The 288,358-nt window shown below is 45.5% G+C and overlaps 2 protein-coding genes across 5 annotated transcripts; one reads left to right on the forward strand and one right to left on the reverse strand.

The window, feature by feature from the left end:
• The first annotated feature begins 98,375 nt into the window (after positions 1 to 98,375).
• FLI1 (Fli-1 proto-oncogene, ETS transcription factor) lies at positions 98,376 to 213,567 on the forward strand. Of its 4 annotated transcripts, none has more exons than XM_077839815.1 (10): positions 98,376 to 98,565; positions 100,636 to 100,744; positions 159,459 to 159,670; positions 169,962 to 170,116; positions 173,429 to 173,632; positions 184,076 to 184,144; positions 206,715 to 206,780; positions 208,062 to 208,124; positions 209,765 to 209,812; positions 211,213 to 213,567. In XM_077839815.1, exons 2-10 carry the CDS (start codon positions 100,679 to 100,681, stop codon positions 211,740 to 211,742), a joined length of 1,413 nt encoding a protein of 470 aa, XP_077695941.1. In that variant the 5' UTR covers positions 98,376 to 98,565; positions 100,636 to 100,678; the 3' UTR covers positions 211,743 to 213,567. The 4 variants fall into 4 exon arrangements, with proteins under 4 accessions (XP_077695941.1, XP_077695942.1, XP_077695943.1 ...); XM_077839816.1 differs by having other exon boundaries at positions 100,636 to 100,717; XM_077839817.1 differs by lacking the exon at positions 98,376 to 98,565 and having other exon boundaries at positions 100,627 to 100,717.
• A 14,129-nt stretch (positions 213,568 to 227,696) lies between these two features.
• On the reverse strand, positions 227,697 to 228,815 carry KCNJ1 (potassium inwardly rectifying channel subfamily J member 1). Its single transcript, XM_077839867.1, has one exon. It carries the CDS (start codon positions 228,813 to 228,815, stop codon positions 227,697 to 227,699), a length of 1,119 nt encoding a protein of 372 aa, XP_077695993.1.
• Between the last annotated feature and the right edge of the window lie 59,543 nt (positions 228,816 to 288,358).

Genomic DNA, 288,358 nt, shown 5'->3' on the forward strand with positions numbered 1-288,358 from the left:
TGTAGACATATCCATGGAGGAAGCGCTGATTTGTTCATGACCATTTGCTAACCTCCACATCCCAGAGGGGCGTGCGTGCGCATGGGTGGGTGCACTGCCAGAGGATTAAACCATGAACGCTGGAAATATGGAATTGTCCTTTTAAGAAGTGAAGTGTCTCAGCTGGTCTAAATGACATTGACATTAACGGAGCTGCACCAATTCACACCAGCTGAGAATCTAGCACCATAATTATAACACAGCAGAGAGGGCTTACAAAGCAAGCTCCGCCTGCAAATCCCAAACCTTTCCCACTGCTAATAGGAACCACCCCAGCAAAAACACAACCCATTCTGCTGCTCGCCCCTGGCTAAGAGCAATTGCCACACCGTCTCCTTCAGTTTCTATGCAAACTCTCTGCCCAAACCCCACACACACACCCAATCCCGTTAGTCCCTCCGACTGCTGGAGAGATCCAGTCTGCCTCCCTGCGAAACAGCTGCGAGGAGAGGAGCAGTATTTAATCCATTGTGAAATATTCAACAGTCAACACACTGCAACTTTACAAAGCCTCTTGATACTAAAAACCCACGAGAAAGGGCCCATCCTGTGTGCTGAAAAGCAGCTTTCCCGCAATTAGGCTTGCTATTCAAGAGACCAGAGATTCGGGGCAAACTTCGGCACGTGTTCTGAAGACTGTGCATAGCTTCATGGGGACAGCCTATCAAGGCTTTCTAGTGCCTTGGTATTGCTTAAGACATCTACCGTGCAGAGCGGATTTTCTGCTTCGTGGGAGGAGAGGTTTGTCTGTCCAACATTTTTTGGAAATGGGAGGGAGCAAATGATTGCAATACTCAGCATTTGTACAGCACCTTCCTTCCCAGGGTCTGAAAGCACATTACTAATGTTAATTAATTAGGCCTCCCAACACACTTGCAAGGTATTAATCCCCACACATGCACATCTTCAGTAAGGGCAAAGAGAAGAATCAAATCCAGGTCTCCCAGTCCAGTGTTTTCACCACAGGAGAATCTTTCCTTCTTGACAGGATCATAGAAGCAAGAGACAAAACAGCCATGATGGCAGAGACCTCAACTGAATGTATCTGCCAGCTACTTAGGCCAACAAGGAGCTGCAGAATGTTCTTTCCAATTGAATTATGAGCCCTATTCAAGCAGCAGCGCTGAAGAGGAAGAAGGTTTAGTGAGCCGGCAGAAAGCACAGTAAAAACCCAATATTCCTATCTGGGTTATCTATGGAAGGCAAGAAACCCAATTTGGAGAGCACAAGATCCAGAGATGAGACCAAACTAAAACCACATATAGGAGTTACCCCAAACTTCGGGAAGATCTGGGCAGGGTCCTTTTGCCACCAAAAAAGGAGCCAAAATCCACATCTAAGATATGAAAGTTCAAAGTCATTTGGGTACCTTCATGCCATTATTACTGGCATTCACATACCTCTGCAATGCTGGGATCCAAACAAGGCTAGAAATCAGAAGAACCAGCATGGCAGTGGATAGGACACTACATAAGGAGTCAGGAGACCTGGGTTCTACTTCCACCCCTCCCACTCACCTGCTGTCCAAGTCACTTCTGCTCAGTTTCCCCTCAAACCCTTACAGTGCAAGCTCTTTGGGGCCTGGGACTATCTCTTACTATATGTTTGCACAGTGCCTAGCACAATGAAGGTCCAATCTGGACTGGGATCTCTAGGCACTACAAATAATTATACAAATCCAAAACAGCACAAGAAAGCCTGCTCCCATGACATTTCCAGCCCAGTTTTGCAGACTCAAGGCATTCAAATAGCTCAGATAAGACACAAAGAGGCATCTAAACTCGGGTGCTTATCTGAGCTGGACACCAACTCCAAACCTTTCGAAATCTGCCCAACAGTAGTATCCACATGGAATTTAGTTTGCATTCAAGTCCTCAATCCCCCCTAAGAAGTGGTAACGTACTTATTCAAGGGCATTCTTGAGACAGCAAAGGGGAAGCCTGGTGACTCTGCCGGTCTCCATCACACTGCGCTCTTGGGACGTGCTGCATTATAGTGGTGGCATTGAAAGGGGCTGGATGATGGCTTAGGGGACCATAAGTGGAAACTTTCACCACTGGGTCACTGGTGTAAATCCGGCCGAGATCACTAGTGATCTGGCTGGATAGTCAGACATGATCTCTGATTCTGTTTTAAGTAAAAGAAGGTTGCCCAGGATTATCATTGCAAAGATCGTGTCTCCTAGATTTAAAATAAGGTCTTGGGTTTTGCTCCTGCCCTGATCCTCACAAAATATTAATGATGGGGAAGACAAAGAGTCATGTTGGAAAGCACTGGGCTAAGTCTTAAAAGACCTGTACTCAGTTCCCAACTCTACTGCAGACACCCTGTGCTCTGTGACACATAGGCTGGGGTTTCCAAAGCATAAGAAAAGACATACTGGGTCAGACCAATGCTCCAGTATCCTGTGTTCTGACAGTTGCCAATGCCAGGTCCTTGAGAGGGAATGAACAGAACAGAGCAATTATCAAGTGATCGATCCCCTGTCATCCAGTCCCAGCATCTGGCAGTCAGAGGCTTAGGGACACCCACAGCATGTCAGCATGGGATTGTGCCCCTGACTATCTTGGCTAATAGCCATAGATAGACCTATCCTTCAGGAACTTATCAGTTTCTTTTCTGAACACAGTTATATGTTTGGCCCTCACAAAATCCCCTGGCAATGAGTTCCACAGGCTGACTGTGCATTGTGTGAAGAAATACTTCCTTATGTTTGTTTTAAACCTGTCGCCTATTAATTTAATTGGGTGATCCCGAGCGCTTGTGTTATATGAAGAGGTAAATATTACTTCCTTATGCACCTGCTCCACACCATTCATGATGTTACAGATCTCTATCATGTCCCCCCTCAGTCACCTCTTTTCCAAGGTGAGCTGCCCCAGTCTTTTTAATCTCTCCTCTGTATGGAAGCTGTTCCATTCCCCTAATAATTTTTTGTTGCCCCTCTCTGTACCTCTTCCACTCAGAATATCTTTTTTTGAGATGGGGTGACCAGATCTGCAGGCAGTATTCAAGGTGTGGGCTTACCATGGATTTATATAGTGACATTATGATACTTCTGTCTTATCTATCCCTTTCCTAACAATTTCTAACATTCTGCTAGTTTTTTTGACTGCCACTGCACATTGAGTGGATGTTTTCAGAGAACTATCCATGATGACTCCAAGGTCACTTTCTTGAGTGGCAACAGCTAATTGAGACCCCATCATTTGCTACGTATAATTGGGATGATGTTTTCCAGCATGCATCACTTTGCATTTATCATCCCTGAGTTTCATCTGTCGTTTTGTTGTCCAGCAAGCTAAGGGAGTTAGGTCCCAAACCCTGTGGAGTGGGCTGCCTAACTTTCTAAGAAGCCCAAGAAAATCCCAGCTATAACCTCTCTGACTCAGTTTCCCATCTGTTAAATGAGCCTAATACTTCCCTAGCTCCAGGGATGTAGAGAGGATAAACAGATTATGACAGAGTGCCGCTCAGATCCTAGGGTGATGGGTGCCAGGTGAGTACCTCGCTAGAGTTTGCAGGTAGTATACAATTGCCTAGTATTATTTATTAATTTACAATGATCAACAGCGTTTCAAACTCAAGTTCCTCAGACGTTCTTGTTAAACCCTGGATTTGTGCTGGAAATGGCCCACCTTGATTATCATACACATTGTAAGGAGAGTGATCACTTTAGATAAGCTATTACCAACAGGAGAGTGGAGTGGGGGGAGAGAAAACCTTTTGTAGTGGTAAACACCCATTTTTTCATGGTTTGCGTGTATAAAAACATCTTCTGTATTTTCCACAGTATGCATCCGATGAAGTGAGCTGTAGCTCACAAAAGCTTATGCTCAAATAAATTGGTTAGTCTCTAAGGTGCCACAAGTCCTCCTTTTCTTTTTGCGAATACAGACTAACACGGCTGTTACTCTGAAACGTTTCAAACTCAGTTACTTTTAGAAATTTGTCTGCACCCTCCCTTTTATGCAGAGCACCACTATCATCTGTCCATTGATAGGAGCTAGCTCCAGGACCACAAACTAGACATAGGAAAGGTCCAAGTGCAGACTTAGAGGCAATAGCTCGAGACCTATTGGAAAACTTGGTCCAGAGGGTTAGTGATTCAGTCATACGTACCCTCCTCATTGTTATTAGTATAGCAATAGCACCTAATCATGGCCCAGGTCCCCACTGTGCTAGACGCTGTGCAAACACACAACACACACATGGTCCCCGTCCCAACAAATTTACACTTTAAGTATTCATAATCTAATGACTCTTATGCAAAAGTCTTCCACAATTTAAAACTAAGAGGGTTCTATGGAAATTGAATAGGACCCTGTAATCTTATTGATTCTAATAGAGAATGATCTCCTCTCTATCGGTTTTTGGAACCATTTTATAGAATTCTAAAATAGAGATAAAATTTGCTGTGAAATTCTATAAGGTGGTCCACAAACCTTGTAGAATTTAGTAGGAAATGGATAACTTCTCTGTTGGATTTTTGTAAAAGGCCTGCCATTTCAAGGGTTAATATCAAACGCTGCCTCCTGCCTCCCCCACTGCCCCGCCCCCCCCCTTTGCTGGCTGTATCCCATTCTGGCTGGAAATCGGGGGGTAGGGGGGGATGTTTGAGCAAACTCAGAGTTTTCCCCGGCTCACCATCACTCAGCTGTGGTGGCAGCATGGGGGTTAACCGTGGAGGAGCCCTGTAATGCAATGATTTCTGGTTTATTTCAGCAGGGGAAGTGTGTCCCTGCCTGATTAGGCTGATGGTTTCCTCTTTTCCCATAACCTCCAGACCCCCATGGCCTGAGTGTTTACTTTCTGAAATAAAAAATCTGCTAGTGTTTTTTCTTTTTCAGGGCATGTGTATTTTGGGAGGATTTGGGGGCGGGGGGAAGTTGAATGGGATGGGAGTTTCGCACACACCTCCCCTCTCTCTTCCCCACCCCCAGCTCTTATCCAGCTGCAGACTCTGAGCCGAGACTTCTGGCTTCAATGTAAAAGAGCAAGCAAGAAAAACGTATTAATGAGGGAGTTCTGTCTCCTGCTTCAGCAGCTATAAACACAGTGAACATCTGGAGGGATGGGGGTGGGGGGAGCTCCATTCTGCCAGGAGCTGAAAGAAACAGGCTGTTTTTCCAGGGTTCCAGGCCCACGCTCCCCCCCTCCCCTGCACACACGCACACACTCCTCCTCTGCTCATCATCCAGCCAACCATTTCCATTCAAAGATTAATTAAAGAGGGAGACTTGCTGGAAAGCTCTTGCCGGCCCTGTTCAGATGGCACTATAATGGGACTAGACAGCAGAGTCTACTTCAAGCCCTGTTCGAAGCTGGGCTTAAGGGCAGGCTAGCCCTTGGCCCATCCCCTCCGCCCCCCCACCACCACCACCACTCCTTCACCCTAAGCTCAAAGTGAAGTGCTAAAGTTCAAACATCTTGCCGATAACTCTCTCCTCCCCGTGACCCACCAGGCCCCTGCCTCATTCTGGAGGCCAGAGAGGTGGGAATGGCTCAGATGAGGCCTATCTGAAGTAAATGCAAGCTCTGAACCTTCAGAGACTGACCCATTCCAAGATAGAATGCATCTTCCATGGTGACCCTCCAGAGCTTTGTGGCAGCATCTCCCAGCTTGTTGCTTATCTGACCCAATGAAGATCTTTATTCCTTCTTTCCTACATGACTGTCAGTTCTCTACTCCTTTCCCTGCAGCCTCTTTACAGCAGGCTATTTAAGACAGGCAGCTAGAACTGCTGGTCACCTTTTTGCCAAGGTCTTTGTGCTTCTCTCTGCAAGTCTGCTAGCAGCATTCCAGGGCATCTCTGTTACCGGCTTTTACAGTGCACAACATGCCTCACAGACTGGAAGCTCTGGACCTGGAAAGAGATCCCACTTACCTGTTCCTCTGTGAGGAGCTTCAGGACTCGGCAGATATGGTGGCTCACCTCTTGGTGGCCATCTAGACCAGGACAGGTCTTTTCAATCACTGGTCTAATTCTTGCAGGCATAACCCACTATTCAATGCCCTTCAACGGCTGGGCCACAGAGGATATGAGTCTACTACTGCTACTGCATGGAGGAGTTGCTTCTTCGTCTCTAGTGATAAAGGCTTTAATGCTGGATGTCCCAGGCTCAATCCCTGGTGTTGACCTACTACAAAGGGCTCTTGAATCTCATCAGGCAAGAGGCAGGATTTTCCAGACTCAGACAAGAAACAAATAGAAAATCAAAACCCTGGATTTTTATCATCCCGCTGATTAAATGAAAATAAATCTTCAACATTGGCACCGTCTTATAGAGGGGATACATGGAGCTGGATCCAGCCCCCACTGTCTTGCCTCCAGAGAGATTCAAAAAGTGCTTTCCACATAAACTTGCAAAAATTATAGTCTCAGGGTGCTGAGAGACTCATATAGGGAGTGGAATGCCCTCAACTCCCACTGACACAAATGGCAGTTGGGAGCTTCTCAGCACAGCTCAGAGAGAGCTCACCCCTTGCAGGATCTCGCCCTAAGGAAGGGAGATCAATCACTTCACCCACCTCTGGGGTGGAACGTAACACTGCACAACGGCTCAGCACATGGAGTGGAGCATGATTCCCTGTCCCACTAATGCTGCAGAGGGGATTGAGAGGTGGAGTGCAATTACCCAGCTGGATTTGAGCCACAACACCAGGACTGAGAGCCTGGCCTTTGCTCACAGTGCCATGGGAGATTTAGCAACCACAAATGGTCCATGGTTTTATGATTCAGCTGAAAGGAACAGAGGCGCCCTCTCTCTTTGCTGTTGGGCCAGAATACGCGCCCCTTAATGGAGAGAATTGTGTCTGTTCTCCACTAATTCCAGAGCCTCCATTTGGAGCAGGCAGTGTGATGCAATTAAGTTCCCAGCCAATGAGACATCATGGGGGTGAAGGGGTCCAATGAAACCAACTCCAGTCAGGTTATAAACAGAAGCAGACTCCCAGGCTGTAGCTGTCGTGAGGGGCTACATTGACTCAGGCTGGAGGATGATGAGAGACTGAGGCAGAAAGGGCCCATTCATTCATTCATCCATCCATCCATGCCCGGCTCCCGTTAAGGGCCCTGGGCTGGGCTGCTGCAGACAGGGTGGCAGTGAATAAGGAGGGGTGGGGCGGGGGAGAAAGGAGGCAGGAAAGAAAGAGAGTGAGAGATGGGACAGCTTTGCAGGGAATTTCATGCAAATACACTCCCTTCCTTTGTCTAGAAGTGAACAAATATCCTCAGCTCCCATCTCCCCTGCCCTTAGTCCAACCTGTCTTCCTTGAATGCCCCCTATGTTTTTCTCTGCCCCATTCCACCCCACCCCCTCTGGTGGATGAGCCACGGAAGGGATGGTCCAGGGGAAGCCCTGCCCTTTCCCTGTGAAAAGCAGCCCATTCATCTCTGCAGAGAGCGTGCGGGGGAGGCAGCGGCATTTGGGGGCATGGGGGGCAAGTGTCAGAGGAGGCTGAGAAAGGGAAGGAGGCTGCCGTTAAAAATAGGATAAAAGCACATGGAAAAATGCAGAGCTTTTTTTTTGTTTGTTTTTTTTAAAGCGTCACTTCGAAAACGTGCTGCAGCTGGAGAAACCACTGGGGGCTGAGCCATGCTGGCCTTCACTCCCCTCCTTCCCCGTCCCCCTTCCTCTGAGAGAGGGCCTGGAAAACAGCCCAGAAAATGCACACAAAGAGAGCCTTCCTCGGGGGAGCTCCACTAGAGATCAGATCTGGAGCCACGGAGGCGGGATCTTTGTGGGGGAGCCCTCATAGTCCCCAGTCACCCAGCTGAGAGCAGTCCCAGTGAATTTATTTCTCATTCCTGAGCCACAAGCCGTTCCTCTGCCCGATTCTGAGTGGAGAGCACAGCAAAGCAAAGTGTGTATGGGGGGTGGGGGGAGAAATCGGGGGTTCTTCCTCGGTCCTGGGAGGGACAATACAGGACATTTTGCCAGCCATTAGGACTAGGCCCCCACCTGCATTCAGCACTGAGTTCTACAAGGCAAGAAGAGTCTGAACTTGGGTTACTATCCATCACCTCAGTCCCAGCTCCTTGGATTCTAACAAGTAGATGCCACAGAAGTACCATTGCACTGGCCCGGCTCTGGCCAGAGCTCAGCTGGTGGAGCAGTTTCTATGGGTCTGCCACAGCCAGCTAACTTAGAGCAGCCAGGGACAATTTCACACTCCGGCAGCCCTATAAACAGGGATCGGAAAGGTGGCACAGAGACAGCTTGTTCCACCCTTGCTGCATCAAGCACGAGCTCCATTCTGCGGAGGATTCAGCCCAGGAGCAGCAGTTGGGAATAAGATAGTTTCCGATAACAAAGGCCAGCTTGGTAGCATGCAGTGGTCACACACACCATGTGCGGTCACACACTGCTCTGTTGCAGCCCCCCAAGTCCGATCAGTCAGGAAAGAGGGTTTCTGATTGCCTCAAGGGTTGCACAGGGCAAGACCTGGAACCCCGTGCAACATTCAGGTGGCTAGAGTGGTTAGCAAGATGAGGCCTGGCTCCAGGCCTGGACAAGGGCACCCTTCCGAAGCATCACATCCTCACCCCATCAATTTTGTTGGCTTCCTCTGTACTGATGAAGCAGAACAGCTGAGTGATTTGGGAAGGGCAGGTGGAGGGAGGGGGGGAAATGAAGAGGCTGGTTGGATGAAGCAGCTCAGCCATTAGCACAAGATGAACCTGCACCAAACCGTTGGAGTTCCCATCTGAGCACAAAAGGGCAGATTGACAGACACAGCGGGAATTACGGCAAGTAAGAGCAGGGACAGAGATTTCCAGGCCAGTGGGGCAGGTCCGAGAAACATTCAGGGACTCAGCAGAACATTTCAAGACAACCAGCAGAGCATTCTGAGTAGGTGTGGCAAAATTCAATTTTTGTTGTCCTAATGGCGGCAGGTATCTAAGTTTAAGTATTTTTTTCTATTTTTATCTTTTTAGATTGTGGGGGGAGGGGGAATCAGACAATGGGGGAGTCAAAGTCATTTGAATCTCAATGTCTACAGTCATTAAAGAGTTAAAGCTTTATAACTGTTAAAACACAAAATGGTCAACATCATCTGTCAAAATATACAAAGCAAATATCCTAAAGTCAAACTCTAATTTTCTAAAGCAGCACGTTTCGTACTTAGCCCATCTGTAAATGTTGATTATTTACCATGGACATATTTTTTCATGGGGTGGGTGTCTGTGTGTGTGTGTGTGTGTAATCCTTCAAAGCCTATTTATGAGGCTCATCAAAGCCTTTATCCTGCCTCCCCCCACATTCATGGTGGACAATATCTTTTATGCAAGTATCCTCACTGGAAACAATGGGACCATTTGCATAGTAAGGGGGGCAGAATCAAGCTCTAGGCAGCTATTTCTGTCACCTCCTAGGCTAGCTTTTATTCTCATTTATTGCTGAACAAACAGGGGACCCAGGCCCCATTGTCCTCAGCAATTTAATGAAGTGATGCTAAGGTATGAGCTGCAGGGGGATACACCTCGCTGTTAGGATCTGTTGAATGCAGCACAAAAAGATTCATGAAAATTTCCTCTTCCTGAACTAAAGTCATTTCAGCCATCTCTCCCATTAAGAACAAGATTCTCTTACCTGTGTATAATGGCAGAGACCACTGAAATATCCCTAGCTACAGAAGATGCTGCCAAGAATATTTCATTTCCCAAATCTGAATATTGCCCTCAGATCCTCTCCAATAGTTTTGTGCTAGTCATGGCACCAGGCTGATAACTGGGCAGACTGAAGACATCTTTCATTCCACTGAACAGTATATCCCGGGCAATGGTAGAGCGAGATTCCACCTCAACTTACCCCTCTAGGGGTCACACGCTTCCAAACAATACGTCCATCATCTGTGAAGCTGGATAAAATGCCAGTGGAGCTGGGGGGGGCGGGTGGCAGATTTCTGGGATGTGTGGAGGCTTCTCAGTTCGGCAAGGGTTCGCTGCCATTTCACACAGAACACAGCAGAGGGTTGCTAATGCCTAGCTTCATACCGGTGACCTAGAAAAGTGAAGGGCTCTGTATCCTATTGAGAGTCCCTGGAGCCACATCACAATGATGAACCAGATTAGGACAAAGGCAGAAGCTAGCTTCTTCTGCAGAGAGACAGTTACTTTCCTGGCTGCCTAAATCCTGGACGAGAATTTGACTGATCCAAACCAAAGTCTCAGACAGAAACTGGGCAAGGCCCCCATGCGCTCACAGGGATCCCCAGTCTGCCCTGCCCTTGGTTGGGCTAGTCATACTATGAAGACAGCACTCAGCGGGAGTCAGGTGATCCCTCCACTCCTGCACCTGTTCAGAATGCAAGGGGAGCCAATTCCCAGGGGCCTAATCCTGCCAGGTGCAGAGACCCTCATGCAAAGGCAGAGCACCCTCATCTTCCACCAAGGCAAGAAGGCTCAGGCCCCCGACACTGCAAACATTGACACTGTTAAATCACCTTTCTGATTTTCCATAAAGATTGGGGCCATGATACAAGTAGAGATTTCACTTTTCTGACTCCCACTTGCCCACCTGTAGTGCAAGACCCCAGATTTGGATCCTCCTCCACCACTGCGGGTTTCCGTGCACCAGGGGACAGCTTGCTGGGGCTGTTTCCCTTTTTGTTTGGAAATGTAATGCTTATAGAAGAGAGTTGGAGAGCCTGGGCTAATTACATAATGAGCTGGCAGGTGTCTTGGAGGTATTGACACAGTAAATACACCTCAGTCCTGCAGTACCATTCTATTGCCCCACACCGTCCACCTCCCTCAATGCACCTTACCCCTGACCTGCAGCATCCCCTGATGTTCCAATCCTGTGCCACTCTCTACCCCGAAACACACCCCTCAATCACCCATCCTGATATTCCAGTCTTCAATCCTGAACTACACCCCACCCTGCTACTCCACTCCTAGAGCTCCCATTCAGCTCTGCCAAGGCCCCTCCATGCTGACAAGCCACCCCCTCTATTACATCAGCCCATGTGAATTAACTCATCTTATGGGCCTCACTCCTGACTTGGAGCATGTCCTAAAATTTCAGTCCTAGGCACTCAAAAGCCTGTTACTGCACTTCATTCCTTAGCAACACTTGATTTTCCCCTTGCCTGAGCAGACAGAGCAAGTGGTGCAGTAGGTACATTACACCTGGGAAAGTTCACCATGGATTCAAGATGAACCGTTCACTTTAAGGCTCACAACCAGAGAAGAGCAAACCTTTCCTGACACTCTGCACAAGAACACTCCGCCCAGCTGCAGCAAGCTACGCTCTCGCATCTCTGTGATGCAAAAAGAGCGATCAACATTCCAGTTGCAAATTCTTGCATTTTTTTTTAAAACATAACTCCTCCTTCCACCCACCCCCAATGTTTATGGTCCAGTTAAACTCCAAGTCACGCTTACCCTATTCATATCACTCCATAATCTTATCTGACTTAGAGCACAATGTAAATAAACTCTCTCTAGCATCAAAGGCAAAAATTCTTCTGTTAGTGCAAGCGAGCCTGAAACTTTTAGCAAAGCTGCAGTTTTGTATCACAAAGGGACATTTTTACACTTTGGTTTTCCTTCTGTTTCTTTTATCAACACGAGGACCACCAAAACAAAATAGCCTCCCCTCCACTATCCATAAAGAGATTAGAAGACAGTGTAGGACTTGCATGTGTAACCAAAGTGCAGAGGAGCAGAAATGAAAGTGCGGAGCGATATATACAAATAAGGGTTTCCTCTTAAGTAAAATTAGAAACTCTTCTAGACCATAAAGGCAAGACACCATAAAAGAAAAGAAGCCAAAAGGTAGATAAAATTAAAGTACAGTAGAGAGAATTGAAGAGAAGAATCCCCTACAGATTATCAGAGGTCCTGCCAGGGGAAATCAGATTTCTTTTACAGATACTGCTCCATTAAGGACCTGATCTAAAGCCCATTGAAGCCAATGGGAGTTTTTCCATTGATTTCGAACAGGCTTTGGATCAGGCCTTGAGTCCTGCAGCTATGATATTTCACAGACCCTGTAGGAGGATTGGAGGGCTGAGTCCCAGGTACTCTGCTCCCTGGAGAGTACATTCTCGCAGAGAAGAAGAGAAACACAAAACTTTTCCAGATTACTAGATTTGCCAACGTTCGAGTACATCCCAATGTCGCGAGGACAGATTTTGTCAGTGCAGAGAACCAGCATTGTGGTCAGACAGGTCACCCACAGAGTGGAGCGAATATCCAAATTAAGAAATGAGGAGAATATTCCCTTGCATACAAAAGGGAATTTGAGTCCAACCGCATTCACAGCCTGCCTCCTGCGAACGTACCAAGGCTTGAGCTTCATTGCTACGACTGCTGGTGCATGCGGGCGGGCGCGCGCACACAGAGCAAACATTTTTAGTTGAAATGTTTGAATATTTGCCAAGAATGAATTATGAATGATACACTTGATTGTAAAATTCACCAGCTCTGTTGCATTGTTTTGTTGCATTAATCATGTGGGTTCATTGCTTTTCCCTGAACAGCCAGCCAATTTATGTAGCCAACAGTGGGTGAAAAGGACAGAGGGCCAGCACAGGCCCTATGCAGCACTGAAACCTACACAGCACGTGATAGGCTTACCTGGGGCACAAACGATGCCATAACCTCATACTGGCTTTTTGCCAGGGGTCACTTTTGCCTAGTCTGAATTTTATTTTAAGTGCTTATTTGGCCCTGCAGCACCATCATATGTGATCATCTGCCTGTCTTTAACGTATCTATTCGCATGACCCCCTTGGGAGGCAGGGCAGAGCTATTATCCCCATTTTAAAGATGGGGAAACTGAGGCACAGAGCAGCTAAGTGATTTCCCCTGCTCTGCCACAGACTTTTTGTGTAACCAGGGCTGCCAAGTCCTAGACAAGTGCTCTAACCCACTGGGCAATTCTGCCTCTTTGAAAGTATTCAGGGTGAACATGAACAATCTGAGATTCACATTGTGCCGGTTAGTGACACGAGACGGAACAAACTGCAGACATGACTGTCGTATTCCCTGTCTGAACAACCTACAGAGCAAGAATTAGTCATTGATTAAATTTGTAATGAGTTTCAAATTATGAATAAATTGGAGAATCTCATGCTCTGTTTGAGGATGGGGGAAAAAAAAAAGAAAAGAAAAAAGCTAAAAATGATTACTTGTATTACAGTGTCACACAAAGACCCGCAGTCAGGATCACAGCCCCATGGGGCTAGGTTCTGTACAAACACTTGGTCACTTGTCTGTTTCTAACTTGGGCTCAGCTCCACAAGTAGGTAGGTGCTTCCAAGCCACATACAGAGACCCGGTGGTGGGGAAGACACCCACTGATCACTTAGTGCTTTGACACTTTTACCTGGAAGGGCCACCTGATTTTCAGTGTTATTTCTGTGGAAGTCTGGTCTCTTGAAGTCATGTTCGAGGGAGAGCAATTAGTATGGTATCACCTAAGAACCTCAATCATTGATCAAGGCCCCACTGTTCTAGATGCTGGTCAGACAATAAAAAACAAAGACAATCCCTGCCCCCGAAAGCTCAGAATCATTTTGACAGACAGGACACATGTGGATGAGACAGACAGAAATGAGCAGGGAGGACACAAAGCCAAGCCACAAAGTGAAGAATCTGGTAGTAAAGTTGGAGTCACAGCTCATCACTTAGCCAGACAAGACCAGATTGCGGACAGCAGATGGGCATGATGGTACACGAGAGGGACTACAGCCTTCTTTAGTGGGACTACAGCCTTCCCCTCTGAATTAGTTGCAACACATGGTTCTCAACTATGGGGGAGGAGGAGAAGAAAGACTGTGGTCCTAGCTGGAGAATACTTTCATTCACAAAAAAGGAAACCAAGACTTTTGGCTATGAAGCCATCTTAAGGAAATGCTGCTGAATTTAATAATATTCCCTCACTCTTATGTAAATTTTCATCAGCAGATATCAAAGAATAGGAGGTCAGTATCATTATCCCCATTTTGCAGATGGGGAAACTGAGACATAGGGGAACTCACCCAGCAGCCGAGCCAGGAATAGACACCAGGTCTCCTGAGTCCAAGTCCCATGCTCTATCCACCTGGCAACACTGCCTTCTTATTGCCTCTGCAGTGGCATTCACCAATTATTCCTCACACCATCTTCAAGAGGTCATCCACATTTTACAGATGGGGAAAACTCAGGCACAGCATCATTAACTTGACACTGGGATCAGAACTCAGGAGTCCCAGGGTCCCACTCCTGTGTACAAAAACAATCTGCCAGGAAGTCAGTCCAGGTGGAGGATGGGCCAACTCTGTTAACCAGGCCCAGAATCACAGAGGATGTGACCTGCTGTTCATATTCGGCCTGCTCCTCAGTGCACAATCCTCTTTGCAGTCAGCAAAGACCACATGAGGATCTTGTAGCAGTGAGGCCTGGAATTCCATCCAGCATGGAACAGAAGTATATGTACATACTAGAGCATACCAGGCAGATACACCCCTGCAGTCCCCTCGTAAGAAGAGAGAGCCAGGTTGTCTCCAGCAACTTCACTTCACAGGAGTCCAAATCCTTGCTCTAGCACTCATCTACGTCACAAGAGACAGACTCCACGGTAAGCTACACAGATGGCAAGGGGGAGAATAGAACCCTGTCTCCCCACACACAGGCCTCTACCTCTTGAGCTAGAATCTCTAATTGCTCTAAATAATACTAGGGCTTTTATCTTTGTAGGGCTATCACCACTAGAGGGAGACAGTAACAATGTTCTGTTTGTTTAACGTTCACTCCAGAAGAGCGTAGCAAGACAGACTCACGCTAGACATAGTATTGGTATTACACACGTTTTTTAAGCAGTGTGGCCATGCCTGCCCCTGCCCCCACCTTTTGAGAACCTGAACTCAGCAGGGACACAACAACAGGACAGACAGGGAGTTCAGCCCCCCACCCCTTGGCCCCTGACCAGAGCTGGCTGGCATGACTGAGGGGCTGCTTGCCTCTCCCTTTCCCCCGCCACACACACACACTTTTGCTGTCCTGGAACCCCTGTTAGAGGCTCCATTGGCCCAGGCACTGTACAGTTATTTCAGCAAGAAGAAAGTAAGCCCCTGTACCAAAGAACTTACAATCTTATATCAAGACAAGACCATGGCAGAAGCCAGAGGGAGAGGCGAGTGGGAACGATAACAAGATAACATTAAGATTAAGATTGTCCAGTAAGCAGTAATTTATTGCTCAACCCAGCCTAGCCGGGGTCAGATAACAGGCTTCTATAGGCACCGCCGTAAAAGAGGAAGTTAGTACATTGAGACCAGGAGGTTGCAAAGTTCCCCCAAGAAGCTCTCCTCCCAAAGACCCAGAATGCTGCTCTTTAGATGTAAACCATCTGCCGAATCCTTCAGAGGACACAAATAAAATCCCTCCCATGCTCACAAAGGCACCTTAAACTCATCCCCCACCTTTTAGTAGAAAGTGGGCCTACCTGAGTTGTAGCGTTCTAAGCCAGTGGGCACTTCTTGAATTGCCGACTCATCCCAGACTGGGTAGCAAATCCTTTGCTGGTAGCAGGTGGACTGAAAGCCACAGCTCATCCAAGGATCTTCATAGGGATTGGCAGCACCCTGCCTCAATTACAAGGGAGAGATATCAGCTGATAAGCAGATCTATTCAAAACATAGCACAATCGCGCCTTCCAAAAAGTCTCATGAAAATGTCTTTCAGGAGAAACTTCAAAACAGACATTTTGATCTGGAGTCAAATAAAAAGCTATTTTGTTTGGGGCTGTGGAAACAAAAAGGAAACAAAAACCCAGAGGGATGCAGAATGTTCTGGGACTCTCACTGGAAAGCCCAGAATATTTTCCTTCCCACTTCTGCAGGCCTGAGAGGTTTGGAAAATGCAGCATGCAAAGCTTAAGGTTGACATGAATCCAAACACCAAAACATCTATTGTTCGCCCTTTGCTCATTAGCAGACCACAGCCCAAGACAGGCTCCAATTAGTGGGGATCCATAGCCACCAATGAAAGCAGGCAGCAGAAACCCAATGGACAGCAGCCATGCACCCACCTGCGGCCCTCTCCCAGAAATCTCTCTCCTCAGCACTCTGTTGCCCACAGGTGCAAGCTGCACCCCTCTTCACCCATGGGGGAGAACTGAGCTGATATTTGGGGCCAGAAACTGGCTGATAACATCCCTTTCTATATTCGCCCATGCTTATGGCCTCATTTGCACCACCTCAGTCCAGGAACCAACAGGAAGCTGCTGCCTTTTAACAGCCGTTCTTCCTTCCCTTTTACTAGAGTCAGTTCTTTCCAAAGCGCCTGGCTCTTTTCGATATTTGGGCAGCATATTTTGAACAGCTCGGCATGTTGGGTGATTGGCCTTGACCGAGGGTGCTAAGCCCTTGAAAACCTGGCCCTGACCTCATCTGAAAAGTTGGACCCACCTGAACTAACCCTAAAAATATGAGAATTACTCAGAGAGAGAAACTGTATCATGTAGAATGATTCATCTCAAAAGCACCTCAGCTGGGTATCAAGCTGGGTCATTAGAAGGTCACGAAGGCCTTTTTGCCAAAATCTGGCATGAGACATTGTCAGAAGTTAAGAGATCACAAGTCTCTTGTCTTGAATTTCAGGACACTGAAGATAACGACATTTGGACAAATATCCCTTCCTCATTCCCTTCTCGGGGATGGTCTGTCTGCAGAAGACACATGTTCAGAAGAGATCTTGGGACCCAGCATTTTGCTTTGCTTGGGCATTAACGCTTGGTATTTCTTAGCCTGGTGCATTTCACGACACCACCAATTAGAGCTTTGCTAATGCTGGGGGCCACATTCATTCCTGAAACAGGAGGGCATACAATCTGTGCTCCCTCTGCTCAGAGGTGCAGCTGCACCGGCGAAAATGATACAAGGAGGGAAGCGTAGTTTGACACAAAGGAAGAGCAGCCTTATTTCAGCTGGGGTAAGGCTCAGCCCCCTTCCTCAGGAGAGGCACTCAGTGGTCATACCTCCCAGCTGGTCTTGACCCATTGTCTCCACCCTACACGCTGCTGGGACCACAGAGTATGTCTTCTGGGAGAGGCAGGGTGGTTTTAATTCTATCATGTAACCCATCTCCGAGGAACTAGGGAGCCCCTGGGGATTATAAGCTTATTATAAGGACAATGGTTTGTCCATGCCTCAAAGTGATGGCAGGTTCCAGGGAAGAAGGCATTGGGGGGAGGGACAATCACCCATTGAACTGGTGATGTCAGGGAACGTGGAACCCCCTTCATTCCATGAGGCTGTTTTTAGGAGCAGCACTGAGCCAACCAAGAACACATTTTTCCAGGCTCACCAGCAGTTTTAAGCCACAATTGAAGAATTGCTCAGCCAGCTTCTGGGAAAAGGGCCATCGTGAGCCTGGACAGAGTCAAAAAGAGCAGGTGGGTGGGCTCAGGGCAGTGCAGCAGGGGGGCAGGCTAGACACCGCAATGGTAGGAAGTTGCAGGAAGGAGAAGATAATTTTAGACGTGACATCAGGAACGATTAGTTTGGAAACAATAAGAATAGTTCAGCTGGAGAATGCTGCAGAGGCTCAAAAATAGACTAGATAAAGGGCTCGAGACTAGTCACCGAGACACAATGCCGAAGTCAGCCCTCCATCACTCTTGTGCTTCAGGGCTAGGATGGCTGTTTGCAAAGCTCTTTGAAAGGGTATATGGGCCCGGTCCCAGGTGCTCAGCCCCCTTGCCTCCCAATGACTTCAGTATCAATCAGGATTAGGCATTACAAAGACTTGATGGCTAGGAGGGTCTAGTCCAATCCTCCAACCAGGGATACTGGAGAAGAAGTTTCCAGCTGTGTTATTATATCTGGTTATTTTGCAACGTGACAGAATCCCTGCCTTCGATTTAGTCATTTCAAAGGGGACCCAACATATAATGCAAACCTCGGACTCTGAATGGGAGGTGCTGAGGTCTAGAAGACAGATCTCCTCATCATGACTGTCATTGACCTGCTGTACAACCTCAGACAAGCCATTGCCCCACTCTGTGCCTCAGTTTACCCTATGCACATGAAACCCTCACATGCTATCAGGAAAACTTGCAGTTCCCATACTCCTCCCCCAGTCCCTGCAGTGGTTGCCAGTGGCGGAGCGACTTCTCCTAGCAAAGTGCAATGGTCGCTGGAAGGGGTTTCTGAAGAAGCAGTGAGGTCATAGAATGAGACTGAAATGGGCAAGGGTTGATGGACCTCTAGTTACTCCCACGGGCTCCCACTATAAACATGTGCCCCCACGCGCCTGTCCAAAAGACCACATCTAAGTGGGAGCGAGAGGGTGTGAATAGCAGGAGCAATGGGCACAATGGAGCCTTCCCAGCCCAATACAATTACACTGCCATTATTCAAGATAAGAGAACCAGGCCTGTTTACACAGCTAGATTGTAAAGCGGGTGGGCTAACATGCACCATATTCCCAGAGAACTTTGATCTGCTGTCAGGGAGATTCTTGCTGGTGAGGAGGAGGAAGGTTAAGAGATCAGGGTCTCTCCAGCAAAGACCCACCTACCACTAGCTCTGCACACTCTGGGACCACAGGAGGATGTCTGAGCTGACAGTCAGTAGGAGATCTTAGCCCTGAGCTGTCGGGAACTCAATGAGCCGGAGACAAAGAGTAAAGGAGGAGGACAAGGAGGCCAGAGGCAATAAGAGAAAAGAAATATGGTGCTAAATTCCACGAGCAGCTACCAAAAATAGAGAAGAGATGTTTGACGGTAGGAACATCTTGTGGTTAAGACACTGGGCTGGGACTCGGAAACCTATGGCAGAGGATGGAAACAAACCTGGATCACCCAAGTCACTTTCCCCCTATGAGACTTCACTCCCAAACTGCAGAACAGGGATAATATTACCCTCTCCTGTAGCACTGGGGTCTGATCCTGTTACGCAGGCCATTGGGCCAGTTTTAAACCAGGTAGTCCTGTTTTTCTAAGGTTTGTCCTCCATCCGGTCCTTAGACAAACCCAGACAATGTGGACACACCAGCAGGGGCGGGATGGAGGACTCTTCGAAATGGCATTCCACCATATGTGTGAGGCCACACCAGCGAAGTTGTGGTCACAGAGATGGGGTCGCAACATTCTCAGAAGTACGGGAATGCCCAGTATTCTGGGAAGGCATGAGTGGCCACCCTAAATCTTGGAGCTGCTCCGCGCATAGGACTGCCATCTGCCCCAGTGAGGGTATTGAGTGGCTGCAGATTCTCCTCAGAAGGGCCGAGTCCAACAAACGCTCTCTGGCACAGTGCTTACTACCATGAGTAGCGTGGTCCCGCAGAAGCCATGCCAGGTGGTAAGACTTAACAGGACTGGGCCCTTGGAATGCAGCTCTGCAGGGCACCTTAGTGCTCCAAAGATGCACAATAGATATGAACCCAAGGAATAGGGGATGTAGTCGGCTAGCAACAGCTATATGTGGCCTGGAGCCCAGCTCTTTCTCCAACAAAAGGAGCACAAGAAGGACCGAGTTTTAGACCCATGGCACATGCCCAGATACAGGAGTGTGGGCGATGAATAAACTCCAGGAGTCAGTTCTTAATAGTAAGTAAATCTAAGATGCAAAATCAGAGTAAACAAGCGTTTGACCCCAATCGATCAAACGCTTCCCCCCACTGAAATTCACAGCAACAAGTTCTTTGGTGCCAATGGCAGCAGGATCAGGTTCTGGGTTAACGCCTGGCCACAGCGTTACTCCATTCAAATAAGGCATATTTAGGGCACAGGAGGAGGAGGCAGGATGAGCCAGGTAACCTCCAGCACAGCGTGAAAGATCGATGTCGTCACTTGCGATAACAGGAAAGAGAGTTTCCTTCCCTGCCTTCAGCCATCCCTAGGGCTGCCAGCACGCAGGCATCTGCAGAGCACCTGTCTCTTCCATCCACACCCTGTCCCAGCCCCTGCCAAGCCATGTTCTCTCCATCACTGGCTAAACGTTAACCATTTCCTTCCCACTCTGCTCCTCCTAAAACCGGGCGGAGATCAGTGGAGCTCTGAGGTATCTGATCCCTGGAGCGGATTGAAATTTTTCCAAAAAGAAAAATGTTCCCTCAATCAGAAAAAATAAAATAAAATGTAGTTTTGTTGGCGATGGGGGAGGAGGCGGAGTGGAGGGATGAAAGATTTTCTGTGGGGAAACATGTCAATTTCAGTTACATTTTTCAATTTTCCATCAAGGAAACAACTCCCCTCCCCCACCCAACCCGGGTTCAAATCCATAGTTTGAAACTGAAATGTATATATTTTTAAAAAAATGTCATTCTGAAGTGATCAAATAGTTTCATTTTTACATTTCCTGAACAGAGATTTTTCCGGAACTTTTTGTTGTGTGAAGATTTTCACTATTCCAACTTTGTCCCATTTGGGGATCAAAAAAATAAAATAAAATCAAAATACTGAACTTTTCTGCAAGATGGAAATTCCACTTTCCAACCAGCTCTGCTTAGCACCTAATATCCCCATCCCAAATCTATAGCTTTCATGTTCCCTATCTAGGTTCTTATACTCTGCTGGGCACTGTGATGGATGAGTGCCTACTGATGTAACTTTAAGGTATATATCTATGCCTATGTGGTAGAAATATTAGAGACACTGAGGTAAAGGGTTAGATTCTGGCCTCTGCAGCAGCCTCTTTACCCCACTCCATCGGCACAAAGGAAACAGAATATCCCAGCTCAGGAACAGTTTGCAACTCTATATGATCCCCCTATGCCACTGTCATTACTATGTGCCAGCCATTGCCGTGTGCAAGCGGCTGACTGGCAAGTGTCTGCTGTGCTTTGTGCTCTGGTTGTTCTGGACTGTGGAGCCATTCATAGTCAGCCATGCCAGGGTGTTCTATGTTGCATATAAGGTCCCCTCGGCCTGTTCCAATAAACCTAAAACCACCTTTCCCCACCTCCTCTCAAGAAGAAGAAGAGAATCTGGCCTAGAACCTTCACCCAAACTCAAATCAAACTTTGTCGGATATTTGAAAAAGCTGGGCTGCTTTTAGCCCTGTCCCAGTCCATGTGCATTCGTCCATGGAGGCCACAAGACTCTGGGTTAGGGCCAGCTTTGGAAGAGGAGGCACAGTTACATCACAGGTCATTTTCTTAATGTTTCTGCTCTGACTCGTGTAAGAATTTGTGCTCCTATGTCCAGCTCAGGTTTGCAAGGCCAAGAGGTTCAGATAAGGTCAGGATAAGAATGGAACATGGAATGGCGTCTCTGAATTAAACAGTAGCTCTCAACTATTTAGCATTAGCCTGTCCATGCTGCCAAGCAGAGTTTCTCCAGAGTCCTGCAATGCTGAGCCAAACTCCTATGGGATAAAAGAAAAATAACCCAACATCCTTCCTTACCGTTACTCCTGGACGGGCCAGAGGATAAGGGGTTGGGCTTCCAATGGTTGTGTCCATGTAGTAACTCATCATCCCAGAGACACCTACAGAAACAGAAGTGAATCATTAGATGCACTGCTGAGGAAGCCTTGTCTTACAGAGGAGATAGGGTTGCAGGATTAGGTCCTTAGTCATAAGAAGGCTCCTTATTCACACAAGTAAGTCCTATTGACCTCAATGCAAGGAAGGGTGGCAGAACTGGGGTTCAGAGGTGGAAGAGATCTATTAGGTCAGTTAGTTTATCCCTGCCATGCACCCATGACCAACACAGGAGCGTTCCCTACAGTATATTTTCAAGGGTCTTACCTAGTCCAGTTTTGATTGGCGCTACGCCTGTGAAGAAATAGCCTCACACAGAGAGCCCAATCCAACACACACTATCCACAGTGATCTCCAATGAAAATGGAGATCAGTCAGCAGAGATATTATGCTGACAGGCTCCTTTTCTACCCTCCAGGTGGGGATGACCTGCTTCCATGTAGGAGAGAAAGAGGGAAAGGCCCAGTGTCCTCCTCCCAACACACACACAAGTTCATAGCATGGGCCATTCAGACTGTGATCTGCAGTGCACCAAGGTGAAATGGCAAGTGACTCCCTTGCCTTCCCCATCGAGGAAAGTGAGCTGATTTCACTGTGGCACAGTCAGGTATCATCTAGAACACAAGGCAAACCCAGCCCCTGTGAAAAGGCACCAGACTGACTGACAGCCTAGGCCCACAGACAACAACAGTGAAAGCTTCCCCTCGCCCTGCCATGCAACCACAGGCTTCAGCCATCTTCCTGAGGGACCAGCTCCAGAGGGCAGACAGCAGCTTGCTCATTCTCCAGGGCCCCTTCTCCCTAAGGCTTTTGCTGAGGAAGCCAGTTGTAGCCCAATTCAACACCCCTCAAAGTCAAAGGGAGTATTTCCACTGAAGTCAATGGGTCAGAGCCTTAGGTCCAGTTGTGGTGTTGTTTTTATGACGTTGACACCCATCCAGTAGAGGACTGGACTGAAACCTTCAGCTCAGCCACTGCACGGTCCAACTCCTTAGCACCACCCTAACAGCCAACCTAATGATCTGATATTTATATATTAGCAGTACACACAAATCTCAGGTGATATCACAACAGTCAGAGCTACTCTGGATATTACACTGCTTCACAGTAGCAGAGATCAGAGTCTGGCCCATGTATCAAATGCACTTCGTTCTTTGAGCCATTGATATTATATTTAATGTACATGTATATGTATCCTATTCTTTACGGAGCACATTCATCTGGGGCTGCAATAGTGAAGCCAGTTTAGCCCCTAGCAAAGGTCAGACTCTCCCTGAGGGCTGCTCTAAGTTACACCCTCTGACGCATGGTTATAGCCCTTGTGGGAAAATCTCCAAGGTACAAAGTCTGCTCCAGTTCCTCCATCTCCCCTGAGAGCTCTGTCAGGATAGTGCAGAACCACTGCTGTGCCTGGTATATACTAGCCCCTTGCACCAGTGCTGTTCACTGTGAAGACTTTTTACCTGCCCTATGGCCCTTTTGCAGAGCTGGGGTGAAGGAGCTGAAACCTGGCTCTATGTAGGTGCAAATAAAGCAGGAAATATCTGCCTCCCCTGCAATGATTAAACTAATAGGAGAAAATGTAGGGCCAGCTTGCTTTCCATGCCATGTGAAGCATGAGATATGTGTGTACTCAGTGTCACTTCCCCCACGTACAGAGCCTTTTGCCTGGAAGGAAACTGTAAAGAGGGAGTGGTCAGAGATTCGCAGGGCTCTTTTGCAGGAAATAAGGCAGGGCCAGACTGCATTATTATTTTTATAAATTTATTTATTTAAAACAAACCCATTCAGCCACTACAGGCTGAACAGCGGTCACTGGTATAACAGCCTCCACCCTGAGAAGGCAGCGACTCCATCAGCCTCTGGAGAATGTGTCATTCTATTTCTTTGAACCCCCAGCGCTACTGTCTAGCTAGATAACTGTAACTAGAAACACTGAACCCTATTCTCCCTTGACTTCAGATTTACTCCTGATTTGCACTTTATGTTCTCTGTCTTGCTCACAGCTGTGCCTAATCTGCACTATCCCTAAAAGGCGCTGTGACTCAAGACACAATTCTTCCCTGCTTGTCCCTTGCTTTTGAGGGGTAGATAGTAATCTATTGTCGGCTAACAGCAGCAGCAAATGGTAATCTGCTCTGTACTGTCTGACCAGCGGTGAGATAGAGGAGTCAAAGTTCTGGCCTTTCCCCATTCCACCCCATTCATCTGCCTACACTTTTCAACTCAGCCTCAAACCTGCTAGTATTTGACTTCCAGCAACCAAAACATGCAGGAAATGACCAAAACATGAAACACCTGTATTTTGTTGTACCACCCCATAATTTATAGATAATGGATTTTTAGGATAGCTTTCCTTATAAGTTTTTTTCCCCTTCACACTGTGAATTAAAAAATTTAACAGAAAACTGGAAAAACAAATTTTGTTACATGCAACAATAAAGTTCCTTCCACTCCCCCTCATGTGTCATAAGTGAATTTTGAACTAGAGTTGGTCAAAATATGCCAATTTTATTCTGATGAAAAACCAAATCCCCCAAATTTGTTTTTAATAAGGATTTTTACATAAAAAGTCAGTTTCTATCCCTCGTGGCTATGGGAAAAGCTTCAAAATGTGACCCCAGTGCACCCGAGAGGCTCCAAAAGCTGAAGGCAAATAAAAATCTATTATTTTAAAGCCAATATGTCATGATATTTTGGTGAGCCTGATTCATGATTTTTGAACATTTGGGGTTGGCAATACTGACATCATGACATGACTCCATACTTGTAAAACTAAAAGGGCTTTTTATTAACAGAACCATTTACAGAAATGTTGCAACTAATATTCTAGCCATGTGCACATAGACTGACTTCCAAGAGGGGTGCATCCTCCCAACTCTTCCTTCCAGCAAACTGTGTTCCTCCCTCTAAGTTCCACACAGATTGCTACAGTGAGATTTTTTTTGTGCTGTGAACACCACTGAAATCAAAACTGTTGGAAAGGGTCAGTTTTGATGAATTTCTCTTTTTGAAAATTTTTGGAAAAAGAGGTTCAAAAGTGTCAATACATCCTATTTCAGTGTTTTCTAAATGAAAAGTTCTGATTTTGGTTGAAAATGACTTTCAAAAAGTAAGTTAATTAATAATTAAAAAAATGTACAAAGAGAAATGGTCACAATGGAAAGGAACATTTTGATTGACCTAATCCAATTTCTTTTTCTTTCAGGTGTTTGTGAAAAGTTTTGAGATTTTGATTTCTCAATCACAATTCAGGACACAAAGTTTTTTTGAAATCCTGAAAATTCTTGTAAGATGGGAAAAATCATTTCCTGAACAGCTCTATAAAATACTTCGTATCTAGTTATCAGTCCAACCCCTCACTTGGATTACTCCAATGACTTTGTATCTCAGAGATTTATACACCATTTTTCCAGTCCGGGACTGCCTCACAGCTAAGCACTCTGGAGCTCATTGCTGAACACTGTTATAAGTGATCAGCCATGGTGTCTCACCAGTCATCATGGTCATAAATTAAGGCACTTTAGGTTCTTCATCAACATGAGCAAGGTAACAATAAACAGGGATCAGGAGACCAGGGCACTGTCCCTGAAAAATTCCACTGTGAGAAGATCAGAAAGTGGTTTGCTCACACATCCTGAGGATTTGATCGAAATAACACTTTGGCCTTTCCTACATGAGGAAGTTGCAGTGGTTTAACTAACGGGGTGAATTTAAATAGGTTTAGCTAAACGGATGCAAATCCCAGTTTGAACCATTGTGCCCACCCAGATCCCCTCTTCCAGAGCGGTTGTGATTTGGCTTAGACAGATTCCTAACCTTAAACTGGTACAACTCTCTTATGTTGGCAGGGTCTCTGTCTCTCCTGCTGTAAGGTAAAAATGACATTGCCAAACAGGTCACTTCCCAAAATAGAGTAGACTTTGCAAAACAAAGGCATAAAGAAATAGGAGATCAGTGGGCTCAAGCTGTCTCTACAGAGACCCTTTAAGTAATGCGCGTGTGTCCTGGAGCAGAGACGCACTTGATGAAAAACAGTAGTACTCACTAGAAGTTGCCTTTCCTTGCTCTGCAGCTAGCAAAACAGGAAAATGTTTCCTGAACAACCTCTCAACCACACAGACGCTCAAGAACTGATTTCATTGCTCACTGAATATCATTTGCATTTTTCTCTAGTTACCTTTGCCGTTTGAGCCTTCCAGGAATGTGCTACACTCTGAGTGTTGCCAGCTACAGCCAGGAGTGGCCAGTCCTGGGGTTATGAATTTGCAAGCACTCCAATAGTACTGAACCAACACAGACACCCAAGACAAGGTTGCATGTGATGTTCTTTATTGTGACTTCGCATTACAAGCTCCAAACATCCAAAAATCATGAGTTGGGCTCCAAAAATAAAAAATCCTGAGAATTTTAAGCCACGTACATATGGGGTTCTTTCTCCCTGCCTTCTGGTTTTTGAGCCTTTGGTATACATTTGGGTCATATTTTCAAGCTTTCCTCTGTGGCCAGGAGGAACAGCAACTTTCAGCTTTCATTTAACAAAATCAAAAAAGTAAGCGGAGTTCTCATGACTCTAGAATCCAGGGCTTTAAGAAAAACACCAATTATCTCAAGACTTGTGACAAAGTCACCAGGGTTGGCAAAACTGCATTTCACTCAGATCATCCCATAGCACTAATTAAATGCTCCTAGCCACCATGGGCCACAATATGGGCCTCAGTAGTTTTACAATAAGGATGGTGTTTGTTTTTTTTTTATTTGAGAGTCTATTCAGGACTTATACTGCGCCCCTCACCATAGTATCAGAGCTTGAAGAGTGCTGCTATATGTTTTTCTTCTGCCAAAAAAGATTTCAGTTCCCCAATTAGGGATCAGACATACCGTGTGACTTAGGTCACCAATCACATACCCCAAGTTTGACTTCCTTTCCCTAACCTATCCAGATCCATGATCTATGAGCAGGCTCAAAAAATATATGCCACCCTCTGAGCGAACTCCTGACCCAACTGAAGTCTATAGAAGTTTTGACATTTACTCCCAAGATTTCACCCAATATTTTTAGCCATCTGCATCTACACTGAAGGAGATAATTGAGCACTGAAATTTGAACTATACCAAAGGATCTGTATGTTGCTGAGCTGGTTAAAAGGGGGGAAGGGGAATCAATATTTTGAAGCTGTACCATTTTGAACCTTATGAAACAGGAACCATGTTTTGGTTACTTTGCAAAAAAAAATGAAGTTTCTAAAATGTTTATTCGCTCCCCCTTTTCTCCATTTTGCAAGTGGGAGCAATAAAATAAGTGTCCAAGTTTGTTCCCCCCCCCCACAACCACCCTCTTTCGCAGTTGCATTTTTCCCTTTTGCCAGTCTGTAACTTTTCCAAAGTTGAGGATGTTTTGGAAAATGGCAGAGTAGCAAAAAGAAATTTTGAATGGGGGGGGGATTCCCCTTCTCATCTGGAAATGAGGTATGACAAGTACTTTTATACCAGTGTAACTGTACCCACAAAAGGGGGTGGGTTGGTCTACTTAGCACTGCTGCATAGTTAAAGGGTACAACTTTTGTGCTTAGATGAGGCTTCAGAGTTGATGTTCTTACACGAGGTGAATGAATGTTGTGAGTGACACAGTTACCTTAGCAAGCTAAGCTTACTGATCCTTCTGCTGTGCACGATAGGAAGCAGACATTAAGGAGCATGTGGTGATTTGGGGGAGATTTCACCTGGACCAGGGAAGATCTTTTAGAGGAAGGCAGGTGAGCAGGTTCTGTATCTTCATAGGGACCTACCAAAACTATGCCCAGAGAGAGCAGCAGGAGGCAGGAGTATTTGTATGGCTGCAGAAAGGAAGATCCTGAGTGCTTTGCCCAAGTTAATTTTTAAGGACTCAGCTGATACAGCTTCCACCTCTTCCCTTAGGAATTTTTTCCACAGCCTAATACATCTCACTGTCAACAGGTATCTCTGAAATTCAGGCTATATTTCCCCCCACCCCCTTTGGTTTCCTGTCATACGGCCCTAAATAATTCTTCGTGTTCCTGGGAGTTTACTTCCTGTAGATACAATTAGATGGGTTTTTTTGGCCACTCAGGCAACTTTTAGCTGAACTAAATTTTACCCTCAATTACACTGGTGTAACTGCAGAGTAACTTCGCTGATAGCAATGGAATTACACCACAGTAACCGAGAACCAAAGCTGGGGGAATACTATTCCAAAAAAAGAACAGGAGGACTTGTGGCACATTAGAGACTAACAAATTTATTTGGGCAATAAGCTTTCGTGGGCTAAAACCCACTTCATCGGATGCATGGAGTGAAAAATAAAGAAAGCAGTATTTCACTCCATGCATCTGATGAAGTGGGTTTCAGTCCACGAAAGCTTATGCTCAAATAAATTTGTTAGTCTCTGAGGTGCCACAAGTCCTCCTTTTCTTTTTGCGGATCCAGACTAACATGGCTGCTACTCTGAAACCTATTTCAAAAAAAAGAAGTGTTCACAAACATTTGGTTGAATTGCCTAGTAGAATACCTTTGCTATTATTTGAACAGACATACACTCTATTTTTATTCTCCTGTTTCTGTTTCTTGATTGGAGGAAGGAAGCTTGTTAAATGTCATTATTCGACCAATCACATACACAAATAATGATTAACAAAGTCAACCTGCAAACTTCCCATAGAAGTTGAACGAGTTATTCAAGAAATACCAAATCCTGGAGCTGGTTGAAAATTTTCAACTTGCAAACAAAAACCAAACAAACAAACCCCAAAATTAATTTAAAAAAACCAAAACACAAACACAAAAATACACACAAAAACTTTTCCACCAATAGAAGGGAACAGTACACAAATTCCCAAAGGGAAAAATCTCATTTTCAACTATATTTTTAGATGGGAAATTTATAAACTAATGAAAATTTTGGTTTCATTTAGACTTGCATTTTTCCTTCAGTTTCAGTTTTCAAAAAAATTGAATCAAAATTAAAAATGGTCAAATTAAAATAATTTCATTGCAAAGTTTCCTGTGACAAAGCTTGCTATCAAAAAATGATTTGTCCCAAATTTCTTAGGGTTAAAAAAACCATACCAAAACAAGTTTTGACCAGCTCTAACACACATCTTTGCAGAAAGACAGTCATAAAAATATAAATATATATATATAATGGTCTAAATTAATTTATTTTTCAAATAACAATTTGTGTGTGTTCTTAGAAATTACTATACCCATTTTAAAGATGTAGAAACTGAGGCACAAAGAAATTAAGTGACTTGCCCAAGGTCACCTAGCAGGTCAGTGATAGAGCCAGGGGTAGAAGCGAAGTATTCTGAGCTCCAGTATAATGTCCTCTCCATGAAGCACATTGCTTTTCAATCCAGTTTGTGTGACTCAGCCCATGTCTAGTTCTGGGTGACAGTGCTATGCTCAGACCATGCCTCTCCCATAGGTTCAATACCCTGCAGCATAGGGCTGGTGGGCCATTTATGGTGCCCACAGAGCATGGCAATGGGCACAGCAGCAGAATAGAACTGGTGGGCTTCTGTCTTTCCCTTTCTGTAAATTGAAAGGATTCCCATCCAGGCCTTTGCCTCAGAAGCGCTGATAGATGGGAATGGGATAGGACGGGGGCAGGGGAATTTAGCAGCCACAACCAATCATTTTTAATCTTGAGTCCAACCATCATTAAAGGCAAGAGGAACTCAAACGAAGTAAGTGGGCTCAGCGGACTGGCTGACCCAAGGGTCCTTAGTTATTGCCACTGGATTTTTGTAGTAAGCAATAATTTATCGTCGTTGGGGAAAGATAGCCTGTGGAAGTGACATTCTTCGGCAATACTTTTAACCCTCAAAATGCTGGCACTTTCCAGGCTGCCTGCCAATTTAAAGCATAGGGCAAAGCGTGTCTATGGATCCAATAATACATCATATATTTGTTCGGCTCATCAATCTTGGGCACTGATTTAAAAAATAAGATCTTCCCAATGAAGGGCTCAAATGGGCTAAGGACAACAGGAGGGAGAGTTCTTGTTTGCTGCAGAAAAAACAATTTATAAGACATGTCTTTAATATCCTCCTTCCTCAGTTATTCTTTGATATCATTGTAGTTTCTCTCATTAATGTTTAGTACTTTTCATCGGAGAACCTCAAAGCTCACATATTTTTATAAAAATATCTCATCTAGAACATGTTATATACAATTTACTGGGGGGAAACTGAGGCACAGAATATTCTAGCACAAACTCTTCAAGACAGGTGTTTTACAGCACATATATACTGTCCTATCACACTGCTGACTAAGAAGGATTAAATGACTTGACCAAGGACAGCAACTCAGTGAAAGAACCCAGGTATCTTGACTCCCATGCTCCTGCCCTAACCACGACAATATGAAATGATTATGTCAGTTGGTTGATCATTCCTTTAACAGTTTTTTCCACCACAGAGAGGTTCCTGAAGGGAGGGTTTGTACGACAGTCTCTGCTCTAATGCAGAGTAAGGTCGTTTTTGTAGCAGTGGGCTAGAACTTAAGCAGAGTTTGTGGCATAACACCATAACACCCTGCACCCCTTACAGAACAAACTGTAGCCTTAGCCTAAGCCAAGATAAACAAATCCTGGCACACATCTCTCCCCTCCCCCTTTGGGAAAAGTGCCCTCTGGTTAAAAATTCTCATATTCTATACCCAGCTCATTAGCCTTTGACAAAATTACTAGTCTGCAGCTAATTCCATAATTTGATTTGAATAGTAGCCCCATTAACAGGACTGCAAGCCAGTTGGTAAGCTGACAGCTGGAGGTCATTTCAAGGGCACCTAAGGCTAGCCAAACAGTTTGCTGATTAGGGCAAGCACCTAACCCAAAGAGGTTGCTGCTGTTTCATCTCTCGCAGCTGCTATATATGAAATTACAGGAAGATGTGAAGGGGGGGGGAAGGGAGCGGAGCAGTGAGGTCACTTGTTATTCCACTTACAGTGTTTCCAGCAATGAAACAGTTGATTGAAAAGAAAACATCATGGGTCATATCCTCAGCTGGGGTAAATTGACATAGTTCCTTTGTGGGGCTATAGTGGTTTTCAACAGCCAAGGATCTGGCTGGATGAACAAGATGCAGTTGCTAAATGCAGAGGAAGGATGACCCAGTGGATAAGTGGGCTATCCTAGGATTTGCAGGACCCACGTTCGGTTTCCACAGATTGGAGCAAGTCACTTGAGTCAGATTGTTAGAAGTATTTAAGTGCCTTGAGGTATCTAAGGGGCTTTTGAAAGGTGCCTAACTCATGAGAGGTTTCAGAGTAGTAGCCGCGTTAGTCTGTATTCGCAAAAAGAAAAGGATGCATCCGATGAAGTGAGCTGTAGCTCACGCAAGCTTATGCTCAAATAAATTTGTTAGTCTCTAAGGTGCCACAAGTCCTCCTTTTCTTTTAACTCATGAGAGCGAGTGGGATTTTCGAGAGCAACTGACTCCCGTGAGTTAGGCACTTTTGACAATTCCTCTCTGCATCTCTAGGCACTTAAATACGTTTAACAACCTGGCCCTCAGTCTTTCTGTGCCTCGGTTTCCCATTTACACACTGGGGATAATAGCACTTCCCGACCTCACAGGGATGAAAAGAGACTTGGGGGTGAGGGTAGAAAATATGCTGAACACAAGCTCCCAGTGTGACACTGTGGACAGAAGATTTAATGAGATCCCAGGATGCATAAACAGGAATCTTACGTAGGAATAGAGAGGTTATTTTACCTCTTTATTTGCACTGGTGCAACTGCAATACTGTATCTAGGTCTGATGCCCACAATTCAAGAAGGAGGCTGATAAATTGCGGAGGGCTCAGAGAAGAACCACCAGAATGATTAAAGGATTGGGAAGCAAGCCTTATAGTGACAGACTCAAGGTTCTCCATCTATTTAGCTTAACAAAGAGAAGGTTAAGGGCTAACTTGGTTACAGTCTATAAGTCCCTATGTGGGAAACATATTTAATAATGGGCTCTTCAGTCTAGCAGAGAAAGGTGCAATGTGATCCAACAGCTGGAAGTTGAAGCTAGACAAATTCAGACTGAAATAAGGAGTAAATTTTTTAAGGGGGGGTAAATTGTTCCATTTGTTAATTACTAAGGGTCATACTGGATTCTCCATCACTGACCATTTTTAAATCAAGATTGGATGATTTTTTTAAAAGCTCTGCTCTAGGGATTATTTGGGGGCAGTTCTCTGGCCTGTGTTATATAGGAGGTCAGACTAGATTATCACAATGGCCCTTCTGGCCTTGGAATCTATGAATCTAGCTATATTGTGAGGATCAATATATCAAAGGTTGCAAGATGCCCAGATAAGTACCAAAGATAGATACATATATCTAGAAGCAACCTGACCAGGATGAAAGTGAGAGCTCTGAGCCATAACTGGTTAAACTGTTCAAGCACCAAGACTTTCATAATAAAAATCAAAGCCACTGAGCAAGCCATGCTCTGGCCAGCATTTCCTGTTGTTTAAAGCGAACGTTCCCATGTAACACCAAATTTGCTTTGGCAGAAAGTTTTTTTTAAAATGACAGGAAAAAAAAAGATCAAGAACATAATGAAGTCAGCACTGAATAAATACTCACCAGTAAACCCCCTCTGGATCCAACCCCCTCTCCCTGAAGGTATCAGATGGCAGAGTGAGAGCCAATGGGACATTAATAGCAAATTAGTGGCCACATGCAAAGCATCAAATTAAAGACTAATGGAAACATGGAAGGCCTGACTCTGCACTTCTTGGGGGCTCAAAGCTCCCGGTGACTTCCAGAGAGCCAGCAGGAGTGCTGGTCATGCAAAGGATGCAGGCTTACGTCCTTAATGATGAGGAATTGCAATCCTGCACCTCAAAGCCGGACAGCCTTTCCTGCCACTCACTGTTCCCAACTTCAGTCACTTTCGGAAGCAGAGAACCAAAGCTGGCACACATCTGCATGACACTGGCTGTTTTCCAGCCCATCTTCAGTCTTGAGGATATTTTAAGGCACACTACTATTGTGATTTGTAACATGATGGGGGAAAGGGTTTGGAAGCAATGTTTCCTGCAAAGATATAAATGGCCAAATTATTCACTGGTGGAAATCAGCTTCTCCACAAAAGTCAGTGGAGTTACACTGATTTACACCAGATGAAAGTTTGGCACTAAACATTTTGCTGTCCCCCTTTCCCCCCCTTTCCTTTGGAACAAAACTCTTTACCCTACTGAACAAAAAAGCAAACATACATACGATTAATGAAAATAAAATTGAACTCAACTATCTGTCTTTAAGTGCAACTTTGCTCCAATACAGTGTCATCAGTAACACCAAGAAGCAACTTTCCACCCCAGACAAGTAAACAGTAATATTATCTTAAACTCCTTTAATACAAAAAGTATTTTTAAAGGACCCTAAAAACACCCAGATTGAATCATAAATATTTGCTGATTACATCAACTGGGTTAAACTGCTAATGAAAAGAGAAGGAGTAAATGTCCTGGCATGTCACCAGGAAAGTAGATAGCCTGAAAATTAGCATAGGTAAATAACAATCCAAATAGAGTTTAGCATAGAATCCCGAGCTTTACTTACTACTTGTCTGAAAGATCAGAGAAAAGAGTTGTGTTCTCCAGAGCTTCCCACACTTGTCTAAGGTCTCTTGCCAACTACCTGGTGAAATCCTCTGCACCAGTGCTAAAGAGGATGGAAATACCATAATGTTTCTAGCAGGGCCGCCTATCAAATAGAAAGGGGGTGTGGTCAGGACAGCCAGCCAGGGGCTGCTGGAAAAGGCCAGCTCTGAACTAGGCTCTGACACAGCACCAGCAGCAGGGAAGGGAAGCTGCCAGATGTGATTACCCACAATGTGAACTCGTTAAAATCCAACTTCTTGTTCGTTATAATCAGAGAAAGCCTCTGTCCGAATCAGTTGCCATTGTCCCAGGGTGGGGGAACTGTGATATTTGCCTTTGGTGATTTGGATCCTTGGAAATCCTTCACATAATTTAATAAAACAAATTAGCTGAAGATCTCCAAGCACTTTACAAGTATTAGTCACTTAAGCTTCCCAGCATCTCTGTAAGGTATTAGTGCACGCATGAGGCAGAGGGACTAACTGAGTGTACACAGCAAAACATTTCTACATTTGAATTCTTAAGTGAATTTGCTTCAAATGTGTTCCAATAGCATGATGAAGGGCATTAATATAAGGAGCTGAAAGTAGACTGAATAGACTTTTACTACAGACAATTCTTTCCTATGTGTCTGGCTGGCAGGTCTTGCCCCCATGCTCAGGGTCTAACTGATTGCCATATTTGGGGTTGGGAAGGAATTTTCCCCCTGGTCAGATTGCAGAGACCCCGGGGGGTGGAATTGCCTTCCTCTGCAGCATGGAGCACAGGTCACTTGCTGATATGAACTAGAGTAAATGGTGGATTCTCTTTAACTTGAAGTCTTTACATCAAGATTTGAGGATATCACTAACACAGCCAGAGGTTATGGGCCTATTTCAGGAGTAGGGGGGTGAGGTTCTATGGCCTGTGATATGCAGGAGGACTAGGTGATCATGATGGTCCCTTAATCAGCCTTTTGTTAGTTTCCTCTGAATATTCTTAGGCAAGTTTACTTGCTGGAACATTTGCAGAAGTGGCCAGTTTTAAACCAAGATTGCAGAATACTCATGGGAAATGAATTTTGAATGTACAGTTAATTATTGACATTGGAAACCCAAACTTAACAGTTATCCTTATCCAATCAGGAAACAGAAATATGCTATGTGACTCAAGTGTCCAGTCAAAGCAGCCTGGATATTGCATGCTCACAACAAATTGCATAAGAGCAGGCTGCAGACCAAGCATTCTTTGCAGAAATTATTCAGGGAAAAAATTCTGTCTATAGGTGGGTTTTATTGCATCCATCACCATAGCATCTAATTGCTTTCCAGGGAATTAAATACGCAAAGTGAAGCCCCTGGCGGACTTTATGGCGTCTCTTGCTCTTCCTGCCTCCCTGAGAAGAGCCTGCCTTCTCGGAGGCGCTGCTTACTCAACTACATACAGGGGCTGATTTACAGAGTTATTTAGGTATCTACAGGTGCAGATAGGTACCTAGTGGGGTTTTCAATCTGCATCTTTAGTCATCTAAATACCTTTGTAAATCGGGCCACGGTAATCTTTTTGATTTTTTTTAAAGTTATGGGTGAAGTTTCTGTGAATAATGAATACATTCTAGAAATCTGCTGATCTCAAAAGATTTCCACCATCATGAGGATGATTATAACCATGAGATTTCAGGGACACCAATCAGGATCAGCAGATCGGCTCCTTTGGGGTTCTGATCCAACTGGGAATCAAAACCAGAGGCGCAGATTCAGAAATTCAAACCTAACACCTCCCCTAGCCCCCCAAATTCTAATGGACTCCATTTCAAGGTTCCATTTTAGCCCCTGCCTACATTACTGAGAAATATATGACAATAGGTGGCATGACTATACATTACCTGTTGAACTCACAGTCATAAGTCATGTGACATTACTGTAGCTATTTTAGTCCAGAAAATTATTTACAGGGTTCCATATTCTAAGGAAGGAATCCAGCCTGCTGGACTTCAATAAAAAGGCTCTTTCAAATCTGAGCCAATAAGAATGGAATGTATCCAACAATCAATGTGTAATCTGGACAACTCTTCCTGAGGCTGGAGCATGATGGCAGCTGCGAACAAGATGTCTTTGAGATGTGCGGTAATATGAGTTTATTTAACTATCGCAATAGATTATTTATATTATCAGTAGCACCTATTGGCCTCAACTGAGATCAGGGTCCCATTGTGCCAGGCATTGTACATACAACTAGGCAGACACAGTTCCTGCCCCAAAAAGCTTGCAATCTAAATAGACAAAGGGAATATTCTTAACTCCATTTTGCAGATAGGTTAATGTTAAACCCAAGATCATACAGAGAAGTGAGTGAATACAGTATTGAACCCAGTTCTACTGAGTTACAGCCCATTGTTTTAACCACAAGTCCACTTTTCCAAGCTAGAAAAAGGAAGTACGTATAACCATCTACCACTGAAGGACCTCAGGGACCCATATATTCTGTACCCTGCACAGAGCCATTTGCTGTGTCAGCATTTAATGAGCAGCAATCAATTATCAAGATACATGACAGTGTCTCAAAAATAAATATCAACATTAAACACTCTGCAGAGATGTTTTGTTTTTTGTTAAGGGTTCTTGGGTATTGGGTGCAGAAAAAGTCCTATTTATTATTGGTTTTAATTATGCATGTGGTTTATTTTAGCTAATACCCACTCCGGAGGCTTTAAGTGTGTAGGGCCTGATCCCAAGAGCTGCTGGATGGCTGCGATTCCAAAGGAAAGCAGTAAAACTGGGAGTGCTCAGCACCTCACAGGATCCGAATGACCCTTCTCCCATTGGAAGCCCATTGACTCTAGAGGGGAGCCAGAAGAGACCCTCAGGGCCTGATCCTGGAAGGTGCTGAGTGCTAGCAAAACTCCCCTTGAGTGCACTGGCAGCAGGGATGAGTCATACCTCGACGATGGCAAAATCCTTCAGTCATGACTCATGCTAAATTCAGAGTGGGAGTTTTGCCTGAGTAATTACCCAGTATGGTGTGAAAGGGACGGTTCTTTGTATGTGTGTATTCTTCATGGTGATATAGGAAGTCAGGTGCTTTTTCTGCACCACCATCACCTGCGACGCTCTTTACATTGTCAGTACGTGCAGGGCGCAGGCCAGCCGGGCACCATGCATCTCGTGGGAACAGCTGGGCTTTTCTTTGATCATCACCTTCCCAAAGAGATGGCGCTTGGGAGGAGTTAAGCATTCCCCAGGGGAGAATGGGCCAGATCCTCAGCTGGCATGTCCGCCAAGAGAGACATGGCTTTGCTGTACTAGTCACCAGCGACCCACACTAGAACAAAACAATGAGAGAAGGGGGGGGGGGCAGGCCCTTTGGTGGAGCAGAAGCTGTGCATCATTCTGGCACTCCCCCTGCAGGGACCTGAACGTGTTCCCATGACAAATCTGAAAAGCCGATTGGGCTGGTTTCCTTCCAGCTGAGGATCTAGGGGCACGAAGAATCCACCCCCTGCTCCACCCCACTCTGGCTTGGTGGGGAGGTCACCTCATCCCCCTTTAATAGATGAAAATGTTGGGGAGATAAAGAGCAGTGAAGTCCCAGCAGATGCCTGACTGGCCGCTGCTTTGCCACTTGGTGTCATCATTCACACCCCACAGAGGCCATGCAAGCCAGGCTCCCCGAGTACCAGTTGGAGCCAGGTTTTGCAGCCAGGAGGGTCGTTGGTGGTGCTACCTTCAGTTATGCTGCTGCCTACTCCTACTGCTTGCCCTGCCAAGGGGGCACTGATGACTTACACCAGCACGTCAACCCTCATCCCAGCCTGGTACGGAGGGGAGACCTTGGCGGGAGGTTGGGGAGAGACCCCACCTCACTCTCACCGGGCAGTGGTGGCTCCTGTGGGCTCGACTTCCTGCTCCGGGCATTGCACAGGGCCACAGCGCCATTCACATTTGGGTCGGCTGCCCTTCCGTCATGATGGAGGGGCCGCCGGGCCAAATCTGAGTAAGTAGCCTCACGACATGGTGCATGCTCGCAGTGCTCTGTGAACCACATCACAGTGCCCGGAGCAGGGAGCTGGGCCCAGGAGCTGCTGCCGTGGAATTTCTGCAAGTGAAACCGTGCCCGTGAACCTCCCCACTAAGGATGCTCCTGGTGGTCCTTTTCCCTTGATCCAAGGCCAAACTAAGAACAGCAGGTGCCACGTAGTATGATTTTAGTTTAGCCATGGATAGTTGGCGCTTATTTCCCTTTGCTCATCAAACAGAAAAAACCATTTGACAAAGGAGGTGCACGACCAAATTGACACTTGTAGAACATACTTGAAAAGACACCACATACACCCAAAAGGTGCCAAGGGGAGCAGTTGCCACCCACCTGCCTCCCTGTTAACGCCGCCACTGCCTGAGGAGAGAACTGTCGTCTGGTGGCATTTTACAAGCTACCGTGCACAGGTGTGGGTGACTAGACCAGGTGCAGGGCAGCAGCGAGCCTATGGTAAAGCCACGGGAAGGACTAGCTGGCCTAGTTCGTAGCTTAAGGCTCCAACCATAATACCATTTTCCCTCCTTACTGCTGAGCAGTGATTGGACAGTGGCTGCATATCCAGGGCTTGAGCCACCACTCCATTGCCCTGCTTTACCCCGTCACGTTGCCAGGAGTGGTGTGACAGCATGAACGCAGAGTAATGGAGCACCTGGTCTCTGGAGGCACACCTCCCCCATCTCCCTCTCCACCCTGAGAGGAAGTGAAACAGCCCAAGCTGGTTATCTCTACAAAATGCAAAAGGACGGTTCGCCACCTGAATGAATTGCATAAAACCAGTTGCCTGGAGCGGCACCAAATGTTGTCCCCTGGCTGGTCAGAATCAGTGCGACAGCCACTGGGGAAAGACAATGGAACCAGGTGGAAAGGGAGAGAGACCAGAGAGAAAACAAAGGTCTCCGTGCTGCTTGTAAATTGCATTGTGGATTTACCCAGGCTGGAATAGCGCCCCCTCCTTGACCCATTCTCTACCACACAAACTGGTGTGTGCTACAGATGGCTCAGTGATGGCCCACGTACAGCTGTGCACATCTGGCCCACAGGTGTTTAGGCTTCCATTTGCCAGCTACCCCTCGAGAGCAGCCAGCGCTTTTGGCAGAGTCAGCCCACTCCCACATAATTGCTGGAGACAAGGAGAGAGATTAGTTCACTCACTGTCCTAATGGCCTCCCTGTTTGGGGCCCTCAGATATGAGTAACTCCCATCCCAGTCAACAGGGGTCATTCATGTCCTACAGTAGGAAATTGGGGTCTTTGCATTTCAGGGGTAAGGATTAAGTAGGAGCAGGGAGGCACTGAGATATTACAAAGCTGTTCAGATGCTATGGTGATGGGCACAGGATAAAAACTAGACTGATGTGTTCATGTTCAATTTAGTTCATGTGGCCCTCATTAAGGAGTTAATGTGCACTAAGGGCTGGTCTCAACCCCAGTTTTGTACCACTATATTGATTTAGAAACTGATATACAGCACATTTATACTGAACCTGAAGGTGTCACTTCTCATCAATCTAGGATGCTACCAGTAGAAGTGTAGCTGTGGCAACGCAAGCAGCAGGAAGGGCTAGCAGCCCTGAGTACAGTCCTGTCTAAAACCCTAGACACGTACTCGGAGTGGCTAGCACGCTCGCTCAGTCAGACCTAGTGCAGGTATGTCTCCTCAAAGTGGGAATTGCACCGTTAGCTCCAGTGTGGACGTACCCATAGTGAAACCAGTGCAACGCCCTAGAGCAGGCACAATTATGCAGCTATAGCGGTGCTGTGACAGGGACCGCCTCCTTGGTGCTGCCTTGTGGCCCATCAGGGCAGCACTCACTCTAGTACAGGTCTCCGATGGTTGATTGCCACCCCTCACGGGGCCCCAGGCAGTGATGTTTAGCTCTCCAACTACAGCACGTTTGAGTCCCACCTCCCCTTCCAGGGCACTGAAGTCCAAAAAGAAAAGAATGCTAAGAACTCCAAACAGGGTCACCCTTCCACACAGGGCTTGTCTTCATGAAGCCCGTCCATTGGTTGGTCTCCTTGGGCCTGTATTTCCCATCCACCCAGATGGCTCATCCAAGCATCAAGCTCTCCACACCTGATATCTGCTGCAGGTGTGTGTAGCCGCGGGGAGCCAGCTGGGTCCACAGGCCCTCACTAACCCTCTCCTTACCAACATGGGCCCCATATGCTCCATCACAGTTTCTCACACTCGTGTATTTTACTCCTGTAAGTGGTACAAAGGCTGTGTGGAGACCAATCCCATGTAATATTGGTCAGTGTCTGCAAATGTAAAGCTTTTTATAAGTGCAAAATATTATTAGCAGAGCTGGTTAAGAATTTTCCATTGAAATTTCAGCTGTGCGAATAATGAATTTTTCAGGTTGATGGCAATTCCAGACAATTGGGAAGACATTCAGTTGGGGCCAGACATGAAATTTATCAAAATTTTCAGGGACTCAAAAAGTCAAGTGTTTCATTTTGACTTTGACCATTTTAGGCTTTTTAGTTTTTTGGGTTTTTTTTTAATAAAATCAAAGGACATTTCAAAAAGAGAAGTCGTTTTGAATCAAAACATCTTGTTTCAAAAATGTCAGGACAAAATGTTTCAGTTGTTTTCATATTTTTGTATATATTCATATATTTCCAGGTTTTGTTTTGTTTTTTGACTGACGCAATAAAAAATCTACACACATTGGTGAAATATTTCAGTTGACCCAAATCTGCATTTTTTTTTACCCAAAAAACAAACAACAACAAAAAGAATAGTTTAGAAAACTTTCGCCAAGCTCCAGTTGAAATGCGATTGTTGTTGTTTTGGTTTTTTTCTTTCCTAGATAAAAACAGCATTTCATCAAAATGGAAAGTTGAGTCAAAAAAAAATTATTTTGGTTAACAATTTGTCTTCAGCATTGTTGATTGTTTGTTTTCTTGCTTGCTTATTTTGGGGCTTTGGGAGTGGATTTGGTGTGTGGTTTTTTTGGTTTTGTTTTTTTTACAAATTTTGAGAAAACCAAAAAGTACTCATTTTTGTGAAGATTTTGTACAGGGATGAAAACCTTTCCCAATCAGCTCTAATTATTAGATTAATGAAAGCCAATACCTCTGAGAAACTGCTAATAATAATGTGAACATTAAGGCTTAGCACACAGAACGCATTGCTTGTTCAAATTCGTGTACAAACATGAATGCTTTTCATCTAGGAATATGTGAGGAGATTTTCAAAGTGCTCAGCAGCTGACAGCTCCCATTGTGACACTTTTGGTGAGCTTTTCAAACGAACTTAGCAGCCAGTAGTTAGTTTAATGTATTCATTGTTGGTTAATTTGTTAGTTAATTGTGGTTACAGCTGGTAGAAAAACAAGAAGGATTTTTGTCAAAAAAAACCAACCTCCCCCCACTTTGTTTTGGTGAAATTTAAAATTTTGATAAATATGTTGACATTTGACCCCTCCCCCCCCCCCAAAAAAAAAACCCACCTATCTCTATTGAAGCCAGAATTGAAATGAAAAATTTGTCATCCAGAAAAGGAGATTTGGAAAATGTGCCTCTGAGGCATGGACCAAGCAATATTGGCAGGGCTTATTCTCTTTGAAACCACCCCTTGATTAGGAATGTAAAGGAAGCTTAGAAGCTAAGGAATTATCACAGGGTGACTCTGGCCTTTTAAAAGAGACGAGGCCAGTGCACCTCTGACTGGTCAGTTGACCCTTTCCCCCCCACCCCAGTTAGACTTCAGAAAGGGAACCGGGACCCTAGAGGGACGAGACTAGGTGAGTCAGACACCTGAAAAGTCAGGAAGAAGCGGCAGAGAGTTGCCTGGAGTTGCTTGGATGCAAGTTGTTGAGAACTGTCCAGAGCTGGGGGCCTCCAAGGAGCGGAAGGCTCAGGCAGTGGCCCCTAGGAAAAGGGGAAGGTCCAGCTTGGTGAGGAGAAGCTTACCTGGAAGCAAGAGGGTGGACTCTGAAGGAACATGCCCCAAGCAAGGGTAAGACTCAGAAGCAGGGAGTCCTGGGGAGTAGAATGCTGTGGGGAGCTCTCTTGTGGGACACCTGAGGTAGTGGGCAGGTAAGAGTCAGGAGACTGGTTGCTCACAGCTGGACAGCCTGGAAAGCGGGGCCCTGGATCAGGGCAGAAGAATTAGGAATACAGTGCAATTCTCTGGGGGAGAGAGGGGAGTATCCTGAAGGTGATGTCCCTAAAGTGGGGAACAGAAAAACTGTAGTATCCTTATATGTGTACTGTGGGATTGTCCAAAACGGTTTTATTGCAAGGATTTTTTTGGGTGGGGGAGAAGGGAATTACTGCACTGGTGTATTGAATAAAATTATGCCCAGAAGAGGGACTTTGCATTGGACACTGAGAGACTGTTCCACCGAAGGGGAAATTAGTTAGGCACACAGGTCATGCCATAGCCTGCTGCTGGAGGGTTTGCCTTGTGAGGGGGACCTACCAGCATGTCTTGCAAAGGACCTTCTGTTGTGAAATTCAATGAGATTGGTATTACAATTTGTCTTAGCGTAGCCCCTCAGAGCCCGAGTCATGAAGCAGGACCCCATTGTGCTAGACACTGTACAAACACAAAACAAAAAGACACTCCCTACCCCACAGAGCTTAGAATCTAAGAATAAGACAAGAGGAAGCAGCTGGACAGAGACGGACTGAGAGGGGAGTGCCCGGAACGCATGAGACAATCCTGGTTAGTGCACACCAGCAGCCCAACTTTGGTCAAGTTGTTTTGTTTTTTGTAGGCACCATGGAAAAGGAGAGGTTTCTGAGCATTTGTTTTCAAGCAACGTGTGCAGACAATAAAAGCATCCCTGTGCTGCAGACAACAGGAAGATGTTACTATATAAACCACACACAAGCTCACAAAGGGAGATGGCGCTAGACCATTAGACCCTCAAGCACAGGTCTCTGGCCCTTAAATGATAGGAGAAACTTACTTACAGCGTAAAGTCTTTTATTCTTTCTGTGAGCATCAGGCACTCACATGCACAAAGCCAGTACAGCGACAGAGCAGTACCACTCTGCCCCGTTACTGTACATCTGACTTTCCCAAGTTTCCATTTCAAACTGGGAGCGGGCAGTAGCTGAAGTGGGTCTGGGATTGAAGTGGATTCACAGAATTGGGGTAGATCCTTAAGGGGTAGGAACGTCTGGCCAGGGACAGAGTGACGCAGCATGTCAGCTGCATTCATAAATCAGCTCCTAGTATCAATGCATTAGTCTAAGCCTGAAGAAATGAGTGGCTTGCTTTCTGTGGCCACAGCTTCATGCAGTGTCTTGGACCAAACATGGCGCTGCCGCTGAAGGTTCTGTGGGTTTTCTTTCTTGGTTCACAACTTCTCAACATCAGGAGTGCTACGAGGAGGAAGGAAACTCAGATGATCTGAGAACTAAGAGATATTCCATTGTGCTTGTTGGTACGTTGGTTTCACGGCTCGCTGGATTTTCCCTTCTCCTGGCTCTTTCCCATCTGGCAGCCCTTGTTGCTGTCCATTGACCGACACACATGTGACCGAATGTAGCAATGGCTCAGCTACTGTTTGTATTACAGTTATACCTGGAGGTACCAACTGAGCCCCTAAGTGCAGCACAAATGTATACGGTAAGAGACTAGGGTTGCCAATTTTGGTTGGACGTATTCCTGGAGATTTCATCACATGACATAATCTTTAATTAAAGATTAATCTCTAATTCCTGGAGACTCCCAGACAATTCTGGATGGTTGGCAACCCTAGAGACAGTCCTAGCCCTGAGAGTTTACAATCTCAATAGACAAAAGAAGCAGGGTTACCCTCTTTTATTCATGAGGAGTTATGGTGCAGAGAGGTGAAGTAACTTGTGCAAGAAGTTGGTAGCACAGCCACGAGCTGAACCTAGATCTTTCAAGGCCCAGTCCAGTGTTTTACCCGCAGGTCCACCCTTCCTCATGAATTTAGCATCCAGATCAGTGTAAAACTATATTCAAAATGCTGTTATTGAAACGTGCCCGAAGAAAGTATCAGAAATGTTGTGTTGTGGTTTTTTTTCCCTGGATTTTGGGAGGATGAAATCAAGTGTCCCTTAGTGCCTTGTTTTTCCATGTGGTTCCACGGGGAACACTTGTTCTGCAAAGCTCAACCTTAGGATAAGATGAGACCAGAGATAAACCTATAATTTCTCATACACAATGTCCCAGGCTCCTTTCCCTGAAGCACTCATATTGTCCCGTCTTTTATCTGTAGTCCAGAGTATGAGATTTAGCTCTCCTTTTTTTCTAGTGCTGCTGCGAGCACCACATGCTACGGTTGCTTGTGCCTTGGCTTCAGTGGGGGCAGCATGGGGGCAGGCATCTGTTGTGTGGAGACTCAGCAAGTAACTTTGCTCCTCTCGGGTGGCAGCAAGGGTCTCATTATAATTTGTACAGCGCCAAGCACAACTGAGTCCCAATCTTGCATTCTATAATAATTATGAGGGTCTGATCTGAAGTCATTGGTAGCCTTCCCATCCACTTCAATGGGCTTTGGATCAGGCCCAGTGGTGAGCAAGAATCCCCCAAGGTTAAGTATCGAGTCCTAGCTCTACCAGGTATATCTGGATTCATTTTATTTTTCCCCTTCTCATTAATGTGAGCACATCATCTGGGAGAACAGGACAACATGACACAGGGGATGGTGCGAGAGAGATGCTGCATTCCACAACCCTAAAAGCTTCAGTGAAAAGTGTTTACGCAGGCAGGCTTAATCTAGTCTGCGACCATTTAATGGTCGGTAATGGAGGGGCTTATTTATTGCATGTGCTGTGGGTCTAGAGAGCTGGTACCCAAATGTGAAGTGAAAGTGCGTGGGAGGGGAAATAGCAGCACGTCTCAGTTATTTACGAACATGCACATCCGTGAGCTGACGAGGATTCCACCCAGACAGAGGCTGCATTAAGGAGGCTGCTGATCATTCTGCATCTCCAGAGGCACTGTCTCTCTGCGGCCACTTAACCTCATCTGTGTGCTGGAACGTCATGCATTATTCAGTGAATGGGCACTCAGGCCTGGGAGCACATGCCCCTGGCCCCTTGGAAACACGGACCTGGGCTAAATATTACACGGCTCTGGACATGCAGGAGGAATACACTGGAAGAGGCACTCATAAAGAACCTCCAATGAAGTGAGCTGTAGCTCACAAAAGCTTATGCTCAAATAAATTGGTTAGTCTCTAAGGTGCCACAAGTCCTCCTGTTCTTTTTTATAAAGAACCTGTAGCTCTTTGTTGTGAGCTCTGTGCCTAATAATAGAAGGCAGTAAAGGGACATTGTAACAACAGACACAATAGTTCCATGAATCATACACTCATGTTGGGATTCAAGTGTAGAACCTGGTCCCTATGCTTTAAACACACATGATGCTGTCACTCAAGCTAAAGGAAATCTCTCAGAGATAGCTGTAGTAGGAGGATCCTTATCTTCTCTGTTGACCAGCCACTACATGATAACAGCTCACACACTTTTTCTGTGTCTCTCTCACACAGAGTACATTGTAACATCCAAACTGAAGTAAGTAATAATAATTGGCAATACCCGGTTCTCAAAGCCCCTTATACTCATGAATGAATTAAGCTTCCTACACCCCTGAATGTCAGTACAGTTACTCGCATTTCAGAGATATGGAAACTGAGTGACAGCAAGTCCATACAAGTCAGCGTATATACCAGAATTAGAACTCAGGACCTCCTGGTGCCTAATCCCATGCTGGATCCACTAGATCACACAGCAAGCAAGCAAAAAAATTAAAACAGTTATCCAAAGCATGGGTGAGCTCTTCAGCTGGTGTAGGTTGGCATGGTAGTGACATATCATTAACTTCCATGGAGCTACACTGATTTATGCTAGTTGAGGATCTACTGCTGTGTGTTTAACCATGGCTTGAGTGTTGAGTGAAGGTTCAAGTGGACTCCAGTTTCATCTGAACCAATTCTCCATGCTGCCCTAGAGGCAAGGTGAAGGGCTACAGACAGGAGTGGGTGGTTCCAACAGAGAGAACCACTTCATTAAAGGTAACCTAGAAGCAACACAGACATCCAGCACTTATGGGTGGAGTGAGACCTACAACGTTAACTTTTTAAGTGATGGTCAATCACCGAGTTTGACAGATGATGGGATTAATACATAATGATGATGCATTCAGCTCAAAGGACATAAAGAAAAACTGTTCTCAGTGCTGAGAGGAGCACAGGTTGGTCTGGATAGGTTTGTACCATGCTCCTTGGGGCCCATCACTCAATGTAGCTGGTTGGCTTTTTTTGTATGAGTTGTCACAAGAGTGATAAAGACAATGAAACCGAAGGGAACTATGTTTCTACAGTGCATTCCTGGCCTGTGGAACTCACTGCCGCAGGATAGCATATCACTGACAGTGAGAGCTTAGGGTTCAAAAAAGGGTAAGATGTTTATATTGATGAGGACTGTCACAGTTACAGTAAAAGGGATTCATTTATTTTAACAAGGGCTGTAAACACTCATGCTTCAGAGCATGAACCAACCGTTAACTTCCTGGGGTTAGGAAGAAACTTATCCTATGGGCAAGTTATTCCCTAACTGTCCACCACACGCTTTCTTGTACATTCCCCTGTTTACCTTGGGTACCTGTATGGCCCATCTAGCGTAGTATCTCACAGCCTGACAATCTTTAATGTACTTAGCCTCACAACACCCCCCAGGGGGTAGAGAAATGCTATTACCCCCTTTTAACAATGGCAAACTGTGATCCAGAGAAACCAATGGGAGTTGGGGGCCTAAATACCTTTGAGGCTCTGGGCCTGAGGTCACACAAGGAATCTGTGTCCTGAGTTCCAGACCCACCTCTGACAAACCTTCCTCTTCTTCCTAAAGGAGCTGGCATTGGCCTCTTCAGAAGATAGCCTACTGGACTTAGCCAGCCCACTGCTCTGCCCTGTTATGGCAGTTGCTATGTTCCCACAAAAGCTATACTGCCCAGTCTGTCCATCCTGTGCACTTACAAGACACTTCTCCCACTGAGACAAAATCCCCATTAAAATCGACAGGAACAGGCCCAGGTCCATTGTTTTTAAGCAGAGCACAGGGACCTGGGGAGAGGAGGGGTCAAGCCCAGGCTAGCTGATAAGCAGCAAACAAGCACAATTTATGCAAAAAAAACAGTCTGGAAAATCGACATTCCTGGTTGTCTGCATATATAATATACAGAAATCCCTAATAAAGGAGCCAAAGATGTGCCTATGAATCAGAGCTTTCTTCTTCAGCCACCCACCACAAAGCACATGAATTTGGGTGCGTTTTCCTTTTTAATTGCTCTGTCTTTTAAGGCAGGCTATTAGAGCTGCCTGACTTAGGAGAACAATCCTTTATTAGAAAACAAACCAGTCATTTGGGCTATGACTTTTATCTGTTTTTCCACCATCTCCAACTTGGCTCTGAGACAACAAACAAGCCATTAATGTCTGGAAAATGGTTTTGATTTAGATTTAGCAGCCATGACACAGATTTCTCCTGGTGGTGCCAAGTGTCATGATTAAGGCCGGACCATCTACCAGTGTGTGTGATTAATTACACCCAGCACTGACACAGTGCCTTCCATGTGCAAAGAGCTTTATGTATATAATCGGCCAGATTCCACTCTCAATGATACGGGAGCAAATCCACAGTCAGCCCGTTGACTCCACTGCCGGTACTTTGGATTTACAGCATTGTAAATCAGAATTTGGCCTTAAAACTTACAGTAGGCCTGTGAAGTAGGTAAATGTTATTATGCTCATTTTACAGATGGGAAAACTGAAGTAGAGAGTGGTCAACGGACATGCAACAGGCCACACAGCAAGAGTGGCAGAGCCAGGAAAATAACCCAGGAATCCTGGCTCCAAGGGTATGTCTAAGCTATGGAGACAAAGTTGGAATAGCTCCGGAGCATAGATGCAGCCGACACTCAGAGAACGGGCTTTTCTGTCATGATGGGAAGATCACCTCCATGAATTATGTTAGCTGTGTTGGCAGAAGCACTCTTCTAGTGACACAGCTCCCCTCTTCTAATCACTATTGTTATATGCTGTTTGTATTATAGTAACACCTTGAGGCCCTGGACAAGATCAGGGCCCCGTTGTGCTGGCTATTGTTCCAACCCATAGAAAAAGAAAACCCTTGACCAGAAGAGCTTACAATTTAAAAAGACAAGAATGATTTTAAAGGCAGGAGGGGAAGCAGAGGCCCAAGGTTAGCAGCCAAGCTAGGCCCAGGCCAGAACCCAGATCTTTCAGCTCCGAGCCCACTGCATTACCTACCACAGTAGCTAGCCTTCCCTTCTAGAAGAAGCTACCTTACTGTTAGTCACAGCTTATATTTACAGGGCCAGGCTCCCTGAGTGGCCATCTTTGCCCTGTCACCCATTGCCACAGATGAAACTGGCAAGTCAGGGTCTGTCAGCCATTCCTAACCTCCTCCACTGAAAGCCCATACCTCTGGAAGGCTCTTCCTTTCCTGGACTGGCATCCAGATGTTTCCATTTTATTTGTGTTGCGGGGGTGGGAATCTCCTGTTCACCGGTCTATTTGGTCATGCTGCTTTCTCTGGAAAAGCATGGTTCCAGTTATCCTTTGTTAAGGTAGCCAGAGGCCTCCAGGCAGGGGTAGCTTGTTAGAGCTAGCAAATTAGTTCCAATTGCATGAGAAGTCTGTGAGGCGAAGGTCTGAATATCTGGCTAGCCACGGTAACAGGTGTACAGAATTATATCCAGGCCTGGAGCCTGAAAATGCCACTCTCCAGCTGGGAGAGGGTAACTTCCCTCGCCCCTCCAGAACCTCAGTGTTATTCAGCAGAATTCACTCTGCAAGACTGGAGACTTTCAGCCTGCAGTATCTGTGTCCGTCTACCTTACTGAGGGATATATCATGTGCCCATCAATAAGCTGGGATCTCAAAGCTCTGTATAAACATTAATGAATTAAACTGCCGCACCTGTCCTGGAAGGTCAGGAAGTGTCATTCTGAAAATGAGCAAAATTGAGGCACAGGGAAGTAAAGAGACTTGTACAGACAATACAAGAAGTCTGTAGAAAAGCCAGGAACAGATCTCCTGACTCCAGCTGTAACTGAGTAATCAAAAAACCATCTTTCCTCCTCCAGGTTCTCCCTGTTTCTCTCCAAATTCAACCATTTGACACCTTTGACACTCGAGACTCCATAGCAATTGGTATTTCCCACCCAGATGCTGCTGCCATCAGGAGTTAGGCACCTAAATACCTTTGAGGATCTAGGCCAAAAAGCCCCCACTCTAAGCCTCATCAGCCAGAACTTGTATCTCCAGCAAGGCTGCCCTAAGAGCTAAGAGTTTGGGCCCCAGTGTTCAAGGTTGGGTGCTTAAAGTTAGGGGGAGATTTTCAAAGACACAAAGAGCAGTTTTATGCTAACCCCCATAGAGAGTTCAGCATCTAAATCCCATTTGTGCCTCTGAAAACTACCCTCCTAACGCCATATCTAGGCCCTTGAATAGAAGTGGCTGTGACAGCAGGAGAAGCAGGTGCTCAGCACTTCTGAAAATCAGGCTCCCGATTCAGATGCCCAACTCCCAATGGCAAACAGCACCTTGGTGGGATTCAAGGCACCCGAGTCTGAATGGTTTGGCTGAAGGGGATAACCATGGCGTTAACGATGGGTAAGTGAGTTGTGGGAGGACCTGCCTCTGCTTCCAAAGGACATAGTGGGCAGTCCCAACAAGAAATGGAGCAGGGTTTGGAGATGCCGTGGGAACTGCAGCTCTAACCAGCTCAGCTTCCAGGAAATTCTAATTTCCAGCCGCCTGGAGCAGCACAACGGGGCTGTCATTTCAGCGTTGGTGTACGATCCTTTTCCCAGACAGGGCACATCTCTCCTTCAGCGGTGAGTTACTGAGGCAGCAGCTGCGGTAATGCTGTGCCAGTCATGCAAAGGGACATTCCCAGTGGCTCGATCCACTGTACAAGATTAGCTTCAACAACAGCTAGCGCACCTTAGCCATGGAGGGCTAGACTGTGCCTTTAACCACAACCTTGAGCAAGGGGTGATGATAAACTGCACCGTGGTGGGAGTAGCCTTGGGGGTTGTGGTGGGGGAGAGGGGAGCTGTGATGCAGAGCTAAAGCCACAAGCCCTAGCTTCCTGGGTCTCACCTAAACCAGCAGCAAATTACCTGAGGAAGCAACGAGTGGGAAAGAAATGCAATCACTGAAATATCTATAGCAAACTTATTGAACGGCCGGTACATATAAGAGAATTAAAAGTGGAAGGCTGACCCTGTGGACAGGAACTCAGAACACCCCTGCTCATTTCCCACCTCTCCCACGCACTTGCTCTGAAACTTTGAACATGTTGTTTCATCTTGCTCATGGGGACTCAGTTACCCATCTGTGCAATGGGGATAATAATCATTCCTTTGTCTCTCTTGTCTAGCTAGATTGTAAGCTCTTTGGGACAGGCACTGTCTCTTACTGTTTGTATGCACAGCACCTAGCACAATGGGGCCTTGAGATCAGTTATGGCTTTTACAGCTTCTATTTTTATGCTAATAATAATGATAAAACTCAGGGTCTCCTTTAGGGTCTCCTTTTAGTTCATGGTGGACAGGTGTTCCCCTAAAAAATACATCATAGAAGGCACTAATTGGTACCCAGCATTAAACAGCACATGCCCTGTTGTCTAGATTGTTAGCAAGACGCATCATCTCATCATACGTTGTAGTTTATATGTGTCTTTAAATGGTGAATAGTTCCATGGTTAAGAGAATTGGGTGTCTTTTTATTTCAACTCAGGACAGGTGTGGCGGTTGGGGTAATATAACCTTATTGCATCTAAATCATATTTTGGATCGTTTCTAAATGATGCTCTCTTTGTTGAGGTATGCATGCATATTAATTATTAATTATTATTATTATTATTACAGATCCTGAGTTTTTACTCGGCTTTTACTCAGGTAAAATTCCTGTTGAAGTCAGCGGGACTTCTGCCTGTGTGAGAACTGCAGGATTTTGGCTGCCATCATTAAAGCCATTTCCAAAAAACAAAAACAATGGCTGCAATTTTCAAAGCGACCCAAGGGATTTAGACGTACAGCTCCCATTCACTTCAATGGAAATTGTGCCTCTCATTTCCCCAAAATGGCTTTACAAATCCCGGCCTCAGGTACAGATGTCGTGGGCACGAACAATGGACTATGGGGTGAACTTTGACCCAGCCCTGCCTATCATGATACAATCGAGAAGAGAATCCTTTCTAGTTATACTCTCCGCGACTGTGAGATGGGAGGGATCCCGCTGGAATGTCCAACAATCTGAGCTTCTTCCCCCTTTGAATGGCCTCATTTGCTTGGGCAGCCAGCAGTTCCACATTGTAATGTATTCAGCAAATGGCAGGGATAAAACAAATACTATAATCAAAGTGTTTAAACCTCTGCCTCATCTATGCCAACACAAACCCTGAATCTGAGGAAGCATTAAGCTAAATATAGATCCACCAGAAAAACCCAAGTGTGTTCCTTTTTTTTTTTTTTTTTTTTTGCGTTTCATACTGTAAAACATCTGCTGAACAGTTTCCTATAACTGTTTTTGGCCCTTAAATCAAAGAAAAGAGAAACAATGTCCCATTTTTGTAGCGAGAGGGGAGAGGGAAATAATAGACCTTCCTCTCAAAGCAGGATGACAATAAGGATGGAAATAGAAAGGGGAATGTGTTGAAACATCTTGAGACCAGACTAGAAGTAGGGGTGGAGGCAGGGCCAGGTATTTCAGCTTCGCCTGGCCATTTCCCATTGTAAGAGAGAATGGCAAGTCCATCAGGAATGGGAGGGAGCAATGCAAAGCACCACGGGAGCTTTTGCCATGCAAATCAGTTTTGAATTCATCTGATTGGGCTGAATGGATTGCTGGTGGGTGGAGGGTAGTGTATGGGTAGGTTTGAAAGTGTTAGATTTTTATCAGTACATGTTGGTAAGTGTTGATTTCACCAGACACACACAAACCTATGAAAAAACTACAGTCGAAATGTACAGCTAGGTAAAGCAAGAAAATACGGCTTGAGAACTTATTAGAATTGGATTTGACTTTGTATATTTTGACATGTGATGTTGACAATTTGTGCGTGAACAGTTATGAACCTTTAATTTCTTCAAAGTCAGCATCTACTGTCATTAAATAATTATTGTCTGACACACACACCCTAATTTCCTGCAACTGCGACAATGTAAATTGATAAAAATCAGAGGAAAATGCTTAAAAAACATTGATATTATCTGTCAAAACGATTACAAAAATAAAAACCAAATTCTTCCAAGCCTCTGTCTGGAGAAGGTGTGTAAGGAGAGGCGGAGCCAGGGGTTTGGGGAAGTGGGGAATGGCAGAGGTAGAAAGCCAATGCTTTGCTTTTTCCCTGAGGGGAAAAGTCAAACTTGTTGCGGTGATTAACAAAATAATAATAATCATAATATGAAGGAAAATAAATGGGGGTGGTGCAAATGTAATGACCTTCTAACATGGATTCCATCCAAGACCTTCACAACCAAAGCACAGACCTCTGCCATTTGTGCTAAAGGAGCAACTCCATTAGGTGGTAGGAGCAGTAGGCTCTTTTCCTGTAGCTGAGGGATCACCGTCACAGAACCTCAAGGTTGGCCCCAGCACATCTGGACTGGTGAATATCTATGCAGTGGCCTGCCACCTATATATGCGAGGCATGCACTGGATGCCCAACCAATTGTATGCTGTCCAACTGGCAGCCCACAGGCCAGATCCAGCCCACGGGATGATTCAGTCTGGCCCCCATGGAGGACGCCATTTTGAAGAACAAACATCTACAAAATGGCATCCTCCACACAGCATAGCCTCGTACACCCTGTACATGCGAGTCCACGTTGCATGGAGCACACCATTTTGGACTGCCTGAGGAAGGCAAGTCAGTGGTTTCATGCCTTAGTAAAACTGTCCCGGCATGCCACTGCATCTGTGAGACCCCAGGGCTGGCCCCAACACACGTGGATTTGCCAGTGTTCCAAGAATGGCCCCAGCACCTCTGGTATTGTCCCTTGACTAATTTAAAGGTACCCACACTCAAGAGCAGCCGCAGTTGTCTGGCTTCAGAGCTTTGGTCATTAGGCTCCTGCTCTCCCCACAGCCGGTGCCGTCACACCTCTTTGGCTTCTTGGCCACAGTGCCTCCCCAAAGTCTTTCCTGCCAAGACACAGGATGCGATGACGGCGTGGCTGGGAAAACTTCAGAACAGCAAAAACAATCAAAGATTGTCTGTGGAGCATGCTCTAAAAATGGCTCTTTGGATTAGCACCAGGTTCATCCCTGGGGCCTTCGTCAGAAGAGCTCAGCTTGGAACGTATGACGGAGAATGATCTAATCTTGCTTCCTATCTGTAACAGGGATTAAATTTTTCCCAACCTTCATGACCTTTCGCAGCCCAGTGGCAGAGTCTCTGCTGTTCAGTGCCAAACCAAGTCCCACGGAGCTGTGGGTCCTAAGGGCCAAGTCCTAAGGAGTCTTAGTCTAAGTGAAAGTCAATGAGACTGCGGCTGCTCAACACCTAATAATGGGATTTTCAAAAGCTCTTAACTCCACAGGAGTAATAAATAATAATAGATGCCCAGGTCCGTAGGTGTTAGGCGCCTAGTAGCTTTTGACATTCCTGCTACAAGTGCCTAATGCCAAGATTTTCTAAGATCTGGGCCTAAGTGACTTTTGAAAATAGAACATAAGCTCCCAAATCCCTTAGGCATTTTTGAAAATGTTTCCCCAGAACAGTAATCCCACCCCTAAATAGTCAACCCAGAAGTGTCATCAAGCTCTTTTTGGCCGAACAAACTCTGGGAGTTTAATGCAGGGTGGAAATGAAAGTGTTGCTAACTTTCAGAATTTCATCGTGATTTGTGATATTTGGTCTTTTTTTTGTAAAGCACCAGCTCCCAGAGTCAGGTGATTATGTGAGACTCTCAGCTTTTATTGTTGTTTTAAGTATGTGTCTAACCATTATGGTTGCAGAGAAAAGCTTGAAAATGTGATGTGAGTGAGCTCTGATGGCTCAGAAACCAGAAGGGAAAAAAGAAGGACCCAACATTTATTCTTCTTTATAAAATCTTATAATGTTTAATCCAGTCTTATTATTTTTGAGGGCCTGACTCATGATTTTTGAACACAGGTGTTGGCAATACTAGAATTGGCAGAGCCAGATCAAGACATACACACTAGGGGCCCATGTCTCGGGCACTAGCTTCTAGAGCCTCATGATGATATCTGAATTGCAGCTTTTATTTATAATAAAAGGAAGCTTCTAGTCCTTGTGGTTATGAACAAAAGCTTGAAAATGTGACCTGACCACAACTGGCATGGTGACATCTGCCTGAGTCTACAGATGCCAGCCATCGGCGCTACTCCATGAATCTCAATGGGGAGTCAACTCCACGATCCACTGGCCCAGCAGAGGACTCTGTGTATAACAGAAGGAGAAAAGTACAGTGGGTCTGGCCAGCCTACCCACCCACACAGGTACATCCCAGTGTAGGGGTAAGTACTGCAGAATCCCACCTACTGTCTCTGCCCCTTTGAGGGGGAGAGGGGCATTTGTTTTCCTCTGGTAGGAAGAAGGGGGCCCTCGATGCTACTGCCCCTACCTCTTTGGGAGGAGTGAGACACCTCTCCCCAATGCTGGCATTCCAAATAGAGGATGAGGCCACAGCACAAAGAGGCTATGGGGATGAGGCCATGGGGTTCCCCATGGCATGGTGTATCTTGGGCCCTGATTTGCCTCATTGGGCTTTTCTCGAGTTCTCATCCCTGTGTGACACAGAGGCACTTCTCCGGCCCCATCAGCAGCAAGGGGATAATGATTGCCTGCTCTCTAGGGGCAGATTGTGAGGCTCACAGAGTTGATCCCAGTCCAGTGCTTTGAGATCCTTGGCTTGAAGCCGCTCTAGAAGGGCGTGGAACCTGGGCTGACATGGTCACTGGGAACCTACGACCCCCACAGCCCCTCCCTGGGGACCGTGCTGCACTCAGCCATGTCGTGCAGCAGAGATTAATCCACTGCCCCTTTGCCCTCTCTGAAAGGGGAAAAATCAACCAGCCCTACCTCCTCAGTGGGAGTTTGACAGGACAAAGAAGAGCAGAACGAAAGCCAGGAGGGCGGAAGTGGCAGGCGTGGGGCTGTATCGAATCAGCCTGATCCGTGGCAAAGAGGCGATAATTAAAACAAGCTTTGAGCACGTGCCAGGGGAAGGGATGAGCCTGGGGAGAGCCAGCTCCCAGCCTCCCCACCCCACTTTGAACAGGAGGGATTAATCAGCTGCCCATCTCCCTTGAGCTTGTGTGTTCAACTGCTGGGTCGGGGGACAGAGAGAGAAGCAGGAGAATCAGAGGGGTGGAGGGGTCTGGAGAGAGAGGAGGTGACATAGGGGTCCCAGGAAGGGGTCAGTGCAGCTTCTACTTATTATTTAGTATTTGTATTGCTGGAGCATCCAGAAGCAGGACCCCACTGTTCTAGGCACCGTACAAACCCAGAACCACAAGACCCAAAGAGCTCACAGTCTAAGTGAGGACCAGATGAGCCTTCACCCGCACAACATAACATCCCACCAGGACCCCCTGGGAGGAAGTGTGCACTGTCCTTTAAAACCAGAAGCTGGAAGCCGGCCAAGACGCACCCGGGGAAGGTTTGAGGTAGAATCTCTCCAGTGAGGCAGAGAAAGATGGGCCCTGGTTCCCTGTTCCCCTGCGGGGCAGAGTGGGTGTAAACCACGACCGTTCTGACTCTCTAGCATCATGTCCCCTCTTTGTGTTTGCTTCGGAAGTGGCCAGAGGTGCAGGGCAGCAGGCCCGCAGAGACACTTACTGGGGGCAGTTCCTGGAGTGGGATGGAACGGGGTTGTGTTGGAAAATGGGGGTTTTGACAACATGAAATTTTTGGGGGGTGCGGGGATTGTCTGCTTTCTTGCAGCTTGAGAGTTTGCATCAAAAAAATAAACCCCAGAAACCAAAGAGTTATGGATTTGGGTTGAAAACCCATGTTTTTAGGCTGAAAACCAATAACTTCTGCCCCTCATCCAAAAAATATCTGATTTTTCAATTAAAAGTTGATTTTTTTCCATGGTGGGGTCGGGGGGGGGAAGGCATTTTCCAACTAGCTCTAGTCAGAACAATGGTCCCTTATTCGAACATAGCCCCTTCTTCGGTGTTAGAAGAAAACAAGGCTCTCTGGAATTCGTCCCCATTGTCACACACAAGAGAAAGAAGGGGTGAGGCAGGGGGAGAAATAGAAGGAGAGAGGGAGATGGAGGAAGGAAAGATAACAAGAGCGAGAGCAAGGTGAGGCAGGAGGAAACAGAGGGGCTGGGATTTGACACAGCTGATTAACGACCCCACGTCTCTCACTCCCAGTCACGACTCTCTTGACGAAACAGAAAGCTTGACTTAAACTAGGTTTGGTTTTGATTCTTCCTTGCAGTGATTTCTCTTCCCCCTGGCCTGCCCTGCTCACCCCATGCCCCCAACCTCGGAGACTTTTATCTCCTCACCCGTCTCCCTCATGGGGTTACAGCGACTTGCGGGAGAATGCACTAGAATCATAGAAGATTAGGGTTGGAAGAGACCTCAGGAGTTCATCTAGTCCAATCCCCTGCTCAAAGCAGGACCAACACCCACTAAATCATCCTAGCCAGGGCTTTGTCAAGCCGGGCCTTAAAAACCTCTGAGGATGGAGATTCCACCACCTCCCTCGGTAACCCATTCCAGTGCTTCACCACCCTCCTAGTGAAATAGTGTTTCCTAATATCCAACCTAGACTTCCCCCACTGCAACTTGAGTCCATTGCTCCTTGTTCTGTCATCTGCCACCACTGAGAACAGCCGAGCTCCATCCTCTTTGGAACCCCTTTCAGGTAGTTGAAGGCTGCTATCAAATCTCCCCTAACTCTTTTCTTCTGCAGACTAAATAACCCCAGTTCCCTCAGCCTCTCCTCATAAGTCTTGTGCCCCAGCCCCCTAATCATTTTCGTTGCCCTCCTCTGAACTCTCTCCAATTTGTCCACATCCCTTCTGTAGTGGGGGGACCAAAACAATACTCCAGGTGTGGCCTCACCAGTGCCGAAACACTTCCCTCAATCTGCTGGCAATGCTCCTACTAATACAGCCCAATATCCCATTGGTCTTCTTCCCAACAAGGGCACACTGTTGACTCATATCCAGCTTCTTGTCCACTGTAATCTCCAAGTCCTTTATTGCAGAACTGCTGCTCAACCAGTCAGTCCTCAGCCTGTAGCGGTGCATGGGATTCTTCCTTCCTAAGGAGGAAGTTACAGCTAGGAGTGAGAACTTTGTCCCCCTCCCCTCCTTCGCTCTTTCTGCTCCTAAGGTCCTGCTCATTCACTCCTGCAAGCACACAGCCGACATGACAACCGTTATGTTCACAGCATCCACCCAGAGAAGTTTGATGAAAACATCCAGACTGTGGCTGGAAGGCTGCAATGTAACACTGCTTATTTTGTAGAATTCAGAACAACAACACATGGAGAGAGACAAAGCAGGCTGCACCCTAAGAGAGGGAGGTACAACTCACCCTACTGTACTCTAATTGGTCTCTTTGCAGATTGACGCTTGAAGTCCCAGATTGCACACTTCCCTACAGAGCCCCCTCACCTGCAAGCAGGGCCAGGACCACCTCCTCGCCTTTTCCCCCCACACATACACTTCTAAAGTTATAGCTTGCAAATCCAGCACAATCCTCAATACACCCTGGGAACCTTCTGGGCCACTGTCCTCCCCAATGGGAGCCAGGAAAGAAATAGCCCCAGAGACACGGCTTTAAGGGCTGCTCTAACCACAGCCCCTGCTTCCTTGTAAGCAGTTTAAGTACTGTGCACCCTTTGGACTGATCCTCTGAGACCAGGGTGGGGGGACAAACTACCTGTCAGCAAATGCCCTGTCTGCACCCACTTCTTAATAAACCAGAGGAGATCCACGGGGTACTGCCTCAGTGCCACATGGAGAGAGAAGGGCAGGTCTCAGAGTCAATGCCCAAGCATTAAGAGTCAATTCCTATACCCCAATTCAGCAACTCACTTCCCCCTTGGGACTGACGAGCCACGAGACATGCTGCAAGGCCCCTCTCTGGCTATGCAGGGAGTGAGTGGGATCCAAAGTGGTCAGCTGAGGGGTCACATAGGTGGTAAGTGCTTTCGGATAGGGACTGTCTTTTTATTCTGTGTTTGTAAAGTCCGTAGCACAACGGGGGCCTGGTCCATAACTTGGACTCCTAGGCTCTACCCAATCAAATAATGAATAATAATTATATGGTGAGTCTTTAAGTGTCCAAGTGTCCTTTAGAGATAGGAACAGGCTATATCGGGAGGCGTCCTAGTGTGGTGAAGTCTTTTGTCTGTCAGGGAATGTATTCTTGTGTGTGTGCGTGTTTGAGATCTGTGCAGGTGCCTGGGGCTTACAGAGGGGAAAGGCAATAACAAACATGTACATTGTTTTTGAGAAGAATGAATAAAGAATGATCGAGGAACAACAATTCCGCTTGGTGTGTTTTCCCAAGGCTGCTCTGCAGGTGTGATGGCTACCGTCTCGGCCAACCGTGGGGATTGAACTAGGACCCTCTAGAACATAAACTTGAATTGCAACAACTTGAGCTAAAAAAACAGCTTCTGTAGGGATGCACTGTAAAAAATTCACATCATTTGTGGCTTGGCCCCAGAAGGGGATGTATAACATATGGCTCAGTGGGTCCAATTGTGCATGAATGTGCGTGTGTGCATGAGCATGTATGCTACCTGTACACAAGTATGCATGCTGGCTTGGTGTGTGTGTGTGGGGGGGGGGGGGATGCACATTTGTAAGCATATACGTGTGTGTTGTCATTTCCCTCCCCTCTGTGGTTCATCATTTACTGCAGACTAGGTGGGGTCAGTGACTCTGCATAGCTCAAAGGGAGCAGATCCTGCCAGACCCACAATTATCCAGGGCCAGATTCTAATATGTACACAACCACAAAAGTGGTTGTGCCTGCACCATGGGTATTTGCACATACACAACAGGGAATCAAATGAACAAGGAAGAATTTATACAGCAGAGTTATCTGCAATGGCAGAGGATGGACTTGACCCACAAGGCCCTTTCTAGTCCTATATGCCTATGATTTGTGCTTGCACAATTATGTATTTGCAAGGGTATCATTTGCAGGCAAAAGTTTAGTGCCTGAAAATTTGAAAAATTATATCCAGGCTCCCTCTCTCATGTTTTCATTCATGCTTCCTCTCTCTTCTCCCTAGTGCATTTCTTGCTCACACACTCATTCATGCTCGCTCTCATTCTCATTTTCCTGGCTGTATTTTTAGCTCCCTTGCTGTTCTGAGGATGTGAACATTATCCCTGAGTCATGACTTTGTGAGGAAACAGGCAGACAGAGCTCTCATTACAACTAGTAAGGGCTCTTATCAGCTGCAAGGCAGGCCTGCTGGTGGGGTGGGGTGGGGGCAGCTTTATCTCCAAGTTCCTCTTCTCTTCCTTTTTCTCCAGCTGCTGTGTCCACAGAACCTTCGCTGGGGCCATCATTTTTCTGCCTTTCCTTGCAGCACCCAATGAGTTATTTTGAAATTGATGGCAGGGGGTAGAAGCCAAGGCCTGGGGCATGGGAAAACCATGCTGAGTAGAACCCCAGTATTGGGGTAATTATTGTGAGTCGCTAGCCTGACAGAGAATAAAAAGGGAATTATGTGGTATTCAACACTGAATTTTACTGAGGTAATTCACAACCCACACCAAGCAAATGTGATGGAATGGGATCTGGGGGCTTAGTCTCGGACCTTGCTCCAGTTTCTGATGGCCCAAAGCCTACAAACATTTGGACTGGGATTTCAGTTCAGCACTATGTCTGCTGGGAGAAAGGGCTTTTCACCACAGTGGATCTGTTCCTACGAATGGACGAACTGGTGCCTCTAAAATAAGAACCATTCCAAACTGGTAGAGCTGATCTGATTTTTTGTTTTTTTAATTTGGGTTAAATTTTGAACTTTTGGGGGAGGAGGGATCAGCAAAATGTCCGCTTTGATGTCAACCAATTATAAAACTGGTCTCATTTTTTTCAAAATTATTATTAATAATGGGAGAAATGCCAAAATTTTTCCCCTTGTTTTTTTCTGACCAGATCTAGCATCAATTCTTGACCTGCTGTCTCCAAATACTTTACAGGATTATATGATCTAGATCTAGTGTTTAAAGCAAAAGGGAGAAAGAAAGGGACCAGCCTGGCCAAGGAGAAAAGATGTTTTAAAAGACTTGGAGAGTTTCAGGGAAGCTATTCCAGGTGTCAGAAGCTGCTGAGGAGAAGGCTCTCTCGTTAGCAGGGTCAGACTGAGGGGAAGGAACAGAAAGTAGCCAGGTGTTAGATGAACAGAGTCAGCACAGAGGAGGGACAAGAGAGGCAAAGTTTGGGAGATTATGTAATGCCAACAGCATGCTAGGTGACAGCGTGAAGAACTGCAAAATGTCTGTGGAAGGATTTAGATTCAATTTTTGACCTGGCTCCTAAAATGAAAGGACAGCCACTGTGATAACTGCCCAACAGATTGCTTTAGGCCCAGGGCTGGATTTCCAGTTAGGCACAGTAGGCATGTGCCTAGGGGCGCCAGCGTTCTGGGCCTGGGCACTAAAAGTTAAAAGTGGGTTAAAAGTTTCATTTTTTATGGAAAGCATGAAGGTCAGCTGTAGGCGAGAAAGGGCGGGGGGGGGGGGGGAGACTGAAGATGCTGTGCCTAAGAGCACGTAAGGTGTAAATCTGGTCCTGTTTGGGGCAAGGGTGTCTATTACAAAATGTTTGTGAGCTACTTCCAGTAGGCTCCTGGTAAGTCTAAATGGCACAAGCAAAAGCCCTGACACTACAGAGGATTTTAAAAAACGGATCCTGAGAAATAAGTTTGAAATCGGCAACAAATGCACGTTTCAAATATGTTTGAATTTGAGGACAAAACCACTCTCTGGATTGGATGGTCAGTCTAACTAGGCACTTTATATGATCCTCATCACCAAGGTACAGTGTGTGAACATCACTTTCTGCCTTCCTAGTTGCTAATGGGTCCCGTATATATTTATTTTGCCCATGTGTCCTGTATTAATCTTGAGGTTCAGATCACAGTAGATTCACCTTTTCATGACTTTCAAGCTGCTTTCGGCTCATTTCCTGAGATTTTCCTCTCTAACCTTTATGTTATCTGTTTAATATTCTTTCCCTTTTCCACCCAACTGCTTATTTTAGCTTCTTCCTGCCTCTTTCATGGCTTCTGTATACGTCTCCCCTTCCCCCACCGCCCCATACTCCATACATCCATCCCCTCTTCTACCCACTAATTACACTCCTCTCTCCTCATCAGTAGGTAATCTTGCAGTCAGCCCTTCAGTGCCCTTTCAGTTCAGATAGCACCTATTCTGCTTAAACCTAAGTATTCTGGCTCCACCACACTTCCTAAAATTCACAGTTTTTGTTTTCTAGCAAGTCCTCTCTTTATTTCCGGCATGGTGGAGATACTGCTGTGCCGTGATTGAAAGACACAAACATTATGCCATCCCAGCATTGAGACAGGGTTATTTATTGTATCCTGCAGAACAAGCAGAAATAGCTGCTCTTACAAACTGCTCTACAAGTCCTGATTTACAACCTGACAGACACACTTTATGCACGTCACTGCAAGCACTAACTTTGTTGGCTTTCATGGGAGGCTAATCTCTCTCCCCCTGGTCCCACTGACCTTGCATTAGAGAGTTGATGTGACTCAAAGGTTCATTTGACAGGCCCTTGGTAACTTCTTCATCTTAATGTGGCATTTTCATTTGTTAACGTGAGTCTCTGCTTGTGTTAGTAGGTTTGGGAGGGTGCAGAACTTGAGAGACACCAGTAACAGTCACTCATCACTGATATGCTGAGAACTGGACAGCTCAGGACATTGGTAACAGGACTCAGGACAGAAACAACATCTGTATGGTGGCACCATTTGAAATGGGTCTGTGGCCATTCTCTTGTGTCCGGCTCATTGTAAACATTATACCCATCGGCACTAATTAGCAAACAGATCCCAGTATGATAGGTACCAGAGATACATAACCAGCCAGCTTATTGGCCATCTCAGCAGAGAGACCAAGGACTGAGTAGCTGATCTAGTGTCTTCCCATGGGGAACATCTCCTTAGCAGGGGACAGTGTATGGGGGAAAACTTGCTCTGCTCCTGGCTGATGTGTGCCTATTACATGGGGCAAGAGAGGCCCCTGGTTCCCAAGGCTGCCACTCCAGCTTCTCTCACCAGCATTAGATTTGCTATCAAATAAAATTAGCCCAGTCCATTTGGGGGGAGAGGGGTGGGGGAAACACAGGCTCCTAATTATTGTGTTTGTCCAAGAAATCAGTCAGTTTACAATTCCAGAGTCAAAATACTCGAGGAGTGGAAGCCAGGGTTTCCTGGGCTGAACCCAGTTGCTAAATAAAAGACAAAGGAAAGAGTAATTAGATGTCATTAATTGTTGTTAAGAGCATTTTTGTTGGCTGCCAATGCTTCTCTCCAGGGGATGCAGCACCGGCATGGCTGCAATAACACTCATGTGTGGATTGTGTTTATTTTAAGCAGAGCCCCCCCTCATTCTCACAGCCCAGCTCCTGCCAACCCTCCGGGCTCCTTTGTCTTCCCTGATTGCCTTAGCTCTCCTATTCATGATGAGGCCACTCAGCACTCTAGTTTGCCCTGGTAGAGCAGGGCCAGCATTTAGGGTGGGTGGGGGATGGAATCTCAGCTCACCCTAACTGGCCTGATACCCAAACCTTGTGAGTTCTGTGGGCACCTCTCAAACATTCACAGCTGAACCTTGTATTGTCACCACATGCCATCGGGGTGCCCACGCCAGCTGGCCCAGAAGAGCCCTGCGGCCATCCCTACAGGGTGGCAACTGTTGCGGCTCTGGCTCTGTGAAACTACAGGCAAGAGCAGACCATAAATCGGAATCCGAATTTCTCCTGCTGCTCCCAGCCTGGATGCAGAGTCTTCACTTTGTAACGCGAGTGAGATCCAGCAGCAGCCTTGAGACATTTCCAAACCAGTGAAACGAGCACAAGAACAACCTGGGGGGACTGGAAGGTGCAGGTGTGCTATGGGTACCCGCATGGCCCCACAATATGCCAACATGTTTATGGCTGACTTGGAACAACGCTTCCTCAGCTCTCGTCCCCTAACGCCCCTACTCTACTTGCGCTATATTGATGACATCTTCATCATCTGGACCCATGGAAAAGAAGCCCTTGAGGAATTCCACCATGATTTCAACAATTTCCATCCCACCATCAACCTCAGCCTGGTCCAGTACACACAAGAGATCCACTTCGTGGACACTACAATGCTAATAAACGATGGTCACATAAATACCACCCTATACTGGAAACCTACTGACCGCTATTCCTACCTGCATGCCTCCAGCTTTCACCCTGACCACACCACACGATCCATCGTCTACAGCCAAGCTCTGCGATACAACCGCATTTGCTCCAACCCCTCAGACAGAGACAAACACCTACAAGATCTCTATCAAGCATTCCTACAACTACAATACCCAGCTGCGGAAGTGAAGAAACAGATTGATAGAGCCAGAAGAGTTCCCAGAAGTCACCTACTACAGGACAGGCCTAACAAAGAAAATAACAGAATGCCACTAGCCGTCACCTTCAGCCCCCAACTAAAACCCCTCCAACGCATTATCAAGGATCTACAACCTATCCTGAAGGATGACCCAACACTCTCACAAATCTTGGGAGACAGGCCAGTCCTTGCCTACAAACAGCCCCCCAACCTGAAGCGAATACTCACCAGCAATCACATACCACACAACAGAACCACTAACCGAGGAACCTATCCTTGCAACAAAGCCCGTTGCCAACTGTGCCCACATATCTATTCAGGGGACACCATCACAGGGCCTAATAACATCAGCCACATGATCAGAGGCTCGTTCACCTGCACATCAACCAGTGTGATAACCCTAACCCTGCCAGTACATTGGTCAAACTGGACAGTCTCTACGTAAAAGAATAAATGGACACAAATCAGATGTCAAGAATTACAACATTCATAAACCAATCAAAGAACACTTCAATTTCTCTGGTCACGCGATTACAGACATGAAAGTTGAGATATTACAACAGAAAAACTTCAAATCCAGACTCCAGCGAGAGACTGCTGCATTGGAATTCATTTGCAAATTGGATACAATTAACTTAGGCTTGAATAGAGACTAGGAGTGGCTAAGTCATTATACAAGGTAACCTATTTCCCCTTGTTTTTTCCTACCCTCCCCCAGAAGTTCTTGTTAAACCCTGGATTTGTGCTGGAAATGGCCCACCTTGATTATCATACACATTGTAAGGAGAGTCATCACTTTAGATAAGCTATTACCAACAGGAGAGTGGGTTTGTGTGTGTGTTTGGGGGGTGGGGGGGGAGGAGAAAACCTGGATTTGTGCTGGAATTGGCCCACCTTGATTATCATACCCATTGTAAGGAGAGTGATCACTTTACATAAGCTATTACCAGCAGGAGAGTGGGGTGGGGGGAGAGAAAACCTTTTGTAGTGATAATCACCCATTTTTTCATGGTTTGTGTGTATAAAAACGTCTTCTGTACTTTCCACAGTATGCATCCGATGAAGTGAGCTGTAGCTCACGAAAGCTTATGCTCAAATAAATTGTTTAGTCTCTAGGGTGCCACAAGTACTCCTTTTCTTTTTGCAAATACAGACTAACACAGCTGTTACTCTGAAACCTGTCAAAGGTTACCATAGTGATTTCAGGGGGGCTGACCAGAGACTCTTTTAAGAGTATGTCTACACTGCAGTGGGGAGCGACCTCCCAGCCTGGGCAGACAGACTCACCCCAGCTGGCCTTGACCGAGCAAGCTGAAAGTAGCTGTGTAGATGTTGCAGCCGTCCCTCAGCTTCAAAGCCCAAGCCCCAGCCCCCGCCGCGAGGTCTACACCTCTAGTTTTTAGTGCTGTATCAGGAGCCCCACCAGCCTGCCAAGCCAGACTCGTGGGCTGACGCTCACTGTGTAGACTCACCTTCTACAGTGTCCCAAATTAGGCACCCAAAAATCACAAGCCACATTTGAAAATTCCAGCCCCCATATTTGCTACTCACCCTTTCCAGCACTCGTAAATTGGGCAAAACTTCCATACCCTCTCCATGCAGGATAGGGCCCCAAATGACTATACACGAGACAATGAGAAATAGATTCTTGAAGGGAAAGAGCAAAGTGTGTAGATGACTGGAAAAATCGGTTCAGACAACAATCAATGGGATGTCTGTGAAACACATGTGGGTTATTTTGTCCTTTAAAATAACTGAAAGATGCTCTAGCTTCTTCACTCACTGTACCGAGGCTCTGAGTTCTTATTTCCCCATTAGAGGTGAATTATTATAGCTATTGTTTTATTGTATGGTAATTAATATAGCACTTTCCACCAACTTTGTAGCACAGTCTAGAAATTATAACCAATTTAATAACCAGGTGCCAAACACTTGAGTCCTTAATTTCATTTTTACTCAGTCTTTGCTGGCTCAAAACTCCATTAGCTTAAATCAAGAGTATCGCCAAGGAAGCAGTGAGTTAAAACAGAGTAAGAGAGCTCAGGATTTATCCCTTATTATTGTGGCTATCAACCAGACGTAAAAATGTTGAACAAGAGAGCTGGGCAACAATTTTCTGCCAAAACTTTGACTTTTTGATTCAAAATTTTCAGTTTTGGTGACCCCAAATGATTTCTTTTTTACTTTTCAACATTGCCAATGAACCAAACAAAAATCCACTGTTCGCCCAGCTCTAACAGTCTTGTGAAGGAAGGAAGTATTATTATACCCATCTTATAGCTGGGGAACGCGGACGCTCAAAGGGAAAGTGACTTGACAAGCTCCCGACAGAGGCTGTATCGGATCCAGATTTAGAACTCAGGAATTCCTAGTTCCCAGTACCTCAGTTCAGTTTACCATGATTCACTCCCTGAAGTGGTCACTGTACCCATTACGGAAATGCAGCCATCTCTGGAGTAGAATGTAGCAGCAGGGTTTAACAATGCCCAGCCCTACAGTTTGCGAGAGAAAATGAGGAAGACTGCTGTGTCCATTGGAAACTGAAGGAGAGATTTATGTAGGTGGTCAGCTCAAACAGCGCAGAGAATGTTCCTCTTTTGCGGTTTGTAATGTCATGAGTTCTGGCAGGTGAAGCAAATTCTAGAGCTTTGGCCTGGACTCTGGAGCACATACCTAATCTGAGGCCTCAACCAAAACCAGACCCCCACTGTGCCGAGCCCTGTACAGACGCCTAGTGAGAGACAGTGTCTGTCCAGAAGAGTTTATAATCTAAATAGACAAAACCAACAAATGCCTGATCTACACTTAAACTCTTTACTGGCATAGCAATGGCAGTTAGGAGTGTAGAGAAAGAGTCACACCCCTAACCAACAATGCTGCGCCAGCAAAAGCCCTAGTGTACACACAGTTAAACTAGCACCAAAAAAAAAAAAAAAAAAAAAGTCCATTTGCTGGCATAGCTTATTGTGTTCAGGGAATTGACGTGTGCTAGACCGACACAAACGCTCTTTTGCTGGCATAAGCTGCGTCTCCGTGAGGAGGGTTTGCCGATATAGCGGTATAGCTACTCTGACAAACCTTTGTGGGGTAGATAATGTGGGAAGTAGGGAGGTGAAATAGAGGCACCCGGAGGGAAACTGGCTTGCCCACGGTCATAGCAAGACACTGGCAGATCCAACAGTAGAATCCAATTCTTCTTGAACGCCCTGTCCATTGGAGCACACTGCCTTTTAGGGTGGAAATTCCCCTACTTAATGTTAAGCGCGTGCTTAAGTACCTTACTGAATCAAGGCCACTGTGCATCAATCCACTTTAGCCTGGCTGCAGATCAGACCTCTGCACTGAGGAAAGAATAGAGCCGTTGGGTAATTCTTTGTTATGTTTAAGTCAACAGCTATAGTCTGCTCCTGACCTGGGAGTCTAGAAGTTGTTTTTGTGTTTTCAAAAATGCCAAACCTTTGTAGTTCACCTTTAAAGCATTTTTTTTTCACAGTTGTGGCAAGCAGCGATTTCCCAGAAAGCTCCATCTCCTGCAGCGAAGCCTCTGTGTTTTCAAGAGACGTTTTGCTACAAACAGGAGGGATTTCTTCTCTAGTTTGAATTTCATTGTTAGAGGCTGGCAATGGTTTCTTTTCACATCTCGTTCCTTCTAGGGACGCTGGCTGCTAATAAAGCTCAACGGTGCCCCCTAAAGGTGGGTTTATGCCACAATGCCCTGTCAGATCAAGTGGCATGGCATGCTGCAGCTGAGGTGAAGGGTTCAATGGCCAGGCTGGGAGCCAGCAGAAGAGGTTTAATCAGCCTGTGCTGTGATAACAAAAACTGCAGCAAGGGCAATGGGCCTTGTCCTCTGTTCACAAGAAGCCCTGGCCATGAATCCAGATCTGGCAGAGAAAAGCTGGCCTGTTTCCCAGATTAGCTTGGGAGGCTTTTCTTTCTGTTACCCCTTTCCAGCGTGGGCTGCTCCAGGAACACTGCAGACCCCGGAGTGTTGGCAATGTGGCTCCAGCTGAGCAATTGCCTATGGACCGGAGCCACATCAGCCAATCGGATCTACTTCCAAGGTGTGTTAAGTGAGGAGCAAGTGGTGACTCAGGGCAGTTGGGGGAATCCCTATTTTCACTGCTGGAAACAAAAAAAATCACAGTGCTACGGATTAGTGGAAAAGGAAACCACTTGAGCCCTTAAGAACGTGACTGGAGGCTCCCACAGATAGGGAAACAGTCACTTAATAATGGGAAAAGAAGGCCCATTTTTCCCTGAAAGTGAAGGGCGGCCATTCTGTAACCCAGCACATTGTTTCATTGGTCAGTGAGTCTATTCTGCAAAGGATCAGATCACTCCTTTCTTGACCCAAACTAGCTCACTCCTCTCCAGCTGTTCAGATAGGCAGGTGCTTGCTGGGAAAGTGCCTCTCAGGACTCTGCCTGTTATTGATGCAAACTGGAATTCTTGTTCTTTATTATTTATAGTGCAGCAGTGCCTAGAAAGCTAGGCCTCACCCTGGCGCAGGTCCTCAAAGGCATTCAGGTGCCCAACGCCCATTGATCCCAATGAGAGTTAGGTGCCTAACTACCTTTGGAGGATCTGCGCGTATACAAACATGTAGTAAATGACAGCCCCTGCTGCAAAGAGCTTAAAATCAAAAAGACCAAGGGTAGAGAGATGTTCTAAAAGGAAAGAGGATTTTTACTTTAGCATTGCTATGGAGGAGGGAGGAAAGCCACCCCCCACCTATCTATTTAAGGTAATGGCACAGCCCCCAATCACCGTGGGATCTAAGCACCTCCCAATGTTAAGGTGTTTATCCTCCCAGCACACTTGTGAGGTAAGGAAGTATTAGGATCCCATTTTTTAAAAAAAAAGATGGGAAACTGTGGCCCAGAGAGAGGCTCAGTAACTTGCCTAGCGTCTGGTGGAGCAAGAATTTGAAGCTAGGTCTCCCAGAACCCAGGCTAACACCCTGGCCACTGACCCATGATATCCCCACTGATATAACAGCTGAACACACCTCCAGTATGTCTACGTTAAACCTCAGCTCACTCCTGAGAGACAAGAAATTAGTATTATCCCTATTGCACAGAGAGATTCAGTGACCTGACAAAGATTGCATGGGACATTCATGACAGAGCTGGGAACTCAACCCTGATCTTCTGTGTTCCAGGGGACAGTGCCCTACCCACAACAGTGATACAGGTTTTCATGGGTTGATCACAAAGCACTTTATAAAGGAGGCAAATTCCATTATTCTCATTTCACAGATGGGGAAACCAAGGTACAGAAAGGTGAAGTGACTTGTCCTAGGTCACCCAGCAGGTTAATGGCAGAACTGAGAACAACACCCAGGTCTCCTGAGTCACAGTCATTATCCACTAGGCCACAAGAGCAAACTTCCTCCTCCAACCAGGTTAATACACTTCTAGCATATTCCAGTCAACCAAGAAATGCACTTTTTCCCCCATGTGGATATTTTTTTATTTACTTTCTTATTTTAACTGAGTTAAAAGTACAATGTCAAATTCAAAGTACTAAATTAAAAATCCTCACCTGTGTTACAAATAATACCTTAGATCAGGGGTGGCCAACCTGAGCCTGAGAAGGAGCCAGAATTTACCAATGTACATTGCCAGAGCCACATTAATAGGTCAGCAGCCCCCCATCAGCTCCCACCCCCTGCTCCCAGCACCTCCCACCCACCAGCAGCACTGCCAGTCAGTGCCTCTCCCTTCCTCCCGATCAGCTGTTTCGTGGCGTGCAGGAGGCTCTGGGGCCGGGGAGGCAGAGGAGCGAGGGCACGGCAGGCTCAGAGGAGGGGGCGGGAAGGGATGGAGTGGGGGCAGGGCTTGTTGCAGAAGCCAGGGGTTGAGCAGTGAGCATCCCCTGGCACATTGGAAAGTTGGCACCTGTAGCTTCAGCCCCAGAGTTGGTGCCTAGACAAGAAGCCGCGTATTAACTTCTGAAGAGCCGCGTGTGGCTCCGGAGCCCCAGGTTGGCCACCCCTGCCTTAGATGATTAGAACTGAAAGAATTCTTAAAAGCTAATTTACTTTGTTTATGTTAGATTTTTTTTTTTTTTTAATTTTCTCTCCGCTTGGTCAATGAAAGAAAATATTCTAATCAGTTTCATTTCCCTTTAGAGTCAGTTTCGAATCCATTTCACTCTCAGGTTCTCATGCATTAGCACAAGGCTGCAGGGTTTGGACTGCAAACATTGTGGGAGAATGTTAGGGGTTTTTGGGGGGGTTTAATATTTCTACTGGAATTAAAAATGAATGCAAATCATAGAAACATGTCTATAGGTGTTAGGTTTCCCAGAAGCTTTTTTTTTTTTTTTAACCATATATATATATATATATATATATATATATATTCACAAAACTGAAATTTTGAGCCAGATTTGACTAACCAGATTCCTTTTAAGAGCATTTCTAAACCCTCAACTGGACCATTCTATTGGAAGATGCAGCTCACTACTGGATAAATGTATAAAGCAATGTCTGAGTGGATTGATAAAAAAAACACAGCATTAGCATTTTGCATTGAAGGGCGAGCAGCTGTCACAGCTGAGCACCTGCATGCATTCAGAGTTACTCCCATTGTGTTTCTGTGTCCGTAGCACGAAGCATATATGCACGAACGCACACGAAATTTTGCTTTTCTATTAACTGATCTGGTTGACTTACGAGTTTCTTCTGCAAGGAGGCGGTTTGCTTCAATTCCCTGTGCGCGGTGCTGCATCATAGGGAGACCCCTGCTGTCCAGACTCTGCAACTGCAACCCCTTGGCTGTGGGGAAAAGAGCTAAATTAGAGCTCAAGAGAGCTCAGCTAAAGTTGAGCGATTCTCAGCGAAGTGTAGTAAAAACATTCCCTCCTCTTCGTTACAGATCACGAGATCTGACAGGTGCAGACAGACTTCTAGCTGAAGAAAGGGTCTCCTATTATCTTCACCCCTTTCTTTTCAGTATCCTCCCCTTGAGTGATTTGACGGTAGCTTCATTTTAAAGACTCAGAGGGGTCGCCGGGTTAGTCTGGATCCGTAAAAGCGGCAAAGAGTCCTGTGGCACCTTACAGACTAACAGGCAGATTGGAGCATGAGCTTTTGTGGGTGAATCCCCACTTCATACAAGGTGCCACTGGACTCTTTGCCTCATTTTAAAGAGGGGCTTTCACATTGGAGCAAGTCATGTACATATATGTATTCACGACAGTGTTTTAGCTACACTGCACTGCCCTGCCCTGCATTTCTTGACATTATTTGATCTAGAAGCCAGACACCTCACTGGCTTTTTTAACAGAGGGTTGACTCGGAGAAGTCTTTTCATTGTGACGTTTTGTCCCCCTGTCTGAGGGACCTGATTTTCTGGCCTGCTTTCTACAGCCGCCTCCCCAGGACAGAAAAGAAGAGCAGGGAATGCAATGTCTCCAATTCACCGACTTTGGCAAGACGGCTCACGGGGCTAGGAAATCGGCACTGTCCTGTCCTGCATCTAGAATGATCTGGGGGCGGGGGAGGGGAGTTAGACTTGAGCCAGTGGACCTTTCTAGCGAGATGACTGCAGACACCTGGGCACCTAAGGCAAGTGGCTTAGAAGGTGAATAACGAGACGTGGCCCTTTTCACCTCTCGGCCGCTGCCTTGAATCTGCCTCCAAGCAAACGACATGACCCTCTGTGGGCCTGGTGAGATGAATGTGGTGAGTTCTCAGTCCATTTCCTAGCAGGCATCTCATGCTGCACCCCCAGGCTGGCCGCCTTAGCAAAGGTCTGACAGGGCCATAGAGACTGAACTCCCCTCTTACCACAGAGATAATCTCTCCAGTTCAGCAGGGCGAGGGAGCATGCACTTCTGCCTCTGCCACTCATCCTTCAAGGGGCCCAGAGAGAGGAATGAGGCAGGAAAAGCAGCTAACAGAGAGACATAGGGATGTGTGAGGCAAACCAGGCCACTCCCTTCCTATAACTTACAGGTGTGAAAGTGACAACAGCTTATGGTCCCTTGCCCACCTGTAGGTGGGCCTGTAGAAGTCTAGCTTACACTAGCTCACTCCTGAACTTCGAACCTGTGTGTCAAGCCTGGCTCTTTGATTGGTGAGGCCTTCGTTTACTATATTCCTATAGTCTCCCATTTCTCCTCAGAGGGAGAAAATAACACCCCAGATTGGGTGGGGGGGGGAGGAGGGAGGTCTCCTTCTCAGCGAGACACAGAGCGCAAGAGAAGTCAAGTCTGACGTGCGTCGGTGCTCATGTCTTAGACACACAAGTCTTTCCTGTCTCCCCCTCCCAAGATTATTTACCTCTGAAGGCAGCAAATCTGAACACTTCTCAAAGGGACAGCTAACCTTAGCTCTCTAGAGCAACTGTGCCCAAGTTACTGACTGCTCCTTATTTGCTCAGTACCAGCACACAGACAAATTCAAGCCAGCCCTGACACTGAAGGGAGTTGCACTTGCTTGTGCCAGGGCTGAACTCAGTTCTTAGCGCTCATGCTAAATATCCTGTACGTAGCACCTTTCCTCCCAATGTATCCCAACGCTCATCACTTTGACAACTGATGCTATATTGGGTATATAGCATAGTCATTTTGTCCGTCACTGAAAGGCAGCCACTTCTGAAATAAACCAGACACCTCGTTCTCCTTTGTCCTTCTGACTCACAGTGCCAGCAATGGTATAAATGTTTGCCCCAGGTGAGCCAGGCCCCAGCTGTTCAATGCTGCAGAGGACTTTACACAACAGCTTAGTGCAGGAGTGAGTATTATTATATCCCTATTTGAAACCACAGGTGGAGTTTAGAGGCAGAATGTACTTACCCGAGTTGGAATTTGGACACAACATGCAATACCTGGCAGGCTTCTGCAGAAAACACCATGGAATCTTCAATGACCACAAAACATCAAGGCCCTGGTTCTCTGTTCATCTAAAAGACAAGCCCTCCAGCAGACCCTAACTCAATAGGTAAGAGCACAACATGCTGGATCACCAGCATTGCTTCCTGCAGTATGCACCAAGTTTCCCCTAGAGACCTCCTGTTGATCCTTTCTTCACGGACCAGTTCTAGCGGAGAATGGGTTCAGCTGGAAATGTCATAGTTCCGGGTACCGAAGAAAACACCCACAAACCAGCATCATTGCAATCTCTCTCGATGCCTGATTCACACCCCAGGGGGACTTTGTTTTAAGATGGGCAAACACAAAATACATGAGATGCATCTCACACGTAGTTCAAACCGAGCTGTGGAACCATTCATAGAAATAAAGATTTTAAGGCCGGAAGGAATGGTTTAGATCATCTAGTCTCGCCTCCTGCACATCACAGATTGTAGCATTTCATCCACTTACTCCTGTATTGAGACCAGCAGCCTGTGTTTTACTAAAGTATGTCTTCCAGAAAGGCCAGACTTTTCTGACTGGATCTGAAGCCATCAAGAGATGGAGAATCCACCACACCCCTGGAAATCTGTTCTAATGGTTAATCACTCTCACTGTTAAAATACTGAGCCCTATTTCTAAAATGGAGGATATTGAGAGCCAGGATTACAGGTCAGGACCATTTCTATGTAAAGAAACACTCAGAGTGTCTCTCCAACTAGAGGAAAAACGAAAAAAAGCTACAGGGAAAGTGTAAACAGCACAACAAGCCAACACATTCCTTATCAACTGGTTGTACTTCCATAAGCAACTCAGGATATTTCACAAGACACTCCCTGTAAGCAGCTTGCCCCAAGATTGTTAGCAGTCACTGGTTGATCCCAACCAGCTCCTTTACCTCTGACTTGCTACCAGAGTCAGTTTACTCATCATGCTGGGGAAGATGAGGGAGAATCAAATCAAAGGCATGTCAGGGAGGTGGGGGAATAACAAACCAATGTATTTTGGGTTCTCACCTCTTGTTTCTATTGGCTCTGGAAAGATGAGAGTCCAAGGCAGGCAGAGGTGGAAAGGACAATGTGAAACTCAAGAAGGGGGATGATCACTTGACAAGAGATAAGAACTTTAGCTTTTGGGACTATGGCTGCACATTGAGCAAACAGAATGTTAGGAACCATTAGGAAAGGGATAAATAATAAGACCAAAAATATCATAATGCCACTACATAAATCCATGCTACTCCCACACCTTGAATACTGCATACAGTTCTGGTCACCCCATCTCAAAAAAGATATTAGAATTGGACGAGGTACAGAAAAGGGCAACAAAAATGACAAGGGGTATGGAACAGCTACCATCTGAGGAGAGATGAAAAAGACTGACTTGTGCAGCTTGGAAAAGAGACAACTAAGGGGGGGAATAGAATAGAGATCCATAAAATCATGAATGGTGTAGAGAAAGTGAATAGGAAACTATTATTGACCCCTTCACATTACACAAGAACCAGGGGGTCACCCAATGAAATTAATAGGCAGCGGGTTTCCTACAACATAAAGATGTACTTGTTCACACAACACACAGTCAATCGTGGAACTCATTGCCAGGGGATGTTAGGAAAGGCCAAAAGTATAACTGGGTTCAAAAAAATAATTAGATAAGTTCATGCAGGATAGGTCCATCAAGGGCTATTGCCAAGATGGTCAGGAACACAACCCCATGCTCTGGGTGTCCCTTAGCCTCTGACTACCAAATGCTGGGACTGGACCAAGGGGACGGATAGCTCAATAACTGCCCTGTTCTGTTCATTCCTCTAAAGTATGTGGCACTAGCCACTGTCAGAAGACAGGGTACTGGGCTAGATGAACCATTGGTTTGCCCCAGTCTGGCTGCTCTTATGTTCTTAAGTCTGAGTCTCTTCTGCTTACTCCAAGGCTCTTTGCTTTCCCAGTGTCTGGCTGAGATAGGGTCCTGGCTGAATGCCAGCTGGCTGACGCTCAACCCAGACAGGACACAGTCAATGTTGGTAGGCAGAAGGAAGCATTTGGAGGAGCTGATGACAAGTCTGACTCCTGCATAGATTGGGGGCATATGCCCACCCATGCCACTAGCCTTGGAGTCGTCCCCGCTCCTGGATTGCCCAGGGACAGCAAAGGCCCAAAGTGCCTTTGATCGCTGACTAGCCTGGAGGCTGTGACCTGGTGGATCTTGCCACATTTTTACTCACCTTGGTCACCTCCAGGTCAGGCCGCCGCAATACTCTCTGACTCTGTTGGAATTTTCCAGATGGCAGGTGGTGGGCATGGAGTTTTTGCAGTTTCCATCTTTTCCCCAGGCCATTGGGCAAATGAGGTCTGAGAGCTCAAGCCATAGGTGCCGACTCCATGGGTGCTCAGCACCCACCAGCCACAGCGGTTCGGGGGTGGGGGGCCGGCACCGATCAGCTGTTTGGAGGCTGGCAGGAGGTGCTTGGGGGAGGGCGGAGAGCAGCAAGCAGGGGGTTTTGGGGGGAGGGGGCGGGATGGGGGACAGGAAGAGGTGGGACGAGGGTGGGGCCTCAGGGCAGGGGCAGGGTGGGGGTGTGGCCTTGGGGCAGAGCAGGGGTGGAGCAGCCATCTGGAAAAATAAAAGGCAGCCCCTGTGGCTCACACCACAGTGGAAAGGCAGGAAGTAATGCCGCCACTTGCAGCAGCCTAGAACCAAACAAACAAGACTCAGGCCAAAAAGCACCTACAAATCCCCGACCGGACACCTTCCCTGTGAGCCTGGAAGCTCTCCGGGGCAGAGAGCCGCAGGTGGTGGGGTGGAGCAGCAGTCCCTGACAGTTGGAGTATAGGGATGTACTTTCAGCTTTCTGACACACCCCCTTTGGGCCACGCTTTCCTCTGAAGATCCCCAGGAGCGAGGAGCTGAGGGTGGAAGAGGAAGCCCTTTTTGGAACCTCAGAGTCCCTTCTCGTCCTACATAGAGATTGGATGTCTTGACAGCATCGTTCTCCTAACACTCCAGCAGCGTGTAGAACTGTGTGAAACCAGATGTCCCTTGTAGCCAACTTTTACTGAGTTATTTATATCCATATAATATTTGACATTTTCTATTAAAGGGCTCCAGGTCCCTGACACATTTTAAAAGGATTCAGATACTACAGGATGGGGTCCATATAAGCACCTGGGTAGAGAGGAAAGTGCCTGTGTTTTATGAGTCAACTTTGCCTCCTGGGAACATGGATCTCAAAGCACCAGAGTAGGGAAGGGAGTCAGTCTGGTAAATGGATGCACTGAGAAGACAATATTTTGCATTTCTATAGCACTCTTCATGCAAGACTGTCAAACTAGTACTGAATACCCAGGGACCCTGGAGAAGGGGTGTGGATTCATCTTTGTGCTTATTTGCACCAACCCTTAACTCTGCACCTTTGGCTTAAGGAACCCAAAGTCCACTAGATCACAATTCACAGTGTTGTGATTGGGTTCAGCAGACTCCATTTTGGGCATTAATAAAATGGATGGAAGTAGGTCTAAGGCAGGCTAGTTCGTGTTAGTATCTGTACTCCCCACGCAGCACTGCTGCCTATTGGAGATGGAACCCCAGCCAAGCCCCGAATCTGAACACTCCCAGACTTCAGGGATCCAAACTTAAATATGCCTCCGAATTTCTGAGTTGCTCCCTGTTTCTGTAAGTGGTTGAACCAAAATCCCAGCTCAGCTACCACAGTGATAGGCTAAGTAGCAAAACTTTAAGGGGCAAAATGTGATGGAGTGGGAGATTGTTCGAAATCCAGAATGGAACTTTGTAACTAGAGATGGCACACATTTCCCAATGGCGTTTGCAGGACAGACATTAAGAGTTAAGACTGACGACACTTATTATTCAGAACATGGTATCCCCTCTAGTTTCCTACAATCTAATGCCCAGAAATCAGAAAATATCCCTGATCGATCTCTGTTTAGCAAAATTTCTTCCACTTTGGAGCATATTGCAAATAATAATTTTAAAAAATAGAAGTTGACTGGAATTGTCCTAAATTAAACAATGTTATGTTTCTGAACTGCCACAAGGTGGAAGTATTTCAGAACATTACTGTTCCACTTAACCAGCAACTGGTAGATCTAAACTTGGGTGGAGGATCTGCAATGTTTGTGAACCCGTCTTTCTTTTTCCCCCATTCCAGTTAGCTCCAGTCCATCCTGAAACCCTGGAGGTGCCACTGAACACCTCCACCTCACTATAGAGTAGTCTTGTTTACGGGTGTAGTGAGGAGGGGAGAAGGAAGTGTAATTGGAGGCTACAGTTTGTTGAGCTAAGAACACGCAGGGACCGATTTGCTTAGGGTCTACATGAGCCACATTGCAGAATTCGGTTAATCGTGAACCCACTTGTGAACCAAACCTCCTAGAGTTAAACAGCAGATTTTTTGACTCCACCTGGAACAGAGAAAGGGATGTGGTTCGGCAAAAAGAGGTGTGGCTAAGGAGCATTGCCAACTTCTACAATTTTATCATGTGTTTCATAGTATCTGAGATTTTTTTGTGTGAAGTTCGAGCAGCTGGAGTCAAGCGATTACAAGAGCATCTCAGTTTTTATTTAAAAATAAAGTAAATTTTTAGCCCTCCCGGTTGCAGAGCAAAGTTTGAAAACATGATCCCTAATGGCTTACCAGAGGGCTATTAATTTATTATATATTTTAATTTATTCACAATTTGCTTAAATCCATGAGGTAATTTAATTCAGCATTCATTGTCTATTTTAAAACCTCATGATATTAAGCTACTCTTGTGGTTTTTGGGGGGCCTGTCTCAAGATTTTTGTTTGGGGTTGGGCATGTGGCTTGGTAAGAGGGGCTAGGAGCTGCTGTTTGTGCATGTTCGAGAAGTGCCTGGCCTGCCTCCACTTCTGGCTGCATCCAGAGGTCTAACACCAGAGACAAAGTTTATACACATTCAAAGCCTGGATCACCTGAAATTGGACCTCTGGACATCAGCGCCACCATGCATTGCAGAGATTGCCCATTGTCTCTGACTGAAGAGGACTGTGGGGGAGGGGGAGGTGCTGGGTTCAATTTCTTATGAGCATCACCTGGCTTAATTGAAATATACCATTTGTAACCGAACCCACTCATCGCAAGGCACCTCCTCATAGCCTGCCATGCATAGCGGCTCCCTCACCGGGCTAGCGCCCCCTGCCACTGACTGCTCTTCCCATGACTCAGCACGGGGCTGGCCTTAGGGAAAATGGCGCCCTGGGCCGCTGCTGCCTTCCCGCACTCCCCGCTTCACCCTCAGGCCCCGCTGCCTCCCTCCCCCCATTTCCTCAAGCTCCCTTCAGCGGCCTCACAGCCCAGGCCCAGCCCACTCCTGGCTTCTTGACCCCGTCACCCACCTGTAAGGACGGCCCTGACTTACCCCTCCAGCCGGGTCACCCTCTTAACTCCACCCCTTCCAGGGTCACAATTATCCAAACTAAAAGTCCCAAAGCCACAAACAAAATCTTTCCTCCTCTGGGGGGCTCCTTCTCAGCCTGTAAACCCCCCTCCTCCCCCAAGGCTTGGTAACCCTTGGTGGGGGGCTTGGGGTCAGTAGGGAAACCCAGTCCCCCCCTATACTCTGGGTTCCGCCCCAGCTAGGTACCTGTGCTACAGTTTTGCCTAGGCCACTTCCTATCCAGCCTCTTAAGCTCTCGTTTGGGTCTCTGTCACACTGCTGCTTAATCGGGGTCTCCCTCCGGCCTCCCTGTCTGAAGAACTGTCCTTACTCTCAGAGCTTTCTGTGTGGCTCTCTCCCTAGCCTTGTCCCCAGCTAGGCTTTATCTTAAGCCTGGCTCTTATTCCCAGTACTGCAGCCTCCTTCTGCTCGTGATGGGGAACGTGCCTGATTCCCCTCAGGTGCGGCTTGTTCTGTTATCAGGGGGCTTAGCCCCAAACTCTCCAACACCCCCACCACCACCACCCTCAGCAAGCCACCCTGTTACATTAACAGATGGCATGGTTGGATGCTCACACATCCCTGGCTCTGCCATGGACCCGCTGTGTGATTGGGTACACCACGTCCCCTCTTTTTACCTCAGTTTCCCCTGTGGGAAATCAGTGACCTACCTCGCAGAATGGTTGTGAGGATTGACTTTGTTCATGTTTATGGATCCTCGACTGCAAGGTGCTATGATAGGGCTTAATTTGAAGGATCAGAGAAGCAGTTCAGATAAAATGAGAACCTACCTGAATCATCTCTGAAATCCCAAATGGAACCAAATGTGCAGTTTTATTGCCGTCCAAAGAAGCTTGGTTAACGTGTGTCTGTGCACCTCTGGATTGGATCAGACCTAGGAATGGAAATACCACAAGAAAGGTGAGTGGTCAAGCATTTGTGACCCAGCTGAAACAAAAAGGGCTAGAGACCTTCTGAAATGGATTCATTCTTCTCATGACCTTTCCAGTGTGGCTCCCAGCTCAGAATGCTTCAGAGAAACCTTCAAAGGGCAGTTGTTGACTTTCTTCCAACTAGTTAATTTTCTTCCTCTCCTGAAGGAAGGTACAAGAGTACAATTACCCTACCAGGCTGATATCCATCTGACCCCCTGCTGGCTCTTTGCCTGCCGCACTTAGGAAGAACAAGCCCTTCATAATTCCTCTAAGTGTTGTTACATCCCTGATCTTCAGATAGGGACTAAAAGAGTCCATCCACTCCACAAGGAGCTGAGTCAGTGGGAGTGCCACCTGGGGTGTAGCAATTTGCAACTGCAGCTTAAACACTTGATCATTCCAGATCTCCCCCTTAACCCTTTAAAGGCTTAGCCACAGTAGCAGGTGAGTTCCAAGGTATCTTGTTAACTGGGTCCCAGCTGGGAGCAAGACAGCTTGTGATCAGTGCAGCATGGCTGTTGTAATGCTACCTTGCATTCAGAAGCTTCTTTCCCTCTGTGGATCTCAACTTGCTTACAGGTTTCAGAGTAACAGCCGTGTTAGTCTGTATTTGCAAAAAGAAAAGGAGTACTTGTGGCACCTTAGAGACTAACCAATTTATTTGAGCATGAGTTTTCGTGAGCTACAGCTCACTTCATCGGATGCATCCGATGAAGTGAGCTGTAGCTCACGAAAGCTCATGCTCAAATAAATTAGTTAGTCGCTAAGGTGCCACAAGTACTCCTTTTCAACTTGCTTACAAACTCTCTATCCCCATTTTATGGATGAGAAAACTGAGGCACAGAGGGGTCAAATGACATTCCTGCCAGTTCTAGAATAAGACCCAGGAGTCATGACTCTCCACCCCTTTCTGTAATCGCTTGACTAGCCTACCTCCCCTGCAGCCATAGAGATGTGATGTTCATCCCATGATGAGTGGACACGCCTGAGTCAAATCTGCAGGGGATTTGTTGAGATAGGTATAGAACCCAAATTTCCCCATTCTCGTATCGGTGCCTGACCCTCCTCTTTTTGTGACTTAGTGCAGATAAATGGTGAATCCTACTGGGTCAGAGTTAGGTGCACCCATACTAAGACTATGGAGATGTAGTATATTATGAAATCCTGTGGATAACTAGCTGAGTGATCTGATTATCTGGAGATGTCTGTTGCAATGGAACTTCAATCCAATGGACCGTTCCATTCTCAGTGCTGGAGGTAGGTTTTCAGCTCAATAACATCATTTCAATAGAATGGCATCTGTTTCCTTCACGGTCCTTCTGGTCTCACCCAAACAGGTTTGATTCACATATGAAGAAAGATACTGTTTGAACCAGATTGATCTTCATGTTCCTGGAAATATTTCTGACCACAGGTAAGATGGAGCCGTTTGCCAGTTTGGACTGACAGAGGTATGGTCCAGTTGCCATTATAGACTGCATTTACTATCATTTACTCTCTTATACAGTAAGAGAGTATAATTTATCCTAGGCTCTCGAGCCCTTTGCAAATATTGAGCCAGATGCTGAGCTCGTGTATATTGGCACACCAGCTGAGGATCAAGTCAATTATTTCCATATTTCTGAATATTATTTTCTACATCACACAGTTTTTCAGTTAGTCTGCTTTTGCACAATGCCCCAGTAAGGTAGGGGATATATTATTCCCACTTGACAAGTGGGGGAAACTGAGGCACAGACTCGCCCGTGGTCACACAGTGAGTCAGCAGCGGGCCTGGGAATAAAACTTTGTTGCCCTGTCTCCTAGCCCCTGGTCTAGGCAACATTGCTTCCTCACTAAAAGAAGAGTTGTGAAGATTGTCCTGGGGAGTCTTTCCACTCCTGGCTCACCACCGGCCTTGCAGCTCAGTACAATGTCTGGGGATCTGACAAAGTGCTGAAGGTTTCTTTTCAAGCAGATTGGTGATGCTCACATATACAGCTTGGGAATAATGGAGTATTTTCCACTGATAATTTAGACTTTTTTCATGGGGGGGGAAAAAACTTGAACATTTTTGGCTAAAATCCAAAACTTTTTGGTCAAAAACTGCCAACAATTGGAAGGAAAAAAAATGTTGACGAAAAGCTCCCAAACCCTCAACATATTGGGATTTGGGGACTCTGGGTTTCTGGTGCAATACTGAAAGGTTTTGAGGAAAGCAGACACTTTGTGTGAAGTTGTCCATTTAGTCAAAACCCCAGTTTTCCATCAAAACTCTTTTTCAGCAGAAAATTTTCAACCAGCGTTACTCCCATCTGTACCTTGCACTAAGATGGAGCAGCACTTTCCATCCGAGGATCTCAAAGTGCTTTGTAATGACAGGCAGGTATTTAACAGAGAGAGAAACTGACTCGCCCAGGGTTGCAAATGAGAGTAGGGTCAAAGCCAAACCTGTGCCACAATCTACTGTCCTATGTATTGGACCAAACTGCCGTACTTTGGGGGTTGCCTAGGTTTACCAACATGGGAAGAAAGCCAGTGGGTTTGTACTCTGCTGTTAGCTGCCAACAAGCTGCAGGGTGGCACTCGGCACTAGCTGACTAACAGAAAAGACCCTGGAACATATGGATACTGTGGTAAAAGATGCGACACCACTGCCATGCTGCTAACACAACACAGCAGAGCTTAAAAAACAAACATGCCGTCACCAGATGTTTATAACATCTGGTGAGACCAGTAAAACAAAAACAACCAAAAAAAAAAAAAACCTGTTTAAAAAAAAGAAAAGAGAGCCTCCAGGTTAAATCTTTTAGCTGAGATGGAACGTTCCACCAAAGCACGACAACATCTGCATTACCAGTGTGCAACCAACATACCTGCTCCCAGAGACAAGTTACCTTTAACTTACTAATATACCAGGCTCATGAATTTCAATGGACACCTGATGTCCTTAAGTCTGTAGTGTTATTGTTGCATGGGTATCTACCTAAGGTACTTATATGCGCCCCTATCCACACACACCTCACAACCTTTAACATATTCACCCCTGCGAGGTAGGGAAATACTGTCATCATCGTTGTACAGCATGGACTTGAGAGAATAAGTGAGTAGCATAAGGTCATACAGCAAGTCTGTGGTGGAGCAGGGAATTAAACCCACATCGCCAGCTAGCACTCTAACCACTGGACCATCCTGCCTCCAGCCATCATTGCTATGTGAACTAAATGTAAGCCAATGCAGTGATGTCTCCTTGAGTCGGCAGACCGCCTGAAACCAAAGCTGAGCGAGAGAGAACAACGCTCCACTTCAGTGAACTCAGGAGTGTGCTCAGTGAAATGGCAGCATAGGGAACTACAGTGAGGCTGCTCAAAGCGTGCAAGGAAGAAGAGGGACCGTCAGTATTGCCATCCTTAAGAGATCAGAAACTATGAATCAGACCCCCAAAACCATGAGATGGGACCCAAAAACCATGACGTTCTTTTTAAAATAATAATAATGATATTGTAGTTTTGGTGTGTCACTTGATTGTTGACTCCCCCAGCCCATCCCCAGTGCGTGGGTGATGGGCAGGGTTGTCCACTCTCCCAAATGTATTGGGTAAGAGGATTTTTGGCTCCAGCTGCAGGAGCTTGTCTCACCCCCACCTCTGCCTGTCCCCAGCCCAGCAATATTAATACTGCCCCCACCCCAACCTCCAAATCAATCCTGTCCCTGCATCAGTTCTTCCAATCCCACCTGTGCATCTGCCCAGCCCTCACCCTCCCATCATTACAGCCCCTTCCCCCAGTCTCTCCTCTGCTCCTTCTGGGGTTCTGCACACCCCTCTCAGACTTGAGGGGCTCACCTCTGCTCTTTCAAGGGATCCTCCCACCCTACTTCCCATTCCAGGTGCTGCTGGGAGAGAGGAGAAGGAGGAAGGATCTGTCTGGACCCCTTGTTCATGGGAAGGGATGGGGAGTAGAGCTGCCCTGAGGCTCTGCGTCCTTTAGTTTCTTCTTCCCACATCCCCTCTTGCCAGCATGGCTTAGGGTTGCTGAGAGAGAGAGCACATGCTCTCCTGCAGCAGCTTTGAGCAGCTGCTCAACCCCAGGAGATGGGCTGGTGGGGCAGACAGTCCATCAGAAGGGGACTTCCGCCTGGCAGGGCTCCAACTCGCAACAGGGCTGAGACAGGCTCCAGCTGTGGCTGAAAGTCTGCCCCTGCAAGAACACTGTGAGCGTTAGCAACTCCAGGCCATGGGCTTGTGAATGAAATCTCATTCTGTAGTGGGTGGAGTTCGGATTGCGGATGGAGCTTGGCAGAGAACCCCAGGATGACCTCTTCTCCTGTAAATGGGTGGCCTGGGCCCAGCTAGTCCTAGTTACTAAGCAGCCACAGCTGAGCGGGGATCAGCCGATTCCCATATAAAGGGCAGCAGGAAGGTGCAGAGATGGAGTCCCCAGGCAGGCCAGCAAGGGGATGGAGAGAGATGGCACAAGCTGCAGGCAGTGAGTAGGCTCCAGCACAGGAACCTGGGACTTGGGGAGTGAGATGACAGGCAGGAAAGGCCTGGCAGCGACCTGATAGGAGGTGCAAATGGATGGATTTGAGAACTTCATCTTGAATATTCGTTAGTGTACTAAATCAAACCCCAAGAAGGGATCTGAATGGGCATAAGGATTTGTCAGTTCCTGAAGAAGTCCCTTGCAGGGGGAAACTGAGGCAGGGGGGGTGCACGGGAGGCAGCCACCCAATGACATATACACACAAACTTTCACAGGGTTAGTTAAACCAACTTTGTTAAAATGTCCTTCCCCCCCAGCCAGTAGACATTCCGATTTCACTTGAAGAGCAGCTTCTTTCGGGTTACCTTAAATCTGTTTTGATCGAGGTAAGCTAAAATAAACAAGCCTGGTTTAAAATGAAATACAGGGGTCCACCCTGCACCAATTTAACCACTTTGGGGTAAAATCACACCTTCAGGTAAATAGGCATAACTCCGAGTGTAGACAACCCTTACTTTTTTTCCCAGCCTGCATCAAGCTGACCCCACAAATCACTGACTGGCCAAATGGAAACAAGAGTCCCACGCTTTGCAATGCTCAGGGCTGCACCGGTAACTTGCTGGGAATGTGCCGCTCTGCTTTTCACGTACGTTTGCATAATTGCTTTAAAAAGTCCAATGCTCCCTTATTTCCTTGTGCTTGGATCACTCTGGGTGGATGAGTGCCAGTTGTTCAAATCGGCTCATCCTTGTGCTCATGGTGCTGTTACGGGAGAGGGCAGCTACTGCTGGATGTTGTGATTTGGAAGGCTATGTTTGGCCCTGCTGATGAGCACAGGACAGTGCTGTGAGAGTTTCTGTGTCAGCGTGGCTGTAATAATACCTGGCACTTGAATTCTGCTGAGCAGCTCAAAGAATTTTAGAAAGCTGAGCAAAATTGTATGGAAGGGCAATCTAAGGCAGAGGGAGGTTTCGGGCCTAAGTATCTGTAGTTCAAGAGGAGGTGCCAGAGCTCTGGTCCTCTGAAAAATCAGGTCCTTACTGACCTGTCCAACCCTTGCTTCAAAATAACAACAGAAGTGGGACTAAAACCCAGGTCTCCTGACGCCTGTGCCCCCGCTCAAACCACCAGACCATGCTACCTCCCACCAAGCACATGCTCCCTGCCAGTTTCTCCTGGCCAGAGTGGGAGGCTTGATTGGGAGCCCGGCCAGGGAACATTTTGCCACAAGAGGGCACTTTTGCCTCCCAGACGCCGCTGCGGTAGGTTATTTTTAATTGAAAGGCTGAGGCCAGGATGAATCAATCATCTGGGCAGAGCCGGGGCTCTCGTCTGGTGACATGCGCTGGCTTGTGAGCAGGTCTCCCGGTGAGACTGGGAACGGACGGCCCAAATAAAAGCAACCGTTAACGGGGGTGTATGGAGAGGATCAAATATGAGGCGGCTCAGGTGGTGCATTCCAGCAGCCGGGGAGCCAAGAGTATGACGGCCCTTCGGCAGGCCTGCAGGAATGACCTCAGTCGGCAACAGAAAGGCTTTACAAGTGCTGCTTTCCAAGTTAAATAAAGACAGATATTCCACTTGATGCTTTCCACCGCCTCTTCTCGCGCCTGTATAAACTCATTCCTCTTCAGCCATTTAAAGAGGAAGCAGAGCAGAAATGCGAGAGTTTTCTCCCTGCCAGCCAACCTAGCTCACCAGCTCTACCAATCACAACCCAACATGTCATTTAATACCCCAGGAGCATGGGGGGAAGGTGTGTATAGATAGATATGGAAAAGAAAAGCTGTGAATCCCAGGGAGTGGAAACTGGCAGCATCTTGACTGGTTTCTTCCTATAAAAATGATTTTTGTCTCCTGGTTTCTCTGGGCAGTGCTGTTCTCTTTCCAGCCAGCAGGGACTGCTCTGGCATGACAAATTTGTCTCTCTCAGCCCCCGGGTGGTCAAGCCATGTGTGCATCGGACCTGGCACATCCTGCGGAGCCATGTCGCCACTGGGTCAAATGGAAAAACATGATTCACATCTTTCCTTGGCAATTTTGAGACACATCTGCCAGAGAGTAGCCTGCGGCCTAGGATGCTGGGACAAGCAGGAATCTGACTGCATGCAGCGAAAAGAGGAGAAAGGCTAAAAAGAGGATTCTTCATAAAAATTAATTAATATCAGGATTTGTTTTTTTAATGAAGACACTTGCCCAGATTTGGATCCCATCCATGTGCTATTGAGTTCATGGACTTGCCTGGCTGTCTGTGGGTGTGGAGGAAAATGTGAGTAATGTTAAAGTATGACTAACTGATTGTATTTCCAATGGTTGGGCTGAAGACCTTCCAAGAGTTGACAGTATCATCAGGACCAATTCCCAAGACTTTGGGGATGATAGCTGATTGCAAAGAAGAGGGAGGGGGAATTTGCAAAGGCTTTTGTGAAATGTTTTGACCCCAATTATATTTGGAAATTCAAAACAATTCAAGTGATTATAGAATTGGTCAAAAACAGGGAGAGGTTGGGGTGGTTTTTTTTTTTCAAATTTTTAAATGGAGAACATTTCAGCCATCTCTATTGGACCTCAGTGGGAACCATTTGTATTCTGAAGAGGGAGTTCAAGGCACCAAGAAGGAAGATGAGTTGCTATAGGGCTGTGTAATAATAGCCCAGTTGATGCTGTGTGAATCAGCCAATAATGGTACATTTGGGCTAAAATTCGCTCTCTCATTTAATAAGTACTTTTACAACACCCAGCACAACTGGTTGAGTCCTCTAGGTGCTACTTAACATAAATATTGTTAATAATAACTATAATAATATAACAATAATTAATAAATTCACTCGGGGTGGGGGACAAATCTTATGCATCGTTTAAGTGGTGCATTGGCTTTCTGCTGACACTCTGACAAGGACAAGTCTCACCCTCGATGAGCAGATGTTTTAGACCTGGTGCTCTACAGAGCAGGATCCATCTTTCCCCAGTGTTTGGAAAACTCCCAGCACAAAGCAGGCACTGTTAGTTAAGAAATAGATAAATCATCATCTTTGATTCCATTCAGGCAACACTGTATCATTTTCACCTGGAGGCATGGCTTCTGAGGGAGAATAAACCCAGGTCCACCCATTAGAGGCAAAGTCGTCACTGCATCACTCCCTTTTTTGAGGTTAATCAGCAGTTTTCCATTGGCAAAAATGGTTCAAAATAAGAGTCAAGAAGTTAATTCCCCTCCAGCCCCACCAACCCACATAAAAACAGGGTAGGGGGGAGGAAGGTTGCATTGTTTTAAAATCTGATGGTATGAACTTCATGCTGATGAATGGAATACTTCATCCCAAGTGACATCATGGTCCTTTCTTTAATTATGGATCAGATATAGCATGGCCAACAACAGTATAAAGTGACTCACATTATTCTAACAGTCTCATGTTAACAGCCAGCCTCACAATAGCTCAATCTCCAGGTGGAGTCAGTCTTTGGCCTGTGACTGCCAGCAAGGGCAACCATTATGCCAAATGGAATGGTATGTTTGGTGATACCTCCACTAGGAACAGGACTATCACGGGTAGCATGGGTGACTGGTCCAAGGTGCTCAAATGGATGAAGGCTCCAGTCCCTCAAGATCTGCTCTACTTCAAACAGGAATTAATTCTGGGAAGTCTTATGGCTTGTGTTATGCAGGAGGTTGGACTAGATAACCGCACTGGTCCCTTCTGGCCTTTATATCTATAAATCTGTGACTAAAACCTGCAAAACCACATCATTTATGGCACCGAAGAGCCATCAACAGCTTCCAGTCCCTGCAGGATGAAAGGATTCATATTGCCAAATCCCTGAAATATCTAGTCCTTGGGCCAAATCCTTGTCCCACTGAAGCCAATAGCAACACTCCTGCTTTCAGTAGGACAGGGAATTGATCCAGTAACAGCCAGAGGTAAGGGAGAAATTTCTCCCATGGACCTAATTCTCCATGATAGAGTTTCTTGAACCTTCCTCTGAATTATGAGTGCTGGCCGTGGTCACAGACAGGATACTGGTCTGGGTGGGGCATTGATGTGAGCAGGTCTGGTAGTTCTCCTGTTCCACCCTTGGTGCTCTTTGTTCCTCTCACACGGCGGGGTACTCCTCTCTCTGCCCTGTGCTGGCTTACTAGCCTTCTGCTTCTGTTTATTTGTCTTCTGTTGCGCCTTTTCCTTAAGCAGAGACATGAAAAGCAAGCCCTCTTGTGTTGCTTCACCATCTGGCAGATGGCTAATTATTACAGTAGCAAACAAAACCCAAACATTGAAAATAGCGCCAATGAAGTTCCTTTTTATGAAAAGGCTTGGGGGGAATGGGGGTGGAAAAACATGCCCAAATCCCCTTTTTCTCTCTAGCTGCTGAAGAACTTTAGTCACCTGATGCCTTTCAGCTGAGGATCTCAAAGGGCTTTGCAAACAGTGAGGCATCATCAACGTGCTTTGCAGGTGGGGAAACTGAGGCATGAGGACACATGGCAAGTTAGTGGCAGAGCCAGGAATAGCCCCCAGGTCTCCTGATTCCAAGTTCCTTTGCTCTAACCGCTAGATGCCACCACCAGGTAGTCATATGAAGACTGAAGTTCCTCCAGCTGCTGAGCTTATTTCCTTTTTGGTGACCGAAGAAGGATTTTTCTCCTTTTGTTTTCTTCATGGAAAATCTCATTCTGTGTAGATGAAGCTTGAATAGATGGTTGGAAGAGATACGCCTTTCCAGTGCTGGGAGAAATGTTCTGGTATCTTGAGATTGTCATAATAAAGGCAACTCCAGGAAAAGTAGGTCACTGGAAACAAGAGATTACTGTTTTCCCTCTAATATTTAATTGTACTTAATTGAGTGTATTACAATAATACCCAGAGGGCCCACTCAAGATCAGGACCCACATTGTGCCAGGCACTGTATGGCCACATAGTAAGGAACAGTCCCTGTCCAAAAGTTCTTACAATCCCAATAGAGAAGGCAGACAAAAGAAGGATTAACATCCCCACTCCAAAGAGGGGGCACTCAGGGACAGAAAATTTAAGTAACTTGCACAGGGTCATATGGGAAGCTCTCAGCAGAGCTAACAACTGACCCTACCTTTTCTGCGTTCTAAGCTAGTCCCTTTGCCATAAGACTGGCTTTTCTCACTTGTGCCTGGTCTCAGCCCCATGGCCCGTGTTTGCTTGTCAGCCGGAGCTACATGCATTAAAATGATCCGTGACTCTTTCTGTTCTGTTTTTGCTGGGAGTTGGATACAAGGCAGATACAGAAACAGCCAGTAAAGGCCACAATGTAATTTAAGTAATTTCCAGGACTATGATCATTACAAGAAGAACCAATAAAGAGGATAATCAGAGGTAAACTCAACAGTCCATAGGAAATCTATTTGCTACAGTGAATATTACACCAGCTGGTTTCGCTGTTTGTGTTCAGCCTTTTTAAAATTAGGCAGCCAAATAGCAACATGTAATCTTATTCCTACATGCAATGTCTTGGATTTCTTGGTGGTGGGGAAATATGTGGCACTTGCTTGCCTGCAGTTTATCACCCTGTTTCTCTCTGGTGCACAGACCCTCCATATCTCATCTTGCATCTACAAAAAGGGATGAATAATTGATTTCTTTGGATCAAGGGCTGAACCCAAAAAGCCAAAAAAAAAAAGTATTTCTTTTCAAACGGAAACAGATATTTTTGTTTTTTTCACACTGAAATGAAAAACTGGGGGAAAACGGTTCAGGCGGAAGAACACCTGAAATTAAGAAAACAAAACAAACTAATTTTTATTTTCAGTTTTTCCTTCCTAAAATGAAAACTGGGCAAAATTAGTTTTGAATAGAAAAAACACCTGCAACAAAACAAAACAAAATGAAATGTAACTAATTGTTTCAGTTTTTTGGTTTGTGTTCAGTTTGATTCTGGGTGTTTCTCACCTTTTGGGTTTTTTTTTTTTTAATAAATATAGCTACATTTCAAAACCAAATGGCTTTTCAAAATAAAAAGCCAAATTCTTCTCTTTTGGAATGGTCAAAAACAGTTTCAACTTTTCCAGGGGGAAAAAATCCATTCTCCCCCCCCCACCCCAGCTGAAATGATTTGCTGAATTCAACCCAAATTCACAAATAGTTTTGGTGTCCCCCCAAAATGCATTTTTCTGCAAATTTATTATTCACTGGAAACCTGTTGCCAGCACTAATCAAAAGCCAGATTTCAGTGGGCATGCAATGCAGCTCCCTTGCACTTATGCTGCAGACAATACAAATGTAAAGCAGAGGGAATCAAAATCATTGCATATCACTTATTGAGCAAATCCCCCCTCCCTGCACCAACAAGGGGAGGAGAGGGAATTTGCACTGGCAGTCAGTATTTCAACTCCCTCAGGGGTTCATCTGTGGGGTTGGGGGCAGCTTTCCTTTCCACTTGATGATCAGTAGGTGAATTTTATGGAAATACACTGGATTAGATCCACTACAGTCTCTTCACCCTCTGTATGAACGGAGGGTGAATTTAACCCATTGTGTCACAAAGCTCTGCCTTCTGGCAAAGCCACACGGACTCCTGTTGATAGCCTACATCTTCTTAAAAGGTAATCATATTTTCCTCTTGGGCCAGAGCAGTCCCAAAATTAAGTTAAATCAGACAGCGATGAGTGACTAGCCAAAGCTTCTGCAAACCCACATACCATAGGTTAACTAGTAGTCTCTGGAGTGAGAAAGAGGAGGCCATGGTGATGATGAGGAAGCTTGATCCTTAATCCTGCACTGATTTTTGCACTAAGATTGGGATCCTGGCCCCCCTCAAAGTCAATGGCCATTTTGCCCTTTACTCCAATGGGCTCAGCGGAGTGAGAGTTGATCAGAAAGGACTGCAGTGAAAAATGGACCTTGGCTTAAATGAAGTGATCTTATCTTTGGTCCTCTTTCCTCCCCCTGAGGGGAGAGTGAATGAGTGTGGGTGCTTGGTTGGCCTCAATTTCCCTGGGTGGTCACGGGTGGCTGGGTCCTTCAAATCAAAGTGGGGTGGCAAGAGGCAGGAAATGGGGCTGGGGGGGGGCTGAAATCACTCCACCATGGGGGCTGCAGAATAGGGGGCTTTCCAGAGCCTCACCTGGGCAGCTGGATGTGATGCTCCGGCAACTGAACCCTTCCATTTACTGCTCATTTCTCCAAGACAAAGCTTCCAGAATGAGAAAACAAGGGCCTACAGTTTCCCAAGTGACTAGTGATTTTAGGTGCCTCCATTTTTGGAACTCTAACTAGAGACACCTTAAAGGGGCCTGATTGTTGGCGGGAGGGCGGGGGGGGGGCGTTGCTCAGCACGTTCAGAACATCACCAATTGCTCTTGACATCATAAGGACTCTTGGGGATTTTGCCTAAAGAGTCACCAGCTCCGATTCTCTGCTGCCTTGTCCTTACGTCACCTTTCTGAATCTGTGGCATTGTACAGATGTAAATGATGACAGAAAGGGGGAGAACTAGGCTCTAAGTCTTTATTTGGACTCCAGCTGAGGGAAGCCCTGTGGTATTTGTGTTTGGTCCTTAAAGGGGTACAATATTCTTTGTGTATATTCCCCTATTTTATAATAAAGCCCCTTCCACAAAGGGACAGATTTATAAAGTTAGTGAAGCGCCTAAAGAAGGGGAATTGAACCTAGCTCTGGGGAGTGCTTGGTTAGCAGCCCAACCATAAGTCCATCCTTCCTCTAACTTGTCGGCTAGAACCAGAGGTTTTTTTGATGTTGATGTATGAGGCAACACCTCCCAGAACAAGGCACTGCTTGTACATTATGATAAGAGAGGTGTTCCCCATTTTCAAGCTCCTCATTCCCACATATATGCATGCTGTTTCTCTTCCCATAGCTCCCCACCCCAATGACTCTTCTCTTCCTGGCTTCTGCCTCTAAGTTTCTCCCCATCTGTTATTTTTGATTGATTCACTCTCTAAAAGCACTGCTTGCAGCTTGCATGAAAGATGCTATACAAAATACGGACAATTCTGTACATTCCCATTAAAGCCAGTTGGAGTTTTGAAGGTATATGGAAAGAAGGATTTGACCCTAAAGTTTGACCATGTTACGTGGTTCCAACCTCCACCAAGGGACATGCTCCAGACATTGCATTTCTGTAATATCAACTTGATTGCACAAACTGGGAACTAGCTCTTTTTCACAAGGGGGTCAATAGCAAAAGTTCTGTTGACTTCAATAGCATCAGGAGGTTAATTGATAAAAATTCACAGTACTTTTCATCCACAGATCTCCAATTGCTTTAGACCACAGTTGCCTCAGGCCCTGGGTTGTTATCAGATCCATGGTAGTCTGTATATCTCCAAAATATCTTGGTTCATTAAAGATCAAAGGAAATTTGCAAGGTCCAGAGAGAAGCATTCTGGGGGTTGTTCTTGTATGTCTTTGCTTTGGGTGTGATCCTGCCCCTGTGGAAATCAATGGGAACTTTGCCATTGACTTCAGTGGGAGCAGAATTGTGGCCTTAGAGTTAGGCTTTGTCTACATTAAAAAGTTTTGCTGCTTTACATGTACCAGTATAGTTAAAGTGGCAACAACCTCCCACCACCTCCTATCCCTAGTGTGGACACAATTATACTGGTATAAAAGGTGTAGATACTCAAATGCATTTAGGTGCCTAACTCCCAGATCCACCAGGGTAGCTTATTCTTGTTCAGGAAGTGAAATCAGCTTTATACTGGTATAACTGCCTCCACTCTAAGGCTTATGCCAGTATAACTATATCAGTAAAAAAAATCACACTCACTGACTGGCATAGCATACTAGTAAAACTTTTCTAGTGTACATCAGGCCTGAGATCCTGCCTTGACTTACACCTCCTTGACTTCAGTGGGGTGCTATGGACTGTAATTCAGGGCAGAATTTGTCTCCTAATTTCTTAGAAAGATGTTCACACTGGGGTTCAGCTATGAAAAGGCCACCTCCTCTTTGAAACTGATCAACCGTGTAGGGACCTAACAGGATAACAGAAGCACATAGTTTACAAGGGCTTATTGCAGCGGGACCTTCATCAAACTTCCTCCATCAATCTCCATTAATTCTTTTTTTCATATATCCCAGTTTGGTCTCTGAAACAACCTTCTTCCTCTTTTCTCCTCCCCTCTCCAGATCCCCCCAACACACGTTTCCTTTTCCTTGAGCAAACAATTTCAGCTTGAAAAGTGAATTCTCAGGACAGGCTGAAAAAAGACAATGTGCCTCCTACTCCTTATCTCCTGCTATATGCTGCAGCCTGCATTCACAGCAAGCTGCCAGCCTAGATTGGGCTTACAGGAGATTTCAAGTGTTTATGGGTTGCAGGAGAGAGAGAGGATGGGAAATCTGCTAAGCAAGATAAGTCCAGGAAATAGAGCTAGCGACTGGAGCAGAGTCAACAAGTTGAGTTAGCAACCGGACCCCCCCTTGATACCCAAGGATGTGTGACTCAGTGTCACGACTTCAGTTCCCACAACACACAGGAGCACTTAATGGGGATTAACTTGTAATTCTGCAACAAGGTTTTGTGCATGTGGCGGGGAAGGGAGCTTGTCAGTTTACGTATTTCTATCTGTACAATTTAGGGCCAAGATTTTCAAAATTAGGAGCCCTGACTTAGTTGCCTAAATCCATATTTAGGCTCTTAAATGAGCAGCCTGATTTTCAAAAAGTGCTGAGCACTCACTGACTTCAGCGCAGGCTGCCGGGTCTGTCTACCGTCTGCGCTAGCATGTTATATTGTGTTGATTGAGATTGTAAGCACGTTTGGGCTGGGGCAGTCTTCTACTCTCTCTTTGTGCAGCCCCAGGCCTGGTTAGGCCATCTAGGTGGTCCCAGGATGAGGATAAAAAAATATGTTTACTAACACACTAAAAAGCCCACCTTTTATTCTGGTCTAAAGAAAGCCCCTCATTCTAACTAGTAAGACCAGTACAACCCCGAGGGTGGGTGCAGTTATAACAGTATAAAGATTTATACTAATATAGCTTTTTCTCCTTCTCATGTGGGAATAGCTATCCCAGCATAAATCACCTTTATACTGATGTAACTGCAGCCACATTAGAGGGATTTGTACCAGTTAAAGCCATTCAGCATTTGTGCATAGAGAAGGCCTGGGTTATAATAACTCTTATAGGAAAAGCCCTACATCGGACTCTTTTACAATATTGCTCTGAATTTCCTTTTATTTCATGGCTCATTTAATTTGAAAAGAAACCTTCTCCATGGAGATGCAGGATGGGAAAGAAACGTCCATGTCAAACATCTTGGAGGCAAAGCAGACTCCTGCCTTCTCCAGGTGTTCGGGTTGTTTGTTGTTGTTTTTTAATTCACCTCATTTCTCATTTTTCATCTATTTATGCTGCTCTTCAGTGGAGCTGGCTTAGTTCTATCCATTTTAGGATTTTATACTGCCACGCATCACTGTAGTACCCTGAGCGCCTGCCATGCAAAATCAATAAAGAAAAAGCAATAGCCAGTGTTCCTAGTGGGCTTCATGGAGTCTCTGGCACTTCTCCCATCTCAGAGTAAAAACTCTGCTTGCAGGAGGGGTTTGATTTTTAGATTTTATTAATTTCCTCTGTCTTCATTGACTGTGGCTGGTTGGTGTTTATTGGGTAGAATGGGTGTCATTCTAATGATAGAAGGGCTTTTTTTTTTTTGAAGGTTTTGCAGCATTTCCTGAAGATGCTCAGACTCTAGTTTCACCTTATGACTTCTAGAGGTTTGTTCCCCTGGACCGAGGATGCTTTACCCCAGCTCTAACACCCTTTGTCCTGGGCTTAGTGATCTGCCTTGTCCCAGAGGAGGACAGCTGTGATGGGGGTTCATAGATCCAAACTAGATCATCCAAGGAGCTGGGGCTCAAACCATGAATTGCTTTGAAAATTAAGACGCAAGCCTTAAACTGGCATTGGAAGCTGACCTAGAGCCAGTGAAGGGATTTGAACACAAACATGATGTGCTCACGGAGGCCCAAACCATAGAGAAGGTGGTTCACTGCATTCTATGTGAGCTGGAACCTGTGCATCAGCTTCACATTGAACTTCAGACACCAGGAATTACAATAATCTAGCCTGGAGGTGACAAATGCATGGATCACATCCTCGTCCGAAAAGAAGGGATAAGCAAGCTGGAAGTGAAAGAAGGTATTTTTGGATAGTGCTGCTACCTGGGCATCCAATAGAAATATTTATGTGTGTATTGATCTGTAATAAGTAGTAATTATGTTGGGCTTGTTTCATTATTCTTGAAGTCCTATTCGGGAGCACCAGGACAACCACTGTGTATTTGTGAAGATGATCATGAATCCCGAAAGTTTCCTAAATTTGTCTGCAAGTGATTATGGATCTGAAAAATAAATACCAGCAACTTTATTATCAGCTGTTTCTTAATTTTTCTACTCTAATTTTAAAAGATTCAGCTGTTCAATTCTTGGGGCTCATCCAAAAATAATTGTAAGTGTCTTAAGTATTAGGAAGCACTTACGGCTGGGGAACTGGGCAGTGAGCCATAAGATTGGGTTTTGCTCCTGCTTTTGCTGCTGACCTAGTGTTTGAGCTTGGTTAAGTCTGAGCAGTGTGACTTAGTTTCCCCATCTACAAATCAGGTGTGTTGACATTAACCTTCCATTGTAAATATTTCAAGGCCCATTGATTAAAATCACTGTAAATTAGCAAGCTCTGAAAATCAGAGGTAGTGTTGCTCAGCAGACCAGGCAATGGACTGGAAGTCAAGTAACGTGGATTCTGTTCCCATCTCTGCCACTGACCTGCTACGTGACCTTGGGGAAAATCACTTGACCTTAATGTGCTTATCTTTTCCTTTCATCCACTTGTCTATTTAGATGATAAACTATTCAGGGCATTTATATGATGCCTAGCCCTCATCTTGACTGCGACCTCTAGGAGGTATTGTTATATACATAATTAATAATAATACAAAAGAACTAAATAGTATTATTTATTATTTATTTCTAAGTGACAAGTCCCACTCCAGGCTTGATGACTGGCCTTCATGAACAGAAAGACAATATTCTATCACCTGCAAATCATTCCCGCAAACTATTCTGCAAATAATGAAGACAAAGGAAGGAAATCAGGATGGTTTTATGAATGATTCATTAATAGATAAAAGAGACACTAGCTGCACAACAAATATTATTAATGAAGAATAATTTGAGAAGCTCTGCTCTTCAGTTAAATACCTTAAACCCAAGAAACAGGCAAGGATTCCTGTTTGCTTCCTTCTGTCCCCTCCCCCCCAACAGATCCATTCTGCATCTGCAGGATGTATGAAATTTCAACTGCATAACTAATTATTTTTTCTTAATAATAATATAAAATAAAAATAATGAATACTGTGAGAGAAATATTTTTTTCAGCCACCTATCTTGGGAGACCAGTTGAAACAAAAAAAAAAAACTGAAATTTTCCACAGAATGGAAATCGTGAGTTTTGACCAGTTCTGCTTCTTGTTACTGTCATTTTATTATTTATTGCAGGTAGCACTTAGGAGCCGTAATTATGGACCAAGACTCCATTGTACTAAGTGCTGTGCAAATCCAGAACAAAAAGACAGTCTTTTCCCCAAAATTTCCCCATTATAGTCTCCAAGAATCTTCCAGAAGTGCACTGAGGAACCAGTCCAACATCTCTTCCCATGAGGTTCATTCTTTCTCCCTTGCTCCCCCTAGGGAAAATTGTGTGAGAATTTTTTTAATATAGCAGTGATAGTTACATTGTGCCCTGCTTCTAGTAGCAAAACAAGGTCGCAGGAGTATACTTTGCAGTGGAAGGTGGGATTGTGCTTCGTTCCTGGAGGAGTTCACTTTAGTCTTGGACTGACCCCCAAGAAAACTCTCTCTCCTGCTCAGACAAACTTTCCTCTTGTTTGGTGGACAATTCTATTTTGCCACAAAGGAGCTGTCAATTACCGTCCTCATTCTGGAGCTTTTGGATGATCTTTTAGGTACCCTGACCCTAGGCTGTTCTTTAAGTGCCTTGAAGATTAGGACTCAGACCTTGAAAATAATGAGAACTGGTTTTCTTCTTAGGTGTAGAAAGGATGATGTCCTGTTAACAGTGACCATGTTTTCCTCTTAGGGAAAAAACCCCGAAGAACTGAAGTGGGAGGGGGTTATTTGGCCAGTACTGGGCTCCTTTTCACTTTCCATATTCCTTTTATTTTTAATTAACATGTTGGGGAATTTTAAAACACAGTAAACGGTGACTTCTAAAATCCAGGACGCAGGGCTTGCTTATTTCAGGTTTGATGTAACCTTTTATAGCACCAGCTCCATCCTTAAACAGTTAATCTTATAGTGACCTATTAAAATAAAATGAATTGTGTTATAATTCATCCTAAAGCAACCCCAGGGTTGGTGTATCAGGTAACTCCTGCCTGTGCAGCCCTCGTGACGTTTTTAATCAAGTTCAGCTGTAATTGCTGGACTATACACATGCCTCTTTTAATACTCTTCCTACGTTTGGGACTAGCGAGTCTGTTTTCTCTTAACGTAGCTAATAAATAGAAAACATGAAAAGAGCCCATTTTGCAGGACTCTGGGCTTTTCCACCGTTCCGTTCGGTCTAGCAATTGTCCAGCAGGCTTATGAGACTCAAGCATTGGTCTGGAGGTGGTTTTTTGTTTTGTGTTTTTTTTTTTAATACAAATTATGTGTGGATTTTTGCTGCTTGTGTTGCTAGTACCTTGTTTAATCCGTTGGACACAGTCAGCAACAAGCTCCACAAAGGCGGTCTGTGTGTGTGATAGAGATGGAGATTTCATAGGCATCTTTAAGGGCTCACTGGCTGTGATGAATGTTGAAATGTTGTTTACGTACAAGTCACCAACAGTTGGCGGGTGAGCACTTGAAATGGCATGCTCGTGTTGAGCTATTTGTGTAAACAAAACTTCTGTAACTTTCTCTGCTTAGGGGTGAGTTTTCTTTTTGTTTCTGAGGAGCGGCCGTGTTAGGCTGTATCCTCAAAAAGAACAGGAGGACTTGTGGCACCTTAGAGACCCACAAATTTGTTCGTCTCCAAGGTGCCACAAGTCCTCCTTTTCTTTTTGTTTCGGAGGCTGCAGCTGTTTCCCATTTCCCAGCAATTTTCATCTGGACTAGTAAAGCTCCCAAGACGACTTCAGCTAGCCACATGGGTATCTGGACTCACTGCGGGGTTTGATTACAAGGACGAAAGAACAACTCTCTGTATTAGGGAATCTCTCCCCAACCAACGCCCCCCCCCCAACCCTTTGCAGCCTGACCCTTTGTTAGCTCTAGCCATTAAAATGATTTCACTGCTCCTTATTGGGTGTATGTTAGACAGGTTCAAGTCTGCATTCGGGTAGGGCTGAGGAGTTGGACACATTTGCTGAAAAGAAAAACATGGGAAAAGAAAATCGAAGCTTCAGCTATATTTAGATAATTTCTTAGCCAAATAATAATAATCATCATCATAGGAAGAGAAATATTAGCCCTTGGGTTTTCTCTTCAGTGTGTGTGTTTTGTGTCAAACGTGTTGAAGACGCAGGAACAACAGTTGTGTAAAAAAAAATGGCTTTGAAATGGGGTCTGAGTTAATCACTGCTTTTCTTGTTTCTGTAATTATTTGTGTGTGAGAGAGAGAGAGAGAAAGAGAGATGTCTGGACACACAATCATCAGGACACTAACATCCTCCCCTTAAATTCTGCTCCTTTGCATGGTTCTATAAATCCGTGTAACATAACTGAAATACCGGTGCCTTTCTTTTTAAACCCGACCGAAAGAGTCGCTTTTCTTCTGAACAGTTTGGGAAGTAGCTTCTGTCACCTCTTTCGTATTCCTCCCAGCACCGTTATCTTTTGAGAGCTTCCTCTTGAAATCCATGGCGTTTACCTTGCATAGGAAACTGGCTCTTAATAACAAATCCAAAGAATTGCTATATTAAAAATTGACTCTTGGTAGGTGCCTTGGTACAAGTCTGGAGGGTTGTTTTCCTTAGGAATTGTCAGGAATGCTAAACGCCTCGTCTGCCAGAGTAAATTGTACTCGGAGGTACGGGCACAGCTCCTTGGGCTGCCCTTTCACCCCGTTCACTTTATATGTTCCTCTTATTAAGGAGAAAAATGTTTCAATATGTTGGAATTTGGGGTAAAGCTGGGAAAGGGAGAAACGGAGCCGAGTGGGGAAGGGGATTTTCCAAATACTTTTGCTAACCCCTAGAAGGGTTACATTAAAATGCGTGTCTGTCTCACTGAACTTCATATGTGTTCCTACCTCAGATCAGAGCAAATGATCTACTGATTTCATACCATTCCACCAGCAGATCCATTTGGCTCTGCAGAGTTCCTAGAAGATATGGTTTCCCTCCTTCTTTTGTTTTTGTTTTGCTGCTTGATAGACTGTTTGCAGTAAATAGCTAAGAAAATCGTGGAGATTTTGATTGGCAAAGAGAATTAAAGTGTTCAAATTCTTGATCCTGTGCGTGGAACAGCTAGTTCAATTCCCCTTTGTGTGTGTGTGTGTGTGTGAATTTGGTTTGTTGTATTTTCAGATCCGTTTCAGTGGGAAATAGGGGACCTGTTTTGCAAGGTAGGCTCGGTTTGTTTATTTATTTATTTTAAACCAAGGCACGATGATTTAAAAACGGAGATTTGAAACTTCCTTGCTTAAAAAGGGGGCTTAAGGTAGTCCTTGAGCTCCACTCAGCGTTCCTTTCTGGCTTGACTCCTCAGCAATATTTTCCTTTTAAACTCGTGGAATTTTTTTTAAAAGTTCCTTAAAGTTGCTGGCAGGACAAGGGAGGGTCTTTTGCGGGGGCTGGCGGGGTGGGGGGGGGCTGTGACAGAGGCGAGGATGTCACATTCGGACGATTAACCAGAGACAGAGGCTGAAATATTGATAAGGGGAAAACGGAAATCAAATTTAAAGTCGCGGCGGGGAGGGGGCTGGGATAGGAGAGAAGAAGAAGAAAAGCTCTGGCTGGAGCTGAGCGCATTACAGAAGCCCCCTGAGGATATGCAGACTGTCTGGATGTACTAGGGAAATTTAACTTCAGTGCTGCTTTGGATCCAGCAGGTTTAATCTCTCTTTTGCCACACTGCTGCAGCAGGGTTACAGTACAGACCTGGTGGGGATTTTATTTTTGGTCTCAACCTGGATCTTTACAAACTGCTCTTCCACTGGTTGAGAGGAAAGGGTATAAAAGGTGAGTCCTTTGGAAACAATTAAACAAGAGCAGTTAACACAAAAGACCCTTTTAGGCTGTGGATGATGCTGGCAGGGCGAAGCTATTGGGAAATAATCCAGAGTTGCCTTTTAAGGTTGAATCTGAATATGCAGATGTGTTTATTGATTTGAAACATGCCTAATTATGCACGGGGAGCAAATGAGGGGGCTGATTCAGAGGGAGGGATAAAACGAGGGAGGGAAATTGAGTATGATGAATCCCTGACTCCAGCAAATTTAATGCCCAAGGAACATTCCCTTGTCCCCTCACCTCATGAGAGACTTGGAGGTTTTTCCCCCCCTCCTTGTTGCAAGTTCAGAAGCAAAAGAAACTGGAGTGTATTAGGGAGGAAGGAGAGACAAATAAATTGTGCTTATCAGAAACACATTGTCGATTCTGTAATCAGTTGCCCTTCTCTGCCAGCTGGCCACGTAACAAATGCTTTAAAAATCAATAAAAAGGGGGTCACGTGCGGATACAGAACAATTTATTTGCCAGAGTGGGATTTTTTTTTTTTTCAATCAACAGATGTTTCCGAGCAGTGCAACCGCGAAGGCTGTGGGGGTTATAGGGGTGTTCTCCCGGCATTGCAAACGCGGACCGGTGAATGAAACGCTGGATGCTGCGTGATTAGCTCATTACCGTGGGGTGCTCACTGTGGGCTGGAGGGGCATGTAGCGGGGCCTTCCTTGGCGGGTAGCATTGCCGCTCCACACAGCGTGGAGCAAAAACCCGGTTACGTGTCAGTCGGGTGGCATCATTTATTGTATGCGTTCTGTGTAAATACAACAGGGATCTACCCATCGCAGCTGGGCGTTCTATCCGCCGTTGTGCGTGTAAACACACCCACAATAAACCCAAGAGTTCTAGCCCGCCAGCCTTTCCTCAGCAGCCCCACCAAGGGATTTACTAGCCATTTGTAGCAAAACGACTCCTGCATACGTTGAATGTTGCCGTGTAACCTTGGTCTTGATGGGTTTTTAATCCGAATTCTGAGCAAAAATCTGCCTCTGATAAATGTTCCCTCAAGAAAACGCGAGCGTCATAATTAGCAACAGTGCGAGTGGGAAGTAAAGGGGGGCTTTTGCTTCTTTTAACGGTGGATTTATTACAGTTTCGTGGACATTTTATAGCACTGCTTGGAGGGAATAAAGAGTTTCCTCTAATCTAGGGAACGGGTGTTATGGATGTGCGGAGAGAGATTTTAATTTGATTGCAAATTTCATTTGATCACTGAAGTTTGTTGTTGTTGTCCTGAATGGAAACTCGACTTTCTCCAGCCATCACATTTCACGATCCTTCCATTGTGAGTCTCTGAATTGTGCAGTCCTGACCTTAGAAAACCTGTTCGTGATGCGATCATTATGTCACAAACCTGAGACTTCAGAGAGAGAGAGACATTTTGCTTTGGTGCAAGCTCTGAAGCTCAGCTACATTTGACAATGTTACAGCATCGTCCCAGATGGGAGAATTGCAACTGACAACCCCGTACAATTTTTGTTGCCAAAATATATTTTATTTTCGTTCTCTATTTTTAAAATTATCATTATTGTTTTGCAATACAACTTCTGGCAAACTATGATTCGTGGGAAAGGTTTCTTTCCATTGGCGCGTTAATGACCCACAGTGGTTCTAATGAGTATAGAAATACAACTGCATTTCATTCATTTAACCAAGAGAAACCCCTAGGTTCAAGTCAATAGGGTTAACTAGTCTCAACATGAAAACATGGATATTTCTGCTAGCTTTTAATTGCTGATTAAGAAATTCACTTAATCAAACGTCAAACTCTCCCTCCCCCCAGTCAAAAATGGAGAGGGTTCTTTTCTGTGAAGCCTGTAGTTAAAAGATAGATATTGAGTCTTGGTTATTAGTTTACACTTCCTTGTTCTGGTAGAAGTTGTCCCATGCCCCTTCTTTTAAAAAAGGAAACATTCAAATGCTTGATCACAACATTTTAAATGTTTATTACGGGTTTTAATTTTCAAAACAAAGGTATTGTTTGTTTGCTGGTCTTCATTTTTACTTTTTTTTTTTTCTTATTTTCAGGTCAATTTTAGGACCTTTTAAAATAGCTATTAAACATATAAGGATGTTTCAGACAGTACCAGACACTTCGTCTTACGTCAAGGTAAGACATGACAGCATCTTTAAACAGGTAATGTCAAAAATTACAATCCTCGAAAATTCAAGATAATTTATATCTGTTTAAGAGCCTGGTCCAGCGCTAATTGAAGTTAATGGAGAAACTACCATTGACTTCAGTGGGAGTTGGTTTACTCCTAAATGATCACACTTACACTTAGATTCATCTTTTGAGCTCTGTATATCTATCAGTGACCAATAGCATATTATGGTGGTCTCTTCTTTTATATTCTAATCAATATTATCCTGAGGTGTCCTGAATTACAGTATAGATGCTAGATGTTAACCAATATGATAGTGATGATGTTCGAGCAATATTTTACCATAATGGTTTCTTATATTGGTTTCCAATTTTCTGCTTTCCTGGCTACTATCTAATCTTGAACCAAAACTAAATTTCATTTCAAAAAATGCCTTTACCTCTCTGCTGTGCAAACAACTGAACTCAATGTATAAAAAATGATTGTCTAGATATGGAAAGTGCTACATTTCATCAAAATGAGTTTAAAGACAAAGCAAAATGGAATTAACTGAATAATAAGCGTCTCTTTCAATTGTTGAGGTAAATAGATTGCTGGATCAGATAGTGGTGTGTAATATTGGAACTTGAGTCACATTGTTCCTGATGGTTTTCCTATACAACCTACCCAGATTATTTAGCGGGTACATAGATTCACCTGGTAACATCAGACAATGGCTAATACCACATATTGCAAATTCTTGCCCTCCAAATATGTGTCTGATTGTTAAACTGGAGAAAGCAAAGTGTGGGTCTTAGCTTGTATTGTGATGGGTTGTTATTGCCTTTTATTTCTTTTTCTACCAATCCCAAAGCAATTTCCAAGGAAAGGGTGGCAGATTCTTGTCCCTTTATAGTGCCATTGAGCGCTATATTATATTTGACATCATATAGGTTTTTTTTTTTCCACAACAGTTCCGAAGAATGTAAATAAACCGAGCCCAGGACATCTGGGTTACACGTTTAAGGCAAACCCTGCATGCCACAGCACTTAAGGAAAATCTAAAACACAAGACTCTTGTCTCCCAGACGCAAGGAATACAAGGTGGTGTTAACTAGAGCTGGGTGAATTGTTTGTAATGAAAAATTTTATTATATTAATTCTGCCTCTTTTTCTCTTTGTTAATGGTCCATGAGCAGGTTTTGATTTTCATGTGCATAAGCCATTATTTTAAACGATTCTCTGAATAATTTCTGCATGTAATCCCTAGCTTGTTGTTTGTTTTGCAAACACTTTGTTGGGAGTATTCAAAATGCTCATTTTGTGATGTGACATGTGGCATTGTTTCTGTTTCCTGGTGGGATGAGTGTAAATCGCAGGGTCAGGTTTTTAAGCAAAAACTTGCACTGGAAATATTCAGAATTCCATGTTCAGTGAATATTCTACAAAGCTCACTTAAAACTCAGTGTTTCCATGAGCACTGCTACCGGTAAATGTTGTTCATTATGTTCAGTGGGGTCTGGACCCTAGAATGCTAGAAACTTAGTTGGAAGTGACCATAAAAGAGATGCAAATACCATCAGAGCAAAAACTCAAATGACTACTCCTGGAAATGTGTGTGCAGTCTATACCCAGCAGTAGAGTCAACTAACTTAATCTTTAGAGTTCCAGTAGGCAGGAAATAATCAGGCACATGTTCTGGTATCAATGAAGAGGTGAACCCACTTTGTTATCCCATAGAAAGGTATCCCAGCAGGTTTGCCTTTCATTGTAAGACGTGATCCTGCTGCCACTGAAATCAGCCTATGGAATAGCTAAAGCCTACTGAATTAGGTTTGAGGCCTAAATTGTTAACATTCATATGGAATGGAATTGGTCAACACAGAACTGCATCAAATTAGCTGTGGTGGTGGGTATGCTTTACTCAGGCAATGCTCCCATTGACCTCAGAGGGTGCTTTTCCTGGGGGAGAGCTTTCCAACCGGGCCTATGTTCCTAGTTTCAATTGAACTGAGATAAATGATTCATAGGATGTTGAATTCACCCCGCAACATTTCATCATCATCTGCCATTTATTTTGGGGCAGGGACCCTGTCTCCTGGTATTTGTCTCCAAAGCATCGTGCGCACTGATGTCATTGGGGAAATAACTTGTTTCCATACTCAAAAAATCAACAGGGTTTTGAGTGATGTCTCTTAAGAGCCTGATCCGAAGTCAGTGGGAAGATTTCTGATTGCTTTGGATCAGGCAATTAGACGTCAACGTTGCAATCACGTAAGCAGATGTTTAATTTTATTCACGAGTAGTTGCACTGAGGTCAGTGGGGCTGTTCACGTGATTAAAGTTAAGAACATGCTTACGTGTTTGCAAGCTCAGGGACTTAATCATTAAATGTAAAACAGAGAGGGTGAAATCCTGGCCCTGCTGAAGTCAATGGCAAAACTCTCATTGACTTCAATGGGGCCAGGATGACACCCATAGAATAGGTGCCTTGTAGAAAACATTCACCTGCAGTGCAGGCAGCATGACCTAGTGGCTAGAGCACTGGCCTGGGCTTTAGGAGACTTGGGCTTTGTTTCTGGCTCACTCACTGATCTCCTGGGTAGGTTTGAGCAAGTCACTTCACCTCTCTTTGCTTTGTTGTTCTTGGCTGTAAAATGGGCATAATGGCATGGGGCACTTTGAGATCTACTGATGAAAAGTGCCATATAAGAGCCAGATATTATTATTATTATTAGATAGTGATCTATTGTGTCCTGCTCCCTCAAACAGCCTTTTGAGGGTTGGTCTGGGGGTATGAGGAGGTTCTGAGTTTTAATTCCTTCTTCTGGGAAGCCGCGGGGCATTTTTTGCCTCTCGTTTCATCTCTCTAGAAAATGGAGATTATATTAATTTGCCTACCTCTCAGAAGAGGTTGGGAGATTTATTTTAAGAAATGGGCCAAACCCCAATTGCCCATTGGTCGCTGGGGCTACTTGTGTGCAGGAGAAAAGCAGGTCTGGATTTTTTATAAAGTTCCTTGACTAACAGTGTCATATCTATAAGCATTATGTCAAGACTTTATCCCTTAACTCATGAAGATAAATGTCCTGACTTTAACTGTCACAGCTGGAGCTCCACTGGTATGAATGAGAAGGGGCTGCTGGCAGGGTATTCTCTGAAAGGGTCCCATGGTGATGGAATTTGCTTTCCCCACCCAAATTAGCCTAAATATGATGAGCTTTCTTTGGGCTACATTGCAAAGCTCATCTTTTCCCTCAAATATTTGAAATGGGGATGGGGGAGTATTGTAAAGGTGGGGAATTGTTGGAGGGGGAAAGGCATCTCAGTTTTTAAATTGCCTGGTTCACTGATGGTGGGTTATATTGAATCATACTGCTGAATTTCGGATATTTCTGTGGTGTATTTTTAAGTTGCACCTAGAGCACATGGATAGGTGCCTTTTTTCTGCATTTGCATAAATCTAGTACATAATTATAACAATTTTAGATAGTTATTTATGACTAACTATTTATATTTGAGCATGTGAACAAATCATCCTGATGAGCCTTTATATGATAAAGTGGTAGGCAAACATAATTATTATAAACTAATTATAGGTCCCTATTGTTGTCTTCAACGTAATTATATGAATGTATATATATCCCTTATGTCATTACTGTACTTGCTGATCTACAAGGGCTGAATAATCTGCAGAGTACATCAGTGTGTGCTAATCTCATCTAAACATAAGTACTTGACTTTAGAGAATGAAACGTGTAACGTAAATTGGAAAATTAAATTTAAAAAGAGAGCACTGGAATGAGAACTGAGACTTAACTGTCTGGGTATGGAAAGTATTAAGGCCATAAGCAAAGCAATATGACATCTGAATACTGATTTTTCCCAGTTCTTACCATTGCACTCTGGCTTCGCTGAATCCTAGTAGCATTTACTCCCCTTCTGCAATGTCTGTGCTCGAGGCAGTGCACGAATGGTTTTTGATTGCCATATTCTGTCGTACCTCTCCTCCTCCCTCTCAATAAGGATCCAAGCCACAATTTCCCCTCTCTCTAAGGCAAGGCCTAAAGTTGGTCAGGCCATGCAGAATCACACAGGTGGCCAACAGACCCTGCAAAATTGGAGATAAGTGAGGTTGGGAGGAACAGTGACAGGGGCCTTGTTGGAAGTTCCCACTCACAGGTGCTGCCTAGATGGGCCTGATGCAGGAATCAGGAGGTGAAGTGCTGTGTTAGGAGGTCAGACCAGATGATCACAATGGTCCCTTCTGGGGACCACTAATGTATAAGGCATTCTGGGGGGGTGGGACGATAGGTACAGTTTTCCCCTTCTCCTCATCCTTCAAATTCTGTTGTTTCAGAATGGCAGAAGAAATGCTGCATCTCCACGCTAGATCTCCTTCCAATATTTTGTAGGGGTTGTGTTCCCACATTTAAATGGTGAGCTCCACATTTTAGCATATTTTCTTGCTCTTTTCAGGACACAGAGGAGAAATCCACATTCCCATGATTAATAAAAATGCCTATTTCACATCTAGCACTTTTCCTCAGTAGATCTCAAAGCACTTCACAATCTTTTAATGTATTTATCCTCACAGTATCCATGGAAGGCAGGAAGCATTGTTATCCCCATTTTACAGATAGGAAACTGAGGCACAGAGAGAATAAGTGACTTGCCCAACGTCACACAGGAAGTCTGTGGCAGAGCAGGGCCTGAACCTAGGTCTCCCACAGCCTAAGTCAGTGCTCTAACCACATGCATTTCAAAGGTGGTTGTAAGCAAAACTCTTTGATCTTCTGATATTTGAACTCCTGGACCTGGTAATACTCTTGTGTTTCAGCTGGGCACAGCAAACTCTGCTCTGTTGCCCACCACTGATAGCACCTGATGCAGTCACATAGCACAGTCAAATTTCAGACCAGTCCACATCTGGCTGCCCAAGAAGTAGCTTCCACAATGTATTTGAAGGCTTTTTGTTACAAAACAATCAAGTTCCATTCTCAAACAATGATAGCTCTGGCGCTTCCTTGGAGAGCACTTTAAACCTTCTCCAGCTTCGGACTGTGCAGCCACACACTGATGAAAGTTGAACAAAGCCACCATGCATATTCCACTGTAGTCATTTGCACACAAAAAGGGTCTCGGATTTTAAGCAAGCCAGAAAAGGGAATTCACTCCAGTTTGAATGAGATGGAGAGGAAAGAACCATAGTTTAAGTGCAGGAGTTTGTGGGTTGTTATTTTTTTTTTTTGAATGATTTTCATACAGCCATAATGTTTGTGGTGTTATACAAAGAAGCATATTCATAGAAGCAAAATAGCCTGGGTGGATGGAAACAATATTTGGTTTGTTCTTGGTTTCACCCTGCCTGGAGGGTTTACAAGAAACCCAAAGAGAGAATTTTTGATGGCCAAAACACTGACATTTTAATTGGAGAGGAAAATATTAAGAGTATTGACAAACACTGACATTGACATGTTATCATTTCCTGCTCCACAGTAGAAGCCAAAGACTATTGCTGGAACAGGCTGCGAGACAAATAATCATTTAAAAACTTTTGCGAAGGGAAACTTTCTGGGGAAATCATGCCAAACTAACCTAGTGAGGGGACATATTGTAGTTAGTGAATTCATTGTTAAAAAAATAGAAAAGAAAAGAAAGGAAAAGAAAAATCTGGGAGGCTTGACTGACAATGGAATGTTTCCTACAGGTGTTCAGTGAGAAGAATGCTGGAACTATAATTGTGTAGAGCAAGGAGAAATTGTAGCATCTTAGGAACTGAGATAGAACCGTAGTGGCAGGGAGAGGGAGAAATGCAAAGACTTTCGGAGACTGAAGTATTTCAATCCATGCAACACTGTTCCCACTCAGTCCACTTTCTAGTCCTGAATCCATTGCTGCAGCGTTGTTGTTTTTTTTAAACTCCTGGTTTCCAACAGAAGTTGTCAATTTCCCCCAACTACACTCAGGAGGACTGAAGCAGGTATCCTCTAGGAAAGCTGGGAATTGCAAAAGATTTGTAGCCATGAATATGTTTGAACTTTGTTTAAAACATTCCAATCGGGTGCATGAACATGGGAGCTGGAAAGGAACTCCTATGTCATCCACATACTTACTATTGATTAATACAAGAGCATACCAAATCTTTCTTTTTTTTTCTTTCTTATGCTCATATCTTGAGCCAGCAACACAGCTAAGTGTTATACTCCAGCGGGGTCTTGATTAATGTGTTATGACAACTTAGTGCTGAAGGATTTAATTCTTGTTTGCACCTTTTATTTTATTTTAGAACATTTCGACTTTAAAAATAATCATTCCCTACCCCAGTCGTGTGAATCTTGACTTGTTCTTCAACCCTATAAAATGCAAACGATGGGTGGAAAAGATTTTACATTGTTTCTTTCGTGCTTTACCTTAAAGGTATCCTTTGAATTTAAACAGGGGAGGGGAGAAACATTGTTTATCCTGGAAGCGTAGCATACTAAGCCCCTTTTTAAAATAAAACAGGCTTTAGGGCACAGGGGACAAGCTTTTATATTCAAAGACTCCTGCTTTTCCAGACACCAGAATCCAAGTAACCAACCCCCCCGCTGTAAGTCACTACCTCTTCTGACCTTCTAAAGACTATATATAAAAAAAAACCCAACCAAAAAATACCCCTTTCTCTTTCTCTGAATATGTATTTGGTATTCTAGCTCCCTCCGCATCCTCCCAACCACTGTGTCCAAAAGAAAAAAAAAGTGGATGCTAAAAGGGGGGAAAATGCTTTAAATCTTTTCTTCAAATCTCCAAATATCTGAAGTTGGAGGAACAAATTCAAAGCAGGCACGGACGCCCGAAGAGAAGTTAGAAATATTCTGTTCCATTCAAGCGCATCAAGGGTCTAGCTGAAGTCTTGTTTGGCTAAGGTCAGACGAGACTGGGTTCTCCAATAAAAATAAATCTCAAATTAATTATGGCCTCAAGCGAGGGGCCAGACTCTTGGAGCTGGTGCGCTGCAGTCTGTGTTTTTGGCCTTCAGTATTTTTGTTCTTTTCGTGCTTAACTTTTCAATAATTGTGAGGTGGTTTGGTTGGCGGGGAGAGGAGGCAGGGAATGGGGACTGGATTATTGGGACATGGATCTCAAATAAAACTATCCAGGACAGTTTAACCCCCTTCCTGCACAATTGTGTGGTGGCTTCAAAGCTACCCTGTAACTTCTCCACACAATTGTCAAGACACTAGATTTTATTTAGAGGTTTATTAGCATCACACACCCTTTTTTTTTTTTTTAGGACTTGGTTTCCAAAAAATTGTTCGTATTCAGCAAGAGCTATGGGTCCTGGGCCCCGATCCTGCACTCCACTGCTCTGTTAAGTGGGTGGAAATCTGAAGGGATTCCAAAGTAGTCAGGTTTTACCCTTGTAGCTGAGAGCAGAATTTGGCCCCTGGGTTCGAATGGGAGTCTTGCCTGGGGATCGGGCCCTAGGCTTGGCTTGCCTTCTTTGCTTTGTAAGAAAGTGGATTTTAAAACCTCTTCGCCTTTTAATTCTGCAGCAAAGTTAGTGCCATATCGCGACCCAACCCTGAAACACCCATTGAAGTCGGTGGGACCTTTTTCTCTAGTTAGGACAAGCCCCACTCCCCCTTCTCCCTCCCGCCCCCTTCTGCTAATGCAGATCTATGACTTATTTTTAAGAGGAACTTTTAACACAATTTGTGGGAAATGGCCACTTTCTAGGTATAGAGTCAAAGAGGGTTGGCTGACCAGTTGCTGACCGATTTCCTTCATTTGCTACAAAATGACAAAGGAGCTCAAAATACTGCATTCCTAACCAGAACACGAGGTGATACTGGCTGATTACGACAGGCAACAAGATAGATTCATGCAAGCTAATGCCCTACACGCTTTTAAACCCGCCGCTCAGGCCCAAATATGCTGCAATCATTACTTCACCTTTGAAGAAAAAGTAGATGTAAAAGAAATATACAAAGTTTGAAGTTTGCGGCCAAAATATTTCTGCGTGAATCAAAGACAAAAACACACGTTTGCGGGTATCTCCCAATGCGAAAGACTGGCATTGGACTACAACTTGCCGTTAGCTCCTTTGATGCTGGATATTTTAGGCTAAATATCATGGGCCAAATTCCAGCCTGGTGTACACCCCATTAATTTCAGTAGGGTTACACCCAGGGTTGAGTATCCATCTTCTATGTGTGTGAGGCCGAACTCTGTCTGATTCAATTAAAGAATAAAGAAAAAAAATGCCAGGAGATTATGAGCAACATTTAGCTCAATATTTTAGACTAGAATTTCGTTTCCTTCGTAAGTGTATTGAGAGAGAGAGAGAGAGTCGTTTAACCTACCTGAATGCAAACATTTGAAATCTGTTAAGGTAAAAGCTATGGTAGGTGCCAAGATCAGATAATTTCCAAGTTGTCAGTAACTTAATTAAATAAATCAGAATTGTTTTCTCTGTATAATTATGCACCAAAAAGTCGATTAAAAGTTACACACATTGACCAGAATTGTATACAAGCATTTCATTTTAAAATAACGTTTGCCTTTTTCTGGGCATTTAAAATATTAAACGTTAAGGATCTCACATCCTGTATTATTATGATTTTACTCATTATTTGGGATCTCTTTCCCCTTGCACCGATTCTATCAAACTGTTAAATCTGAGTCGGTGCACATCCATTGGGATGATCCAGAATTTGACAAACCACATTTATGAATATTCCAGCCTTTTTCAAAAGTTTGAGATAACTTCGGGGGGCTGGGGGTTAGAGAAAGTCAGGAAGCAAAACTTTTGTTGCATTATTATGGGAAAATAATCGTGTGTTCAACTTGTCTTGTTTAATGTTTTACAAGTTCACTTATTTTGTCTCTTGGGACTTTTCACCAAACTTTTTTTTTAAGACCAAACAGAAGGGTAATGGGTGGGGGGGGAGGGAGTGGATGACAAAACACTGTGTATAAATTATAGACCCACTCTATCAGGCAGCCCTAATATGCTTCAATTTGACTCATTTTCTTTAAGTCACTTCTAAGGAAATAGCTGTGATATCATATTTCAGGTTTTTTTTTTTTTGTTTTTTTTTTGCAGTTAAATGCTGAGGTATTGAGAACCAAAAAACATCTCCTAAGTGTGTGTGTGTGTGAGAGAGAGAGAGAGAGAGAGAGAGAGACCGATTACTGTCTATATTCTTACATTTGTGGAGAAATTGGGATCCAAAATGATTTTTAAAGTGTGCGTGCGTTTATTTGCTGCATCTTGGCATCTTGGAGATGGTGCTATGACCAGAAATCGGTATTTGTAAATTTCCGATTGTTTTTAATATATTTTGTACATTTCAGATTATTTTTTCACTGCAGTTCTTCAGAATCATCCTCTCTCTCCATTCTTTAGCCCATCCAAGAGAGGAGTCCATATTTCAGTTTAAAGACCAAAGCGCCCCTTTCTTGGTCTTTGGGTGACATAGGCGCTTTTTATCGCCCTTTAGGGGGCATAAACCCTCTGTATGACCTTACCCCCACCGTTACTGTTCGAAGCTTGGCATTAATGTTGTCCAGAAAGGAAATAATTTGGGCTTTGGGAGGATGCGTTTCATTCTTCTCCTTAACCTCTTGCTTTTCTGAGGCTAGCGGCTCCCATGTGGTGATACTGAAAGGGAAGTGGAGGAAAGAGGTTTTGGTGTTTTATTTGAGGGCCTGTGGGGGGGGGGGAGAGAGAAAAGAATCAAATGGGGGATGAGGGAAGCAAAGGGTTAACAGTGATTTCTTTTAATTGAACTCCAGTTCTTGTGGCCCTAGGCACAGGGGGACCTGACCTCGCTAGCTGTATCCAGATGTGCTGCTCTCAAGGGACACCACTGCAGACCCCTGGATTGTAAAGCAGACAGGAGTGGGGGTAGGAGGGGAGAGGGAAGGCGGTCGGTCGGTCCCCTCTCCAACCTCCCCCCCCCTTTTCCCTCCTGGCTGGAGACGGCCACAGTCGCTAGCAAACAGCAAGCCAAAAAGCTCCAGGTCTGAGCACGTTCAGTCCCCCCTGCCTCTGCACTGAAAATTGTAGCTGAATTGATGAGGCTAATTTCGCGGGGGGTTGGAGGGAGGGGCAAGAGGGATCTGCTGTGCTGCCCGCTTTGCTCTTGGAGAAATAAAGGATCAATAAGGAGCCTGGGCTGCAGCTGACTAGAAACACGAGGGTCATTTTGTTATTTTGGGGGGTGCACATTGATTTGGATAGAGGTGTGACTCCCCCCCCCCCCGGTGGTTGGATTAAAAATCAGGGGGGAAGCAAGACTGGACGCATCGGCACTGGATAAGGTAACCAACTCCATAAAGGGACGATGATGCTGAAAGGACTCACAGAAGTGTCCTATCTTGAAATGGATTTCTCGGCTCCATCTCCCTGGATTACTGTCTGTCTTTTGGCTTCTCCTTGGGCTGCAGCAACTTGCATTGCAGAAGCGGGGAATAAAAAGATGCCCACCATGTTGCATGATGTGCCCTGTTGCTAGATAGTTTTGTTTGAGGGTTTTTTTTTTTTTTTTGGTGGGGAGAGAGGGGAGAAAGGAGCATTTGTCTCTTTTACCTTGATTGTTTTGAGAGCTTTTCAAAAGCTTGTTTTGTTGTGTTGTTGTTTGTCTGGATGGACAATTTAGAAGAGGAAATAAATGGCCTTTTCTTTGGGATCAATGTTCTAGTTGGATGAAATGCTCCCTCTGTTGTCATCTACATTTTAGTCCCAGAAGAAGGACTGAGGAGAGTGTCCCCCCGCCCCCCTTTCTATGAGAGTAACACCAAATTTGCTCCAGCCGGGAGGTAGAGGGGGATTTGGGGTAGCTTGGACTTTTATTTGCTATTATTATTTCTGTCACTTTCCAGTTCGTGAACTAGTGATCCGTGGCTTTTTCGCCGGAGATAGATGGGCAAATTGATTGGGGCCCTGATCCAAAGCCTATAGCAATGAAACGGGCACTCTCCCTTTGACTCCATTAGGCTTTGGACCAGACCCTGAGGTTCAATAAACATTTCAAATGCTAAATACTGATGGGGAAACAATGAAATGGTTTTACATAGAAACATAGTCGAATAATGCAACCCAGCTTGCTGTAATGCACTATTTAAAATCTGTTCCCCCCCCCTCTTTTTTTTTTTTTTAAACACAGTATACTTCGACGTAGTGGAAGCTTTCACAGGGCTTTTTCTTTTAAAGGGGTGAGAAAGCAACGCAAAAAAAAAGTTTTCTAAAAATAATGTTCCTTTCAAAACTTCTGCGAACTTCTAGTTCCCTTGCTTGGAAAGGCATCAAATATGGTATGTGAGTGAAAGAAGGCACTTGACATGCTTGCACTGAATGGGGTTGCCTGCCCTGAATTATACTCCCAGATATTTTCTGGTAATAGCTAGCGACTCATCTAGCCTTCCTCACTCAGGCCAAAGTCACGGGGATCCTTGCCTGAGTAAGGACTGCAGCAGGGGGGCAGGAGCGTGTTCTGAATAGACCATTTAAATCGGTAATCTTTTCCTGTGTGCTCCAGACTTTTGAATTATATTTACGGTTCTCCCCCCCCCCAACCCCCCGCCTTAATTTTGCGTTCGACTGGAAAAAGCATTAATAAAAAAATCTGTGGGAAGAGATGGAAATTCAGACTCAGGCTACTTGGCTTCAGCCAAAAACAAAAAAACAAACAAAAAAAACCACCCCATGTTAAACTAAACTTTATGATGACACGCAGTGCGTGGTAAGGCAGCTTGGGCTGCGAAGCGGAGTGTCACTGGGCTCGCAAACAAGAGCTACCCCCAAAAGACACCGCTATTGTTCTGCCCCGCTCTTATCTGAAGGGAGCAAATATCCTGGATGTAAACTACAGATCTGGTTTAATCGAGAGGGCAGGGACCAGTGGGGAGACAGAATGTTTCCTCCTCAAGTGACTTCACTTCCCAAAATTAGCAGAAAAAAAATTGTCATCCGGTTAACTGTCTCTTTTTCGCTCCGCTGCACCAACCAAAAGTAAAAAAGAGCGAGCGAGCCGAGGAAAGGAAAGTAAAAAATCATTGGAAGGAGGGGGGGGGGAAGAAAAGCCAGCGCGAGAGAAAGGAAGATAAGAACTTCAGGGGGCTTCGGTTCCAGGCTCAACCGGGTCAATGTGTGGAATATTGGTGGGATCGGCTGGAGATTATTCTCGATGGACGGAACTATTAAAGTAAGAGGAATATCTGGGGGTGTGGGGGGGGGATCAGAGGGGGCGGTTGTGGGGAGGAGACAGCCCCCACTCCAGGAGGCTGTGGGGGAGGGCTGCGTTTTGGAGCCGTGCGCGTTTGGGGGGAGGGACGGGGGAGTTGGAGCTTGTTCGAGCATTGATCCCGGGAAGAGTGGCCCGTTTCTCCTCCTTCAGCCAGCCTCCCCCTTTCACGCTTTCCTTGTCTTCCCCTTCCTGGGGCTGCGGGAGGTCGCGGTGGGGAGGGTATTGGCCGGCCAGCGCGCAGCGGGTGTCCCCCGGCCACATTGCGCACGGCTGGGGCGCGGCCCGGAGGCGGCGGGGTGTGTGTACGTGGGTGGGTGGGGGTGCATCTGACACGCGATCCGTCTATTTCGGGGCGTTTGCCCCAGCTGGGGAACGCGGCGGCTCCCCCGGGGAGCGGAGGGGGGTGTCAGATGGCTGCAGGGAACAGCCCACGCACGCAGGAAGGGGCTGGGAGTGCGTGGACCCCGTCTAGCTGGCGATGTGGCTGGGCGCTGCGGAGCCAGCCCCGCGCTGTCGGGAGGAGGTCTCAGTCCCAGCTCGGCCTGCCCGCTAGCTGGTTGGAGAAGCCAGCCGCCCTTGCGCCGCCAGAAGCAACATGACAGTTTCTCCCCGGCTCCGCTTGCGCACCAATTGAGAAGACGCGCCCGGTCTTTGCGCGCGGTTGGATTCAGAAGCTGCTGGGGAGGGGGGGGGCGGGGGCAGAAAAGCGCGTCTTATTTTCAGCGCAAACTAAAAGCGCCGGGGGCTGGCGCAGGGGACCGGCTCCCAGGCTCGCCCCAGATGTTTGCCCGCCCCCCGCCATGGTTAGATCTCAGCAGGCTCCGATTTCCCCACTTTTCGCCCGGTCTGGTTGAAACGCCGCGCCGCGAAGGTGGCCGCCTGTCTATTTCCCCAGCCGGTCTGTGCGAGGCTGGGTGGAACAGAAACTGTTCCCTCTCGGGGCAAAAAAAGCCCACCCCAAAAACCGTCGTGGGCTTTTCTAAGCCATGGCCATTGCGGTCTGCCGTGGAAGGTCCCCGGAGCGGGCCCACACAGAGCAGCTACTCTTGCGAGCAGACTTGCATCCTCTCCCCCTCAGCTCTGCTGCAAAGGGACGTGTGCGCATTTGTGATCCTCTCGCGGAGAGGGTTTTGTTGTTGGGGTTTTTTTAACTTCGCTCCGCGGCGCAGAGGCTGTTGCAGCAGACCCGACTTGAAGCGAGAGACGCTGTGGGTGTGTTTGGGTTGGAGGATTTCGAAAGATGCCTATCGCATGGGTGGGGCGTTGGTCTCTGAGGTCTGAATTTTTTGCTGACCTGGGGGGAAAAGAAGCTGCGAACTGGCAGGAACTGAAACTTCTCCATTAGGGCGCAGATTGGAACAAGTGCAAAGTTTGGAAGAGTCCCCCCTGCAGCCGGGGCTCTCTGTCTTTTTCTTTCTCAGCCCCTCTCTTACCACATGCTATAAAAACTCCACCCCCGGCCTGTGACACAACAACTGTTTTCCTGCATATAGAAGCCAGGGCCGGCGTCGGGGGTAGCAAGCAGGGCAAGTGCCCCGGACCCATGCCATAGGGGGCCCCACAAAGCTAAGTTGCTCAGGCTTCGGCATCAGCCCCTGGGGGCCGGGCTCAGGGCCAGGGCTGATGCCAAAGCCGGAGCAACTAGTCAGTCGCTCTCTCTGGAAGATATATATGTGGTTCCCATCGCCTCACTACCTGAGCATCTCATGGCATCCCTGTGGGGCGGAGAGGGTTATTTTTATTCCAGTTTACTGCTGTGGTAGGACACACACTGGCTTGCTCAAGTCACACTGGGAATCTGCATCAGAACCGGCACTTGGATGTAGGTCTCCTAAGTCCTGGGCTCTGTTCTAACCACTGGACTGGCCTCAGGGCCTTCTGTTATAACCAATGGCCTATTTCCTTCCAATCTGAAACCAGCAATGCCCTGTTTAAAGAAGCCCTATTGTTTGAACAAAGATACCAGGATTCAAGAGTTCTGCCCCCAGTCATTGTCTGGCCTGCCTTCCTGTGCCTCACTTACCCAGTCTGCAAAGTGGGGATAACACTTATCCCCTTCAGTAAAGTGCTGTGAGATTTATGGTTTAAAGTTGCTCCATTAGCACCCTGGGGATACAGGTGAAGGGCAGTGGGAGAGGATGTGGCTTGCTTAGGCTGCTCTAACATATTGTGCCCACAATGTCATGCACAGAGCAACCCCAGGATCAGCTGAGTGCAAGAAGAGCTTTAAATACCACCTACTGCCCTGTCTTGTGTATTATTATCCCAGCATCTGGCCCAATGGCTTTAATAATGTGTGTATGGGGTGGGGGTGGGTCTTTATAAATGTTTGTCTCTTCAGAAACCCAATCCATTATTAGGGGGACAAACCCAAACGTATACCACATTCTCCAGGGAATCATATTAGTGTCTAACTCTGGAAAGGATTTTGGAGAGGCTGGTATGAAAGATGATATCCAGAATAACACTATGTCTTGTACTGAGTGGGCAGTCAAACATGCAAGAGGATGAAGCTGAAGTTGTGTAAATCTTGTATCTTAATTGACTTCAGTTGTGTTCGTGTTCTTTAAATGGCAATGGCAAAAGATGGCTGGGAGAAAATGAATCGGGTGTACTCTCTCCAACTTGTTCCAAATAAGTAAACCAGTTTTAAGGCACACCTTTAGTTGTTTCCACACAAATTTACATGCGCACAGTATTATTTTGGATTAAGAGTGTCCTATTTTGATTTAACTGATGTTGATTTTTTTAATCACCTTACATTAAATGAAAATAGGAACATTTTTCTTCTGAAATGTGTCCCACACAAACTTCCAACGAAATAACTAAAGATGTGAATTAAAACCAAATGAGCTGTTTCACTTCTAGTTAGTGTGCAAACAAGACATGAGTGTGTTCTTCTGTCGTGCACAAGGGTGTACATGCACCTGGCAAAGGCCTGTTGTTACTAAAAAGCACATTTGGGTGATTGTCGCTCCCCTGCTGCAAAAAACTCAGTTTACCACAATGTAGCAGACATAGGAAAGGCTTAGACAGTTTAAAGGGCATACAGTGAAAAGCCCACATCACTCAGATGGGCAACGACAACCATCTGCCTCTTTCTCTCGTGCGTTGGTGCTGCTGCAGCCAAGGGCGTGGTGGGGTTTCTATTGCAATCACTGTTTCTTGCCACTTGTAAACCGGAGGCGTTCATACTCTCTCTGAAACCTGGCCCACAGGGCCTCAGACCAGGAATGTGTTTCTTTTTGAGAAACTTGGTTTAAAAATCTGTCTGGCCATTTTAAAACTCCCTGGCTCTAAGCTTTTCTGGCAAGAAGACTTTTGACTCCAAGTGCAAAAGCGTTAATTTGCAGGTGGAGAAAATAGCTGACCCACACACCCACATTCATCACTCAGGGTGTCTTTCTGCGTGATCATTAAAAAACAGCTTGGACTTCAAACACATGACATTTGCAAGACATATGTTCTTAGACCCCTGATCCTGCAGTCCTTATTCAGGTGAAACATCTGCTTGAACTGCATTGTAGACTTTTAATGGATGATCAAAAAAATCCCTGTTAAAAGTTATTACAGAATATTCTTAGTAGCCCCTTCCTACACAGGGATATTTTAACATTGTGACTTATTTTACTGAGTCATTTTCCCAGAGAGACCTGTACCCAGGTGCATGACTTGATCAATGGGATTTCTGCCTGACTAAGGACTGCAGGATCATGCCTCAAACCGGTGCGCTCTCCACTCCAGGTATTTAAACAAAGGGTTCGATTCTGCTCCCAAGAAAGCCAAAGGAAATTTTTGTCAATGACTTCAGTAGGTTGGGTGCAAGAGCAGATAATCAGCACCTAAAATATTCAGATTAGAAAAGTTGAGCATGTCCATTAATAAACCCTTGGGAGGGATGGTGAAGGCTACTGCAGTAAGGGTGATATTCCCCTTGGCACGCTGGCCACTCTGCACCCCCTGGGCACCAGGGAGGTGGGTCTCCATGATAACCACACTGCTCTGAAAAGGGGGCAGCGAGGAGGCTTGCAGGGGAAGGGTAGAACCAGGGTTGACAGACAGCCGGAGACTCAGGCCCCCTGCACTAGCAACTCTAGGAGTGTGCCCATGGCTGCAGCCTGTAGGCTGGCTTGCCGGGAGTGGGAGGCTGTACTGTGGCACGTTTCCCTTCCTCATTCCCAGCCTTTCACCGGTATGCAACCCAACCGCTTAGGCTTTGGGCCGGCGGGGTTTCACCCTAAGGTGCTGCACTGCTGTGGCGTTCACGCTAAGAGGAAGTGGCCACTTTGCTTGGTAACTGGCACTTTTTGAGGGTTTCATACTTTTATTTATTTATTTAAAATGTTCTGACACGCTTGCTAGGAAGAGGGAAGAGAGAGACAAGGGCTCAGAACCCTCCTGTGCAACATGCACGTTTAAGGAGCAACCCCAGAGGCGAGTCAGCAAATCAGAGTAGAACTGATTCATTATAATGTTAAGAGGACCAAAAGCAAGAAGAGAAGAGCAAGGGGGAAGACTACTTTTCCTGGAGAGATTTGAAATGGCATGGCAAGCTGATGAGATACTGACCCTTGTGGCAATTAGACAGAAGCCATAATTTAATCCATTATCGTCTCCTCTTGCGATCCTTATGCAGGGCCTCCCCTGGATTTGAATTCACGTCTTCTCTGCAGGATCAGGCCCTGAGTGTGTACAATACAACTTTACGTCATGGAGCATCTTGATACAAATCTTCACTTATAATGTTAGTGGGTAAAGTAAAATACTTCTATAGCTCCGCAAGGTTGACTCGCAGTTGTAAAATAAATGTATGTCATTTTGCTCAGGCTTATGTGACCAGTTAAATGAAAGACCCTATGTCCCATCTCATGTGTGCGTGAGCTGGGGAGTTAAAGGACTCACCGGAGACTTATCCTTAGATGTCCAGACATTTGTGGTTTTGTTTGATTCCTAACGTTGCAGTAGCATGGTGCTAGTATTTGTGTGTGTGAGCTTGTGAATGTGAGTCTGTGGCTGCCTCTGTGAGATGGGCCTGATTTATAAATTTAGTTCCACAACCTAGATCTGAACCCAAATGTCCCACAAATGTGGAGGGCTGTTGTGATCCATAATTCTGGCTATACCTTGTGTCTGTGTGTGTATATCCATATATGGTGGGTAAGGATAGGGATATATAACATTGGCATGAACAAAGACCTAATTTTGGGTGTGCATATTGAGTCACGATGTGCGTGCATGGGTGCTGTCTGAGGGAATTGGGTGGCAGGGGTTTCCTAGTGTGCAAATAGTGACTGACCCAAAACTGTGGGTGCAAATGTACAGGCTGTTTTTTGAAAATATGGCTTAGAATAGCAACATGCAAATGAACCATTTCCAGAACCAGCAGAAAGTGACATTAGATTGCGGCCGTGGTTCTCTGCTACCCCGCACCTAGTGTCATTATTGACACCGGTGCAATGGGTGTGCAAAGTCCATGTACATTTTTACCATTCTGATTGAAGAGTGTTTCACGCTCACTCGTGCACTAGTATAACTGACAACACGAGGTAGACGGCAATGCAGAGTCTGGCATGCAATGTTCAAAATATCAGTGCTTTTAAAATGGTGATGCAACGACAGTCTATTTTCTCTCTTCCCCTCTTTACCCGCGGCCACATAATTACTGATGTGCATCTGCCCAGCCAGTAACAGCAGTTGAAAAACCTGCCTTTTGCATGGAAGCAGCAAGGACTTAACCCCAAGAGGATTTTCCTTCAGCTCGGGCACAAGGGCTTAAACAGACAAGATATCCCTGGCGTAGGTTATTGGAGAGCCTTCCTGATTCTCTTCTTGTTCGTTAAGTGGCCACGAGCATTGTAATCAGTGGGGATGTTGATACAGTCATGAGATCAGGCCCATAAAATATCCAGTTAAATGAAACACAGTATTTGAATATACAGAGTTCAACTAGGCCAAAATGTTTAAATGCAAGGGTCTAAAGTTAGGCACCTAAGTGCACTTAAGTAAGCAGCCTGGTTTGCAAAGGTGCTGACTGAATGTCTAAGCTCCCACTGATCTCAGTGAATGCCCAGCTCCCCTGAAAATCAGGACCTTACTTAGGTGCCTGAATATGGTTTTACATGCCTAACTTCAGGCCCCCACATAGGAACAGTTTGGCTGGGATTTGCAAAGCCAGTTAGGAGACTTAGCTGCACAACTCCCAGTGAAATGAATAAGAGTGACATGGCTAAATCCACCTCATCCTCGTTTAAAATCGCAGCCTCGACCTTTCTCTCAGTAATGGTATTGAAAACACTTCAAATCACATGTCACATGGGAAGAGGGAAGGAGTTTTATTTACAGTGCAGTAAGGAAATAGCTTTTTGCCCCCCCATGGATACCAAGTTTTCTGTCCTTTCCTGCTTCATTCTTCCTAAATTTCAGTTCAGTAATCCAGCAGAACACACCGTTCTGTGGAAAACGTAATGCACAACATTAGGCCGACTGATTTACATACCCAGGCCTTGATCATGCACTGAGATCTCCCATGTGGGGAAGGGGGGCAAATTAGAGGGAGCTAAGAGGGAGGGTGTTCTTTGACCTTTGAGCAAGGTTTTCACACTTGCTCAAAGCTCAGTAGGCCATGGAGCCAGGGAGGAAGCGGGGGTATGGCCCAAGCATTTTAAGTAGTAGTCCTGGGCTGCCAGAGCCATGTGGAGTATCACTCTGGCTGTGTGATCACGTTGCCTCTGAAATTTGACTTGGCTGTTCCCCCGTCCAGATGGAGGGGCAGCTGAGCCAAATGCAGTTGTGACATGGCACACGGGAAGTCTGTTCTTGTACAACAGAGCACAGAGGAGTGCATCAAAAACATGACTCTTGAAGGCACCGCTCATGCACTGAGTGGGTAAGAGAGAAGGGAGACCCCTCCTGGCTGAGGGAGACCTGGGGTCCCTGTGGGGGAGGGAGGACACAAGACGAGCAGGGCTGGAACGGGGTCTCTGCCACAGGAGCAGGACTGGAATTAGCCCCCCAAGAAATACCCAACTTGGTGCCAAGGATGTGGAGTCCAACTGACATCATGCTCAGGGCCGTAAAGAAGGGCTAGATCACCGGTCAAATTTGAAGTTGCATCTCCAGGAATCCGATCTAAGTAAAACCTGTCAATCGTGCAGTAAGAATAATGGAACAGGCAGGAGATCCTTTCGTTAGTCATTTGCTGATTTCTCATGCAGCAAAAACTGCCCTTCTTCGCCAACGCTGGTTTTGATTTGCAAAGGGAAGGAGGGAAATTAGCAAAAGTACAGTATTCTAAGCTAACTGATGAGCAAAAATAAGATACCCAAGTGGGGTATGTGGGTCTCAGTGTAAGGCGTGGTGAGAAGTGGAAACTGATTTCATTTGCATTGAAAAGACGATTGATTCTTATTGAAGCCAGTTTCTAGTGGATTTTTTTATATATGTATAAAAAGAAGCAAAGCAAGGGGTTAACAAAAAGCGAAATGGTCAGCTTTTACAGCAAGAAACACAGTTTGGCTCTCTGGTTTCTTCTGAATAGCTCTTCTTGTTGTTCCAAGCTTGATTGACTTATAACTGCATCTGAACCTACTTCACATCAGTTCCTTTTATCAGCCCAAGTGAGACTTCCTGTGCTCCACAGTCTGGTTTCCTGATGTATTTCCTTTTTCCTTCTAACAGAACAAAGGAAACTATAACTCCTCAGCTGCTCCTGTTCCAAATCTCCTCGGGATTTCACATAACGTTAACACTGAACATTCATCTTTCTCTCTGCCTGCACTCTGAGACATCTTGCCCAGTGTGCTAGAGCCCTCTTCATATTTAATAGTGTTTTGCATCACTGACAAGAATCATTTTGCTATTGAAATGCAGCCACCTCTGGAGCGGTGGGCAGCAGCGAGGCAGACAAACCACTATAACATCAGGATGGGATATTTTGGCCAAGGACTCCTTATTTTATCAAATAGAGAGATGGGGTCTGTCCAGGAAAACCAGGCAGGCAATCAGTTGTGAAGGTGTCATAAAGAAACATGCACAAAGTAGAAGAAATGTAATCAGTTTATCAATCTTGGAAGCATGAAGATATCTGTTGGTATTTTAACCTGTAGCTAGATATTTTAGCCAGGGTACCAGTTTCCAGCTGTTGGCAGAAAAGGCCCCTGAATGGCCATACACATGCTATGTAAAGCAGCATTACTGTGTGCACATATTCTGACTGGCAATGCCTCTATTCCTAGCAGGAGTGAGCTGATGTTAAAAAGTACTTTGCAAACTTAGATTTTCTCCCTTGCCTCTTATTTTGCATTCTCCTAACTTGCTGCTATTTAACTCTGTAATAATATTCCAATCCTGCAAAGCACTTAAGGATACAGTGTGTGTGTGACAGGTGCTATGCAAAGGCAAAGACATTTTGTTCTGCATGTGGCCTGCCCCTCTGTCGTCTATGGGTAAGAACTACTTTTCCCAAGATGCTGCAACTCCTTACTGCAATATGTATTGTTCTGCTGAGCTACGCTGGATATTTTGTGTTTGTGAACCTCACAAATGGGCTCTGGCATGCTGGTCCTTATAATAATCCTATCGTTCATGGCGATTTGAGCTGAACATGCCATTATAAAGAGACACAACATGAGGCACTGCTCATCTGCAATTCTCACTGAGGTCAATATGATTTTGTGTATGCTCTGAGTCCAGTTGGATCAGGCCCTTTAGCATTCAGACACTTAGAAGAGACGTGAGAGGAAACCGTGCTGGAATGACAGCTTTCTGTTGCAGTATCAGAAAGCTCTGTGTGTGTAAGAAAGAGAAATAGAAGTAGTCAAGCAGAGACAGGCCTTTTCAAAAGCAAGGATAGTTGTGGTCAGGGCTCCATTTATTCCAACACACTAAAGTTCAGCAGGGCTTTGAAGAAAGGTCCCGCTTTCATCCTATCTCTGTCATAGAGCAAACTAGGGTGGTTTTGCTTTGGGTCTTGCGAAAGCAATCAAGCCTTCAGAAAGGGGTGGTTTAGATCCAGGGGTCATGTTATCCAAACCACCAACATTCAGAGGCCAGGAGAATGTGGAACTGGATAAAAAGGTCCTTGGTCTTGCCTCGTTTGTAATGTGCGGGTTTGTAATGTATGTGGTACATGTTTTTACATAGGAGCAATCGTAAAAATAGACTGAAACAGGAGGGAGTACTCTCACCACACCAGTTAAGGAGGAAGGAGTAGTGAGGGATAGGGTGATCAGACATCCCAATATTAGGGGCTTTGTCTTATATAGGCAACATCCCCCACCCAAAAAAAACAAGTGTCCCGATTTTTCTCACTTGCTACCTGGTGACCCTAGTGAGGGACCATTGCTCCCCCAGTCAGAGAGAGGAGGGGGAGCTGTGCTACTTTACCTGGGGAGGGGTGAATAACATTACCTCCCTTCACCCTGAACCCAGATCAAACCTACTCAGCCCCTGCTCATTGCTAGAACCAAATATGAACCAAACCTGTTGCAGGTTCCAGAGTGTTTGGTTGAGTTTTTCTCCCATTATGTGTTATTTCATAGAAAATTATTGTTTTCTGTCTTTTTTAAAAAAAAATGTGGACCATCCAAGATCATTTCATAAAGGTAGGTTAGCATTTCTATTATATCCAGCATATTTTTAATATAATCTCTGTAGAGCCGTATTTGCTTCTGTGAAACCCTATTGGTTGCGTTGCAGTTTAGCTTCTTGGATCTGCTTAGAACTGAAACCCAAAGTTATTAGTCTTATTAATTATTTGTATGACTATTATCGCCCCTAGAGGCCTCAACCAAGATCAGGGCCCCATTGTGCTACTCATTGTACACACAGCAAAAAAAGTCTTGGAGACTTAACGATTTAAATCGACAAGGAGGAGAAAGGGTGGGAGAAAAAACAGTCAGGAGGCGATTTGTCCCAGGTCACTGTCAAAGCTGGGAATAGAACCCAGGTGTCCTGAAACCCACACCAGTACCCCACTCATTAGAATATCACAGTAAGGTATCATCCTGTAGATTTTGAGCCAATCGTCCATTGTAGGATTAATGGTTGAAGGGCCCATGGGGGCTCCCCCAGTCCTGCAGCACCCCGTAGCACAGTTGTGAAAGGATGGCTTACCACTAGCCCACTGAAAAATCATTCGGTCAGAAATTAGAGTGAAATATGCACAGCACCGGAAAGCACCTTGATTTCTGTCTGTAAATTAGTCCTGAAAGACTGAGACTCCTCGTGAGTAGTAAAACTTTACACAGGTGCATGTGCCTTTGAGGCATGCTAAGAATCTAGCGTGAGCTTTGTGTATTGTTGTGAGTCACGGTGCTACAGATTCAGAGCGCTGCAGTGAGAAGTGCTCAGATAAGTTGGGACGACATTGGGGGCCAGATCTTCTGCTCCCACTGAAGTCACTGTCAAAATTCATGCATGTGACCCTATCCTCACTGGGCTCCCTCAGGCTTAAAGTTAAGCAGGGGTTTAAGTGCTTTGCTGGATCAGGGCCAGAGTGCTCAGCATTTCATAGCAACGTGGCTCAACTACCACGGGGCAGGATCCACGAAGGTGTTAAGGCACCTAAGTCCTGTTTTTAGGAACCACTCTGGGTCACAAAATTCTCGCCGCTGAACCCTGTAGGGGCCTTAGCTCACTTGGCACATAAGTTTTTTCCTCACTGTATGTGCCCGGGTGCCTGTCTCCTATCTGGGCCCATGTACTACTGCCTCATGATCAGCGTCTGGGCGTCTGTCTCCCACCTAAACCCCTGAGCGATTCACAAACAGGGAAAGACAGGTGTCTGGCTGCCTAGGTCGTGTACAGGGGCCCGATCCGGTAGGTGACCTCTGAACACGCTTACTAGATTGGGCCCCTCAGGCGAGTTCACACAAAACAGCCAGGGAGAATTTTCATTATACTATTTAGCCTTGTGGATAGGGTACTCACCCAGCAAGTGGGAGACCCTTCTGGTTTAAGTCTCCCCTCTGCCAGAGAGAGTAAAGGGATTAGAACAGGATCTGCAGCTCTGTGAGTGCTCAAACCACTAGGCTATAAAGCAGTGGTTCTCAAACTATGGGTCAGGACCCCAAAGTGGGTCGCAACCCCATTTTAATGGGGTCACCGGGGCTGGCATTAGACTTGCTCCGGCCCAGGGCTGAAGCCAAAGCCCGAGTCCCACTGCCTAAGACTGAAGCCAAAGCCTGAAGGCTTCAACCCTGGGAGGTGGGACTCAGTCCCCCCGTTTGAGGACAAAGCCCTCAGACTTTAGTTTCAGCCTTCCACCCCTCATCCACCCCTGCTAGGTTGGCAGGACTTGGACTTGGGCTCAAGCTTTGGTCCCCCTTCTTGGGGTGGTGTAGTAATTTTTGTTGTCAGAAGGGGGTCGCGATGCAATGAAGTTTGAGAACCCCTGCTACAGAATTCACATTTAAGTATCCCATTTTTTAACAGCAGAGACTGAGGGAGCCCCAGATTAGAACACCCCATAGCCTAACGGTTTAGCATGCAATGTGGATAGCCCAGCACTCATCTTCCCCTCGTTCATGGATCACTAGCAGTGCTAGGCGCCTCTCTGCAGCCTGGATTTAGGCACCTATTTCAGAGAAAGGGGCAGGGCTTAGCACACCCTTCTCTGGTCAGCATCTCCCATTGGCTATTTTAGGTGGTTCCCTGCCTAACATGCTGGCTTTGTGGATCTCAGCATAAGGTGCATATCTCTCCCCATCCATCATGTCGGGGGCCTTACTCAGGCTTTGTGGATTGAAGTGGTGTTCCTGGGATTTTTCTAGGCACCGTGGGTGCCCAGCATTGCAAGGCCTATGTCCCTTTCTGGATCCCAGCCCATATATCTGAGTGCCGGGCACATGACTGAATTTACCCTCATAACACACCCCTGAGGAGAAGAACCATAATCCCTCTTTTACAGATGGGGAGCTGAGGCACGGAAAAATTAAGTGCCTTGTCAGTATCATACAAGAAATCTGTGTCGGAGCCAGAAATTGAACCCATGTCTCCTGAATCCCAGTATAAATCTCCCCACTGTATTTTCCACTGAATGCATCCGATGAAGTGAGCTGTAGCTCACGAAAGCTTATGCTCAAATAAATTTGTTAGTCTGTAAGGTTCCACAAGTCCTCCTGTTCTTTTAACTACCAGACAATCACGTGTGTGAATTTGTTCCCTATGTTTTAGCTCAGTGATTGTTAAACCCTCACGGTACCAAGATCATAGCTGAACTCTGAGACATCTATTGCAAATTACCTGCTTTGGTATATGGCCCAAGCTTCAGCTCCCAACAGTCTAGCAGGAGATCAAGTCTGTGTGTTTGTTCTGAATTTCTATATTATATACACTATTTCGCCTGTGCCTTTGTGCTTCCCTGATCATTACATAGAGATAAATGAACATAGGGCAATATGGACAGAAATAAACTGGATGTTCTGAAGATCTGACTGATCTAACGGTTGCATCATAATCAAAACATTTTCTGCTGAGTGCAGATTCCTAGAAATGCTACATGGCTAGTTACCCACACTTGTTTTTTTCATTCCTTTGATACTTTTTATTTCTGCTAAACGACATGGTATAATTTAAAAACCAACACTGTAGCACGTTGAAATCACAATGGCTCGTGGCTCGTCTTAAGCATCAAATATGGGATGAATGGAAGTCTTTCGGTTGACTTCAGTTGGCTTTGAAACAGGCCATAAATGTGGCAGTTGGAACTGAGGTCTGCATGCAGTGATGCTGCATGTTAGTTTCACAATAAGAACAGAATACCACGGGCTAATTTTATTAAAAACATGTGGCTACATCACAGGGTTTCCTTCAGAAACAATATAATTTCTAGATCATAAAATGGCCAAAATGAAGATGGCATAATAATGAAAATGAAATATTGAAAATGGATTTTTTTTAAACCAGATTTGTGTGTGTGTGTGTGCCTCTGACCTTCACCTGGTTCTGTTTGTGACTCAAAGTTGTGGTTGTCTAAGGTCTAGTTGGTGTCTGTGTTATGTTTTATTTATTCTGTATTATTAATTATTATTATTATTTGTGATTATTTATTTATATATTACTGGATCAGGGCCTCATTGTGCTAGACACTTAGCAAAGGAGCAATAAAGAATTGGTGATCTTGGTTCCTAGGAGCCAGGTAATCTACCTTATAAACCCACCACCTCAGTTGTTACTAGATGCTGTCTCAGCCAAGGACTGACCATCTGATCTTGCATGACTGAACTCAATGGGAACTTTTCCATTGGGTCCAATGAGCGCAAGGTCTGACTCTGCAAGTGCCATGGGGACTGAACTCTCCTCCCCAGAGATGAACCCCTTAAGACTGTACAGGGTTTCTCTGTTTAGGGTTTCTCTCTCTTGAGATAAAAAACATAACACCAACATAAAAATGGCAGCTCGAGGACTTTACTCCTCTGCTGGGAAGGAGCTAGCGAGTCCTCTGGATTCATTCTCGGGGGACAGGTAGTTTCTCTATGCTGAGCATCAGTATTAAAGAGGACGCTGGTCTCAGCCTGCTTTTTCAGAGCTCTGCAGGACACACTCAGTCCAGCCTAGATGTAATGGGAAATCTGTGTGTACATCCCTAGCATTTGTATAGGAATGGGGCAATATCATTAGTCACTGGGTGGAATTCTACCCTCTTATGGATACAGAGAAAATCCAGTGAAGTCCGTAAGCCTAGACTTGCTCCCACTGAAGCCAATGGAGTTGCTCTGGATTTGTGCCCGGTTATCTGAGAGAAGAATTTACCTCTCTTCAATGAAGTGATGAGAGGTTACAAAACTGCTCTTCCAAGTGCTTGTGTGTGATCTTTACTTCAGGAAGGAGTTCTTGTGGTCATTTATTATTATTGTTCTGTATTATTTGTGTTACTCTGGTATCTTGAGGCCTCAACCTAGACCAGGGCCTGCCTGTGCTAGGCAGTGTACATGCATATAGTAAAAGACAGTCCCTGCCCCAAATTGCTTACAGTCTAAATAGACAAGTTAAGGCACTAGACTGGGACTCAGGAGATCTGGCTGAATTTGTTGCTCTGTCCCATGTGGCAAATCAATTAATCTCTCTGTGCCGCAGTTCCTGTCTGAAAATTAGGATAACACTCCCTTTTCATCTTTTGTCTTGCCTATTGCAATTGGATGTTCAGTGGGGCAGGGACTGTCTCTTGTTATGTGTATATACAGCACCTAGCACAATGGGGCCCTGCTCTCTACAAGCGTAGCTAGATTTTTCAGATTCATTGTCTTCAGCACCTTGTGCTGCCCTGCGCGGCATGAGTCCTGCTGAGTGAGTGTATGTCAGCACCGCTGCTCAACAGATGCATGTGCAGAGTGCACCCACGGCTACAATTTCAGCTAAACCTAAATATCAGATGGGTTATTTTACACATTTTTTATACATGTAGTGGCTGCTGTTAGTTTAAAACAGTCTCTTTTCTTCAGTCAGACCCCTGCACCAATCCTCCTCTCTCTCTCCCACTGATTTCTTTACCTCTCCTCTCTTGCTTAGCTGTGAGTTATAGCTCTGTTCTTTCTTTCTTTCTTTCTTTCTTTCTTTCTTTCTTTCTTTCTTTCTTTCTTTCTTTCTTTCTTTCGTTTGTTTGTTTAATGAGCTGCTCCAGGGCTGGTAGTTTCAGAACTAGCAGCTGCAGACATACAAAAAAAGTAAAATAAACCCAAACCACAGAAACCCTGTCTTGTGCAACACACTTTGCTCCCCAAGCCCTGCTCTGTGCCAGTCTAAGAGTAACGGGCGGGGGAAAGAGGCTGGCTGACATGCCAAGCAAATATGCCCAGAGATTTGCGACTGAGGCTGGCTGTCTATGGTGGCAAAGCATTGTAAGGCGTGTGTCAGAGGGATCACCGCAGCAAGACACAGAGGGAGTGGGAGGAGAGCAGACGGGAAACCCCTCCACCTCCTACAGGGACAGGGTGGGTCCTGTGGGGAGCAGTTCATTGCACCAGCTGAGCTCTCTCCCAGCACCTCACACGCTGTCCAGACCATTCTCTACGAGCTTACTACCATGTGCTCTATCCAGGAACAGGTTAGATTTATCTTCTGCTTTCAAGCTCTGAGGCTAGCCCCCATCCTGCCTGCAACTCTTCCGGCACCTCATTTGCAATTTCACTCTCCCTTCTCCCTCATTTACGCTCTGTCTCAGGGGCTTATATGACTCCCATCCCCACAGCAGCTAAGCACCGCCTAGTCTTTAAAGTATTTGTCCTCACAGCCCCCCTGTGAGGCAGGGCAACGCTATTATCCCCATATTATAGATCGGCAACTGAACAGGGAGGCAAAGTGGCTTACTCAGAGGCACACAAGAAGTCTGCGGCCGAGCAGGAAATTCAGTTTGGGGTTCCCAGGCCCTGTGAGTGCCCTAATCAGGGCTCTTCACTCTAGCTCCCTCCTTCTCTCGTCCATCTTCCCCTTAACACCCTCCTCTATACCGCAGGCCAGAAATTCAGAGGGTGTAAATCAGCACCACTTCATTCAAGGGCCACACCCTCAGCAACACCACTTTACACCAGCCGAGGATCTGGCCCTATCAGCTAATCCAAGAGACACGCACTCTGTAATGAAAGACCCACTCATACTCACACCCTGCTCCCCTTTGCCCCCTGTGGGTCCCCAGAGTACCACAACCCATTCCAATGCACACCTTGCGCCCCCCCATAAACACACACATTCCTACTTCTAAACATGGACATTTCCAAACACTGTACCATCAACATCAAAGCACTACCAGCATAGCCAGCCGCATGCCCTTCTTCGCCTGTCTAAGAGCCAGTGCAGCACAGATGAACCTAGCTGGTTCAAGTACACTCAGGGGACTCAGGTGGGTTATTTCCCCCTCACTGCTTTCGCATGCGGATCATCCCTGAACAGCGGGACGACCCAGCAGGGAGAGACAGCTGATTGGACCTATGATGCCCTTTCTGACAATAGATTACTTGTTTGAGGTGTCCCTCATGGAATGACATTGCTGGGAGGGGATACGCCCTGACTTAGTGAAGCACTTAACCACCTGCTTAAGCCCCATTGATTTATGATGGGATTTACACACATGCATTAACACCTTGCTGAACTGGGATGGACTTAAGCAAGTGGTTACATTTGTGCACCTGCTTAAGTGCTTTTCTGAATCAAGGCCATTCAGAGTACCCAAGGCTGCATGGAGTACTTGAGACAACATACAACATGGGGGTGCAGGGTATATAAAATACCTGAGGATTTATGTTCTAGCATGTGGTTACAGGCAGCATCTGAGTGTTAGGGAGATCTTTGACTGTGTTATATACCCAAGGTAATACTGGACACAATACCTGGGAGTACATACCACACTTATCTATATAAAGATCAATGGATATATAACTTATGAGTGGATACAAAGTGTCTGTGAATGGACAAAGCTACTGGGGATTCCAGGAGCATGGTTCTTCTCTCCTTTATTCCAGTGTAAATCAAGGGTTAAATCAATGGGGCTACACATGAAGGTGGCAGGTAGATCAGTCCCAAGCGGTATTTGTAGGTAAAATGCCTTGTCTGACTTACACTTTTATTATGCCTCCTCTGTCACTCCATTGACTTCATCAGAGTTACTCCTGAGTCACACGTGTGTCAGAGCAGAATCAGCTCATGGCACGTCAGCATAGACTGACGATTGCTGTTGATTTCTATAGTGCCACAGGTGTGGGTAGTAATTCAAAAGCCATTTTAGAAGCTGGGTCTTTCTTCCAAGTCACTTGCGTCCGAGTCCGCCTCCCTTAACAATAGCATTGCTATCCCAATGTGCAATATTCTGTGATTATAGGTAGAGCATGTGGCTATACAGATGATGCGTTTTAGGGTGGTTGCTTGCTGGCCAGCTCACTCCTAGAATAGGGTCACTGTTCCAGAATAGGAATCCTGAGCCAGAGCTGCCATAAAGAAGGTGTCAGGGAGTTAGAGCCAACTGTTGGTTCTACTTTGGAGAAGACAACTGGTCTTGTGGTGAAGGCACTAAACTGGGACTTAGGAGATTCATAGAGTTTAAAGCTAGAAGGGACCATTAGATCATCTAGTCTGACCTCCTGTATAACACAGGCCCTTACATTTCACTCGGTTCCTCCTGTACTGAGCCCTGTAAGTTGTGTTTGACTAAAGTGTGCCAGTTTAGAAGACGATTGAGAGATCTGGCTTCGATTCTTGACTCGCTTCCTGCGTGACCTGGGTCAACACCCTTAATCTCTCTGTATCTCCGTTCCCCATCTGTCAAATAGGGGTAATAATTCTTCTTTTGCCTTGTCTATTTAGATTGTAAGCTCTCTGGGAGTAGGGACTGTCTTTTACAGTGTGTTTTCACAGTGCCTAGCACAAAGGGAACTCTAGGCACCAGTGTAATATGAAAAGTAAAAGTAATAACTTTAGTAATAACAATGGGAGTTTTGCCTTTGACTTCAAGGGGTCCAGGAATTTGGCCCTGAATTCTGATGTCTTGGCTGCTATTTTTGTGATTTGGCCAATTGTTTGGGGCTATCACAAGTAGAGCTGGTGTGTGTGTGTGTGTGTGTGAGAGAGAGAATTTCAGGATTTTAACATGAAACAGGATGAAATGTTCTGCCACATTTTCAGCAGAAAATATTTTTCATGCTTTTGAGCAGCTCAAATCATCAAATGGTATCATATAAATAAAGTTAAGATATAAAAGGGTGGGTAGTTTAGAAGATATTGAACCTGATATTGATACTGAATCAAGCTCACGTGTCCCTGCGTTTTGATTGGTGGAATGCACAGCCACTGACTGTAGATTTGAAGGGAAGGGAAGGGAATGTGGGCTAGTGACCGGAACAGGACCCTGGGAGTAGCATCTACTGGGCTCTATTCCTGGCTCTGTCACTGACTTGCTGTGTGACCTTGGGCAAATCACTTCATCGCTCTGACCTACCTCACAGGGAGTGTTGTGAGAACTGACAAATGTTTGCAAATAGCTTGGATAAATATGCTATCCATGTTTAAAGTGTTAATATAGGAAAATCCCTCTGAATCTAAGATCAAACCAGATGGATGTAAGTGGAGGAGAATGTGGAAGGAAGTGTGAAAAGGAAGGAAATACATTTATTCTAACACCCAAAATTTGCCCGATGCTTTCAAATTACAGAGAACACGTTTCCTGCTGTGAAGAGTACATAATCTAAAATAAATTGTCTTAAGTTAGTGTCATTCTTATTTGTTTAGCACCAACCAATGTGCTCTGTGGCATGTAGCTGGGAACGGTTATGATTTCTGGAGTGCTGCTGGAGGGAAGTTGCCATTGTGTGTTCAGTGCTGTAGCCGTATGTTCTAGAAGAGACACACACTGCATGCTCTCTCATGGAGATTTGACTTTTGTTCTCCTTTCTTTCTTTCTTTCTTTCTTTCTTTCTTTCTTTCTTTCTTTCTTTCTTTCTTTCTTTCCTGTTCTCTTAATGCACCAGTGAGAGGTCATGCCAGCCAAGGGCTGCTGTATGGAAAAGAATAGCACTGTACAATGGTTTGTAAGGCACAACCAAGCCCCTGCTCTGATGATCTCATTGAAAGAACCTGATGTGTTTTCAATGCAGGATATGTGCAGTGCTTTGGTAGAGAGGTACCAAAGGCACATGCACCCATTCTGCCTGACTCTCACTGCTTGCTAACTGACTTGCCCTCTGAACACCATCATTGTATTATCCCAGCCTGCTGAGACAGGTGCAAATCTGCTCCCGGATCACATTTATGTATGTGGCAAGTGAATTTTTATTACAGGCTGGAAAGGCTCTTGTCTCTCAGCCCTCTATAGAACTGGGAGCCTCTTTGGCATGCACCTGACAGGCTCTGTAAGCAGGGGCAGAGAGCCCATTTTGCCAACAACAAGTGGTTTCCGGTGAGGGGGGTTGCATCACCTGTTTGTCTCATTAGACTGTCATTTAGCCACTGCCGTTTGCTGCAAACTCATTGTTAGCGCACATTTTGACTGGGTTTTCTCCCGCTCTTTGTTTTCTGTTTCCTGAGCAACCCTGGGGCCTTGCCCTGATTCACTGAACTCCAAACAGGTCGTGTCACTCACTGAAGCATGGACGCTGGAGGACCTGATCCGGCTAGGAAATGCAGGGCCCTGTCACTAGCACTAATGCTTTGCACTTCTACGGTTCCTTTTGCCCAAAGACGTCAGAGCTTTCCTGATGTTAATTCAGACGCACAGCACCCGTGGGAGCTAGGTGGGATGGGTAAATGGAGGCACTGAGAGGGAAAGGCCTGATCTTCAGACAGGTTGAGTACTCACAGCTCTTAACAAAGTCAATGGGGCACGGGTGCTCAGCACTTCTGTAAAACGGGCCTTTAAGTGACTTGGCCACGGTCACACAGTAAGTTCGTGCTGGAGCTGAGAAATGAACCCAGGAGTCCTGAGTCCCATTTTCCTGCTCTCACCACATGGCAGGAAAGAGAAAGGTTCGAGCAGCGTGGGGGCGATTTGGAATGGGTTTTCAGAAGCGCTAAAAAATCCAAGGATTGCCATAGTGAAAGACTGAAAATAAGAGCTAGAACCTGAGCTGGTGTCATCTAACTTCAGTGCAGCGGGGCCAGTGGACCAACCTGGATTTACCCCAACAAGGGATCTGGCCCAAGCATTCTTCCTTGGGATCTTAGCTGGATAATTCTTTGTGCAGGCTGGCGGAGCAGCTGAGAGCGCTGGCCCAGTGTCAATAAGGAGGTATTGGAGTCAGCGGAAGTGCATAAAAGGCTGGGACTTGAGGAAGACTGAGCAGCAAACTGGATATTTCCAAGGAAGATAGAAGAGGAGGAAGAGGGAAGCTGAAGGCCCAGAAGGGTTATGTGCACCAAGTACAAGCTTGTGTCTTCTCTATAGGAAAAGGCACAATGGACATAAGTGGGGAAAAACCAAGCAGGTGAAATCTGCAAAAAGTGCTGGCACAGTTTTGATCTACGTCTGCATTTATGCTCTGAGGCCAGAGGGCAGGGCTCAGAACAATCCCCCTACGTGGCTCTGATGTGAGGGCACATGGCAGATTGCATTCAGTTCCAGATACCACATGTTCAGAGAAGAGCAGCGAGCAGGACGAGGAGGGTTGGATAAATTGACTTCTGTGGAACGACTGAAAGTGGAAGAAGTGCTGAAGTGTTGCGATATTTGGTGTTTTTCTGAACCCCCTGGATTTAATTCTAACCACTAAAGAGTCTCAGGTTTCATTTTTAAAAAAGGAAGTTTCTAGTCCTCATGCTTGCTGAGGGAAGCTGGAAAACGTGCCCCCTAAAGGCCAAAAAGCCAGAAGTTAAATAAAATGAAATTTTAAATTAAAAGCATGTAAAGTACAAAGACCCCGAGATTATTATTATAAAAATCTCATGATTATTAAACTGTTCTCCTGCCATCTGGGGGTCTGTTTAGTCATCTTTCAATGCTTTAGGCAGTCAGGACTGAATTAGTGACTACGGGGGCATATAAACATAGAAATATAAGGGTATAAACACCAAGGATGGAGAGAAAGTGTTTCCAGTGGTAGAACTAGACCTGAGAGGCTAAAAGGAAATGAAGGGTATCCTGACATTTAGGAAGTGCAATAGTCTCCTAAAGGTAGTGGAGGGTGTCCCATCACTTAAAAACTAAACCTGACAAAGCCCAAGAAAGATTCTTGTAGAGGACAATCCTGCATTGCCTGGGGAGATGCAGTCAAATTGGTCTTTCTTCTATCTCTAAATTTCTATTCTTACTTCCCCCACACAAATGATAATTAGTGGAGGTTGGACTGCTTTATTAATTCATGCTTCAGAATGACAATAGGACACCTGGACTAGCACCTGTCAGAATATGATGCAAATAAGCCCCGCAAATCTAGGCTTGATCAATGCTACCATAATGAAGCCCTAATAGAACTGCGAAGGATTTGAATGGCATTCATACAAATGGGCCATGCTCGGATATTGACTCAATTGCATTAATTAATGCAGCACACACAAAAAAGAAAGAAAGAAAGAAAGAAAGAAACATTGCTCACATTCACAAAGATTTCCTAATGCTTTGTTGTTGCTGTTTTGTTTTTTAAATGGACAAAAAGGGAACTTATTATATTTGCAAACAAAGAAATGATGGGATGCTCTGATTTATAGTTAGAAGGGGAATTCAGGACCATTGTTGGAAGCTTAAGTTACAGCAGGATTTCCTTCTGTGTGTTCAGAGAAAAGGTTAAAATTTGTTAATAACAGTCACAAGCTGTAAGCAGCTCCAGCATCATGTGATTGATTTTCTGATTGCTTTTAAATTAGGTTTACAGAAACTGCATAGCGTACATAATGATATGAACTGTTGAACAGCTTTGTAAAGACAAGGCAGAGAGGACTGAAGATAACATAAACTGGTCTGACAATGAAGTAATATCTGCTTCTTTGCTTCCTGAGTCACAGTTCTTTTTAAAAAATTATTTTATCTTTACTTCTGTATCACTGGCTGAAATTGAACTTGCCTGCGTAGGTGAGGTTTATCTGCCAGCGAGTTGGGGTTTTTATGCTGCCTGGATATTAACTTGTCATATTATCTACTTCATCTCTCCTGTGTTGTTTCTGTAATACTTTTATGCCAAGTTGGGAGATGTGCGTGGATGAGCAAAATTCTATTTCACTTTCCCATTCAGCGTAGGGATGGCAAGGATAAGCCAGCAGTAGGTAGGCAGTTTGTATTAAACACCTCACCTTGTTAACGGATTCTGGTCTTGGTGAGAAAGGGTGTAAGTGTATTCTGCTGACTCACCAAAGCAGCTGATTCATTATCTCACCCAGATATAAGAGAGATGAGAGTGGCTCTGTGAGCAGAGAGGATCCAAGATGTGGGCTGAGCAGTCCAGAGGGAGGAACTCTAGAATTTGCTATACCTAGACAGATGCCTTGAGTTGAGCTTGATTATCTTACTGATTTCTTTGTTGGCAGTGCCAAAATCTAGGAAGTGGGTGAGTTTTTGACTCTGTGCAGTGTGTGGATTTTAGAGCAGGCAGGGAATGACATAGAGACCCATTTGATTTTTTTTTTGAGTGACCATTTGTAACAGATATGGGGTAGACTCTCCTTTCTCACTCAGTTCCACACCCATAAATCTGGTGTTACTTCAGACTTACACTGGTAGGGCTGAAGGAAGAAATGGCTCATCACATCTGTCTTTGGAAATCGTAAGATAAATCCTTCTAAAAGGGGGAGGGGGAAGATGGACAGGAATGTACAAGCCAGCTGGGAGTACCAGGGATAAAACACATGCAAATCTCCAGCTGACACAAGCTATGTCCTCTCCCATGAAAAAGTTCATAATAATCTGTGCAGAACATCACTTCAGGATAAACACAATAATGCTATAAATACTTGTACCCATTTCCTGTTGTTTGTATTGCAGCTTGCGCAGGGCTTTGAGTCTGGATGAGGGTGTGACCGTGAGCCACATAATGATACATATACTAACCATCCACTCTACTCCTCTTGCTATTTGCAGCATGGGCTGGAATAATGGCATTTTTTAAAAAAGTGGATTCTTTGCCATTTGGATTGAGGTTCATTTGAAAAAACAGGAAATAAATCTTTAATGAACGGAGAGGTATTTATTTACTTATTTCCAATGTAACGGGTTTAGGGCAGCAATCCTGCCGGAGCTTACACAGGTAAGTAGTACCATTGACTTCAGTGGGATGACTCATGTGAGTAAAGTCACTCCTCATAAGTTATTTAGCCTCCAAATTTAGTTTTACTTTGGACTCTAATATATAATGAAGATTGAACAAAACTTAATAGTGGGAGGTTGATTAGTTTGTTTGTTCCATTTTTTAAAAATACTGTTCTGGGAGAAAAAAGGGACCCGTTTTCCTGAGCTGTTTGCAACTGAAATTCAATGGCATCGGACATTTTTGTTGAGTGGATTTCCTTCCTTTGAGCCAGAAGTGAAAGTGACCAGAAACAATAGTGATATTGAGCAATCTAGTTTTTATCATCCAAGTTCCAGTGGAATGCAAAGAAAACAGATAACTCTATTGCCAGAATCACAAGATTATTTTAATAATCTCATGATTTTTAACACAGTCAGTTGGGAGTTATGGTTTTTTAAAATTTAGGGTGTACTTAGATCATGTCTTCAAGCTTTTTTTCCACAACCATGAGGTCTGGAAATTTACCTTTATTATTATTTTTAAATGAAATCTACACTCACATTATCACATGATTCCAGGAACTGAGGCTTCATGAGAAACACCAAATACCACAAAATTAATGATAAAATCATGAGAGTTAGCAGCACTCAGGTTAATCTCAAACTCTTTGATGTTAAAGATCTAAGATGTTGTTAGTAACAAAGGTCGCTTTGCAAACATGTAAGATAGCACGGTCACAGTTTGCAATTTAAGACTTGATCCTGCAAGGACTTACATTTTGACTTCAGTGCAGCTACTTGCATGCCTGAAGTTAAACACATGCATTAAGTATCTGCAGGATTGACCAAAAAAAGTATTTTGTGCTAAACATGAGAAAATTTAAGGCTGGATAATGAATATTTGCCTACTTGAAGAAAGGCAGAGATTTGTAGGTCCCAGTTCAGCAAAGCATTGAAGGTTACTTTCAGTTTTAAATGTGGAACCAATCCCGTCTCTATTCAGCAAAACAATTAAGTACATGTTTACATGCTTTGCTGAATCAGGGCCGTGAAAAACAGCTACTTCACTCTATGGGGAAAACTCTTAAATAACAGAACATTGCCAAGATAGCATGAAGCAGCTGTGTTCTGTAATCTAATTCCTATCCTATCAGTAATTATTATTGCTTCCAAATTGTGTGTGAATAGAAACTGTTCCTTCTATGAAATTAACCAACTCCTTTTAGCTGATCCATTCACTGATATAATCTGACTATGCATAACAGGAGTGGGTTTGGTATGTTAGTTTTGTGTGAAACTAACAAGGAGGGAGATGAGATGAGAATAACAGGCACAGACAGAAAAAACCCTGATGGATGAAAAGGAAAAGCTTCAGCTAGGGATCTGTGTTTCTGTTCCTAAGTATTCAATGTTCAATAGCATGCAATATTTATACTAAACAAGTTAATCCAGAGAGGGATTTTCAAAGGCAGTTCAGGCAGGAGTGCCTAATTCCCATTTATGCCTCCTCCAAATGCAATGCATTTGCTACAGTGTGGTCCAGTAGTTAAGACCCTCAATTGGGATTGGAGAGACATGGGCTCTAACCCCTGCCTTGCTGAATGATATTAGGCAAGCCATGAGAATGCTGTGCACTTTACTTTCCTTATCTGTAAAAACTGGGATAATGAGACTGACCTCCTTTGTAAAGGGCTTTGAGAGCTATGAGTAGAGAGCCTTATATAAATGCTAAGTATTAATATATGAAATCAAGGAAGTGAAGATTTTTGACGTACCTAGTCCACAGCAACAGTCACAATTCCTTTAACTGCATCAGAATTGCTTTCTTGGCTATGAATTCTGATGTCCCAGGTAATACATGATGGCAGCTGTGAATGACTCACATGGAATGAGGGGGTGGGTATTGAGAGCAAAGAGTCTGATATCATTAAGATATCATGATATCCAACCATGATGGGAGTGGGTACTGCACAAATGCATAGGGGCTGATCCTGCTTCCATGGAAGCTAATAGGAGATCTGCCCCTTCTGTTGAGAGAGAGAGAGAGATTTAAAGGTTGTTGTCATGTGGCAGAGGAGCAAAGGGCTTAAAGGATATATTTATGGGCTCATTGCATTAGGACTGTGAGAATCCGTGGATCTTGTAGATTCAGATTTGGGCTTATTACTGTTTGTTTGTGTTGCAGCAGCTCCTAAACACTCCGGTCAAGGACTGGGGGCCCCTTGTGTTAGGTGCTGTACAAACACAGCACAAAAAGAGAGCCCCTGCCCCGAAGAGCTTACAGTCTAAGCCCGAGAGTAGAGACAAGAGGTGAATACAACAAATGCATACGAGTGGGGTTGGGCACAAGAAAACAGCGCGATGAGTATCTGAGGAATGCGATGAGCAGTGCACACATATTAAACAGCTCTCGAGTTCTACTCTCTTTATGAGTATTTCATAACATTTATGTAGAGAAAATAACCTAAGGCCCAGCTCATTTGTATAGAGTGTGTTGGGGCAGAGCGGAAGGAGGGAGGGTAAAACAGTAAATAGTGTACAATAACCTGTGACCATCCGATCATGTTACCGCCTTGATTTCAGCTTCAAGGAATGAAAACTTTGCATCTTTACATGAGCAAGAGCCATTGGGCTCTGGGATAATTTTTTATCCTGAATTTTGTATGTTTTGAAAACTCCCAGAGTTATGAGGTATGTAATTTAGCACTTCCTTCCTCCACCCTTTGACTGTCTTGTCTAGGTAGGTTGGGGCAGGGACTGTCTCTTAGGCCATGTCTACACTACAAAATTGTCAACCTAACTTACACCAGCCTACACCCACCACAGTAGTTACGTTGCTGTGCGTGTCTATACCTTCCTTGTGTCGGTAGTGCGTGTCCTCACCAGGAGCACTTGTATTGATTGTACTGTCAGTTTGGGGCATTATGGGATGGCTTCTGAAAGCCAGGAACAGTCAACATAAGCAACACGATGTCTACACTGATACTGCGTCAACCTAACTACATCGACCTTCACTCTACACTGCTCGTGGAGATAGTGTTATTAAGTCGGCAGAGCAGGGCAGGTAGGTCGGTGGGAATGAAATTTAAGTGTAGACACTTCCACAGTTAGGTTGAAGTAAGCTGCCTTGCATCAACCTAACTCTGTAGTGTAGACAGGCCTTCCTATGTGTTTGCACAGGGCCTAACACAATGGGGCCCTGAACTTAGTAGAACCTCTAGGTGCTGCAGTAATATAGAATTAGCCTTCCCTGTCTTCTTGGGTGGATCGACAGTAGAGTTCATTTTCCAGTATCTTCTCTGACTCAGGGCTGTATTCTGGGAACTGCAGCGGCTGCTGCTATAACACCTGCTGTGAGTTCTTTGCGTCCTGTGCTGTCTTGAATAATAATAATCCCTAGCTCTTACCAGCACTTTTCATGCATAGGTCTCAAAGCACTTTACAAAGGAGATCAGTACCATTATCCCCATTTTACAGATGGGGAAACTGAGGCACTGGGCGATGCACATTGAAAAACATAATCCCAACTATACATATAAAATGATGGGGTCTAAATTAGCTGTTACCACTCAAGAAAGTGATCTTGGAGTCTTTGTGGAGAGTTCTCTGACAACAGCCGCTCAGTGTGCAGCGGCAGACAAAAAAGCGAACAGAATGTTGGGAACTATTAGGAAAGGGATAGATAATAAGACGGAAAATATTATAATGCCAATGTATGAATCCATGGTACGCCCACACCTTGAGTAATGCATGGAGTGCTGGTTATCCATCTTAAAAAAGATATATTAGAACTGGAAAAGATACAGAGAAGGGCAACAAAAAATAATTAAGTGTATGGAACAGCTTCCGTATAAGAAGAGATTAAAAAGACAGGGACTTTTCAGCTTGGAAAAGAGATGAGGGGATATAATAGGATCCTCTATAATATAATAGAGGTCTATAAAATTGTGACTGGTGGGGAGAAAGTGAATAAGGATGTATTGTTTATTCTTTCTCATAACACAAAAACTCAGGGTCACCCAATGAAATGAATAAGCAGCAGGCTTAAAACAAACAAAAGGAAGTACTTCTTCACACAGCGCATGGTCAACCTGTGGAACTCCTTGCCAGGGGATGTTGTGAAGGCCAAAACTATGACAGGGTTCAAAAAAGAACTAAATAAGTCCATGGAGGATAGGTCCATCAATGGCTATTAGCCTGGATGGGCAGGGATGCAAAACCATGCTATGGGTGTCCCTAGCCTCTCTTTGCCAGAAGCTGGGAATGGCCGACAGGGGATGGATCCCTTAATAATTGCCCTGTTCTGTTCATTCCCTCTGAAGCACCTGGCACTTGCCACTGTCAGCATACAGGATACTGGGCTAGATGGACCATTGGTGTGACCATTCTTATGTGCTTAGGAAGTGACTGACCCAAGGTCACCCAGCAGCAGACTGGGATTAGAACCCAGATCTCCTGAGTCCCAGCCCAGTGGTCTAGTCAGCCTCGATAGTAACAATAATAATTATTATAATACTCACATTCCTTACTCAGTCTCAGCAGCGTTCTTGATGCCTTGCAAACCCACAATAAACTTTCAGATGCAGACAAAACACTTGAGACACCTGGAGGCTGTTTTGAGCCGGTTCCAAAATACTGTGGGGTTGGCCACGGAAAGGTCCATTTCACGGGGATTTGGAGGACAAGGGTGGAGTGTAGGGGCTGCTGTTATTCAGGTTGGCAGGCAAATTGATGCTAGGCTGTATTGATGGCCAGCTGGCTAGACACTGATCAGCGGAATCATTTTCCTCTAATTCAGGCCAGTCTGTGACTGGTACCCAATGGAGCAGACTGCAGCCAGCTTTCTCCTCCAGGGGGTTCTCTTTGTTCTCTTGTGGGACCTGGGCAAATGCTTTGAGCAGCCCCTGAACTGCTGCTGTGTTTAAGAGCCGGTCTGCTGACTCTTCCCACTAATCAGGCACCCGAGCCGCTCAGGCAGCCTACTACAGACCAGCTGTGCTCGCTAGGTTGCCCAGAGACTGGCTCTGCTGTCGGCCTCGATTCCTGACACTCCGGTCTCTATCTGGGATTATAGCACTCTCCTACTCCCCTGGGGTGTTGAAAGCATAAATCCATTAAAGCTGGTGAGGCACTGCAACGTTAGGCAATGGGGGGCCCTATAAATACATAAAACAGGGAGATTATTACTAAGGAACTAATGCAGAGCACATGGCAGCCAAAAGAAAGCATCCCCTTGACTTTGATGGGCCTGGAATCAGCCTTAATTGCAACTAGTGCAAAACCGCAATTGGCCACCATGATAATGTTCACACACAAAACCAGATATTTTGGCAAAGAATTGGAACATGGGTAAAATGTCACCCTTTCCAGGAGCAACATGCGTAGTTATGCAGTGAAATTCCATCTGGCGGGAGAAAGGGGGGAGGAGTTCAGCCATTTTAAAAAAATGTGTATAATCTGGAAAGGAATCCAAGCATTTTCCCAGAAAAAACACTTCCTGGTGGCACAATTCTAGTTTTCTGATGATGACCAAACTGCCTTTCGTTATGCCCCAAAACTCTTGACAAGATGCTGTTGCTAGTTGCGACCGTGAAAATGGTGACACTGTGTTTCCTAGAGGTGAAAGATGCTCCTAATCTCACTGGCAAGTTAGAGCCCAATACTTGTAGTCCTTGCATGGGTGACGCTCCCACTTTTCTTCAAGGTCCAGCTGAAACAAAAGTTCTGAGCTTAATGCAAAAATTACTGGGTGATGTTCTATGCCGGGGGTCAGACTAGATGATCACAATGGTCCCTTCTGGCCTTGGAATCTACAAATGGGAGTTGGGCAGGCACAAGGAATGCTGGATCAGAGCCATCTTCCTCTCTGGTGGCCCGACCCTGCTACTGTTAAAGTCAATAGGTATTGACTGCTTAGGGAGTGGGATTGAGGCTATTTTCAAAGGTGCCTAAGAGAGTTAGGCACCCATATCAATGGGATTTAGGCACCTGATTCTTTTCTGCTGCTTTAAAATCCCAGTGAAACCAATACACATTTTCTCCAGCCTCATATGTGACTTAATAGTTACTTACAAGGAATTCCCACTTTAGCAGAGTCATGGTGAATATAGCTGCCTCTCTTTAAGGGTGGCTTGGCTCAGTCAGAATTAGGAGGGGGCCTGTTTTATTGGCCGGTAAAGCTGATTGATTTATTAGAGCAGAAATCTCTTGCTAGCTCCCAACACAGGTTATTCTCCAAGTGCAAACTCTATTTCACTGCACACACACACAACACGGCCACAGTGCCCATGTTATGAATAGGCCCCTTTGTTAGCCTGCGAATCGACAAGACAGACTGTTTAGTTCATGTCTGTGCATTAGTGAAGGAGGACGGGGGTCTGCGAGACAGATGTGCCTTTAATTGCATGGAAATATTAGAAGATCGTTAAGCCATTTTTGACAGGTTTCCCTCTTGCTGAGGGAGCAGAGCGCTGTTCCAGAAGAGGTGTGGGGAGCAGTCCTGTCCTGCCTGCCCCGTAAAAAGGACCCCATACTAGACTATCACCCTGCTATGGAATAAAACAAAGGGTTTAGCTAACAGCCTCCCTTTCCTACCAGAGCTGCAGTGCTGATGCTGCATCTGAGAAAGAAACCTCCTCAAATTGCATCTGAGAAAGGGCTTTTCAACACTGCTTGGGGGACTAGCCATGTCACAGATAACATGGAGCATAGCAGCTCTGCTGAGAACATGGAGCTGCACCAACTGGCCTGCTTCTTATTTCTATTAGCATGGTCTGAGTCCATGAACCTCCTCAGCAAATACTTGAGGAGAGGAAAACTGAGCTGCAATCACCCTCAGAAAACTTCACAAGCCATTGCTGTCAGAGACAGCCCTCCTTTCTAGAGGCAGAGCAGACATTGGTCTGAGCAGGATTCTTGGGTTCTATTTTCAGTTTTGCTACAGACCTACTGGGTGACCTTTGGGAAGACACTTTGCCAATGTGCCTCAATCCCTTCCCTCTCCCCCACCCGTGAAATAGGGATAACAATGCTTAGCCACATTTGTAAGGTGCTTTGAGATCCTCAGGTGAAAGACACTGTAAAAGAGCAAAGTACTGCTGACATATTTTCTTTGTTCCTCTGGATCTTAGAGACATCCTCATGAAAACAAGGATCCCGGCTGCTTACACCTTAGCAGTTATCAAGCAACAATTACCGATCCTCACCACATCCCTGGAGTTAAGTACTACACATGGGATCTTCAGCAGCTCTCAGTGTTGGCCACCTGAGTCAACAGGAGCTTTACTACTGACTTCACTGAGAGCAGCTAGGCCAACATTGAGCCCACCATCATCATCCTCATTTCATAGTTTTGTAGAGTTCAAGGGCACAAGGAACCATCTAGTCTGACCTCTATATCACAATCCATTAAACATTACCCAGATACCCCTGTATTGAGCCCAAAGGCTTTAGTTAGACCAAAGCATTTCACTCCTCCTCCTCTTCTTCTCCAGATGCCTATCCTGAGATTTGGAGGTTAAGTGCCTTACTGTAGGTCTTGACTGCAAGATGCAATTGTAGCAAGCTAGCTCTGCTAGCTCACATCTAGCTAGCATGGGTAACGACACCCACAAAGACATTTCATCACATCCTAGCAACCCAAGTATCTACCCAGGATCCCTGGTAGACTTGTCCTCTGGTTGCTTGCCCAAGTACAAGCCTTTACGGCTGGGTTTTCACTACTGTCATTAGCTAGATTCAAGCTAGCACAGGTGTGCCCATCTATCCTACATTCACACCATCGTCTTACAGGCAAGACATACGTTAAAGCCATAAATATGAGTCAGTATCAGCAGGGGGATTTGAGCCCAAATGCTCCTGGCTCCTTGCCCTTGCCTGTGCTCGACTCTCTCATGCTTTGCCCGGAGTGAAAGGTTTGGAAGTGCTCGCCATGAGCTCATGTAAGATCCCTGATACTCAGGCCTGCATCACTGTGGATTGGAGAGCAGGGGCTGGGTTGGAAAAATCTATTGGCTATTGCTTGTGTGGAAAACAAGCCGTGAGAAAGGATTTTTTTTTTTTTTAATTTTTTTGAGAACGCAGCAATGAGATGCCATCTATCTGAGCCTCGAATCGGGGCTTTTCTCTGTACAGGGCCGATAAAGCCAACAGGCTCACACATATCACTGTCAACGGTAGCTGATAAGAGGGTTTTTGCAAGTCCGTTGCCCAGCACTCAACCAGAATCAAGTTTGGTTTTATCAAGCAGCCGTGCTTTGAGGATAACGCTTTGCATTTCTGTGACTGGTTTCTGCCAAGGATCTCAGAGTTCCTCACAATTGTTAAGGATCAGCACACCCTTGGGAGGAGTGCATAGCACGTACAGGGAAACTGACTCATGGAGACATTAAATGACTTGGCTAGGGTGATGCAGTTCAAAATAGAACCCAGGTCTGCTGATTCCCAACCCCCCTGCTCCAACAATTGGACAGTGGGTGATAGTGGATAGCGGGGAAGAAACAGACGTGCTATATCTTGATTTTAGTGAGGCATTTAACAGTCCCACGAAACATTCTCATAGTTAAAGTAGGGAAATGTGGTCTAGATGTAATTACTAGCAGGCGGATGCAAAACTGGTTGAAAGATCATATTCAAACAGTAGTTATCAATGGTTCATTTTCAGACTGGGAGGTGACCCATAGGGGTCAAGCTTTGGTCCAGTGCTATTCAATATTTTCCTTTATGCCTTGGCTAATGGAGTGGAGAGTACACTTAGAAAATTTGCAGATGACGCCAAGCTAGGAGGGGTTACAACCTGTTTGGAGAACAGGATTAGAATTCAAAACTACCTTGACAAATTGGAGAGTTGGTCTGAAATCAAGAAGATGAAATTCAATAAAGACAAGTGCAAAGTACTTCACTTAGGAAGGAAAAATCAAATGCACAGCTACAAAATGGGGAATAACTGGCTAGGTGGTTGTACTGCTGAAAGGACCTGAAGGTTATAGTGGATCACAAACTGAATATGAGTCAACAGTGTGATGCAGCTGAGAAAAATGCTAATATTATTCTGGCGTGTATTAACGGCACTGTGGCATGTAAGACATAACAGGCAATTGTCCTGTTCTACTTGCCCTAGTGAGGCCTCAGCTGGAGTACTGTGTCCAGTTCTGGGTGCCACACTTTAAGGAAGATGTGGACAAATTGGAGAAAGTGCAGAGGAGAGCAAAAAAATGATAAATGGTTTAGCAAATCTGATCTATGAGGAAAGGTTAAAAAACTGGGCAAGTTTAGTCTTGAGAAAATTAGACTGAGGATGGACCTAATAGCAGTCGTTAAATATGTTAAGGGGTGTTAGAAAGAAGATGGTCATCAGTTGTTCTCCATGTCCACTGAAGGTAGGACAAGAAGTAAGGGGCTTAATCTGCAGCGAGGAAGATTTGGGTTAGATATTAGGAAAAACTTTCAAACTAGAAGGGTAGTTAAGCTCTGGAATAGGCTTCCAAGGGAGGTTGTGGAATCCCCATCACTGGAGGTTCTTAAGAACAGTCTGAACAGACTTTTGTCAGGGATGGTCTAGGCTGACTTGATCTTGCCTCAGTGCAGGAGTCTGGACTAGATGACTTCTCATGGTCCCTTCCAGCTCTACATTTCTAGCATATTCTTTAACTGACCTCAGAAGATTTACAGCAGAGGTGGATTTGGCCCTATATTCCCAGCCAGAGAGGTCTTGCCTATATGACGAATGTTTTGCCAGTACACTAGTCTCCACTAGTCTATAGATAGTGCTTATGCCAACAGAAGGAGTTTTTCTGTCATCCCATTAACATCACCTCCCTGCATGACGCTACGGGCCTGTACACACCGGCGCTTACTTCAGTGTAACTTAAGTCATGCCGGGCGATGGAAAAGCCACGCCCTGAGCAACATAAGTTACACTGGCCTAAGCACCAGTGTGGACGGCGCTCTGTCAGTGAGAGATGCTCTCCCGCCAACACAGCTGCTGCTGCCGGGGGAGGAAGGAGAGCTCCCTCTCGTCGGCCTAGAGCATCTGCACTGGTCGTACTACAGCTGACATACCTCTTCTCTAGCACAGAGTGGCCCTCGTTCTGGCAACAGGAGCACTCTTCTGTCAGCATAGCTGCAGCTACACGGGAAGTTTTGACGCACCGCTAGAGTGTGTGTGTGTGTGTGTTTTCTTTTCACGCCGCTGGCTGACATAGCTTCGGAGTGTAAACCCAGCCACAGTTAAGGGCTCTAACAACACTTATGTATTATGTATTATGAGCAGGTGCTCATAGATAGCGCTGGATGTTAGAAGCTGTTTTATTGACACAGTGTTTGTCAGGATATGAGGTTCTGTCCTTCCTGGAGGTGCCATGGGAATCTCTGGGCACTCACTAGGAAGTAAGTTAGTCACTTCTGTCAATCCCCTTTTGTATTGCAGTGTTGGCTTTGGGTCATAGCCCAAGACCTAGGGTGGGATTTGAACCCCTAACCTTCTGTCCTACAGAAACCATGCAGCACACTGAGCCATGCTAGTACCTGCTTGTTACTTGCAGATTAGAACAGTAATGGCTCTTTGTAGAGAAATTAGATCCATCAAAAATCCCTGGGAACGTTCAGTGGTTTAAGCCAGGTTTTCCTGTTCAAATCTCTCAATTGAGATTGACAAAGAAAATATCTTGGTATAATCCTGCCGAGCTGTTTTGCTTGGAATGCCCTGAGCAGGCTAGCTCACAAAATCGCTGCTTTTCCTATAGGCGTATGCAGAGACAAGCTCATCAGTGGAGCCACCGGGGCTGGGGCAGGCGTGCAAGGAAAACACAGATGAATGCCATCCCAGTTGGGCAGCCACTTTCAATTGCACTGCCAAGCTGGGGAGACCAGTTGAGAACTAGACAAGGAGCCAACAGAGGCCGGGCATGCTGCAGAGGGCATCAATGCAAGGCTTTCATAAACTCCCCTGATGGGCAGCGTTGACATCAGCCCTTGCCTTCCCTCCTGGAGGAAGGAACGTCCAGCTTTGGCTGCCACGATCATTGGGTGAGGGCTAGAAAGGGAGAGACTGGTGAAAATGCAGAGGATCCTGAAGTGTGGAAAACAGGCTCATAGGTTTTATTGTTTGCGTCACTGTCGCACCTAGAAAATGTTCAATTATCAACTGCACTGCTGGTGGAAGCGACCATTTTGGATCCTCTGTTGACTTCATGAATGGAGAGCACTGGTTCAAGTCAGAAAGGATCATTTGCCGATTGTTAAAGGCCATTAGAATTAGACACAGCAATGGAACCCTACAGCTGCTGAATAAGAGACAGCCCTGGCGCTGTGGAACTCACAGTCTAAACAGACAAGACCAACAAAGGGTGGAGGGGAGGAAGGAAAGATTGTTATCCCCATTTTACAGATGGGCAAGTGTGTCACAAAGAGATTGAGTAATTCACCCAAGGTCATACAGGAAGTCTTCGGCAGTGCTGGGAAGGGAATACAGAGCCCGGCCCAGTGCCATCAGCACAAGACCATCGTTTCTCTGAGTCTGTTCAGGAAGCCCACATTCACATTTGCAGATGGGCTATAGGGGGTGTGAAAACTAGTAATGGTGCATCTAAGTGCCCATTGGAACATCCAGTTTTAGACATCCACCTATCTATCTGAGATACCTTAGGTACTTACCTGACCTCACCATCGTGGTATCTGAGCACCTCACAGTACTTAACAGATTTATCCACACAACACCCCCGCAAGGCAGGGCCGTGCTATTGTCCCATTTTGCAGACTGGGAACTGAGGCACAGAGAGGCTAAGTGATATGCTCAAGGTCACACAGGACTTCTGTGGAAGAGCAGGGACTTTTGTCAGTTATGGTCCATGTGTAAATATACATAGAGGAGCAAAAACGATAATGAACCAGAGACTACGCATGAAAGAGAAATGAGAGAAAAGAATGAAAGCAAGAATAAGAGCCAAAAAATGAGGGAGAATGAAGAAGAGCAGAGAAAAGGGCAACAAATAAAGAAGGGAGCAAGATCGTAATGAAAGCAGGGAATGCAGAATGATGGAGTGATTGAGGAAGAGCAAGTGAGAGACAGAGAAAGCAGGAGCAAAATGTTACACTATCCAGAAAGCAGAGTTTATCTAGGGGATCAATGTGACAGGCCATGGGGGTCAGGTGATGTTATCTGGGTCATGGATGAGTGAGCTCACCATTCACATGTTAGCATACACATTTGATATGTTGCTTTTGTGAGCCCTTTCCTGGCTGATCCAGTATCTTAGCTCTTTTCTATACACACACTTGCACCTAGTTTAGTTAAACTGGATTAGTTTATCTGGTGCAAACGCCGGTGTGGACATCCCTAAATGGGTTTAGAAATGACTTACAGTGATTTAGCTCAAGTTGGGAGGGAGTTGTCCCACGCACGTTTGTGTGTGGATAAACCCTTGCACAGGGTGCATGTGTGTGCTAACAGATATGGTGGTTGCCGCTCAGCCCTTCCCAGGCACTTCAGTTCGGCACGTCTCCAGCAGGAATAGGAAACTAGGGCTGCCGAAGTCAGCAGATTGTGTTGCTAACTGAGCTCGTTGGCTGGCTGGTCCCTTTTCCAGCCAAGATACTTTGTCAAGGTTAAGGCTGGAACTTCAAAGTGATCCAAGAGAGTGAGGCACCCAATTCCCATCAAACATGAATGGGCACCTAACTCCCTTAAGCTCTGTTGAAAATCCCAGCCTTCGGTGTTTTCTATCCCATTGAGGAAGGGTTCCTGGACTGGTTAGAAGGCAGGTGAGGTCTGGGCAGCAGACATCATTTGAACACACACTTGCATGCATTAAGACTGCATTTCAGCTTACTGCAGCTAATGAATATATCAAGACGGATAATGTGCAGCATGGAACTAGGGGACAGCACATTCCCACAAGCCCTGAACCATCCCCACTTTCTCCTATTTCCATACTTTGCATTGCGTAGCTTGAGAATAAGCACCAGCAACCATTGTGCCAGCTTCTAGTGGTTCCTCCATTGCAGAGTCTAATGCTAACAGCCATTAACGATGGGCAGCTGATCCTTTCTGACTTAAACCACCGCTCTCCATGCGTGGAGTCAACAGATGATCCAAAATGACTGCTGTTACCAGCAATGCAGTAGATAATGGAACACTGGCAGGTGTAGCCTTTGCTGTTTGGTGCCCCTTCACTTCCCATCTCATCCAAAGAGAGACACTGGCTAGGGATGGGTCTGGATTGAAAGGCTGGATCCAAACACATGCTGAACATCACAGGTACTCAAAATCTGAACATTGATCTGCATCCAAATGTCACACATGGGCCATGCCATAACTTTAAAGGCAAAAAGCCCAAACCCTTGGATGTGTGAAATCCCAAACCAGTTCAGGCCTTGGAGCCATCTGTTGAACCTACCTTGATCTGAACAGGTCCTGGGTCTAATAGCTGTCTTCTCTAAGGCACCCTCTGCTTGCCATAAAGGGATAGGACCTGAAAATCTGATTAGTAACCTGTGCTGTATATGGCTGATTGCCATGCCTTTTCTTTCCTTTACATTTCTAAGCACTCCTCACGTAGGTAGAGGTCAGCAGTTCTCAGAGTTGCTGCCACCTGTTTCTGGAGGAGACACACACTGTGCTCTCTCCTGGAGACTTTACTTTGATTCTTTCATGCCGTTGTTTTTCCTTAGTCTGGAATAAGTCATCTGGGGCTGAACGTGCACATTTTGGTTTTTGTGGATGGAAACATAACAGCACCCGGAGAACATTTCCTGATGGGCTTCCTGCAATTGTGATGGGAACGGTGTCAGAGAACAAAACAGGATACAATCACAGTGTTTGTGAATGTAACTGGGACAATGGTATCACAGCGAAATGATGAATGGATGTGATGGGTCAGAGCTTCAGTTTGGAGAAGCCCCCTCATTTTAATGCGTCTCTGAGCTACACAAACTTCTTGGGTCTGAAAATCCCCAAGCTTGAAATCTTCTGAGAACAGATGTATTTGTCAGATCTCTGAAACTTTGGCTCTTAGCAACCAAGGTGAGAGTTGTGATGTTCAGAGCTATCCAATGGCTATGATTTTGGTTTTTAACTATCGTGCCTTTAAACTTCTGCTAAGCTGGTCTGCTACAATCAGGTCTCTCCTGTCCTTTCTGATGCAGCATGTTATAGAGGGGACACACACACACACACACACTGCCACTGTGCTCTCTCACGACAACTTTCCTTTCCCTCTGCTACTGTCTAAAAACACCAATTCAGACTGGAAGTATCACAGAAAACAAAATGAGAGCATGCTAGGGAATATGATAGATCGATCGATAGCCTCAGTTTCTAGTCTGGCTGAAAATATCACCAGAGATGCTTTATACTTCCAGTCCAGATAAAAATGTGGAAGCTGCCACAAAAGAATAAAATGATTAACTTGAAAGTTAACTGAATTTATATGAGCCAAAGTTTCAGTTTGCATTGAGAGGGGTAGTTTGAGGTACTTCTTAGCTTCTCCAGATGAAGTTTTCCTTTCCTAGTCACTGGACAAACAGAAGTCTTAGGACTGGGAATTGATGATTATTCTGTGCTGAACGTTGGTTCATGCTGCAGGCCGCTGATCCAAATTTTGGAATGGAAAGCAAGCTCTGCTTCTAAAGAGGGCATACGGGTAGACAGGGGGTGTTTCAGGACAAAGCAGAGGTCACTTCAAGGTTTGTGTGGAGGAACATCTTACTTCAGGAGAGACCTTTAGGTTTTCTAGGAAACCATCTGGCAATCCTTTAAGAGTCTTCAGCAGGACAGCCCATAAAAATGCTAAAATAATATTTACCAAAGTGTGTGTGCGCATATTCATATCCATGAGCCTCTGTTGACTAATACAGATGCTTAAAGGAAATCATACAATTATTTCACAAGGGTAAGGAAAAAATAACCCAAAAGGAAGGTGAATGTACACCTCTAGGGTAGTGTGTGCGTGAGTTCCCAGGGACAGAGGGCCAATTCAGTGGTGATATAAGTAATGTAAATGAAATGTGTGTGTAGATAGAGTAACTTGCAATAATTTGGCAGCATAGGTGAATCTGTCAGCACATGACAGTTCCATTTGGATTAGCCTTCAAGGGTGAATCCTGGCCCTGTTCCAGTCGATGGCAAAACTACTAATGACTTCAGTGGGGCTAGGGTTTCACCCCAAATATTCAGCATACAGTGTTTATCCCCACAACATTTTGCGGATGAATTTTACGCCGGAGCAACCCTGGATCATGGATTTAAAAGAGCCCAGGAGTATAGTAACAGCACAGACATATGGCTGTCAGTATAGCCCACTAGATGAGGTTTATGTGGGGATAGATGGATTCTATGTAGCAACTGATAAATGGTTATTCAATGGTTAATAGCATATCTCGACAGCTCAGAAGTTTAAGTTCTCTTAGAAGTTAGCACAGCTGTTGCAAAAGAGGCCAGTTTCCAAGTTATCAGTGTGCAGTATGGAGCCCCAATTTGAGAATTCAGGATAGTATTTAAGCATGTGCCTAACTTAAGTCCCCTAAGCATGTGTTTAAATTAAACATGTGCATAAGAGGTATTCTGAACTGGGAGGAGCTAAGTGCATCTATGAGGGTTTGTTTGATTAAGGGCCTTAGTGGATGTGGAGGTATGATGAATCCAGACCTCCCTTCCAATGTGTCTCATCTTCGAGCTGGGGCAGGGTGGGGTGTGAAACGGTGAATTTCAAACATTGCCCGATCTAAAAAAGGAACACTTTTTTTTTTTCCAAAACTGATTGTGAAAAAATGTCCCCATTATCTTACCAGCTCTAGTGTGAGCCCTAATTTCAGGATATTCTTGTTGTTAAGAATCCTCTGGACTTTGTATCAATCTTCTGTCCTCTTTGCTTTTCCTCCTTACACAAGTTACCAGGTTCACTTTTCTTTGAGCTGTAAAGAAATGAGTCTTATTTTGGGATTATCGCAGGGTAAGCACTGTCATTTCAAGAGTACCTCTCATAATGGAAACGAAAACTAAAGGCAGTGTGATCTAGTGGCTTGAGCATGAGCCTGAGTGCTGGGAATTCCTGAGCTGTATTCCTGGCTGTGTCATTGCCTAGCTATGTGACTTTGAGCAAGTCACTGAATCCCCCTGGGCCTGGTTTTCTCCATCTCTATAGTGAATAATAATGGACCTGATCTTCAGAGGGGCTCAACACCTACAAGTCTCACCTACAAGAAATCAGTGGCAGGTGGGAGCTTCAGGTGTCCTGCGCCTTTGAAAGTTGGGCCAAAAAATATTTGCCTACCTCCCGAGCATTTTAAAAATATCTTATATTTTGGATGCCGTTTAATTTAAAATTACGATTGAGCTAATCTAATCTCAGTGGGCCAGGAAATCAGTTACTGCTTATATATTGTATAAGCATCTTAAACAGATCCCTCTACAAAGCCAAAGCAAACGAGCCAAGGGAAATGTCCATAAAAATAGAAACGTTCAGTTGTAGATCCCAAAGTGTTGTACAAAGGGGAGAAAGCATTATTAGCCCCCATGTGTAGATGGAGAAACTGATGCACAGAGCGCCTGAGACACTTGAGCCAGATTGCAAACTCCTCACTCTACCAGTGAGCAGTTCCTCACTGGAGAAGTGCCAGGCTTCATTGTGACTGCTCTAGTGAGTAACTTCTCCCCAGGGCAAGTATGGGGCTCGCAGTCAGGCATTTGGTAAATAGACAGTGGGCAGCAAGTCAATGGTAGAGCCAAGAATAGACCCTGTGTGCCTGATTCTCCATCGCCCTGCACTTTGTGTAGTGTGAGTGTAAAACGGGCCCAGATGGTGGCCTAGATACTATAGGGTAGGGCCTGAGCTCCTGAAGTTATGTAATAATAGCACAATGTCAGCTTTCATTTAAAAACAATGTTCCTAGCTGTCATGCATGCAAAGGAAAACTTGGAAGCATTAACCAAGCTGCCTGAGTCTGCAGAGAGCCTGAAACAATAGCTCCAAGAGGTGTGAACTGCCCCATTTGTCTCGCTTCTGAAACCTGCTGCTGTCCCCAAGGAGGCGTGGGGCCAGACAATGCAGGGACAGAGCTTATGGCATGCGGAGTAGGGGCTCAAATATATCAAAAGATGTTCTTAGGGCTGTGGATTGCCTTAATTCTGCCCTCGTGTAAAGTGCTACCAAGCCAGACTGGCTTCACACCCACTTTACACGCACGGTGCAAAGCAACGGAGAATCAAACCTCCAACAACTCCCAGCTTGGGGCTCTCATTCCTGCGTCACTATGGCTGCTTTCTTCTAACTGCAGTCAAGCAAAGTCTCAGCTAAATAAGCATGCCTTAAAGGGGGCTCTGAAGGCCAAAAGTTAGGACTGTGGTTGTACCAATGAAACACCCATGATTGCCATTTTCCAGGAGGGCTTATGTGGGTTCCCTGCATAGCACACTCAGAGGTGGAGTAGTGTTGAGAAAGCTCAAGAAAGCCCAGTTCCAATAAGCTTCCAGCCCTTCAGTGAATCATCCAAACCTCCTGCTTCTGCCCACCTGGGCAGGAAATACTTTGTAACCTTAGGTTTGGTTTTAAAAATAGGTAAGGAGTTTTGGGGGCAGGGGAGGGGGAGGCTGGTATGATTTTGGACCCCACTAAGGCTCAGGTATTTGGGTTTTGGTTTGGTGCATTATAAAGATTGGGGCATTTGGGATCTGAAACTAAGCTTTGATCTGAGACACTGCCAATGTTCAGAGGTGTCCAGATCCTCGAGATTTGTATTGAAGAGATCCCGTTGTGCTAGGTACATACATACACTGTGAGCGACAGCCTCTGCCCCAAAGATCTCATCATCTGAATAGACCAGACAAACAGTGGGAAGGAAGACAGGGCATGGAGAGGAGGAGTGAGTGGCCAAAGGTCACACAGCAGGTCAATGGCAGAGTTGAGAATAGTATCCAGCTTTCCTGACTCCCAGCTCAGTGTCCTGTCCACTAGACCCCACTTACTCAAGTTTGACTATGGGCTCATCTCTACTGCATTTTAAACTGACCTCGGTCTCCATCCCTCATATGCTATTTCACTTTCACTCGCATAAGTTATTGGCAGCAGAAATGCTGATTCATAGAACTGCAATTCCAGAAACTGTTGTTTATATTTAAGGAATAGATGTTTTTATGTTAATTACAAGTCATGTGCAAGGTCATTTGCTGTGGGCACCTCATTTTTGGCTTCTTTGCATCCCACATTTGGGCCCTGGCAGGTGGAGGGGAATGGATCTGTAATATGCCCTTTGCAAAGAAGTTCAGGAGTGATCCCTAACACTGCAGAGGAAAAGAAAGCAAAACATTTGATTGCAATTTCCCTGCTCTGGAGAGCAAAGAAATCTTTCTGTGCATTGCACGGTGGTTTGTGTTCAGCATTTTTCTCTCTGATGAAGTCAGCCTTTGTGGCAGGAGGATGAACCTTTGATCATTCGCAACGCCTTTTAAATGTGGTTATGGTCAGAAAAGTGACTGTACAGAGCACGGAGTCAATATTCAGTGCAGGTGCATCACTGAGGCCTAGAGAGAGCCCTCATTGTAGACATATACAGGGGGTGAGACCACTGATTACTTTCACATCACAGTCTCTGGTTCTCATGGCAGTTGGAGCTCAGCCAAAGCCAGGAAACCCTGACCATCTTGTGAAATTTCCTTGCCATCGAGCTTTGGGTCACATTGGAAGACAAAGCTTCAGAATTTGGGGGTTTTGTCCAAGCCGAACCTCTTAAGGTTTGAGCTGATTCTGCCAAGAGCCTGTCTCAAGGTGAGCTCTTTCAGTGCAAATGGCTCATTGCGAGCCAAGCACCATCACTGCTTTGGGGGCCTCAAATACAAGGATGTGTAGTTGGATGGGTCGATCTTAGAACTTTCAGATGAGCACCCAGTTGGGGCCTGTCTTCACTAAGAACTTAACTCACATCCTGCTGTTAGCCCCCCTCTTGTCTACACACACACAACTCTCTCTCTGAATCTGGTTTGCTTCAAACCAGGCTAGCTGGCCTGGCTGGGGGCTGACTTCAGGTGTCTCTTTCTGCTTTCACTCAGGCTGGAACCTGGCCACTTTGCAGTGAAGACACAGGCTAAATCATTTGAGTGCTGATAGCCCTCCAATGCCTTCCCCCAGTTCTCCCCATGTACCCCAAAGGACAGACAAGTTCTCCCACAATTCACTGGGAAAGAATAATACTAATTCTCGTAGCACAAAGAACTATGGGTGGTGCCCACCGAACAAAACACATCTCCCTTTCAATGGGAGAAGCTCTCCTTTACTTCTTCTCTTACTTAGTGTCATGGGTGCACAATGTCTGCTGTGGTTCACCCCAGAAGCAGCTGCATTTCATCAGCTGAAGAATGGTTACTATTCACAACAATGCTCTGTATGAATCAGCCACCCAAGACACCAACATACATTTCTTATCAAGGAGAGGTGGGTTGTCAAGGAGAGGTAAATTCAAGGTGGATAATATAGTATGGGTGAATTTGGGGGTATTTGAAAGAGATGGCTTAAAACAGATTGCTGCTCATTGGAGCCATCCTGTTCTCTCTGTAATCTATAAACTAGACATAGGCATGCAGCCAGATTTTCAAAAGTGGCCATTCCAAATTTTGGAAGCCCAACCAGAGACCATTTTCAGAGATGCTGAATACCAGCAGCTCCACGCACTGCAGCTGAAGTTCTGTGTGCGCCACAATTTGTAAAATCAAGCCCAGCGTGTCTCCCACTGTAGACCCCCAAAATGGAAGCACCTATGTTTTTGAAAACCTTGGCCTTCATCCATAATGAACTGTTGGAGCCACAGGATCAAAGTCACAATAGGATCAAATCCTGATATTTTCACTCAGTCTCAAGCAAAATTCTCATATAAAGTCACTAGACGTTTTGTCTGAGAAAGGACTGTGGATTTTGCCTCCTAAGAACACAAGGTAATAATCATCTGACATTTCTGCAACTCCATTCATTCTTCAGGATCCAATGGTGTTTTGCAAACTCCACACAGGACCACTTCAGGAGAAGGAGTAGCAATAGACTTTCCTCTGGGGCAGGCAGCTGTATGGCTCATGGGATGCCTTGAGAAGGCAGGGACTGGTTTTTGCAGGGAACTGAACGTGTCTGTGATGTACTCTGAGCTGCTGTAGACGGAACTGGCCGCATGATGCCGGGAATGTGATTTAAAAACTGGAAAAGCTGAAGCCAGCGTATTCTCAGAGGCACTATAATGTAATGTATATGCCCAAGTAATAAACACAAGACCCCTGTCTCGGACTCAGTCTGGCCAGTCAAGGACAAAGCTCAGGAGGCGGGAGCTTGGGTCAGAACTCTAATCCGCTGTGGCTTGATTAGTTAGGTTGTGTTAGCACCCTTAACACTCCGCAGGGGTTTCCCAATTGCCCAGCTACCCCAGACTCCATGTAACTCTAGATTCCAATAGGATGCAGCATTTACTTGCTGGTGTCCATCTGAGCTGTGGATCTCTTCATTAACCAGAGCTGAAGCCAGACTCTTCTCAATCAGGTTAGGCTCCTAGGAATTGAATGTAGCCACATGTTTATAGCTAGGGAAGTCATTTAGGGACTGATCCAGAGGGAATGAGCTAAGCATCAGCCTTCCTTGACCTTGGACTATAGGCTTAGATCCAGCTGGGCCAGCTGTATTCTTCCAAGGAAGTGGAATTGAGTTCCAGGTATTGGGTCTGTCAGATGAGACTTTTAAAAGATGAGTGACTGTAGTCTGTCCATGGAAGTTAAAGATCCCCTGGCACTGGTCACCCCTCTGTATTTATGCTGAGTCTTAGATGCATGGAGATGCCACAGCAAGGTCTGCGAGGAGGAGGGAGACATGCCTCTTAGCTCTCCTCCTACACATCTAGCCATATTTGTTTGGTGTTTGCATGTGTAACCCAGTAGAAAACTTGTGTTACAAGTCCCCAGCTGTGTCTGAGCTACAGAGGATGGGTTTTACAGCTGCATCAAGGGAGGCTTGCATTAGCAGTTTGTGATTTTTGCTTTGGAGGTCCCTGGTTCAGTGCCCAGTCTGGCAGCCAAAATGGCAGCTGTCACATAAACCTTTGTTCTCCTCTGTGCCTTGCAACTGAGGGGAAAGTAGGGTCCTTAGGCTCCATGCATTTAATCAGTAAAGTGTCTAACATCTGGAGGAAGCTACTGTATGCATGCAAGAACATCGTTATGGATATCTGTGGTAATGAACTCTGGTTCATTACCAGCTCCCTGTACAGGAGAGTCATTTCTTCATTCACAGAATGTGCTGCACTTAGGAAATAAATCTCCCCAGCTGGTATTATCTACGATGGCAGGAAATGTGGACTTGCCCCATTATTTAGTCCTATCCAAACCAACGTATCAGTCCACGCCCGAGCTGAGCTCAGCTGGACCTTTCCTTAGCCTGATGAATAGGCCTGGGCACAAATTTTCCATCAAAATGGTTTTTTCAACAGAAAATTGAGTTTCCGACCAAATGAAAATTTTCATGGGAAGTGTCTGCTTTCCTCGAATTTTCAATTTATTTTTTGCCAGAAAACTGAACCCCTCCTCCCAAACTGAACATTTTGGGGGTTTTGGCCAAAAAAAGAACCAGGTGTTTTGATGAAAAATCAAAATTTTCTTCTGAAAATTGCCAAAAAAAATTTCCCCATTTGTGTCCAAGAGGGGAAAATAATTCATTTTCCAACCAGATCCATTGCCAAGTGTATTTGGTAACAGGGCACAGAATCCCGCCAACCGAGATCCCCTTTGACTTTAGCAGCTCACATTATGGGGCTAAGCAGCTACAACCATCTTTACCCTGGGCCTTGGCACGCACGACTCTTGCCTGCAACTGAGCACTGGGTGTTCTCTTTAAGGTTCACCTCGGCCCTCCTGCTATAAAGGGAAACCCCCAGAGTTTTGTGTTGAGATGCGCCTAGGAGGCCAATGAAGGCTACTTCCTGCCTTTGTCATTTCAGAATCCCTGTCTGACACACCCTGGCTTCAGCAAAGCAGATACTAGACCAGTAACCACATCCTCGCTGCCGATGAAAAGGCCTACTCTTTGCTTTAAGAAAAAGACACTGGCAGTGTCACTGGTTTTATTAAGCCTTTGCAAGGTCTCGAGGGGACGGGAATGGGGATTTCCAGCATACGTAATGGACTAACAACGTCCACAGATGCATCTGCTTGAATCCCTAACACAAACCAGGGTTTGGGGTCGGCCAGGGCTGAATTCCCAAATCTTGCTGGGGAGATTTCTGGCAAAAATCTGACCCGTTCTTGTGAAAGTATTTTGGAGGGGTATCTTCAATCCCCCAAGTGTTCTGAAATTAGTACAATCAATGAGCGAAGGGGCACCGTATGAAGATACAAACCTACCTGGTAAAGGCAGCTAGAAAATTAAGTGTGTATTTAATTTTACACAGATTCCTTTTAATTTCAGCTCAGAGAGAGCTGCCCAGTGATCATAGGTGTTGGTGCTGGGGGTGCTGCAACACCCCCTGGTTTAAAGTGGTTTCCATCATCTATAGGGTTTACAATTTGGTTCAATGACTCTCAGCACCCCCACTATACAAATTGTTCCAGCACCCCTGTCAGCGATGGCTGATCATGCTGGTGGTATTATCTCATTGTTTACTTGCACTCCCCCATTTATATATATAACCCTCTGTTGTCTCTTGTCTTATACTTAGATGGTAAGCCACTTGGGCCAGGGACTGTCTCTTTGTTCTGTGTTTGTACAGTGTCTGGCCTAATGGATTTCTTGCCCAGGCTGGGGCTCTTAGGTGCTACAGAAACACAAATAATAAATAGTAATAATGGCAACAGTAGAAGCCACTTGCAAAACTATTAGGGCAAATACTTCTTGATTTCAAGGGGACTTAAAGCACATGCTTAAAGTAAAGCATGTGCTTAAGGGCCAAAAAGGCTTATCCATCTTTGCTAAGTGCTTTGAGATCTGCAGCTGGAAAAGCATTGGCTTTTAGCTTGTGCTATATAGCAGCTTATGCTTTTAGCTCTGAAGGTCCCCAGTTCAGCTGTCAGCCCAGCAAGCAGCCTTCGCACATGCACGGCTAACTTAGCTACATGAAGAGCATGCAGACTTTGTCAGATGTGCTTTGGGTGAGGCAGGAATTTGCCACAGTCTCTCTTAGCTTGGCAGGCACCATTTATAAGGCATGTAAATGCAAGGAAATTGATGGTCAGAATCTTTTGGTCAAATTTTTGAATTTCAGCAGGGAAAAAAAGGAAAATAATTTCCTGGTTTTCAAGTGGCTCTAGAAGCGAATAGCTAGGTACATCATGAGTCCTATCTCTCCCACATAACAAACACATCATTCTCTTTGAATGTGAACTAACTTATGTTTCATCACACCACAATCACCTCCACTCTGACTCTTAATGAAAGCTACTCCTTCACCAGTGACCTCAAAATAGAAACACTGCACAAAACTTTTTAAAAAGATACATGAAAATTTATACAGACTTTCAAATGACACATTAGAGATGATCTATATTGTAAGTGCTGTTCGGTTATTTCGGGAGTGAGAGCAGTTGGAGGCAGGCAGGCAGATAATTGGGGATCTGATTGAAAATGGGGTGGTAAAAGGTTCTCAAGGACAGTTTGCAGCAAGCAGTGAAGAGAGTACTGTACCCAGCTCCCTAAGTTAACTGTACCCAATTAACCTCAGCTCCTGCCCTGCTCAGACACAGAGTAACCAGAAAAAGAACCCACTGGTTTTGCATAAGGGTTCATGGACCCCAAAGAATTGGATTCAATCTGCGATGCTGGCAGATGTCATTTTCAGGCAAGGCTTGGCAGCTGTGGGGCACTCGCAGCTGCCAGCCAACTCAAAGGGAGAATGTGATCGGAGTTGCTGGTTTAGTCATGACACCGGGCTCTTGTTTCTTCTCTTCAGGAGGCCCTTTCGGTGGTGAGTGACGACCAGTCCCTCTTCGATTCCACGTACGGTGCTGCCGCTCACCTCCCCAAGCCGGACATGACGGCCTCAGGGAACCCCGACTACGGCCAGCCACACAAAATCAACCCTTTACCTCCCCAGCAGGAGTGGATCAATCAGCCGGTCCGGGTCAATGTCAAGCGGGAATATGATCATATGAACGGATCCAGGTAAGGAAAGGCGTGCGTCTGCCCATCTGGTATGTTCCTATATCAGGGAAACCTTGCTCGCAAAAGTGATCTCCTGTACATTACCCATATGCCTGTGTACATACAAACCCATCCCTTCACTTAGGGGCAGATCCGGTTCCCGCTGGAATCAAGGGGAGTTTTGTCATGGCCTTAAATGGGGACAGGATTGGAACCTTGCAGTTTTGCAACTTGCATCTCCATAGCTATTGTTAGGGCTGGGGTTAGAGGCCCCCAAGGACCGACCCGGTGTTGCAGGCACTGATGTAGACGGCACACTCCAGTGCCCTCCCAGTAGGTCAGGACTGAATCCAGCACTGGTAGTGGATGCTGTACTGCCGGAGACAGCGTTGGCAATACAGTAGGAGGCGCTCTCCCCTCCGTCTCCACTCAATGTCTCAAGAGGCCATGCTGCGGCTGGAGGTGCCTCTTTCAGGTAAGATTTAATACTGAGGCTCTGGTCATATGTGACTTTCCCCCAGGTACAGTGATCAAAAGCCGTAATTCCACTGTCTTGCGGAATATCACAACATTTAAGTCCCACCAGTGAAAAAGAGAGAGCCTGGGCAATAGTTGTGCCCCGTGATGATAATGATCAAGAAGTCACAGGAATGAAGTGCTGGCCAGGATGGCTATAGAACTGCATGGGCTAGCAACTCTAGGTGCCCCTCCACCCTGCATACACTCCAGCCAGTCCAGTCAGAGGTGGGCGGGAAGTGGTTGTCCCGTCCCAGGAGAATTTTAAAGATATTCTGAAAAATTTTCCTGTCCCAAATTGGGATAAAACATTGAAATCTCGCAAAATGTTTACAAACTGAAAATCAGGGGGAACAATCAAATTGTGTCAATCAAAATGTTTCCTTTCGCTCATTTCGATTTAAAACCTTGGTTTCTAAGAAGAGCCTTACAATGAACTACATTTGAAACAGGAAGCCCTGCTGCCTACCACTTTTAAATCTCTGGGGACAGGCAACTGTAGAAGATCTGGTACTGCCGTGTATGTGGGGTTTGCCCTGTAAGTGCAGAGTAGAGATATGTTTGCAGTGTTGTTGTAGCCATGTTGGTCTCAGGATATGAGAGAGACAAGGTAGGTGAAATAATACCTTGTATTGGACCAACTTCTGTTGGTGGAAAGGACAAGGTTTCAAGATTCAGAGAGTTTTTCTCCAGACCTGAGGAAGAGCTCTGTGAAGCTCGAAAGCTTGTCCCTTCCTGCCGATGGTGGGGTGGGGTGGGGAGAGGGTCGTCCGACCAGTTTTGCACCAATGTTTATGAATACAGAATGGGAGTCCCAAGTGCAAAGTAAAAATAGAATAGCAGGTGTGTTCTGGGGAATCTCATCCTTCCAGAGGAATGGAAGCAATAGAATGGATCCGGCAAATGCAAGCAGGTTAGCATAATCTTACCACTGTAGCCTAAAATATAATTTATAATATACTGTTCCTCCTTTTGACCCAAGTGACTAGCCAAAAAATTTGAGGTCTAGTAGGTTGTTCCAGTTAGGAGGAGGAATTGGTAGTAGTCAGGTATTTCTTTGATGCAGTTTTGTTTATTTACAAAGAATGTACAAAGTCCTGTTTCTCTGACTGCAGAAGGAATCATATAGCAGGAAAGAGCTTCTTTAACTTACAGCACCGAGAACATTCTTGTCAGCTTGCATACCCAACCCAAAAACCTCTCCTCAGTTTTCTTCCAGGGTCAGAAACCATGCTTTCCGCACTCTTTCAGGCTCTCTCTCTCGCTCAGTCTGTCCCAGGTTTTTGTCTGTTCTGCCTTTCCTTACACATACACCCTTGCCCAAACCAATACTCAGCAAAAGCTCCTGTGTGGGTTCATGTGCTTCTTTTGTCTTAGGTAGGGGTCATCATTACAGTGAATTGAAGCGTGAGTGTACACCCTCGATCTCAATGAGGTTTTATCTCAACCCGAAACAAGGTTCACATAGCCCATAACAAAACAGTGGCAGTATGGAGCATGCAGCTGGCATAAAAACATGTCTTCATGTGGGATGAAGATTTGTGCACTATGCTGGACAGAAGGTTTGACTGTTTTGTCTTATGATTAGTTCACTGATAGGTTCTGAGATGGCTGAGTTGGCTTAGATGGTGACTTGGACTACATGACCCACAGGGGCATAAGGAGGGGTAGGAACCCCTTTATACCTCTCCATGGGGTACCCAAATCTTGGGCAGGGTGTGTTAAGCTGAGAGCTTACAACCACTGAGGAGATTGGAGGCCCAGTCCACTACTAGACAGAAGACCCACCTACTCACGACTGAGAGATTTGCCCTGTCCCCCAGTCTCCATCACAGCTTATTGTCATGGCTTGGGCCATTCCAGTCACCCCGCTGCTCCGCCCATCAGCTGCCTGCCAAAACTGACACACCATCTGAGCAGCGAACGCCAGCCTCAATACAGATGAACTCGAACTGTGGACTGAATAATAAAACCTTCCTCCCACCCCTCTGTCACTGCCTTTTTCTCTCTTGTTTTTCAAGTGCGCCCTCTTACCAGGCTCCAGCTGCCTTGTTAGAGAGAGCAGCCTTTATTCTGCGCTTCACCTGTGCTTGACGCAATAGCATTTGCTGCTTGACGGGAGAATGGCTTGTATTCTCTAGGGAGTTATTAAGCTATATGATTCCTGACAGTGGAGGGAGCTGGATGGGGGTAAGTGACCATGTCCAGCTTTCCCTTTTATTTCTTTTCTTAGCAACTAGAGACAGGCCCGACTGGTGCGGTTTAAGGAGATGAGTTGCAGGTGGGATGGGAGCAGGGGTCTCGGAAGATCAGGGATCTATGGGAAGGATCTCTGCATGTCCATCCTCCCATCAGATAGAATACAACCTCAGTGGTCCTTTTAGCCTGCAAAGACCATTGCAAGATGAACAAGCTTTTCAATGCAAGTCATATCTGCCCAGTTCATTCCGAAACAGGGGCTGGAAATGCTTCCCATACATTTGGCATCTATGTAATCGCATATATTACACTTTCAATCAGTGGCAGCTCAAGACCTATATTCTTGGCGAGACACCGGGCTCAAAATACCACTGCAGGATTTGGGAAATGGATCCTTTGGGAAAGTTTCAAGCTAAATTTTCAAATCTGGGTGCAATTTATGCAGCCACAAAATATGTGCTTGCCGTCACACATAGCTGGCAAGTCTCCGCTGGCATAGTCGTATTCTGCAGTGGTTAATATGTCTGAATGTGGAGCAGTTAAAGGCCAATGTGGAAAATGTAACATTCTTCAGCCTCTTAGACCACCTTACACATCAGGGAGGGAGGATGGACTTGTGGTTAAAGCATTGACTTGTCACTCAAGAAATGGGGGTTCCATCTCTAGTTCTTCCACAGATTTAATGCGTAAATCATTTAATTAGAACTGGTCAAAATTTTTGTAGTGGAACTGAAATGTTTCTCAGGTCCAGGACAGAATCTCGTGGCAGCGGAGAGGAAGACAGAGACCCAACCCCAAATAGTCATTAGCTCAGTGTTTAGGGTACTGGCATGGGAGAGCCATGTTCAAGTGCCTTCTCTGCCTGCTTCAGAGCTTGGATTTCAATGTGGGTCTCCCACATTACATGCAAGTGCCATACCCCTGGCTAGTCTGGAAAAAAATGTCTAAAGGTCTCTGTTTCATTCTGCTGCAGAATGAAAACATGTTTGAAACCTTGATATTATTTTGCAAAACAGAATTATTGTTTTCCAGCCAGCCCTCCATTAAACCACTCTGTGCATTGTTCTAACATGCCTTGTTCTAGCATCAGTTCCCCCCACCTGTAACTAGGGGAAACAATCTTTCTTTTCTCCTCCTCTTTGTCTCTTTGGTCTGTTTTGATTGTAAGCAAGTTGGGAAAGAGGTGATCTCTTCCTATGTATTTGTACAGCACAAAGGACCCCAATTTCAGCTGGGGCCTTTGGGCACTGCCAGAATACAAATACAGTTGGTTAATTTTTTCCAAAATTTGGGTGCTGTTTTTTTTTAACAAAAGTGTTCATTGAAATGTTGAATTTCAATGAACGAAAACCAGGATGAGTGTTTTGCAGAAATTTTGCATGAAACGTGCATCCTGCTTTTCAATCAGCTGCTCCAAATTTCAATGGAAAAGTTTGAAGTTCAGTGAGGGGGAAAAATGGAAGGATTTGGTCACCAAAATTATCACCAAAAAAGCCCAGTTTTTTAAACTAGCTCTAAATACAAATAATAACCCATAACACAAAAATCCCAAACCTCTTGCTGTCTTTAGTGATTTATCATGAATTACATCACTGTAACCGAGAGCAGAGGGTGGCCTTTCCGACATGCGAGTTCTGAATTTCATGACAATAGTATCAATTTAATCACATAAATAAAGTGGGGTAAAATGTCCAAGTGCTTGGTATGTGCATGTGTGTGGAGGAATTTAGCTGTGTAATTCCCACTGATGTTAATGAGTTTTGCTTGGCTAATGATCAAATCAATGCTTTGAAAACATCCCCTGAAATATTAAAATATCATTAAGGTTCAGTCAGCTCATTTTATGGCATAATAAATGTTGCCACAAAATTGTCTCTAAGTAAAACAAAAGGACTCCCTGAACTTATTACACTTTTCCTGTTTTCTCTTCGCTGAAGTGTATATGAATAGCAGTTTCCCTTTAACTAGTATGTGAGCCTTCTAGGGGCGCTCACTGTGTTCTGTTTTAGAAGCCTTGCAGAGCCTTGGGTGTATATGTAACTAGTCCTTAAATGTTGGGTATGGTCAGTAAACACTGTTATCGGGACCCCGCTGTGCCCATGTGGTTTCTTCATACTACTTTGTTGTTGTTGTGTTAAAAAGCAAAAGACTTTTATATACTATTATCAGGTCCCCTTCCTCATCTGCTTGCTAAGTTAAACAATCCCAGTCTTTTCCATCTCTCTTCATATAAGCGCTTTTCCAGGCCCTTGATCATTATTGTCACCCGTTTTTGAACCCCCTTTAGTTCTGCAAATATTGCTTAAGTAGCACACCATAAGGGAACAGACTTAGGTTCTGAGCCCGCACTACTGAAGTCAATGGGTGTTTTGTCATTGACTTTGATGCACCGTTTCTTTTCTATCGCCCATTTTCCATCTATCCTGATGCACCTTTTCCTCTGTCCCTCACACAGTGTAGGCCATTTTCCAAAAGTGAATCTCTTCTTAGGGTGTTTCAGTCCATCATATAAACCAGAGATTGGCCTGAATTCTACCACTAGATCCAAATCACAAGGAACTTTGGATCTGAACTTGATAGGTTTGACCCATCAACCACCTGATCTTGTGATATTGTTGGTATCTGCTCCCGCTTCCCTTCTTCAACTATAGGGAAATTCAAATCTAATTCTAGCTGTAAACTTTAGAGCTCAGACCAGCTCTAGTTCAAATGAGAATTTAAACACACAAGCTGCCTGTTTACATAGTGTGTTTAGGATTCTGGGGCTTTAGAGATTTGGGTTTGGTTCTCACCTGTGCCACAGACTCATTGTGTGACTTTGGCCAAGTCACTTAATCGCGGTGTGACTCAGTTTCTGATCCTAGAATGAGGATAATTCTTCTGTCCTGCACAGGAGTGTTATGAGATCAAATATTCTTGAGGCTCTTGGATTCGGAGATGATATAACGAGATGTGCTCATTTGACTCACTACATTCAGGATTAGTACAATCTAAGTGAGGGACCTGTGTTTGAGAATTGGTTTGTGTTTTTCCTATCATTCTGTTTCTCTGTAAGAATGGGGGGTTTGTCAACATTCATGCACTTGTGTCTAACATCACTCTTCTTTCATCTCTGCACTCTCCCTCTCTCTCTGGTCCCTTCTTGTTCATCCTTTGCCCTTTTTCTATACACCTTCGTATTCTGATTATTTTATTTGCATTATCGCAGTGGCCAGATACACCAATTATGATCCAGGCTCTGCTGTACAAATATAAAGAGGGTATACAAGTCCAAGAGAGAATGAGAAGGGTGCAAGGAGAGTGTAATGTAGTGGGAAGATCCCCTTCAGATTCCAGACAGAACTTTTGAACGCTGGGGAAGAGACCATAATCCCAAACATTTCCTCCAGGAGGGGAAGGAGAAGGAAAGATGAATAACAGGGAGGAGAGGGGAGAAGAGACAAAAGGACATAATGTGGGGAGAGGAATAAAAAAAAAGATGAAAGAAGTAGGAACAGGAGAGAAGGGAGAAGAGTTAAGAGGGGAGAGGAAAAGGAGAGAAAAAAGTGGAAATCTCCTGCTGAGTGAGTTTCTGAAATCACTGGAATCCCTTATGTTGCTCAAGCTCAGGGTGATTCCTAGACAGAGGCCCTGGTACAGTGGTTGCTTTGTTTCCACATATCTGAAGCTCTGGGTGAGGTTGCACAGAGTAGCTCTTTGTCAATGCCAGGGTAGCTGCTTGTCTGCTTTGGCGAGGCCAGCCTAACACTTCCCCAAACACTGAGCTCCCGATGTCCTCTTGGAAGGAGCAGAAATCGAACGTTGCTGTCGGGACAAAGGGTGTTGGGATCCGCACAGCCCCGTGCTCTTTGGGCTCCCTCCTTCCATAGTGAGTGCCCACAAAAGGACTCCTACAAATGGGCCTAGCTCCACTGAACTCAGCAGACTGATGCTGATCTACACCTGCTCAGGGCATAGCCCAGACCGTTCATTCTGGATTGTGTAGCCACTGGAAAGCTTGAAGCCCCAGACTCCTGGTACAACCAAGGAGCAACCCAATGCCTGAAATAGAATCACATAAACAATTCTGAATTACAAACAAATTGATAAAAAATCTAAGTCTGCTCATGGGTAGTTAGTGAACGAAGGATGGGGCTGTGATCAGTGAATAAACTATTAACTGGGAATGGCTCTCCTGCTTCTCTACTGCATTCCTCTTTGTGTAGCTTGCAGCTACACCACCTTCTGCTGGGATCATGTCAAATTCCCTGTCTTAGAAAAGGCCAGGCTGGGACAATACTTGGAGGGAGACCTTCACGGGAAATCCAGGTGTTGCAAATGTGATTTGGTTGGGGAACACTGGGTTGGTCACTGAGCTAATGTCCAGCATGGTGTTCAGGGGTGCTGTGCAGCGAGTGGTGATTAAAGTAAGGTCCTGCCCACTTATAATCATTAATGAATTCATGGCATTTTTCTCAAAAGGTGGGTTGTTTATGTTCTTTTGCCAAATACCAGCTTGGGTAAATGTATAGCTTCTACCAACAATGCCCCCACAGTGCTGGACTTTTGGCTGGGGAAGAGGTCTGTGCTTGCCAGGTGCAAAATCATAATGAAAATGCTTTGGAGCCATCTTACAACATTGTCATCATTATTAATGATACACTGGTATACAGCATCATTGCCATGCATGGCATGTTGCAAAGAGAATAAAGAAACCCTCCCTTCTCTATGGAGCTGATAGCATAAGTAGGAGTGTTGGTTTACTCTATTAAAAAGCACCTGGATGTGTTTATATCTAATGCAGATTAGATTCTAAGAGAGATATTCACAGGCGCAAATCTGGGAGAGAGAGATATGAACACACACACGTATATATTATTGCTCTATTATCTGCAAGAGAAAAGCTCAAGTCAGAGCGCCACTTTGGGGGGAGGGATAGCTCAGTGGTTTGAGCATTGGCCTGCTAAACCCAGGGTTGTGAGTTCAATCCTTGAGGGGGCCATTTAGGGATCTGGGGCAAAAATTGGGGCTTGGTCCTGCTTTGAGCAGGGGGGTGGACTAGATGACCTCTGAGGGCCCTTCCAACCCTGATATTCTATGATTCTATGAGAGGAGTGTTTTCCAAGGGAAATGCAATACAGTACTGTGGGGTTTGGGTCAGTCCATTATATGGATACTGGCCAACCAGACAGCACTGTGACAGAGGCTGTGTAAGAAGTATGGTAGATCCCAGGGGTGAAATCCTGACTCTGCTGAGATCAGTGAGAGCAAGGATTTCACCTGAAATTGAAATTTCCTCAAATCTGGGAGTGTGAGGATCTGGGGGTTTGGATGAGGCCCATCAAATGGGCCATTAAAGTCTGAGCTGAAAGGTCCAGTTGCTGAAAGATGTGGAACCCCCTCAACAACCATTGAAGCCGATGAGAGTGGAGGATGCCAGGCCCTCCTAGAGCCCGTCAGCACTGTACTGGATTGGGTCCTAAAGCTCAAGCCTGGATGCTCCTTTAGTCTCCTTCAAACAGGACCGTTCTTGCTCCCAGTACATGCAACATTTAACACCCGACACCGAGTATTTCTGCAGCGAGTGGGAAGTGCTCAGACTCTCTGAAAAGCCTGACATCCCAGCATTTGCTCAGACCTTGCTCTGGCTGCCATGGGACATTAAACCTTCAGCAGTTTGCCTCTCCGAAGGTGGATTTTGGTTCTCTGCCTGGAAAAACAGTAGGCGAAATAGTAAAACCTTAAACTCAAACATGTGTAAGTTATACATCTTATTTCCATTTTCAAGCCACATTCCCCGAGCAAGACATGAGGAAAAAATTACCATCTGCCTTAGAATCTCTCAGTGGAGTATTTATCTCCCAGTCATGATCACTGAACTTCAGTAATTCCCCCACCCTCCGTTAGATTCAGAAACAAACTCATTTACTGTTCTATATTGGAAAACCCTCCCAACTGGCTCCCAGGACGAGATGAATGCACTGGCATGTTCTTTACCCTGCAGTAAGTAGCTTCCTCCCAAAGCACTTCTTTGCGTGTTTCTTTGCACTATTGGTAAAGAGGAAGGATGGTCATGTGGATAAGTCACTGGACGGGGATCCGGGTTCAACCCTTGCTTCAGCCACACACTTAAGCCCTGATTTCTAAAGGTATTTAAGCATTTTTGTGCTCAGCATTTCAAAGCCTCGCTGATTTAGGAGCCTCTGTCTTATTTTCAATAGTGATTTTGGCACCTCCAACCCTAAAAGTCATTGATTGTTAATGAGATTTTGGCTCCGAAGTGCCTAAATCCTTTTTGAAAATGAGACTTAGGTTCATAAATCAGTTAGGCACTGCAACCCTGAGAACCACAGGGCCTAAATACCTTTAAAAATCTGGGCCTTAATCTCACTGTGCCTCAGTTCCCATCTGTAAACTGATGGCAACTCCCTCTTCTCTATTTACCTCGTGAACTCGTCGGCCAGGGACTGCCTCTGACTGCAGATATGTGGTGGCTGCCATCCCTGACACACCAAGAATTAAACTGGGGAATCTCTACAGCATGAGCTACTGCAGTTCAGGCTTCTTAGCTAGTGGCTGTAATGGACAGATATCCTCTGCAGATCAGCACAGAAGGGGACCTGCAGCACGCATTTGCCAGTGGGTTACATGGACAGCACCTAGCGCGATGAGACCCGAATCTCTAGGCACTGCAATAATATAAATTATCATTAGCACGTTTTTATTACCTTCCTGGAGCATTCTGTAGCTCCGTGTTTCCAGTGTGGACATTCTGTGGCCTTTAATAACAAAATGGGGAGGGAGTGTTGTATTTCTTATTATTTATCACTTACAGGTACTAGTCAAAGATGAAAGCCTTGTGCTAGGTGCTGGAGCGACACACAGTAAAAAAAACAGCCCCCAACCAACCAAACCAACAACAGACAGTTCTTGTCTCCCACGAGCTGACCATCAAGGTTATGACACCGCACAACTGGTGGGTGAGACAAACCAACTGGGGGCTTCTAACACCAAGTTGTATCTGCTTTACTGCAGACATTAACGTGATATCAAGCAATGAAGGACGTTTCCAGTAAGGGTAACTCAATGTGACATTGGCTGGAGCTCACTGCTTCATGTGAAGGGAGGAGGGGAAGACTTTCATAGGGAGGTAGCATAGCCAGTGGCTAGAGGACTTGGAATCTGGGCTATTGGGATCCCAGCTTTGCCACTGACTTACTATACGATCTCAAGCAAGGCACTTGGAGCTTGATTTTTCAGAGGTGCTAAGCACCTGCAGCTGCCATTGATGCCAGCTGGAATTTGGGGTGCTCAGCACACCTGAATACCAGGATGCTACATGCCTGAGTTTATCCTTTGGTTGAATAGATTAATAATTAACACGCTCCTGCTGTGAGGTTTCTGGTGTGTAGATTACCTGGGATTGTCACGTGACAGGTGATACAGAAGTGCAAGGTACCCTCTAGACGCTCCCCCTGTTTCTCACCTACAACTTGCTCCTCCTCCACTGCCATTTCTGTGACACCCCCACACACACCCCCTGTCGTTTTGCTTCAGCAGGGAGGAAGGGTCAGCAACGACAATGTTGACGAGATATCTGCTTCCTTTCCCATTTCAGGGAGTCGCCGGTAGACTGCAGCATTAACAAATGCAGCAAACTGGTGGGCACGGGGACAGAGTCCAACCCGATGAGTTACAGCACCTACATGGATGAAAAGAATGGCCCTCCCCCAAACATGACCACCAATGAGAGGAGAGTCATCGTCCCAGCAGGTACCGTCGGCAACACAATATTCGTGTTCTAATCTCTTTCCGCCACTGTCCATCTTTGATTTAACAGGGAGGGTGGGGGAGAGTTATCGGTTCTCTGCTGAGTTCTCTGTATTAATAACCGTATAAAGCTAAGCAAAAATTGGGCTTTCCATCCTGTGGGGAACTCCAGTATTTTGTTTCAGTGTCTTGAACCAATGTGAATCTCATGATGCACCACGCAGCTTGGTCAGAGGGGAAATTGTGGTGCACCATGGGTGATGTAGTCTGGCCAGGATGCCCAGCTCATAGAATTGAATGGGAACCTGAAACACTGATCTACATCTCCCATGAGGCTCAAACCACCTTAGGCAGATGCACTTTATTGTAGAACTGACTAAAAATGAAATAGTTTGCTTTGATATTTCCAATGAAAAATCAGAAAATTTCAAAATATTTTCTATCAAAAAACAATTCTGTTGGAAAATTCCCAAGCAGCGGTGTGGCCTTATACAATATCTAACTGTACCTATCCAAATGTAACAGGGAATATGAAATCCATTCAGATGATCAGGGGTTTGGGAATCACTGCTGTGGGGAACCTGCAGAATTTATGCTTGGAAGGGGAGGGCATCTTTCCCCTGCATAGCTTGGAAACTCTCTGTGTATAAGCACTTTAGCATAGGAACTTCCCTATGAAGGAAACTGTATTAGTGAAGTTCTCACCCCATTGATGTCACTGGCAAAACTTCCATTGATTTCAGTGGGACCAGGATTCCCCCTGTGTTCTGAAGGATGCAGCTAATGAACTGTTCATAGATTCATAGATTCCAAGGCCAAAAAGGACCATTGTGATCGTCTAGACTGACCTCCTGTGTAACACAGGCCACAGGACTTTTCTGAGTTATTTCCTGTTTGAACCAGAGAAAATCCAATCTTAATTTTAAAATGGCCCATGATGGAGAATCCACCACAATCTTTAGTCAATTGTTCCAAAGGTTAATTGTCCTCAGTGTTAAAAAAATTGCATCTTGTTTCTAATCTGAATGTGTCTCGCTTCTGGATTTGTTAGACCTTTTTCTGCCAGTCTGTTCCCCATGCACGTACTGATAAACTATGATCAAGTCACCCCTTAACCTTCTCTTTGTTAAGCTAAACAGATTGAGCTACTGGAGTCTATCATTGTAAGGCATGTTCCCCAATCCTTTAAGCATTCTCGTGGCTCTTCTCTGAATTCTTTCCAATTTATCGGCAGAAAGAGGTGTATTTGTCAAATTTAGCTCTGGTTTCGGTTCATGAACTGACCATGAACAGATGACAATTCCAGTGCATTTGTTTACCGTTTGGAATAAGGACAAGATGCTTGAACTGAATGCAGTAAAAGAGGGAAAGCCAATAAAAGATTGACCCCTGTGCTCAAGGTCCCATTTAAGCCCAGTTAAGCCTCTGCATGGGGTGAATTTTATCCTCAGAAAGGCAAATGACCTAAGCAGAATGACGGGAAAGGACATGTTTTCAGCATCAACATAGACAAATGACCCAAAGGAACTCTCTAGAATCTTCTCCCGACATTGCTAATGAACGTGCCTGAGATTTAGAAGAATGTTTCCCAAATTCTGTCAGGTCACCCTGGGCCCTAAATGTAGGGATCTTACAAAACTAACTAAATAAACATTCTCCTTCAATATTTACAACCGAAAGGCCAACTTTCTCCAGAACTTGAAAGTGAAATGGCAAGAAAGTGGATGGAAACAGAAGTGCAGCTGATCAGGGTATTTTCATTGCCTAAACTCAGAGGAAATGCAGAAAGTAAATTAACAGTGAAGGATAGTAACTTACGTAGTTAATATTCAGTTTTACAGAGCTCAGGTGCTATTGAGAAGTAGGTAAGTAAATCTCACTATTTATTTTTAGTATTTTCTGGAGTGATTTTCCATTGCCATTTCACTCTGGTACGAAGCAGCCCTGAAACCCAGCAGATGCAGCTGCTAGATGATGCCCTCTGTATAAGGGGATGCTTGGGTGGCATGGGATGCCAGCCAATCCCATCCCCCAAACTGTGCAAAACACCCAGCCATGATTTGTGCCCCACATCTCTGGATATTCTAGGGCTGGAGGGACCAGAAATGGAAGTGGCAGGAAACTGTGATGCTGAATACTTCCAGTCTCATCAAAAGCAGGAATTGCCAGGCGAGGTGTGGTCATGCAATCAAGTTCTAGTCTACAGCCAAACTCCGCCAAAGTTCTTGAGCGTTTGAATAGAGTCCCTCATAGAGAGAGGTGCCAGATGTAAAGGACAGGCCCAGATCCAAAATTCCAGGGTGATAGGACCCAGAGTCTGGGCAAAGACCACTCCCTAAATTCAAGTAATTTTGCAAGAGAACCTAATTCGTGGCTCAAATTTCCAGATGAGGGAACATGAGAAAAATAGCACAGGAAGAATCTGACAGTCTCTGAAAATGATTCTGTATAAACGGTATCAAGGCTTGGCATGTTTAATTCTCTCTGGGACTTTTTGATCCAACCCATCATCTTAAAACTCAAAGGATGATTTCCTTTTGTAACTGCCGGTACAGCAAACTCTCAACATAGTTGCTGACACCTCCAGCTGAATTCCATCCGCCTCTTCCATCTTTGCCACTAATAACAATTCCGCAACTGGACCTTAATTGACAATTGACAACGATGCACGAGACACTATAGAATCCAGCTCACCCTCCAATAGCTATGTTGGTTTTGCAAAGCTAATGGGGTTGAAAACTTGTGTTTGTCAGCTGAGTCAGCAAACGTGACTCAGATACATGGTTAACAGAGCTGTTTAGGCAAGAATTTTTCAGCCTCCCTTTGCTGACCATAATAACCACCCTTCTCAAAGTTTAAAAGGCCATCTATTAGGAATTTGTAATGCACTCAGGACAGGCTGAGTGACTTCCATATCCCTGCTATAGCTGTGCAGCTTAAAAGGACCTGACGGTGTGACGAGTGCATCTCTTCAAAGGGATGAGCTTTTTATTCAAAGAGGTGAGTCATAAATCAGCTACTACAAAGATGGCCCGGGAGATAGTGCATCTGAGTGCAAACCTAGTGAGTTGGATGCTACTCCTGGCTCTGCTATTAATTCATTATCTCACTAGGGATGAGTCCCTTGCTGCTCTGTGCCTCAGTTTCCCCATGTGTAAACTAGAATTAATTATACTTTCCCACCTTTGAGATGTGTAGATGAAATCTGCTCTATTGCTAACATTATTACTGGGCTAACTGACTGATAGCATGACACTCCTATGACAGGCTGTCCCTTTGGGCATGATATTTACCAGCTGTCTCTTCTTCTGCCAGATCCCACCTTGTGGACCCAGGAACACGTGCGCCAGTGGCTGGAGTGGGCTATAAAGGAGTATGGATTAATGGAGATTGACACATCCCTCTTCCAGAACATGGACGGCAAGGAACTGTGCAAAATGAACAAAGAAGGTTTCCTCCGAGCCACCTCCCTTTACAACACAGAAGTTCTGTTGTCTCACCTCAGCTACCTCAGGGAAAGTAAGTGCCCCTCTGATGCTGGTGCAATGTTTTCTTGCGGGGTGGGGGGAGGAGGGAAACAGGCGGTGGTGAGTTTTGAACATCTCACGATGCACTTGGGTGATAAATGGAGGGGAAGAGGAAGAGAGAGGAAAAAGGGAAAGAGTGGAGAAAAGAGAGAGAGAGGAAGAGGAGGAACAAAAGGGAGTGAAAGATAAATCAAAACTAAACTCATGAAATATTGTTTTACACCAACCAAAATTAGCCTGTGGAACCCTCTGCCTCAAGATATCACTTAGGGGAAGAACTTAGCAGCAGTCAACAAAGATCTGCATATTTATATAGATAATAGGAACATCCATGGCTATATGATTAAAAAGACAGACTTTCTTCAGTGACTAAGCCAACTACTAAGTGATGGGGTTATGGGGAGATTATTCCATAATTTTCCATTTTAGAGTACTTGCACCTTCCTCCAAAGAACTGGTGTGCACCATCATCAGAGACAGGATATTGACCTGGCTGTGAGCCAGGCTGGCAAGTCCTGTGTTCTTCTGGATCCGGCTGGGAATTTTGTTGAAGGAGGAGAAAGTACGAAAGAGACATTCACTGACTATGGCTGCTCAAAAGCCGGCATGGTGTGAATAACCCTGTGTTCAAAGGTAGCAGGATTTTGTTAAACCTCTTTGGTCCTGTCCCCTGCAGCACGGCCCTACCCCAGCAGGACCTGGGAGGGCCTGCTCTTCTTTTAATAGCCCATTTTGCTTTAGTAAGGTCCTGCAGTGGGCTACCAAACAGGGATGGGCTACTCTTTTAAAAGAGCTATAGCATTACCCAGAGAGGAAGGGTGATCCAGTGGTTAGCCCAGTAGTCTGGGACTTGGGAGACCTTGGTTCAAGTCCTTCCTCTGCCACAGATTTCCTATAGGACCCTAGGCAAATCCCTTAGCACTCTCTGCTTATAAAACAGGGATAATAACACTTCCGTATGTAAGGCTGATAGACCCCAGTTATTGGCAGGCAGGATCAAACCTGGGACCTCTGAAGCTAAATGCATGAGCTAAAAGCCATGTGGCTGTTAGCTAAGGCTGTACAGCAGACTCATTAATCTCTTTCTAAGTGGCTTTAGGGCCACTTGATGGGACACAGCACCACACCCAGGAGATGTGTGGGTTACACCTACATCCTGGAAGTGTCCTGAGGATAAATACATTATGAGGAGCTCAGATGTGATGATGAGAGGCCTGATAAGTAGATAGATCCTACATGATCCCAGCTCATCAATTTTCTTTTCTATCCACTGCATTTGCATTCCTTTCTTCCTCCCCTGATTTCAACCTTCCAGAGCTCAGAGGGTTATGACTTCGATTGGAACAACTTTCATGGGGATGTAAAAACTGAGAAATGAAAGGTAGAAAACTGATCAGGAACAATGTGCTGCACAGCAAGGTGTGGGAGACCGACAAATGTGTATTTTCTTACAAATTGACGGTGCATAACTCTTATAATCTCCAGAGAGCTGGAGATGTCTCCTGTCTGGCCAGTGCAGCAACACAGTTAGGCAATGCAGTCAGATATTTAGGATGGAATTTTCAAAAGCATTCAGCATTAGTATAACTCTGCTCCCACTGAAAACAATGGGAATTTTACCACTGATGGGAGAGGGAGCACAGTTAGATCAGTGCAAACCCCACCCATATTTTGTAAGATGAGCTAAAATGAGCTGAATGAACTGATGGATTTGAACTCCCCCCACCACCCCCTCCACCACCTCCCCATAGCTGGATGATCACAAAATAATCAGATTTATCCAAAGTCATTTGCAATTTTCTTCAGCAAATGGTTGTTGGTCCACATAACATTCCAAGGGTGAATGTCACAAATGAATATACAAATCACTCTGACACTTACATAAAAAATGTGCACCTATTTAACTAAAGGAAGTGATTTTTCCATATGCTCCCCCATCTGTCTGTATCCATCTGTTGTTTCATGTTTTATACTTAGATTGTAATCCCTGGGGGCAGGGACTGTCTTTTTGTTCTGTGTTTGTACAGCGCCTAGCACAATGGTGTGCTGGTCCATGGTTAGGGCTCCTTGCCACTAGGAAAATAGAAAAATGATTATTTAAAACCGATTTACTGAAATTGGCACCATTTCTGTGTATAGACAAGGTCTGACTCAAGGGAGCAGTGTGAATTTTGCAAGCAGATAAATTATTTTCAATTCTGGTAGGGTGAATATTTGCATGAAACATTCACTTTTCTTGAGCATTGGGAAAGGATGAGCATTCACAGAATGTGACTGTGAAAGAGTCATGGATGCTTCTAAATCACCATTTGTTGCTGAGTTTGAGCAGATAAATAGCAAAATGTATTTCCTTTATTGCCCCAGCTCCAATCAGGAATCTTCTCCCACCTCTATCCATAGGTAAAGAGCACACATAGTAGATGGGCGAATGGAAAGCTGTAGGAATGTTTTCCATGCTCTTTTCCTGTTTATAGGCTATGCTGGGCCAAGTTAAGCCCTGTGTAAATAGGTGCAACTCTCAATTATTTTAGCAGGAGTTGCAGTCTTCTTACACCAAAGCTATATTGTAAAACAATAGTTGTGTGTATAGGGGTGCAGTACCATAAGTGTGTGCATCTAACCGCAATCCAGGTAGACTTTGCTTAGTCTGGGGTTTAAACCCAAAATTTGAGCCAGATTCTAAGAGGTTTCCAAGCTTTCTGAAGAGACTGGCTGAATCAGGGCTTGTGGGTTGAAAGCAGATGTTTCATGACTGCCACCTGCTCTGTGGATAAATAGAAGGTTCCATTCCCCAGAGATAGCAACCTGGCACCTTGCAAGGGCATGAAATTAACTTTATAATAAATATACTTGTCCCATCCTTGGTACATAGCGGGTCTTTGGGTCTAAGAAGATTGCAGGTGATAGATAGAGTAGATTAGATAGAAGGTATGCGTGCCCTATAATATATATATGTATGTATATGCAATCTCCTCAGACCCAAACAGTCACTATGCAGAAAGGATGGGACAGGTATTAGACTGCAGAACAGTGTCTTTGACATTCTGTCAAAGTGTCTTGCTGTCTCATTACAACCCAAAGAGAAAACACTTTTATCAAGAAGAGAAGATGCTTCAATCAGTACTAAGAATGATTTCTTTAATGATTTTGAAAATAAAATAAAAATAATAGGGTATTCTAACTATTCTGTTATGACATGACAGCAGTAGTGATTATAGAACCATAGAATATCAGGGTTGGAAGAGACCTCAGGAGGTATCTAGTCCAACCCCCTGCTCAAAGCAGGACCAATCCCCAATGAAATCATCCCAGCCAGGGCTTTGTCAAGCTGGGACTTAAAAACCTCTAAGGATGGAGATTCCACCACCTCCCTAGGTAACCCATTCCAGGGGTTCACCACCCTCCTAGTGAAATAGTGTTTCCTAATATCCAACCTAGACCTCCCGCACTGCAACTTGAGACCATTGCTCCTTGTTCTGTCATCTGCCACCACTGAGAACAGTCTAGCTCCATCCTCTTTGGAACCCCCCTTCAGGTAGTTGAAGGCTGCTATCAAATCCCCCCTCACTCTTCTCTTCTGTGATATGTATTACAAAACCCCCAGATATCTAACCCCAGATCCGAACACCCCAAACTAGGGAAGAGTTGGATCCATCTCTGAGCTGCCCAATTAGCACCCATTTCTGTAATGGACTGAGCCATGTGATGCCCTCCTATTACAGGCACGCTATGCAAGAGTGTGAAAATAATATAAACGTGAAAAAAAAACCCACATAAACTAAAATTCCAGACAACATTTCAGAATTCTAAACCAAACATTTTCTGAGACTGACATTTTTAGGAAATCCTGCTTCAAAGGCCATTTAAAAAATATTTGTTTTCATTCCAGTTCGGGACAAAATCAAATGTTCAATTCATACCTCAACCACTAAATTTCCCATTTAGCACTGGGCAAATCAATTCATCGCTCTCGGCCTCAGTTTCCCCAACTGTAAAATGAAGATAAGATCTTTCTGCCTCCTTTGGTCTGTCTTGTCTATTTCAGTTGCAGTCACTTTGGGTTGACTGTCTCTCATTAGGTGTTTTTACAATGCCTACCACAATGGGGCTATGACCTCAGCTGCAGCCTTTAAGGTGCTAACATAATACGAATGGATAACAATCATAAAAGATAATGTCCCAGCAGAAGAATAGACTAGATGAGCTCATCCCAATTAAGCCAGTGCAAACCTGAGTGACTCTGTTGGATTCAGAGTAGTCAGTAAGTCCAGATTTACACTGATGTAACTGAGAGCAGACTCTAGCCCCAAGACTCCAGTCCATCTCTGGCTTTTGCACTCATACATTTTACCCAGTTCAGACCCATTGGCTTCTTTAGCCTTAGTTGGGCAGCTCTGCCAAAGCCATGCAAGCATTGACCTTAAAGCAAGCTTCTGTGTGAGCGTAGGTCAGGCAGCCTTCTGAAGAGAATTCCTTTCCATGCAGCTGTTCCCATGTCCGCCTAATGACAGTCTGGTTTCTGGATTGCTGGGTAACTCCCTGGTGGAGTAACGCCTTCGAAGGGAGTTTATTGTTTTTCCAGACTGATTTCCAGCGGATGTTTAGTGCCGAGCCTCTGAGCTCAGTGCCATGGGGAGATGGTCTTTTATTTTCCTTTTGTGGCCTTGTTTGTTTCGGAGACATCCGGTTGCATTACTGCGGGGGAGGGGCGGAGGACACATGGTGGCAACAAAGTACAGAAGGAGTTGGAAGGAGGAGGAGTTGGAAGTCTATAGGCTAAAATATATCCCCCATTTATGGGTGAAGGGGGTTATCTATCTATCACATTTATGTGGCTCCCATCACCATAGTATCTGACCCCTCACAATCTTTACTGTATTTATCCTCAAAACACGCTTGTGAGGCAGAGCAGTTCTATTATCCCCATTTTACAGATAGGACACTGAGGCATAGAGAAACTAAGTGACTTGCCCAAGGTCACACAGGAAGTCTGTGGTGAAGCAGGAAATTGAACCCAGGCCTAGGTTGTGCCCTAACCACTGGACCATCCTGCCTCTCTACAGCATTTCAGATTTTCTCCCCACCCCACAGTGACCCCGGCAGAAACGAGCCACTGCTAAGCCAAGTCCAATGGGCAAGTCCTGTCCAATCTGTCTCATCTATGGTGTCCCTCCTCAGAGGGTCCTGAAGTTGGTTTGTAGTGATGGGGGACCCCAATGTTTAGGACCCCAATGTTCAGAGAGGCAGTCAAAGCTAATCCGAAATCTCTAAACCTCTTTGGCAGAAATGGGCTGAGAGCCCTTTGTCATAAGCTTCCTGGCAAGGTTTCCTTTGGTTCCTGTTACCCTCTGGCTTGATGTGTAATGAGAGCAGCCCATGAAGCGTGGTATGTTGGCACTGCTGCTCCTAGTCCTGGACCGAACCAGAAAGCACCAAGGGGAGCAAAAAATGGAAGGAAAAATCAATTGGTAGCATTCATCAGACTTCAATGAAGGCTCCATTTGGGCCAAGCATGAAGGTTCCAATCAACTCTTAAGACAAGCTGTTCTGAACTAACCCAGATCCCAACACCTGCGAAGTAAGGGAGAGTTTGGATCCTAAAATGGATGGAATCAAACCCTTGGATCTGAACACCCCCAGATCTCTAGGAACTAACAGAGCCAGATCCCAGCTTTGCAGCGTAGGCCCATCTCCAGTTATTATAGTGGAACTGGCTCATCTATCCCTGTTTGTCTGAGACTACCCAAACCTTCACTGCTTTTCCCAGTACATACGCCATTCGTTCCCCCGTAGAAATACTCTTTCCTTAAGCTTGCCTTGCAGCCTTTTGACTGGAAAGATAAAGATTAGGCCAAACCTATCACCATCCCCAACCCTTTTCCACTCCCCATTCTCCCCCCTTCAGTCTCCAGCCTGGACTGACCACTGTGCTGGTATCTTTCTCAAACACAGTCTGCCTGGTGAAGCCTCGGTACTCAGCCAGCCAGCTGTGGGAAGCAAGATTTGGATGTCTTTGTGCTATGTTTGGGATGAACTTCAAATGAACGGTCGCCTCCCATCCTTTCCTTCTGCAGTCACTGGGGGCAGGTTGTGTGGTGTGTGCAAAAGAAAAGAGGCTGGAAAAAACAACAACAATCAGACTGTATTTAGGGGTAGTAGCAGAGGAGAAGTTTGTGGTTTTGACCCCATATTGAAGCCAAACAAAACTCTGGCTCCAAAGACAGTAGAACCTTGATCCTCCCAAGTGATCTGGAGACTCCCAGAACCTTTGTAAAATCAGGGGGTTCCGTCGTTGGGGAAATGGGTACAACCCCTCTTGAATGGAGGGATGCAAAGGCATTTCAGGTTCAATTGTGTTTGAGCCAGGCTCAAGGGATGGATTTGTGGATAAAAATCTCTCTGTGTCACATTCTCTCCATCTCCCCTTATTAAAAGAATACAGCTGTAAACCCACCCCTCCCACACACACCAAATACTATGCAGTTCCTCCTGCATGATGGAGCATTTGAGGACAACCACTGTAATATCCTATGCCTTCATTGGTAAGGCTCTGTCTTGGGGGCAAACCCTGATGTCTTTACACAGTAGCAATTCTGCCCAAACTCCCGTTGACTTGGGTAGGTGTTGACAAGGGCGAAAACGGAGCTCTCGGTCACAGTGTGAGTTTTGCTCCAGGATGAATGAACCCAGGGCTGCGGGGGCTGGCCCTTTCTCTCTCCATCTGCCTCTCTCTGTCCAGATCTCTGTGTCGCTAGCTCTCTCTCTCTTTCTTCCTCCTTTATTTAAACCCCTAATAGGAACCACATTTCCTTTTCTGTGGCGTTCCCACCAGAAACCTCAGACCATTGGGCAAAGGTGAGAACTTTCAGCAATTAAACTGAGGGAGGCTCCTTCCCTTCCAGCAGTTCAGCCTGCATTTTTGAGCATCAAGTAACTGTAGGTTGCTCTTACAAGCTCACTCAGTTCTATTCCCTCCCCGCCCACCTCCTTTGCTCCGCCAGTCTGCTTGACCAGGCATTTGCAGCCTGTTTAGTCATAGGAAGCTGTGTTTCTGAATCAGCCAACACTTCCCTGTCTGGCTGAGGCAAGCTGTGTGGTGCTTTGCAGTCAGGATCCAGTTCAAATAAGCCTGCAAATGAAAGGAGTGGAGATGTCAGGCCAGTCCCTCCTGAGCATTATGAAACAAATACTTGAACCACAAACCCACTCATATGAATATGAACAAAGTGGCCAAAGCAATTGCATGCCTTCGACAGCAGCAAGAGGCCATCGGTCTAATTTCTCTTGGTATATATACTACACCCTTCATTATGGCATCTGGGCACCACATCGGAGGCATCTTGTTCCAAGCTGCTTCCTTCCCCTTTCCCCCACTCGTCCCAACTTGCCAAATTGTCCATCCACCGCTCTTAAAAGTTCCACTGTACTATGCTTCATCCGGCAGCACCAAGCATCAGCTCAGGATGGAGGGGACTACGTTTTACAGCTACCCCAAGGCTGCCTTTCAACACCTCCAAACTGTTTTCAGATGCTGGCTTGCACAAGGCTACAGTTTGGTCTGTGTTTGAGGTGCTGGGAATGCAGTGCTCATCTGGGCCAGCATTACTAGCGCTGCTGATGTTTGGAGCCTACATCCTACCTAGCAGGACGGCAAGACTCACGACAAATGCCAGTGGAGTAACGCTGGCAAGGGTCTGGCCGGTGTGGCTAGGAGGGAGGTAGACGCTGCTTGTGCAGAGCTTAGTATTTAGACCCTGCTCAGTCAGTGCGAGAGAGGTGCACACCAATCCCAGACCCCTGCCAGAGCGTTTGCCACACTCCAGGTACAGTCAAGTTCTAAATACATAGGACCAGGTCTCCAGAGTAAGGGGGTTCAAATCATTCATGAGCAGTGGAGAGCTGGTCCATCCACAGCAGGGCAGGATTGCTCCCTGCACTAGGTCACATCATCAGCCCTCAGTGAGAGAGGTCCCACTCCCATTAAGAATGTCGCCCACACACAGACATGCATACCCTCCTGAGTAGAGGCTCCTTCAGAGAGTTGGATTGAAAAGTGACCCCAGAAGCACATGCAGGGTAAATATAATGAGATGACTGTGAAATGCACATTACACGCCCGCCTTCAAGCACTCCCACTGCGTCCATAGGAGTTCATGGGGGATGGGATCAGTGCTTAATTTGTGCCAGGACTAGCCAGAGCTGAGCCCTGGCACCTTTGGGCTTGACAGTTCACAGCCCTGTCACCTCCGGGCTTGCCACATCACTTATGAAAGTAAAAAAATTCCTTGATCCTCGGCACCTTTATCATTACAAATTAAGTACTGGATGGGAAAGAGGGACATTCCCTCTGGGGATCCCACACATCTACCCAACTTGAAGCATAAATCCTTCCCTCTGTGACTTGTTCTTTACCGTGGTACTTAATGCACTTCTGTCTCAAATACATTTGCTTAGAGAAGGGACTGAGCAAAAGACCTGGGATCTGCACCAAAAACCCAGCCGCCTTAGAACACTGGGACTCAGACCTGATGGTTGTAACTGCCGATCCAAAAACCGGGATGTGAATCCTGGAAACGTTCAGATCCCACCTTCACAGTTCATGCCCATCTCCAATCTCTATGTGTGAAACAGGAAATGTTTCACAGCCAGAGATGGGGACAATCTGGTTTGGATAAAATAAGCAAAAAGAAAAGGAGGACTTGTGGCACCTTAGAGACTAACCAATTTATTTGAGCATGAGCTTTCGTGAGCTACAGCTCACTTCATCGGATGCTTCCACGGTATGCATCCGATGAAGTGAGCTGTAGCTCACGAAAGCTCATGCTCAAATAAATTGGTTAGTCTCTAAGGTGCCACAAGTCCTCCTTTTCTTTTTGCGAATACAGACTAACACGGCTGTTACTCTGAAACCGGATAAAATAAGAGCTCCCTTCTTCTCCTTTATGACTATTCGTGTTACAGTAGCTTCTAGAAGCGCTGTTGGCCTAGGTGCTGTACAACCACATCTATAATAATATCTAACTCTTAGATGGCAGTTTTTAATCGGTGGATGGGGAAACGGAGGCATAGAGCAATGAAGCAAAGTGATTTAGCCAAGCTCATCCTGCATGCCCCTGGCAGAGCTGGGGCTAGAACCCCAGTATTTTGAGTCCCAGTTCAGTGTTCTAGCTACTAAGCAACACCACGTCTCGCACTGTAAGCCAATGTGACATTTGCAGGGGCATCAGTTTCAGGGCTGTGTTTCTCCTGGAAGGAAGTGGGAGTCAAGAGCAGGGCATGGAACAGGCATTCAGGACACCACTTGACACTGACTTGCTTTGTGACCTTGAGCAGATCACTTAGACTCTCCATGCCTTCGTTTTGCCATCCACAGAACGCCTAGAATACCGTTGCCGTGCACAGCAGCACTGAGAGGGTTAACTGACTGATGCATGCAAAATACTTAGCCATCCCAGCACAGCAGGTGCTGTAGGAAGTGCAAAGCAGGGATGGGTGGAACAGTCTGGAGAAAATAAAGAAGTGGCTGAACCCTCAGCTGAGACGGAGGGGACTGAAATCCTGACCCATCAGTGAGGTTACCAAACTGCCCATTCACTTTTCCACCCGTTACTCTTGCCTACCAGCTCCAGCCAGGTCCGGTAACAGCAACACCAGAGAGATGCTGCTACTGAGCCATCCCTAGACACTATCTCTAGTTTACAGAGTGGGGCGACTTACCCCAGGTCACACATTAAGGCCTGGTCTACACTTCAGGTTAGGTTGACATAGCCACATTGGTCAGGACTGTAAAAAAAACCACCTCCAGGAGAGCCAGAGCTACGTGGAGGGAAGAATGCTTCTGTCTGCGTAGCTCCCTTTGCTCGGGGAGGTGGGATTCTTACACCCATGGAACCTACCCCCTCTGTCTACACGAAGGGGTCAGGCCAACAGAACTACAGCAAAGTCCAAGGTGGAGACATACCCTGAGTCCGTAGCACTGGCAGGAAGCCCGGCCTAGCAGCCTACCATTCCACCCACTAGATACAAGTCCCAAACCAGAGCTGATAAGGGACCAGACTGTTCACTGTGGACGGTGATTCAGGCTCTTTCTTAGGAATAGATTTTGTACAAGCATTCAGGGCCAGATTTTCAAGGCTCAGTGCCCGCAGCCCAGGCCAGATTTCCCAGAGAACTCACCTCCCATTGAGACACCTCACTCACGGGTCAGATCCTCAGCCTAGCTCAGCATGCAGCAGCCCTTACTGGGATGTTTATGGCCAGGTGTTCAAGAGAGCTCAGCGCCCCACGTGCAACCAACATACTGAGCTCTTTGAAAATCTGGCCCCTAGTTCCGGGTGATGACATCTTCCCATCCCTCCCACCCCCTGGCTCTCCTCTGCGCTCCCTAAAATACACTGAATTCACATCACTGTAACCCCCTTTATTTGCCTTCCAGGTAGCTCATTGCTGGTCTACAACACTCCAACCCACACAGAACCCTCCTCAAGACTTGCGGCCAAAGAAGGTCAGTCTGCTTTTTTCTCTCCCACCCCCTTTCTTTTCTCTCTCTCCCACACTCTCCCCCTTCCTCTTTCTCCATCTCACCATCTCTTCGCTCCTCTCCCTCTTTTAAATCCAAAAGGGGATTCAGCTCAGAGCAGAGAGAATCTAAACAAACTGGTTGCTTATGTGCATTTTCCTGCATGGGGACTGAGATGCTCCGGGAATTGATTCCCCTAAGAATCCTTCCAGGGCACCGAGGTTTCCCTCCTTGCAGTTAGACAGTTCAGGCTTTCGCCTTCATGACTCACAGATGTCCCAAGATGCACCCTCAGGAGATATATTGCCACACAGTCTCCCACAGTGGCTGCATGTTAACCCTGTATGGAGGCATGCAGCCACCCAGGGGATATTGCTGCTGGTTGAATAACTGTCTAGACCTATGGGAAGCCTGGAGCAGGGGGCAGCTGCGTTTGCAGTTCTGATCCCAGATCCTGTGTTGGGTTCGCTATAGCTGGAGGGGAAACTTACCAGCTGCTTTTCCCACAGCATGGCTTAGTCTGACTTTGCGTTATTCTACTCTCTATACTGCAGTGGTTCAGTGTAAGATTCATATTCTGCTGTAAATCCACTCCAGAGAGGTGTGACACTGTCCCCACAACTCACAATCCCACATACAGGATCCCCCATCCTACATTACGCCATTCTATTTCCCCTAGAAAACACTCAATCTAAATCCCAGCTTCACGCAGCGTTTACAGGCCTAACCTCCTCCACCTACACAAAAACAAGCACAACGTGTTTCAGAACCCTGGAGCATACACCAAGAACGGCGAGTTTGGCTTCAGAAGAATCCCATGGTTTGAGCTAATAAATAATCTGTCTTCCTCTGTTCCTGGAATATTTCTGATTGTGTTAAAAACAGAGTCTACTTTTTTATGCCCCTTGCATGAAAAGATGAGTTTCCATGCACACAGATTACTGGCAACACCTCCATTTGCAGACACACCCATGCTGAAATGCAAACTACCGCTTCGCCAGCCAGCCCCATTGCATAAAACTGTGCGATGTTTATTTTCACGTGTGTTTGTTAGTGAGTCAGTGAACTGATTACATTGTTGCTGTTCTTTACATGAACAGGTTTTAAACCTTGCTTTTTGCACGTTGCAGGCACTAGGTCAGTAGCTCTCACTCTACCCACTGGTGAGCTGAACTCTGGACCCAGTGTGATGCCCAAGGTCCTGTGTTGCAATAAGCCCTAGAACCAGGATCCTAACCACCTATGATCACAGTGTTTTTCACATGAACCCTGATCAAACATCAATTCTGGGGTCATGAAGAAACTTGTTTGCACCTTTCTCTGAAGCAGCCGATCTTGGCTACTAGCAGGATACTGGGCTAGATAGGCCTCGAGTCTGATACATGAATTCCCTGTGCAGTATTTCAGTTACATACTGTAGCTGGGACTTAACCAGCCTAGTTATCACACCCATCCTTTGCCTCAGTTTCTCCTTCTTGGGTTCCCTATTAACTTCACATAGGTTTTCACATGTCAAGTGATGCCTTCTTGGGGCCTGGTTTATTAACCTAAATTTCGATAGAATACACAAAATCTTCCACACAGCCTTTCTAGCTGGCTCACAACCCCAGGTGCCGTGTTCTAAGTCCTGTCCCGGCTCAGGCTTTTGTCCAGCAACCTTGCTCCCCACACAACCTTCCTGACTGCCCATTTGCTCTTCTCTGCCTGAAGCTAAAGAGAATGTCTTACCAACTGATCTCAGACTGCTGTTATATTCCCCTGTCAGCCTGGGTCTCAGTCACATGCTCCCATCATATGACTCCTGGACTCCTTCTCTTCAATGAAGAAACAGGAAAGTTTGAAACCCAACCCTCTTCAGGCTCTCATTTAAATGCCTAAATGGGAGTTGAGCTTTTCTGAAAATCTGGCCCCAACTGTGGGTGCTGAGACCTTCTGAAAATTCAGGTCTGACTGTATATCTTCCATACAAGTGACCAGGTAATAGTTAAATCTTGGTATTTAACCAAAGGATTGGAATCTGCTTATCATTTCTTTCCGTAACAGTCTTATTTCTCTGCATTGTATGTAGGGCCCTCTTTGAAACATGCAAGTAATGTTTGTCCCTTAAAGATTTCGGCCTGTTCTCACACACACAGATGCACAGTTTTCCGCAAAGCCAAAGGAATATTTTGGTTTAACAGTGTTGTACCTCCCATCCTATCAGAAGTCATTTGTATTTGTAGACATGAGCCTGGCATGCAGGTTAGCCAATGAACCGGAAAGGGGTGCTCACAGCATGGGACTCTGTTATTTACAAGCCCTCTTCTGTGGATGCATTGATGCAGAAAAGAAAAAGAGGGGGGAAAAATCCACCTCACTAGTTAGAAACTGGAGAATCCAGGTGATTAGAGTTCGGAGAGGATTTACATTTCAGGCCCGGAAACGTCTACATTGCATATCGAGAAGTAACATTTTCAAAGACTGAAAAATGTTTGCAGTGTGTAAATAGACATGTTTGGATAAAAGAGCATCTGGGGGAGACTGGAGGACTCAGGGTAGTAGCGTTATTAATTATTTGTGCTATGGTAGCTCATAGAGGCCCCAGCCAGGTTTGGGGCCTCGTTGTGCTAGGTGCTGTACAGACATATCGTCCCTGCCTCAAGAAGCTTACGATTAAAATAGACAGGAGAAAGGGGGAAAGTCCAAGCTCACACAGCAGGGACAGGATTAGAATCCAGGGCAACTAAGTGTCCTTCTATGTAAGGTACTTATCTGTCCCCTATTACTGGGGTATACACACACCTCTCTGTCTTCAATGTATTTATAGCCTCATGCTCCTGTGAGCTAGGGCAGGAGGTGAAGCTCAGGCTAATTGATTTGCTCCTGAGCATAGTAGGAGACAGGACCAAGCACAGAACTGAACCAGGGTTTCCTCTCTCCCAATCAAATGGCCTGATTACTGGTCCATCCTACTTCTCTAGCTAGTACCCCTGCTGCGAGACCATGCTGCAGACTATTGTAGTATTGCCAAGCCTAAGCATGCAGAAATCTTGAGATGGGGCTTAAAAACCATGAGAGTTAACAAATAATATATTTGGGGGTCTTTTTATTTGCCATCTGGTTTTTGAGCCTTTAGGATACAACCCAATCATGTTTTCAAGCTGTTCTCTGGAACTCTAAGGGCTAGAAATGTAGATTTTTTTAAAAAATGAAAGCAGAGTCTCATTGTGTCACTTGTGGCACCTTAGAGACTAACCAATTTATTTGAGCATGAGCTTTCTCTGAAACCTGTCATTGTGTCACTTGACTCCAAGAGCTGGGGCTTGAATAAAAATAAACAAATATTGGACAACTCAAAAAAGTTGACAACACTGGTTTTGGCAATCCATGTTTAATGATGTATATTACCCGTATCCACATGGGGGAACTGAGGCACAGAGAGGTCAAGTGACTTTCTCAAGGTCTCACAATGAGCTACTGTCTGAACTGGAAGCAGAACCCAGGAATCCTAGCTCCCTGTCCCATACTTGGTAACCATGTCACACTTCTTCCCAGGGCCCAAAAATAGAACCCAGGAGTCCTGTCTCCTTTCCTCTTACTGTAAGCGCTAGTAAGGGTGTCCTGTCTCCCAGTTCTCTGCCCTGACCACTAGGGATGTGCTGCTACCCTGGCTGCATGGCTATTACAGTTGCATGAACTCGCTGAGAGCTAGCACATGTGTACGCAAGCAGGGGAATCACACCCCTAGCTCGTCAGGCAGACGTAGCCCGAGATCACAAATTTAAAGAGCAGCAGCATGCGATGTCTGGAGATGCTCCATTTGACTAGATACGCTCTCTGAGCCAGCACTTTAGCACAGGCCTCTTTCCATGTGCACCACCATGCTGGTTTAACCTCAAACATCTGCCCTGGTCCCTAGTTTTAGAGAGAGATGGATTAATGTTGCTGATTACAGGTACTGCTTTTGTCCCATATATAGCCATCCACTTGAGCTGCTATTCCCTGGTGCCCCCTCCTCTTTGCTGTCTCTGTATGAGCCAGTCATCAGTTAATAAAACATGGCACATTACAGAGACAAAGCCAACCAGGCCTTTCTCCCACTCTCTTTCTACTCTAAGAGTCATCTATTTAAAAATAATAAAAGCTTGGCTAGGTCCTGTTTGAATAAGAAAACACATAAGCACCTACTTGCCCACTATCCCCCCATAAACACAAACAGACACACACACATCCAGGGTGGTGCTCTTTCTGTCTGAGGCCAGGTGGTGTTGCTAAAAATAAAAGCAAGAGAGCGTGGATTTGGTCATGTTTGTTAAAGGGAGACCCTCCATGCAAAAATCACACTTCTTTCTGACTTCTTTTTTTGCCTACTATCATTGCAAGTCACACTTAAGATCACAGAAAAGGAAGGAGATTAGAGGGGAAAATGAAGTGTGGGGTTTTCCATTTCCTCCCACCCACAATTTGAGTGCATTTGATGGAGCTACTAGTATTGTCAGTTTCACTATAGTCAGTTTCCCCTGTTATTTGTGTGGCTCTTTCAGGGAGTACCAAGGACGATAAAAACATTCTTGTTTAGTAGGAAAACGTGGCAGCAAAGCCATAGATATTAGCAGTGTTAGTACCTGACACTACTTTTATTATTGCATTACAGCTGCACCAAGAGGCCTCAGCTGAGCTTTGGGCCCCATTGCATTGGTGCTGTGCTATCTCATAATATGAAGCAGTCCCAGTCCAAACGGTGCAATCTAAACAGAGAAGTCAAGACTCTGGGAATTATTATATCTGCATTTTACAGATGGGGACCTGAGGCACTGTGAGGTTAAGTAATTGGCCCAAGGTTACACAAGAAATCTGTGGCAGAAATGAGAATTGAACCCAGTTGCCTATGCCTCAGGCTGGTTCTCAAATACGAGACCTTTCTTGCTTCCTTTTAGCTCACTTTTTAAAATATACTAGATTTCAAGTTGACACTTCCTTTGACTAGGAAATGCTCAGGTTAAAAATCATCCATTTTTTTCATGAAAATGTATTTTTCCTTCTCTGTTTAACATCTCAAATGATTAAACATGAAAGGATTTTTTTAAAATCTAATTTATGCTCTACCATTTAAGCCGTTCATTTATTTTCTGTCTTTCTCTTCTCTTTGAAAATGCAACAGACTTAGTCAGTTTCTTCTAGTCACTTTCACTTTGCAGCACAAGGTCACAATGAGTTGGATAGAAACCTTGCAGGGGTTTGATTATTTGGCTTTGTTCCTACTGAATTTAAGTAATAAATAATCATCATCACAGAAGAATTTTGATTGGCCTTAGTTCTTTGTAAAACTTGTTTTTACAAAATCTGAACCGGGGGCCAGTTGTGGGCTTTAATGTTGTTTCTTTGTGATTATTAAATTAAGAATGTATTTATTTGTTCAAAAGCTAGGCTGGAATGATAAATCCTGAAGGCTGCGTTGGTTTTCATTGGGTAACATCCTCATGTTGTCGAATGCGCAATCAGTGGACACATCTGCCTCCACTTTGTCTGTCTGTCCTTACTTCCTTTCTTTCAATCATTATTATAGCTGTTTGTATTCCAGTAGTGCCTAGAGACCCACACCTGCTAGGTGCAGTACAGACACATAATAAGAGACCCCAACAGACAAGACAGACAAAGGGCGGTAGCTAGAAGGGGAAACAGAAGTACAGAGAGAGATGAAGCAACACACACACAACAGGATGGTGCAGAGAACTTGGTACAGAACCAAGATTACCTGTATCCCAGCCCATTACTCGCTTCACTGGACCACACTGCTTTTGTGTCTGTCATAGCATCATAGAAGAGTCAGAGACAGAAAAGACCCTCTTAGCTTCTCGGGTCAACCCTACTGTATTTTCCTTGTGTGCTTTCTAGGAACCCACATGGATAATGCAAAGGATCTATTTATTCAAGGTCAAATGCAACACACATATCTGATGCATATTCTTACACAACATTATACAAAGCATATTCAATTCTTGTATCATGTGTCTGTGACCATTGCCCTGTTGACAGTCTGGGCATCCCTTTTAAGGGCTACCTATGACTAAAGCAACCCCTTTGAAGAAGAGCTTTAGCCATTAACTAGCAAACAAGAATAGTCAGTTTTCCATCAGGCTAAATGGACTGGTTGCAGGTGTCCTCTGCCTTAGATCCCTCTCCTAGAAACCACTAAAGTGTCTGTTTAAGCACAGGCTTAAAGTTAAGCGCCTTTCAGAATCAGAGTTTCACATAGCTCAACTTTATACTGTATTGTACTGTAAACTTGGAAGGCAGGTGCTCATGGCATATTCATTTTCTCCTCTGATTATTTTGGCTGTTTTTGCACGCAGCTGCAGGTAGACAGACACTGCTAGCTCTGCTCAGGCTAGCATGCTAAAAATAACAGTGTGGCCACAGTGGAATGGGCAGCGACCTGGGCTAGCCACCTGGGTACAAACCTGCCTAACCGCCTGGGTACACACTTGTGTGGCTAGCCTGAGCCTCGGCTATTTATAGCTCACTAGCTCAAGCAGAATTAACACGTGTCTGTCTGCCCAGCTGCTGCGTAGACATACCCTTAGGGTCTAAAGGACTCTGAACATTGCGTTTCTTTGCTCCTGAACCTCGTAAACTCTCAAATGTGCAGTATTTAGCATCATCGGTACAAATTGTCTTCAGCTGCCTTTGAGAAAGAAATTGCTTTAATGAGACTCATCAGGCGTTTTTGGCTGCAGAGCAATTTTCTGGTAAAGGAAATGAGGTTACTCTCCTTGCTAAATAGAAAGGTTTGGGCCCACCGAGTGCTTTTCAATGGAGGGAAAGTCTGTTTCTTTTTCCATGACTTGACTGTCTGGAGTGCTGGGTAGGATAGTGTAGATATCTGAGACACAAGAGAAGAATCTGGGAGCACATTAACTGTAAACATCCATGGAGACTCTAAACGACTTGGTAGCTCAGTAACTCACTCCTTACAATACTGTACCATTCAAATAGGGTTCTGCAGGGAAATGCAAAGTTTATGCATATATAAGTATGATTTAATCCCCAAGGGCTCAGCCCTACAAAGTGCCCAGCACTCTGGCCCCAATCCAGCAAAGCACTTTAAATGGGTGCTTAATTTTAAGCATATACATATTCCCCCTGAGACCAACGGGACTGTGCTTAAATATATGTGTGAGCCTAAGAGCTGTGCTGCACTGGGACAGCCCTTTGTTACCACACGTGCAGAAGCACTTTGTGTGGACGTGCGAGATTCCGTGTGTGTGTGCATGAGTAGTGTTGTCTCGTGCGTGCGGGCACACACGTGTGTTAAGGTTTGCTTGTAGGAAGTAGGGTGGGTGTTTGTTGAGTACAGAGGTGATGCATGGGGGGACATGGGGGCATGTGGCCCCCAGATTTCTGCCAGGGTTTATATGTCCTACACTGAACCCCACTGCATATCACCAGAACCTTTAAATTGTGCCCCCTTCTCCATCAACAGTTATGCATTGGTTTGCTTGTAGAGAGCTGTGGATGTGAAGGTTTGGGTGGGAGGGGCCTGTTTGTGTGTTTGCAGGGTGTGGCAGATTGTGAAATGTCTTGTGTGTGTGTTTTAAAAATCTGGAGGTCTTTCCCCTTCTCCGCCACTGTCTGTCCCATGCCAGCTTCATTCTCCCTTCCTTCCACACTTATCCCCAACGTACAGCAAATCTGGGTGCCTAAAGTAAGGCTCCTAAATCCATCCATCCAAGTAACCATGACCCTTCATTTTCTCCGAGCAAAAAGAGCTATTATTTTTTGCACAGTGTGCAATCTTATCATCCAGATGCCACTGGAGAAGGTTAGAGGGAAAGCAGATAAGACATGAACTGAAATTTCAAAGGAGCCCTAAATAGCTTCTAGTTAGGTGCCTGAATATGGATTTAGGAACCGGCACCCAGCCTAGAAAATTAGGGCTGATGTGTCTGCTTGAGTTATGTACATCTTTGTGTTTCTATGCAGAGTAGGATTGTGCATTCGTGTGAGCATGCGTGTGCTTGCACGGCGTGCATGGTTGCATTGATGGAGTTATGAATAGGTGAGGTGGGCATGGCTGCACATGTGCAGCAAAAGGCCATTTCACTCCAACAGGTAAGAGCTAGGGCTGGATGGAAGTCAGGAGACTGAAAATCCCCCAAATGTAGACATTTTGAAAACATCTTCATTTTTCAATTTTCTAAAAGAACTTGATTTCGAAAAATGTAGGGACTTCATTAACTGAGGATGTTTGGTGTCAAATTTTTCAAAATGTCAGGTTTTTTTCAGATTTGCAGCTAGAAAGTGGGGTGGAGCGGAATAAAAGAAAAAAACGGGACACTGGAAAAATAGCTTTTTTATTTTCAGTTTTCATCAAAAATTTTTTAAAAAGAAATTGAAAATTCTCTGCTGAATTTTTGTGTTCATAAACAAAGCCATTTTTGACAAAGAAAAGCTTTTCATGTGAAAAATATTAGCCAGCTCAAGCGACCAGAGGTTCTTTACTTTTTTTATTATTATTTATTTTTTGTATGTTGGTAACACTCCTTCTTTGTGTGGAAGGTTTTTGGACCACTTTGACTTTTATCCATGTCAGAGAATGTGCAGTGGTAGCTCTGTGCCCTTTTAATTGTCTCTGAGTGTGATGATTTTTGTTGATGCTGTTTGTTCTCCTGCTGATGAAATACTCCTACTCCATTTTTAGTTCCATTGCACAGGAAAAGAGCAGGGTTAGTGGTTGGGTTTTGTTTTGGGGTTGTTGTTGTTTGCTTTTGTTGTTGTTAGAGAGAGAGAGAGAGAGAGTGTGTGTATGCACGTGCTTATTATGATGATTCTGTGGCCAAATGGGGATTTAGGATTCCAGGAGAGACGGTAGCTAGCGCTCTTGGTTTCTTTTCTTTTTTAAAAAATTGTTTTCCTTTGAAATTCCAGAGTTAGTGTTTTGTCTCCTTTCTCCCTGACCCTCTTCGGAGGCAGCCGTGTGTTTTTTCACCAAAAATACTTGAAACAAAGAATCGTTGTCTGTAAACCGTAGCAGGCAGGAAACCCAACTCACAGGGGATCGCTCTGAGCCAGCGCTGTCCCAGAGCTAGACTCCAGTTCTCTGAATTCAACCTGACAGCTTGTCTGGAGCACTTTCTAAGTAACCATTATCCTTCCTTTTCTCCCAGCAAAAAGAGCTATTATTATTTTTGCCTTGGGTGCGCTGTGTGCAACGTTATCGCACATATGTGTGCGGGTTACACATTTGCTGGGATGCGGTCACAAAAGTGCTTGGAATCGCTCAGGCTGTTTCCCAAGACAAGAGTAAATTTGTTTCTTGATAATGAGGCGAATGGGCAAATGCTGTAAAAGCAGCAGCAGCGTGTGTGTGTGTGAGTATGTGTGTGTGTGTCTGTCTGTCTGTCTGTCCCCGCCTTCCTTTTCTCTTCCGTGAGTGTCTGTCTGCTTTCTCTGTGGAGGTGTTTGTGCGTGTCTTTGCAGAATACATATTTGTGGGTGTCTCTATTTCTGTGTGTGTTTCTTTGCATTTTTGACTGTGTATGTTTGGGGCAGTGTGTCTGTATCTATGCATACACCTGTACGAGTACGCGCATGTGAGCGCTGGTCCGTGTGTCTGTGGTAGATGTGTGTGTGGGGGTGTGGGGGTGTTTGTGCGCACACACACATCTATACGTCTTGTGCGTACATACAAACTTACAAAGGCAGTTTTTCTTACAAACCTGAGTTTGGGAGAGATTGTGTTGATAGATATTTTTGCTTCCACTCTGCTCTGTGCACTGGGGGTTCTTTGGCTGATGTCCAAGCAACAAGCAAAACATTTCTCTGTGCTTGCTCCTTTTCTTTGTAATGTGTCATCCTATGCTGTGTGTAGGGTGGCAGCAAATCCAGACAGGAATCAAGAAGTTCCACTGCTCTAAGGCTCTGGGATGTTTTTCTAGGCAAGCTCTCACAACGGGGGGCTGTCGCCAATGGCCCCCAAAAAAACCAGAGCAATTCCGATTCCTGCAGGCAGGGCCATTGCTCTGAGGAAGGGAGCGAAACCCAGGCTCTAGGTTTCCTAGCTCAGAGAGGTTTTAGTTACACGTCACCCCCAGTGAAATCAGCTCCTGCAAGGGAAGAGATCAGAGATGAATACAAAGGAGAGACCCACTTCAGAAGAAATCAGAACTGCCCCAAGCATTTGCCCATTGCTAGAACCTAAACAGAACCTTGCTGAAGGTGTTGAACTGTGATTTCATTCCAGGCACCTCCTGCTTCCTGGTTCTGGTTGGTTCCAGAAACTGGAAATGGGCTTCAGCTACAATGTTCGAATCCAGAACTAGATCTGGATTAGGATCCAGACTGTTTTGGTCTGGGTCACCACCGACACAATGCTGGCTCTTACCTACAGATCCATATGTACCTCTCTGCTAGCCTCATCCACTTATAGAATCATAGAAGATTAGAGTTGGAAGAGACCTCAGGAGGTCATCTAGTCCAATCCCCTGCTCAAAGCAGGACCAACCCCAGCTAAATCATCCCAGCCAGGGCTTTGTCAAGCTGGGCCTTAAAAACCTCTAAGGATGGAGATTCCAACACCGCTCTAAGTAACCCATTCTAGTGCTTCACTACCCTCTTGGTGAAATAGTTTTCCCTAATATCTAACCTAGACCTCCCCCCCCTGCAACTTGAGATCATTGCTTCTTGTTCTGTCATCTGCCACCACTGAGAACAGCCAAGCTCTATCCTCTTTGGAACCCCCCTTCAGGTAGTTGAAGGCTGCTATCAAATCCCCCTTCACTCTTCTCTTCTGCAGATTAAATAAGTCCAGTTCCCTCACCCTCTCCTCATAAGTCATATGCCCCAGCCCCCTAATCATTTTCGTTGCCCTTCGCTGGACTCTCTCCAATTTGTCCACATCCCTTCTGTAGTGGGGGGACCAAAACTGGACGCAATACTCCAGGTGTGGCCTCACCAGTGCCAAATAGAGGGAAATAATCACTTCCCTCGACCTGCTGGCGATGCTCCTACTAATGCAGCCCAATATGCCGTTATCCTTCTTGACAACAGCAGCACACCGTTGACTCATATCCAACTTCTCGTCCACTGTAAACCTCAGGTCCTTTTCTGCAGACCTGCTACTTACCCAGTTGGTCCCCAGCCTGTAGCGGTGCATGGGATTCTTCTGTCCTAAGTGCAGGACTCTGCACTTGTCCATGTTGAACCCCCTCAGATTTCTTTTGGCCCAATCCTCCAATTTGTCTAGGTCACTCCAGACCCTATTCCTACTCTCCAGCATATCTACCTCTCCCCTCAGCTTTGTGTCATCTGTGAACTTGCTGAGGGTGCAATGCATCCCATCATCCAGATCATTAATGAAGATGTTGAACAAAACCAGCCCCAGGACCAATCCCTTGAGCACTCCACGTGATACTGGCTGCCAACTAGACATTAAGCCGTTGATCACTACCCATTGAGCCCAATGATCTACACAGCTTTCTATCCACCTTCTAGTCCATTCATCCAATCCATACTTCTTTAACTTGCTGGCAAGAATACTGTGGGAGACCATATCAAACGCTTTGCTAAAGTCAAGGTATATCATGTCCATTGCTTTCCTCGCATCCACAGAGCCAGTTATCTCATCATAGAAGGCAATCAGGTTGATCAGGCATGACTTGCCCTTGATGAATCCATGTTGACTATTCCTGATCAGCTTCCTCTCTTCCAAGTGCTTCAAAATGAATTCCTTGAGGACCTGCTCCATGATTTTTCCATGGACTGAGGGGAGGCTGGCGGGTCTGTAGTTGCCCGGATTTTCCTTCTTCCCTTTTTAAAAGATGGGCACTATATTTGCCTTTTTCCAATCATCTGGGATCTCCCCCGATTGCTATGAGTTTTCAAAGATAATGGCCAATGGCTCTGCAAGCACATCAGCCAACTCTCTCAGCACCCTTGGAGGCATTAGATCCGGACCCAGGGACTTGTGCATGTCCAGCTTTTCTAAATAGTCCTTAACCTGTTCTTTCACCACTGAGGGCTTCTAACCTCCTCCCCATACAGTGCAGTAGTCTGGGATCTGACCTTGTCTGTAAAGACTGAGGCAAAAAAAGCATTGAATACTTCAGCTTTTTCCACATCGTCTGTCACTAGGTTGCCTCCCCCATTCAGTAAGGGTCCCACACTTTCCCTGACCACCTTCTTGTTGCTAACATACCTGTAGAAACCCTTCTTGTTACCTTTCACATCCCTTGCTAGCTGCAACTCCAAATTGTGCTTTGGCCTTGCTGATTACACCTCTGAATGCTTGAGCAATATCTTTATACTCCTCCGTAGTCATGTGTTCAAGTTTCCACTTCTTGTAAGCTTCCTTTTTGTGTTTAAGCTCACTGAAGATTTCTCTGTTAAGCCAAGCTGGTCGCCTTTCATATTTGCTATTCTTTCTGCACATCAGGATGGTTTATTCCTGTGCCCTCAATAAAACTTCTTTAAAATACAGCCAGCTCTCCTGGACTCCTTTCCCCCTCATATTAGCCTTCCAGGGGATCCTGCCCATTAGTTCCCTGAGGGAGCCAAAGTCTGCTTTTCTGAAGTTCAGGGTCAGTATTCTGCTGCTCTCCTTTCTTCCTTTTGTCAGGATCCTGAACTCGACCATCACATGGTCACTGCTGCCCAGGTTGCCACCCACTTCTACTTCCCCTACCAATTCTTCCCTGTTTGTGAGCAGCAGGTCAAGAGGAGCACAGCCCCAAGTTGGTTGTTCCAGCACTTGCACCAAGAAGTTGTCACCAACACTCTCCAAAATCTTCCTGGATTATCTGGGCACTGCTGTATTGCTCTCCCAGCAGATGTCAGGATGTTTGAAGTCCCCCATGAGAACCACAGCCTGTGATCTGGAAACTTCTGTTAGTTGTCTGAAGAAAGCCTCATCCACCGCATCCTCCTGGTCTAGTGGTCTATAGAAAATGTCCACCACAACACCACTCTTGTTGCTCTCACCGCTAAACTTAATCCAAAGACTTTCAACAGGCTTTTCTCCAGTTTCATGCCGGAGCTCTGAGCAATCATACCTCTCTCTTACATACAGTGCAACTCCTCAACCTTTTCTGCCCCGCCTCTCCTTCCTAAACAGTTTATATCCATCCATGACAGTGCTCCAGTCATGTGAGTTACCCCACCAAGTCTCTGTTATTGCAATCACATCATAGTTCCTTGACTGTGTCAGGACTTCCAGTTCTCCCTGCTTGTTTCCCAGGCATCTTCCGTTCGTGTACAGGCACCTAAGATAACTAGCCGACTGTCCTACTTTCTCAGTATGAATCAGGAGGCCCCCCCCGTTACACCCTCCTCCTTGTGTTTCCTCCTGGGATCCCACTTCCCCACTTACCACTGGGCTTAGGTCACCATCCCCCGGCGAACCTAGGTTACCTAGGTTCACTAGGTTAACAAGCCTGCCTGCGAAGATGCTCTTTCCTCTCTTCATTAGGTGCATCCCAGCTCTTCCTAGCAATCCTTCTTCCTGGAACAACATCCCATGGTCGAAGAATCCAAAGCCCTCTCTCCAACCCCACCTGCGCAACCACGCATTTACCTCCACAATTCGATGGTCCCGACCTGGGCCTTTTCCTTCAACAGGGAGGATGGACGAGAACATGACTTGCGCCTCAAACTCCTTTATCCTTCTTCCCAAAGCCACATAGTCTGCAGTGACCCGCTCAAGGTCATTCTTGGCAGTATCATCGGCGCCCATGTGGAGAAGTAGGAAGGAGTAGCAGTCCGAAAGCTTGATCAGTCTCCCCTAGTTGTACTGAGATGCTAAGCAAAGAAGCAGGATGGCCCAGTGGTTAGGGTGGTAGCCTTGGACTCAGTAGATTGGCATCCTGTGTGTTCTTGGGCAATCTGCTCTGTGCCTCAGTTCCTCATCTGTACAATGGGGATACTAGCACTTATGGTGTTCTCTGAGGATAAATATGTTAAAAGGTAGTCAGTGGCTCAGAAACTATTATAACAGGGCCACACAAGTACCTAAAATAGACAGGTTATAGAATTATTTTTAGTGAACTAGCTGCTGCCCCTACTGGATAGAATCAGAATTACTCAACTGTGTGCCTGAGCCCCTATACTGCTCAGTGATTCTCCTTTAGAACAAGTGGTAAGGGGCTGTGCTTTTGAAGCAGGAAGCTCTGCGTTCTGTCCCTGTTGCCACAGTGAAGAGTTCTGTGTGGCCTGGATGGGATAGTGACAGAGGATGTGGGTTGGATACAGCATAAGAGCTAGGTATTTATTATTACTGTTGATGATGATGATGATAATGCCATTATAAGGTGCTGTTAATTTAAATGTAAAGCATGCAGGTGTTTAGGGACAGGCATTACTATAAACAAAATGTTTAACAGAAAGTCATAGTGCAGTGATTAGTTATTGAAAATATAACACCATTAAATAATACATAATAATACAGCTAGAAAATTATAAGGGTTACAGACATTAAGTGCCAGATTTCTAAAGTTTTAGCACCCATGATTGGGACGCCCATGTGGCTCCCATCTAGGCACCTAAATAAAGGCCAGATTTGCAAATGAGTCCACCGGTCAATGTGCGCTCAGCATGCTGAACTCTTTTGAATACAGAGCTCTCTTTAATTCAGCGGCAGAGTAGAAAAGGAGAGAAATAAAGGGGAATAGGTGGGGCCCAACAGCATGTTTTCAGCAGAGATTGCAAATGAGCTGGAGCGACACGAGGAGGGTGTTCAAGGTACTGGGCACTGTGGAGGAGAAGGCTCTTGCACCAGTACTGGGGTGGTAAGGAAGTGAGGAGGCAGAAATGCCTAACTCTCTGCTAAGGGATGGATTGCTCCCAAGTATTAGCAGAGTGGATCAAAGAGAATGTTGGGATTCCATGGGGAGAACCTCACCTGTAGACTAGAAGCTCTCCACGCCCTCCCCTACAAGCATGATCTAAGCATGTGAGTCGAAGGGGAGCTCAGCATGGTGCTACTTTAACCCCTGGAGACGGCAGCATAGGTTTTGTGTGGCATGGGTTGAGAGCCTGTGGCACGCAGCCTTACGGACATGCAGTGCCTGGGCAGAGTCCACAACCAGTTACATTTACTGCCGTCGTTTAACATGGTGCATCTAACATTTCAGGGTGGGGGTTGAGGTGCTTTTGGTTTCCCCTGCCGCTCCAGAAACCTACTGTCTACGATTCCTCATGCAAAAGGGTTGCAAAAATACACACACATGCCCCGGGTGTAAACACCAGGGTATTACATGCCACAGAGTGTCAGGGCTGGGAACTCCAGGGCTTGGCCTGCAGTTCCCTGCAACTCTAGATTTTCCTTGCTCCCATGTGCATCCCCTGCTCCAAGGTACCAGAAACATGCCAGCTCCAGCCGCCCCTCTCTCATTAGGAGGGAAGCAGTGAGGTCTTGTGCTCTCTGCTCTCTCTTTCAGCTTCTTTTCAGTGGTCATTCAGATGAATCACAAGCCTGCATCCTGCAAAGGATGCCTGGCCCAGCTTTTCCATTTAGAGCCAATAATCTAAATTCCAGCTACCCAGCCAGGATCTGTCTTCCTACTGAGGCCAAAGGACCCACTGCAAAAACCAGTGTGTGTTCCACACGAAGAATCCCACAGGCTGTTTCAGGTTCTCAGCCCTCTTCTCCTTCCGTTGATTTGCATCAGAGGGGTTTGTAAGGCTGGATACGGGCCAGGCTTGGGTTCTCCAGGACCCACGTGAAAGTCAGATGTACAAGGTCCACCCCATTGTGGCCTGCTCTGAGGGCAGGTTGGGTGAGAGTGTAGGGGGAATGCTGGATTCCTAGTGCCTTAGATGCCTCAGTTTCCCCATCTGTAAAATGGAGATAATTTCACTGACCTGCTTTCTTAAGCTCCACAGATAAAAAGTTCTGTGTAAGAGTGAGGTGTTGTTATGCTGTAGCTGTATAAATAGGATAGACTAAGCCAAAGGCCACCAATAGACAGGGCTGGTAATGGAGGCAGTGTCATCTAGTGGCTAGCACAATGGGCTAGGACTCAGGAGACATGCGCTCTAGCCCTGGCTCTGACCCTGCCCAAGTGGCTTTACCTCTGTTTCTGCTTCTAGCCTTTGTCTGGCTGGTTTGTTTAAATTGTGAGTTATTTGGGGCTGGGATTGTCTGTTACTGGGTGTTTGTACAGAACCTGGTACATAGGGGCCCTTCAGTGCTACTGTAATTACATGCTGAGCGGGTGTTCCTTGGGAACACACTGAGTGGCAAGGAGCCCTGTCTCAGAAGCTAGCTGCTGCCAGTGATAAATGGGATGTGGTTCTGCTGTTTAACTGGGCTCATGCAAGTGCCATGACTCCAGGGACTCAGCCTGGCGATGCTAACCCACCAAGAAGCAGATTGCAAGGTTGTGCAAAGTGGCTTGAGCCTGCAAGGCGCTGCGTACCTCCTGGGAGGTTCTGAGCACCCTCAACACTCACGGAAAGGCCCACAACTGCAGGATGGTGGGAGACGTTCTGGTGCCTCCTGGGGCTGTTCCTCTAATCTCCTCCAAATGCTCCGTGCACAGCAAGGGAAGGTTAGCAAAAGAGGCATGTTGGGAATGGGATTAGCTGTTTGGACACCGCAGCATTAAACAATACTTTGAAATCCCAGGACCCTGAACCACTTGGGCACCCAGGGCAGAGCCCCACTGACCCGTACATTAATCCAGTCCTGATACTGCCAACTCATTTGGCATCAGAGGGCCATGGTTCAGACCCATTATTTCACAATCAAGGCTTCTTGCCTAGCATCCCCAATCCAGAATGTAAAGCGGTTGGGCTGTGCTTGGCTGGGAGACCTCCGGCCCTGCCGCAGGTGGGGTCATGGACTGGTAGGTGGTGCTCTCCTCTGCTGAGTTAGTACTGCCCCAGAAGACACACAGACAGATATTTTCTGGAGTGTCTTGGCACCTCTCTCCTGTGGATTTCACTGGGAGTTAGGCACCTAGGTGCCCTGTAAACAAAACCCTGGCACCTATCTGCATCTTTAGGCACCTAAATCCCTTTAAAAACCTGACCTCAAGCCCCCTGGGATCCAGCTGGAGGGAAGGTGCCCTAGAAAGATGAGATTGTTATCACAAACCACTGCAAATGTGACCCAGCCAGCGCCGTGTCCAGCGAAATCAAAAGGCCTTGCCGAAAGAGGCCCACTGCCCGTGCTTCCCCCCGAGTGTTTGTGAGGGCGACGCTGACTAACAAGTCTGCTCCCCTGACTCTGGTTTGATGGAGTAAGCTTCTAAGGAGGCAGCGGGATACAGGAGCTGTCAGCACTCACTGAGCAGCTGGGGAAGCCAAGGGACTGTGAGCTCCATTGTTCAGTGGGAACACCGGCCCCCAACGGCACCCTCAGCCTTTCAGATTCGAAAAACATCGTTTTTTCCTTTTTAAAGCTTTCTTTTTTTTTTTCTGGGGGATTTATTATCCAATCTTTAATATCCTGAACAGGGCCTTCCTGATACCACGTTCTCTCAGCTGGCGTGCAGACTTCAGAGGCTGGTGGGAGTACAGGAAGGGATCCCGAGCTGTGCACATTTGATCAGGGATTTTTTTACTCAGGGGAGGGAAAGGAGCATCTGTGAACCCCACCCCTGTGCCAGAAGCCCTGCACAGGATAACTCTGCTGAGCACTAAGGGCATGACCTTGCACCAGTGAAGCCGGTTGGAAGTTTGTTGTTGACTTCGGCGTGTGCAGGATCTGAAGCTCTGAGATCTGGGTGGGGAGAAGGGTCAGAGGAGGTGGGCACAAGGTCCTGCTTCAACTGTGCTCTCATCCTAGAAACCACTACCAGAGCTTACCTCCCTGGCACAGCAGGGCAGTAGACTTAGGGCCTCCTTGACTTCAACGAGAGGATGAGCCAGGCCTTCCCACTGCTTATTGCAAGCCTTAAGGGCTTGATTCGCCACCGCGTTATTTCAGTTTTACATCAGTGTAGCTCCATGGAAATCGCTGGTCTTCAACCTGAAGTAACCCAGCAGGGAATCAGGAATTCCATCAGGGGCCCTATCCTACCAAGTCCTACGTGCTATTGGCTTCCACTACAGTCAGGAGGAGGTCGATGGGGAGGGATTTAGGGTGAAAGGTTGTAGCAGAGGGCTCAGAACCACTTTCAGGATTCTGATTCTACCACTGTGTGACTTTGGGTAAGTCAAGTCACCCCATGCCTCAGTTTACCCCACCCATATAATAGCACCTGGAGAGGTGCATTTATAAATGTGAATAAATAAAATGACACTAATGATTCCTCACCTCCTTCCAAAGCATGTCGCAAGCATGAACGTTTGCAAAGCTGTTAGATCCTCAGTTGAAAGGTACTAGGAAAGTGCAAAGTGTTATTAATATCCCATACCTTGCCTCTAATAGAGTCTGCATTCATTCTGGGGAATTTCTGGATATAAACCAGACAGCTGCAGAATGACATTTCTTGAAAACATCTATGATTTATTTTGTGCTCTTTAATTCCATTTTGTATTGAATACACGTTTGTCACAGGGCCGCTGTTCAAATGGGCCTTTTAAGTCTAAAACAGACCTAGGGCAGGCGTAATTTACTTCAGCTGGCGTAAACTGGCCTTGCTTAGTTGAAGTCAGTTGCTGATTTACACCAGAAGGGGACCTGGCCTCATATTTTTAAATTGAAACTCTGTAACTTGGAGCTTTTGAGTGTGAAAATTGAGCCACTTTACGACAGATAACGACTCTCTGCATAACTAACCGTCTGGCCAGAGTTCTGTAGAATCTCTTTGAGCCACTGGGCGTCAGATCCTGGGAACAATATTGTTTTTGCAGAAACCCGAGTCTCTGGATGGATTCCCTGGCTCTGCCTTTTCCATTTTGTTTTGAACACGTTCAGCTTTAGAGTCTGGGACTAGAAGCTGGCCGGGCTGCTGTGGTTCGTTCACGTTGCACAACTTTTTGTGAAGAAGAAAAAAAAAACAACAAAAAAAAAACGTTGGCAGATTTGATTGTTTTGTTTTTTGAGAGAGGTGGAAACTTGCACTGCTTGAGAGAGAGCACGAGTGAGCTGTTTTCCACAGCAAAACGTGCATGACTGGCTGCTGTTCTTAATCCCTCTCACCCGTTGTGCCACACAATGGAGGAACTATTTATTAACCTTATTCAGCCCCCTTCCCAAAAGTACTGAAGGGGCTTATGAGGTATTAATCCTCACAACCCACCTCAAGAGGTAGAGAAGTATCTTATACCCATCTTGTAGATGGGGAACTGAGACAAAGGGAAACTAAGCAACTTACCCAAAGTCACACAGGAGGAGAGGGGGGGAATTGAACTGGGTTTTCTGACTGCTACTGTAAACATAATACTGCCCGTGCACTCCCAAGTCAGCTGCCTTGAAAGAAGGGTGCAAAGAAACCAGCGCAGGGAGCTTTAAAATGATTAATGACTTTAACGTCATTTTGGGCAGTCTCCACCCAAGAGCAGATCCTCAGCAGGTGTAAATCAGCCGCATTCGGTTGAAGTCAATGCAGCTATGCCGATTTACACCTGCTGAGAATCTGGCCCTCTGTGTCTTGATCCAGTATTTTTGATCACAAGAGTGAGCACTGATTTGCAGTTAAAGCACCGGAATGGCAAGCAGGAGATGTGGGCTACACTCTGGCTCTACATGACCATGGGTAAGTCACATTGCTGCTCCATGCCTCAGTTTCCCCATCTGTAAAATGTGGCTAATTATTCAGACCACCGCTATGGAATGCCTGGGATCTTTAGATGCAAAATGTTCTACTGTTATCTTTTCTTTTTTGTTGTGTTGATTCACTGTGGGTCAGCCAGTCATGTCATGTGCATTGGCAAGGTTCTGCTTTCTGCCCCTAACCCAATCTAGAAATGATGCCATCGCTCATGGGATCTGAAGGTGGCAAGTTGTGAGTTGAATCAGAAAAATTGAAAGAAACTTAAAACTTCTCTGGTCGCATCTCAGAAACAACCTCCTTCCTTCTTTAACCGGAGCTGGGTCCACCCACTGCAGTGCCACTCTGCCGTCTTCCTGTCGCAGTTTTAGTGGGGCTCCCGGGCCTTAGCTTGTTGGCAAATGATTCCAAAAGCTTAGAATTAATATGCAGTTTTATGTACCTGCCAAGGATTATCAAAGGGGAGGAATGAAAGTGACTGGCTGGCTGCCAAGGATGGGGAAGAAAAAGCCATTTGGTTACAAGGGGAATGGGCTACAATTTAAGCCTTGTCTATTGTGCTCTGATTTCAACCACTACCATAGTGACACTGGTGCAAGCCCCAAGTGTAGACAGCACAAGACACAATTTCCACCAATGGTTTCAAGCAGGGGAAAACTCCACTGGTGCATATATAGCAGCCTTGCTTCTTTACACCAACGGCTCTTAGCCGGGCAGAAAGGTTCACTTAGCAAAACGAGTCCCCAGCCCTGCCACTGGACGAGCAAGAAACCCAGACTGGCCTCTGCCATTGAGAGATGTCTTGTCGGATTCTTAATGCACAGTGGGTTGTTTTTAAGTCTGACCTATTTGCAGCAGGGATTGTGGTTTCTATTACAAACAACAGTAAAATAAAAATAAAAACGGACAAGTTAAATGAGCTCCTTTCCCCCCTTTTCTCTCTCTTCCCTTCCTCTCCCACCCCCCCCACGCTCCCTCTTTCTTTTTTTCGTTTCGTGCCAATAACTAATTTAAAAAACTGAAGAGGCTTTTGCAGAGCCAGATGGACTGGGCGAGTGCACATGGATTTTTCCACAAGGAGATTTGCTCTAGTCTCCTTGCTCGTCTCCAGCCCCAAACCATGAGAATGGACAAGGGCATCAGCAGCGCCATCTCCTGGCTCTTATTTTCTCCAGGGGTCATGGAAGGAGTTTGGAGGCAGCAGTTCTTTTGCTGAGGTGCTTTCTGATGAGCGTGGTTGTTATTTTGAATGTTGGGTGTTAGCCTGGTTTTTATGGTTTCTTTGCGATCCACGAGGAGACTTTGGAATCCTTTTTGGTTTAAAGCCCTGGCTTGGTTCATGTTGAATAACCAACTGGCTCATCCCTTCACTACCTCTCAGTCTGGTCCTTGAGTGTTTTTTCTGTCCAGCCTCTCCAGGATGAGAGTGAGAAGACCGGCTGGGGAAAACGTGGATTGTGAACTGTTCAGCAATAAACAATAAAAAAACTAGGGATTTAAAATGCAGGATTCTGATGACACATCTTTGCCCCAAGCCAATCCTCACTCACCATTGTTGCTTGCTGGGAAATCAGAGCCCATTGTTTCCCCCACTTTCTCTAACACAGTGCTTTTCTGCATCCCTCCAGGGCCCCTTCAATGTCCTTGGAAGGTTTCCTGCAGCTTCCAAATCAATCATGGGCCAGCTCCTCACTTGATGTCAATCGGCATGGAGCTTCACTGATTGACACCTGCTGGGGATCTGGACCCATAACTCAGGGCTGCCCATGATCCGCAGAGGTCAGAGACAGAAGAGACTTGCTGTGGTCACCAGTCAGTGTTTAGCAAGGTTCTTTCTTCTAAGTGTGAGGAAATCACTGTGGCATCGCAGATACTCCGTGCAGTAATAAGTGCTGGGAAATGTTGACTCTTTAATGGCAGCGACTCTACCAAGTCATCTAGTACATTTCCCTGCAGAGACCTAGATTTTCCGAAGCTTTACCCAGGCCAGCTGTTAAAGTGCATGGGCTTCCACCCTTCCCCTTAGGAGCCCAGTACATCTCCCCATCAGGATGTTTTTCATGATCTCCATTGTGAACTTTCCTTTCTATCCAGTCTCTCCTAGACCATGAACAGTTCCTCTGTTTCCTGGATATTTACCAGCTCTTAAGGCAGGCTCCTTGGGATCCATACCCCACAATCACAGGGGGGCCAGAAGAAGCAGCGAGGCAGAGAAGCAGGTGGTTGTGCAAGGCACACCTGATTGCTGCCTCGCGATGGGCAAAGGCTCTGAAATGGAAAGAAGGCACAGATATTTGGGAGGGTGGGGGGCAGCTGAGAGGCAGATTTTGACTAGATGGGAACTCAAATTTTGTTGGGTTCAGTTTACATTTAGCCTCAGTCCACCCCATCTATTCCCATGGGACCAGATGGTGCCTGACAGGGTGGAGGGCACTAAGCGTTCTTGTTTTCCTCCCTGCCTTCCATCACCAACTTGTGCCCCACGCAGGAGTCAAGCACAGGCCCAGTCTATGCTACCACCACCTGTGCAGGGAGGAGATGGAGGCCCAAGCCTTAGCCCTGCTCCCACCCTCTGCCAGCCACTCCCTGAACAAAGTCTCCCAAAGCTCCACATGTCCCATTCCATGTCTTATTTTTTAACATTCATATTTTGGCAGTGCCTACAGATCAGACAGGTCAGAGTCCCATTGTGCCAGGCACTGTACAGACAGATCAAAAAATGACAGGCCCTGCCCCAAGGCCCTTGCACTATAATGTACAATACATAACAGATGGCTGAAACGCATATATAACTCAGGGCATGGAAACAAACTATAGCGTGTGTGAAATTTCTTAAGCAATAATCACAACTAGCCACCTCTCTAGCCTTCTTTGGACAGTCTGGACTCACCTCCTCCTTCCCTCTTGTCGTTTGTCATTAGATCCCTCCTACGATGCGGTCAGGAGAGCCGGATGGGGCAATAACATGAACTCCAGCCTCACCAAAAGTAAGTAGCCATGTTGGGGGTGGCAAATTCTGAGGCAGAGGATTGAAACATGATCATGAGTTGGGCTAGGTTTGGTTTGCTTGTTGTACAGGCATCAGAATGACTGAGGATCCAGGCCTTATTAACTTCCAGTCTCTTGTGAGACTTAATCTGAGACCTTATCTTGGGCCAGATTCTGATACCATTAATCACGATGAATAACGCCGTACTCCAATCCCTTACTACTGTTCAAAGGAGAAAGGTGCCACTCAGCATGAGAAAGCGTAGCAGATTCTGGCCCTTAATATTTGTAAAGCACATTGAAGTCATCATATTGAAAATCCTATAGATATGCAAATTATTCTAGTTGTTAATTATTTTCATAATGCAGATAATTTTGCAATACTACGGGGTGGGGCCAGATTTCCTGCTGCCCCCAAATGGTAGGTTTATGCCCTGAAGGAGGAGGATTGCTAGCCCATGGAATTTTTATCTCAGCTAGTATAACTGGCTGTCACTGGGGCATATTCTGTTCTTCTTTCACTGGTGTCACATGTCCTGGGGCCACAAGTTGTCCGTGAGCAAGATACGACTCAGCTGGGGTAAGGCTGGCAGAATTTGGCTCTAAATCAGTACTTTCTGTTTAGGAGCTTTATGGAAAATGCTCAGTCCGAATGGGAAGGCCTCCTTTGGTTTATAGCATTCTCTCTGTTATCAGTGATAATCTGAATGGATGGAGCAGATGCTAGGGCTAAGGTTGAACTGATTTGTAGTGCTGGCCGGGAATTTTTTGACCAAAACCATTTTTTTTAATCAGAAAATGTTGATTTGCCAAAACCAAAATTGTTGATGGGAAAGACTCATCTGGCAAATTTCCTGTTTCAAAAAACATTCCAGAAAAAAGTTGAGAAATTGTTGACATCCTGTTTTGCCCTTTTTGAAACAAAAAATTCCATTTTTCAATTTGAAGCAAATGTTTGTTTCGAAATTTAGGTTAACTGAGAGTAAAAAAGAATTTCAAAAAGTCAAAATGATCAAAATGAAGCATTTCGTTTGACCTGATTCAAAATTCTTTAAATTTTTTCCATTGATGAAAATTGTGATTTTGACTTTTCATCCCTGTTCAGGGTAATAAATATGTAGGAAAACTCAGTAATTCTCATATGACCACAAAACTGTTTCCTGCCCATCTCCACTCGCTTGGCCATGTTAATGTATACATTGCATCCATCTTGTTCCCTAAATTGTTCCCTTTCGTCTGCTTGCAGTACATCTACGATCTCACTTTTCCTGTTATTACAGGTCCCCCGGTTGCAGGGACTCAAACTGTGAATAAGAATACAGAACAGCAACGGCCGCAACCAGGTAAATGTGTCCAGTGTGTGCTCGGCTGCATCCCATAAATAACTTAATTTCCCAACCTGTTATTGTAACGTTTCAGGCTGGGACAGTCTTAGGCTCAAGTTAAGTGGGCTCAAACACTTATAATACTTGGTCAGCTCTGTTCATCCAACAAGGCTTATCCAAAACTACTTTCTTCTGGCTGTTTATGGATCCTCCTACCCCCATTTAAAAGAGATGTCCCTGTATCAGCTTTGTCATGTGCAGGGTCCAAAATCCTTAGTGTCAGCTGCTTTGGTGTCTCCTTTGACATCCCACAGCAGGCACTGTAAAGGATTCTGAAGCAACTAGTCAACGGAGCTGCTTCTGCCAAAATGGTGAAGGGTCTATGGGCTGGATTCTAACCTCCCTTACACCCAGTGGTGAGCTGGAGCCGGTTCGCACTGGTTCGCGCAAACCAGTTGTTAAATTTTGAAGCCAGTTTAGAACTGGTTGTTAAAGGGGTGGGCAAACTGTGGCCCATGGGACTGTCCTTTCCATCCCACCTGAGCTCTGAGCTGGGGAAGCTCCCCTGAGAATTTTTACTCACCCAGCGGTACTCTGGGCCTTCGGCGGCACTTCAGCAGCAGGTCCTTCAGTGCCACCGAAGACCCGGGAGCGACTGAAGGACGTGCTGCCAAAGTGCCGCTGAAGACCCGGAGCGACTGAAGGAACCGGTTCTTCAGCTTCTGGCAGCTCATCACTGCTTACACCAATATAAAATGGGAGCATCTCCAACAAAGTTACAGAGGTACACCACTATCAAAGCACCATAAATAAGAGAATCAAGTCCTGTCAGGCTCCAAGCAGTGATACTTCTTGCTTGGGTTTCCCAATGGGTCGGGTTTCCCAACTAAATGATGCCTTCCCAGTGTTCTGCACAAATGCTTTGTAGCTTTCTTTGTTAAGGTATAAATTCAGCCATGAGCCAACACCAAGATCCAAGGGACAATGAAAGGAAGTAGAGAGATTACAACAGTGGGGCCCCTGGAAAAGGGAGGAGATTCATTCCTAATAAATGCATGATGGAATTTCTAAAAAGCATTCAGCATGAGCCTCATTCTGCTTCCGTTAGCATCAGCAGTGAAACACCCATTGACTTTAGTCAGAGCTGAGTTGGACCAATCTTCCATTGACTTCATTGGGAGCAGGTCTGAGCCAACAGGGAGTGTTTTTGAAAAATCCTACCTGCACACAAGAGGAAATAATCAGCCCGACTAGAAAATGAGGCAGACTTAAGCAAGTGGCCCAATTGCTCACATTAAAGCAAATGTATTTGCTCAGATCCCATCGTGTTGTGCTGGCCTGACGTTATGTTTTCAAGCAGCCAACTGCTGTGGCTGGTGCTGTGGCACATGTCCAGTGGGGATTTTGATCTTAAAAAGTGGGACACTCTATGAAAAGAGTGCAGCAGCCCCTACGTTATTTAATCCTCCCTAAATAATGTACGTCTGTTCATTAAACAACATAAGAGGCCAATGGGACTGATTTGTAGGAGGGGAGTGGCAATGTAAAAAAGGAAGGAAAATGGACATCTGGATCATTCTGGTTAAGAAAAATAGAGAAGCACTTTGTTTCTTTTTGTGCAGTAGAGTAAAAAAAAGATTTCTTGTCTCTTTGTTTAGATCCCTATCAAATTCTGGGACCCACCAGCAGCCGCCTAGCCAACCCAGGTGAGTTCAGTTGGGGACACCAGACCACGATCTTAAAGGCAAATTCCAGCTCCTGTTTAAAGGGCCAACTCTCTCATGAGCCACTGCTCCAGACTGGGCTGGAATCGTAGCTTTTGTCCCTCTGCTGCTTGTGTAGAGTATATGGGCCATTGGACTGAATAGGAGTGGATCCCACATCTGCCCTTACCACTTCCCTCTGTGCTGGTCATGGCAGCTGGTGTGGAGAATTTCTTCATGATCCTCCACATGGCTGTTCTATTGGTAGCTTCCATGTGCAGCCCCCATCATGGGTCTTAAATAGTAAGAAGGCTCTTGAGCTGACTGTCTTCTCCAGGAGTGACGTTTCACTATTATAAAGCAAGGGTGGGCAAATGATATAGTACAAGGACTATGCAAGAGTAAAACTAGGTGGATAGCTCCAAATAGTCTTTGTTTGAATACAAACAATGAAGTCACTTCTTCGGTATTGGTCACCGCATGAAGTTGCTCACCACAAGCATTTTACCCCTCCCCCTCAAAGCAGCTAACCAGATTTGAACCCATAAACTTTACTACTACGCCACAGAGTAGAAGACCTAAATCGCTTAAAGCTCTTAGCTAGCCTCTGGTGACACCCTTTGCAGGCTTGCTATGTTTACACAATGACCCCCTGATCAAGTCATCTACAGACCTCTGGTAATAAGAGCAAGAGCATGAGCATCTCTTGCTTGAGCTAACGGACAAGGTCGATTAGCATCGAGGCTGTTGCAATCTTGTAACCTCTTTACATGGCCCAGCCACAAGAGGGGGACAAAGACCCACCTTGGCATTAATGTGGGTTACATTTGCACAAGCACATGTTCTGTTCGCAGAGGGATAAGGTGTTGAATGCTCATGCAAAAATGGATTCTCATGAGCCTCCTTACAGGAAGTGTTAGTACGGCCATCTTGAAAGAGTCTAGGAGTTCTCCAGTTTGAGAGAAGAAATCATATTGTGATTTAGGTGATCAGCCACAAGGCCGCACACGGCAAATTATGAACTGCAGGTATTTTCAGCAATAGTTATGAAAATAGTTAGTGAGCAAAGCGAGGTTGAAATACGTTTATGTCAGCCATTCAGTGAATAATTCTGAATAATGACCATGTTCATAAAAAGCCCATTTATGAATGCCTTGTAGATTTGTCGATTTTAATGCCAGAGGGGACCACTCTGATCAGCTATTCTGACCTCAAACGGAAGAAGAGGCTGAGTGACTTGCTTTCTGGGAATAGGTGGGCCAGCCCTCCACAAGAGTTTGTAAGGCTTGAAGGAAACTTTCCCATCAAAGATTGAGATAGTCCCTCTGTTTCCTGGCTTTGTCTTTTCATTTAAGCAGGAAATGGAATGTCATTTCCTTTTCTCTTTGGCTCACTTCATGCAGGGAGCGGGCAGATCCAGCTGTGGCAGTTCCTCCTTGAGTTGCTCTCGGACAGTTCCAATGCCAACTGCATCACGTGGGAGGGGACCAATGGGGAGTTCAAGATGACAGACCCCGACGAGGTGGCCAGGCGCTGGGGAGAGCGCAAGAGCAAGCCCAACATGAATTATGACAAGCTGAGCCGAGCCCTCCGATACTACTACGATAAGAACATTATGACCAAAGTGCATGGCAAAAGGTATGCCTACAAATTTGACTTTCATGGCATTGCCCAGGCTCTCCAGCCTCATCCAACTGAGTCTTCAATGTACAAGTATCCATCAGATCTTTCCTATATGCCATCTTACCATGCCCACCAACAGAAGGTGAACTTTGTGCCCCCCCATGCTTCCTCCATGCCTGTCACATCATCCAGTTTCTTCGGAGCAGCAGCATCCTATTGGACCTCCCCTACGGGCAGCATCTACCCAAACCCCAATGTCCCACGTCATCCCAACACTCATGTACCATCGCACTTGGGCAGCTACTACTAGATGTTTTGTACCTTCAGTGGCCTTTATCAATCTGGTTGGATGCTCTCTTTACTTCTGGGATTTTCTGGACCATTTTTGGGTATTTTGTGGCCATTGTTGGGTGGGGGGAATTAAAAACTGGATATTAGTTATTCTTGGATCAAACCTTCTCTTTTTTTTTTTTTTTTGTAATTTTGCCTCTTCTATCTTGAACTCAGAGATGGATACCTCTGCAGGCCAGTACTCTGTGTTTTTATTTTGGTTCTAAGACTTATGTCCTCTGTAGAAATTGTCCGTGAAGATTGCTCACCACAACCTGGAATGATTATCAGCATTTGAATTTTTACAAGACAAGAGAAAAAAATTTTTAGCAGTCCGAAGACTCTTAACAAGACATAGATCCAGCCGTGGGTCTTAGAAGAATGCTATGTTTGTTTAACGGGGACTTAGGATGACATGTGTGTTTTTGGTGGGAGGGTTTCCGGTTTCGGGGAGGGGATGGAAGAGTCAGATATTATGTTGTGAGGACCTGGGGCTGCAGAGGATGGCAACTGGAATTTTAGCTTTAATTAAGGCCAATGAGGTTTTTCACCCAACTGGAAATTTTATATATATAAAGAAGTAAAGGGCATTGAAGGAACCTTTCTAGAGTGTGCAACTTGTGTTGGACTGTATATTAACTCCAGAAACATCTGAGACCAGAACAAAAGAAAGTAACCTAACATCAAGCACAGACATTCCTTGAGAGCAAAGATGAAATAAACGACAGCAGATCCTGGAGAGCTCTACCAAAGCTTTCGGGATCGCTAAGCGCTACCGATTCACGAACGCTGTGCGTTTGTCAGACCGTCATTCTAAGGGTCAGCTAATCAGAAGGCTACTTACTGTATAAGTTATGCAGAGTTATTTTTCCCTATATCTCACAATATTAAAAGAAAGATGAAATAAAACGAGTTGACCTCAGTCACAAATGCAGGTTATTTTTACTATCAGATCAGTTGTTCGTGGGTTTTTATGTTGTTGTTTGTCTTGTATTTTTGTTTGTTTTTTTTTAAATGTAATTTGTACATCTTTTCAATCTGTACATTTGGGCTGTAGCTTTGTACTTTTTGCTAAAAAAATTAAAATGAAAAAAAGATACATGTAACGTATCTGGTGGGAATAGAGCCCTGATCCCACAACTGGATCCAGGCAGATTTCTTTCCTATACTAGTGTGGAACACATCGGAGCTCACTGGGAGTGTCTAAAGCACAGGGTTTGTGCTCCTGTTTTCGCTTGAATTCGTTGATTCCTAATTAACTCAAAGTCAGCCAACATGTTTGTATTCAAGCTAGTTGAAAAAATGCATCAACGTTTTCCAAATTTTTCACAACAATTTTCCATCAAAATGGAGTTTTTCAAACATTTTTATAATTCTATCAAGCTGGATGGAAATCAGCAAACATTCCTCCCCCACACAAAAAAATGTGTGAAAAGCTTTTGCAGAACATTTTCATCACCATTTCAAACATTTCAAAATTTTCATCTACCTCTAATTTGCGAAGCTAGACTTGATGATCCAGGAATGTTCATTTAAGGACAGAAACATGAAGGTCTTGGAACAAATGTTTATAGAGGTCTTAGATTGGTATTTGCAAGCTTATTAGCTAATTTGGAATTAACTGGCAATCATTTAACAGGAGCAAAAATATCTAGTGTAGACATAACCTCTGAATGTCTGTGTCAGTGCAAGGTTTAGTCCACGTGTATTTGCTTGCAGAATTGGGACCTTAAAACAGAACATTATAGTTTGGTCATAACTTTAAACAGAAGCACTGATGCCATTATTTAACAAAAGGGGAAAAAGAGATCAAGCTAACCAGTTTAGGTATTAGTGCTTTTGGAATGTTATAGGTAACATTACTGCAATAATCGCAAAAAAATTAAAAATTATTAAAAAAATTTCCCCATGGAAATGGGCTTTTGCTACTATATATATGCAATGTATTTTGGATATTAAAATATATATAATTTTGCAAGTAATCTTTGTGGGTTTTTTAAAAAATTTGTATTAAATGTTATGCTGACAACTGTTGTATGAGGATTACGATGTAAAAAAATTTGAGAAAATAAATGGGTGTTTTCTTCTCTAAGACATCATATTGTTACACTTTTTTCCCCAAGCTCACAGCAAAACCATAAACTTTCAGTCTAAACTATATTTATTTTCAATTCAGAGAAAGAAACTAAGAGCAAACTAAATAATACTTACACTTTGTATACCACTATTCATCAATAGATTTCAAAGTGCTTGACAAAAGAGGCAAGTATCATTCATTATCACCATCTTACAAATAGGGAGACTGAGGTACAGGGAAGTGCAGTGACTTGCCCAATGTTACCCAGCAGGCCAGCAGAAGAACTCAGGTGTCCTGAGTTCTAGTCCAGTGCTTCCATCACTAGAACACACTTCTCTAATGGCTTCCCTATTGGTTTAGTCTATGCTGGTTCCCTGCGTTACAGTCGTAATTGAGGGTATAGACTTACCTCTGATTATCCAACCTTTGGGGGGTTTTAACAAATTATTAATGGAGAATCCCCCCTCCACACACAACCCGTCGCAAGCAAGTCTCCAGTCCAATAATCTTAACGTGCTTGATTAATGAAGCTTCACTCTGAACAGTGACTCTAAAAATGGCACCTTCTTACCCAACAGATCTGTTCCCTGGGTGTATTCCACTGGACCTGCTGATTTTAGTTACAAACGTAAGTGTTTCCTTGTTTAACTGTTTGTTAAACACAGCTATGGTAGAGCGAGCTATGGTCTATTCTGGCTGTGCCCCACCAATGAATTGCTAAGTTGTTTCCAGAGGCATTCGTGTGCTTTCACAGGTGTCAGTGTTGGCAAAATGTGAAGACCACGAGTTTGCACACATGTAATTTGGGGCAGAATCGCAGAGCAGTAAGGGTATACAGGTGCCACCGAGAGCAAAATTTGCCCTGCAGAATCCTTGGCCAAGATGTTCAAAAGTGAGTCGTGACTTGGGGAACGTCAGTTTTCATCTTAAACCTTCTAAAATGGAGGTGTCTCAAGTTGGCCACTGCAAAATGGAACCACTTCAGATCATTGGTCAGGTTCCAAAATCTTGGAATTGATAACTAGAGGTGCTGTACAAGTCACTAGCGGCTCACCTTGACCCCCAGGCTGAGTTTGCAGGATTGAAGTTCTGAGGGAAACCCATTTTTTTAATGGGTAAACAGAGCACATTTGCACTAGGAGGGATTGAGAGAATATAAACATGGAGTCTAATAGCACTAATTCTACACAGTTGCTTTTCTGAGGAGAAAAGAGCAGATGGGAGCTGAGGTACAACAGGTTTATGTCAGAAAGTTTTATAAAAAGGATGGTTTACAACTCGTGAATGAGAGTTTTTTGTGTGGACAGGGCAGCAGGGAAATGATTTGCTCTGCATTAATGTTCAGAATTCAAAGCTAATTGGTGAAATCCCGTCTACACTGAGGCCCATGGGAGTTTTGCCATTGACTGCAACAGAGCCAAGATTTTTACCCACTGGGTCTATACCAAAAATAGCTAGGCTCAAATAGTGTTAAGAGTCTGACTTCAGTGGACGTATGAAGCCCTGTACCCTGAAGCCACAGGGAAAAAAGTGCTCACTAGTGACACTTGTTGGTGACTACAGAAAAGAGCAGCCCTGAGCTGCTTGAGAATGCCAGAGGGGCAGAGGGTCCCTTGGGGATGGAGCTCTCTGCTGACAGCTGTTGGTGAGCAAGGGATTGAGTGGGCCAGGCCTCATTTGCATTTCAGTTATGTGACAATTTGGGACCTTTTGGCATGTAGAGTTTGGAGTCAATAAAATACTCTTGTCCCAGTTGGGAAATGAAGGAGAAAAGATCTGCACCATATAGGCCGGGGGCGAAGGGTCACCTAGTAATGAGGCACAGTTGGGTAAGGAAGCTTAGGCAGCCCTGGGGAGAGATGGATGACCTTCCAGTTTTTGTGAGGAGTGTATTTCTGCTGGGAAGGACTTTGTCCAGGGTCCCATATCCTGCTGATGACTCATTAAACGGCTGCATTACGACAGTTTCAAGGCAGTGGGCTGATGCCATTTTGTGGCAGGCTGAGGTGGGTGGGGCGGAACTCCCAGAGAGCTCCCTTTACCTCAGGTCTCCGCTGGGGGCCTCCCTACTCGGCAATCAGAGCCCAAATCACTTCAGCTGGGTCAGAAGGCGGAGTCCCTGGAACAGCCCGGAGCACCAAACTGCCAGGGTCCTTGGACCCCAGCAACCCCGGACAGCAGACGGTGAGTGGGGAGGTGGGGCCGAAGGCAGTGGCCGGAGCACGGTAGCCACTCACAATGGCAAGAGGAGGGCTAGGTTGGGATTATCGCCAAGACACCCTAGAGGAGAGGGAGTTTTACCTCATAGAAAGTGTCAACTGATTAATTGCTGGCTTTCCCAAGTGCATTCTGTCATCCCTTCTAATAAGTTCTCTTTGTTGTAAACCCCAGGACTCAGTGCTTACGAGCGGGGAAGTATTGCCTATCAAGGGTGCCCAGGGTGTACACATAGTGACCCAGGTTTCTGGGCCGGGGATCGAGCTGCTATTGTTTACACTTTCCGAAGGAACCCCTTGAAAATTGAACCTGGCCTCTTTTGCTGCTGACAGCCCCTGGCAGAAGGGTTACATACAAGACCTGGAAAGTGACTTTTTACCTCCCCCTTTTTGCCTAGGATTAAGACATGTAAGACAGTGGTTCACAACCAGGGGTACGTTGCAGGGGTCTTCCAGGGCGTACATCAACATTTCTAGATATTTGCCTAGTCTTACAGCAGGCTACATAAAAAGCACTAGTGAAGTCAGTACAAACTAAAATTTCCTACAGACAATGACTTGTTTATATGCTCTATATACTATACCCTGAAATGTAAGTACAATATTTATATTCCAATTGATTTATTTTATAATTATGTGGTAAAAATGAGAAAGGAAGCAATTTGTCAGTAATAGTGTGCTGGGACACTTTTGTATTTTTATGTCTGATTTTGTAAGCAAGTAGATTTTAAGTGAGGTGAAACGTGGGGGTACGCAAGACAAATCAGACTCCTGAAAGGGGTACAGTAGTCTGGAAAGGTTGAAAACCATTGATATAAGAGATGCAGGATCAGCCATTATTACATGGGGCTGGGGTCATTACGAGGGCTGCCTTAATTTTCATTTGAGATGTACCTGAGTATTTTGGAGCCAAATCTTGAGGTGAAAGACACCACATCTCAGGTGTCTAGGTGTACACCTATCTCTGATCCTCAGGCTTCAAAACATAAACAGATTAGCAGATGTGGAAAGGAAGAAACCTGCTTTGGTAGCGTGTTCTCTGTGTAGGTCTGTGAATGGCACACAATCCTCTGGAGTCTACAACATTGACCACCACTGGAGATTGGATGCTAGACCTAGTGTCAAATCTTTATGGGCTTAAGAGATCCATTTCAGCCATGACATTGAATTTTCTGACAGCTGTGACAGACTTTTAATCTTATTTAAATGCAGAGGAATTTTCCTGTCTTAACACCTTTTTGTTTTTACATTAATAAGGACTAGAAGGGAAAGGAAATAATAAATGTCTATCATACTCTTGACTAGCAAAGGGCTCTGAGACTCCTTCAGGCTTGATGCCATCTCAGTGGAACACTAACTACTGGAAATATGCAATTCTGAGTTCCTTTTTTGCAAACTTTTACCCTGAAGCTGGACCATTATCTGATTAAACTTCCCATAAATTTTTATATTCAAGTGGGGCTGTTGCTGTGGCCATATCATGGTTTGCACCAAAACCACGGATGCAGCCTTCTGCTGTTGACCAGAAGAGCAGAGTCGTCAGTCTAGGAAGATCACCTAAAGGAGCTGGGGTATTATTTGTGGCATTATTATCGTAGGGTTGCTTGTGAGCCGTGGGCTGTGCGTGCCGATTTGTTGCAATGAAATAGCATTTTTAATAGTGCTGGTTGGGAATTTTTCAACCAAACATTTTTCTGTTTGAAAATGTTTCGTCGAAGCAGAAACTTTTTGTGAAAACAAATCTGCTTTGAATACACAGGATGCACTTTCCAGTCAAAAGTGGAGTAAGACCTGGCCTAGTGGTTTGGACCATTCATCTGGTAAGTGCCCTGGCCACTGGCCTCTTTCTCTGCTTTTTCACAATTTTTTTGGAAAGGTCTCTGTTTTGAAACCTTGTCATAATTTTTCCCAAAATGGAATTCTGGTTTCTAGCCAGCCCTAATTGTGAATGGCCTACATGGAATGAATTTGGTAGGCCTCAACCCAGTTCCTAGCACAGAGGTGGGCAAACTACAGCCTGTGGGCCACATCCAGCCCGCAGGACCGTCCTGCCTGGCCCCTGAGCTCCCGGCCGGGGACGCTGCCCCCAGCCCCTCCCCTGCTGTCCCCTTCTCCCCTCTCCTCCTCCTCCTGTGGGGCAGGGCGGGCGGCATGGCTGGCTCTGGCATGGTAAGGGGGTGGGGAGTGGAGAGTTCCGAGGGGCAGACGGGGAGAAGGGGGCAGTTGGATGGGGCAGAGGTATGGGGGGGGGCCGTCAGGGGAGGGGGAATGGGGGTGGGGGGTTGGATAGGCGTGGGAGTCCTGGGGGGCCTGTCAGGGATCGGGGTGTGGATAGGGGTCGGGGCAGTCAGGGGACAGGGAGAAGGGGAGGTTGGATGTGGGGGTGGGGTCCTGGGGGGACAGTAAGGGGCAGGAAGTGGGAGGGGTCAGATAGAGGGTGGGGGCCAGGCTGTTTGGGGAGGCACAGTCTTCCCTACCCAGCCCTCCAGACAGTTTTGCAACCCCAATCTGGCCCTTGGGCCAAAAAGTTTGCCCACCCCTGTCCTAGCAGGTGAGCACCTACATCACATGAGGCATTACCGCATTTGACATTAATTGGAACCATAACGGCTGTTCGGATAAATCCAGGGCTGTCAAGCTGGCACCTTTAACTAGCACTAAACCCACTAGAGAAAAATCAAATAGAAATGACCTTCTCTTCACTGATTTCCCCTTGTTACTTCACCTCCCACTCTCTGTTCATGCTGTGCCCTTCCATGCCTTCCTACCCGCTGTTTGTCTCCGCCCCAAGCCTAGTGACCTGGCTGCATTTAAACATCCTTGACAAGGCGCTACATGGCTGGCCTGCAGAACAGTAGATTATAGGTGGTGTTGATGCCGACCAGGTGTGTTTGAGACAGGGCGTCCGCTTGAAAGCAATGTAAATATTTGCCAGCACAAAGGAGGAGCCGAGTCTCTTATTGGATGGGGTTGGTGGGAGTGAAGGGAGGTTTCTAAGTCCTGCTTTATGCCTCTGCACATTATCTGCATGGGAAGAAGACCGGAAGTTAGGAGACAGGCATAACAGAGACCGCTAAGCTGACGGGGAGGCAGAGCACAATGGATGGAGCCCTGTGTTTCTTAAATTAAAATGCAGATGCTGGGAGAGGAGGAACACGCTCAGGCAGTTGAGGTGCAAAGCCATATTGCCCCAGGGGGCTGTGGCTGCTTCCCCAGGAGCTGCTGCAGATTTGTTATTTTCTTTGGCTTTTTCATTAACTTTCTACCCCTACCATTCCCCCCAGAACTGCAGAATCCCGTGCTGGCCCCCCTTTCAGTCTTCCTGCTGCTGCAGAGAACTGCATGCAGGACAGCAGAGCCTCTTCTGCTGCAGTAAGTGTCTAGCCTTTCTGGTTGTGGAGCAAAAATTAGAAAAGGCAAACCCTAAAGGCTCAAACCCCAGCAGGCAAATAGACAGACGCATCCTCTCACCCCTACCCCACACACATTTGTTATTTGATAGAATATCATGATTTTGGAGGGGGCTGAACGTGATGTTTAAATGCTTGAGGTTGGCAATACTAGAGCTGGCTGTGTGCACGGGGCCACATTCTGATCTGAGCAGTGTTGGTGTAAAGCTGGAATAATGCTCTCAAAGCCAGCCGTGCAACACCAGAGGAAATGGCACCGCCTTTGGCCCTAAGAGTCTGCCCTGCATCCACAATGGGTTTACACCTACCTGTCGACTTATTTGGTTCCCATCACTCTGGTATCTAAAGTGGCTACAGCAGAGATCGTCATAACAACCTCTGGTGAGCTTTAAATGTCATATCTAGATTAACCATCCTCTACTGGGGTAGGGCGTCGTACTTCACAGGGCCGGGGGGGTCAGCAGCCTCTCCCCAGCTAGCATGCCAGGTAAATGCAGGACTTAGTTTCCTGGTGCCCTATGTACGAGCCCAGCCATGCTTCCAGTTGCCTGGCACCTCAAGTGGCACGCGTGTGTTCAGTCACTCCCTGGTACCCATGCCCACTTCTCGCCTGGGCTGCGGGGCTGAGCCTGGAGCTGCTCCTCTCTCCTCTCAGCCATGGCGGGATGATGCAAGTACCTTTTGTGCCAGACACCAGGTAGCTTGTCCGCTATGCTGGATCCTGGCTGGGGAAGAGCAGGGGCAGCAGCAGCGCTGGGAACAAAACCGAGAGAGGCCCAATATGAGCCTCACAAGCCCCCCCCCCCACTGGCTGGGCATCCCCACCCACAGAAATACCCCAGCTGGCAGCTCCTGGCCAGACACCCCCAGCTGCTTCCTACCCTCAGCTCCCCCTTACACAGCTCCCCAGTGAGCTACCTCCCAATGAGCATCCTGTAGCACCCACCCACCCCTCATATCCCAGCACCCTCTAGCACCCACCCCAGATATCCCAGCACCCTCCCATCTCCCCTGGATACCCCCGCACCCTCTAGCATCCACCCATCTACCCCAGATATCCCAGATACCCTAGCACTCTCTAGCACTCACTTACTCACTTCTGTGCTGACCATAAGCTGAAGTATATGGTTACATGCAAATTCTCTGCAAACAAGCTCCTTAACTAATGCACATAGCATGTCACACATGGCACTGCACTTCTGGGCAGCTGCAATGCCGAGCAGCGCGGGGTCAGTTTGCGATGCCAGGTTATTTACTATATTCTCTTTCTTCTGTAGAAATGTGGGGAACCTGTGGGCCTGAGTCTGCTCTCACTTGCACTGGTGTAATTCAGGAGTAAACCCAGGTCGGGGGATGAGATTATAATGGGTCATAAATGTTGTGTATTTTTGTGTCAGCTTCCGCAGCTACTCCGCACACCAGATACAGGCTGGACTGTGCATCAAATCCATGCTAGTACTATGGGGGCCTCAATTTGTCTGAAGCGTCTGGGCACTACTGCAATATCAATACATGGCAATAATAACACCTAGCTGTTGTTTGGTCCTTTTCTTCAATCTTTCTCTGAGTGCTTTACAAAGGCAGTCAGTAACAGCTGGGGAAACTGAGGTACCGAGTGGCATATAGTGTTTTTCATCCATAGATATCAATGCTCTTTACAAGGTGAGTAAGCAGCGTTATTGCTCTTCTACAGCTGGGGAAACTGAGGCATGGATGGTATCATCTAGTATCAGCTGGGGAAACTGAGGCACAGGGTTGGGATTTGCCCAGGGCCACAAAACAATTCATCAGAGGAGCTGGGAACAGATCAGAGGCTTCCCCACACCCAGTGCAGTGCTCTAAGCACTAAACTTCCCTGCCAGTTTGAAACTCCCTGAAGGCTGCTTAGAGGCAGTTGCAGATATGTGGTTAGCAGCGCCCCACTTACACGGCACCTCTGCATTCATCTCAATGATTTAAGCCGCAATGCCTCTGTGAAGGAGCGAAATATATCCAGCCTGCCTGGCTTGTGTCAGAAAAGAGTCACTAAATGCATTCAACTTTATGTAATAAAATAAGGAGCAGTCCCAATAAATTCTTGCTTGACGCTTTACGCATTGCTGTGTCCATGCTGCTAGGTTTTTCTGAGTTTAGGGCTACTATCCACTTAGCAACTGGCTTTGTTATGTGGAGGTGACGGGTGCCACCTCCTGGCCGCTGGGAATACAACACAATTGAACAGATCCCTTCATTCCATTAGCATCGCTGTGCGGCCTCACAGGCCCCCTGCCTGTCTCATGCAGTAGGATGTAACAACAGAATAATGCAGTCGATTTGCCTGTGAAATGCAGAGCATGTGTGGGATGCATGGACCCAGAAAAGCAGGAGCTTGAGTGGGCTGTTGAATTTTGTGAGGGGAGGTTTGAGACAGGAAGTCAAAATGTTTCATTTCCAGCCTCTCCTGATTTGCCCTGCTTGGCTCCATTGAAAGGGGAGGGTTCTCTGCTCTCTCCCGTGCTGCAGAGAACTTATTCCAAATGTAAACTTCCCTGGGGAAGATGCCTCCACCTCAGCAGTGATAGCTTGGCCCCTAAGAGTCTTGCTACAACATTCTCACTCTTGGCACAGCATTGTCCAGTGAAATCTCCGCATTGTTAGGAGCAACTCAGTGCCAGCGGCTGTCCTGGCATTGAGGGTCCCTAGAGGGAAGTAGCAGGGGGCATAAAGTGGAGACTTGTCACCTCAGGACTGAGGAGGAACATTTGCAGAGGAGGCGAGGGGTGTATAGAAGAGGGAAACCGTCAGGGCACCTGATCAGAAGTAGCCAGCCAAGGCCTGCTAGTGCGGGGAGGTGGAGGAAGGAGGAGATGGCAAATGGTCAGAGACCATCACAGCCAAACAGTGGAGCTAAAGCTCTGCTAGCAACGGCAAGAAAATGTTGGCAAAGTAGTAAGTCCAATAGCCTCACTGTGCTTCAGTTTTCTCCTCTGTGGAATGGAGATAATGCTTTTTCCCTGTCTCACTGGTGGGGAGAAGGGGTGTTGTGAAGATCCATTTATGTCTGTAAAGGGCTTTAGAGGAGCGTATGGACCACAGCAACAAAAGCACTGACTGAAAAGAGACAGAGCTTTGTTTTCCAGCACTGGGTCAGGGGGCTCCATCTGGCTCTGCGAGATTACATTTATTTTTGTCCTCCAAACTGAACTTTCTTTTAATGGCAATGGAGAGACAGGCCCTGAAATAGATTTCCTATGGACTCCCTCCCAAGTGGCATTGTACCCAGCGTGTCTCCCGATAACCTTTCTTCCCTGCCCTGGGACTTTATCTGCCGCGTGACAAACACCCTCACTGGACAGAAAGAGGAAATTCCACTCATTGTTCTGCCGCTACTGGGGTCTGACTAACACACTCTATCTTCTGCCTGCTGCACCACTGTCAGGCTGGGATTGGCAGGCGTTTCCTGCGGTGACAGTCAGCAGGGGCTTTGTGGGAGGAATATGTTTCATTCCAAGACTCCCAGTTAGGTCCCAGCATGAGCCAACTTAAAGGAACAGGTTTGCCGTTCCATTTTGGCCATGTTGTCATTGACCCAAGGATTATCCCCCTCCGATTCTCTTCTCTGTTGTCCCAGCTCATGGGCTCTAGGGTTCATGTGGTGGGGAGGTATGGTTCAAGAGACCCTTTCCCATGTTGTCAAGTGGGAGAGGAATCCTCACTAGATGAGCAGGGCTTCTGGTGATGGAAAAGGTTGAGAACTATTGTCCTAGCTATTTAATGTATACTAGCATTATTACTTCCCATGGTATAGCAGGGCCATCTTGGAGCCATATAGGTAAGAGCTAATGAGCTAATAAAAATAATCTTATGGACACCCATACCACCCAGATAGTGAGGTGTAGGGAATCAGGCACCAGACTGGCAGTCAGAAAACCTGGGTACTGTTCTTGGCTCTGCCCATGACCCTGGCCAAGTGGCTTTGCCCCAGTTTCCCCATCTGTAAAATGGTGGTTGAGCCTCCTTTCGTGAAGTACTTTGAGATCCGCAGCTGCAAGGTGCTGGGTAGCATTTCTTCCGTCTGAGGCTCTTGAAGCACTCTGCAAATTGGCCAGCCTCATGTGCCGTATGAGTTAGGGCATGTGAGCCCCATTGTTCAGAGGAGAAAAGTGAGGCACAGGAAGGTGAAGTGTCTCGCCCTATGTCAAGGCCAGGAACGAGCCCAGATCTCTTGCCTGCCAATCCAGTGCTCTAACCACTGCAGAAGGCTTCCTCTCATGCATCTCTAAGCAGGTTAAGGATGATTAAGTAGGAAAGTGGTAAAAAGAAAAGGTAAAATGCCTCACAATGGGCTAAATTCTGGTTTATCCTTGGTGAGTGCTCTGGCGGATTGGGAGGGGCAGGGACATGTTCTCACACCCAGCGCATCTGCGCAGAACTTAGGAAGAGCTCCGTGAACCCAAGAGGAGGTGGCTAGTGGGCCTTTAACTTGTCTTCTCTTGTCCACTTCATTCCCTTTTTCTGTCGATTTCTTTTCTCTCTACTCGGTTGGGTTTTTTTTTCAAGCCAACTTTTATTTCCTTCCTTTGGCTGACCAACAACTATAGGGAATCATCAAAACCACGCACAGATAGCTGAAGGGTGCCACGACCAAGGATGGTCCTTTCTCCTGGTACAGAACGGGTCGGGGCCCCACTGGCAGTGCAGGGAGGAAACTAGTAGAAAAGAAAATATAGCCTAAAAACCAAGGGGGAAACCATCCTGACACTGAGATCTGCTCCCGTTTTACAATTACGATGATTCAGAGGAGCCCCAGTCATGGCCAGGACCCCATTGTGCAAGGCGCTGTACAAACACAGAGCAAAAAGACAGCCCCTGCCCCCAAAGAGATTGTGGGATTCCTTGTGCCTTGTGGGATAGACTTCTAAGGGCAGTGAAGGGAGCCCCCTCCCGCTGAGATCTTTCAAAGGGATCTGAAGAACATGCAGTAGGGAGCCAGCCAGCCTTGGTATTGGAGAGGAACTAGATGGAACCTACTGGACTGTTTCCAGTCCTAAGGCCCCAAACCAGCAATGGGATTCTTTCCATTTACTTTATTGGGAGTTGACTCAGGCTCTGGAGTTTCAGTGGCTCTGTCAGCCTTTGTAGAATTCTTCCCTTTGTTCAAGGGGAAACAGAATCTTCTTAGTTTTAATTCTGAAGGCAGCCTGGTGTTTGTTGAGACAGCGTGGTATAGCTCCTCCCTCCGTGGGCCTGGGCTGAATTCCTCTCAGGGGATGCCATGCAAGTGGTAGCAGTATGGGAAGCTTGTAAATGCTAGACTAGGCTACATCTAGGGAAAGGACATGAGTGACAGGATGGCCCTGTGTTTAGGGGTTGAGAGACCTGGGTTCAAGTTCTTGCTCTGCCAAAGATTTCCTGTGTGATCTTGAGCATAGCCTCTCTGGGCCTCAGTTCCTCATGTGTAAAATGGGGATAACAAGGCTTTCCTATCTCCCAGAGGTGTGGAGAGAATGAAAATTGTGAGGTACTCAGATACATGGTGGTGGCTGTCATATAAGTACCTTAGACAGACTGAGGAAGTTTTACCATCACAACACTGACATGAAGCAAGACCATTTTAACAGTGACATTTATGAGGTTGCAAAACTGAACCACCACCAAGGTATCGGGCAATTAGTACCATGCAGGTGCTAAAGGAGGTTCACTCAGGAAGCAGGCTAGATAGAGACCCAGACAGTGGACAAACTCAGCATGCTGTCTTCTATGACATTTATTTTAATAACTTACAGTGTGCTCATCACTGTTGCATCTGGACGCACAACATTAAAACAAACATCTCTTTGTATCCACCTGCACTGAGTAGCAATGCTAACCCTTCTGCCCACAAGAAAAGAATTAGTGGGTGGGTGGGTGGGTGAAGGAGTGGAGACAATATACAATGAAGGGTTGGTCACTCTTCATACTTAGGGCTGACTAATCTTCAAATGCTTTACAGGCATTAACTAATTGTTCCTCACAACACCCCTGGGAGGTAGGTGAGTACTGTCATCCCATATTACAGGTGGAGACCCCAAAGTATGTGTTAAAGTGATTTGCCCAAAGCCAAAGAAGGAGTTGCTCTGAGAAATGAGATTGGGACATGAGAGTTCCTGGCTCCCTGTCCTATGCCCAGATCTCTACACTACGCTCCATCCCACTCATTCTCAAAATAACTCTCAGTATGATTCTTGTAATTTTGCCTGCTTAATTCTCCTTTTCCGTTCAAACTGTTCAGATCTGTTAGCATTTAGAAGGGGATGAAGTAATATCTTTCATTGGACCAACTTCTGTTGGTGAAAGAGACAAGAAGTTGGTACCGTAAAAAATATTAACTCACCCACCTTATCTCTCTAATATCTTGGGACCAATGCGGCTACATCGACACTGCAAACAGCATTTAGCATGTCATTTGCATCACAAGCATGTTCAACATGGACTTGTGTTGATTAAACTGATGGGGAAAAGCCCCAGGATCACCCACACCTCTTTGTTTCATCATTTGGACACTCAACAGTAGAACTCAGTTGAAAAAACAAGGAGGGCATGATGAAAAATTCACAAAATGTTGGCTGAAACTTCTCACTGGTGTTTCAAACTTCACTGAAAAATCAAAATTAGAAAAATGTTGACCAGCTATGCACAATATACTTTGCATACCTGATTGTTAGTGATTGAAAGCTCAGTGTCGCATGCCTGTGAATGTTTTGCTTGAATAAATGGGATGTATGATTTATGGCTTAATCCAAAGCTCATTGAAGTCAATGGGAATCTTTCAGTTGACTTATTTATTTATTAGTCAGTTGGTTTCAGCCTTTAGAAAATTCAATTTTGAGTGTCTCTGCATCCTCATTGCTAGTGTTGTAGGCAAAGACCTATCATGCTTCAGAGAATAATATATTTTATTTTTGTTTTGCATATAAAGTATCTTTTTTCTTAAAAGGATACATCTAAAGCTGATCAAAAAAATGTACAATGGAACAATTTTTCATCAGAAAAAGCAGATTCCAAGGAATCAACACGTTCTCCATGAATATTTCAATTCCATCAAACCATTTTTACTGCCAACCCTGTCTTTCCCCAGCTCCCAGATTGCCTGGACAACTGCCTCATGGGGCCACCTGACCTGCCACGCAGTCAGCTTTCTGGGAAGTCCTATGAGAGTGAGTCAGTCAGCCGGGAGCAAGGCAAACAATTCTGCTTTGGTTCTCCTAAAATGGAATTTTTCAGACTTTTTCCTCCTGCAAAAAAATTTAAATTTTTGACATTTTGTTCTGATTTGGAACAAAAAATATTCTTCCACAAAATCAGAATATTTCATGGGAAGGAAATTCAATTTTCTCGCCAGCTCTAAATACATCATCATGACCCAAACTTTTCCTTTGCTTCTAGCTTTCCAAGAAACTAGAACGTACTAAGGCTTCACTACAATAGATTAAGAAGAGTCAAACAGAGAAAGATAGAAGAGATCCTGGGGTCAAATTTTCTAAGGAACCTATGTCCCATTTTCAAAAGTGACTTAGGCTACTAGGAGAAAATCAGTGGGACATAGGCTCTATGGCCCAGTTCCTCAAAAGTATTTAGGCACCTAACTCTCATTGATTTCAATTATGAAAATGGGGTTTAGGCTCCTATGCCACTTAGGATATGTCTACACAGTAGCTGGGAGGTGTAATTACCAGCTTGGGTAGATGTACATGCATTAGTTCTGCTCAAATAATCCCAACTGCCCTAGTACGTAACTAGGGAGCCACGTAGGATTGTAGATGTACATTTAGGCACTTTTGACGATTTTTTACCTATCTCTTCTTTTCACATTTCATCCCAAGAACCCGCTCCTCTTCAGCACATCTGAAGCCCTCCCTGTGTCTCTTCTTTTAAGGCATGTTGTCAGACTTGCTTATGGCTCAAATGCCTTTGGGAACTTAATTGAGTGAGTTGGACATTCCAATTTAGCAGCTTAAATGAACATCCCGTAGGTATAAAAAATATATATTCTATGAAAATATATTTATATATATATATAATGCAGTTAAATAGCCTCTCGAAGATCACTGGTGTGGTGGTCTGCTTTGATTTAATTCTTTTGAGAAATCAGGAGCTATTTTCATGTCAAAACAGCCCTGTTCATTTTTCTTCTGTGCTACTAGGTTATTGGGCACCTCCGTATTGAGTTTGTGTTACGATGAAAAATGCCCCAGTCCCATGTGCATACAGAGCTACATTTTTGTGTCACTGGTTTCACTGACTTCTGATAGAATGAAGCCAGGGTTGTCGTAACCTCTCTTTGCCTTCGCTTTAGCATCCTTCTCATTGTAGAGGCAAAAGGCACAGTGAGGAGTCTCTACTTCCACGGTCTTGCTGAAGTTGTGGAAGTCTACTCTATACTTCCCTTCCTTGGTCTTGGACACGATGGGAGCAAAACGGTAGCCCCAGAGTACCTCCTCTGGGATATAGGATGTCCTGACCTGACAGGTAGCACTAGTGGCTTCCACTGTACCATCTAAAAATACCACTAGCTCAAAATCCTGCTGGAGGATGGTTTCCACTGACATGTGGAAGAACGGGCTGGTCTTATCAATGATGTGGTAAATAGTCAAGGGGGAGATGAAGAAGAGGTTCTCATTGCCAGCATCCACCACAAAGTCTATGTTGACCTGGTCCAAGATGATAGTCTCTCCTTCTGGAGTGATGGTGGTCTTCAGAAGCTTCCCATAGATGTGGCTCCCAATCAGTAGACTCTTCCTAAGGTTGGCCACCCGGATAAGGAGGCACAGCTTGCCGCCTCGTTTGCTAATGACCGCATTCTTGCTGAAGGTGATGGTCTTGGCCCGTTTCTTGGACCTAGAAATCTTAGCCAAGATAGCGCCACACATGAAAGAGTTGATGATGACCCCAAGGATAGACTGGAAGATCAGCAGGAAAATGGCAGTGGCACACTGCTCTGTGACATACCTGAAGCCATAGCCAATGGTAACCTGGGTTTCCAGGGAGAACAGGAAAGCAGAGGTCAAGCCGTTTATGTTCTCCACACATGGGGTGTGGTTTATGGAAGGACTGAATTCAGGAAGATCTTTATGTATATATGCCACAACGTACCAAAGGAGACCAAATAGGAACCAACTGCCTAAGAATGCTGAGATGAAGATGGTCATCTTGTATCTCCATCTTAGGTCCAGGATGGTGGTCCATATATCAATCAAGAAGACAAACCGTGACTGTTCTTCCACGTTCCCAAACTCTATGTTACACCTTCCATCTTTAGATACCAGCCTTGCTCTTCGGCGACAGCGTTCCGTCAGATGGCTGGCAAAGCGCTTCCGGAAGTATTTGAACATTCCCTCTATCGACAAAGTAGTCTGGACAAAGAACAACATTTTTTAAACATTATGGCAGGTGATAGTTTTATTTACAATTGGAGAGAGAGGAATGAATCCTGTACAAGACTTAAGATGTTGACTTACTTATGAAAAGTTATGACATTAGCACATTGGCCTTTGGCCATTTGGGAAGGATTCCAATTCATATATAAGGAACCAAATGTGTTCTTACCCCAAGGAGCATTCCAGTGAAAAACAATAATAGCAGTTTGCTCAATAAGCTTTGCAAACGTGAATGAATTAAATCTCACAACCCCCTGTGAAGCAGCTAAGTATTGGTATTCCCACTCTCATATGAAAAAACTTGAGGCACAGAAAAGTTAGATGATTTTTCCAAGGTCATACAATGGCCATAATTTTCAAAAGCGACTTGTGAGTTTAGGTGCACAATTCAAGACCCCTTAAAGGGGCCTGGTTTTCAGAAACTGCAAAGTCTGGATATGGGGATTTTCAGTCAGCTGCTGAAAAGATAGAGGGGCCAGACTCAGCAATTTTGTATCTTTATGTATCAGCATTAGAAGAGGAGGGAATGTGAAATGGATAATGAACCTTGGGAGGGTAGGGGGAAAGATGGAGAAGGACCTATACTAGCAATGTGAGATGTGAATGTCCGTATAGTTATTGTTAATATGCCTATTGCTCTACCGGAGTGCAAATCTCAGATCCAGCTTCAGGTTTCAAACTCTCCCACAGTCCAAGATTGGCTGGAATTTGTGTTTTAGTTCAGGTCCATCATTAATAAGAAATGACAAAAATGGAAGGGAAGGGGAGTTTTCTGCCTTCCCAAGAGATACTGCTAAAACTAAAAAGCCAGATTCTGGCCTCCTTCCTCTGTCTCCTTGTTCATTTGGTCCCCTGTGACTGGCAAACACTAATAAGAGGGACACGAAATATGAGAGTCACTGATGGGAAAATAGTAGAGATGGGTTCAAACGGCAAAATTTGGGTCTGGGTTTGGAACCCCTCCAGAACTAGATGTGGAGTTTTGATTCAGCCCATTATAGAGCTAGGGACTAGCTGCAAAATCCAAATGCAGATCTGGGTTCAGATTTTGAATTGCCCCAAAATTCAAGGATGTTCTGATTCACGGGCTTGATTTGGCTTGTTACAAAAAGACTTATTTGATCCAGTAGCCAGTCCTCCTGCAAATGTAAGATATAGTTCCCCAGAGAGAGGACATATTAGACTAACAGGCACACTAACCCATCATAGGAGTGTACAGTATGTACATGTACTCAGCCTTTGTTGGACCACATTCTTCTCACACAGCCAAGTTTCATTTCATTTTCTAATCATATTTCCTGGGGCCAAAGAGTTTCAGCTTAAAAACAACTGAAATAAATTAAAATAAAAAGTGAGGCCCTGTGGGAAATGCTCTCACTGGTGATTCACTGGCTGTTCCGAGCTTAACATTACTGCGTCTTTTGAGGACATTGGGTCCCCAACTGCGCAGAGATGTGTGTATTTCAGAGGGCTGGAGCTTGCATGACTGACCATCTGTTTTAGAGATACCCAGCCCTGGAATAGTAGGAATGGTGCAGATCAGACTCCGGACTGAGGGGCATTTGGCAGATCCCAGGGCTGGAACCTCTGCATGGTGAAGCAAGCCAGGATGGGTGTGCTTAGGTAGAGCTTTGTGTTCCACATTGTTCTAGATCCCTCACCATCACTGGCATCAAATCAGACACCCAACAGAAAATGACATTAAACTTTCCCCCTAAAAAACTACTGGAGTCTGAGATGTTGTGATGGGGGGAGATCCCCACGCTAGCCCTGCAAGAGCCGAATTGAGCCAGGTGGGCCCAATCAGCTAATTAGGCTGCAAATGGGAGCTTTTGTCTGGAGGCAGCTAATTAGAGAACAGGCTCACCTGTGCCTGTAAAGTGGGCTACAGACTAGACTGCTGCTGCTGAGAGAGGGCAGTTCCTTCCTGGGAAGAGGGAGAAGTGTTTGGGGCTGCTAGGGAAGGCAGGAAGAAGTCAGTCCCTGGAAAAAGGGTTCTTGGAGCAGGGACACCCAGAGAGAGAAGGGGAGCCGGGTGTGGTAGGCAGCAGTCCGGGGAAGGAGCAGTGAGGGGCTGGGAGAGGAAAGCCCAGAACTGCTGAGTTGAGTGTCCCTGGACTGGAACCTAGAGCAGAGGGCAGGCCCAGGTTCCCCTACCAGCCACTGAGGGCAGTGAATGGACCCACTGCCTAGAACCGATGATGGACTGAACCCTGGAAAGGGGAATGCTGGAGGGCTGTGTCTCAAAGGAGACACTGAAGGTCCTGGAGTGAGAGTAGCTGCAGACCCGAGTTGGAGTAATGGCGTCCAAATTGCGGACGGGGGCGTTGACCTCAAGAACTAATCCCCAGAGTGACCAGGAGGAGGCACCAGACTGGAGGTGAGTGGATCATTCCGTGACAGATGTCTGCACCTCTGATCTCTGTTGGGGGACAAAACAGCTAAGGTCGTGTTTCAGCTCCTTAGCACTCAGTCTTGTTCTCTCTGAACTCAGAGGGAATTTCATCATTGCCTTCAAGAGGAGCAGGAGCAGCTCTTTAATGAAGGCGGTTGACTGATGGTTAAGGAGGGAGAGGCGCCTCAGGCTACTGTATTAGGTCTTTCACCTCTCGTGTGCTGTGGTTTGGAAAGGAGATGAACTGGGTCTCTTAATGATCCTTAGATATAACATTATTTTAGTGCCTAATCTGTGGCTCTCTTTCCCTGGCCCAAATTCTGGCTGGTGGTACAGAATCCCATCATGACAGGTTTCAGAGTAGCAGCTATGTTAGTCTGTATTCTCAAAAAGAAAAGGAGGACTTGTGGCACCTTAGAGACTAACCAATTTATTTGAGCATAAGCTTTCGTGAGCTACAGCATCCGATGAAGTGAGCTGTGGCTCACGAAAGCTTAATCTCAAATAAATTGGTTAGTCTCTAAGGTGCCACAAGTCCTCCTGTTCTTTTTGAGAATCCCATCAGCAATTCTAGCCTCTTGCCTACTGACATGGCCACCACACAGGCTCTCTGCTGTACGAGCCACGCGGGGATTAGAGAGCATAGCACAGAGGATGGATTGTGGTCTGCAAGTCTGGCTCTGTAACGTCACCTACGTGTACACGCACCTACATGCACGTTATTTATGCTCCTAGTAGGAATAATCAGGGTGGGGTCCCGCAGGCCCACCAACAGGGGAGGCACAGGGGGCAATTGCTCAGGGGCCTGGGCGATTTAAACAGGCCCGGGGCTGCCACCACTGGCAGCGCAGAGGGGCTAAGGCAGGCTTCGTGCCCACTCTTGCTCCACACCACTCCCAGAAGAGGCCAGCCAGTCCCTGTGGACCCTGGGGAGGGGGTTTCCATGCGCTACCCCTGCCCCAAATGCCAACTCCGCAGCTCCTATTGGCTGGGAACTGCGGCCAATGGGAGCTGCAGGGGTGGTGCCCGGGCCTCCCGCTGAGGAGCCACTGCCAGAGGAGTATGCCAGTCACTTTCGAGAGCAGCCCGAGGTAAGTGCCGACCCCCTGACTCCCTCCTGCACCCCTGCCCCAGCCTAGAGCCTGCATCCCGCACCCAAACTCCCTCCCAGAGCCCACACCCCGCACCCAAACTCCCTGACCTCTCGCCTCCTCCCGCACCCCAACCCTCTGCCCCAGCCTAGAGCCCGCACACCCTCCCACACCCGAACTCCCTCCCAGAGCCTGCACCCCCTCCTGCACTCAAACTCACTCCCAGAGCCTGCACCCCGCACTCCCCCCTGCACACCAACCCCTGCTGCAGCCTGGTGAAAGTGAGTGAGGGTGTAGGAGAGCGAGCAATGGAGTGAGCAGGGGGCAGGGCCCCGGAAAGAGGCATGACGGAGGCGTGGTCTCAGGGAAGGAGCAGGGCAAGGGCGGGGCAAGGTTTGCACGAGTAGACAGTTGGCAACCCTACCGGCATGTGGAAGCCCTGGCAATGCCACAAGAGCTCACCCAGCAGCGCAGCCGGCAGCTTGCTGGGCACCAGCCAGCACAGGTGCAGCACTGCCCAAATGTCAGGCAGACTGCGTCCATTCGGGCGTGGCTTGTGCGTGCGTGGGGGCCCATTGCCTGCCCTGCCCTGGGGCCCAGAATTGCTGTGGGGCAGACCTGGGGTCATGGATGCCTTTTCCTGGGTCTTCTGCCAGCTAGAATATGGGTGCACTTAACACTGCTTTGGCAGCATATTTTGGGGGTATTTCCTCCAGGAGCCATAATTTGGCCCTTGTATATATACCTGGGTTTGCAAACTCCCATAGAATGGGCTACATGTTAATACATTGTCTGATGGACACTGCCCCTCCCATTCCACATCATCACTCAACAACCCTGTGACAACTAAAGCAATTGATTCTGTAGGAAAGAAAGTCGTTAATGTATTTTTAGTTTATTTTAATGAGAGCGGGCAGTTGGAAACACCATAAATTATGGCTCTTGGAGGAAATACCCCCCAAATATGCTGCCAAAGCTGATGAATTAGTATTCTGTGACCTATCACTGGCTGCCTCTACCAATGTATAGTGATAAAGAGAGGCTGCAGAAAGAAGAAGGTGGCCCAGTGGTTAGGGAAGTAGCCTGGAACCAAGCAGACCCAGGATCAATTCACTGTTCTGCCATAGACTTCCTATGTGGCCTTAGGCAAGTCACTTAGTGTATGTCTACAGTGCAATCGCAGAGTATGACGAGAGCTAAGGGAGATGTATCCAAACTAGCTTTAATCTAGCTAGCTCAGGAACTGGAGCACTGTGCCCATCAGCATGGGTTAGACAAGCCCACATGGAATCCTGGGTAATTACTCAAATTAAAGCTAATTGGGGCATGTCTACTTGAGATGCAATAACCGGCCCTTCCCACCCCCTGATTGCAAGGTAGGAAAACCCTTAGTCGCTTTGTGCCTCAGTTCCCCATCTGTGAAATTGGTATGCTAGCACTTTCCTACCTCACAGAAGTGTGAGGGAGGTTAAATACATCAGCATGTGAGGTGCTCAGATAATACAGTGAGGAGGGCAATGGAAGTGCCTTAGACTAAACAACAATAAATGGAAAAACACATGAAAGAAAATCAAAGATGAAAGAATACAAATCAATTCCATCTTGCAAAGCTGGCAGCAAAAGGCACCCTCTGCAGCCCTAGTTCATAGCGCCAGCCCCTGATGGGATGAACGTGCCGCTGTGTCTCACATGGCTGCATTCTTACTCTGGATGTCCCCCTATTCCTGTTAAAACAGGAACAGAACTAAAGTAGCTTTTTACTGTTTGAAACTTCTGCTGCTGAATTAATTGGCTAGGGAAGGTACCAAAGCAGGTTAAATTTTAAACAGACTTCAACTGGGGAAGAGGGAACAAGGTCACTTTCCAAGCTCTCCTTCAGTTTTATTTCCCTTGGATGCTTTTAATGCGTTCCTGTTAAAATACAGCTTGGACAAAAAGAAAAGGTTCCCGTGCAACAGACCATTCCTTGTAGTTTCCCAATAAATACGTCTTTTTTCCTGCTCTTCTTCTGCCCAGAAACATGTGCCTTGAAATCTCATTATTATCCCCCATCTCTGGCTCTTGTTTGTGACAACTCTGTGCTGTGGCATTGTGATTGCAGATGTCCACTAGTCAGCACTTACTGGGTTTGCAAAATGGCCTGATATTACTCATTGTTCAAGGTCTGTTTTACACACACCACACTTTATATAGCGGATCCATAGCAGATACCCACCTGCTACCACTCCTAGCTAAAGGATGTAGTCCTTTAACTCGGGTGGTAGAAGTCTGTAATGAAGGTCCTGGTTTGAGATCCTACAGTCAGCCCACACTGCGGGATGTTACATAAATAGCGACCAAAGAACATATAGAGGGCAGGATCCTGCTTCTATTGAAATCAGCGGGAATTTAACGAGCGAACAGGATTGGGCCCTCAATTCAACAGAATAGGCACGTAGGAAGTAATGAGTAACCGCATCAGACTATATTCCATGTTTTAGACTCAAAGCCTGGAAAATAAATCCCAAAATTCCTTTGCCTGATTCTGTGTAAGACTTTAGGACTGTTTTATGAGTCTAGCTCAAGCAATCCCAAGTAGATCAAACCACCTGAAGAATTACACCCTTGTCTAGGAAAGGTGACAAAGGAATTCACCCTTCAACAAACTTTTTCACTCCCACACATCACTTGCGTGCACTGATTTGCTTCAGCAAGAGCTAATGTTCCCTTCTCTATAAGTACACTGCAAGTATACGTCATAGTTCATCTAGAGAAGCTTATGTAAAGCATGTTGTATAATATACAGGGTTCTCAAGGTCCCTTTGGTTTAAATCAGCAAATAGTAACCCAAGTCTGTCTTAGGTAATATTTAGCATGGCATATTTACTGCTTGGGCAGATCATGTGGAAATATTGCTGTCTTTCTATTCATAAAAGTCCTTGTTGCTCTAATCAGTGACGTTTCTGTCTGTTCCCAGAACATAAAATGCCTATAGAAGGTGCACTGCAACACCCGGACTCTTAAACAATGGGGCATTTAAAAAATACAAACCCCATCACCCTAGGTAGACACCCCTGGTAGTTCGCTCCCAAGGAACCAGAAAGCTCCACGGCTGTGCTCCAGTTTCATGTTTCACTTGATCAGTGTAATAAGCAGAAACCTTTATATTTCTATGAATTAAGGTTCCTGATCTCTGGATTAATTGCCGACCTCTCCCCCATCCTCGCTCCCTCCCTCCCTCCATCTAGGATCTCTGACAAATGCCCAGAATGGTATGGCTTTCTTCCAACCCTCTGTTGCTATTACAGATACTTCTCCCACCTCCCTTCTTTTCCCTGAAGTCCTGCCCACTCACAAGCAGGTAACAATAGTCTAATATCTACATACCAGCTGGAGTTCTTCAGTGCACCCAGAAATGTAACTGAATGTTCCTCCCCTTGTTTGTTTGTTTGTTAATTGTTGTTGTTGTTGTTGATTTGGGTGTTTTCTGGGTAAATCCTTTGTACAGCATTGTGTGCAGAGCATGCTAATCCAAGGAAACAGTTTTAATCTGACCCACGTGCAGCAATTTAGCAGAATCATGAGTGAAGACAAGGGAAAAGATTTGGGGGTTGGTAAGTTTGGTTCAGATCTTAGAAGGAAAACATGTAGCCCTTTAAACCCCTTTGGATGGGTCCTACCACCCAATCTTGCATTGCATAGTACCTTACCCCATGGTTTCAACTTCATCCAGAGAAATGTACTATTCCATGTGAGAAAGGGTGGCAAAATCTAGCCACTGTGGGGAGAGATCAACAAAACTCACTGAACCTGAGGTTCTTGGCAAAACACACGGTTGTGAGGGGCTCCAATGAAGTTCTAGGAAGCTTAGGGAGAATAAGGGGAATACAGAGTTAAGGGATTATTCTTTACAGCCTTGGTCTTATCTTTCCAAAAACATTTCTTTTTTTTCCACCCCCTTCTGTCTATTATTTTCCTTTGCTGAACATGCTCTGGAGAAACTATGCCAAATACCCGTGTCCTAATTCCTTCCAAAATCCTTTTTATTAAAAAATGCTCGTGAAATTCAGAAGCAGAGCAGGCTGCGCATTGTCCACCAGTTGCCGTTGCCAGGGAGTAAATGCTAGGCGGCTGTGAGACCCTCGGAAGGTACGGCACGTTTTCTCTTGGCTCGCTGTCCAGGGAAGCCTAGGAATTTGCTTGTTGCAGCAGCTTAACTGTTACATCTTCCCCACTCCACCTGCTGCTTAGATCACAAGTTCTACAAGCATGTCAGGGCTGCCAGAGTGAGGTGGCCCTGTGCTGAAACAAACACAAGTACAGTAAGAATATAAATCATGACTAAAATAGCCTGTTCGGCTACATCCATAGTGGTAACTTCAAACAAAAACCTGCGACCTGGACATGCTACGCCCTCAACCTCAAACTTTGTAGGGGTGTAATACCACCCCAGCTCTGGATATGAATTCTCCAACTGACCCTTAGCTCTGTGCTGGATTTAAATCCCAGATTCAAAGTCCTCTGCTGTACTTTTGGGTGCATCTGAATTTCAGATCAGGATTTGAGTTTTCAGGCTTGGGAACCTAGTTAGCACTAGTGTTGCAGTTTAATCAAGGGTTGAAATTGAGCAGGAAGTGGGGAGATAATAGCTTAAAATACAGTATTATAGAGGGGCTTCTCTTGCTAAATCTTTCCTGTCTGACTTGTGTGCCCCATGGTTGGCTGAGGTTGCACCAATCAGGTCCTGGAGGTCCCATGGATAGCTGATGTCTGACCCCAGGAGGCCTCGAATAGACCTTGGGATGGTTTATGTGTGTGGCCCTGTGGTTGAATGGCACAGGCTGGACTCCAGTGCCGCTGCGGATGGAATAGGGATGCCCTTGGCAGTGTGGGCTGGAAAGTCCTGTGGATGGTATGTGTCTACCCAGAGGCACTTGAGTGACCCTCTGGATGGATGGTGTATGTGCAGAGGTACCCAAGAGGTTCCATGGATGAATGGTCTGGTCTGGAGGACCAGATGGCCTCCAGAAGGATAGTGCATGCCCACAGCTTTGGGGCCCAACAGAGCCTGTGAAAGGAAGCTGAACACTCATGGCAGGGAGCTCATGTGGCACTCAGGAACCGTGGTGTGAGGAGCTCCCTGTCCATATGAGACCCAGTTGAGCCCTACATGGATAGATGGAGCATGTCTTGAAAACTTGCAAATTCTGGAAAAGCTGCTGTCTCCTGTTCTAGCCACGCTCCCTGCCAGGCCCGAGGGACCCAGCAGAAAGCTTGCTGGAGCGCCAGCATCACCATTAAGCATTTGTTCATGACCGTGACTCCCAACATCATTGGTGCAGTGGCATTACCTCCTTAGTGTTGAGAGACATGCGAGTTCTGCCTGGACAATGTGATCCATCAGTTCGGCTCAGCCTGCTAATCCAGGAGTCCTGGCCCAATTCCCCTTTGGGCGATTACATCCTGCCAACCTAAATTCCCCTGTGGTTTCAGATGGACAGAGCAATGCTCTTTATTCCCTGCCTTGCCCTCGCTCTGTCATGTAGTGTTGCCGTGAGCTGCTGAAGAGCTGCTCCTTTCCATTCCGCTGATGCTGCACTTCAGTAGTGGGTGCAGTGATTCCTATACGTAGCTTTTATATTGGTTTGTAAAGCGTCCTCCTGGATGAAACATCCACTAAAAATATAAACCATTATCTTTATAGGAGGCATCTTCCATTTCTAACAGAAACCCATGATCCCATCATCTGTGGGAGCTCAATGGTAAGAACAGAGGACTGGAAGCCAGGACACCTGGTTTCTAGGCTCAGTTCTGCCACTGACTTACTGCATGCCCTGAGGCAAGCCACTTAAACTATCTGTGCCTCAGATTCTTCTTCTGTAAAACAGGGATTAAAATACTTTCACAACACCCCATGTGACGTAGGAGGCTGGACTGACTTATATTTATAAAGTACTTTGAGATCCTGTGATGAAAGTCTATATTAAAGTACAATGTCTTCATCCTCATTCAAGCGGACATTACTGTAAATTCATGCATGTACCTTTTTGTGAAAGTGTTTTTAAAAAGCACAGTTTTTGAGGTTCCAAGGTTTCTTCTTACATTATTTTAATTACTACACTGACACCTAGATGCCTCATGGTACTTGGCCCTGAACATACATCTGATAAGAGACAGTCAGTGCCCCATGGATCTCACAATCTAAATAGGTGAGACAACAGATGGGAGAAATATATTATCTTTATTTTACGGATAGGGAACTGAAGCTCACAGAGGTTAAATGATTTGCCCAAGGTCATACAGGGAGTGTGTGGCAAAGCTTGGAATGCAGGTGTCCTGCGTCCCAGCCTAGTACTTACTAGACCGTCATTCCTTGCTATTTACATACATAATAACTTTAAAAACATCATCCTGGTTTGCTTCCCTGATTTCTCTCCTGCTGAGCAACATGAGGATATGAGCAATGTGAGGTATGAGCTGAACAATATGAGGATTTGCAATTCATAATATGCCCAGTGTGTATTGGTTGAGGAGGCAGGCTTTGGCAGGGGAAATTTGCAGCCTAACTAAAGGAATAATTCATTCACAAGAAAGCTGCCAAATGGATATATGCAAAAAAATGCCATAGTAATGGAGATCCCAGCAAATAATGCTCTCTGAAAGGCTAAGAATGCTTACACAGAGCCTCAGATTAAAATGCATAGATGCAGATGTATGTATAAATGGTCTACAGCAGTAAGACTATTACAGTTACTAGGAATGGATATTCTCACTGTGAATATGGCAACACAAAGGGAATGCAATAACTGCATTCATTAGAAGTGGCAGCTTAATGCCTGGAACCAAATGGACAGAATTTGACACTTCTCATGGCTGCAGACAACTCCCGAGCTGGAGGCAGTTAATAGATGGTGGCATTCCTTTCTCCTCTGCGTCCCACGGGGGGAAGAAAGATCTGTGTGGGCTCCTAGAGATGGCTGATCCTTTATCATCTCCCTATGGCTCTGTCTAGACAGAATCATTTGCTAGTATTCTTCGGTAAGGATGGTGTCATTGCCGATAAAGGGGTTCCATTGTTTGTTATTACTCATGAGACTAAATTAATTCCCTAGCCACACTGGAGTCCATATGAGTTGCTGAGTCCTTTATCAGTTTAGAAGCATAAAGGAACCAGCAAAAGAGGATACACTGAAACAAACGTTCTCAAAGTGTGAGATAAAATGAACAGAGTGCTTCAGTTTAATTAAGTGACTAGATTTTTTTTCCTAGCAGTGCTGAGGTGATCAATTATGCACTCACCTACTGTACTGAAGGGACTGGCTGAAAATTTTCCATCTAAACCTTTTTAACAGAAATTTTTGTAACTGAACACTTTTTTTCACGAAGTGCCTGCTTTCCATGGGAAATTTCAAATCTTTATTAAAAAAACAAATGCCTGAAAACAAAATATTTTAGCCAAAAAAATATTTTGATTCCACTATCCTACCATGACTCCTCCTTGGAGTTGTAGTTTGATTTCTTCATGTCCCCATTCTCCTCTATGATCTGGGCTTACCAGCCAGATTACACCTTCCATGATGCACCTGGCCAGAGACTCCCAGGGTGGGACACTGTGGCGCACCATGTGAGATGTAGTCCCCCAGGGAGCCTGGCTTACTGAGAATGGGAATACGAGGCACCTGAACGACAACTCCCAGGAGGCACCATGGCAGCATTTCCAAATCAAAATATTTCAGTTTTTGATTTTTCGCTGAAAAGTCACTTTTTTTCATGGAAAACATCAATATTTTTTTTTCCTTTTCACAGACCTGTTCTGGGTGGGGGAGCACCTTTTCTAACCATCTCTGGTCTCCTCATCTTCATGTTACCAGGAGAAGGCACCTCAGCCAAGATGCGGAGGTGGGGGAAAGACACTGAAATTGGAGGACTCTCCCTTGTGTGAGTGAGAACAGAAGTCACAAATAACCCAAGAACTCAGTGAGAATTGGGGACAGAGGGGGATGGGCCGGCACAACTCACATAAAATGTTAATGATTCAAGTCAGGAGGGAAATGCACAAAGTGCAGGTCACAGAAGTCTGATGCTTCTCCCTTTTTATTTATTTATTTATTTATTTTTTACTTCTCTGAAGTATTAAGAGTGAATCATTAATCTGAAATTTGGTACTGCAGAACTGACCAAAGTCACGTCTCAGTGTCTGGCTCAGTGCACTGAGGGTATATCCACACAGCAATTAAACACCCTGGCTGGCCCATGTCAGCTGACTTGGGCTGGCGGGACTTGGGCTACAGAGCTGTAAAATTGTAGGGTAGACATTCGAGACCCCACGAGGCAGCAGGCTTCCAGAGCCCAGGCTCCAGCCCAAACTTCTACAGTGCAATTTTACAGCCCCACAGTCTAAGCCCGCCAAGTCTGAGTCAGCTGACGTGGACCAGCCGTGGATGTTTAATTGCTGCGTACACATACCCTGAGAGAGCTTCCTACAGAAACTGTTTCCAACAGAAACAGGGCTGAGAGGCAGTTGGCCTCACATAGCTAGAAGACAGCCACTGCCTGAGGCCATTGCTTCTTTGAGTACAGTGACACGGTTGAGGTTGCTTCAGCATCAAATCTCAAGGAACCCCAATGTTCAGGGCTACCATGCGAGAAGAGCTTAGAGTCGCATAGAACCTCTCATCCCAAAGTGTGTTATGAACCTAAACTGGTACAGTTACTCCATCCAATGCCGAAAAGCACCCAGCTCTGGGGCGGGGGTACAAAGCATTGGTTTAAAAGCTTGGTTCTGTTACCACTACTCGGCAGGGGTGTGCAAGACAGTTCAGGAAGTCCCTAGCATACCATATACTCAAGGCAACCATAACATTGCTCTCTGCACTTCCAGGTTGCAAAGAGGATGGTAGTGGAGAGGCTACTGCTGCCACAGATAGGCAGAATTCTCCAGGAACCACCAGGACCGCTCTTGGAGTAGCCATTTCTACACCCAATCTAGCGGTGTAAGAAGTGTTGCTGCTCAGCACTCGCTTGCTAGTGCCTCATATAAGCACCATGCCTCCCTTCTCACCACTTTGGAACTGCAGGTATCTTCCCCCTCCCTCCCTGGCCACACAGCCATACACTGCATGCTGCAGCACATGATTTGTAAGTCACTGGCCATGACCAAGTCAGAGTAGGTTAAAGCTGGTATCCAAATGAGTGTGAATATCTGAGAATAGAGTTTATGGCCTCTAGTTATTTCTTGCTGTAAGTCTAAAGGTGATGAGGTCAATGGTTCAAGCATCAACTGCTCTTGTAAATAACTGTAACTTAATCCACCTCATTCTTGAAAGGTGGTTATACAAAGACATACAGATGCTCATATATATACACAGGCACACTTTTAATTTGCAGATACTCTAGTTTCTTTCTCTTCTATACAAATTCTTCCTCCTTAGGTCTCACTTTAGCATGTGTCTGGGGCTTGAGAGATTATGTACTATCTCATACCCCCTGTGGAATGTTCCCTGGTTTTGCTAAGGTCCCAAAGACAGTCCCTTTTGGCAAAGGAAGCTCAGGTTGTAACAGTGCAAAGCTTATTTCACCTTTAAATTCAGTAATTTTCCATCCCTCAAACATGCACATTTGTAAGCCCACAATATGCCATGCAAAGCTAAAGCCTGTCAGCTGTCTGTCAACAAATCTCTGTGCTGCTTTCCTCTGCTAAATTGGCCAGCAACCTCGCCTCTACATGACCTGCAGCTTAGGCTTCTATTTGTACAATTCCACCTTGACCACTTAGTCCACTGAGATGCAACAGTAAGAGCATCGTGGGCCAGGAGGTTGGAAGATTTCTTTTCATGCTCCAGCACCCCAACTGCAAGTGTATGTGGGGAGTCTCGGAGCAACCCACTCAACTGCTGGCGTTGCAATCCACAGCAGAGCAGTCTTTAGCCTTCTCCTGCTTCCAGGACCCCTGATTTCTGTCATACTTGGGTATTGCCTGTACTCTCTATACTTGTCTTCCCTTATTCTTTGTCTTCTGAACTCTGTTTCACAACCAGTTGTGGGAATCACTGTTTTTAATCCACATAATGACAAGGAGAATAGTGGCTGGCAGTGCTGTAGTACCTTTCATAAGAGGCAGGTAGCATGGTTAGCAGTCCTTACGAGGACTGCTAAGTCCAGGCCAGGACACGTGGAGACCCTGTGTTGTGACAGTAGAAACTGATTTCCAAAGTGTAGACTTCTGACTTCAACTGGGGTGATAAGTACTTGGCACTTCTGCAAACCCCATCATCCCCTTCTGCAGCCCAAGCTGGTATAGTCAGTCTGTGAGCCAAAGGATCCATCTTATGTCCTGCAGCCTCATTAAAGAATCTCCTTGCTATTTATTACAACCAAATCCTGTTTCTTCTCTACCATAAAGGAGAGGATGGGGCACTAAACTATTAATGAATTAAGCCTCACAATAGACCTGTGTCTGTCTAATCTGTCGTCCTGGCCTTTTATAATTTCATCCTTCCTCCAGGAAGCAAAAGTCTTTATTACAGGAAATCAATATTATTCACTGGAATTCACCCCTCTTGGAATCCAGGGTGTTCATGCTTATGTCTGGTGTTTGTTTGTTTGTTTGTTAAGGGCTTTCAGGTATACCTGCCCAACTCCCTTTGAAGATCAGTGGAGTGCTATGTGCAGATCTAAATGCAGAACTTGTCCCTACTGTTCTTGAAATGTGTGTTAAATTTTCACTGGCAGAGCCACTTCCATTCTAGTCCTTCAGATACCTTTTGTATTCCTAATTATTTATCTAAGTGTAATTGACTTGCAAGACATTCCTGGCTTTCAATTTGCATTGAGTGAATTATTGACCCGTCACCTGGGTCATCGATGTGAAGAGGCGTATGAACAAGCTGAATGCAAAAAAGCTACTTTGCATTCCCCATAGCAGATATAACTATTAATAACGCTGCTGAACAATGCACTAAGTGCCTGCTCAATTTTAATTTAAAAATATATGGCCAAATTCATCCTTGGTGTAACCTTGCTGAAGTCCACAGAGTTTTGCCAGGCATGGATTTGCCCTCGTAGGCTGCTTTAAAATCTCTCCCATGCTAAGACCTGATATGCTCATTTCCAGAATTTTTACAGCTGACTTCTAATCAAACCCATTAGAAAATCAAACCCAAATAACTGGACCTATTTTCAAGGTGAGCAAGCAATATCCAGCTCAGCTTTTTTCTTTGCTATTCCATAACAAACAAACAAACAAACTTACTGAGCATGCTCTGTCTCAACCCATAAACAAAAACAACTTCCTCTAGCAAGAAGGCATCTCCCTGTAGGCCTCGGGAAACAGTCTAACAATAAAGCATTGCCTTGGGAGTCACGTGATCTAAGGTCAATTGCTGGCTCTGCCACAGACTTTGTGTGTGATCTTGAGCAAGTCACTTCTCTTTTCTGTGCCTCAGTCTTCCCATTTGTAATATGTCAATAATTACATTAGGGGAGTTAGGAGGATATGTTCATTACTGCTTATAAAAGGCTCAGAGATCCTCACATGGAAGGTTGCTGTGGAGAGGCAAAATAGTATTTGTCTGGGAACGGCCATAGTTCTACTGGCACTCAGATACTTTGAAAATACCTAGACAGAAAGACCCCTGTCTACTATCTCAAAGCAAACTTGTAAGTCCCCAGAGAGAAGAAAATCTGCTGTGTCCCTAACTAATATCTCAACACCCAGCAAAACAAATACAGAAGAAAATACACAATGGTTTGGGGAAAAGGGGATCGTAGAGCAGCACGAATAGTAAACTGAGTTGTAGATATTTTCACAAATAAAAGCGTTGAGTTAGATTCAGTATGATCACATTATATTTATCATTCATGTTACTGAGATCAGGACCTCATTTTGCTGGGTACTGTACATAGCAAGAGACAGTTCCTGCTAGAAACGCTTACATTCTAAAGAGACAAGACCAACAAGGGTGAGAGAAAGGAAGCACGCTTATGAACATGACTCGGAGGGGGAATTGAGGCATGCTGAAAGGAAAGGGGGTCAGGCACCTTACCTGTACATGTACTCTTGAAAATCCCACCAGGTGCCTAGCTGCATATTTGGGCACCTAAATCCCTTTTAAAAAGTGGTCTGTAGAGATCAAGCACCTAAGTCCCAGTTTCAAATGTAACTTCAGCATTTAAGAGTCTAAATTAGTGGGACTTAGGCATCTAAGTCTCTTACTTGCTTTTGAACATATTACCCTAAAAGACTTGTCCAAGTTCACACACAGTTCAAGTCTGTGGCAGAGCTAGGAAATGAATCCAGATTTTCTGGGTCCCAGTCAAATATCTTATGCACAAGATCCTCCATCTCCCATATTCTTTGCAAGTATTTGAATGACCACCCAATAGCTTTGAAAATGTCCATGAATCTCAAAAGTTGCACAAATGATGATTTGTCCAAAAATTCATATTTATTGTTCTTCTGTTTTGAGGGGGAAGCACCTTTCAGTCATCCGATCAGGGAGCGGAAACAATAGCATGTGAACAATCAGTTGTATAACATGCAAATAGCAAATCCAAGAGCCACTCAGGGTCTGAACATTCGCGGTCCAGATTGTTTGTTCTGAATAACAAATCACTTTTGAAGCCCAGGATGGGCTCATGGGCAGCTTCGCTAACCAGAAAAGGGGCTATATTTTGAAATGAATAATATTTATACTGATGAGCACAGGCTGTTTTGTGGACAGCATGGAGCCACAATACAGAGAGCATTAGGGGCATGCTTGTATCACAGCTTCCCTGCAACAGAGGGGTGGCACACACAGTGCTCTCTCATGGGGGGTTTTGCTTTGTTGTTCCTTTTTCTTGTCACATAAGGAAACCTAAAACTAAGCACCTTCTGCAAGCTGCTGAGCTCCCTCCACTCCTATTGCTGAAGCTGCACACAGCATCCCGTAGGGGGCACTCAACCGCTTGCAGAATCAGGTGCATGGTGCTGTACAGTTAGGGAGTTCTTTCATGACCTCAAAAGGTGATCAGCTTTCAGACAAATCCATAGGCCCCATCATACTTAGTCTTATGGGCTGCCCTGTTGCCCCAGAATATCAGGACTTACCAGCGTATTTGTGGGAGTGACTACCTGGTTCACATAGAGGGCAGCTCCATCAGGCGTCTTGGCTGTCAATAAATATGAACATGAACTCCCAGGGCTATGGTAAGTTGCATCTCGCCCCAAACGGTCAAGGACAAACAACAGATCTGGATGGAGCTGGAAACTGGTAAGTAACTTAATCAGGTGAAATGAAGCATGAGAGCCTCTTTCCTCCCGCCTACCTCATTCTCCCTCCTCAGCGGGGTCCGAAGGCCAGGGATAGTCATCTGGTTAGTCCAGGCAAGTCAAAGCTCACTAAGCACCTTGGAAGTTTCTGAAAACAAGGTTAGCCTGTTGCTGGTAGGAATGTGGGATTTGCACTTAAATACTAGAGACTGGACTAAGTGAACTGATGCCAAGATAAATACTGCTGAGGTGTAAAACACCAGGGAGTGAGGGGGAGGAGGCAGTGGTCCAGATAAATTGTAGTATCTAGGGATGATTTCCATGGTAGTTAGATGATAAGTGCTTTGGGGCAGGGCTGTCTGTAAAGCTCTGTGCACTATCAATAACAATTCTAATGGGGCGGCAGCTGCATCTTTCTGCAAGTGCAGAAGGCCCCATTAGTAGTGTAAGAAGCATGGAAAAGGGCAGGATCTGGGAGCCCATGAACAAGGTCTGCGTCTGTGCAGAGATTTCAGACTCCTTGCATCCCTGCAGCAGCTGCATGTACACCACAATGAGAGGATGCTTTGGGAGGTAGGAGCAGAACACCTGGTCAACCTCCTGCTTGGAGACGCTATCTGAGGAGTCCATCTCTCTCACCATCACAGAGCTCCTCTGCTTCTTGATGAGTTTGTTGGGCATGCTGTGCATGAAGTGGCTGTAGACTTGATCACAATGGTAAAAACTCATGGATATTCACCTGAACTAGAACCCCCGCATCTGAGCCGGCGTGAACATTTGTAAATCAGGTCTTGTCTAGGCTGGAAGACTCTATAGTGAATGAAGAACCAGTGAAATGATAACATTTAAAAAAAAATCCAAGAGAGTGAAAATTTGAGCCATTGAGAAGGGAAGTGATCTTTAGGCACGCACTGGGGCTGATTCACAACTGTTACCCCGATTTTAAACAGTATAACTTTTGAAACCAGCAGAGTGAGCCCTGAATTAAACTGGGATAACGATGCAGTGAACCAGCTCTTTGCTGACACCTCATTAACTTTAATGACTAATTCATATTTTTGGAGAAAGGAAGCCTTTGTTGAACTCAGGCTCCAACCCATTCAATTAAGGTGTGGGAGCTCACAATAAACTTCCCTGATACCCCCAGAAAGTCCTCCAGAGAGACCAATCTTGATGTGCCTGATAATTCTAAGGTACAAACCAACCAGAAAAAAGAAACATTTAGGTAAATAAAAACATCTTTGGCTAGAAAAGGGCACACATTCAAAGTTTAAAAAAATATATATCTTTTTGTAGCTCACCGTACAAGCTGTCATGTAATCAGTCAGACCTGTCCCTGACCCAATACATGTTAGTTACCTTGTCTGTTTCTTTTCTATGGATGTTTACATGCAGGATAACAATATTTGATAAACAGCCAGGTACTACAAGGATATTAATAAATCAAAGCTTGTGGATACTATCACCCACAAAACAGAAAAGCTTTGCTCTTGGGTGCCTATTTTTATTGTTTACATTTCATAAGCACATGGGATGCTTCTGTCAATGAGGAATTCTCCCCTCCCATCTGGACCCCTGCCACTCTTACCTCTATATCAGTGATAGTCTCTAAGGTGCCACGAGTACTCTGTCCTCAGTGGTTCAGGAGCCAAATTAGTGATCAACATTACCCAAAAGAGCCACTGTACTGTGAATTAATTGTTTCATTTACTATTTTATATATATGTATAGCTTTGTTCTTCCCTCTTTAAAGCCAACGTCATTATATAGATCCTGCAGAAGGAAGGCTTCTATCTCATCTGTGTTAGGGGATTCTATAGGAATCATTATCAACGTATTAAAAGAAAGGAGGTAAATTAGAGCTGCACAGAGAGGCCCATCATGGACTTAATCGAGTTTCCAGCCTCCCTGGCTGCAAGAGATTCTTCTCTGAGCTATTTACTATGTTTCATATCTAAGACCCTTCAGCTGCAGTGGAAAATGCTTCATTTTAGGTTCATCTAAATCAGTGGTTCTCAACCTTTTCCATAGTGTGAGCCTCTTTCCCATACCTAGATCCCCTTCCCATCTAGCCAGGATCTAGTTCCTCCCAAAATAAATACAGTCAAAGCAGGGTGGTCATGTTCTTGTTGCCTGTTCATTTTCATGACACCTCTAGAGGTCATGACTCCTAGGCTGAAAGCCCCTGATGTGATCTCCTCAATAGCACATTCAAAACCCCCTTAACTGCGATGCTTTGTCTTCTTCTCCATTCCCTTTTCTTGGGTTCTGTTCACGGCATAGCCTAGGAGGAGAAATGCAGCCATCTTGATGGGTCATAGGTGGAGATGTGGTTGCTGATATAGCTAGGTCCTGACCCCTTGGCGGCTCTGAAGATCAGGATGAAGGCCTTGAATCGGCAAAGGAAGTAGGGTAGAATCCATTAGAGGATGCAAGGCACAGGTACAATAAGCTACAGCAATACAGTCTGGAAGTGGCAAATATATGGTTTGCTGTAGCTAGATCTTTGTCCAGGAGCAAGGGGCAAAAACCTCACAGGCAGCTGCATGCTTTGCTCACTACTGTCACGCCCTGATCATCCAGGGTTAGTTATGGCTCTGGAAGGATCCTGACACTCTACCCTTGTTTGCCTAAAGTCTCGGCTAGTCCTTCAAAGCATTGCCAGAGTGAGGAATCAAACCTAGATCTTCTGCATTTCAATCCAACGCTTCATCACAAGGTTTGACTGCTCCATTTATCTCCTTTGCCCAGCCCCATCTCTGGGAATTCTTTCACATTTCTCCTTATGCTTGGAACAGACACTCATCAAACGTGCTCTGTCTCTTAGGGAAAAATATTCCTGAAGACTTACCTGTTCTCCAAAGAACATGAGCTCCAAAGAGCTGCACTCTGGGGCTGATCCTGTCAGCTGTTCTGTAATAATGTTGTGACAGGTGCAACAAACAAACTTCAGCCATTTAGATTTGCTGGGGACTCAGCTTAGGGTTGTTGCCCTCTGCTGTGGAGGTGGATAATTGATCCAATGGGATATGGAAGGTTCTCGCACAGCCTAGCAGCAAAATTCTTGGCTGTCCAGAGAAGGAAGAGAATCTTGGAAGTAGGCTGGAATCCAACACAAGTAAATCCTTGAAATGGGATTGTTGCCTGCTGGTATCTTACCTCAGTCTACACTAGTGGGGAAATATTTTATACTGTGAAGCTCTCTGTCCAGTACCTGGGACAGAAACTGGAAAAATGGGATCATCCGACCAGCAACAGGACGATGGGTCTTTCTGGAAATTCAGGAGGGATGTTGCAGGGGCCAGATTTTCAGCTGATGTAAATCAGCATAGTTCTAATGTCTACACACACATACACCAGCTGGGCACCTGGATGTAGATCTTTACAAATCACTCAGCCATTCCAAAGCTGTGATCTGTCTGATCTTGCACAAGAGCAGGAAAAACACTTTGTTAAGTACAAGAGAGAGACATGCACGCCCAGTCCAAAGCAAACCCCTTCTGGCAGTTCCGAGCTTCTTATCAGAAATAAAAGACACCCACATGAGCAACGATTATGAAATCCATTCTAAGAGTATCCACTAGCCCCCATCCTCTCCCTTTTCTCATTCAAATTCTGAGCCAGGCTTAGGTTAAAAATGTATATTTGTTTTTACAAGGTAAAGTTCCAGGGACTTTCAAGATTCTTTTAAAGCATTTCAAAACAATATTTTTATCTGGCTACTATTGCTTTCTGGATTCTTTTAATCAAAATTGGTTTTAGATACAATAATATCAGATGCAAAAGTAATAATTGGCTCTTGTACAGAGCATTTCATTCATCTGCCTCAATACAATGTACAAAGCAAAATCAGTGTCATCAGCCCCTTTTTAAAGTTGGGGAAACCAAGGCATGGAGCAGCAAAATGACTTACTCAGAGCCACATAGCAGGTCAGTGTCAGAGAAAGGAATGATATCCCAGTCCAATATTCTGTGAAGGCATCATTCTAATTTAAAACAAGGTTCCTTTGCATCACTCTAGACTAAATATAATTTACCTTCCCATCAAGAACCCCTTTACACTGCAGAGTGGTGTAAAGGGACCTTTGTGGAAATGAGAATCAGGCCCTAAGTGTGTGTTTGTTTTTTTTAAATAATAAACTGAACCTTGTGTCTCTCTCTTTTATGGTTTTGTGATATTTAGGCACAACCAAACACTGTGTGTGATGACCACAAACTATATGTCACTTAAATTTCACAGGTCGTTTTGCATTTGTTCAGGATAGAAATTAAAAAGAAAACAGTTGTGTTCATTAGCCAGTAAGTGCTTTGAGAGAAGGTTTGGTCACTGGGAATAGAAGAGGTGTTATAAGAGAGATGTGGTACAAAGGATAAAGCAACATGGTATTAGCAAACACAAGCTTTCTGAAATGTTTTTCTGTAAGTCTGTATAAAAATACTCTGCAGGATCTTTAACAGGGCTAGAAATTGGTAGCTTGACAATTTGTCTCTTGGGATTCTGGTGATATTGCAAATTAGGAGTCCGGAGTTTCTAAGGACGCCTATTACCTTTGCTGAGAGTTCAAGTTGTCACTTGGTTATTTTCTGATTTAGAACTTTTAATAGAAGGGAAGTTTTATTCTTTCTCTGATGGAATGTCACCATGCAAAGAAAGATTCTTTGGTTTCTTTCCATCTTTAGTAAGAACTCTTTGCCCTTTTGAGTTGCCGTTCATCAAAGGACCTCAAGGAATGTTACAAATATTTCATTAAAGGGTCACCTTAAACTGGAATCTTTAAAAAATTAATAATTTTTTAAAATTACCAGCTTCTGACAAAGCACTCTTCAAACAGAATGTCCTGCTTTCTAAATTCATTTTTTACATGCATACATATTTTTCTGCCTCCCTGCTGATATTTAAAAGGCTCCTTGCAGCTGTGGAAAAGTAACTGACTCTATCCGGGGATCAAAGAAACTGACTATGCACAACAAGGTGCTGTCATAGGCACAAAATGGAACAAGTAGAGAATTAAAGGGTTTTCTGCAATTTCTTTCAGTTTTAGTAATTCATCTATATTACATACCCCATCACTCTAGTATCTGAGCACCTCAGTCTCTAATGTATTTATCCTCACAGCACCCTGTGAGGTAATGCAGTGTTATTATCCCCATTGTACAGATGGAGAACTGAGGCATGGAGAGCCTAAGTGACTTGCCCAAAATCACACTGGAAGTCTGTGGCAGAGCAGGAAATTGAAGCCAGGTCTCCCAAATCTCAGGCTAGTGCCCTGACGAGTTGATCATCCTGTCTCTCTAATCTTAGTAATTCTAGATGTTTACATGTAACTAAAATAGGTGCAAAATGTTTGTGTTGATAGCATCTTGTTAAGCCCTGCAGCACCTCTGTGTTTTATACCTATTTCACAAATGTGTAAACTGAGGCAGAGGGAGCTTTAGTGACTTGCCAAAGTCCCAGAGCAAGTCAATGAGCAAACCAAGACTAGAACCCAGATGTCCTGACTCCAGGTCTCCTGTTTCAATCATTAGGCTGCACTTTGACCCTAAGGAGGTGAGAGGACATAAGGCACAAAGGATGCAGTCCACAAGTTGCACTTAGGGTGCATCTGGATGGTACAGTATGGCTAATTGTACCCATACATGAGCCTAGAAATGGCTGGGCAAGCCCCTCTGGACCTGAGGTGGGTAAAGATTCATCTCCATCAGCTTTCAAGAAGACAACCTAAAATTTCACTCCTTACCTTGTTTGCTAAGCAGTAAGAATGGCCACAGAAGAGAGAAAAGGCTGCCCTGCTTCTTGCACAATGAGCAACTCGCAATATCCCTGGAGCTGTAGGTTTCTTCCGTGCTTTGGTCCTGCATCGGATGGAAGAGAGCTCAAGGTCCCCTTTGGTATTTATGTCACCGTGTTAGCTCAAACTGGTTGACAGCTCATCTATATGCAATGGCACATTAAGGCTGTGCTTTACTTTATAAACTCTGCTAGAAAGGCACAGCAGTGGCGGCTAAATGGTTTAGATATAGCAGAGGTGTCGAGCTGGCAAAGCTAACTAAGGGAACCTGTGCAGAAGGACCTCTGAGGGCCAAACGAAGCTGCAAGCCACCCCCTGCAAGCCTCCCTCCCCTGCACCCTCAGGGTAGTCACAGTGGAAATTGCTCAGCACTTGTTAGAATCAAGTGACCTATGTTACTTATGGGCTCAGCAGGTTAAGGAATAGCCAGGGATCTCCTGAGACCTGCCTCTTTTCTGGGCAGGGCTGCTCACACTCTGCATGGTTCATATAATCTGATCTATGGAGTTATGGGGACATCTCTGCCCTCCCCTCCTGATCCCTGACTAGGACCTGGGGACAAACAAAGGACACGCCATCCCCAGCACATCCTTACATTGAGCCCAGTGCATCCTGGGAGAGGACTCTGGGAGTTTGATTATTACTGGGCGGTTGCTGTCATTGCCATGCGGTGCAGACACAGTCACAGAAGCTCATAGTAATGTACATCTTCAGTGTTTCTCATTGCTTTGGCTTAAGGCGCTCCCAATCCCCTTGGTCCTAACATGGTTTAAAGGAACTGAAACACTCTTGGGGGTTGGCAGCTGACCAAGCCTTGCAGACTCCGTTAGAATTTCTGGTTAGACAGCAATCTGATCTCCAAGAAGAAGCTCCCCATCTGAACACTCAGGTTGCCCATCATTCGTGGGTCAATGGAACTTGGAGCTTCAAGCAAACAGAGACATCGTCAAGCCTTGCCTCCTGCAAGGTCAGGACAGTCATGCTGGAGAAGATCTTTCCCCTCCTGTTATGACTCTTTGATGGAGTGGTGGTGCGGCATCCATGCTTGGTGGCTATTTCCCAACAGCAGATGTACAGCAACATAATGGAACTGCAGATTTAAAGGGCCAGATCCTACTCCTGTTGAAGCCAATGGGAGTTTTGCCACTCGCTTTAGTGAAAGAAGCATCTGCCCCAAACTGTTCTGAAGGGGGGAAAAACACCAGTATAAAGGCTTAACCATTCTTATTGGTCATCCCCTTGTCTTACTGGCTCAGTCATTAATAATCGATCTAATAACACTTTTATGCAGCACTTTTCAACTTCAAAGCATGCCAATCCATTAGCTACTCCTCCCAACACCCCTCTGAGGCAGGTAAATAAATTCTCTGGCAGGGCTCCAAATAGCCCCCATTTCTCTCCTCCCCAGTTTCTTTAAATAGGTGGGTCTCCTTGAGTGCTCGTGCTCCAAAAAGGTGCTCCAGATGCCCTGGAGAGAGGCATCTGCCCTGTGATGACTGAAGGGGATGGATTTCTTGAAGAAAGCCCAGTCTTCCCAATGCAAAAGGAAAGCCAAATACTCTGGGGATATTATTCAGAGTGGTCTTTTCAGCAACCCTATCAACTACCAGCTGTCTCATGGTCCCATCTAGCTCACATGTATTTTCTCATGGGCCCATAAGCTTAATAGCCTAAGTCAATAGCCTGTTCTGTTGTCCCAGTTGTTTCTTCTGCCCCTTTGACTGGCATTCTAGCACCAGCAAGCAAGGTGGTGGAGTCATCTGCAGTTGTCCAGTGCTTTTTCACAGGCTAGACAGTCAATACGAGCACATGATACATTTCAAGCCATGTGCTTTCACTGCTGGGGCCACCTAATTAATTCTTAAAGGAAGGAAATTTCAAGTGAAGTGTAATACCAACAAAAGGTGCTCGATTGGCAGTCCCTGAGACCAGAACCCTCTGTTTCTCCATAGAACAGCATGGAAAGCCTCAGCTCCAGTCTTGCTTCCTTTTAGCAAAGAATCTTAGGACTGACCATGTCTGGCCACTAAACTCTTCTCTCATCCCAAAATGCCTCGGTGCCTGACTCATCCCAATATCACTCTCCAAGTTGGCGGTTGAGGCATATTGGGATAATAGGACAGTGCAGCAGCCGTATCTGGTCAGTCCTTGGCCTCTCTTCAGATGAGGAGCCAATTAAAGCCAGTTATGGTGGTGGTAACTTTTCAGTATGGACCCCTGTCAACTGGGAACTAGATTGAGATCCACCAGCAGATTTCACATGTGCTACCAACTCAACCATAAGTAGCAGAGGCTGGAAGGAGAATTGATAGGGTGTTGGTGGCTCATCAGTGGGGGACAATCCCACGAAGGGGAATTTGGAAGTCCACAAAATGGGACTTCTCTAGTGTCTAGGTGTCTTTAGGATATGCATTTATGCAGTGCTCTGCAAATTCTTCCTGATACCTCTCAGGGCAGATACTTGCAGACAAGAACATTGCTGTGTGGGGAAAGGTTTCCTGTAACCGGATAGCCCAATACTTCCCCCATAGCAAGCCCTCAGGGTAAGACACCTGCAGTGAAAATGCCACATTGAGAAGAAGTTGTCTGTTGTGTGACTTGGACGGCAGGGGAAACAAAGCCAAATTCTCACTGGAAGGAGTAAAGCTCATTACTTTCGTCGAGTTTAGCAGCTTTGGCCAGATCAGTGACCAAGGATTGTTACAAAATGAGAGGGGCAGGGAAGGTGACTGCCAGAGTATTACTTGGTTCACCAGAAAATGTAGGGCACTGATGGTCCGTGCCAAGAGCAGTTCCTCCTTCCACTCACTGTAAGCTGGGTGGATTAATGAATAACACTTGGCTCCAGGTGATCCAGTCCTAACAGGGTGATGGAGCAATAAGTCTGAATCAGAGCAGTGAGCAGCACAGCTGATTGCAACCTGTGGCAGGACCTGGTAGCAGAGGGGATTGGCAAAGAGTCCATGGCAGAACAGGGAAATGAAACCCAGGAGTCCTGAATCCCCTTCCCCTATTCTAATTATCAGACAGTACAGTCTTCATTCTGTGGGCTAAGATAAGCATACAGTAGGAGGCAAGAGGAAGGGGAAAGTACGATGCTTCTTCTGTAGCCTTTCATTGGCAGCGACTGGGATTTCCTTATATTGACAGGTGTGGACACATCAGCCGCACAGCCTTGCTACTTCCCCAGTTCAGTCCTAAGCAAAGCGATACAGACTTACATAGGTTTTGATATGGGTTCATCTCTGGTCAGGGCCGGCTCCGGGCCCCAGCGTTCCAAGCAGGTGCGTGGGGCGCCAGTGAGAAAGGGACGGCAGTTCCTCTGGCCGCGGCAGCAATTCAGCCGCAGCTTCTCCCCTTTGTCGGCCGCAGCAGCAAATCGGTGGCAGCTTCTTCCTTTTGCCGACCGTGGCAGTAGGTTTTTTTCACTGCTTGGGGTGGCAAAAACTGTAGAGCTGGCCCTGCCTCTGGTCAAGTCAGGCTTCTGTGAGAGACACAGGAGTTCACATCCTTCATTTCTTTTTGAAGGGCTTAAAGTCAGCAATGAGTTACAGCCCAGTGACCAGGCATCTTAATTATAATTTGATACAAGTACAAAGCATCTGTTCCTTACAGTACATACCATCCCATAACAAACCTCCTCAGCTGAGACAGATTAAAGTGACACCAAGCCCCAAAGGAAGGGCTTGTTTCATCTCAGACACTGCGTTTTTCTCCCTCCCCTCTCCTCCCCTCCACTGCCTTCTCATCTACCCACACACAGACAAAGAGGAATAGATTTAGATAACTAGCAGAAGTTTAAGTCATAGTAGATGGTATAAGAAGCATCTAATCTAAACTCAGTAGTATTCAGCAGTAAGAGTCAGTAAGTCCTATGGCCTGTGTTTATGCAGGAGGTCAGACCGGATCATCACAATGGTCCCCATCTGGCTTTATAAATCTAAGGATGAATCTATTCCTGGCTGTGTCACTGAGCTTGATCAAGTCACGTTACTGCTCTGTGCCTCAGTTTCCCCATCTGTAAACTTGAGATCATAACCCACTTTTTCAAAGTGCTTGCAGAGGTGGGAATAAAAAGCTCTACCTAAGTTCAGTGCAAAGCATTATTTGTCTCTCTGCAGCCACCTGTCACTTTACAATTCTTTCAAAGCAGCTGACAATAGGCTGGATTGTCATGGTTGCTCATCTGGAAATTCTGAATGGATCAAATTCAGGGTGGCACCTTTTGAATCAGGGGTTCACCTCCCTGCGGATGCCCCCAGGTGTGTCTGTTTTTGTCTTGAAAGCCTCTATTTTCAGCTCAGCCCATTGTTGACCATTTTGACCTTCCTTTTTCACCAGCTCTTACTTTGGGGAGTCATTCCATTCTCTGCCTGTTGTCCTGCTAGCTTTCGTAGAGTGGCTGCATCTTCTGTGCTGTTAGACCCAGAGTTTGGGGAGATGGGGCGTTATTAGCAGTATTATTATTATTTTTACTTTGGACAACATCCCAGTTGCCTAGAAACAGCATTAATAGAACAGAATCCGTCCCCAGGGTGCATTGCTACATTATGCTTCTCACAGGGCCTTTCTTTTGAGGATCTCAAAGCACTTTCTCAGCATTAATAAATGAAACTCCTCCATGCCCCAAGGAGGTGGGGGAATGTCATTATTCTTGTTTTGCAGGGAGCCACAGAAGGCCAAAGAAAGATGAAAGGCTTGGGTTGAAATCCCGGCTCCACGAAGCCAATCCCACCCCTGCTCTCCCATGCAATTTGTGGGGGAGCTGAAAAGCATGTTATTAGTGTCTTGCCCAGTATCACTTGGGACCCTATCCAACTCCCACTGAAGCCAATGGAAAGCTCCCCACCCCTTTGGCTTGTCATGGGCTGGATTGAGCCCACGGTGAGCAGCAGTTGAGCACAGAAGAGAGCAGCAGCCCTCAAGTTGTGCAAAGTGCAATCTAATTATTTCTCGGTGGTGGGAATGTGGTACCAGAGTAGGGTGACCAGGAAGCCAGTGTGAAAAATCAGGACGGGGGTGGGGGATAATAGGCGCCTATATAAGACACCGCTCCCGAATATCAGGACTGTCCCTATAAAATTGGGACATCTGGTCACCCTATACCAGAGGTAGCACGGCCAGCCTACAAATAGGCTAGGAATGGCTACTGCTACTGAATGGCTAGGAATTCCATATCTCCTATTCTGTTACCTTCTCTACCCTGCTCCTCAGCCCGCCTGTGCGTGCCCACCCAGCTCTTCTGCTTTGCCTTTCAGATTGCAAGCTCTCTTGGGAAGCGGCTGTCATTGATTATACATTGGTATAGCACACAGAACCATGAGGCCCGACCTGCTTGTGACATTTAGGCAGTACTTTAATATAAATGTTAAATCATAATAGTACTACTAACGAGTAATTCATGGAATAATAGACTTTAGGTGGTAGCTTTGCCATAAATTCCAAGGGCAGCAGGACTCACTGAAAATTAGTCTTGTTAATTAATAAGTGTAATTAGTTACACTTTAAAAATACATCATATTTTTGTGTGATATTATTCGCATCAAATAAAGCCTTGATTTGAAATATCCCACTATTTTCTGAGCTGAAAGTTGCAGATATTTCTGATACATGCTGCATAGTAACTTGTGTGTTTAACAGAGGGTTCTGCAAAAATCATGGGAAGTGGCCAGTTTGGTATCTTTTGTATCGACCTTATTTCTGAAGGTCACAGACATTAGAAATGACCACTCAAAGAATGATTGTGTTACAGCTGAGTGAGCGTGTGAAAAAGCTCCGGTAGGGAAGGCAGTAAGAACAGGTTGGATGGCAGGTATGATCACATCTGGTAATAAACAATCAGGCAAAGAGAAATACCAGCTGTTCTGCAACAACCTTTCATCAGCACTGGAGAAAAGATGGAAGACTTGATGTGGCTTCATGGACATTAGACTCTGTAAATGTGTTGTAAAAAGAGAGTGGTTAATGAATAGAACTAGCTGGAAAAGGGAAATCCCTTTCGACCAAAACAAATCATGTTTTTGAGGAAAAAAAATGTCTCCCAAAACAGGATGAAAAGTCACAAGTATGAACTTTTAGCAGGAAGGGGTTTCAATGAAAACTCCATCTTGGGAGAACTGAAATGGAATTTTTCAGCTTCCTAGCTGTATGCTGGTAGATGGTGAACTTGACAAGAGCCTTCAAGCCCATTTGCCAGAGAGGCACTCAACCTCCTTGCCTCACCTCCAGCTCCAGAAACCAGAGAGGCAGAGCGGCTCCCTGCCTGGGAGGTGGATAAGCAGAAAGGTTCTCAGCCTCTCTTGCCCCGGAGCTGGGGGAAGGTAGAGAGGCTGGGCACATGGGATCTCTGTCTGTTTGTCACTGGAGCTGTAGGGGAGGCTGAGAGCCAGGGAGGGCAGAGGATCTGGGCACTTAGCCTGGGCAGAGGATCCGGGCACTTAGTCTTGGCAGCCCTCCTGGCAGGTTTTTGTCAATTTCCCTTTCTGCCTGAAGGACAAGTGCTTTCCAGCCAAGTCAGGAAGCCATCATTTCAATTTGCCTGATGGAAAGTCAACATTTTAAAACAAAATTTAAAATTTTCCCACAGCAAATTTTGATTTTTGTGAAAGGGCATTTTCCATTGGAAAATTATTCTGGCAGAAAATTCCTGACCATCTCTATTGTTGGAGTCAGTGTGGCCCAGGAGATAGAGCACCATCCTGGCAGTCAGAAAATCTGAGTCCTTTTACTCACCTGCTGGGTGACCTGGAATAAGTCTATATGCCTCTGTCACCCCTCTCACCCCTTGTCTACTTAGACCGTAATCTTTGGGACAGGAGCTGTCCCTTACTGTCCCTTATGTTTGTGCTGTGCCTAATACAAAGGGGGCCCAACTTCACTGGGACTTCAGCATGCATAAGTACCATGCTGAATTGGGGCCTGAGTGCTGACTGCCATGAGACAGATGGTCATTCTTATCTCTTGTGGCAGGGAGTTCCACAGTCTGCATCAGACTCCTGTGAAAGTTCTGTTTCACACACTCACAGGTGTTTTTCCATGGCGCCTGCGGAATGGAGCTGCCACCATGAGGAAGGAGTGATCATCCTCAAAAAAGAGATTGTCTCTACCTACCTGAGTGCCCATCTTGTGGACAATATATGCCAGAATGTATTTACTTAGTGCAGCAGTCCATGCTGCTGTAGAATGAGTTAAATGCACAGCATCAGATCCTTCATCGGATTTGTTTCTACATACATCCAAAGTCTGCTCCATGCACACAACTATGTAAAATATCCATATGTGGTACATGGGTAAATATCCTTTTTCAATAAGGCTTCTAGCTAGTGCTTCACCCTTTTTTTTAAAGCCCCCCCCCCCTCTACAACACTGGAATAAGATGCGTGTGTTTGTTTTCAGGAGGTGTTCAGGATAGCATGAAATGAGCATGGCACGCAAGCCCCCTCTGCTGGTTAAAGCAGGGACCACTAGAGGTGATTGTTTGCCAGCACTATACGGGTGGGGGGAAGTTCAAAACAAAAAGTTGAAATCCTCAGCCTCAGAGGTTTGCATTTTCGCAAATTGTCCAGTCTGATGACAAAAAACACACCCAAACTTCATGGTTTTGGTTTGAAATTTGGAAGAGTTTCTCAAGTCAAAAATGTGATATTCAAAATTTCCTTTTGTGCCCAAATCCTTTACCCCTGCCAACATGCAGAGTTGGATAGGCTGAGTGCTTTTAATGGGAAAATGACCATTTTGCAAAAATGTTGGGAGAGAGGAAGGGAGGGAAAACATTTTGGGGTCATTAAATGGCCCAAAACAAAGAAATGCCAGAAAAAAAAGTGTCCGTTTTGCAATAGACTTTTGAATTTCATGCATAAGGTGGGAGGTGTTGAGAAGATAGTAAGACATTGCCAAAAGTTGAAGCACACAAAATGAAAGCTTGTGTGACACTCATCATCTTTGGTTGACATGCTGGGGATTGAACCAGGGCTCTCCCCATCTGAAAGTGTAAACTGCAACAGCTTGACCTAAAGAGTCAGTTTCTATAGCTTTGTCAGACTTATTGGCTCTGGTTTGGGATCCATGTGGAACTTCTCCCACACACTTACCAGTGAGTTACATTTGCTTCTTTGGCTCTGATTTAAAGCTTTAAGACTGGGAGGAGGATGCAGTTCAAACACTGATCTCTGTTACGCCAGTGTAAATCGGGGGTAACTCCACTGAGTTCAGGAGAGTAATCCCTGATTGAAAATGGTTTAAATGAGATGGGAATCTGGCCCAAGTATACAAAGGAATTTTCTTGGCACAGATGGGTAAGTCACTGATATATAATCATACACCAATTCATAGCCATTCTGGTAGTACAGTAATTCAGTTTCAATAGCTGTCTTGGCATGACAGGGTATATGAGAGTTGCCAGAGTGAATGCATCAGTTTCCTTTGTGTAGGCCTACATTCATTCTACAAGGTTTCAGTGGTATTTTTAGTGTGGAAAGATCGTACCCTGGGGCAATTTAAGTGCTGAGATGACGACACAGCTCAACAATCCCTCGAGATCTTGTGACATACAGAATCTTGGGGACTAGGGGGGACACATCAGCGAGGCCATGTTGTCTCGGCCAACTTTTTGTCCATTCTGCTTCTGTTAAACTTCCATGTTCAGAACAGGTGAGAGTTATGCTAGCCCCCAAAAGGAGAGAGGTGGGCTAAACCAAGAGCAGAGCAGCCTTGAACTAAGCAAGTGCTGGACAAGCTTCCCCAGTGACTCCTTGCCTACAACACCATGTAGGGGATTTATTGCTCCAAGCTCCGTGCTTCTTTGACGCTGCTGCACATCCAAATAAGTGCTTATTGGCACCATTGCACGGCACATCGCACATGCAAAGCTGGATTTCTGAACATAGCAAGTGCCTGCCCAAATTGTGCAGTGATCACTTAGGTGCTGGCCTATTTAAAAAATGTTCCCCAAAAGCAAATCTTTCTCCTGGCACTTCCCCACAACTGATTCCTCCTCAGCCCTTTTGAAAGCTTCAGGATTCCCTGGGGACGCTTGTACACTACCCAGCTGGTATACTAATAGGATGTCACCATTAAGCATCTTCCAGGTTATTGGCTCCTGGAGACAGTCCCTCCAGCCAGCAGCCCACAATCCAAATGACCTCTGTTCAAACAGTTATGTTACAGGAATTCTCTGGACTGAGTTTCTGAGGCTGCAGAGTTCTCTACTGCACAGGGATGTTATGTAGTTAGATAAATTAAAGATTGTGCAGTGCTCTGATACTACAGTGATGCAGGCTGTTTACAGAGCTGGATGCATTTGTGGAGGCAAATAGAAATTTAGCTGAAAATGTATTTTTGGGAGTTCCAAAACTGTTCATGAATTTGGGTCAAATGTGACAAATAGTTTTAAACAGAAAAACCTGAACAATCAAGACGTCTCAACGTTTCATTTTGGCTTTTCATTTCAAAACAGCATTTTGTTTTCAAATTTGGCCAATTTAAACACACTCATGCCCCCGCAAAAGGGGGTGAAAAACACCTGAAAATTTTTCAAATGAAAATGAAATACTAGGGGGAAAAAAAACCATAATGACTTGACTGAAACATTTTGGTTCACTAGAAACATATAGAAAACCCCCAAAATTTTTGTTTTGAGTTGACCTGAAACATTTCAGTTGATTCAAAGACCTTTTTTTCTTCTTCTTCTTTTTTTTTTTTTTTTTGATTCAATGAAAAATTTAGAAAAAAAATTGTTTGGGTTTGAATCAAAATGGATTTTTTTCCAGATTTTTCGATTCAGCTGCTGAATTCAAAATCAGTTATTCACTCAGCTCTAGCCAGATAAATCACTTAGATACACTGAATGAACTTGAGATCTTTGATCCCAAAGCACAGAACTCTACCATCTGAGCAAAAAGGGTAATCCCCTAAGCAGGCAGTAACAGTAGGAGGCTGTCATCCTATGTGTACCAGTAGAGGCAGATGCAAAGCACGACTTTACAAACATATTACGCAAGCAATACACTATTGGCAGCTCAGCCCCATAGCAAATGCATGACTAATTCCATCCTGTGCAGATAGGCAATGAAAATAAGTGATGGGGAAAGCCCCTTTGCTCTCAGAGTATTGGGAATGTGGAGGAGGTAGAAATGGGAAGGCTGGAACCCACAGGACGTTTTGTCCTTATTGCCTGAGCCAGACAATGACTGTAATTTTACACTTATAAATTCATATTGGGGGATTGCTGGACAGGTCTGTAATTGCCTTCAGGATTACTCTGTATGAGGGATAGGGAGAACATTCCCAGAGTTATTGGATGTCATCTCACTGCAGACTGAACAGAGGGAAAACATTCCAAGCGCAGCTATGACATATCTATGTGTGGGAGGGGAGGCTTTCAAGCTGCAGTCTTCCTCCGCCGAGACTGTTACAAGGTCAGCTGGCGCTGCAGATGCAAATATGCCGAGAACAAGATGTACAGATGTGCTGGGAGGCAGGGACCCAGGCATGCTGGCATCATCAACAGACCTGGATCCTGGCCAAGGTAGATGGCAATGAAGACGCAGCGAAGTTCGTAAAAATGTGCTTTGCTGCACAGATCTATCAGAATTCACCTTCTCACTGCATTGCATCATTTGACATTTTGGAGTCCTGGCTTCAGCAGACTCTCTGAATTTTATTTGGAGGGAGAGAAGACTCTTCTTATTAAAGTGCTACATATTCCCACAGCAGTGATCAGAGGCTATTGTAGGCCTAGCGAATCGACTATTGGCCTATGCATCAGAAAACCTAAATTGTATTCCTGACTTTGCCACTGATCTGCTGTGTGACCTTGGGCAAATCATTTCATGTCTCTGTGCCTGTTTGCCACACACCCCCTTTGTCTGCCTAGAGCAATATGAATATGCTACTATTGATAAATAATACATCTTACAATGCTTATTTCCATCTATATGCCAGCATGAATGGGAGTGTTATATATAGTTAGATTAAGTTTAGAATTGGTTTTACCATTGTGCATTAGAAATACTTCTACAGAATATCATAGTATTTTTCTCCTTTTAATAAAGGCTAAATTCTGTTGGAGACATGAAAAGGCCTAATATTTCATTGCCTCTATTTCCCTCCATCACGCCTACATCAGCCCACTTAGCCTTCCAACAGATGAGTTTTGGATGCAGTTCTTTTCATATAGAAGGTGTCTGTATTAAATTTCTTTAGAATGAAATACCATCTCCAAGGGTTAGATCAAGGTATAGGCACTAGAGACCTGTGATTAGGGGCCCAGCTCTTGGAGTCATGTGATGAAAGCAGGATCTCAGAAGTGAGTTTCACACATGTGGGTGCAAGAAAAAGCTTGAAAGTATAGTCCAAATCTGGGATATTTGCCAGAGTGTGAAGACCGCCTGAAACAGTAGTTCTTAGAGGTGTGCACTACCCCATGCAGCTCAGTGGGGTGTTAACTCCAAGTCTCACTGCTCTTGGGGGCCCTAGCAATCACCATCCTAGCAATGGACTCTGTGGGGCAAGAGAAGAGCATACAAGGCCTGGCCTATGCTTCCAAGCAGATACATTCCAGCTGCTGAGGTTAACCCTGGGATTTTCTATGCTACAACACCTGTCTCTCCAGCAGGGAGAAGAGACCCCTGCAGCTGGTCCTAGGGAGGAAAAAGAGATTCCCACACTTCTGTGGAAGGGGAGTGGGGATCCGTGCCAATCCAGGTGGGGGGACAGGGACACAGCACAGGGGTGGAGTCATGGAGGATCCAAGCTGCGTTGAACCTGGGCTGTCAGATTGCCTTAACCCGAACCGGCTGTCTCCATCTGAGGTCAGAGGCAGAAAGCACAGACACTTCCCCTCCTCAGCCCCTTTAAGCTTATGCAGATCCTAATATCCATCAAAAGAAAACTGAGTTAGCACAGAGAGCTGAATGACCCAGGCCTCAGTGATCAAGCAAAGTCAGATACCTCCTCCACTGAGCTCATCTCCCGCTGGGCTTCTCAGCCTCGAGCAGCTTCTTCCTGGCCAGCATGGCAGGGGCTGTCCTGAGCTTGTGTCAGCTGAACATTTCTGGCCAGGCTAGCTCATCTGAACCCCACTCTAATGTCTCAGGGTGACACAATCAAATGAAACCTCTGCCTAGACTGGACTCAACATGGAGAGCTAGAATATAAAGGAAGTGGCCCCAATTCTGGGTTCCCATCTGTTTACTTGACACTGCAGTGGCTGTAGAAAAGACGGCTTAGCTGCCCACCTGGGAACGTGGCTGCAGCCATATAAAATTCCAGAGCAGCTACACCTGCTTTCTTCAGGGTGACACTGGGTCTGGAACAGGGTGGCTTGCCCCATGGACAGGAAAGCCTAGGTCTAAGCCAACCCTGATTCCAGAATGAGCCCCACCTGAGATGAATCAGGAGATTCCAATATAAAAAGAAAGCGTGCCCCCCGCCCAGGAGATGTGGGGTGGGGTGGGAGAGATACTTCAGTAATGTTGGTAGGTGCTACAGGGAACAAGAAAGTGTTGGAATCAGCTGAAGGAAAGTGCCAGGAAGCAGGAGAGAGTGAGGAATACTCTCCCGGCAGGGAAACCAGGGGAGAGAACCTATCCAAACAGAGAGAGACTGGAAAGACCTGTGAAGAGAACAAATTCTGGTGAAGGAAATGCTAGGAAGGAGAGAGACAGTCCCTCAGGGAGGTGGGGCTGTGCCAAGAAGAAACTGGGTTGACAGCTGTGTGAGTTTGTATTCTATGTTTGAAAGATTTTGTGTTATTTTGGATTACTGGGAGAGAGACTAAACTAGGGTTGGAGTCTGGAGGGCCAGTATGTACCTGAGATGTAAATAAACGGGTCCCCTTGTGGGGCTGGTTTGAGTTACCTTTGAAGTGTGAGCTCTTAAAGGAGCCCTGAAAGGGGGGGAAACGAGGGAGGGTGCTGTAGAGTGACCTCTGGCCATGAGGGGGTGCTCAGGAGCAGGCTGCCAATGGTACAGGGTCCTATGGTCTAGGGTTCAGCTTCTCCGCAGAACACTTTGCTCTTCTGATAGAGATGGGCAGTCTCCCTGGTGTAGCGTGTTCACTGCTGAGCACTCAAGAGGTTGACCTAGGTCTTCACCAGGGATGGGAACACTGATTTCAGGGGTAGAGGAGTAACTCCCTCCAGTTCCTTGAATGCCTGCTTATTTCTGGAGCTGAGCTTTTTCTATGTTTCTATACCGTTTGCTTTCCTTTCATTGTTACTTACACTTTCAGCAGCATCTGCCTCCAGCCAGGACCAGAAATGACTGTGCTGGAAAAGCCTATTCTCAAGTTGTCATAAATATAAAGGGAAGGGTAAACACCTTTAAAATCCTTCCTGGCCAGAGGAAAAACCCTTTTACCTGTTGTCATAAATATAAAGGGAAGGGTAAACCCCTTTGAAATCCCTCCTGGCCAGGGGAAAGCTCCTCTCACCTGTAAAGGGTTAAGAAGCTAAAGGTAACCTCCCTGGCACCTGACCAAAATGACCAATGAGGAGACAAGATACTTTCAAAAGCTGGGAGGAGGGAGAGAAACAAAGGGTCTGTGTCTGTCTGTAATCTTCTTGGCCGGGGATAGACCAGGAATGGAGTCTTAGAACTTTTAGTAAGTAATCTAGCTAGGTATGTGTTAGATTATGATTTCTTTAAATGGCTGAGAAAAGAATTGTGCTGAATAGAATAACTATTTCTGTCTGTGTATCTTTTTTGTAACTTAAGGTTTTGCCTAGAGGGGTTCTCTATGTTTTTGAATCTAATTACCCTGTAAGATATCTACCATCCTGATTTTACAGGGGGGATTTCTTTATTTCTATTTACTTCTATTTTTTATTAAAAGTCTTCTTGTAAAAAACTGAATGCTTTTTCATTGTTCTCAGATCCAAGGGTTTGGGTCTGTGGTCACCTATGCAAATTGGTGAGGCTTTTTATCCAACATTTCCCAGGAAAGGGGGGGTGCAAGTGTTGGGAGGATTGTTCATTGTTCTTAAGATCCAAGGGTCTGGGTCTGTAGTCACCTAGGCAAATTGACAGGTTTCAGAGTAACAGCCGTGTTAGTCTGTATTCGCAAAAAGAAAAGGAGTCCTTGTGGCACCTTAGAGACTAACCAATTTATTTGAGCATGAGCTTTCGTGAGCTACAGCTCACTTCATCAGATGCATACCGTGGAAACTGCAGCAGACTTTATATATACACAGAGAATATGAAACAATACCTCCTCCCACCCCACTGTCCTGCTGGGAAGCTATTACCAGCAGGACAGTGGGGTGGGAGGAGGTATTGTTTCATATTCTCTGTGTATATATAAAGTCTGCTGCAGTTTCCACGGTATGCATCTGATGAAGTGAGCTGTAGCTCACGAAAGCTCATGCTCAAATAAATTGGTTAGTCTCTAAGGTGCCACAAGGACTCCTTTTCTTCTAGGCAAATTGGTGAGGCTTTTTACCAAACCTTGTCCAGGAAGTGGGGTGCAAGGTTTTGGGAAGTATTTTGGAGGGAAAGACGCGTCCAAACAGCTCTTCCCCAGTAACCAGTATTAGTTTGGTGGTGGTAGCGGCCAGTCCAAGGACAACGGGTGGAATATTTTGTACCTTGGGGAAGTTTTGACCTAAGCTGGTAAAGATAAGCTTAGGAGTTTTTTCATACAGGTCCCCACATCTGTACCCTAGAGTTCAGAGTGGGGGAGGAACCTTGACACCTGTAAAGGGTTAAGAAGCTAGGATAACCTCGCTGGCAAAATGACCAATGAGGAGACAAGATACTTTCAAAGCTGGAGGGGGGGAGAAACAGAGGCTCTCTCTGTCTGTGTGATGCTTTTGCAGGAACAGAAAAGGAATGGAGTCTTAGAACTTAGTAAGTAATCTAGTTAGATATGTTTCAGAGTAACAGCCGTGTTAGTCTGTATTCGCAAAAAGAAAAGGAGTACTTGTGGCACCTTAGAGACTAACCAATTTATTTGAGCATAAGCTTTCGTGAGCTACAGCTCACTTTGCTGTAGCTCACGAAAGCTTATGCTCAAATAAATTGGTTAGTCTCTAAGGTGCCACAAGTACTCCTTTTCTAGTTAGATATGCGTTAGATTCTGTGTTGTTTAAATGGCTGATAAAATAAGATGTGCTGAATGGAATGTATATTCCTGTTTTTGTGTCTTTTTGCCTAGAGGGATTCTCTATGTTTTGAATCTGATTATCCTGTAAGGTATTTACCATCCTGATTTTACAGAGGTGATTCTTTTATTTTTTCTTCAATTAAAATTCTTCTTTTAAGAACCTGATTGCTTTTTCATTGTTCTTAAGATCCAAGGGTTTGGGTCTGTGTTCACCTATGCAAATTGAGGATTTTTATCAAGCCTTCCCCAGGAAAGGGGGTCTAGGGTTTGGGAGGATTTTTGGGGGAAAGACGTTTCCAAGCAGGCTCTTTCCCTGTTATATATTTGTTAGACACTTGGTGGTGGCTGCAATAAAGTCCAAGGGCAAAAGGTAAAATAGTTGGTACCTTGGGGAAGTTTTAACCTAAGCTGGTAAAAATAAGCTTAGGGGGTTTTTCATGCAGGTCCCCACATCTGTACCCTAGAGTTCAGAGTGGGGAAAGAACCTTGACATAGATGACAGGAACACGGTCTAAAACAGAGCTTGTAGGTGCAGAGAACAGGACCCTTCAGCTGGGTCCATTCTGGGGGGCAGTGAGCCAGACAACCAGGTCTGCACTTCACTCCACGTCCCCAGCCAGCCTTATGACATAAGTCATTGCTGACCCACCCACAAGCAGTAACATAACCAAAATCTCAGACTAGAATCTGCTAACCTGGGAGGTTTGGAGAGAATAGAGTTGTGCTCCTTTTGAGGATGCTCTGGTACTCGATTATATTGAGGTGAGACTGCCCAGTGATAGGTACCTTTGAAATTCTTCCAGCCATCCTAACCTTTTGGGAACTGAGCAAACCCTAACTCAAACCTCTTGAGGTTCTCGGATCAGTAGTTCCAGCTGCCTGTCCTTTAGAGTCCCATGCTTTCTTCAGTCTACCATCCTGCAGTTAGGACAGTCAGTTCCCAGATCTTTTTGTGGGGTCTGAGAAGGAACCCCAACTCCACAAAGTCTTACCCTTTAGGAGATGGGAGCCCATGTTAGAAATCAGCTAGTGCTTCTAATTTCATAAATGAATGTGCTTAAGGTCCTCCCTAGTCCTCCCCATGCAGCTGATCTGATCTTTCAGATCCTTTGTCACTGTAGGATGTCTGTAGGGATGTGGTGTGGTTTGCGGGGGCGAATCTGAACTACACTGCTGCTGGTTAATAGCAGGAGACTGAACCATGATTGCAAAATGAAACCTGTCTTCTAGCTCTTGACAGCTAGCATTAGGCTGCCCAGTGATGAAGAATCCAAGCTAACATTTGAATGCTCTGCTGTCTTTATCTCCAGGGATGTATTAGGAGATGGATAAGTTCCACTTGCAAGCAATAGTTTCTGTGTCATAGCAGAGGCCATCATGTGCCAAAGGCCAGGCACATGGTAGTATTAATGTCTGTTGCATCTAGTAACCTCCCATCTATAAAGAACTGGCTTCAGGACAAATCTTTTCCTGAGGTGCATCCACAGCTCCTGCCCACTTGGGGATGGGGAGAGAGACAGACACACATGCTAAGGGCAGAAATCATCCTTGACTCTTCAGAAACCTCAAGTGTCCTAGGGGATCACCAGTTCCTATAGTAAAAGCCAGAACTTCACCATGGGAATACATTGCATTTTGTTCCCTGGTAGCATTCCTCTTTTTTCCAGTTGTACTAGTGGCCGTCACTGAGGCAGAATTTGTCCTATACCAGTACAAGGTGTATGCACCACATAAATCCCATGTAAGCCCTAAGAAAAGTGGATTGGTGCATAGGCTTGTGCTTGGGGTGGAAGTCACACAGACTGATTTAGCCCAGACAGTGTTCAAAATGGTGTCCTCTACCTCTTCGACTCACACTCTGTCTCTGGGACTCCAGAGAGCGACACGACATAGCATTCAATACACAGACCTATCAGCCAGCACTTCCAAGTCCCAATCCCAACCCTGCAATGGTCTTTCCTCTTTAGCCCTGGCCACATCACTTAGCCTATCTGACTCTATTTCCCCATCTGCAGAAAGGGAAGGCTAAATGTAGAGCACCTAGCATAAATACTACAGTATTAATCAAAATTGTGTGGGTGTGGATTGTAGTTACACCACTACTCCACAAATGTTGTAAGAATTAATGCTTGTACGCTGGTAAGTATTGCTATTCTTCGAGGGTGAAATTCACGCATGTGCAGAGGACCATCACAAGGTCTATATGCCACTTGAACCCTCCTGTTAGGGAACTGGTGCCTTTCTGGAAAATATGCTTTAGTCAAACATATGTTATAGGGCTATTAGAAATAACTGGATGAAATTCTCTGGCCTGTATTGCACAGAAGGTCACACTAGATGATCTATTGGTGCCTTCTGGCCTTAAAACCAGTGACTTCAGGAGTGCTTAATCTTTGTGCTGGGTGAATTTTACCTCTAATCAACATATATTCAGTTGGCACTACTGCCTCATTGGTGAGGGAAACATGTTCCCTTCCCCCCCACTCTCACCCTCCCCCCCCCCCCCCCCCGGGAATATAATTTCCTTTTGACAGTTATTTATTTGAACTATGTATGAATGAGTTAGCTGGAAACATTCATCAGTCTATGGTAGTTTTGAAATAGTCATGTATTTTTACTGTGTATTTTATGTCCTCTTTAGTCATTTATGTGCTGCTGCTGGGGCAGGGGATTCTTTCGTGCATTTATAAATGTTAGATTTTGCTGCACGGCCTGGAAATAAATTCTTGAAACGGTTCCCTTAAGTCCCAAGTTGCTTGAAGAACTGCTGGGAATGTTCCCAGTGGTTGCTGAGGCTGTGGAAGGCCACAAGCTTGCATGCCACCTGGTGTAATAGGAGTGTTGCTGTTTAATGGAGGTAGACTTTTTAGGAACAGGAATGTGTCAGTTAAACAATTGTCCTGGTTCTTGCAGGCTCCCAGGAACACATTGTGCTGGGACACTCAGCTGAGAAATTGCACTGAAATTCAGCTACATGCAAGAGAAGCTGGAATCTGGCCACAACTGCCCAGCTGAGAATTCTCTGGGCAGAACTAGTTGCTGTCCCAAGATAGCAGAAGGAGAGGAGATAGGGAAGAAGTGCTCTACTGCTGCAATTCACAGCAGGCGTATGGTGCACTGCCCCTAGACTGATCTAACTGATGCTGGGGTGGGAGGACATAACTGGCTCCCTGATGACCCACCCCCGCAAACTTTTCCTATACCAAATGGTGCTGGCACGAGAGACAAACTGGCCTTTCTTAACAAGGAGATGGATGTCTTGGGAAGTGGCAACGGGACATGGAGCCTGCCCTCTCCGACAGATCTCTAGTTCAAATCAAGCCCAGGTTAGCTGTAAGTGACCCTTTCCATCTCTGGTCAATGTCTAATGACCTCAGTACAGATCTCAAAGGGCCAGGCTCCATGTTCCAGAAACCACCACCGCAAACTGGCACTAATAGGCAAGGATTTATTGGTCAGGCACTATAAGCTCATCCACCTACGTATGTACGCCACGCCCACCCCCGTAGTGTCTGGGCTCCTTACCGCTCTCTCCTGGCTCTAGACCTGGTCCTGTCCGGTCTCCTGGATAAGGTTGGGACTTACTGCCAGTGCAGTATGGAGGAAGTTCTGTCTCCACTGGAGCTGTTTTTCTGAGGCCTTCAGCTCCACGGCTGCCAGTCTGGAGCACAGGGCTTACTACGGCACATCTTGAGTCCCCCAGAATTGCTGAAAGTAGATTGCAGACAGCACTGGGGGTGGGGAGGTGGAATTAAATGGACTAGCTATGCCACGTTTAGGTCTGAAAAGCATTGCGTCTAGAGTCTGTCCTCTGGAAATCATCTCTGTGCCAGCTATCAGGGTGCCAGTTAAACAGCTGCTAAATCTGTTGGTCACTTTTGTTTTATTTCCCCCCAAATCTGTGGAGTGCAAGGCTAATGAGCCATTTCATCAGTCATGTAAAATCCAGTTCTGCCTGGGAGCGTGCATTGCTGTCCTTTCCTCTCAATTGGAGGCATGCAGATGCCTGTGATGGGGGTGTACAAATCCCATGATTGTAGCCAAGGGGCTAATGGGAGCCTGAGAGCTCAATTAACCCACTCTGTTACCCCTTGAAGGGTGTTAGACTCAATACCATCTCAGACCCAGTGGGGGAAAAACCTGGGCAGCTACCACTCTGAAGGAAGAGTGGGGTTGAAGTAGAGCTTGGAGGGGCGGGGGCAGAGAGCATAGAACTGATGACTCATATTGCATTGGATGCTACTTGTTTGGGACACTGATACCACTTAAGAGGCAAGGCTGTTTATGACCTGATGGCAGGGCCGAGTCACTAAAAGAACCAGACCCACTGCAGGGTCTGAATTACTATAGAGAGACATCTGAGGGGGAAGGCCCTGCCATGCCATGCCATGCCCAGCCATGGGGTGGTATGCTGACTGGTGAGCCACTCTTCTCCAGTGCCCAAGAGCAGAAATTTGCAAGTCACCAAGCTATGTAAGGCTAAGTCTGCTAGGGTAGAATGTAGAGCTGGAGTCAACTCCATGTCCTGCTGGGTTTAGTGGTAGTAAAGTGAAAGAGCTATTGAACATGAGAACGGCCATACTGGGTCAGACCAAAGGTCCACCTAGCCCAGTATCCTGTCTTCTGACAGTGGCCAATGCCAGGTGCCCGAGAGGGAATGAATAGGTAATCATCAAGTGATCCATCCCATTGTCCATTCCCAGCTTCTGTTAAACAGAAGCTTCATCCCTGCCCATCTTGGCTAGTAGCCATTGATGGACCTATCCTCCATGAACTTATCTAGTTCTTTTTTGAACCCTGTTATAGTCTTGGCCTTCTCAACATCCTCTGGCAAAGAATTCCATAGGTTGACTGTGCGCTGTGTGAAGAAACACTTCCTTTTGTTTGTTTTAAAACTGATGCCTATTAATTTCATTGGGTGACCCCTAGCTCTTGTGTTATGAGAAGGAGTAAATAACACTTCCTTCTTTACTTTCTCCACACGTCATGATTTTATAAAATCTATCATATAGACATATATTGACTCATCCTTCTGTCTGTTATGGGAGAAGGATGTCTGAGAAATGCCAACAGGGAAGAAGCAAGGTCCAGTCCCATCCCACCCCAGCCTTAACGAAACCAAAAATCCTGGATCCAAATATCCCTACACAGCAGGGGTGGCAAATCCAACCACAGCTCCAAGTTTAGTATCTCTCTGATGCACCGGACAGCAACCTCAGAGCCCAAGAACCCTGGGGTGAAAACCCAGCTCCATTGAAATGAATGAGAGCTTTGCCTTTGACTAAGTCACTCATGCCAAGATTGCACCCCTGCATTCTGGGGTGTGCATATTCCCTTATCTGGATCAAGATGTTGTGTCATTTGAGCCTGTTTCTACTGGAAAACAGTGCTGCAGGATAATCCTACTTAGGGAAGGGGTAGGAAGACAATCGTTCTGTGATGAAAATCCTGCTATTCTTGAGAGGATGTAGCAACGGGGGGTGAATAAAATGCAAAAACCAAAGCCTATAGAGGGGCCTCAGTGCTGGAGGACATGCAGCTGCCTCCCACTCCATTTTCCCTTGGTCCTGATTTATGCCTCGAGAGCAGACATTTTCCACCTGCATCTTGTTAGTAGTGGTTTTCTTCCCCAGAGGTGTAGCTGAGCTGATAAACCTTTAACAGTGTAAAACGGGGCTTAAAAATTTAACCAATGTACATTGTATGTCGCACCTGATGGCCTAAGGAAAAGAGGAAGGATGGTCCCATGGCTGGGGCACTAACTGAGCTTTGGGACAGCGGGGTTCAGTTCCCCGCTCTGCTACAAACTCTGTGATCTTGGGTAGGCCCAGATCTTCAAAAGGATTTAGGTGCCCGACTCCCCGTGAAAGCATCTACATTCCTTTGATCCGGGCCTTTGCCCGTCTGTGCCAGAATTTTCCGTCTGTAAAATGGCGGTAATAGTACTGCCTGTCTCATGAGGGCGTTGTGAGGATAACTACATTACAGACTGGGAGGCACTCTCTGCTACAAGAATTAGATCCATATAAATACCTTCATATAGACAAGACACAGAGGTGTGGCCCATCTTATAGCAAGTGGCTAAAGAGCTGGAATTGGTCGGATCCGAGGAGCAGGTCAAGGAGGAGAACCCAGGGTGAGTTGGAAGGTGAAAGTTTATGTAAATAAAGTACCCAGATGAAAGAACCAACAAATTTGCTTTTGTCAGCGATTGCTTTGAATCCTGGCAACCTAGGGAGGAAATTCAATCTATTTTCATAAAATTGTTCACATTATTGCACTACTGCTAATGCGTTTTTGTCTTTGTGCTCATAAACGTTGACAGCTAGACAGCACTGGAGACCGAAGTCATGGCTTATCTGCAGAACGAGTTCTACACGAATAGTGCAAGCTTACACACCCACACAATGTGCTTCAGCCCTGGGCCATAGGGACACTGCTATGGCAGTGACGGGCGCTCACTCTCCAATCGCTTTTAGGCATCTCTGCTGAGTCAGCGAAACCAGGGTCCAATTGGTGTTAAGCATGGGGGGGGTTGAGTTAAGAATTGGACTGAAACTAACACACCCATGAGTGACCAAACCATTAAAAAATATCAAGTAAGTTTAGATCACTGTTGTTTGGCCTGGATTCATACCAGACAACGGTCCCCTATATCTTTAAGAAGACTGTCTATTTCCCGAGGTTAACATTAGGTTCTCATTACCATATCAAAGGCAGCGCAGGCAGACTCCTCCACTTGTTCCTTAGCAGAGGTGGGTGGAACACTGGGAGTTCTGATTCACAGGGATTGCTACAGAAACTTTTTTCTTTTCTTTGTCTGCTCATGTTCCCGCCTTCCAAGTTTCACTTGGAGTTTGAGGATGGAAGGCGTCCCAAAGCACGGAGCAAACTTGAGCCAAAGAAGTTGACTGTCACTTAGTTTTCAGTCACTTAGCTGAGGTTCCTCTGAGCTTCACTTGAAACCTCAGTCTCATTCAAGTGCATTGGGGGAGATGGGAGTTGGAAATGATGATCTAAGAGTCCAGTGCTGATTCTTCTGATTCTCTTTTATTTATTTATTTATTTATTTATTTATTTATTTTTGTTCAATATGATGCCAGGGTAATGGCTGACAAATGGGAAGTGACATGCATAGTTCCTGGAGACCAAATTACATAATAAATTAAAATATCCCCTGAAGGCACCGGTACTCTCCTATCCCTGTGCTAGATGTGAAGCCCCAGACAGGTGCAGCTGACTCGGAGCAAACTATAGATCCTGTCATTGGTGCCCATGAAAGAGACAGATTTGAACAATATCCCTTATGGGTAATAAGAGAGTTTATCCTCATCAAGGGGGATGGCTGGTGTATGTGTGATCGAGCCTTGTGGGAGGGGGTGTATTGCCCGTCTCCATGAAGGCTCATAAAAATGTGACCACACCATTTGAATTCTACAGGAACCAGAATAAACCAAAACTGGGGTTTGTGATTGATTTTTTGAGACTTTTCTTTTTTATTTTTATTTCCACAGAGCCATTTACTTTTACCAAAATGATGCTAAGGCTTGTTCTGTAATACTATTTTCACCTTCCAGCAACTAGAAGTTCCATGACCTCCCACAATTTCAGCCCCATAAATGGCTCCCTGCGGCGTTTATAAAATGAAACACACACATATTGGCATTGGGCTGCTCACCTAATCAGGGCTGCCCAGGGGGGCAAGTGGGGCAATTTTCCCCAGGCCCTGGGCCCCACAGGGGCCCCCACGAGAGTTTTCAGGGGCCCCCATGAGAGTTTTCAGCAGCACTTCAGCAGCGGGTCCTTCAGTGCCGCTGAACACACCCAGAATGAAGGACTCTCCGCAGAAGACCCCAGGCCCCCTGAATCCTCTGGGTGGCCCTGCGCCTAATAAAAATGAGAGATGAGATCGATCCAATATTTGGCACAACCCCATTGCTATCACTTATTTAATAGCATGTAGCCTCAGGCAGCCAAAATACCCAGCGAAAGGGTCAGATTCTGGTCTCTTGCTGGTGTAAATTGGGAGTGACTCCATTGAAATCAGTGGAAACCCTCCCCCACCCCCCCGAGTTTACACCAATGTAAGCGGGTAGAAAATCAAGCCTAAAGAGTCCAAACTTTGTGACTGTGCTCCCACATCCAGTGGTTAAAGTAGAGAAATGGACTCTGAAAGGCCATTAATGTGGATTGAAACAGGACACTTAGCTCTGACTGTACAAGGCAATGGGGTGGGTGGAACTGTGGGGCAATGTGACTTTCCCAAGCCAGGGATAAGAGCCGGAGCTGTGCTAGTCCATGCTCCCATTCATTTTAACTCCTATCTCCCCACCCCCAGCATCACCGTTTGTGGGCAAAGATGAGTTTCAACACCACATAGCACCAGCAGATGGCACTGCCTGTTAATCACTAGAGCTTCAGTCTCTGGATAGGGAAAAGGTGGGAACCTGCTCGAAAGATGGAAGGTTTTTATTTTAACTGTCTGAAAAGCAGTCACATGTCGCTCATGCAAAACAGTGTGAATTAGGCTGGTCGGTCGGAGTCCAGTTGTAGGTGGGAAGGGGCCGACGTCCCAGAAAGAGCTCTATCATTGGTCCGCTTGTCAGCATTTTCCGCAGAGAGCCCGAGGACTGAATGGGCCATACAGCCTGCAGCCCACTCTCACCCTTAAAGGGGGTCCCTTCCATTCAGAGTTGGGTGTGTTGGTGGGGGATGTCATGGAGCAAGCATGTCTTCGTGCTGCACATGCCCTGTTGGCTCTGTGGACATGAAGGACCCGCGCTCCATAGCAGTCAGTCTGACAGCTTTCCCCAGCACAAAAAGTCATTTCACATTTTATTGAAAGGTTTTAGAAAGAAGCAGAGCTGATGCCTGGGTGAAGGTGACACCATCCTCAGTGCTGTGCTGGAAACAGCGTCCGGAACCATGTCCTGGTCCCAAAAGAGACAGAGCCAACAGTCCATCCCCACTAGGAGCTTGCTCTCTGAGAACATAAACAACTGCCACCGAACAAAAGGGGAGGCGCTGCAAAGGTAAGTGATTTTATTTTACATAAATCTCATAGGATTAGGAATGTGAGGTCAGCTGGATACATACATATCCTGTCTGTGAGATTTCTGGTGTGAGATCGTGCTTCATCTGTGTCAAGACTTCAGGAGGCTCCCGCTCCTTTGATATGCTGTCTGTGACATTCCACCTGCCTGCATAGGAGCTGCCTCTTTCTGCAGCATATCTAGCCACGGCGGGCTGGCCTCTATCATCAAAAGTCAAGGATCACACATGCATAATGCAAACTATTCAGTGTTAATACAAGGAATGTACAAAGTCTGTCTTTAATGAGCATTGATCCCTGCATCCTGCATATACAACACTTGCATTCTTACTGGTATGGGGGTGTGGGGGCGGGGGGTGGGGGGGGTTGCTCTACTCAGGGCCTGTTGGTGGGAAAACTCTATCTTCTGCACCCATGGCTTTCTTACTTGCTGCCATGGGGACGGGGGGAGGTGATGATCATGTAGGGCAATGCTCAGGTACTGGAACTTGAACCAGTCTGATGGAGGGATTTTGAAGGTAAAGGTTGATACCCAAACCAAGGTTTGGGGCCTAAATTCAGGTTGAATTCAGCCATGTATTGAATGGTAAGTCAGTGCAGAGAGTGGAGCGCTGGGCGGATGGGCTCTCCATGGCCTATGTTGTTGCGTGGATGGATTACTGCGTTCTGCACTAATTATAATAAAAGTGGGCAGCATCTACAGAGCATTTCGGCTACAAGCCATGGCAATTTGCACACTTGTCACCTCCAGGCAGCAGTCTGAATCAGACAGGAGGGGGCAGTGTCCTCTTGCTAGCTGGAGATGAGAAAAAGACATTTCACAGCTGCAGCACTTTATATATCCAGAAGCTGTGGATCATGTAAAGGAGGCTGATGTTTATACATGTGAATGCCCAAAAGTATCTGCTCCAGCCTAACTCATCCAATTCCCATTTGCTTTAAACCAAAGCCTCTCCTAAACAGAACTGTGTGGTTAGGTCTCCCCAGGAATCATTTTCCAGTTGCTTCTCAAATACCTGGACCTACTTCTTTTTATCCAATTTTTGATGTCCCCCAAACCTGTCAAATTAATAGGGCTGTAGGTATCATTAATCTGCATTTTCTCCAATAGGCTGGTTGACTCTAAATGCGGTAATCAGATAATTTAGGCCCCAAACCAAGGTTTCTGTAACCTACTAACCTAATACTTCATGTATCCCATTTCTGATGGCATCATCAGGAAAGACATGGACCTAGATGGTAAAATGAGGTCTTGATGTGAAGAACATGCCCAGCAGATGTTACATCTCAGAAGGGACAGCCGATCTCTTGTTTTCTAACAGGTGGAAGTTCTAACTTCTAACCTAATAATAACCAGAAGTTTTTCATTAACAGTGCTTTTAAAACCTCTCTGGAAACAGCTTTGCTATTGGTGGTGCATGGATTTAAAGAGTCCTCTGCAGTGTTTGCATCCCAGACAACATAGCGCTGGCCTAGTGCATGAAAACCAAGAGGTGCAACTGACTAGTCTCATTGTCTAAGCTGCCTGAAATGCAAAAAGTAACATTCTTTCATTTTTATTGGTCCTAAAACATTGGTAAGGAGGCTGGTAAGGAAGTGAGTTTAAGTACATGATTTTGAAACCCAAGTGATCCTCTGATCCATGTTTACTGAGCTTTATTTAAAGCTGCAAGTATTTCCTATTAATTAGTGTGGCCAACACTTTTTGAAGTTTAAAAACTGATACTAGTCCAGGCTGTCTGTGGGGTGAATAAGAAGGGGGTTATAGACTGCACACTAGAGCGGGATTTTCCATTTTGCAAGAAATTCCAAAACTTCCCCCCAAAAATGGGTCTGAAACAGATCACAAACGAATACTGAAATTTCCCACAAACTGAAATTCAGGGGCGAGGGGGTGTGTGAAATCATTTTGGATCAATCAAAGTGTTCCATTTTGGTAAAATGTTAAACAATTGAAACAAAAGGTTGTTTCAAAATAGAAAATGGGAACATTCCATTCTGGGTTTTTTTCCTGAATGAAATGTTGTCAAAATCAACACACTACTGAAAAATGTTCTGCTTTCAGTAAATTGGCATTTTCCAAAGGAAAAATGTTTGTTGGAGAATTTCCGACCAGGGCCAAAATCAGGGTTGATTTATAAATAAAGACACCCCCGCTTCCACTGTTTGTTTCTCTTAGACCACTTACCAGCTGCTACCAATGTGTAAGGGAGTTTCAACTGGTATAACTTACATACAAGATATAAGAAGGTGTAAATGACAGTAGGGTGGAGCACCATCTTATGCATTCCCTGGGCCTTTAGCACGTGCCTTATGCCAGCGTAGACTCCTACACAACTCCCTTAGACTCACACCCACTTGCTAATGTGTAGTTTACCAAGTTGTCTGAACTTGGCCTACTGAGGCTGAGTGTCAGGGAAAGTCTATCTATTCCATCCTGAGATCCCTGTAGACTGACTTGTACTCACATGTGAATTTGGCCCTTAGTCCCTGCAGGTCTCACCTGCTAGAAAACAAGAGATCAGGATTTCCTTCCAGAGGTAATATCTCCTGGGCATGTTCTTCACATCAAGACCGTCTAGGTCCACGTCTTTCCTTATGATGCCGTGGAACCTGGGATTAATGCACGTGACATTTACACTTTGGATGAGGGAGAGCTTTTTCCTGGTGCTCGCTGACGTCTGACAGCAACAAAGAGGAGTTAAACAGCACCAGGGAAATGCGTCCACATGGACTGGGAGACTGAGAGCCAGTTGCCCGGCAGCTAAGCTCTGGCAAGCAGAGCAGTAGCACATGCCCACACAAAATTCTCACTGCTGGCAAAACCAACAAACCATGGCCAAAGTTTGGGAGGTTTGCCAACAGAGCAAAATGCTTTTCCATCCTGCCTCAACAATTTTTCAGGGAAAAAATGGGACCCTGGGGGTGGGGCAGAAGTGGGCGGCACAACTTTTATTCGTTGCTACAAACATGGTGACAGGATCTGACTTTCCACTGGAGAAAATTCCTGGTTTTGCTCAGGGGAGTTTGCAAGTTCGGTGTGAAAGCAGCAGGAGGGATGCTGCAGGACATGGCAGAGGTGTGTCTGCAGGGCTATGTGGGGATAGAATGACTGGAATAACAGTGAGTGCAGAAGCTCAGGTGAGACATGCATTGAGACAGAAGCATGTGAGCCCAGACCTAAAAAATGAAGTGGGGCTCTGGGGCCAGGATTGAGGAGCACAATGGGGAAGCTTGTGCTGGCGTGACTTGTTCTGTGGCTACCCTAGCAGTCGGACACCTGCAATTGGCCTGACATTTGCTTGCCAAAAGATAAAATCTCCTATTAAACCTAGTGGGACTGCTCCTGTTATTCTCAAATGAAGGCTATGCAAATCAAAGCCAAGAAAGCGAGCAGGCCAGGGGGAGCATGGGGAATGTGCCTCTTGATCCAGCTGGACCAGAGGGAACCCCCACTGCAGGGCGAGTCCTCGTGCAACAATCTGATAGTTGACATGCAAAAGACAAGCTCCAGAGAAATCACTCTCTCCCTCTGCCTCCTCCCCCTTTCCACTCCTTGATCCATCCCAGAAGAGAAACCCGCTATGCTTTTCACAGCGCTGATGAACACACATGAGTTCTCTGATAGCCGTGCAGGGCTCCAGCTACTGCATTTCCCCTGCCCTTCACTTTTAAGAGCTGCCTTTGTTTGCATGATTTTGAAAAAAATACCAATACAACAGAGGCAGGCACAGGGAGCAGGGAAGCTCAGAACCTTGCAGATGGAGAGGGGTGATGCATATGCATTGGGTTGCAGACACTCACAGAATTAGCAGGGAGAGCAAAGACCACGCAGTTGATAGAGGAGCACAATATCCTTTGCATTTTGCCAAGGAAATGAAGGAGCCTCCTATTTCCCCCAATCCCTCCCCAGACTGGCCTATTCTGTCCAAAGACGAGGCCCAAACCCCTCCCTCCCCCCGGCTGCTTTCACTCTCAACCACCTTTCCCTTTCCTGTTCATTCAGAACAGATGATGCTCCTGATCACATGTGCACAGCTCTTCTCCCTCCTCCCTTTCACGGCCCTTTAAGTAGCTTTATTACGCAGAGAATTCATTTGTACTACACACAGCCAGAGAGAGGGAGCAGGCAAAGGGAGGGAGATTTAACCGGCAAAAGTAGCACCGTGGTGCTGGAGGGCAGGGGGTCTGGGGAACCATGGCATCTCTGTCAGAGCCAGCAAAGGTCTGGGATGGCTAGGGGCAGAGGACGTGTGCACTTAAATCCACAGCACAATATAAATGTTCTGTAATACCAGGCAGGAGGCGGTAGGGAGGGGAGAGCCTGGGATAAGAAGACCCCAATGCTCTGGTGATGGCATGGACCGGAAGCCCTTCCAGCAACTGTTTTTACCTTCCTCCCAGCTCTGTCTCCTCCGGGTCCCCCAAAAACATGAGGGAGCAAGACTGATGCAGAACCATTGTTAGCAAGTAAGTTACCCTATTGTTTGTTTGCTTCCTATCTCTCTCTCTCTCTCTCTTTCTCTCTCTCCTCTGGCTGCTGCCCAGAAGGCAGGAGGACTTCAGTGGACCGGTTCCTAGGGCAGCCAAGCACAAGGATGCACTACCCAGCCACGTGAGGGAAACAATGGGTAAATAGGTGCTGTCTAACTGCCAGGGAACTACTGGAGAAGACAGGAGTCAGATTCTGATTTTGGACATGCCATTGTCAGCTCTGACAAGGGTGTTGTGAGGGTAAATTGTGAGGAACCCCCATACTACAGCAATGGGCATTGTATAAGGACCAGAGAGAGAGGAGCTACCCAGCCCTGGAGCCAATGGAGCGACTCTGGGTTTGCACCTGGGGTTAAAGGTTAAACTGTAAGTTTAGGTCATTTACTGTTTCATTTGGGGTTCAGAGAGCAACTGGAGTTTAGCCTCTTCTTCGTTGTTATTGTTAAAGCAAACCTTTGAAGTGCAAGGGGCTGCTTAGTGCCTGGGGAATCCCAGTTGGTTCTGTGGGCGTATGTGGCCATGCCACATATCAGGGTGGCCCGTTTGTGGGCTGTCTGAGGTGATTGCCCAGGGCACTCTGACCCCCCTGGCTTGGCTGTTTTCCACCATGCTGGACTGACCTAACGCCCTGACTTTCATTTAATCTATTTTTCACTCCTTGGTGAACTGAGTGTCATGAACCGCATGGGAATCACGTCTTAGGGCTAATCATAGGACTGACTGATCAGCATTCGGAGCCAGCTTGATTTGTTAGGGGTTGGCCCTGGGTGGGACGTCAGGGGCCAGGGTCTGAGCTGGCCTTTACTGGATTGGTTAATTAGCATTATTATTCAATATTTGTATTACTAGAGCTCCTAGGGGCCCTGGTCATAAACCAGGACCCCATTGTGCTAGGTGCTGTACATACACAGAACAAAAAGGTGGTCCTTCCCCTAAAGAGCTGACAATCTGGCTTCCCAGCTCTGAAGTCCTGCTAGCAAACAGAGCCTGTGCCCTAGATAAGGAAATAATTTTGTGCTAGGAATGTAGTGGACCAAGCTTGAGGGTGGGGAGAAGTGAAACTGGACCTTCCCAAGAGCTGTCCGCCATGAGTTGGCAAGTCCAGACAGCTAGGGAGGATCTAAGTAAGTTTCGTGTCAGTTAGATAAGCATGTTTAGAAGCAGGCTGTCTAACTTCTGGGGCTCAATTCTCCTCCCCCTTGCCCTGAATTCCACCAGTCATCCCACTCTCAGAAGTCTTCCAGCCCAGTTGCGCAGCCCCAGGAGCTTTGAAGAGTCCAGAGAAGCAGTCAGGATTCTAAGTGCTGATCCAAGCCAAATCTCTGAACATTTTAACATTAGAGACAGCCCCTTCTTGTTGGTCTAAAGAGTCGCCTGGACGTTTGCAGTGAAACCTGGGTTCCAATCTGCACCTTGACACTTAACCAGCTGTGTAACCTTGGGTAGGTCACGTCACCTGTCTGTGCCTCAGTTTCCCCCTCTGTGAAATGGGGATAACAGTACCATCCTATCTCATGGGGGCAGGGAGGATGGGGGGTTTGCTTAGCCAGTTCCTCTTTGAAATCCTCGGAAGGAAGGTGCTGTAGAAGTGCTAAGCAGTGGTCGTATTATCGTCCATTTTCCAAGCAGGTGCAGGATTATATAGTGACTCTCGATTGCTATTGGGGATGGGAGAATTGAATAATATATGTGCTCAACCGCAGGAGTATTTTTGCCATTTGGCCTAGGTTTCCCCATAGTCTGGGTAGGGGAACTCCTTAACCCAGTTCTCTCTAGGGGCATCCAGAGAACATGAACTGCCAGTAACAGGATGATGATCAATAACTCGTGATCAGCTGGGAGATGGGGCAATGGCACTGCCAAAGCAGCCCCCCAAAAATATCAGAAGGGCAACAGGCATCTCCAGAAATAGACAGCGGGACAGGTGTATGGGAAGCAGCGCTGCTTCATAGAGAGCCCAGCCCTGGGGAGAGCGACTTCCTTGGAAAAGGGCTGGATCAAATAGGCTTATTTTCAGGTTTGGTTCGTTGGGGAACCAACTATCAACTGAATATTAGAGACTCAGTTAGGGATCTCTGAACATCAGCTTATGCATGCATCTCTCATCGTACTGTATTTTATCCACACTTCCACTTACAGCTGCCCAGTTATTTTATATTAATTACATTTCCCCATCCACCCCTTGCAATATTTACACTCCCGCTGAGCCAGTCATTATACCAGGCAATATATGCTCCCTGGTCTCTATATTATGGTAACTACATGCTCTCCAGTCATTATTTTATATAAAATAACACTTGTTCTGTTAATTCCCAGGCTGCTTGTGGGGTCATTAGAACAGCTCATAAAGCATTTCCCAGTCTCTATCTTTTGTGAAAAATACAATTGTTTTGTTTTTCATTAAAATGTTAGCTCCTCCACTGTATTTTTATTAGACTAACCTCAGTATATTTGTAGTACACCCACAAATTTGTATTTTACATATGATTTTTCATGCTTTAATTCCTGTTGGAAAAATGCATTCACAGCCCCCTCCTGCTCTCCGCAAAACTGGCATAAATAGAAATAAAATAACAGATTTTATTTTTTTAGCTTATTCCACTTTTCAAAAAGCTAGCAGTAACAACAGAATTTTTAACCCCTAGCAATCAAAATAAGATGCCAATTCGTTCCGTCTCATAGAAGGACAAAGGTCAGATTCTCTGCTGGTGTGAATGGGTTTGACTCCATTAAAGCTGATGGAGCTGCAACTGTTTACACCAGCTGTGGATTTGGCCCCTGGTCTAATTAGGCAGAGGCCATTATTGGTTTAAAATTTTCTGAAGCAGGTCTGGTGAAAAAACCCTATCTAATTTAGTGGGTATGAGATGCTGTAGAAAACTCTATAGAAATTACTCTTAAAAATCTATAGGATTTCATAGAGAATGATTACAAGTTTCATTGAGCAACTGAAGTTGTCTATAGTAGGAATATAACTCCATTAAATTCTATATAGGATAGTTCAGAAAACTCTCTGCCACTGAATCACCGTTTGGTCTTGGGCCAGACATTCTGTGCCTCCGTTTTAGCCATCTGGGACGTTGTGTTCAGTACTGACTTAAGAGTAAGTGTCACCTATTCAACAATCAACACCACTTTCCATGGCAACTTCCACGACCATGTGCACTTGGAATTCCCTTGCTCTCCCATACCAGTCAGTCCTGACCCTGCTTGCAAGTGAGAGCTAAGGGACTCTTTGCAGAAGATGGTGTGAATACAGATCATTAGCTAGAGCAGTATTTGGACAACACTGAAATCCACTGGGCATTCTGTATGAAGATAATATATGGTCAGCTGAAGATATCTGATCAATTGTTCTTCATGTTCACTGAAGGTAGGACAAGGAGTAATGGGCTCAATCTGCAGCAAAGGGGACTTGGGTTAGATATTAGGGGAAATGTTCTAACTCTCAGGGTAGTTAAGCTCTGGAACAGGCTTCAAAGGGAGGTTGTGGAATCCCCATCATTGGAGGTTTTTAAGAACAGGTTGGACAAACACCTGTCAGGGCTGGTCTAGGTTTATGTGGTCCCGACTTAGCGCAGGAGGGAGGTCCCTTCTCCATGGGGTACAGGAGATGTTACCTTGATTTTTCAAAACAATTTTCAGCCATACAAGAAACCATGGGTCTTTTATTCAGTGGAAGGAAAGGAGAGAGGGCCAGTGTTCAAGGCACTACCCTCGCATTTGGGAGTCCTGGGTTCAAGTCCTTGCTCTGACACAGGCCTCCTGTGTGACCTTGGGCAAGTCATTTAGCCTCTCTGTGCCTCAGTTCCCCCTCTGTCAAATGAGATTTATAGCATTTCCTAGGCTCACAGGGGTATTGGGGGGATAAATGCATTGAAATGGCGAGGTGGTCACTATGGCAACCGGGGACCATATTGGAACCTGACTGAGGACAAAAGAGCTCTGGAATATTTGAATGCTGATCATCCAGCGTTGGGCGGAGGACTAGACAGACAGGAAGCATACCGACAAAGAAGTGTAACTATCCATAAACCTTGTCTCTCCCCATATTCTGCCAACTTTCTGCCCAGAGAAATTTTCTTATCACCCATTTTCTGAAAGACTGAACAGCTGGTGTTACAATATTTCTAAGCATAACAAACTCTGAGCAGACAAGCAGTCATCAACCTGGCTCTGTAACAAGCAGCAAAGCCATCTCACTTCCTTTGGTAGCTGCCTAACTAATCATCAATCAGCCCCCTTTTTGTTTCTGTGGGCAGGTATCTCCTGCAGCCTCAGAGGAATTTCATTGTAAGTCGGCACTCAGTTTTGTCAATGTGTGAGAAAAGTGATCCTGCCAAGCTAATGAAAACTCAGAGGAAATTAAAGGAATCTTGATACTTTGGTGCTGAGTGAGTTTACACTTTGAAAAGGAATTATTTGGGCGGGAGGGGAGAGAGAGACAAGGTAATTCAGCTTCTATGATTTGAACCGCACGTTTATCACTAAAGTGCTGTCAGTTTCCCTCCTGTACACTTTTTCTTTAACGTTTTGCCTTGTCTATTAATAACAGCAGAGTAGCTCTTACACAGTACTTTTCATCCATAGATCTCAAAGCACTTGACAAAGGAAGTAGGTCTCATTAGCTCCATTTTAGAGATGGGGAAACGGAAGCATAGGGAAAAGGATTGATTTGCCCAAGATCGGTCGGGTCGGTCTGTTTCTCCCGTGTACTTTCACTTAGGTGCCACGGACAGATTAACCCTTATGAAGTACAGGCAATAAATGAAATAGGTGAATGGAAAGCTACCTTCTTTCAGGGAAATAAAGATTCATTTGGCAATAAGCATCTCTTTAGCATGCATCCACTACCCAATAGATTTGCAAGCGCCAGCCCTCCCTAATGGTGTCCCTCCGTTCCACTCTGACTTCTGCTCAGTTTGCCTTCTTTGAACTTTCTGTTTCAATCCATTTGCCTGCAAATCTGTCTGTTATCTGCCCCTGGTGGTAAGGATCTACCTCTATGGGCATCCTTCAGTCAGGGACTTTAATTCGATTGCTGTGCTGTAACAAGTAGGGACTCTGCTTCTCAGTGGAGTCTGTGGATTGAGGGTTGGGGCTGCATTTGATGTGGCATGGGCAGAGGGGATGCAAAAGAACCGCTCTTTCAGTAATAATCATTCTATCAGACTGTTTATCCAGCAGTCTATTAGTGTACCTGACTGACTGCTTGTCCCTCTGCCCTGGCCTCTCTCTCAGACCCCATTCCTGCATTGTTATTGGGCAGCCTGGCTTCTACAGCTTTGAAGTGATAGAATTTAGAGAGAGGCATAGTGCAAACAGGTGCAGCATCCACACAGCTCTGCTGGTGCACCACAATCCTGACCTGCAGCACCCCTTGATATTCCAGTCCTGGGCCCCACACTGCTCTGCTAATGCACGTAAATCCAAACTTGCAGAACCAGTCCTCAGCTCCTGTGCAATTACCAGTGCATCTCAGCCCTGATCTGCATCGCAGCTCCCCTGGCCCACTATTCCAAGCCCCTCTGGAACAGAGTTTGGCAGTTCTGCTCTCTTAGGGGTGGTAGTTTTATAAATATAAATGTCTTATTGTTAATAGACAGGCGGTTCACATGGCTGTGGAAAGTTTTGAACCATGTGTTTCTGTTAAGGAAAAAACTATTTGACCAACCATTGTAATAAGGTGAGAAAAGGGATTTGTTTAGATTTTCCATCTGTTTTCATGATTCTCTGGATTCTCACACAATACATTGCCAGATTATTATTATTATATTATACAAATAATTCCCACAGTGCCTAGAGGCATCAGCCATGATTAAGATCCCACCATGCTAGGCGCTGTACAAACACCTGGTAAGAAACAGTCCCAAAGGGTTATGATTCCAACTGCCAAGAGAGAAGAAAGGGTGGAAGAAAGGAAGAGATATAATCCTCACTTTATAAAAAGGGAACTGAGGCACAAAGAGATTAAGTGATTTAATCAAGGTCATGTAGGAAGTCTCTGGCAGAGGTAAACATTGAACCTAGCTCTCCTGAGTCCTGTGTCTTTATGCCTTAACCACAGGGCCATCCTTCCCCTCCAAGAAAAAGTCAAAACCTGTCCCTATTGAAGTTAATGGTTAAATCCCTATTGCCATCAGTGAAATCTGGATTTGACATAAATTCTTCACAAGAAAAAAAAAGTAACCCTGCTAAGAAAACAGAAGTCTGCTCTGACATTTTGGGGGTGTTTGTTTGGGGAGGTGCAAGAGGTACGTCAACCCTGTATGGAAGCAGCCATGGGAAAATGATGCCTTCTGAAGTTCAGCTAAAATCCATCTCTTTCTATTTCAGCATTTCTAAGTTCCTTTCGCTTAGTGCTCCCTCCTCTCCTCAAGTTTGGCATCTGGGCAAAAGCTGAGCGATACCGAGAAGCCTGATAAAAGGCCTCTTTGCAGAACTGATAATGCACCAACTCTCATCTCCTTTTGCAGCAGCTCCAGCAGCCTGTCTAAAAGGAGCATGAGGCTTTGTACAAAAGTAACATTTTTATTATCCTGGCCTTGTTTAACCAAGGACGGTAAATGTGGTACCTGTGACTGACCATCACAGGCAGTTCCAGTCTCTGAGTCCACTGCTAGAGAGAGAGCAGTGCTTCACAAACTGAAGGCTAATTCTCCCTTGCATGCTTGTACACAGTTACCATTAACCCGGGGGGATGTGTGTGCATGGTGAGGGTGGTTATGGATGTGGAATAAAGGAGGAATTCAAACTTATCTCTGCACTGTTCTCCCTTTTTGCTGTACGTTATGTTGACAAATGGGTGATTTCAAACCTCTAAGGTCACGGGAGGTTCCCTACAAGACTTACAATTATATTTGCCTAGTTTTATAACTAGAAGTAGCGTTAATCCCCCATTTTACAGATGGGGAACTGAGGCTCTGAGAGGGGAAGCAATTCGCTCAAGGTTACAAGTCGGTCATTGACAGAGCCAGGAATAGAACCCAGGTTGGTCTCTTGACTCCTAACCCTGTGCTCTAACTGCTAGATCATGCTTCCTCCTTTACGAAGAAGAATTAATCTCCTACATGAAGAGGACTGTGATCAATTACTTGTATCACTCAGCTAGAAGAGACTTAAACTGCAACAGGGGAAATGATTAAATATTAGGACAAATTCTAATTACAGTGAAATGGGCAGTACAGTTCACCTGCAACAGGCAATACTTCTGCTTTGAGGGATCTCTTTTAAGGATCCCCAAGATTTGCCAAACAGTTTCACTTGACTTGTAGTTAAAGACCAGCTGTCCTAGCAACCAATTTTTGCCAGTCCCCTGTATGTTTTTGCTTATGGCAGGTTTCAGTGTCCTTTCATTAACAGCTAATCTCTCCAGGCTGTTTTTCATGAGTCAGGGTTGCAGGACACTTCTTTTTTTTTTCTTTCCACACTCCTGGAGCAACCAGAACCTGTGAATTTCAGTAATTAGGTTTTTAGATTAATAAAAAAAGGGCAAGCAAAGAAAGAATAAAGGGAAAATTTCTATCCAGTGTGTTTCTTCTGCACTTATCTCCACTGCACTGAACCTCTGTTTCTGTGCAGATTCTCCACTGACTTGCACCTGGCACTGGCATTTACAAAGGGAGGGTAAACGGGCCCTGCCATTCTGACACCCACACTGGGCACAGATGTCAGCGGACACGCATTATGCGAGGTGGCAGAGAATCAGGACTGACATTCCAAGAGAGTTAAAGGGGGCAGTACACAGAAAACATTAGGCTAATAGCTACACAGCTCACTCTGCCACCTGCCACCAGCCATCACTACCCAGTCACCCTCCCTCCAGAACAGAAAGCCAAAAAAATATTTCTCCCTCGTCCCTATCAGCTGACAACTCCCTACTTCTCCCATCTTGCTCACACCACACTGCCCCCCACCAAAGGTCATAGCAACCTCCCCTGCACTCTGGGGCTGTCACCAGGCAGGCTCTGAATTGCTGGGTATTCTGATGCTTCAGTGCCGGGAGGGCAGGAGAGTTTGGTAAACGATGGCAGAGGAGAAGTTGGGTCCAGCTGCCCATAGCTGCAGTAACAGTATTTATCTTTTCCCCCTTTACAAAGGGGGACACCTGGTGGCAGTAACATCTCTCTTTCATGTGCCTCCTTCTCCTGTATAGGAAGAACTCTGCTCAGGGAGCCAACTTGCCAGCACTGGGACTAGAACCCAGATCTAGACTCTCACTCTCTTCCTCTAACTACAAAGGGAGGTTCCATCTTGACTCAGGTGACTGGTCAATCACCGCCACCCATGCTATAGTGAAGCAGTAGACGTGGCTCCATCAACAAACTCTGGCTGCTTTTTTTG

This window comes from Eretmochelys imbricata, chromosome 22, assembly GCF_965152235.1.
Source record: "Eretmochelys imbricata isolate rEreImb1 chromosome 22, rEreImb1.hap1, whole genome shotgun sequence".
NCBI classification, from domain to species: domain Eukaryota; kingdom Metazoa; phylum Chordata; order Testudines; family Cheloniidae; genus Eretmochelys; species Eretmochelys imbricata.

Coding starts and splice junctions, on each gene's coding strand:
- KCNJ1 (XM_077839867.1), bottom strand. CDS start 228,815: ATGTTCAAATACTTCCGGAAGCGCTTTGCCAGCCATCTGACGGAACGC.
- FLI1 (XM_077839815.1), top strand. CDS start 100,679: ATGTTTCAGACAGTACCAGACACTTCGTCTTACGTCAAGGTAAGACAT. Junction 184,145..206,714: donor AAGACTTGCGGCCAAAGAAG/GTCAGTCTGCTT, acceptor GTTTGTCATTAG/ATCCCTCCTACGATGCGGTC. Junction 206,781..208,061: donor GAACTCCAGCCTCACCAAAA/GTAAGTAGCCAT, acceptor CTGTTATTACAG/GTCCCCCGGTTGCAGGGACT.